At 60.5% G+C, this 260,105-nt stretch overlaps 28 protein-coding genes and 1 non-coding gene across 55 annotated transcripts; 18 read left to right on the forward strand and 11 right to left on the reverse strand.

Moving 5' to 3' along the window:
• Positions 1–3,710: 3,710 nt before the first annotated feature.
• Positions 3,711–13,635, reverse strand: LOC115602389 (cryptochrome-2-like). 2 transcript variants are annotated; one of them, XM_030473488.1, is made up of 11 exons: positions 13,545–13,635; positions 10,442–10,836; positions 9,741–9,856; positions 9,058–9,205; positions 8,378–8,518; positions 7,235–7,405; positions 6,949–7,089; positions 6,208–6,359; positions 5,401–5,498; positions 4,814–4,924; positions 3,711–4,043 (listed from the first exon to the last, which is right to left on the reverse strand). In XM_030473488.1, exons 2-11 carry the CDS (start codon positions 10,811–10,813, stop codon positions 3,880–3,882), a joined length of 1,614 nt encoding a protein of 537 aa, XP_030329348.1. In that variant the 5' UTR covers positions 10,814–10,836; positions 13,545–13,635; the 3' UTR covers positions 3,711–3,879. The 2 variants fall into 2 exon arrangements, with proteins under 2 accessions (XP_030329348.1, XP_030329349.1); XM_030473489.1 differs by lacking the exon at positions 13,545–13,635 and adding an exon at positions 12,650–12,671.
• Positions 13,636–13,945: 310 nt separating this feature from the next.
• Positions 13,946–18,188, forward strand: UBE2T (ubiquitin conjugating enzyme E2 T). 4 transcript variants are annotated; one of them, XM_030473496.1, is made up of 7 exons: positions 13,946–14,025; positions 14,558–14,753; positions 15,057–15,126; positions 15,627–15,732; positions 16,733–16,831; positions 17,237–17,320; positions 17,910–18,188. In XM_030473496.1, exons 2-7 carry the CDS (start codon positions 14,645–14,647, stop codon positions 18,024–18,026), a joined length of 585 nt encoding a protein of 194 aa, XP_030329356.1. In that variant the 5' UTR covers positions 13,946–14,025; positions 14,558–14,644; the 3' UTR covers positions 18,027–18,188. The 4 variants fall into 4 exon arrangements, with proteins under 4 accessions (XP_030329356.1, XP_030329360.1, XP_030329357.1 ...); XM_030473500.1 differs by having other exon boundaries at positions 13,968–14,025; positions 14,562–14,753; XM_030473497.1 differs by having other exon boundaries at positions 13,982–14,037.
• Positions 18,189–18,298: 110 nt separating this feature from the next.
• On the reverse strand, positions 18,299–21,503 carry LOC115602391 (tetraspanin-18-like). 5 transcript variants are annotated; one of them, XM_030473495.2, is made up of 8 exons: positions 21,069–21,503; positions 20,886–20,979; positions 20,576–20,770; positions 20,008–20,082; positions 19,720–19,818; positions 19,373–19,552; positions 19,173–19,256; positions 18,299–18,961 (listed from the first exon to the last, which is right to left on the reverse strand). In XM_030473495.2, exons 2-8 carry the CDS (start codon positions 20,940–20,942, stop codon positions 18,914–18,916), a joined length of 738 nt encoding a protein of 245 aa, XP_030329355.1. In that variant the 5' UTR covers positions 20,943–20,979; positions 21,069–21,503; the 3' UTR covers positions 18,299–18,913. The 5 variants fall into 5 exon arrangements, with proteins under 5 accessions (XP_030329355.1, XP_030329352.1, XP_030329351.1 ...); XM_030473492.2 differs by having other exon boundaries at positions 19,373–19,530; positions 21,069–21,148; XM_030473491.2 differs by having other exon boundaries at positions 19,373–19,530; positions 20,844–20,979; positions 21,069–21,148.
• ADIPOR1 (adiponectin receptor 1) lies at positions 21,004–27,170 on the forward strand. 2 transcript variants are annotated; one of them, XM_032920344.1, is made up of 8 exons: positions 21,004–21,248; positions 21,875–22,065; positions 22,608–22,724; positions 23,365–23,536; positions 23,697–23,883; positions 25,133–25,320; positions 26,225–26,418; positions 26,530–27,168. In XM_032920344.1, exons 2-8 carry the CDS (start codon positions 21,925–21,927, stop codon positions 26,656–26,658), a joined length of 1,128 nt encoding a protein of 375 aa, XP_032776235.1. In that variant the 5' UTR covers positions 21,004–21,248; positions 21,875–21,924; the 3' UTR covers positions 26,659–27,168. The 2 variants fall into 2 exon arrangements, with proteins under 2 accessions (XP_032776235.1, XP_030329350.1); XM_030473490.2 differs by lacking the exon at positions 21,004–21,248 and adding an exon at positions 21,678–21,761 and having other exon boundaries at positions 26,530–27,170.
• Positions 27,171–29,388: 2,218 nt separating this feature from the next.
• Positions 29,389–37,640, reverse strand: TIMM17A (translocase of inner mitochondrial membrane 17A). The gene is made up of 6 exons (XM_030473501.1): positions 37,214–37,640; positions 34,099–34,198; positions 32,770–32,833; positions 31,778–31,906; positions 31,310–31,420; positions 29,389–29,714 (listed from the first exon to the last, which is right to left on the reverse strand). The coding sequence occupies exons 1-6, from the start codon at positions 37,237–37,239 to the stop codon at positions 29,632–29,634; spliced, it is 513 nt and encodes a 170-aa protein (XP_030329361.1). The 5' UTR covers positions 37,240–37,640; the 3' UTR covers positions 29,389–29,631.
• A 413-nt stretch (positions 37,641–38,053) lies between these two features.
• Positions 38,054–55,853, forward strand: LMOD1 (leiomodin 1). Its single transcript, XM_030473502.1, has 5 exons — positions 38,054–38,235; positions 38,433–38,991; positions 40,544–41,161; positions 52,860–54,383; positions 54,865–55,853. Exons 3-5 carry the CDS (start codon positions 40,910–40,912, stop codon positions 54,889–54,891), a joined length of 1,803 nt encoding a protein of 600 aa, XP_030329362.1. The 5' UTR covers positions 38,054–38,235; positions 38,433–38,991; positions 40,544–40,909; the 3' UTR covers positions 54,892–55,853.
• A 330-nt stretch (positions 55,854–56,183) lies between these two features.
• LOC115602469 (myb-related transcription factor, partner of profilin-like) lies at positions 56,184–59,616 on the forward strand. Its single transcript, XM_030473643.1, has 2 exons — positions 56,184–56,955; positions 58,936–59,616. The coding sequence occupies exons 1-2, from the start codon at positions 56,184–56,186 to the stop codon at positions 59,448–59,450; spliced, it is 1,287 nt and encodes a 428-aa protein (XP_030329503.1). The 3' UTR covers positions 59,451–59,616.
• Positions 59,617–60,283: 667 nt separating this feature from the next.
• Positions 60,284–63,236, reverse strand: SHISA4 (shisa family member 4). The gene is made up of 5 exons (XM_030473508.1): positions 63,022–63,236; positions 61,985–62,156; positions 61,244–61,377; positions 60,761–60,943; positions 60,284–60,650 (listed from the first exon to the last, which is right to left on the reverse strand). The coding sequence occupies exons 1-5, from the start codon at positions 63,092–63,094 to the stop codon at positions 60,604–60,606; spliced, it is 609 nt and encodes a 202-aa protein (XP_030329368.1). The 5' UTR covers positions 63,095–63,236; the 3' UTR covers positions 60,284–60,603.
• A 273-nt stretch (positions 63,237–63,509) lies between these two features.
• Positions 63,510–69,672, reverse strand: INAVA (innate immunity activator). 5 transcript variants are annotated; one of them, XM_030473505.1, is made up of 9 exons: positions 69,621–69,672; positions 69,048–69,107; positions 68,421–68,524; positions 68,226–68,345; positions 67,346–67,550; positions 66,307–66,360; positions 65,848–66,226; positions 64,571–65,132; positions 63,510–63,818 (listed from the first exon to the last, which is right to left on the reverse strand). In XM_030473505.1, the coding sequence occupies exons 2-9, from the start codon at positions 69,091–69,093 to the stop codon at positions 63,723–63,725; spliced, it is 1,566 nt and encodes a 521-aa protein (XP_030329365.1). In that variant the 5' UTR covers positions 69,094–69,107; positions 69,621–69,672; the 3' UTR covers positions 63,510–63,722. The 5 variants fall into 5 exon arrangements, with proteins under 5 accessions (XP_030329365.1, XP_030329367.1, XP_030329366.1 ...); XM_030473507.1 differs by lacking the exon at positions 69,621–69,672 and having other exon boundaries at positions 63,510–63,764; positions 64,571–64,790; positions 64,937–65,132; positions 69,048–69,153; XM_030473506.1 differs by lacking the exon at positions 69,621–69,672 and having other exon boundaries at positions 64,571–64,790; positions 64,937–65,132; positions 69,048–69,153.
• A 1,148-nt stretch (positions 69,673–70,820) lies between these two features.
• On the forward strand, positions 70,821–72,655 carry TMEM167B (transmembrane protein 167B). Its single transcript, XM_030473509.1, has 3 exons — positions 70,821–70,952; positions 71,682–71,813; positions 72,203–72,655. The coding sequence occupies exons 1-3, from the start codon at positions 70,943–70,945 to the stop codon at positions 72,283–72,285; spliced, it is 225 nt and encodes a 74-aa protein (XP_030329369.1). The 5' UTR covers positions 70,821–70,942; the 3' UTR covers positions 72,286–72,655.
• Positions 72,656–73,100: 445 nt separating this feature from the next.
• LOC115602482 lies at positions 73,101–73,332 on the forward strand. Its single transcript, XR_003989675.1, has one exon.
• A 2,116-nt stretch (positions 73,333–75,448) lies between these two features.
• Positions 75,449–85,140, forward strand: ELAPOR1 (endosome-lysosome associated apoptosis and autophagy regulator 1). Of its 2 annotated transcripts, none has more exons than XM_030473510.1 (22): positions 75,449–75,576; positions 77,496–77,616; positions 77,700–77,892; positions 78,696–78,843; positions 78,928–79,008; positions 79,250–79,355; positions 79,431–79,580; positions 79,696–79,784; positions 79,877–80,054; positions 80,457–80,585; positions 80,655–80,745; positions 80,840–80,945; positions 81,019–81,156; positions 81,232–81,486; positions 82,001–82,174; positions 82,892–83,108; positions 83,640–83,736; positions 83,812–83,913; positions 84,097–84,223; positions 84,400–84,578; positions 84,663–84,828; positions 84,933–85,140. In XM_030473510.1, the coding sequence occupies exons 1-22, from the start codon at positions 75,484–75,486 to the stop codon at positions 84,999–85,001; spliced, it is 3,009 nt and encodes a 1,002-aa protein (XP_030329370.1). In that variant the 5' UTR covers positions 75,449–75,483; the 3' UTR covers positions 85,002–85,140. The 2 variants fall into 2 exon arrangements, with proteins under 2 accessions (XP_030329370.1, XP_030329372.1); XM_030473512.1 differs by having other exon boundaries at positions 82,952–83,108.
• A 598-nt stretch (positions 85,141–85,738) lies between these two features.
• Positions 85,739–91,620, forward strand: SARS1 (seryl-tRNA synthetase 1). Its single transcript, XM_030473515.1, has 11 exons — positions 85,739–85,923; positions 87,356–87,426; positions 87,535–87,615; positions 88,063–88,221; positions 88,708–88,851; positions 89,074–89,229; positions 89,917–90,138; positions 90,216–90,345; positions 90,756–90,913; positions 91,003–91,132; positions 91,220–91,620. The coding sequence occupies exons 1-11, from the start codon at positions 85,788–85,790 to the stop codon at positions 91,378–91,380; spliced, it is 1,548 nt and encodes a 515-aa protein (XP_030329375.1). The 5' UTR covers positions 85,739–85,787; the 3' UTR covers positions 91,381–91,620.
• A 1,443-nt stretch (positions 91,621–93,063) lies between these two features.
• CELSR2 (cadherin EGF LAG seven-pass G-type receptor 2) lies at positions 93,064–116,850 on the forward strand. Of its 2 annotated transcripts, none has more exons than XM_030473513.1 (35): positions 93,064–96,598; positions 97,971–98,618; positions 100,228–100,450; positions 100,929–101,044; positions 101,312–101,400; positions 101,865–102,022; positions 102,604–102,767; positions 103,054–103,179; positions 103,491–103,654; positions 104,166–104,345; positions 104,476–104,589; positions 105,078–105,246; positions 105,573–105,714; positions 106,134–106,254; positions 106,345–106,528; positions 106,639–106,740; positions 107,284–107,378; positions 107,807–108,016; positions 108,538–108,721; positions 109,294–109,437; positions 109,541–109,790; positions 110,048–110,215; positions 110,763–110,889; positions 111,150–111,350; positions 111,629–111,803; positions 112,025–112,137; positions 112,229–112,305; positions 112,478–112,604; positions 113,215–113,337; positions 113,411–113,532; positions 114,082–114,146; positions 114,252–114,401; positions 114,932–115,114; positions 115,203–115,434; positions 116,118–116,850. In XM_030473513.1, the coding sequence occupies exons 1-35, from the start codon at positions 93,064–93,066 to the stop codon at positions 116,143–116,145; spliced, it is 9,009 nt and encodes a 3,002-aa protein (XP_030329373.1). In that variant the 3' UTR covers positions 116,146–116,850. The 2 variants fall into 2 exon arrangements, with proteins under 2 accessions (XP_030329373.1, XP_030329374.1); XM_030473514.1 differs by having other exon boundaries at positions 116,299–116,596.
• Positions 116,851–117,871: 1,021 nt separating this feature from the next.
• PSRC1 (proline and serine rich coiled-coil 1) lies at positions 117,872–119,177 on the reverse strand. The gene is given in 3 exon segments (XM_030473644.1): positions 117,872–118,136; positions 118,138–118,278; positions 118,755–119,177. Coding segments are annotated over 3 exon segments (783 nt in total). The 5' UTR covers positions 119,132–119,177.
• Positions 119,178–119,738: 561 nt separating this feature from the next.
• On the forward strand, positions 119,739–121,869 carry PPIL1 (peptidylprolyl isomerase like 1). Its single transcript, XM_030473516.1, has 4 exons — positions 119,739–119,854; positions 120,072–120,226; positions 120,311–120,379; positions 121,582–121,869. Exons 1-4 carry the CDS (start codon positions 119,799–119,801, stop codon positions 121,800–121,802), a joined length of 501 nt encoding a protein of 166 aa, XP_030329376.1. The 5' UTR covers positions 119,739–119,798; the 3' UTR covers positions 121,803–121,869.
• A 1,439-nt stretch (positions 121,870–123,308) lies between these two features.
• LOC115602181 (copine-5-like) lies at positions 123,309–131,678 on the forward strand. 2 transcript variants are annotated; one of them, XM_030472998.1, is made up of 21 exons: positions 123,309–123,416; positions 124,478–124,518; positions 124,592–124,638; positions 125,497–125,600; positions 125,873–125,912; positions 125,994–126,070; positions 126,197–126,256; positions 126,330–126,393; positions 126,589–126,692; positions 126,871–126,975; positions 127,524–127,565; positions 127,645–127,720; positions 128,133–128,186; positions 128,357–128,418; positions 128,572–128,618; positions 128,708–128,889; positions 128,964–129,091; positions 129,623–129,725; positions 130,228–130,285; positions 130,394–130,467; positions 130,904–131,678. In XM_030472998.1, exons 1-21 carry the CDS (start codon positions 123,340–123,342, stop codon positions 131,057–131,059), a joined length of 1,701 nt encoding a protein of 566 aa, XP_030328858.1. In that variant the 5' UTR covers positions 123,309–123,339; the 3' UTR covers positions 131,060–131,678. The 2 variants fall into 2 exon arrangements, with proteins under 2 accessions (XP_030328858.1, XP_030328859.1); XM_030472999.1 differs by having other exon boundaries at positions 130,884–131,077.
• Positions 131,679–131,749: 71 nt separating this feature from the next.
• Positions 131,750–138,921, reverse strand: SORT1 (sortilin 1). 4 transcript variants are annotated; one of them, XM_030473001.1, is made up of 20 exons: positions 138,668–138,921; positions 137,917–137,976; positions 137,773–137,810; positions 137,576–137,678; positions 137,207–137,371; positions 136,934–137,007; positions 136,772–136,821; positions 136,506–136,636; positions 136,276–136,420; positions 135,896–136,051; positions 135,712–135,818; positions 135,138–135,240; positions 134,892–135,060; positions 134,625–134,815; positions 134,355–134,544; positions 133,652–133,768; positions 133,425–133,533; positions 133,196–133,302; positions 132,764–132,884; positions 131,750–132,663 (listed from the first exon to the last, which is right to left on the reverse strand). In XM_030473001.1, the coding sequence occupies exons 1-20, from the start codon at positions 138,872–138,874 to the stop codon at positions 132,649–132,651; spliced, it is 2,358 nt and encodes a 785-aa protein (XP_030328861.1). In that variant the 5' UTR covers positions 138,875–138,921; the 3' UTR covers positions 131,750–132,648. The 4 variants fall into 4 exon arrangements, with proteins under 4 accessions (XP_030328861.1, XP_030328862.1, XP_030328863.1 ...); XM_030473002.1 differs by having other exon boundaries at positions 136,506–136,633; positions 138,668–138,912; XM_030473003.1 differs by lacking the exon at positions 133,196–133,302.
• Positions 138,922–140,681: 1,760 nt separating this feature from the next.
• On the reverse strand, positions 140,682–150,028 carry PSMA5 (proteasome 20S subunit alpha 5). Its single transcript, XM_030473005.1, has 9 exons — positions 149,840–150,028; positions 149,663–149,729; positions 147,144–147,270; positions 146,200–146,267; positions 145,597–145,704; positions 145,455–145,513; positions 144,543–144,645; positions 143,388–143,474; positions 140,682–140,952 (listed from the first exon to the last, which is right to left on the reverse strand). Exons 1-9 carry the CDS (start codon positions 149,866–149,868, stop codon positions 140,875–140,877), a joined length of 726 nt encoding a protein of 241 aa, XP_030328865.1. The 5' UTR covers positions 149,869–150,028; the 3' UTR covers positions 140,682–140,874.
• A 577-nt stretch (positions 150,029–150,605) lies between these two features.
• SYPL2 (synaptophysin like 2) lies at positions 150,606–154,464 on the forward strand. Its single transcript, XM_030473006.1, has 6 exons — positions 150,606–150,771; positions 151,196–151,267; positions 152,347–152,471; positions 152,865–153,066; positions 153,139–153,330; positions 154,173–154,464. Exons 1-6 carry the CDS (start codon positions 150,721–150,723, stop codon positions 154,299–154,301), a joined length of 771 nt encoding a protein of 256 aa, XP_030328866.1. The 5' UTR covers positions 150,606–150,720; the 3' UTR covers positions 154,302–154,464.
• Positions 154,465–155,656: 1,192 nt separating this feature from the next.
• On the forward strand, positions 155,657–163,163 carry ATXN7L2 (ataxin 7 like 2). Its single transcript, XM_030473007.1, is given in 12 exon segments — positions 155,657–155,771; positions 157,506–157,580; positions 157,674–157,778; positions 158,422–158,587; positions 158,662–158,960; positions 159,598–159,680; positions 159,790–160,025; positions 160,112–160,153; positions 160,155–160,290; positions 160,632–160,753; positions 161,281–162,040; positions 162,848–163,163. Coding segments are annotated over 12 exon segments (2,136 nt in total). The 5' UTR covers positions 155,657–155,674; the 3' UTR covers positions 162,863–163,163.
• Positions 163,164–163,856: 693 nt separating this feature from the next.
• On the reverse strand, positions 163,857–166,174 carry AMIGO1 (adhesion molecule with Ig like domain 1). Its single transcript, XM_030473008.1, has one exon. The coding sequence runs from the start codon at positions 165,732–165,734 to the stop codon at positions 164,223–164,225; it is 1,512 nt and encodes a 503-aa protein (XP_030328868.1). The 5' UTR covers positions 165,735–166,174; the 3' UTR covers positions 163,857–164,222.
• Positions 166,175–169,515: 3,341 nt separating this feature from the next.
• GPR61 (G protein-coupled receptor 61) lies at positions 169,516–171,796 on the forward strand. Its single transcript, XM_030473645.1, has 2 exons — positions 169,516–169,673; positions 170,327–171,796. The coding sequence occupies exon 2, from the start codon at positions 170,489–170,491 to the stop codon at positions 171,794–171,796; it is 1,308 nt and encodes a 435-aa protein (XP_030329505.1). The 5' UTR covers positions 169,516–169,673; positions 170,327–170,488.
• Positions 171,797–172,472: 676 nt separating this feature from the next.
• GNAI3 (G protein subunit alpha i3) lies at positions 172,473–197,073 on the forward strand. The gene is made up of 9 exons (XM_030473009.1): positions 172,473–172,720; positions 182,212–182,254; positions 182,384–182,525; positions 184,146–184,303; positions 190,736–190,864; positions 193,578–193,707; positions 194,634–194,787; positions 195,694–195,902; positions 195,982–197,073. The coding sequence occupies exons 1-8, from the start codon at positions 172,603–172,605 to the stop codon at positions 195,882–195,884; spliced, it is 1,065 nt and encodes a 354-aa protein (XP_030328869.1). The 5' UTR covers positions 172,473–172,602; the 3' UTR covers positions 195,885–195,902; positions 195,982–197,073.
• Positions 197,074–198,840: 1,767 nt separating this feature from the next.
• Positions 198,841–204,039, reverse strand: GNAT2 (G protein subunit alpha transducin 2). Its single transcript, XM_030473014.1, has 9 exons — positions 203,770–204,039; positions 203,000–203,042; positions 202,733–202,874; positions 202,451–202,608; positions 202,238–202,366; positions 201,845–201,974; positions 200,781–200,934; positions 200,237–200,441; positions 198,841–199,065 (listed from the first exon to the last, which is right to left on the reverse strand). The coding sequence occupies exons 1-8, from the start codon at positions 203,885–203,887 to the stop codon at positions 200,251–200,253; spliced, it is 1,065 nt and encodes a 354-aa protein (XP_030328874.1). The 5' UTR covers positions 203,888–204,039; the 3' UTR covers positions 198,841–199,065; positions 200,237–200,250.
• Positions 204,040–205,924: 1,885 nt separating this feature from the next.
• Positions 205,925–213,453, forward strand: AMPD2 (adenosine monophosphate deaminase 2). 2 transcript variants are annotated; one of them, XM_030473010.1, is made up of 18 exons: positions 205,925–206,284; positions 207,749–207,879; positions 208,059–208,189; positions 208,432–208,500; positions 208,922–209,033; positions 209,130–209,316; positions 209,451–209,592; positions 209,693–209,782; positions 210,053–210,182; positions 210,266–210,460; positions 210,607–210,738; positions 210,813–210,976; positions 211,098–211,224; positions 211,362–211,525; positions 211,615–211,735; positions 211,821–211,994; positions 212,319–212,429; positions 212,518–213,453. In XM_030473010.1, the coding sequence occupies exons 1-18, from the start codon at positions 206,215–206,217 to the stop codon at positions 212,731–212,733; spliced, it is 2,466 nt and encodes an 821-aa protein (XP_030328870.1). In that variant the 5' UTR covers positions 205,925–206,214; the 3' UTR covers positions 212,734–213,453. The 2 variants fall into 2 exon arrangements, with proteins under 2 accessions (XP_030328870.1, XP_030328871.1); XM_030473011.1 differs by lacking the exon at positions 208,432–208,500 and having other exon boundaries at positions 206,055–206,284.
• A 243-nt stretch (positions 213,454–213,696) lies between these two features.
• On the forward strand, positions 213,697–216,428 carry LOC115602190 (glutathione S-transferase 2-like). Its single transcript, XM_030473012.1, has 8 exons — positions 213,697–213,852; positions 214,073–214,148; positions 214,515–214,579; positions 214,669–214,750; positions 214,852–214,952; positions 215,244–215,339; positions 215,424–215,534; positions 216,243–216,428. Exons 1-8 carry the CDS (start codon positions 213,817–213,819, stop codon positions 216,336–216,338), a joined length of 663 nt encoding a protein of 220 aa, XP_030328872.1. The 5' UTR covers positions 213,697–213,816; the 3' UTR covers positions 216,339–216,428.
• A 29,625-nt stretch (positions 216,429–246,053) lies between these two features.
• On the reverse strand, positions 246,054–253,089 carry LOC115602407 (double zinc ribbon and ankyrin repeat-containing protein 1-like). Of its 7 annotated transcripts, XR_003989658.1 has the most exons (5): positions 252,907–253,089; positions 251,753–251,992; positions 251,397–251,545; positions 249,554–249,838; positions 248,635–249,519 (listed from the first exon to the last, which is right to left on the reverse strand). XR_003989658.1 is itself a non-coding variant. In XM_030473522.1 (3 exons), exons 1-3 carry the CDS (start codon positions 253,054–253,056, stop codon positions 247,073–247,075), a joined length of 408 nt encoding a protein of 135 aa, XP_030329382.1. In that variant the 5' UTR covers positions 253,057–253,089; the 3' UTR covers positions 246,054–247,072. The 7 variants fall into 7 exon arrangements, 4 of the variants coding, with proteins under 4 accessions (XP_030329382.1, XP_030329384.1, XP_030329381.1 ...); XM_030473522.1 differs by lacking the exons at positions 248,635–249,519; positions 251,397–251,545; positions 251,753–251,992 and adding an exon at positions 246,054–247,216 and having other exon boundaries at positions 249,725–249,838; XM_030473524.1 differs by lacking the exons at positions 248,635–249,519; positions 251,397–251,545; positions 251,753–251,992 and adding an exon at positions 247,601–248,100 and having other exon boundaries at positions 249,725–249,838.
• Positions 253,090–253,166: 77 nt separating this feature from the next.
• Positions 253,167–258,545, forward strand: LOC115602406. Its single transcript, XM_030473520.1, has 2 exons — positions 253,167–254,002; positions 258,129–258,545. The coding sequence occupies exons 1-2, from the start codon at positions 253,672–253,674 to the stop codon at positions 258,506–258,508; spliced, it is 711 nt and encodes a 236-aa protein (XP_030329380.1). The 5' UTR covers positions 253,167–253,671; the 3' UTR covers positions 258,509–258,545.
• The last annotated feature ends 1,560 nt before the right edge of the window (positions 258,546–260,105 follow it).

A 260,105-nucleotide genomic window follows, 5' to 3' on the forward strand; every position in this document is an offset into this window, starting at 1 on the left:
TTTGGGGCTGGAAATGGTCAATTTTGGGGCTGGAAATGGCCAATTTGGGGGCTGGAAATGGTCAATTTTGGGGCTGGAAATGGCCAGTGTTGCTGAGCAGTGTGCGCACTGAAGCCAAGGACATGTCTGCTCCTTACCCCCCCCCCCCCCCGCCCCCCTTTGCCTTCTGCGCAGCCCCTGGTGCCTTGCAGGATTCCGGACAACTGGGGTTTCCTGTTTGAGCTCCTGCGATCAGCGCAACCCGCTGGCTCCGTGTAGCACCGGTTCTGTGCTGTGGAGGGGACGCCTCCCCCTGAGCAGCCAGCACAGCACCGGGAATGGGGCTGCCAGGAGGAGCCGTGCTGCAGCGCCAGCGCCTGACACCCGAACTCGCTTCCTCCCCCTCGAGTCACAGGTTTTCATCCTTACAACCCAGAACAGCATTTACGAGAAAGAAAAGCAACAGTTACCTCGCCGGTGGTGAGGGTGCTCATCCTGCCTCTTTGGTTTGGTCTGTCCCATTTCCACACGTGAGCAGACGCCTCCTGAGCTGCCAGGCAGAAGGTGATGGCCGGGACATGGCCGCCTGCAGGTGCTCCCGGCTGCATCATGGCCCTTTAGCTCGTTCTGGCCACCCAGCCTCCCTCTGCGGTGCTCTCACAACCCTGGAGGCTGCTCCCAGCTCCAGCCTCCGCAGGAGCTGTGTTAGCCGAGGCCTGAGCTGCAGCTCAGTGGTCTGAGCTGCCTGGGCTCCAGTGGATTTTCCCCCCAAGTCCACAGGAAGAGCATTAAAGTAGCTTCCCACAGCACCCAGGTAGGCTTTGTCCTGCGGCTCACTGCCACTTGAAAGCATTCAGAGTGGTACCAGCTCCGCGGCACGCACCCATCCTGCTGTGGGTGGCACCGCGCACAGGACACTGGCTCTAATGGCCTCCTTCCCTCCACCTTCTCACATGCTCCATGGGGGCCTCCCCCCAAGCGACTGCCCGCCCTCCCGCCTCGGCAGGAATCCCTTTGCTGTGCGTGGAGCTCTTCTTCCCCATTACTGCTCTGGAAGCGACTCCACTTGTTCCTCAGTGCTTACGTCTTGCTGCTAGCTCTGATCTTCCTTAATTGCCTTGACCTAATGTCCTCTAACTGGTCTTGAACCTGCTTCTTCCAAGCCATCTCACCAACAGGCAGGCTCAGTTACTGCCCGCTTGTGTCAGCTCTGCCTCTGCCAGTGAATAAGCTCCACTTGTCACTCCCACCAGGAACGGTTTGAGGGGAGACTGGACGAGCATTCGGACAAGACCTGTGCGAGGCGCCTGTCAAGATCCCTTGAGCCCGATGACTCCGTCAGAGCCCTCCACGTGCTCCACTGTCCTGTTCAGGGGTTCACGGCAACAGATTCACCCACGAAGTTAGAGTTGACAAGTCAGTTTTGGAAGTGAATTCCTCCAGCGTGTTGACCCACACACACACACAGCTCGGAGCACCCCAAACGTGCTGAGGGTGCTCGATCCCACTGTCCATGTCACCAACAAAGGTGTTGACCAGCACCGGCCCCATCCCAACAGTCCCTGAGGGACACCACTTCTCACTGATCTCCACATGGACATCGAGCTGTCGACCACAATTCTTTGAGTGTGACCATCCAGGCAATTCCTTATCCAGCGAGTGGTCCATCCATCAAACCCGTGTCTCTCCAGTCTGGAGATGAGGATGTGGTGCAGAACAGCGTCAAATGCTTTGCACAAGTCCAGGTAGATGCCATCGGTCACTCTTCCCTTGTCCACCAACCCTGTAACCCCGTGCCCTGCAGACACTGTGCTCAGGTCAGTGGGAGCTGACCTGACCCTGTGGTACCACTCTTGCCACAGCAGCATCACCATCACCAGCGAGGGAGATCTTTGCCCTTTGCATTCAGAAGCAGCCCAACTAAAGATTTCTCTGAGGCTTTTTCACAGCCATCCCTTTTTCCTCCTGTTAAATTCAAGCTGTTCAGTGAGGTATAAAGCCCTGTTCCTCTGAATTGCAAAACAGAGCCGCAGGCTTCACGCAAACATCCGTTTTGATGAAGCCTTTAGGGAAAACCAGTTCAATCCTCCTTTTCCTGCCTGTCCATATGGCATCATTTGACTTTGAGTTCACTGCGTGTCTAATGACAGCAGAAGTGACAAGCTGTTGGTCTATGGAGTGCTAGTCCAGGCTTCTCTTCAAGAGGATGATTTGGCTTGATGGTTTGACACTCCCATTGGAAGAGCAGCCAGGCACATCCAGCCTCTGCCAGTCACTGTGGATATTGGGAACACTTGCTCTTGTCAAACTTGATGCCACTGAGATATCCCAAGGTGGCAAATGTAGCTAAAATAACTGGTGCCCCAATACAGCTGGAGGCTGGTGGCACTTGTGACAGCACTAAATGATGCTGGCTTCGAGTTGATCACATGCTCCCCATTCAATCCATGCTGCATGGATTATAAACTGCCAATTCGCAGTGGCAAGTCACCGAAGGTGTCTGTGTCCTTCCAAGGCTGGTTCCACCTCTGTGGTGACGCCTGCCAAATCAGTGTGTCCAACCAGGCAAAGCAAATGTGCAAGGATAAAGTAGTAAAGCTGCCCCAATTCACTGGCAGCCACCCAGCTTGGGAAAGTAAACTTGGTGTTAGACAAAGTAAATCCTTGGTTTAATTCAAACAGGACTTCAGGAGGGTTCACGAGAATTTTGCATTCCACGTCTGATTTCATAGAATCATGGCATGGTTTGTGTTGGAAGGGACCTTAAAGCTCCTCCAGCTCCAACCCCTGCCACTCCACTCTGGCTTCAAGCACATTCATGTCCATTAAGCATCCAAAGTCATCTCCTGCACCACAGTGTTAGAGGCGATGCTGAGCAGCAAAGGACATTTGACAGCCGCTGCTGGTCCTGTCTTCTCCTGTGCTAGACAGTTGCCAGGACTCCCAATGAAGCTCAGGTGACATAAAGCACTCCAAGGTAGAGATGTCTTAGGTAACCAAAGACCAGCCCATTTAGGGCTTGATGGCAATGCCTGTGCCTTAAAACGTGAGGCAAGAACCAGCTCTGCATTCCTGTGGCCACCTGCACTGCACACACGGATGCACTAAATTCCTTTAAGCACAGGAAGGAACCCAATTAGAAAGATGATGGATGCCTGGAGGCTTCAGAGCAGCAGTCGTGCTCCCTGAAGCAAGCAGCACTGCATTGACCTTCTCCCTCTCATAAAAGGTTTGGTCACTGCTTTGCCTTCTGGTCATCCTTGCAAATCATTAGGTTTGCTGCAGAGCTAAAATGTCATGTACAGGAGCTTGATGCAGCAGGAGGGGACAAGGAGCCTCCTGGATCAATGAAGCTGAAGGCCACAGCACTGTGCTCTTCCCCCACAGGTCTTGCAGGTCACCAGCAGCACTGGGAGATGCTGCTGGCAGAAGGATTTGGCTTCTTCCTGGTGCCCAGAGGTCCCATCCTGCTTCTGCGCTAGACCCACGGGTGCTTTCAAGGTGAAGGAGTTTGGGTGCACTGGATTGCACTTAGAGTTGTCCCGCAGCCAGGTTTCCAAAGAGGACAGATGGAGACCAACTGTGAGAACAGATTGCTCTAGAGACTTTACATTATTCATGTCAGACATAGTCCCTCCAGTGATTAAACCGCACTGCTCTCCTCCCACCCCACCAAACCCCGCCACAACAAAGGTGACTGACTCCTCCAGCCCCGTGAAGCTTCACAAGGAGATGTTTCAATGGCAGGGTGAATTTGTACATGTGGTACATGACAGAAAGAACATTTACCCTACAGTTCTAGAGGAATTAGCCAAGAAGGAGAGATCTGGGGAAGAAAGATCAGTTCCCAAGCAAGAGGCACCACCTGCAGGGCAAAGTTCTGAGCACAGTTTGTCCACTTCAGCTGGCCTCTGCCTCTCCCCTTTTGCCATTTTGAGGTTCCAAACAGGTAAACCCAGCTGGGATGTGGGTTTGTTCTGTCATTCTGGCCACTTTTCCTTTTGAAACGGGTTCTTCAGAATAGTCACGTTTGACCTTTGTTTCCGTTGGGTCAGCGGTGTCATCTACAGCAAGAACAAAAGAATTAAAGTTAGAAAGTCCTTCCTCAACTTGACAGCCCACAGTGACAGGAATGGCTTCAAACTGACGGAGGGGAGATTGAGAAGAGCTCTTTGGCAGAAGTTCTTCCCTGTGAGGGTGCTGAGGCGCTGGCACAGGGTGCCTGTAAATAGCATTTTCTGGCATGATTTGGAACTTCACCTGCTACTGTCATAGAACCCCAGCCTGGTTTGTGTTGAAGGGACCTTAAAGCTCATCCAGTTCGAGCCCCCTGCCGCGGGCAGGGACACCTTCCACTAGAGCAGGTTGCTCCAAGCCCCTGTGTCCAACCTGGCCTTGAACACTGCCAGGGATGGGGCAGCCACAGCTTCTCTGGGCACCCTGTGCCAGCGCCTCAGCACCCTCACAGGGAAGAGCTTCTGCCTCAGAGCTCATCTCAATCTCCCCTCTGGCAGGTTAAAGCCATTCCCCTTGGCCTGTCCCTACAGGCCCTTGTCCAAAGCCCCTCTCCAGGTTTCCTGGAGCCCCTTTAGGCACTGGAGCTGCTCTAAGGTCTCCCCTTCAGGAGCCTTCTCTTCTCCAGGCTGCCCCAGCCCAGCTCTCTCAGCCTGGCTCCAGAGCAGAGGCTTTAACAGTAACTAGAAGAGCAGCGCATGGTGCTGGTAACCAAGAGGAAAGGTGTCCTGGAAATCAACCCCAAACCAGCCCCAAAAGCCATCAGTTCCTGGTGACAGGCTCTGCCTCACCAAGTGTGTGGTGCTGCAGCACCTCTCACCTCTCATGAGCTGGGCTGTTCTGCACTGCTCTTCTCTGACCTGTTTCATCAGCTGCAGGTTGTGGTCACTGGCTTCCTTGTGGTTCACCATTGGGAAGGGGTAGTCTTGACCTGGGGCAGTTTAGAGACAGAGACCTTTACAGCACTGATCAAGGATGTTTCACTGCATCCGCAGCAGACCCAGAGTGACCCACTCTTCAGAAACAGTCCCTATTTCTCTCCACCAAAGAGTAAGAGCTCCCATTTAGACATAAGCTTATAAGAGGCTTCAGAAATGCATCCGAGCAAGTGTAAAAGCACAAGATGTTCAGATACTATTTAAAGACAGCCAAGCATCCCAGACAGACAAACGCAAAGGCTACAACTTAGATCCAATAGTTTTAGGACGTGAAGTTGAAGCAAAAATACTTGCTCTGCAATCAGACTCCAGGAGAAACCTTTCAAGGAGAACTGACAGAAGCAGGCACAAGGATTGAGCCATTTTCAGGAGGCAGATGCATGACTTGGGTTGGAAGTTTGATGCCTCCATCTCACCCATGTGATTATTCCGGACAGCAAAATCCTCAGCAAGGTGAGGAATGAGTTACCTATGATACACCCTGCTTGCTTCTGCTCCTCTGCGGATGCTGTCCGGGGCTCGTAGATGTACTTGGAGGGAAAGTTCTTTAGTACAGGCAAGTACTTCCTAAAACCAGGAATAATATGGGGGTTTATAATCCTGCAGACAAATACTCAAACATTTAAAAGAATGGAAACCAACCTCTCCCATGTTAATTCTTGGTGATTGGGTTGATACTACAATCCATGGGAAAGTTCCAATTCATTTTGCACAGAAGAACTGGTTTGATGTTCTGAAGCCTCCATAGGGCGAGATCTTCCCAAAGTTAACTTCAGAGCATTGAATAAATGGGTTTCCCCTTGACCCAGGACATACCCAAAGCTAGGCAGGGTGTGAGGAAGAGGAGATATGGGGAAGTGTTGTTTGCTCCACATGGACACAGGCTGCTCCTATTGCAGTGAAATCACTCCTTATGAGAAAGCATCAAATCTTCCTGAGGCATAAGGAAACTGAGGCTCTGCGGCAAAGAGGGGACACTCAGAGTGGAAAATAAACCCCAAGTGTCTGAAGTGAATGAGACCACCACCAACACCCAAGAAACACAGCCCAGGCTGGAGCAGGGGCGCACAGGCCGTGCTGGAGGTGACAGCACTCACAGAGCAGTACAACGCCCTGCTCAGGCACCACTGGTGGGTGACGTCTCTGCTCCTCGGGGCATCATTTCCCTTATGTGTTAAACAAACTCGTTGCTATGATCCCGGCAGCCTGTAAGAGGAGGCAGGAAGCTCTGCTGGAGCAGACACCACACTGCATCTACCTGATCATCTACACGTACCTGATGTACTGCCCCTGGGGGTCCGTGCGCCTCCCGAAGCAGACGGGGCCCAAGATCCATGTGTAGTGGTGGAAGAAGGCGCTGGCCGACAGCCACAGCCAGTTCCCTGCGTTGATGCTGTAGTCAGCACCTAAAAGCAGCTCTTCAAACACCTGCACTTCAGCGATGGGAAGAGAGAAACCCCCCTGAAATGGCCAAGTTGCAACGAGTGAACAAAAGCAGGCTGGGAGATGAAGGGTGAAGCTTGCTGTGAAAAGCACAGCACTCTGCTTGTCGGTGCTCCCCTTCTGCCACAGCACACAGGGAAGGCTCTCCAGCAAGGGAGTTTGCCAGAAGGAGGATAGAGCAACCCAAAGCCCAGAGGTCTGGCTTTTGGGTTTTCAGGCCGGGCTGGATGGGGCTTGGAGCAGCCTGGTCTAGTGGAAGGTGTCCCTGTCTATAGGAGTTGGAACTAGATGGGATTTAAGGTCCCTTCCAGCCCAAACCAGTCTGTGATATGATTCTGTGAGGCCTGCTGCAAACTAGCAGGTCTCTGATATCCCCATCATCCAAAAACCATCAGGCCTTGAGGATGGGAACAACCTCTCACCACTGCACTGAGCGTGGCAGGGCTCAGACTTGGGCGAGAGACCCTGAGACTTCCAGCAAGGCTCAGTCAGGAAGCCCGGCTCTGCAGCACCCCCCCCACTGCCAGGGGGCTCTTGAGCTCAGCCAGAACAGAGAGAACAACCAGAAGTGAACCTTCATTCCCTCTTCCCAACTGATCCAGGGGTCCCCCCGTGTCAGGAAGCAGGCGACCGCGTGCCGAGCAAGGTGATGGATCCAACCTTCCTGGCGCAGCTGGGTCATGATGGCATTGATCCATGGGAACCCCGTCTGTGCCTGCACTAGCAAGAAACAGCAGCACAAAGCTTCATGGTGCCTCTTTCCTCCACATCACTGCAAGCCCCACCTCAAAGAGCCAGCAGGGACCAACCCCAAGGCAACAGAAGTGAACCACAGGAGCTGTGGCAACACGTCTTGTTACCGTTTTCCACCTGTGGAGCCTCTCTGCATCCTCGTGCCACCTGATCTGAAGGCAGATGGGGTTCCCAGCCATCCTGGTGAAGTTTGGTGTTGCTGATGCCACCGTGTAGAAGAATTCCCTCCACAGAAGCTGCCCTTGGAGCGACACTGGGGGCAGAGAGTGATGCTTGGCCTGCAAAAGACACGAGGTGAAAGCTTTTGTTCAGTGTCCCGTTGCACTCTCACTCATCTGGTGACTGTCAGGCCCATAAAATACAGATTAATCTGACTCCATCACTGGCTTCATGGCACTTTATTGTGAAAGCCAAAGAAATCAAAGATCTGAAACAATGCTGTATAGAGTCATAGAACAGAACCACAGAATCAGCCAGGTTGGAAAAGACCTTTAAGCTCATCCAGTCCAACCGTTCCCAGCGCTGCCAAGGCCACCACTAACCCATGGCACTGAGGCCTCGGACACACGGGGTGTGAACATCCTCAGGGATGGTGACTCCAGCCCTGCCCTGGGCAGCCTGTTCCGATGCCTGAGCACCCTTTGGGGAAGGAATTGTTCCTCATCTCCATCTAAACCTCCCCTGGTGCAGCTTGAGGCCGTTTCCTCTTGTCCCATCCCTTGTTCCTTGGGAGCAGAGACCAGCCCCCTCCTGGCTCCATCCTCCTGTCAGGCAGTTGCAGAGAGTGAGAAGGTCCCCCCTGAGCCTTCTCTGCTCCAGCCCAAAAGCAACTCTGATAGACCTGAGTTCCCTCAAACGTTCTCTCCCTTCCAAAACTGTGTATCCCAACACTGGGATTTCCTAAAGCAAACACACATTTAGTGACTAACTGCTCAGCTAGCTGAATTCCACCGGCTCAGCCATGTCCCAAGAGACACTCTGAAGGAGATTCAAGGAGACCTTGGTTCTCTTGGGTCGGTTGCTCCCTGTTGATCACATTTCTAACCCAGCGGTGGGAGGAGCTGTGATTCCCGGGTGTTTCTCACACCATGTGAAGCCACTTCCCATGTTTCACAGGATGCTCTGAGCAGACATTAGCACAGCAGCAGGTTTTGATACATCAGGTCTCTACCAAGATGATCCCAGTGTTAGATCCCAGCCTCACATGCCAGAGACAGGAGGGGGCTGGATTTCCTTCAGTTCTTTCTTACCTGAGCATAAATGTTTGACAACCTGTAGAAGAAGGTGCGGACTGAGAGACAGCCTGTGCTGAAATAGGGGCTCAGGCCCGTGGTGCTTGGAAGCAGCGAGTTTGGGCTTGTCCTTGGTTTAGCAAAACTTGACACCCAGCCCTAAAATGCAGACAGAAATCGAGGTTCAGGCAGTAGGAGGTGCCACGTGTCCTGCTAAAGAAACAGGGAAAACAACTCCTGGCAATTGGCTTCAGCATCACTGTCATGCCTGGAAAACGCTCCCACCACCCATCCTCCCAAAAATGGCACCATCAAGGCCAACATCATCTTGAGAGCAGGCTGCCAGCCTCCTCCTAACACACAGAGCTCCTCCAAGCCCAGCCTCATGGCCACCTCTCACCCACGAGTGCTGTGAAGCTCTGCTCCCTCTAGAGAGCTGGCTCATCGTACCATGGGGAGCAGCTCTCCTGGTCCAGCCAGACCCCGGTGAAGATGTTTCCCACTTTCTGAAGCTGGGAAGGGGTAAAGCAGCCAGCACAAGGCAGGGTTGGCTGCCAAGAGCCGAGCCCCAGCACGGAGCAGCTCAGCCAGAGCTGAGCAGCTTCTTGAAGTCCAGGCACAACCACAGATAAAAGGAGCAAGGTGGACACTAACTTCTAGAGCCACCACCACCCCCCCCAGGTAAAACCAAGGCTGACCTGGTCAGTCAAGTGTTGCTGCAGGCACTGTAGCCCTTCAGTCTCCCTTCCTCTCCATGGGGAAAAGCTCTCCTGAGGGATCTTCAAATCCCCAGGGAGAGGCACCCTGTAACACCCAGCCAGGCCTGGGGCAGGGGGGGCACATCTCCTGCGGTGGGAGAGGGGCCTCTTTCAAAGGGGGAACCAGAGCCAGACCCATTGCACACACCAAGATCTCCTCTGTCGTGGCACAGCCACATCAGGGGAATGGCACTCAGGCTGCACTCTCCTTGGGGAAGAAGGAGCTCATCCTGCAGGAATCACTCCAGGGAATTCCAGCCTGAACTGGGCATGAGCAACAGCCCCACCGAATGGCAGCGCTCAGAGCAGTCGGCTGAGCCCCCACAGCTCAGAGACCTCTCTCTTGCTTCCCACCTCCTACACAAGGCTTGGAGGCACGTCCCCTCCAGCTTTCCCCCACTGTCTCACCCACCCCTGGAAGCTAAGAGCCTCCTCAGACTCCAACATAACTGTGGGGCTCTGGTGCTCCCCCACAGGCTGCTCCAGCCCCAGTGCCTCTGAGGAGAGGCCACTTTGGGAGAGGTTTCATAGGGAAGGAGGCAGAGCAGCTCCCTGGGCCACCTCCCCGACTGCTCCTTCCTGACCAAGCTGGGGGCAGTTTCCCACTGGCTTCTGGTACTTACTGGAAGTCTTCAGCAGTCAGGTTTCGGACGGGCGCCTCAGGGTCACCCACCAGAGACAGAATGTGAAGGAACCTCTTGTATGTCAGTGGGGGAGTCCCACCATTTAGTCCAAAATCCTAAATCAAACAAGATCACTTTTCAGCATAACAGAGAGCAAGCAGGAAGCAGGAGGTGCCAGGGGATGGGCAGGTGACAGCAGGGGCTGGAACAGCCCAACTTTGTGCAACTGAATGTGAAAATGACAGGTTTTACAAGGAAAACTTCCCTGAGTGAACGAACATCCATCCTGAGAGCAGGATCTCAGGGCCTGAGACCACAAAACTGGGGGCAGGATGCCAGCAATGGCTTCAACTGGGCAGCTCTGTACAGCCAGACATGGCCAGGACAGCAGAAGGTAAGGTGCAGGACACCCTGGGGCTGCCAGCAGGTTCAGGGCAGTAAGAAACTCTTCTATGGCAGCAACCCCTGTGCAAAATCTCTTCTGTTACTTCTAGAGACCAACACACAAAGATTCTCCAGCAAACGGAGCCGCGTTCATCTCAGATAGCCCATTCTGCCCACATCAGGATCCAGACAGCCCAAGATACTTGGCCTTTTCTCCCTAAATCTAAAATAAACCTTCCTTGGAGACCCCCCCCGGTCTCTGGGGCAATCACCTACCGCTTGGTATCATACAGGCTGTGGCCCACCAGGGAAAGCACCTCAAAGCCCAGCTCTTCTCCCAGACGCCGGATGTTGGCCTCCATCTCCTTGTAGAACGGTTCCACCTCCGCATCCAGCGTCACTTGTGTGATATCCCACTTCTGGACGTGATCCCTAAGAACAGCCTCGTACTCCCCTTGAATAACCAGCAAGGAAGAGCCCAGCTGGCACAAGCTCTTCTGGAGATCCTCCAGGGACTGGAGCAGGAAATGCCACCGCAGGGCCCCGATGTGCATCACGGATGTCATGAACCCTCTGTCCAGGATGTAGACAGGGTAGAGGGCCTCGGAGGACTCCAGAGCAGCCAGGAGCACCGGGTGGTCATGGAGCCAGAGGCCCTTCCGGAAAAGGTGGATGGTGCGATGCGGCATCCTGGCTGCTCTCCTCAGAGCTGCTGGAAAAGAAAGGGAATCCCTGGCTTTCAGGATCCACAATCCCAAGCCACAACAACAGTTAGAAATGGAGCTCCATCAGCCCTCATCTCCTGTTACCCCAAATCTCTTCTGCTTTTTGAGTTCATGAGAGAGAAAAGCAGAAACGGCCCCTAACTGCTGCCCTCAGCCAGGTCCCACCGTGCAGCAGCTCCATCACCACAGAGAATGGCTTCTCCCCCAAGTAGGTTACTCAAGTCCTCAAATTAAATCCCTAAATCAAATTACATCCCAGTTCCTCCGAAGGGAGGAATCAGACAGAGCTGCCAGAGCTCCATTCACTGCAAAAGCACTTTAGAACCCCGCAGATGTGGCCATCAGCAAACCCTCTGTAAGTGAACAGCGAGGAGATGATTTCAAGGAGCTCTGCCTCTGGTCGTACACAATGGATCACGGGGAGGAGAGGTCTGCAGGAGCCCTCAGCTCATCAGAGACCTGATACAACACTCGCTCTGCCTGTGAAAAGACTTTCTGGGTTTCAATAGCAGACGTGTGAAGGACACAGCGTGTTTCCTCGCGAAACTTCAAGGCGAAACCAGGGAAAGCAAAACACAGCCCAAGCAACAAAGATAGAAGAGCATGATCAGAGAACCCCAAATTGGTTTGTGTTGGAAGGACCTTAAAGTTCATCCAGCTCCAACCCCCTGCCACGGGCAGGGACACCTTCCACTAGAGCAGGTTCTAAGTGCCAGGGGCTGATGCAGGGATTAGCAGAGTCGTTCCCCTTTGAAGTGCTGCAGCTGAGCGCAGAGGACAGGCAGGAGGCTGAGCCTGGCTCTCAGCCTCTGGCTGCTCTGCCCATGGGGTGATGGACTGGGCAGGCAGCAGCAAAGAGAAACAACGAGCCCAGCTCCCCCTTGTGTTCGTACCAAACCCAGCAGCAGCTCCCAACTTGCTCTCCCCCATATAAAAAGAGATAAGCTCAACACCCACTCGAGGTGAGTTCATGTCTGGTTCTAATCTCAAGCATTACCACCCAGAGAAGAACTAAAGATTAAGGATTAGTGAAAACTCAAACCATTTCTAACTCAGTTTAGCTATTCCAGCCAAAATGCTTCACTCACACCCTCCCAAATGGCTGTACCAGGTGACTCGGCCCTACTCACCCCACAACCAACAGCTTTAGCAGCCTCATAAAAGATCATCTGACTTGTCCTGTTCCCCAAAACACTCATCATGGAGACAAACCCAGCTGCGCTCCCAGGCTAGTCCAGAGCCCATTGCAACCCCCTGAGAACTGAACCCTGCACACTCTGGGGCAGTAACACCAGAGGGACGTGGAGCTGCTGGAGCGAGGCCAGAGGAGGCCCTGGAGCTGCTGCGAGGGCTGGAGCAGCTCTGCTCTGGAGCCAGGCTGAGAGAGCTGGGCTGGGGCAGCCTGGAGAAGAGAAGGCTCCTGAAGGGCAGACCTTAGAGCAGCTCCAGTGCCTAAAGGGGCTCCAGGAAACCTGGAGAGGGGCTTTGGACAAGGGCCTGTAGGGACAGGCCAAGGGGGATGGCTTTAACCTGCCAGAGGGGAGATGGAGATGAGCTCTGAGGCAGAAGCTCTTCCCTGTGAGGGTGCTGAGGCGCTGGCGCAGGGTGCCCAGAGAAGCTGTGGCTGCCCCATCCCTGTCAGTGTTCAAGGCCAGGTTGGACACAGGGGCTTGGAGCAACCTGCTCTAGTGGAAGGTGTCCCTGCCCATGGCAGGGGCTTGGAGCTGGAGGAGCTTTAAGCTCCCTTCCAACACAAACCAGGCTGGGATTTAGGCCCCAAACCAGACAGCTGGGCTTTACCTCAAGGGATACCTGGCTCCTGGGTCTTCACAGCCTGTCACCTCGGCAAGAGGATGCCACATAACCGCGGATCACAGCTCTCCTGCTGACAAGCATTTCTCCCTGCAGGCAGAGATCTGCTGGAGGCAGTCAGCAGCAGCCCCAACCAAATCCAGCTGCGCTGCTCCAGGTCTTACAAGCATCGAGAAACCAATTGCCTGGCTTTAAAACCCGCTTAAATACCTGGAGTAGGGTGAATTCTGCATCAGAGATGCTCTGAGCAACGGGAGGCTTTTGTGTAACTCCTGAGGGAGGAGGGTGAGGAGGAGGATCCGGATCGCAGCCGCTCAGCACCCTCCGGAGCGGGATGGGGCACTTAGGCTTGTCCAGCTAAGCCAAACCACAGCTATTCCCCCTGGCTATAAGCCTGTCTGCTTCGGAAGCAATAGAAATGCAATTAAAGAGCTTTAAATACACACGTCACCATCCGCCTGGCACCTGCCCTCTGAGACTGTGATCTGGGCTTTGGGAGTAAGTGTCACTGGGAGGTTGTTGGACGTTATCCTCATCCGACAGGCTTGAGAACAGTTCATTATTGGGATTTAAGGATACTCGCTGCTTTTATTTGGCATAAACCCCAGTCCCCACATGGAGCCAGACCTGAGGCTGCTGGTGATTCGACACCTCTGTTATTTCTCCTAATAGTCTGGGTGATAAAGCGGGATATACAGCACATCATCTATAGTATCATATATAGCACATTAAATAACGGCGCTTTAAGTCACACCAGGAAAAGAGCCCCAAAACCACCCGGGAGAAGGCCGGGTCCCCCCCCCAGCCCGGGGGCCTCAGCCGGGCGGGAAGGGTCGAGGGCGGCCCGGCGCCGCGGCTCCCTGCGCCCACGGCCTGACTTTACCTCCTTCCCCACGGGCTGCGGGCGCAGCGGGGCCGGTTCCTCCCGGCGGCCGGCGCTCACCGCTCAGAGCCCGGTTACACAACGCCGGCTGGAGGAAGGAGGAGCCAGGTGGGGCCGGGCCTGACCACCGCAGTCACACAAGCACCGGCCCCACTGGCTGCCCGCGGGGTCCGGCCGGGCCCGGGGCTCCCTCCGCTCCCCCCGTCCCGCCCCGCCCGCGGCTCGGCCCCCACTGCGCAAGCCCCGCCCACTCCGCGGGCTTTTCTAGAGAGGGCGTGGCTTGCGCTCCCGCCCTCGGCTCTTGCCCAATAGCAGCTCACCTCCACCTCGAATTCAAAACGGCGCCGCTGAGGGGGCGTGGCTAGCCTTACCCAATCAGCACCGGCGAGGGGCGGGGTTTCCCCTGGTTGCTAGGCGCCGCGGGAGGCCCCGCCCCTGGTGCGCGCTGCCCGCGCCGCGCCGCCGCCGCCTCAGGCCGAGGGTGCGGGGGGGGGTAATCAAGCGGGGGGGTAATCAAGTGTGTGGGGGGCGGGGGCGGTTAAATGGGGGGGGTAATTAGGCGGGGGCTGCCCTGTCTGGGGAGGGGGTTCAGCTCCTCCCTGGGGGTGCTCAGGCTGAGGTAGTTCGGGGCGGGGGGGGCAGGGTTAGGCCATGGCGCTCTGTGCCCGGGAGGGGGGGTCCCCTTCCTTAGGCGGGAGGTCCGCGGTGGGGTGTGCGAGCCGGGGGGGTCCCTGCCTGAACCCCCCCCCGAGGCAGCACCGGGAGGGGGGGAGGAGGGGCCGTGCCCGCTGCAGGGAGGGGGCACTGGGGGGGTGACCCCATCCAAGGCACCTCCGCGGTCCTGAAGGGGCAAGGGTGGGCCCGGGGGGGTTTATTGGGCTCAGCTGGGGGCTGAGGGGCTCGGGGGGGCGATAAAGGGCGGGTTTGGGTCCCCTCCTCCCGCTGGGTGCAGGAGCAGCAACGGGAACGGGCTCAGCCGCCTCCCACCGGCCTGAACCCGGGTTCGTCCGCAGCCAGCAGCGAACTCTCGCTATCAAGTGCTGTTGCCGTCCCGCTTTGGCAGCGATCACCGCCGGTGTGTCCCCCCCGAGCCTCGCACGATGCAGAGAGTGTCGCGACTGAAGAGGGAGCTCTCGCTCCTGACCGCGGAGCCGCCTCCGGGCATCACTTGCTGGCAGGAGGAAAACCGGGTGGATGATCTCCGGGCACGTACGTAGCCCCGGGGGGGTTCTGTGAGGAGGGGAGGTGCTGGAGCTTGCTGCTGGCTCTGGGTTTGCTGGGCGGCCTCTGCTTGATGGGTTCCGTGGATGTTTGGGCTTGTAGGATTGTTTTATCTTGGTTTCCTTTAAACTTGGCCACTGGTTTTGATTGCTGTGGGGTGGAACTGGTCTCATAAATGGCATCTTTATTCCTTGCCCTTGAACTTAGGAGCTGTGTAAGTGCTACAGATGCTGTTGGACGAATCTGAGTGGGTTTGAATGTAACGCTTCTGTCTGAATCTTGCTTTTAAAGAAATCGTAGGAGGTGCAGGCACACCGTATGAGAAAGGGATATTCGATCTGGAAATACTTATTCCTGAAAGGTAAGTGGGCAACGACATCTAGGGAAGCAGCTGGGGCAGTGCTGCTTCCACTTAACTGATGTGAGAGCCTTGCTCCGAGTGCTTCCTTTTGGCCTTCCTTTGTTGGGAGGTGAAAGGAATGTGGTTGATCAGGTGAGACCCTTCACTTAAGGAATCTCATCAGCTGATTTCCATGAGCTGCTGCGTTTGTTTCACCTTGGCCGTTCTCTAACATGCGATTAAAAGCACCAGAACAAGATCTCTGCCTCATCACGGTGCCTCAAAGCTTCCTGGAAAGGAGCTTGCTCAGGAGTGGGAAGCTTCCTCCCACGTTTGCTTTGGGAGGAGGCTGCCCAGGGAAGTGCCGGGGGGATGCAGGGAAGGCAGAGCCTTGCCTCCTCCAGGCGTCTGTGGGGAAGGACATCACTTACTGCAGGGCCAGGGGAGGGAATGATGGCACTAGTGGGTGCTGGTGTAAGATAGGAAGATAACTTTATGTTTCTTGATGCTTGTCCTTAAAGGTACCCGTTTGAGCCCCCTAAGATTCGCTTTCTGACCCCCATCTATCATCCTAACATTGACTCTGCTGGGAGGATTTGCCTGGATGTTCTTAGATTACCACCAAAGGTAAGAGAGCTGCTTGGGCTGAGGAGAACAGTGACCTCCTGATCTTGGTCTTGTAAAACCCTTCTTGAATGTCTGTTTGCTACTGACTTATTTACACGGGAGCACAGGAATAAAGCTTTTGAGCAGCATCTCCTTTGTTTGGAGATGAGAACATGGCTTTCTTTCTTCCACAGACGTTTCCAAGGTTTTAGGGATTGGTGTCAAAAGGCATTTGGTGGTCCTGTGGGTATGGGTTACCCTGGGGCCGCCAAGCAGAGCCCTGTAGGATGTGGCATCATCAGGCTTCCTCAGAGAGGCTGCCACTACCGGGGTGTTGGGAGCAGGCCTGGGCTTTAGTGGGGGCTGAAGCACGTTCTGAGCAGCTTGTAAGCACACTGGGTCTAAATGCTGTCAGGCCTGAGGTTTCTCCAGGCAGCCCATGGGCATGTTTCATAGAACAATAAACTGGTTTGTGTTGAAGGGACCTTAAAGCTCCTCCAGCTCCAACCCCTGCCACGGGCAGGGACACCTTCCACTAGAGCAGGTTGCTCCAAGCCCCTGTGTCCAACCTGGCCTTGAACACTGCCAGGGATGGGGCAGCCACAGCTTCTCTGGGCACCCTGGGCCAGCGCCTCAGCACCCTCACAGGGAAGAGCTTCTGCCTCAGAGCTCATCTCAATCTCTCCTCTGGCAGGTTAAAGCCATTCCCCTTGGCCTGTCCCTCCATCCCTTGTCCAAAGCCCCTCTCCAGGGTTCCTGGAGCCCCTTTAGGCACTGGAGCTGCTCTAAGGTCTCCCCTTCAGGAGCCTTCTCTTCTCCAGGCTGCCCCAGCCCAGCTCTCTCAGCCTGGCTCCAGAGCAGAGCTGCTCCAGCCCTCGCAGCAGCTCTGGGGCCTCCTCTGGCCTCGCTCCAACAGCTCCACGTCCCTCTTGTGCTGCTGCCCCAGAGCTGGATCAGGACTGCAGGGGGGGTCCCAGGATTCTTTCTGTCTAACCGCTGCTCTCGCCCCGTTTGCTCGCAGGGTGCTTGGAGACCTTCCTTGAACATCTCCACTCTGCTGACCTCCATACAGCTGCTGATGGCAGAGCCCAACCCCGATGACCCTCTCATGACGTCCATAGTACGTGAGCGCCTCCTCTTCCTCTCCCGCAGCTGCAGGCACAGGCTGGGGAGGAGCAGGGTGTTAGATCCAGGCTGTGCTTCCCCTTCCCCTGCTCTGGATGAACACCCAAGCAGCATGCCTGGGTTAACACCCATGCTCTGGGGGCATGCCTGTGTTTGCCAGAGCTGGGGCATGTGGAGCTGGGCTCTGCAGCAGTGAGCAGGGGTGTAAAGCTCTTGTCCTGCCAGTGCAAACAGCAGCGTGTGCTCTCTCAGCAAACAAACAGCAAAAGTCCCTTCATGTGTTGTGCCATGTGCTTGTAGGGGGTTTGGTCTGGCTTAAGGGTCCTAAAGCCAGACCTTAGGCCCAGCTTCTTGGTGTGGTGTTTGTATTAAGTCAAATCTCTTCTTGTTTTATGTTTAGTCCTCAGAGTACAAGTACAAAAAGGAGCTTTTCCTGCTGAATGCCAGAGAGTGGACTGAGAAGTATGCGAGCCAGCAGAAGAGGGTAAGAAAGCCCCTGCGTGTGCTCAGCTGAGGGTGGCTCTGGCTGTGAGCAGCCCTTCTCATCCCAGTTTGCCTTTCACAGTCACTTTGTGCAGCGTTCCTCTTCCCTCCCCTTCTCTCCTGTGGCTTGGGTGGGTTTCATTTGGTTATACTGTATTTAAGATCATTGGAATCTGATGATCTTAATCTAAATCCTTCCAAATAAACCTGTTCATTCACAGCTGCAGAGCTCCTCAGTGAGTGAGGCTGAAGCCAGGGCAGGGCCACCCAGAGCAGGTCCCACAGGAACGTGTCGAAGTGGGTTTGGGATGTCTCCAGGGCAGGAGGCTCCACACACACCCCCTGGGCAGCCTGTGCCAGGGCTCTGCCACCCTCAACGGGAGGAAGCTCTTCCTCGTGTTGAGGTGACACTTGTTGTGGTTCAGTTTCTGGCCATTGTCCTGTCACTGGGCACCACTGGAAAGAGCCTGGCACCATCCTGCTGGCACCACCTTGGAGCTATTGATGTGCATTGATGGGATCCCCTCGCGGGCTGCTCCCGACTAACCAGGCCCAGCTCCCACAGTCACTTATTCCTCATGTTCTCACAGGCTCTGGGGGAGAAGGTGAACCCCAGTGACACGAGTGTCCCCGAGGGAGGTGCTGCCCAGAAGAGGAAAGGGAATAGTCTGAGCAAGAAGGAGAAGAACCCTCGCCTGGAATCCTGAGTGGGGTTTGTTCTCATGGCTGTTTTCACCAGCCCTTTCCCTTTGCACCGCGGGGCCTCAGTGCTGGAACCGAACTGTGCCTGCAGCAGGTTTCCCTTTTCCAGCTCCTTTTTCCCTGTGGAATGTTCCGTTGTATAAATAAAGCTTTAATTTCTACCTGCATTTCTGGTTTGTTGCGTGGAGTTTGTGGAATATCCCAAAGAGAAGGGGAATGGGAAGTGCTGCTTCAGCTGCTGATTTCCAGCTTTCAGAGAAGTGACACCAGCAACAAGTGTTTTGGTTTCTATTTTACTTTCCTGTTTTCCTCCTAACACTGGAGTGACTAAAGGATACGAATCCTGAAAGCTTCAGTCTCCTGCCACTTGGAACTCTGGCTCTCCAGAGCCATGTTAGAGGCTGGGTGCAGCTTGGACCAGCTCAGAGGATGCGGCTGTGCCTGGATGTGGTGTCTCACCAGTGGCAGGCACCAGCCCAGTGGGGTGAGGAAAAGCCCAAAGGGTGCCACAGGTCTGGCAGCAGGATGGGGAGGAGAGATGGGCACCAGCAACCCTCAGCTGGAGAGGGCTGGGAGGGTGAAGGACAACTCCTGCTGGCACGAGGGGTAGGAGGAGCACAAGGGGCAGGACACCTCTTACCAGAGCCTCCTGCTCCACGCAGTTGCCTGCAGGGACTTTAACCCGTGTCCTGTCCCTGCTCCAAGGAAAGGGCCAGGCCCAGCCTTCTGTGGCCATAGGAGCAGAGACAGGACTCGGGAAGGCTCCTGCCCACCTGGGGAAGGAACTGGGGCAGGGAAGGAGAGAGCTGTGCTCTGACACACCAGGAACTGGAGCATCCTTCCCACTGCTGGCTCCAAGCCCAGGGCTTGGCTCTGCTGGGCCTTGTCCTGCTCAGTCGAAGTTGTAATAAAGGCAGAAGGCAAAGAACATGGCAAAGATCTGCAATGACAGGAGGGGGGGCAGGTCACACCCCCCCATCCTTCACCCCAAGCACTGGGACGTGGCTCAATACCCTCAGGCAGAGCCACTGTGCGCACCCGCTTTCTGGGGGTGCTTGTGGCAGCCAGAGGCTTGGGAGAGCCCAGCCTGGTCCCTTCACCCCCAGAGAGCCCGGGTGAGGTGCCTGCCCCATCCCAGCCCCGCTCAGTACCTCGATGCCCAGCACGACCAGGCTGCAGATCCCCGGGAGAGAAACGTACTTCTGCAAGGTCCTGCCGAAGGAGGAGAAGCAGCCCTGGGGGAGGGAGATGCTGGAGGGGCTCCTCGTGCTCCCGATGGAGCCCAGGGGGTGACGGGGGCAGTGTCTCCGAGGGGCAGAGGGGGCCCGGGACAGGCTGGGTCGTGTCCCACCTGCTCATGGATGTAGCCGGGGCTCCTGTCCCGACACTGCTCCCAGCCCAGCAGCTCCCCCGCCTGCAGGAGCCCGGCGCGGGCGCAGCACACGCGTGGCCACGGTGTCCCCGGGTGCAGCTCCTGGAAGCAGGAACCGTTCCCAAAGTCTTCGGGTCCTAAAACACCACAACAGGAGAACTGGAACGGAAGGAAAACCCCATCAACGGGCTGCCACCAGGGAGATGACACGACAGCCCAGCACGTGGCTCCGTGTCTATGTCTGGGGTCCATAAGCCCCTCGCCCACAGTCGGGGTCACCCTGGGCAGGTCCCATGGGTGCTCCACAGCCCCTCCCGGCTGCTCACCGTGACCATGAGGGTGTTCCAGGCGGTGGAGAAGACCTCAGCACCCTCGTCCCCGCGGTAGTTCCTCCGCAGCTCGGACCAGAGCAGCTCTGGCTGCATCTGTGGGTACCAGGGATGGGGCCCGCCTTGAACCATCCCCATTCTATGGGATGTGGGTACCCACCCATGGGACCCAACCACCCAGTGTGACGCTTGCGTGAGGGTGATGAAGATGAGGGTGACGAAGGGTGTCCCCACAGCAGGCCCAGAGGAACCATGGCCGGTCAGAGGGAGGAGAGGGGCCGGTACCTGTTTCCAGTGCACCAGGAAGAGAACGGCCCCAACAAGCTGCGTGATGAAGACAAGGCTCACGAGGATGAAGAACTGGAAGACAGCGGGATGAAGGGGTCAGAGACCAGCCCGACCCCAGCTCTTCCTGCCCCCCTCTGCAGGTCCCTGTGCCCTGCGACCAAGGGATATGGGGGGACAAGAAAGGGGCTTCTGACCCTCACTGTTGGGAGGGAAAAGCTTGGAAATGCCACAAGGGGCAACCCAGTGACCCTCATTGGTGGCTTTTCAAATCCTTTGGGCTCTACATTGAAACACAAGGTGGGGACCAGGGTGGGGGCTGCATTTTCTTCCCCCAGAGGGTGCCCAGGGCAGGGCTGGAGTCACCGTCCCTGCAAGTGTTCACACCCCGTGTGTCCGAGGCCTCAGTGCCATGGGTTAGTGGTGGCCTGGGCAGTGCTGGGAACGGTTGGACTGGATGAGCTTAAAGCTCTTTCCCAACCCCATTGGTTCTATGAGGGATGGGGCACACGGGGCTCCGATGGGGACCCCCTGACCCCCCTCGCCCCCATCCCCGCGCCCCGCTCACCCCCAGCAGCAGCGCGCGGCTCCGGCGCAGGGCCCCGCAGCAGCCCAGGAAGCCCAGCAGGGCCAGGGCCATGCCCACGGCCAGCAGCAGGAAGGCGCCGGCGCTCAGCACCCCGTTGGCAGCCACGATGTGCTGGAAGCCGGATGGGTCCACGGCCACCCAGAGCCCCACGGCCACCAGGCACGTCCCCCCGGCCTGCGGATGTGCCGCGGTTACGGGGTGCGGGGACCATCCCCGGGCACCCCGCGGGGACCAGGGGTGCCGTGACCTCCACCGGGGTCCCCTCTCGCAGCACCGCGGCCGGACTCACAAACACCAGCACGTTGAAGATGAACATCAGGTACTTGACGCAGCTCAGGACACCCATGGGGACAGCGCGGGGGGGGACACGGCAGCGCGGGTCCCTGCGGAGGGGAGAGCAGAGCCGTGGCCACAGCCCGGACCCCGGCACCCGCCGTCCCCATCGCACCCTGCAGACCCCGCCGGCACTCACCCTGCGGGGGCAGCGGGTGCCACAAGCGCCTCCAACCGGCACCGGGAAGGCTGGAAAATCCCTGACCGGTCCCAGCCAAGGGAGAAACCCCTTCCCGCGGCACGGCCATGAATGATTGATGGGGAACAGGATCCACCATTGTCCCGGCGGCGGCGCCGGCCCCGGGTGTCCTTAACGGAGGTAATTAAAGCTCCGGCGGGGAAAGACGAGCCGAGCCCGACAGGCGGGGGGCGACCTCGGGCATCAATTACCGCTGCCGGGGCTGCGGGGAAGCCCACGGTGGAGCCGCGGTGCGGGCGGGGGGTGACGGGCACCGGGACACACGGACAGCGGGGTCCGGTGCGGGCGGCTCCGGGCCTAGCACCGCCGCGGGGTCACCGGTGCGGGGCCCCCGCCCAGGCTCTGCCCGGTTCAACCGAGCGCCGCGCCGCCCCGCCAGTAGGGGGCAGCGGAGTGCGCGACCACAGAGTCAAGCGTGCAGCCGGGGCTAGCGCGCCTCCCGCCGGCGGGGCAGCTGGGGCAGCTCCTCCAATCGCAGCGGGGGAGGGAGAGACAGGCAGCGGATGTGACGAATCAGAAAGCGGTGCTTTGTTAGGGGGCGGGGCGTCAGCGCCGCGCGGGGCGGAAGCGGCCCATTCCCGCAGCGTCGCTTCCGGGGCCGCCGCCGCCGCCCTGCGCGGGATGTAGCGGCCGGTGAGAGCGGCGGGGCCGGGGCTGGGGCTGTCGCGGTGCCGCGGGGGCCGGGCGCCGGTTCCGGCCGGGCCGCGCTGTCTCCCGCCGCTCTCACGTCTCTGCTCTCCCCGCAGCGCGGCGGCACAAGGACGCGGAGGAGCCGGCCCGCACCGCCCCCCCCCCAATGGCGTCCCGCAAGGCCTCCGCCGCCGGGCCCGGCACCGCGCTGGCCGCCGCGGGCCGCGACAGAGCGCACCTGGAGCTGGCGGAGCTGGGGCCGCTGCTGGAGGAGAAGGGGGAGCCCGGCGCCGCCGGCTCGGCCAGTGTAAGCGCCGTCCCCGCTCCCCGCGGGTTATCCCGGGGCCCGGAGGTGCTCCCGCAGCCGGACACCCGCGGGTGGCTGCGCCGGGCGCTGCGCGGGCCCCGGTGGGGCATGGGTGGGTCTGTGACAGCCCCGTGGGGAGGGGACGTGCTGCTGCTCGGGGGGGTCCCGGCCACCGGCTCTGCCCTGGCCCCGAGGGCCGGGAATCACCTTCCCAAAGAGATGGATCCCAAAGCCGGGATGGGCAGAGGGTGCCGAGCGCGGGGGAGCCCCGGGACCCGCCGCCTCGGCTCCGTGCGGGGCTCACACTGGAGCACGGGGACGGGTTCCTGCAGGAAAATCCCCCCCGGTAATCCCGCCTTTCAGCAGGGATAAACCTGGGATTAGTCTGCCCGAGATGGGTAAGACACGGGCACGTTGTGTAAGTGGCGGCGAGCGGTGGGTCCTGCCCGTCCCCTCGGGGCAGGATGAGGCCCTGGGTGCTGCAGAGGGGATTCCTCCTCCCGTGGCCTGCGGTGATTTCCTCCCAGCCCTCCCCGCTGTAGGCTGAAGAGCCGCCGTGCCCAGCGGCCCGTGAGGAAGAGGAGGAGGTGGTCCGTGTGCTGACGCTGCCTCTGCAGGCTCACCACGCCATGGAGAAGATGGAGGAGTTCGTGTACAAGGTACAGGAGGCTGGTGGCAGCTCCAGCTCCTGGTGTGGGAGCAGTAAAGAGGCCCCGATGCCCCAACCCCCGGCTCGAGGTGCTGGGCAGGGGCTGGGACATGCTGCTGTGTCCGGCTCTGCTCCCCGCAGCATCTCCTGGGAATGGTGTGGGAAGGGGATGCTGGGGTCAGCGCTTCGCTGGGGTTGTGCCCGGCTGTGTAGGACAAGCTGGGAGCAGTTCTGGTGTTTCTGGGGCCCTCTAACTGGGAGCAGCAAGCACCGGTACTGGTCTCACTGGGTGCCTGTGCTTGCAGTCACTGCGCTTGGGTAAGCAGTGCCAGGAGCCGAGGGCCAGCCTGGTTCTGTTGCCATCCGGGGCTCCTCCTTCCCAGTCTGGAATGGGAGTTCCCCCCGCAGGGAGCAGGAAGGGTTAAAACTAAGGGTGCAGATCACCTGTGGGGGAGCTTTTTGGGATGTGGGTGGTTTCAGGGGTCCCACGTGTTGTGAAAACCAAACCTCCTCTTCCCGAGGACATTCCAGGGTGTTTTCAGCCCTTCCTGAGCTGGTTCCACGCGGGACTTGAGGCTCCGGGGGTGGGTAGGAGTGAACGTGGGGCTGCTGCAGCTCCAGGCCCAGCAGCAGGTCTTGTGGTGGTGCAGGTGTGGGAAGGGCGCTGGCGGGTGATCCCCTACGACGTGCTCCCCGACTGGCTGAAGGACAACGATTACCTCCTGCACGGGCACCGCCCGCCCATGCCCAGCTTCCGCGCCTGCTTCAAGAGCATCTTCCGGATACACACCGAGACGGGCAACATCTGGACACATCTGCTAGGTGAGGGTCCCTTGGGGGTGGAGCCCAGGCGCTGCCTCGCAAGGGGACCCCAGGGCTGGGCTCCGCTGGTGGCTTTGCCAAGGGTGCGCAAGAGCGGGATGGGGAAAGCAGGAAAACCTCGGGAGAGCTTCCCTCTGAAACGGTGCTGTGTTCCCTGCAGGCTTTGTTTTGTTCCTCTGCTTGGGAATCCTGACCATGCTGCGGCCCAACATGTATTTCATGGCTCCTCTCCAGGAGAAGGTGGTGTTCGGGATGTTCTTCCTGGGAGCAGTGCTGTGCCTCAGCTTCTCCTGGCTCTTCCACACTGTCTACTGCCACTCGGAGAAGGTCTCGCGGACCTTTTCGAAGTGAGTCAGCGCGAGTGGTTCTGCGGCCTCACGAGAGGCTGCGGGATCCAGCAGCACTTCCTCTTGGGAAGCGCTGCCTTTTATCCCTGGTGAAAGTTCACTGAATCCAGCACGGAGCTGAGGGGGAACTGCAGCTGGGTCCTGGGGGTCTCTGCCCTGCGCAGGAGCACTTTAAATCATAGAAACACAGAGTGGTTTGGGTTGAAGGGACCTTAATGCTCATCCAGTTCCAACCCCTGCCACGGGCAGGGACACCTTCCACTAGAGCAGGTTGCTCCAAGCCCCTGTGTCCAACCTGGCCTTGAACACTGCCAGGGATGGGGCAGCCACAGCTTCTCTGGGCACCCTGTGCCAGCGCCTCAGCACCCTCACAGGGAAGAGCTTCTGCCTCAGAGCTCATCTCAATCTCCCCTCTGGCAGGTTAAAGCCATTCCCCTTGGCCTGTCCCTACAGGCCCTTGTCCAAAGCCCCTCTCCAGGTTTCCTGGAGCCCCTTTAGGCACTGGAGCTGCTCTAAGGTCTCCCCTTCAGGAGCCTTCTCTTCTCCAGGCTGCCCCAGCCCAGCTCTCTCAGCCTGGCTGCAGAGCAGAGCTGCTCCAGGCCTCTGGAGCTGGCCCTCGGGCGGATGAGGAGCCCCAGGACCCGCAGCCTTTGTGCCCCTCGTCGCAGCAAGCTGAGGGCTCTGGGGCTCTCCGGGCACTGATGGGATGTGACTGTTCGGTGCTTTCCAGTTTACTGGATGCTTTTGAATCTCTGGTTTGGATCCAGTTTGGACTGAAACCAAATGGAGAGGAACAAGCCAAAGGGGTTCCCGGCAGTGGCCGGGGACGCTCGGGGCTGCTCTTGCAGTTGAGCCCACGTGAGCCCTTGTGCCCAGGCAGAGCAGCAGCCGGGCCCCCGCTGAGACCTTGCTCACACAATCCTGTCCAGGGCAGGCACTAGGGTGCTGTTTGCTGGGCAACCCGGGCAGTCTCCTTTGATCCTGTGGGATCACAGCTCCAGAACACGTCGTGCAGCAGGAACCACCGGGGCGGGGGGGGCACAAACGGCTCCTGGGTTGATGGAAAGCACTTTGCCACGGAGTCAGATCCATGTGGGAGGACTTGGGCCACCTCCTCCTCCCCGTGGACACTCAGCACGGGGCCGCGGCGCCTCACTTTGGGTACCGATGCCGTTAGCACGAGGACACGAGGAGCAGGGCGGGTTTTGGGGCTCCCTGTGACTCTCCTGTCATTGCATCCCGGCTGCAGGTTGGATTATTCAGGAATTGCACTGCTGATCATGGGAAGCTTCGTCCCATGGCTCTACTACTCGTTCTACTGCTCCCCACAGCCAAGACTCATCTACCTCTCCATTGTCTGCGTCTTGGGCATCTCTGCCATCATCGTTGCGCAGTGGGACCGCTTCGCCACCCCCAAGCACAGGCAGACCAGGGCAGGTAGGAGCTCCCCGTCCTCCCCCCGCGGCCCCAGCCCCAGGGGTGCCTCTTCCCTCCGGGCAAAGCAGCACTGGCTCCCCCAGGGCAGCATTTAAAACCAGCCCCAGAGCAGTGCTTGGGGCTGTGCCACACGAAGCTGCCCTTTCCAGGAAGCACTTTGGCACCATGAACCTGCAGCTCGGGCAGAGGAGGGAGAGATTCCCTCGTGTTCCCAGCCAGGCACATGCTGGCACGTCCCTGGCGGCTGCAGGATGAGGCCACGCTCAGCCCTGTCAGGCTCTGCCGATGGCATTGGCCTCAGCGAGCACCCCCCTCCCCCGGGGGCTCCTGCACCAGACCCCCTCAGAGGAGGGACAATGTGGAGCAGCCGGACCCTGAGACCCCTCAGAGCAGGGCAGGGGATGGGGCAGGATGGGGCCCGCCTCCAGCCCCACGGCTCTCCCATGGCAGCGCAGATCCCGGCTGGGACCTCCCTCCGGACGAGCCGCAGCCTCGTGGGGCTGGTGTCTCGCTGAGGTGCTGTTCACTCCCTGCCAGACTGATGAAGATGCTGCTGATTGGCACCTTCCTCTGGGGCTCTGAGCAGCTTCACTGACCCGGTGCCTCTGGCACAGCCTCTCCCCAAGGGGAGGGCTCTGCTCCCGCCTTCCGTGTGCTTGTGAGGCTTTGGTGTGACCCGAAGGGCTGGCACCTCCCGGCAGCACCGTGCCTGTGCATGGGGAACACGGGGTGAGCTCTGCCCAGTGAGCACTGGGGCTCAGCGCTGGTTTTGACTGGGCCGTAGAGCTGGAGACCCCTCGTTTTGTGAAGGATAAACTGGATAACCCGGGACTGAGCGAGGAGAAGCTGCTCCAGGGGCTTCCCCTTGCGGGTGCGAGGTGCTGGTCTCTCCTTTCCCCCGCAGGCGTGTTCCTGGGGCTGGGGCTCAGCGGCGTGGTGCCCACCATGCACTTCACCATCGCCGAGGGCTTCGTCAAAGCCACCACCGTGGGCCAGATGGGCTGGTTCTTCCTCATGGCCGTGATGTACATCACGGGCGCGGGGCTCTACGCCGCCCGCATCCCCGAGCGCTTCTTCCCGGGCAAGTTCGACATCTGGGTGAGTGGTGGGGCCGAGGTGGTCGATGGGGTGAAGGGTGGGGAGCTGGGGGTGTCCTGCTGGTCCTTTGGGGCTGCTCTAAAGGGCTTTCTTGCTTCCCCTCCCTCTCAGTTTCAGTCACATCAGATCTTCCACGTGCTCGTGGTGGCCGCGGCCTTTGTCCACTTCTACGGCGTGTCCAACCTGCAGGAGTTTCGCTACGGACTCGAAGGGGGGTGCACGGACGACTCTCTGCTCTGAGAGCGCCTGGTTTTAGTCCAAGCTTCCCAAGTGCTTTTTAAACTCTTTTGTCTTTGCTAAAAATCAAAGGAAGACTCGAAACCCTTGGGGGGTGGTTGGTTCTTTGGGGGAGGGGGGGTGGGTTTTTAAAGCTAAATGACAAATTCTGTAGCAAAGTTGACCAAATCCTCACCCCCCTTCCCCTGCACCGCCGGGGCACCGGCAGCCAGCCCGGGGTCAGCTGCACCGGGGTCCCCGGACCCCCCCCTCGCATGCAACCCCAGTGTGCTGCAGCCCCGCGCCGACACGTCCACTTTGACTTGTCCTTTTTCTGTTTGGTTTGTCCCTGACACAGTAATGTAACAGAGGAGAGAGTATTTAATATTTAATACTAAGCTTTAAGAAGCCGTTGCCGGCGCCGCAGGGCCCGGGCCCCCTCGCTGCCTGCGGGAGGGGAGGCAGGGCACTGGGGCAGGGCAATGTAGAGCTGCTGTAGCTGATTGAAATAAACAGGTCAGTAGTTCAGTGTTGTGCTGGCGGCGTCAGGCTCTGGTTTGTGGGGGGTTTTTCTGGGGGGATGAGCATCAGGAGTGTCCGTGTGGGGCCGGGGCAGAGTCCGGCCCCGATGGCTGGACTGAACACAAAGAAACGCCTGGTTGTTGCAGTGACAGGGCAGGGAACAGCCCTTCCTGTGGGCCCCGGGCTGCTGCGGGGGGCAGCAGCAGGAGCAGCAGGTCATGGGGGGGATCCTGCCCCTTTGCTGCACCCTGGGGAGCCCCCCCCTGCAGTCCTGATCCAGCTCTGGGGCAGCAACACCAGAGGGACGTGGAGCTGTTGGAGCGAGGCCAGAGGAGGCCCCGGAGCTGCTGCGAGGGCTGGAGCAGCTCTGCTCTGGAGCCAGGCTGAGAGAGCTGGGCTGGGGCAGCCTGGAGAAGAGAAGGCTCCTGAAGGGGAGACCTTAGAGCAGCTCCAGTGCCTAAAGGGGCTCCAGGAAACCTGGAGAGGGGCTTTGGACAAGGGCCTGTAGGGACAGGCCAAGGGGAATGGCTTTAACCTGCCAGAGGGGAGATTGAGATGAGCTCTGAGGCAGAAGCTCTTCCCTGTGAGGGTGCTGAGGTGCTGGCACAGGGTGCCCAGAGAAGCTGTGGCTGCCCCATCCCTGTCAGTGTTCAAGGCCAGGTTGGACACAGGGGCTTGGAGCAACCTGCTCTAGTGGAAGGTGTCCCTGCCCATGGCAGGGGGTTGGAGCTGGATGAGCTTTAAGGTCCCTTCCAACACAAACCAGTCTGTAACTCTCTGACCTGCTGCCCTCCTTCCTGGGGTCAGCGCAGCAGGAGGGATGCTGCAGGTGGGGGATGAAGGACACCCAAAGTCAGAGGCTTCTTGTCGTGTGGAAGCACGTGTGAGGGACTGGCCAGTGCACATGGTCACGGGAGATGTGAGGGTAAGAGCTGAGCTGAGCAAAGCCCTTTGCCTACAGTTCCCCTCCAGCGCAGCCCTCAGCCAGCTCCATGGCACAAGAGCAGGACCTGTGTGATCTGAACACTGACCCTGCACACAGACACCCATGTGGTGGTTGACACAGGGTTGGGCACAGGGGGGAGGCTCTGGAGCTGATGGGACAGAGTGAAACCCTCTCTCATAGAGCAGAGGCTCGCAGCGGGGTCTCAGCTGGAGCCAGGAGCGCTGCCCGAGTGACACGGAGCAGGAAAACTGCCCTTAAACGCTGCCCAAGGAAGCAGGTAAGTGGCAAAGCCAAGACCCAGCCACACACTGTGTGAGGCTTTGGGAATTCACACACCACCAGCAGCTCTATGAACCTGGAAGGTACCAGAGACTCAGCCACTGGGAATCCTGGAGCGGTTTTAGGCCGGTCAAGGGGTTGGGAACAGGAAAATGTCCCTTTTCCAGGATGCTGGGACACAGGAGAGGGACAGGATTTGCACTTCCACTTGGTACAATCCCAACTGAGCCCTTTGTCAGCCGTCACCATGCTGCCTCTGGGTTATCTCCACCCGCTCCTCCTGCTGCAAGGACCTCACCTGGTTCCCTGGCAGCAGGGATCAGGCTCCCTGCGGGGCACAGGAAACGCCTCGAAGCTGCTCAGGTGCCACGAGCCAGCTCCCCTGGAGCACAGCGGCTCCTGAGGACCTGCCAGCAGGAACAGCACCAACAGCAAACCTCAGCGGGTCCCAGGCGGTACCTGCTGGCAGAGGGAACATGCCTCCAAAGTGGGGATCAGGAATAAACCCAGATGTTTTAACTGTGCTTAGGACAGGATCTGACGGCACCGAGGGCAGCTCTGGCCCCACAGCCCTACGTGTGTTCTGAGCCAGGCTCACTGCACAGTTCCAGGAGGCCCCAGGATTAGTTTGCTTCCACCTCCTGCTACCAGGGGCTCAGAGCCTCAGGGTTTAGGGGGAGGCAGATCCCCAAAAGGCAGATTTGGCTTTAGCTGCAGAGCTGGGGCTGGGAGAAGTGTGGAAAGCAAAGAACAGCACTGGGATACGTGGTGCTGGAAGGAATTTTCACTGGCTTGTGCTTTCTCCTGCTAATACTCACTTCAGGAATGGAAAACTGTGTGTAGATAAACGCTTTTCCTTAAGCTGATGTACGTGTGGCAACCTAAATCCGGTGGGGAGAGGCTCAGTTCCAGCTGTGCTCAGCGCGGGTGCTCAGAGCCACATCCCAGGGAAGACTCCAGAGGCTTCCACTGCGGTCCGTGTCCAAAGGATGACAAGACTCCCCGTGGTCCTTGCATGAACCCTCCGTGTATTCTACCAGACACTCATTAACATTACAGCAATGGAACCTAGCACGAATAAATAGACCTGTCCTCTTCGACGAGTTCTCCTGCGTGGCTCGACACCAAGAAGTGCTGAAGGGCCTCTTGGCGTGGTTTGTGGCAGAGGTTACCACCGGTGGGAAGACATAGCACAGCTGGGGCTGCCGGTGCTTGCAGGGGGAGCTGAGGAGAACAGGAGCTGAGGAGGATCACTGGTACTGCCTGTAGTCACCAAAGGGAGAGGGCGAGGGAGCGGGCGGCAGCTGGGACGGGTCGTCTGAGAACTGGGGGCCTGTGACAAGGCGAGAGGGGAAAAGGCAAAGAGTTAATGGCAAAGGCAGGAGATCCCCCCCCTCACGGCTGGGAGCACCTTCACAGTGTGTGTGTGCAGCAAAATCCCTCTGCAAACTGATGAAGCCAATAAAACTGGTGTTTGTTTTCATTCAAACTGCTTTGTGCATCTGACATTGAGAGAGCTGGGCTGGGGCAGCCTGGAGAAGAGAAGGCTCCTGAAGGGGAGACCCTAGAGCAGCTCCAGTGCCTAAAGGGGCTCCAGGAAACCTGGAGAGGGGCTTTGGACAAGGGATGGAGGGATGGGATGAGGAGAAACAGCTTCCAACTGGAAGAGGGAAGAGTTGGATGAGATATTAGCAAGATCTTCATTATGAGGGTGCTGAGGCACTGGCACAGGGTGCCCGGAGAAGCTGTGGCTGCCCCATCCCTGGCAGTGTTCAAGGCCGGGTTGGACACAGGGGCTTGGAGCAACCTGCTCTAGTGGAAGGTGTCCCTGCCCGGGGCAGGGGTTGGAACTGGAGGAGCTTTAAGCTCCCTTCCAACGCAAACCAGGCTGGGATTCTGTGCTTAAGAGCTTCAGCCCAACAAGGACTGGACTTTCACCTCCTTTACTAACAGGGCAATGAACTGGAGCAGGGAGGGAAACACTTCCAGCCCTGTAAAGCAGCTGGAACCCTTTTCCTTGGCACCCTCGAGCTCAACTTCACCACCCCTGAAGGGTGACCCACAGAAACTCGCCTGCCAACAAAGTGAGCCAGAAACGGAAGCAATCGCCTGGAGGTGCCTTCCCGAGGCCGCTCAGGGCCGTGCTGCTGGAGGGAAGCAATAACTGGGTTGTGGGCTGGCTTTAGAGAGGATAAGCTGTGCCACACAGATGGTAACTCCCTCTCTAGAGCAGCTTAACTTCAAGTGTCTTTGCAGTAAGAACTTGTCATAGTTTAGACTGAACAAAGAGCACCAGGGAACAAGCCTGCGCCAGGAAGCCCCTCGGGAATTACTGGCTTGCTGCTCGTGCTTCCACCACCAGTGGGTTTGGCCGTGTTCCTCCCAAAGTAAAGTGGAGGACAGAGGTTGAAGTATTTTACACAGGGAGTGTTTGCACAAACAGTTACCAGCTCAGCCAACTGACCCCTCGGCTTGTGTTCTCCTCAGGAAAAGCAAACAGGGATGTTGGCTTGGGAGCAGCTTAGTAAAAAACCACCACCAGCTCCTGGGAATCTCTTCTCTGCCTCCAGCTGCTGATCTCTGCCACCTCCTTCAAGCCGGGGTTACCCACACACAGACCGCAGGGACCTGCCACAACCACTCCTCTGCCCGCAGCCTGCTCCCTCAAACCTGCTGTGTCACCCACTGCTGACTGAAACCCTGCTGCCGCCAACAGCCCGCGGCTGCAGCAGGGGCACCCCGACTGCCCGCCCCCAGCCTGCCGGAGGGGGGGCACGGATGAGCCTCCTCCATGCGCCTCCTCCCTGACTCCCCGCAGCCTTTGCAGTGCAGCGGGTTCACTGTGCTCGCAGCAGTGAGTGGCAGAGGTACGTTGGGAACGGCTGGGCTACAGCAGCTTTGTGACACCCCGTCCCGGGGGCTCCTCACCGTTTGCAAACTGTGTGGAGGCAAATCTTGTCAAGAGAATTCCAGCTCCTTCGATTAAAGCCAGGAGAATTCCTCCCATGGCAGCAGATCCCACCATGGCAACGGGGCCATCTGAAAATCAAAAGCACAAAACATCACTTTTGAGTCCCCTGGGCACGTGCAGCTCCTGCTTTAGTTGTTCTCTCTCCTAGAAGCAGGCTCAGAAGCAGTCATTCTGCATCCAGGAAGCCCCACTGGCATCACCACTAAAAGGATCAGGCCTGAGCAACTCTCCCCCTCCACAGAAACAAAGGACCAGGGTAATGTTTCAGTGCTTGTTGCTTCCCTGAGCACGGGACAAAAGCCTCCGATTATCTTTCCAGTTCTCTGAGAAAGGAAATCCCACTTTGAGTATCACAGTTGCTTCACTACAACGATGAGAACATTGATAGTACAGAGGTTTTTCAACCCATATCCTCAATTCCTTACTTCTTGCAGCTAATATGGCTCCAGTGAGGGCTCCGCTGGTGATGGAATTCCAAGGATCCTCCTTCCCCCTCATTCTGACCATACTGCAGTCAATCATGGAGAAGAGGCCTCCCCAGACAGCAAAGCTACCTGTGAGGAACGACACAAGACCTGCTTTAGGGAAAGCAGAGAAGCCAACTCTGCTGCAGGCACATCCCCAAGAGGTGGCACAGCACCAGCGCAGGATGTGACACGGAAACCCAGCCCAGCAAAGGACCAAACAGGGGGTAAAAGCAACACTGAGACAAGTTCCCAGCTCACCAGGCAACGCATGTTACATTGCACGTATTAAGAGGTCACACATCGTAATACACACACACAAAGTTTATACAGGGGATCCTGCCCCTCTGCTGTGCTCTGGGGAGCCCCCCCTGCATCCTGCATCCAGCTCTGGGGCAACAGCACCAGAGGGACGTGGAGCTGCTGAGTGAGGCCAGAGGAGGCCCCGGAGCTGCTGCGAGGGCTGGAGCAGCTCTGCTCTGGAGCCAGGCTGAGAGAGCTGGGCTGGGGCAGCCTGGAGAAGAGAAGGCTCCTGAAGGGGAGACCTTAGAGCAGCTCCAGTGCCTAAAGGGGCTCCAGGAAACCTGGAGAGGGGCTTTGGACAAGGGATGGAGGGATGGGATGAGGAGAAACAGCTTCCAACTGGAAGAGGGAAGAGTTGGATGAGATATTAGCTAGATCTTCATTATGAGGGTGCTGAGGCGCTGGCACAGGGTGCCCAGAGAAGCTGTGGCTGCCCCATCCCTGGCAGTGTTCAAGGCCAGGTTGGACACAGGGGCTTGGAGCAACCTGCTCTAGTGGAAGGTGTCCCTGCCCGTGGCAGGGGTTGGAGCTGGACGAGCTTTAAGGTCCCTTCAACCCAAAGCAGGCTGGGATTCTACAGCGATTTAGTCCTTGTCTCAGCAGCCAAGAGAAGCAATTCAGCTTCTAAACTGAGCTTCCCAAGCACTCACCTCCCAGCTGGGGAGCTCTTGTTTTAATTGCTGTCAAGCTGCCCCGCAGCCGGTGGTTTACACCCTAGAGGAAAAGAGAAACAACAGTTCGAGTGAGGGTGAAGCCTCAGAGCCCATCCCAGTGCACAGCACAAACCTGCCACCAGCCCAACCTATCTCCAAGGAGCTGTGAGCAGGAGCTGACAGAAAACACATTTTACACATACTTTAGTACTTATCACAGCCTTATAAATCCCTGTCAACTACAGGAAGGAATTAGAGCATCGGGCATGAAACACTTTGAGATCAAAGTGTGAACGAGTGGCCTGTAGGGGTTGAATAGGACATTAATGTCCAGCAAGAGAAGCCAGTTTATTTTCCAGGGGTGTCATTCCTTTGTTCCTGTCTGGTGCTGGCTCACTTGGCACACTTTGCACAGCAGTGGAGCCAAGGGCAGCATCTGGTGCAGGTAACCACAGGGAGGAGACTCTGCCCGTGGAGAACAGGGAAATCCACCCAGAGGAAGAGCACGATGGGCTGTGCTAGAGGAAAACCCCACGTTGCCAGGTCACGTTTCCATTTGGTCTGGTTTAGCACAACCACCTCAACCCTGTTCCAGATGCCCACAGAGCAGGAGTAGTGTGCTCAGCTGGAGGCTCCCTGGTTGTCCCAAATTCAGCCATTCCTGCTGCTCAGGTGGAGGCCTGGAGCTGCTCTGCTCTGGAGCCAGGCTGAGAGAGCTGGGCTGGGGCAGCCTGGAGAAGAGAAGGCTCCTGAAGGGGAGACCTTAGAGCAGCTCCAGTGCCTAAAGGGGCTCCAGGAAACCTGGAGAGGGGCTTTGGACAAGGGCCTGTAGGGACGGGATAAGGAGAAACAGCTCCCAACTCGAAGAGGGAAAAGTTGGATGAGATATTAGCAAGAAGTTCTTCATTATGAGCGCAGTGGGACACTGGCACAGGGTGCCCAGAGAAGCTGTGGCTGCCCCATCCCTGGCAGTGTTCAAGGCCAGGTTGGACACAGGGGCTTGGAGCAACCTGCTCTAGTGGAAGGTGTCCCTGCCCATGGCAGGGGTTGGAGCTGGATGAGCTTTAAGGTCCCTTCAACCCAAGCCAGGCTGGGATGCTGTGAAGATTAGCCCCTGCACCCAGAAGGATGAAGGACCCATGTGGGTCCTGAGCTGCTCCCCAGATGGACCCTCCCTCCCGACCTGGATTAACGACACGTGGGTTTTAACCGGTCCCACTCCCAGGGATTTCTCCTGTGTGCCTTCAGCTGTACCAGACCCCTGCTGCTGGGCAGAGACAAGCAGCAGGCTGCACCCTGAGCACGCTGTGCAACGATGTGGCTTACCACTGGGGAATTCCTGAAGCCCTTGATAGCCTGGAAGATGCCACCTCCGATGGCTCCCATGGTGAAAGCGCCTCCGCAGTCATCCACTATCCTCCAGGGACTAGGGAGAAAGGTGAAAACACTGACTTACATCGTGGGAAACGGTGCCAGAAACTCTCCTGGAGGCGCTGCCCCTGCACTGAGTGTGAGCCCAGCCTGCCAGCGGCACGGCCTCACAGCCACCGGCTCGTACATCCCCCCCGAAAACCAACCCCACCTTTGGGGAGAGCCCAAGAACACACCTCCCCGCAGCGGCAGCTCCAGCTCAACCCCTCAAACAAGGCAGGGAGACGTGTTTCCCGCACGGAAAACTGCTGCAGAACTCCAGCCCTGTGCTACTTAGGGAGAGCAAAGAGCTTCACATGGACTGTTCTCTCTCGAGCGGTGGGAAACCGCAGTGTGAACTCAAGCAGAGTCAGTTCTCAAAGCACCTCCTCTGCTCGGGCTCCTCCTGAGCTCTGCCTGCTCAAACGAGAGACTTCAAAGGCATCTCCTGTTCAGCTGAAAAGGATTTTCCTGCTGCATCCCAGCTCTTTGAAGTGCACTCAAAGGAAACACAGACCCTGTTGGAGGCTGAAGTGACTCCAACAACAGGGAGCACCGAATAGTTCTCACCAGCAAGCAAAAGCTGCGCAACAAAGAGCACGTTGCTCACAGCAAACCCTTGGAACACCAGGGAGATGAGCTGTAATTGGGGCTTCAAACCAAGCACTAGAGCTTTGTAACTCCCCACCACTAACCTGGACCCCTAAACCAGGTGAGCACCAAGCACTGCTGGTGACATCAAAACGTGACACCAAGGCTCTTGTGTTGCCTTCACCTTCTGTCAAAACCTGGCAGCAAAGCCCAGCGCGGCGGGTTTAGGAGCTGGATTGAGCTGAGCTCTGAGGCAGAAGCTCTTCCCTGTGAGGGTGCTGAGGCGCTGGCACAGGGTGCCCAGAGAAGCTGTGGCTGCCCCATCCCTGGCAGTGTTCAAGGCCAGGTTGGACACAGGGGCTTGGAGCAACCTGCTCTAGCGGAAGGTGTCCCTGCCCATGGCAGGGGTTGGAGCTGGATGAGCTTTAAGCTCCCTTCAGCCCAACCACCCGGGGATGCTGTGCCTCTGTGCTGATACCCAGTGTCAATCCCCCTCTCTCAGCCTGAAGCCACCCCCCTTTGCCCTGTCATCAGGTGGGTTTTTCCTCCCGAGACCAATGTCTCAAACCTGCAGCCCCCCCCCGGGCTCTGCAGCCTCCTCACTCCATCACCGCTCCCGAACCTGCCCCTCAGAGGAAGGGGAGCACCAGAGCCCTGGCACCCTCCAAGGGAAGGTAAATGCCCTGTTGGCATCGCTCACTTGCTTGGCTTTGGCACCCCTTGGTTGTTGTGAAGGCCCCAGAACGTGCCCGTGTCAGCAGTGAGAGCCCCACACCGCTCTGGAACACGGGAGGAGGATCCCCCCCCACAACCTTCCCCTGTCACCCTGCCCGCAGCACCTCTCACCTCAGCTCCTCACAACCCCCCCCAGCTTCTGCTCAACTCTTTAGCCCCGATTCACATTTTCCTTCCCTTTCCCCTGGTTTTACATTTCTCCCCTTTCATTTTCCTTCTCCCTGTGCTTTTCATGCTGAGGAAGAGGCTGCAGGCACGTTGTGCTGCCAGAGATGCCAAGATGAGAAGCAACCCAAGCCTTTCTTCGCAGGGCTGTTTTGATGTTGGTTTGTTCTTCTCCCCCTCTCCCGGCTGTGATCTGCTCTGTTTTGAATAAAACATCTCCTCACAAGCTCCCCTTCGTTAACCTGCTGACAGAGCTCCCGGGAAAGGCCTTCTGGAAATCCAAATGGATTGTGGAGAGCGGTCTCCCTTCGCCCACAAGGTGAGAGAAGCCCAATTTAGCAGACAGTGACTGTTCTTTACAGGAGCTTCATTCATCAGACCCCAGTCACACACTTGCCTCTCTTTAACCCTGCTTCACTGTCAAGCTCATTACCTGCTCCCTTTGGGGTTCTTCCTTTTCCTTTTAAACTCCCTCCAGCCCCGCCAGGAGCAGCTTTTCAACGAGGAAACCTCTTTGACACCATCCCAACCATTCCATGTGCATCCCAGAGCTGGCACTAAACACCCACAGTCCCACCAGCACTGGGCTCTGGCAGGGGAGAGTTGGAAAAGAATAAAAGAGATGACTCCATTATTAATCTATGCCTTCTCTCTAAGTTCAATGTCACTGCTGTTTGCCTGACTTTAAGGGGAACCCTCACAGGAGGGAAACAAAGTGCTTGCTGGTGCATGCAAGGTAAGGTTGGATTCATGGAATCCCAGCCTGGTTTGGGTTGAAGGGACCTTAAAGCTCCTCCAGCTCCAACCCCTGCCACGGGCAGGGACACCTTCCACTAGAGCAGGTTGCTCCAAGCCCCTGTGTCCAACCTGGCCTTGAACACTGCCAGGGATGGGGCAGCCACAGCTTCTCTGGGAAAAGTCTGTGCCAGCGCCTCAGCACCCTCACAGGGAAGAGCTTCTGCCTCAGAGCTCATCTCAATCTCCCCTCTGGCAGGTTAAAGCCATTCCCCTTGGCCTGTCCCTACAGGCCCTTGTCCAAAGCCCCTCTCCAGGTTTCCTGGAGCCCCTTTAGGCACTGGAGCTGCTCTAAGGTCTCCCCTTCAGGAGCCTTCTCTCCTCCAGGCCGCCCCAGCCCGGCTCTCCCAGCCTGGCTCCCTCCTCTTGCCCAGGCTGCCCAGAGCTGAGGGACGCCGCGGCCGGGGCTCTGCTCCCGGCCGGCTCCGGGGCTGCCCCACCGCAGCCCAGCCCCGGCACCAGCGCCGGCACCGGCCCTGGGCCTCCCCTCGGCCCTTCCCGCCCCCCTCCTCAGCGCGGCTCCGCCGGGCCCGGCACCGCGCGGCTGCGGGGCCCAGGCCGCGGGCCCGGCCGCTGCCTCAGGGGGGCCCCCCCAAGGTCACACACACACAGCGCACTCCCCGCACCCCGCTGCCGGCAGCGCCCCCCCGGTCCCGGTCCCGGTCCCGGTCCCGCCCCGCTCCGGTCCCGCTCCCCCCGCTCCTCGCTCCCCCCTCCCCCGCCCGGCCCCGCGCGCGCCGCTCACCAGGGCTCGCGCGCGTACTCCTCCATCTTGGCAGAGCCCCCTCCACCCGCCTGCCCGCCCGCGCGATTGGCTGAGCGCGACCCGCGGCCGGCCAATGAGAGGTGGAGGGCGGGACTAGGCGGCGTGCGCAGGCGCAGTGCTCAGTTCACCCTCCACCGCCTCCGGCCCCACCCGCCCCGGCCGGTGCTGGGGCCTATGCGCGGCCTCGCTCCGGTACCGGCCCCGGCGCGGGGGGGCGGCCCCCGCGGGGTGCGTGTCCTGGGTGAGGCCGCGGTGCGGGGGGGGGCGCTCCGGTGCCGCTGTGAGCGGCCGGGGCTGGTGAAGCCCATTGCTGTGCTGAGCGAGGCGCGCACGGGGGCGCTGGGAAGAGGCCGGAGCGCTCCGCCCGCCTCAGCCCGCGGTGAGACCGCGCTGCGCGGGAGCGCCCCCTGCAGGGAGCCCCCGGGGCGGGCCCGGTGCCTACGGGGGCTGCAGGAGACCTGGAGAGGGGCTTTGGACAAGGGCCTGTAGGGACAGGACAAGGGGAATGGCTTTAACCTGCCAGAGGGGAGATTGAGATGAGCTCTGAGGCAGAAGCTCTTCCCTGTGAGGGTGCTGAGGCGCTGGCACAGACTTTTCCCAGAGAAGCTGTGGCTGCCCCATCCCTGGCAGTGTTCAAGGCCAGGTTGGACACAGGGGCTTGGAGCAACCTGCTCTAGTGGAAGGTGTCCCTGCCCGTGGCAGGGGTTGGAGCTGGAGGAGCTTTAAGCTCCCTTCAACCCAAACCGTTCCATGGTTCTGTGTCCCGAGAGCGGTTCCGGCCCGTTCGCCCTGGCCGGGGCTGCTGCAGTACCGCAGATCACCAGCAGGTGGTGCTGTGGCTTCTGCTCTTGCTGGGGGGGGCGTTGGGAAGAGAAGAAAATCTCCCCTTGGAGCCCCCCCCGCTCCCGTGTTTCTGTTGCTGCTGTGGCCGGTCCCACCCTGGTCCAACCCTTCCAAGCAGGCAATTGCTTGCAGGAGCCTTGTCCTTTCCCCTACCGAGGGTAAGTTACTCCTGCCTCAGCACCCTCACAGGGAAGAGCTTCTGCCCAAGAGCTCATCTCAGTCCCCCCTCTGGCACTTCAAGCCATTCCCCCTTGGCCTGTCCCTTCACGTCACTTGGTTTGTCATGTAACATTTTGAAAACAAGGTCTGTGTTTAACAGTAAGGCGTGTTTTGTGTTTAACGTTTCCTCCTGCAGGCTCAGAAGAGAAATTAAACAGATCAGAGGAATCCATCCCATTTTCAGTGTCCTTTTTATGGGAATAAAGAAAGGAAGACAGATGGGGGTTGGAACTATGTGATCTGAGGGTCCTTTCCACGCCTAACTGTGGTTCTATGGTGGTCCTGGGTGGTGTCCCGAGAGGAGAGGCACCGAAGGGCTTTCCCAGCTCTGCTGGAGCCCTTGGACGTGTGCCTGGAGAAGCTCAGCGTGACTCTGCCTCAGTTCCTCACCCCCAGGACATGGCTCATCCTGTCGCTGTGTTTCAGAGGCGTCTTGTGCAGAAATACCCATCGGTGGCTCCAAGGTGCTCGGTTGCTATGGAGATGGGGATCCAGAGAAATCCGGGCACTGGCAGAGCCTCGCTGGAGACTGGGAGCTGCTGGGAGCTCCTCTGCGCCGCGCTGTCCTGCCTCGGAGGGACAGCATCCAGCGGCTGGAGCCGGCTGCAGAGCAAGGCCCAAGGGCCCCCACACGTGTCCCCAGTCCCTGTTGCTGGTGGCCCAGAGCTCCTTGGATTCTGGGCTGAAAGCACGAGGTATCCTTTGGGTGTTCTCTTTCTTACAGCACTGAGACCCTGTGGAATATGGTGCAGTCAGAGCTCTGTGAATACCCCTGTTCAGAAAGAGATGTGGCAGCCAAGTTAAATTGCAGTAAGAACATCCTCATAGAGTCCTGGAATGGTTTGGGTTGGAAGGGACCTTAAAGCTGATCCAGATCCAACCCCCTGCCACGGGCAGGGACGCCTTCCACTAGAGCAGGTTGCTCCAAGCCCCTGTGTCCAACCTGGCCTTGAACACTGCCAGGGATGGGGCAGCCACAGCTTCTCTGGGCACCCTGTGCCAGCGCCTCAGCACCCTCACAGGGAAGAGCTTCTGCCTCAGAGCTCATCTCAATCTCCCCTCTGGCAGGTTAAAGCCATTCCCCTTGTCCTGTCCTTACAGGCCCTTGTCCAAAGCCCTTGCTGTCGTAAGGTGGAACATTTAAGACAGTCATTTGGCTTCTTCAGATGAAGAGGGCACCAAATGGGCATGAACCTGTTAAATTCACTCTGGTTCCTGTTGCCTGCAGTGCTGCTGCAGCCGAGGCAGTTTTGGGGTGAGGGAAGGAAAAGATTGTCCAGGTTGAGACCAGAAGAAGGTGAAGGGGTGACCATGTCCCTCCTAGTCCTCAGTGCAAACCAGCACCAAGATGAGGGTCATGATATCGGGGAGATAGCAGTGATGGGGTGAAATTCAACCTGGCAATGGTTAAGGTGATGGTAACTTAACCACTTGGTAACTAAACCCAACAGTTTCTTCTCCAGTCTGTGAAGAATCTCAGCCGTGCTGGTGAGTCACAGGAAGGTTTGAGCAGGAGCTGGAGATAAATGAGATCCTAGAACACACCAAGAATGTGCATTGCCCAGCAGGATGGGGAATGTCTAGTTTGTAACACAAGGCTTTGGGAGACTTGCCTGGAGCACCCTGTGCCTGTGTTTGGGGCAGGATCTGAGCCAGGAAGATGGGCAGGGAAGAGGATGAGGTTTATTCCGAGAGCTTTTCTTACTGAAGAAGACAAAAGGGCTGTTTGCTTGGTCTGGCAAAGACGGAGGCCTGAGAGCAGGCAGGAGGCATGAGGAGGAGGAGAAAGGGTGAAGCTGGCAGTGCAACAGAGAGGTGCAAAATGCTGCACGTGGAGTAAAGCTGCCCTGAAGCTTGGAGAGAGGAGCCCAGCAGCCTCCGTCCCTCTGGGAGCACTTTTAGGTGCTCTAAGCTGCTGTATGGGTTAGGCTGATGGAAAGTAGGTGCCTCCAAGCAAAGCCCAGGCTTAGGGCACTGCCTGAACCAGGAGCAGGAGGGATGGCTCTGGGGCTTGGGAGGGGAAATGGGGGTGCTGGGAGGAAGAGCAGCAGCACTGCTCCAGAGGAGAGGGCATCGGCAGGAGCCCTGCTAAAGGGACCCAGGGACGCGCTGGGGTCAGGCTCGGCAGAGGGAGGAGCCCCCCAACCTCTCTAGCAGCGCCCCAGCAGGGATGGCCCCATGGCAGGGATCGGCCTCCCCCCAGCCCCAGCCTGCCAGCTTGTGCATTTTTGCCTGTTTTCTCACTAGGTTGGCCTATTGCCTTTAAAAGGCTAAATGCTCCGGACTAAATTTGGTCATGCAGCTCTGCCTGGTTCCCTGGAATGTCCTCGGGTTTCAGGCTCCTCTGATAGCACCATTCCCCGCCTCCCACCGGGCTCCATTGGCTTCCCCGCTCCCAAATCGCCGCTGGATCCTGTTATTGGCCATCTCTTGGACCGAGGGGTGTCCCCTCTTTCTAACCACTAGATCCCGGGGCTGCAGCCATTGAGGCTTGCTGGGATTTAACACTTCAGCACCTGCTGCTGCTGGGGAAGCAGTTGGAGCTTCGGCTTCTGGTTTTTCTCCTGCCTTGGGTCCCACACAACCGCCACCGTGTCTCGCCAGCGAGCCAAGATGTCCAAAGTGGCCAAATACCGGCGACAAGTCAGCGAAGATCCTGACATCGACAGTTTGTTGTCGACTCTGTCGCCAGAGGAGATGGAAGAGCTGGAAAAGGAGCTGGATGTGGTGGATGCCGATGGCAGCATCCCTCTGGAGCTCAGGCAGGAAAACCAAACGGAGAACAGCCCGCAAAACTGCGCCACGACGCTCAACCACTGCGGGAAGGAGAGCAGGAAACGCCTTCAGAGGGAGCAGTCAATAGATGTAAGTTGCATCTCACCACGCTGAGCTGTCGGGGGGGGAAATGCAGGGGGGAAATACCTGTGAGCTGCACTGGGGGGGTGCAGGGATGAGGTGGCAAACGGGAATGCTGAGGAAGGCGAGCGGCGCTTGCTAAGGACAGCGATTGTGGTGTAGGGACCGGAGGAGCGAGGCAGGGACCTGCTCCGGGCACTCCGGGAGGGAACAGGGTGTTCCATGAGGTCCCGGGGTTACAGAGCCCAGAGCTCTGCTGGTTTGCCACTTTGGAGCTGGGGGAAATCACCCCAAGAACCAGGTTTTGCCCCAAGCCACTTGTTTCATGCTCATTGTTCAGTTCAACTTCATGCTTTGCTTCTCCTTTGGGTACATTTAGCTCCTTATCTGCACCTGCAGCAGCCTCCTTGGAGCTAGAAAGCTTCGTGCCAGCCCTTCTCCCTGTGCCTTGCCTTAGTGGGAGCCGATCCTGTTCCTCTCTAACACTCGGTAACCTCTGCACTAAGAATATTTGGAATGTGCTTCGTGCATGGGAGGCCGGGAAGCATTTGCTTTCCCTGGGTTTTCACAGCAGGCTGAGCCAGGAGGTGACAGAAGGAGAATCTGCAGCCTTTATCTGTGTATTCACAGGCAGGTTTCGTGTCGCAGCCTCAGGTGAGACTGGACAAGGCTGAGGGGTGCCAGCAGCAGCAGCAGAGCAGAGGGTTATGTGGATGCTTCAGTTAACAGACTGCTCTGGCTCCAATTCCTGACCTATTCCAGGTCTCCCAGCAGTAGCCTGGATCTTCCAGCTGAGCAATCGAGGGAGTACGTGGAAATAGCTCTTTCTGGATGTTTATAGAGTTTATTATAGGAGGGTCTTCTCCTGCCCTGAATCTGAGAGAGCTGTAGGAGGAATAAATGTAGGTTTCTTTTGGAGGCCTGAACAGGGGGTTAAAGAGATCCCCCCACCCCTCCCCAGGCTTCTCGTGCAGCCCCAGAGCTTTCCTCTGGCTGTGAGGATGAGGCACTCGCAGCCTTCACCTTCTCTTTGTGGCCATGGGATCACCGGGGTGCAATTTCCTATCTGGGGGCTGGTGGAAAACTTCTGCATGGTGGGGAATTGCGGACAAATGGGCCTGGAAAGGGAGATGCTGTCATGTGGGACCAGTTCCCTCAGTGGTGCTGCAGGGCTTTGCACTGGTTTGCAGGGGATCCTGGCTTGCAGGCACTGGAACAGCTGCTTGCTCAGGCAGAGGGAATCTTAGTTCAGCATCAGAAGTGATGCTGGTTTGTTCTTAACCATGGGAAGTTGAGGAGTCAACTGGGAATTGGGATAGGGAATTGTCCATGATGAGGAGGAAGGGAGGAAATGTGTGCGTTGCATTGCAGTGACTGGGTATGGCAGAACCAACTTGCTTCTGTTGCAATCCCTGGAGGCCAAGAGCAAAATCTCCTCCACCTCTTCCTCCTTGGAATTGTTAGGAGCTGGGATTAGCACCTAGAAAATGCCAGGTCAGCCCATGGACCTTTGCTCCACCATGGGGCACAAGGATGGATGGGATGGGTTGGGATGGGCTGGGTGGGATGGGATCACTGGGCCACAGAAACCAGCCCAGGAAGCTGCTGGTTCCCTCCATGCCAAGAAGCCTCAGGCTGGGTTTTGCTGCAGGATGGATGAGAACACGGAGCCATCCGGAGCATCCCCGAGCTCTCACCCGGCTGCTCACAGCACTGAGGCCTCTGATGGAGCTGTGGCTGCCCCATCCCTGGCAGTGTTCAAGGCCAGGTTGGACACAGGGGCTTGGAGCAACCTGCTCTAGTGGAAGGTGTCCCTGCCCGGGGCAGGGGGTTGGAACTGGAGGAGCTTTAAGGTCCAACCCAAACCAGTCCATGATTCTATGAAATGCATTGAGCAAAACCTTTGCAAGCAAGAAGCAGACATGTGAGCATGGGAGGGAAGGGCAGGACGAGGGCAGGGAAGGAATGGGATGTCATTCCATCCCTCCGAACATCTGGAAGATGTTATCCTGTGTCTGGGATGTCTCTTCAGCAGGGAGGGACAGGAGGTTAGATTCTTGTCCTTGAACTACAGCGTGTTTAGGTGCATCGCTGCCTTCACGTGGGCACTGAGGCTGGAAAGTATTCCAGAGCTCCTGCTGGCCCAAGCTGCTGCGCTCCTGCTCCCCACTCCTCCTCCTCCCTCCTGTTCCTCCATCCCTCCTTGCCCCTCTCTGTGCTGGTGGAACGGTGTCTGTCGTGCAGGAATTTCTCCAGAGGAAGGTATTTGAAAGGGAAGAGTTGAGTTTCTGCCCATCTCAGAGTTCTCGCAGCCGTGGCTCGGGTCCTGGCCCGGCTCCCGGCACCCTCATTCCCTTCTAACTATTGGGAAGAGTGGGTATATTTAGAAATCTTCTGACTGTAGAATAACACATCTTCTTAGTGCTGAAAAGGGCAAAGTTGGGTAACTAGGAAGCAGTTTATAAACAGCCCAAAACAGACGTGAGCTTTGCCCTCCCGCTCCGTGCAGCCGAAGTCACGTCTCGGCGATGCACTCACGAATTCATCTGCATCTAGCAGTGCTGCTGAGCGAAAGCATAACCCAGGCTCCGTGTCCCCAGCAGCAGGGCCTGGGACAGGGCCTCCCTCCATGTGCCCAACAAGGCCTTCTTGGAGGTCCATGTATCCCAGGAGCCAGAGTTAAACCAATGTTCACAAGTAAATAAATGGAGAGATGTCCCCAGCAGCAGAGGGACGTGGAGCTGCTGGAGCGAGGCCAGAGGAGGCCCCGGAGCTGCTGCGAGGGCTGGAGCAGCTCTGCTCTGGAGCCAGGCTCAGGGAGCTGGGCTTGTGTCTCCTCCTCCAGCACCACCGGCTTCCCTGGAAATGGATGGAGCCTCCTTCCCTCCACTTCACCTGCAAGGAGAGGACACCAGGATGTCCTGGTCCCATCGTTGTCCCCAGTCCTGCCTCCCCACAGGGCTGCACTGATTTCGTGCTGCTTCAAGGATAGCTGGGAAAATGCAGGGAAATTGCATGTGGGGGCATCATCCTGCTGATGGAGGGGATTCATGCCAGGGCCACACAACCACTTCTTTTAGCAAGGTGCTTGCACATGTGGTGGATGTGTCTTTCCATGAGAGCCTTGGGAAAGCTCTGAATAGGAGCCATTGGATGCACAGTCCACATGGGCCCTGTATTTGTACCTCCTGAAGGCTGAACATCCTTCCCAGGGCAGAAGTTGAGGTGACTCAGGCAAGTGTCTTCCAACACCCTTCCCCTTCTTCTTGGATGTCCCTCTGCCCCCAGCACCAGGTCCGTGTACCATTATCCCTGCAGGCTGCTTTGCCCAGCCCAGAGCTCCTGGGGCTGTCCCTGGGGTCTTTGGTGTTGATGGATGCAGCTGGGTGGTGGGACAGCGTTCCCCATGGCCAGGCTTTGATGCCAAGGGAAAAGCAGTGACCTTGGAGGGAGTTTACTAAATCCAAATGGGTCGTGCCTGAAGGATGCTGGTGCCAGAGGACAGCAGATGAGGATTACAGAACTCCTTGGGAAGGTCTTGGAAGTCCTGCCTTCCTTTCTCACTTAGTGGGTGGTGTGGGATCGGCTCAGGACTTGGATCCAAGGCAGAAGCTCTTCCCCGTGAGGGTGCTGAGGTGCTGGCACAGGGTGCCCAGAGAAGCTGTGGCTGCCCCATCCCTGGCAGTGTTCAAGGCCAGGTTGGACACAGGGGCTTGGAGCAACCTGCTCTAGTGGAAGGTGTCCCTGCCCAGGGCAGGGGTTGGAGCTTTAAGGTCCCTTCAACCCAAACCATTCCATGGTTCTATGACCAGTGGAGCTCCCTCCCAGCGAGCCCTTCACCACCATGGAAAACCGAGTTAGTGTTTAAATGCCTTGTTAATGCTCAGAACTTGTCATCTTTTGATGAACGTATCTGGAGGACAACCAAGCTCCACACTGAAATAGCTGGTACCGGCTGGAGGGGAATGGCAAACAGGGCAAGAAGTGCTTGTATCATGCTTTAAGCATCTTACCAGGCGGTGACTAACCCGTGTGTGTTTAAACTCCGCTCTTCTGTTTATCAGCCACTTCTGTCGGGATGCCAAGACTGCTCCTGCCCTCTTCCAAGAGGCTTCTGCAATTCCCAGCTCTTGCTTCTCTTTTAGCCATGTCCTGGCAGGTCTCCAGCACTCCGGCTGCCTTTCCCTCCTCAGAACATGTTGTTGCTGTGCCCAGCTCCTGGCCTCCACAAGGGGTGTAAGGGGTGGGTGGTGCTGGGGCATCCTTCCTCCCGCTGTTTCTCCAGCAGCTCCCGGCTCATGCCAGTGTGGGCAGGGAATGAAGGTGTGGGTGCTCCCACCGACACACGGAGCGGGAATGGAGCTGGTGGCAGGCGATGGCCAGGGATCATGGAACCACAGGGTGCTTCGGGTTGGAAGGGGCCTTAAAGCTCATCCAGTTCCAAACACCTTCCACCAGAGCAGGTTACGCCAAGCACCATCCAACCTGGCAAGCGAGGTGGCAACACAGCCAGGGCTGAGCTGCATTCCTGGAGGAACCTTGCGGCCAGGTCATTGGGAAACGGTGGCGGGAAGCTTGTTTTGCTGTGAGCGGGGCGAGCGGCAGCACAAAGTGTTCCCAGCGCCTCGCAGGTCACGTTGAAGGCACGTGCTGTGCCTGGGACATGCATGGTCCATCTAAGGGCACAGGCAGGGAAAAAAGCTCCCTTTGGAGTCAGCCTGCAAGAAAAAAGCCAAGAGGAAAAAGCTGAGTTGTGTATTTCCATCAGCCACAACTGGGATGCAGCTACATCCATGGCAATGCCTGGAGTGTTCAGCTTATATGGGTCGAGCTGCCCAGGAGGTTGCTTATCTGCTTATGTGGAGCTGATTAATAGATACAGAGAGGAGGAGAAGAGCTGCATCCTGTAGATAATTGCTTGCCTTCGCAGCGGCAGGACATCATCTGTGTGCTAAAACAGCGCTGGTGAGTCAGCTCCCAGCGGGACGCTGGGATTAACTGGTCATGTCACTCAAGTAACTTCGCCATGTGGGAATCGCAGTGGGATGGAGCGAGAGGATCTCGCTCTGCAGGGGAGGAGGTGTCAGGGTGCTTGTTGTGAAGTCGTGCCATGGATAGTGGCAACAGCGATGGGCCACCCACACCACGAAGTGACCTGAGTGCTGCTCAGACCTTCCCTCTGCCCACAGCATGGAGCAAACAAGGTTGAAAACAGGCAGGAACAAGCTGCAGAGGTGCAGCAGGAGACGTGACAGCCCAGATCACAGGGGTCTTCTGGTGCCTGCAGCCTGGTGTTGGGTTGAGTAACACAAGGCTGTGACACCAGAGGGACGTGGAGCTGTTGGTGCAAGTCCAGAGGAGGCCCGGGAGCTGCTGCAAGGGCTGGAGCAGCTCTGCTCTGGAGCCAGGCTGAGAGAGCTGGGCTGGGGCAGCCTGGAGAAGAGAAGGCTCCTGAAGGGGAGACCTTAGAGCAGCTCCAGTGCCTAAAGGGGCTCCAGGAAACCTGGAGAGGGGCTTTGGGCAAGGGCCTGTAGGGACAGGCCAAGGGGAATGGCTTTAACCTGCCAGAGGGGAGACTGAGATGAGCTCTGAGGCAGAAGCTCTTCCCTGTGAGGGTGCTGAGGCGCTGGCACAGGGTGCCCAGAGAAGCTGTGGCTGCCCCATCCCTGGCAGTGTTCAAGGCCAGGTTGGACACAGGGGCTTGGAGCAACCCGCTCTAGTGGAAGGTGTCCCTGCCCGTGGCAGGGGGTTGGAGCTGGATGAGCCTTAAGCTCCCTTCAACCCAAACCATTCCATGATTCTATGATATTTGGGTCTGGATGTTCACTGAGGGCTCGGTGCGGTTCTGCCTCCTTACAGGGACCCAGCACCCGCAGAGCCACGTGAGCTGCCCGCAGCAGAGGGAGCTGCACTCTGCTTCCTTTCAGGGAAGATCTCGTTTCTGAGCAGCAGAGATGGGGACTCCTGGCATGTTCTGCTTTATCTCATCACATGCTGGGTTCTGGGCCACGGCTCCCACGTGCTGCAGGAGCCCCAGAGCCGGTGCTCCTGCTGCTCAGGACCAGCAAACCAGCGCCCTGATTTGGGCAGTCCCTGGGCTTGGGGCTCACCTCAGCTGCAGCAAGACCTTGATTCATCTTCCCACACCAGGTCCCCATGGTCACCAGTGATGCCATGGGGTGTCTGTGGTGGTCCCATGGGCTGGGCAATGGGACCCATGGGAGATTTGCACTAGCAAAAGGCCTGGAGCTGCTTTGCATGTAGTCTCAGGAGGCTGGGAGCTCACGTCCTGCTTCTCCAGCATCCAGCCCCCGTGATGCAGAGGATGGGAGGCAGGATTTAAGACTCACTGGGGATGAAGCACAGTTCTTCTGCTCCTAAAAATCTGCGGAATGCTCTTCATGGGCCGCCCACAGGAGATGCGCTGGGCACAACTCCAGCCTGGAGGTGGCTGTGGGGTGAATCACCCTTCGCAACCTCTGCTGAAGAGGAGGAGATCCGAGACAAGGTCTCATCCTGGGAATATCCAGGTCAGCCACGGCAGGGCCAGGAGAAGGGGCTGGGAATGCAATGGATAGAAGAGAAAAGCCCCGTCTTCTAAACCCAGGTTTTGTTAGAGAAGCAAAAGTGTCCATGTGCAGCATATCCAGCAGCTTTATGGGCTGTCTGGAAAAGGGCTGCATGTCCCTGTGGAAGGGCTGGAGCTCTTCTAGGCAAGGAAACCCACTTGAAACGTTTGGTCTCAGCCTTAATTCAGCAAAGCAAGACACAGGTGAGGGCCAGGAGTTGGCCAGGCCCTGGAGGACCACTCCGCATCGCTGGAGGAGCTTGTTTTCCAAAACCCTGGCCTGGGAAGTGCCAAGAGCCTGGGATATTTGGGCTCAGAAAGGTCTGAGCAGAGGGAAGGGGAATTCCTGAGTTCCTCGTTAAAACAGCAGGGGAAGAGCTGAGGCAGGACAGGGCGAGAAGCTGTTTACATCCCTCTGGGCTTCGGCACATAGAGCGTGGCCAGGGGGTCATGGGAGGTCTGCACGTCCCAGTGATGGAAGCCAAGAGCCTTCCACCCTTTGCTTCGTGCCAACAGAATCCAAACGTGCCAAGAGAGAAGCTCTTCGCTGCCTGGGAATGGTCGCACCATGGAGCCCGTGGAGCACGGGGGGGTGGGCAGGGGTGCAAGCAGGGTGCCTCAGGGCAAGCGGGGCCAGCAGAAGCCTCTGGTGGTCTCTAAACCCAGGTTTAAGGGCTCTCAGGACACAGCGGTTTTGCCAGGAATGTCCTTGGCTCTGAGTTGTCCCTGAGTTGCCCAAAACTGGCCAAGGAATGGGCGGAAGGAGCAGCTTGGCTCCAGCAGCCCTCTCCCAGGGTACTGGCAACAGGTACCCAAACATCCCTGTCCCTTCTCCATACAGTGGGACATCCCCAGGGGACTTCCCTGGCCCTGGGAGCTCTCACACGGCTTGTGCCCAACCTCTGCCGAGGGGTAGTGGGATGCTGGTGCCTCGCTCGGTCTCCGGTTGGGAGCTGGGGGAGCTGGGCAGCTTGGAGGGGACACGGGGGCCCCTTTAGAGCCCACAGAACTATGCAGGTGTCTGCAGAGGATGATGCACATCCCACAGTTGGAGCTGTGGGTTCGATCTCAGAGTCTCATGGTGGCTCTGGAGACCTTTGTAGGACGTGCAGGACACACTGAGCCCCGTCGGGCAGTGACAGCAGCTTGGCTTGTAGTTAGGGATCCATACGTGTGCCTAAACCCCCTACTTCAAGTAACCAAACCCAGCTTCCTCCCCTTGCCAGGCTGGTCTGGGAGGCAGGTTCTGCTGTCTCTCTGTCTCTCACAGGTCCCCCCTTGTCCCCGGGGCTCTCCCACCTCCAAAAGCCCCTCCGTTACTCAGGATATGAGTGGGACCAGTGGAGCTTTGCTGGTGGGTACCCATTGCCTAAGCCAGGCCCTGCCAAGAGATGAACTGGAAAACATCCTGTTGGCTGCAGGAGGACTTTATTGTCCCAGCAGAGGCTGAGAGGAAAGGACAGTGTCTTGGCCTGGACTTTATCCTACAGCTCTGGAGGGATTCTGGTTGCTTTGCAAAGGGAATGGCTCTGGGTGAAGAGTCTCTGCTGGTGGCAAACCCATGTGCCAGAATGGCTCTGATGGTGGAGATGCTGGAGAGGAGAGAGGCAGGAGGAGGCTCATGGGCTCCGCTGGGCTCCAGTGCACATTGAAATCATTCCTGGATTGAGTAAGTTCGGGCTTTAACCTGCCCAAGTGGAGGTTGAGCTGAGCTCTGGGGCAGAAGCTCTTCCCTGTGAGGGTGCTGAGGCGCTGGCACAGGGTGCCCAGAGAAGCTGTGGCTGCCCCATCCCTGGCAGTGTTCAAGGCCAGGTTGGACACAGGGGCTTGGAGCAACCTGCTCTAGTGGAAGGTGTCCCTGCCCGTGGCAGGGGTTGGAACTGGGGGAGCTTTAAGGTCCTTTCCAACCCAATTCCATGGTTCCTGTCAGCTGGGGGGTGACAGGCAGCACGTGCTCCCCGGGGCTCCCATCCTCACATCTTGTTCTTTAGCTGGGCTGAGCACGAGGCCGGTGTGGTGGGTCAGTGTGTCCAGGCTGGTCATCTGGGCCGTGAGGGACAATTCCCAGGACATAGCTCTGAAAATAGCTGGTGAAGGCTGCCCCTTCCCGAGGCAAAACGCTGCCTGTACAAATGCATCTCCGTATGTCCCCTCTGCCAGGCACCGATGTGACAGCAGCAGCCAGGCCACGGCGTGCCCCTTCCCTCCAGCTTGGGTGCAGGTCCCGCATCCTTCCCTCTCCTCTCCAACGTGTTCCCTTTTCGCTTGGAACCTGTGTGTGAGCACACAGGGTGACCTGCTCTCAGTCACTGCGCTGAGCAGCCAGATCCATCCCTCCCCCCTCAACAGCTCTTTTCTACCCCAAAATGAGCTTGTGGAGCTCTCGGAGCGAGAACCTCTCTCCCACCATCGCATCCCCACCACCCACAGCAGATCGCAGCATCCCCTCTGCTCCGCTCCGCTCCCACCCATCCGCGCCTGCTCCATCTCCTGCCCCATCCCTTGCTCAGCGTCGGGAGCTCGGATTCCAGGCAAGAAGTTCCCAGTCTCCTTTGCCTTTTAAGGAAGCATCGGAGTGGGTTTGAGGGTTACAAATGCTAACAAGCGATGGCAACGCTCATTTTAGGCTATTTAGAGGAAGAGGGAAGGCATTTGAGTCCATCAAAACACGGGTGATTAATCAGGCAGGGCCCAGGCTGTTTGCATTAGGCTTATTTTTAAAGGTCTGACACGCTGTGTAAAAATATTCCCTAATAACTGTGCTGGCAGCAGAGGGAATGGCACGGCAAGGGGGGGACGTATCCAAGGTAAATATGCCGGCAGAGCTCCGGATGGCAATGGAGAGGCTGCAGGGCTGGTGTCTGCGGAGGGAGAAGGGGGCTGTGGGGCCAGCCAGAGCTTCAAGAGCCAGGGGAGATGCGTCCCTCCCTGCCCTCCTGCATCCTCTTGCTGCGCAGCTCCTCGGCCGAGCTGCAGGAGCTGGAGCCATGTGCGTCATTCCCAGCCCCGGGTGGGGGCTCCTGCACCACCACCACCATCCCCACCATCGTACTGGTCCTGCGGTGGAGCTGCGGTGGGACACAGCAGGTGTGCAAAGGCAGGAGGGGATGCAGGCGCGTTCCCCTCTGGGCACACGCATGGCCCCACACATGTGGTCCCCTCTTTGATGGGATCCTTCCAGCGCATCCCAAATTTCCTGGATGCACGTGATCCCGCCCGCACTGCCCGGGGTGGCACTAATGCCCATGGCACATCCATTGCCTTCCCTTTTTCCTCTGCCCAGGGCACAGCCAGCTCCTCTTCCCCAAGTCCTTTTCCATGTCCCATTCCCTGGCTCCAGTCCCCTCCTTCCCCAGACCTGCCCCACACCGCAGCACCTCAAATGTGGCAACACATCCATGGATGGAGCTTCAATGAGTCGAGCACTAAGGATGTGATCACACGACGTTCCCAGCAGCTTTGCTAAGCAGGGATCTGCTCTGCATCTGATTTTCCTCTACTTTCATCTTGTCTGGAGAAATCCGTTGCCTCCTCTGAGCATGGGAGATGTTGGAGGTCCTTCCCTCCAGGCTTTTAATCCCTTCGTTCAAGATCTGCTCATTCCTGGCCAAAGCCTCTGCTCTGCTTGGTCTTGGGTGGGCCCAGGGTGCTTAGGGGACACTGAGGGCTCCCGCTGTCCAGTTGTGGGTGCTCAGGCTGGGGAGGAGAAGGCTTTTAGGGGCAGTTGGTGGGGAGATGCTGCTGCTGGCTCTGGCTCGAGGCGTGCTCAGCCTGTGGGCACGAAAGGCTGAAGAGCCCTTGCGGGGGCAACTGTCTCTTCTTGCAGGAAGCTGCAGCGAGCCTCCAACCTGGGACATCCCAGGATGACGCTGGGACACCTGAGGGTGGTGAGGCTCCCAGAGAAGCTGTGGCTGCCCCATCCCTGGCAGTGTTCAAGGCCAGGTTGGACACAGGGGCTTGGAGCAACCTGCTCTGGTGGAAGGTGTCCCTGCGCGGGGCAGGGGTTGGAGGCTGGATGAGCTTCAAGGTCTCTTCCAACCCAAAGCATTCCTCAATTCCATGATTCTATGATCCTCAAAGACCTTCAAAAGGCACATCTGGGAGCCCCATCCCTGCTCCTTGGGGGCTGCAGCAGCGAGGGGCTGTGTGGACACAGACGGGCTCCGCAGGGTTCCGGCATCTCCCTTTGTGTCGCCTGTTTGGGCCTGTGCAGAGGAGCCAAGAAATCTCTTGACTAAATAAAGCGCTGAGCTCTGCCCTCCCGATGGCATCTGATTGTGCGCCAGGTACAAACAGTCCCGCTCACGCCAGGCCAGTTCTTTCCACAAGGAACAGTCCCTGAGGAGCAGCAGTGCCAGCACGGGCACCACCGGGACCCGGGCTGGGGGAGACACCGCGGCCAGGGCAGCCCCTGGAGGAGGAAGAGGAGGAGGAGGCCAGCCCTGCCTGCAGACCTCTCTGCACCCTGCTTTGGGGCTTCAAGGCACTGGGTGAAGCCAGTCCGAGCCCTGGGAGGGTGCAGGGAGCTGGAGAGGTGTCCCAGCTCCATCTCTCAGAGGCAGCTTTCTTCTTCCCTCCCCTGAAGTCCTAAAGTTCCCCCTAAAGGTGACATTTGCTCTGCCTTGGTGCTTCCTCCTCCTCCTGCAGCCAGCATCAGGTCACCAGCATCGCTGTGGTCAAAGCTGAGGACACCGAATGAACCCCTCAGCTGTAGATCTGAGCCTGGCCTAACCATGGGCACGTCACCCTCTGTTCATCTCCAGACATCGAGCATGCAGAGCCTCCCGAAGGGTCCTGGTTGTGAGTCTGTCCCCTGTCACAGCACAAACCTGGCACCGTGCTGCCCCATGGCACCTCCCTGCTGCTCCTGGGGACCCTTCATGATGCTCTCACCAGGTTTCTATCACTAATGCCTGGTTCAGAGCAGCTCAGCCCTCATAGGTGCAGTCTAAGACCTTCCCAAGACCGGCTGTCCTGCATCCTCCTGCACATACCCCTGGCTCCGGAGCTGCCCCGCGGGGACCTGTGGTTGCTCCTGTGGGACAGAGGCGCAGGGTTGGTGATGGTGAGCTTGGGGTGGTGAGTCCAGGGGTCAGAGGCGTCTGTCCCTGTAACACCTTTGTGGTTTTCTCTTCTTAGGAAACCAGATTGAGTGAGAAGAAAAAGGGAGCCAAGAATGAAGAAGAGAAGGGAAAGGAAACTCCTTCCAAAGACCTGGCCCGGAAACGAGACACAAAGGTGGGGAAAGACTCTAAAAAGGAAGAAAGTGTTCAAAAAACAGACCCCAAAGTTAAAGCTGAAGTGGAGACTAAGACCAAAGAGAGGAAGACTATCAACGATAAAGTCCAGGCCATGGAGAAAAAGATGGTGGGGAAGGACAAAAAGGAAGAAGAGAAGGGTTCAGTGTTGAAGAAGAACACGGGGAAAGACAAAAAGGAGGAAAAGAAAGGCTCAGCATTGAAGGAGGATGCGGGGAAGGATAAAAAGGAGGAAGAGAAGGGCTCAGCAGCAAAGAAGGAGAAGGACAAAAAGGAAGAAGAAAAGGCTTCAGCATCGAAGAGCACAGGGAAGGACAAAAAGGAGGAAGAGAAGAGTTCCGGATCAAAGAAACAGGCAGGGAAAGACATGGAAGGAGAAGATAAGAAAGAAACAGATAAAAAGGAAGAGGAAAAGAGTTCAGCCTTGAAAAAATCCAAGGAGGACGAGAAGGAGAAAGCGCAGCCGGAGGCAGGGAAGGCAGTGGAGGAGAAAGCAGCCAAGGCAGCGGCCGAGAGCAGCCCCCCCAAGCCCAGCCCCAACAGCTCCTCGGATCAGGGCAAGGATGATGAAGCCTCCAGCATTTTCGATGAGCTCATTGAGAAGGTGAAGAACAACGATGCTGAGGTCACCGAGGTGAACGTCAACAACTCGGACTGCATCAACAATGAGACCCTGGTGCGCTTCACCGAGGCGCTGGAGTTCAACACCGTGGTCAAGCTCTTCGCCTTGGCCAACACCCGCGCTGACGACCACGTGGCCTTCGCCATCGCCATCATGCTCAAGTCCAACAAGGTGTTGACCAGCATCAACCTGGACTCCAACCACATCACAGGCAAGGGCATCCTGGCCATTTTCCGGGCGCTGCTGCAGAACAACACGCTGACGGAGCTGCGCTTCCACAACCAGCGGCACATCTGTGGCGGGAAGACGGAGATGGAGATCGCCAAGCTCCTGAAGGAGAACACCACGCTCCTGAAGCTGGGCTACCACTTCGAGCTGGCCGGGCCACGCATGACAGTCACCAACCTGCTGAGCCGAAACATGGACAAACAGAGGCAGAAACGCCTCCAGGAGCAGAAATTAGCCCAGGAGCGGGGGGAGAAGAAAGACCTCCTGGAGGTGCCCAAGCCCGGGGCTCTGCCGAAGGGGTCCCCCAAGCCATCCCCACAGCCGTCCCCCAAGGCGTCCCCTAAAAGCTCTCCCAAGAAAGGGGGGGCACCCGCTGCGCCACCACCACCTCCTCCTCCGCTCGCCCCACCGCTGATCAATGAGAACCTGAGGAACTCGCTCTCACCGGCCACGCAGAGGAAGTTGGGAGACCGGGCGCTGCCGGTCCAGGAGAAGAACTCACGGGACCAGCTCCTGGCAGCCATCCGCTCCAGCAACCTCAAACAGCTCAGGAAGGCAAGTGCAGGGCCACGGGGGGGGCCACCTCTGGGGTCCATGGGCTGAGCTCTGGGGGCACTTGGGTGGTGGAGAGGTGAGGGATGTCCTTCTCCAGTGTGAGTATGGAGCGGGGCACCCGTGGTCCCAACCCGTGCACGGAGCACATGGCAGGGGTGGATCCATCCTTCTGCACCATCCCTTGCAGAGCAGATGGGGTCAGCAGGTCCATCCCTTGGCAGAGCATCCAACAGGAGCAGATCCATCCCTTGGCAGAGCATCCAGCAGGGTCAGGTCCATCCCTTGGCAGAGCCCCTGGGCTGGGGCAGATCCACCTCATTCCAGCAGTCAGGTTGGGCTCCAGGGTTTGGGACACACGGAAGAAGCCAGCTTTAACCTGGGGGATGGAAATCCAGGACCTCCCCGTGGAGACAAGGGTCCCCCAGCCATTCCAGCACCCTCTCCCAGTGCTCCCCCAGTAAAGGGGTGTCTTCTCCGGCAGGTGGAGGTGCCGAAGCTGCTGCAGTAGGGACGGGATGGCATTCCCCCCGCAGCCCGGCGTGCCCAGGACACTCGCCTTTCCCGGGACTGTTTCCACGACAAACCCTTTGGGACCCTGCAGTGACCAAGCCGAGGAGCAGCGTTCCCTCTGGGATGGACACGGAAGGGCCACCGCGGCCGATGGATGCGGCGCGGGAGGAAGACCTTCTATTTATTGTCCTTACGGTTGTGAAGCCTTCAAGCTCTTCCCTTTGCCAGCACCGTGTCCCGCTCCGTGCCGGGGACACAGGAGGGATCTGCAGAGCTGGTCCTGATGGGAAGCTCCTCTTGGAGCACACCAAAGGGGCTTGCCTGGAGTGCTCCAGCCTGGGCGAGTGGAGGTCCCCCCCAAGCCTTGCTTTAGGGAGGGGCAGGTGACAGCCAGACCATCATCATGACTTGTGTCCCCGTGGTGGCTCTGGATGGCCGGGAGGGTGACGGGGTGCAGACACCGTGGTGGGGTGCAGGAGCTGTGGTGGGGTGCTGGCTTGTGGGGTGCTGGATGGACCCCAGGAGGAATCAGGAGGTGGTGGTTCAGGTTTGAGGGGGGTTTCCCCTCTTCTTCACTATGAAGGAAGTTCACCCATGAGGGTGGTGGGACACTGCGATGGGTTGAGCGGAGAAGCTGTGGCTGCCCCGTCCCTGGCAGTGTCCACGGCCGGGTTGGACACAGGGGCTTGGAGCGGGAGGTGTCCCTGCCCCTGGGTTGGATCGAGATGGTCTTCAAGGTCCCTTCCACCCCAAACCATTCCATGAGTCCATGACTCCTGACCCACCTTCTCCACACCCCACCTGACCCACGGGACGCTGCTGGTCCCCAAAGCACCCCCCGAGGAAGGGCAGCTCCAGCTTGGGGGGGGGGGCAGTGGGTTTTGGGGTCCCGGCGTGAAGCTTCGCTGCGCTCTGTATCGCTGCGGCCACGGCACCGGCAATAAAGCTCACCCAACGCTACCCCCACCCTAGCACCCACAGCACCACCGGGGCACCCCCAAACACCCAGACACCCCACAGCGGGCCCCCCGGGACCACCCAAACTTGGGGTCACCCATAACCAGGTACCCTGGAGCCATGAAGACACCCCAAAACCCGGCTCCCCCTCAACGGGGCACTGGGGACCACCCTGGGGTCACCCCACCGGGGCCACCCCCGGTTCGATTCGGGGTGCGTGGGGGGGGTCCCCACTTCGCTCTTGCCCCCCCCACCGGTGCCCCCCAGCTCGAGGGCACCCCCAAACCGGGCACCGGGGCGGGGGGGGGTCGTTGGAGCTCGGCAGGGGGCGCTATGAGAGCCGTACCGGAGCGCTGTGTGCGCGGCGGGGCCGGCAGGGGGCGCTATGGAGCCGTACCGGAGCGCTGTGTGCGCGGCGGGGCCGGCAGGGGGCGCTATGGAGCCGTACCGGAGCGCTGTGTGCGCGGCGGGGCCGGCAGGGGGCGCGCAGGCGCCGGTGGCGCTCCGCCCCGGCCCCGCGGCGCTCGGTCGGGTTCGGTACCGCGGGGACGGCGCAGGACAAAAGGCGCGGCGGGGCGAGGGGCGGCGGGGCGATGGGCGGCGGGGCGGCGCCATGAGGAGGCGGCGGCGGCGGCGGCGGCGAGCATGGCGGCGGGCGGCGGCGGGGCGCGGCGGGGGCTGCTGAAGCGGAAACCGAACTTCACGCTGCAGGAGATCGACATCCTGATGAGCGAGGTGCTCAAGTACGAGCAGCTGCTGTTCGGCGCCGCCGCCAGCACCGTCAACGCCTACGAGAAGCAGAAGATCTGGTGGCGCATCACCAACAAGATCAACGCCGCCGGCCGCAACCAGCGCGACATCGGCGAGGTGAAGAACCGCTGGCGCGGGCTGCGCCGCCGCGCCAACGACAAGATCACCCGGCACCGGCAGGAGCGGCAGGGACCGGCCGCCAGGCCCGCCCCCAGGCCCGGCACCGGCAGCGGCACCGGCAGCGGGTCCGGGCCAGGCCCCCCGGAGCTCGGCCCCGGCCCCGCGTCCGGTTGGGGACAGCGAGGAGCCGCCGGCATCGACCCGCCGGTCCTGAGCGCCGAGGTGGTACCGCACGGTGGGTGCGGGGGGACGGGGACGCGGGGGAACAGGAACATGGGGGACCAAGAGAGGAATGTGGGGGCCGGAACACGGATACAGGGGAGCAGGACTGGACAGGGACAGAGACAGGGATGGGCGGGACAGGACAGGGGTATGGGGGGACTGAGACATGGACACAGACAGACAGGACACACGGGCACTGGGAGCGGGATGGGGGCATGGAGGGACAGCAGCAGGGACACGGGGGATCAGGATAAGTTCGTGGGGTGACCAGGACACAGGCACGGGGGGACTGCAGCAGGGACACGGTGGCACTAGGACTAGGGCAGGTGTGAGGAGGGGCTGGGACAGGGACACTGGGACCATGATATGGGAGACCAGGACATGGATACAGGGGACCAAGGCAGGGACATGGAGATTGGGACAGGGACATGGGGACAGGGACGCGGGGCCACTGGGATCGGGATGTGGGGGAACCAGGACGGAGGCATGGGGGAGCAGGACAGGGACACAGTAACACTGGGACCAGGACACATTTATAGAAAGGCACAGGCAGGGGCACGGGAGACCGGGATGTGGGGAACCACGACCCGGACTTGGAACACTGGGCCAGGGACATGGAGGACTGGGATGAGGACACGGGAGACCAGGACCAGAAGGACGGGGGATGGACCAGGACCAAGGCACTGGGAGCAGGACAGGTATGTGGGGCTGGGACAGGGACACAGGAGATCAGGCCCAGGACAGGGACACTGGGACCATGACATGGGGACTGGGACATGGATACAGGGCACCAAGACAGGGACAAGGAGGCTGGGACAGGGACATGGGGGACAGGGACATGGGGGCACTAGGACTAGGACAGGTGAGTGCAGGGACAGGGACCGTGACATGTGGGACAAAGACCGGGATGTGGGGGGACCAGGGCACAGATACAGGACAAGGACATGGAGGGACTGGGGCAGGGACATGGGGGCCCAGGACAGGGATACAGACACAGGAGAATAGGGCAGGGATGTGGGGGGACTGGAACTAGGATGTGGGGGAAAGCAGGACCAGGATACTGGGACCAGGGCAGGTGGATGGAAGGACTGGGGCAGGGACAGGGACGTGGAGGACTGGGACAAGGATGGGGAGGGGAACAGGGATGTGGAGGGATCATAGTAGGGACATGGGTGACAGGGGCATGGGAGGATTGGGACAGGGACATAGGAGATAGGGAGAGCAATTGGAGAACTGAGACCAGGACAGGAGGATACCAGGATCTAGCCAGGAACATGGGGCCCTGAAACCAGGACAGGGGCAAGAGACGGGACCAGGACAGGGCCAGGAGCACTGAGACAGGGTCAGGGACATGGGGGGGACCTGGCCCAGGACAGGGGACTGAGAACAGGATGACAGCAGGAGGGGACTGGGACCAGGACAGGGATGGAGGTACCAGGGCTGAGATAGGGGCAGGAGGGGACATGGACCAGGGTGGGGACAAGGGTCAGCAGGACTGGGATCAGAATAGGAGGATACTGGGATCAGGACAGGGATATGGGCAACTAGGATTAGGAGAAGGACAGGAGACAGGGGGTACCAGGACCAGGACAGGGATAAGGGGGGGGCTGGGAACAGGACAAGGACATGGGGTTACTGGGGTTTGGACACGGAAAAGGGACATGGGAGACCAGGACAGGAACATGGGATTACTGGGATTAGGAAGGGATACGTGAGGACCAAGACAGGGATGTGGGGGTACTGGGAGCACGCAGGGGCACAGGGCACTGCATTCAGGACAGGGATATGGGAGTCCTGGGACCAGGAGAGGGACAAGGTGCATGGGACGGGGCTGGACCACAAGGAGGGATGAGGAGCTGTGGGGATATGTACGTGTAGATGACCAGGACCGTTCGCAGGAGAGGGGATGTGGGACACGGGGATGGCGGAAGCAGAGGCAGAAGGGGGCCGGGGGGGTCCCACCAGCTGCCTGCGCTCTGCGTCCGTCCCGCAGGCCTCAAGGAGGAGGTGGTGAAGGAGGAGCCGGTGGAGGTGAAGACTGAGCCCTTCCAGAGCCCGGCTCCCGACGGCGTTCCCGGCTGCGGCGGCCCCCGGCCGGGCGCTGAGCAGAGCGAGGGCTGGAGCCGGAGCCCCCCGCGGCCCGCGGCGCCCGAACTGTGCCTCGGGGAGCTGGGGGGGCCGCAGGAGCCGCTGGGCTCCGACTTCCCCAGCATCCTCTTCCAGCAAGAGGCGGAGCAGCTCCAGGACTGCGGGGCCGGGGCCGCCGCGCCCGCGGGGCTGCCGGACGGGACCCCCGGCTGCGCGCAGCTCTGCGCGGCCGATGCGCGGGCGGTGCAGGCGCAGGAGCGGCTGGTGCAGGAGGTGCGCGCCTTCCGACGGGAATACGCCGAGAGCTGCCGGGAAACCACGTCCCTGCTGCGCGCCATGGCCCAGGCGCTGGGCGGGCTCAGCCGCAGCCTGGCCGAGATCCGGGATCTCTACCTCCGGGAGCAGGGCCCCCAGGGCTGACACCCCCCCCCGCAGCTGGCTGTGGGGTCCGGACACCCCCTTCCCTCCTCTTGCTGCTTTGAGTCTTATTTTTATGGGTTTTCCCACCCTTTTCCAGCCCGTTTCAATAAATCCCGAGGTGCCCCCGGGCTCATTGAGGGGTTCGGGGGGCGATGGGGTACTGGAAGCTATGGAGATGGGTGGTTTTCACCCAGTGGGTTGACCCAAAGGGTGTGGTGGTGCTGAATGGAGCTGGTGGATGGACCCCCCCAGCTCCCAGTGATGGTGTGGGGGGGGTGAATCGCACTCCCCTGGCACCAGAGATGGGTCCCAGGGTCAGGGTAGATGGAGGAATCATCCCTGCACCCACAGCCCCATCCCAGGATTGCATCTGCTGCTTCCTGACCCAAAATACCATGGAATCACGGACTGGTTTGTGTTGAAGGAACCTTGAAGCTCCTCCAGCTCCAACCCCTGCCCCGGGCAGGGACACCTTCCACTAGAGCAGGTTGCTCCAAGCCCCTGTGTCCAGCCTGGCCTTGAACACTGCCAGGGATGGGGCAGCCACAGCTTCTCTGGGCACCCTGTGCCAGCGCCTCAGCACCCCCCACCCAGGGGTGGTTTCACGCCCCAGGTTTGAGCTGTGAGGCTGGGGGGGCACCAGCGCTCCCAGCCTGGCTCATCCCAGCGGCTGGTTTGATGGGAATTGCCCATCCCAACGCAATGTGGGGATGGAGGAGCTCCAGGAGCAGAAGGGAATGGGGGGAAGGTCACATATCCCCATGTTAGAGCTCCCCAGGTTGGGGTGCGGGGCTCTGCCCCCCCGGTAGAGACTCATGGAGACGACACCAGGCTGTGGGGCACAAGATGTGGTTTAATTCCAACCCCGGGGCCGGATCCGGGCACGGGCACACAGGGTGCAGCAGTGCACGGCCCTCGGGGGGCCCCCGGGCATCCCCCCATGGGTGCCCGGAGCTGTTGGCACCCAGGGCTGGGTGGAGGCACCCACAAAGGGCCCAGTGTGTGGGACAAGAGCCGCCCTGTGCTGCTGGCACCGGCTCACCACCGGGATGGGCCTCATCCAGCCATGGCCGGGCACCATACCGGGCCCGGGGGCGGACACACGGGGGCCCCCAGCCCTGCTGGAGGAGGGTGCTGCGGTGCCCATGGGTGCTCAGGCTCCGGGGTAGCTGGGCTGTGCTGGGACATAGGGCGGAGGCGCTGCGGGGGGGAGCGGGATGGGATCACCCCCTGCGAGGCCACTGGGACCCCATGGGGCATAGGGGGGTACAGGCGGTATAAAGGGGTGTCCCCCCCACCCCAGTGCTCACCTGTGGGGTTGTAGACGGGGGGTCCAGAGGGGTACAGCGGGTACTGGGCAGCGGGGCCGGCCGGCGGGTACATGGGCATGGGGGTGAAGCCGGGCGGGGGGGGCGCGGGGCCGGCTTTGGGGTCCATAGGGAATGGCGCTGGGGCCGCCGGGGGGGGGTAGCTGGACAGCGGGATCTCCGGGCCTGCGGGAGACACAGGGGGGGCTGCGGCATCCCGGGATGGGGATGAGGGCAGGGACATGGCCCCCCTGTGCCCAGCAGCACCCACATCCCACCCTCTGCACCCCTGTGCTCCCCCCTGCACCCTGCGTCCCACTCCCCGCAATCCCCTCACCTCGCACCTACAGGATCCCCCCCTCCTCCTACACCCCCCACCCCATCACCCCCATCCCCGCAGCCCCCCACCGCTGCACCCCCCATCCCCGCACCCCCATCCCATCACCCCCCATCCCAGCACCCCCATTGCCCCCCTGTTCCCCCCACCCTGCAGCGGGGTGCGCAGCCGCTGCCGCCGCTGGTGCAGATAGCAGCAGGAGCACAGGAAGCAGCACACGATGGTCGTCACGATCGCGATAAACAGCACCACGGCCGAGGCGATGCCCGCGATCGTCTTGGGGCTGCGGGGACGGGGGAGTGGGGCTGGGAGCGGGCACCCAGAGCGGGACCCTCCGCACCCAGGGTACCCCCCCCCCCCAGGGTGCTCCCACCCACCCAGTCACACCAGTGCCCGCAGCAACTGGGACCAGCACCGGGTCCTGCTCTATCCTTGGAGCACCCGCGTGGGGATGGAGGAGCGGGGACGGCCAGACTGGCATCAGTGACCAGCACCCACTGCCCAGCACCCACTCCCCGGCACCCGGTACCAATGCCCAGCATCTAGTGTCAGTGCTCAGTACACACGGTCCAGCATCCAGTGCCCAGCACCCAGTACCAGTGACCAGTACCACCACCCAGCACCAGCATCCAATGCCTAGGGCCCGATACCCAAAGGCATGCACCCAGTAGCAGTGTCCAGCACCCAGTACCGCTGCCCAGTGCCCAGCATCCAGCATCCCAGCATCCAACGCCCAGGTCCTGGAACCCAAAGGCAAGCACCCGGCACCCATTGCTGAAGCTCAGCACCCATCCCCAGTGCCCAACACCCACCCCCGAAGCCCAGCACCCACCCCCGAGCCCAGCACCCATCCCCGCGGCCGGGCACCCATCCCCGGAGCCGGTCGGCACCTGAAGGCGAGGCAGTGGCGCTGCTGCCGCTCGGTGATGAGGCGCAGGGGGTCGCGGCAGCAGAACCGCTGGTGGCAGGACCCGCAGCAGAAGCTCAGGAACTGGCACTCGAAGCCGGGGTGCCAGGACCCGTTCCTGTCCACGTACCACAGGCAGTCCTCGCCCGCCGCCGCTGCGCACAGCACCGTCACCAGGGCCCGGGCACCCCCAGCCCGGCCACAGCCACCAGCCCGCAGCCCCCCGCAGCCTGCCACATGGACCCCCATAGCCTGCTCCATCCGTCCCCGTGTCCCTGCACATCCTGCTCCTGTGTGCACCCTCGATATCCTGCTCCATCCTGCCGCTATGTAACCCCCATACCCCACTCCATCCCACCCCACATCCTCCTGGATCCTGCTCCATCCCGGCCCGCGTCTTCCCCTGTGCCCTGCTCTATCCTGCCCCATGGATCCTGATACCCCACTACAGTCTGCCCCATATTCCCTCATACCCTACCCCTATGCACTCCTCGTATCCTGCTCTATCCTGCCCCATGTCTCCCCACACCCTGCGCCTATGTTCCCCCCATAGCCTGCTCCATCCTGCCCCACACCCTTGCGGACCCCGCTGGGTCCCCCCCCGGCCGCTCCAGCTCTATTTCTGGCCGGAGCCATCTGCGCTCCCAGAAATAGCCGCGGGACGAGGCCCGGGGGCGGCCGGAGGCGCCGGACAACGGCCGGGAAACCACCGGCCTCGGGCCGAATCCCGCGGGATCCCGCCCGCTCCCCGCCAGCTCCACGCGGCTTCTCGGCGCTCTCATACGGGCTTCACTTAACGCACAACGCGACCACGATGGGGAAACTGAGGCACGGTCCGGAAGGACCCGGATCCCCCGGGATTCACTGCGCATCCCGGCCCCGTGCTACCGGCGGCCACCGGCAAATAGGGCGCGGGGGAGAGTGCGCGGGGGCGACACGTTGGTGCGGGCACCCCTCATGCAAATCACGGTCACAGCCGATCCCGTTCCCCCCCCCGCCCATGTTCCCTCTATCTCTTACCCAGCGACGCGGCCACGGCCACCAGCAGGGTCCCGGCCAGGGGCCACCCGCCGCCGGGGCCACCGGGACCCATCCCGGGGCCGCCGCTGAGCGCTGCCCGCGGGGCGGTGGGAGGCCGGGGCCGCTCCCGGGGCCGGGGCCGCTCCCGGTGCCGCGCAGGCCCGCAGTGACGCCGCAGCCCCGAGCTCGGTCGCTGCCCGGTGCCCCCCCGCGGCGGCGCCTCCCGCAGCAGCCACCGGCCCCGGCCCCCGCCGCGGGGGAGAAACGAGACCCGCGGGCACAGGCACGGCCGAGCACCCCCATCCCCGCACCCCCATCCCCGTATCTCCATCCCCGAATCCCCACCTCCCCCATCCGCGCACCCCTATCCCTGCACCCCTGCATCCCCGATCCCCGCATCCGCATCCCCACATCCCCCATCCTGTCAATGCCACCGCAGGGGCCAGGGACCCCGCAGGGGCCAGTGCTGGGGACCCACCGGAGCACCCCAACATGCACCTTTATTAGAGACCAGAGCCCCAAATCCAGCACCACGGTGGCACTGGGGGCACGGTGACAATGAGGGGACACAGCGGGCAGGGGGCCAGCCCCAGCCCCATGCACCCAGAAGTGGCAATGTCCCATGTCCCCGTCCCCACTGTCCCTGGGCCAGCCAGGCTGGGGGTGTCCCGGGTTGGGCTGTCCCGGGTTGGGCTGTCCCGTCACACTTGTGTCACGATCTCGCCGTTCTCAGGCACGTAGACCTGCACGGACACACCATCCGGGGAGCGCCGCAGGACGGGGACCGGGGGGGGACCCTGTGTGGGAGAAGGCACCCATGGGTGCCGGCACCCATCCTGAGCCAGGGCAGCACCCTGGGATGCTGCGGTTGGGGGCTGCATGCACCCGCTCTGGGCTGCTGCATGCACCCCTCCTGGTGGGATCCCTGGGTGCTGCTGGGGGTGGAGACAGCACCCCAAGTGTCAGCAGGGACCCCTCTGGCCAAGGGCACCCCAAGTGCTGCCTCAGGGACCCACGTGGGACCAGAGGGATTCATGTGGGACCCCCTTGAGACTCTCATGGGACCCCGCAATTCTTCCCCTGTGATCTCCTCAGGACCCCAATCCTCCCCCAGGGACCCCTTTAGGGCCTGGTCCTGCCCCACAGGACCTTCACCAGTCCTGTTCCAGGGAACCTTAGGGGTCCCCAATCCTGCCCCAAGGACCCCTGTGGGACCCCAGAGCCAACCTGTGGGACCATGGACTTGCCCAGAGGGACCATCAGAGGGACCCATCCTGCCCAAAGGAGCTTGAAGAACCTTGGTCCGCTCCTCAAGACTCTCCCGAGACCAATGTCCTGACCCAGGGACCTTTACGGGATTCTGGTTCTGCCCCAAGGACGCACATGGGACCCCATTTCTCCCCTATGGACCCCCTCGGGACCTCACTCCTGCTCTGGGGGACCCCTCCAGAGCCTCCTGTGCCTGAATCACCTCATGGTGACAACTCCTGTCACCCCGTCACCCGCAGGGCAGCACTCAAGGGGGTCCCCGCTCCCCGCCGTGCCCTACCTGAGCCCGCAGCAGCGGTGCGCGGGTGACGGGCACGTCCCTGGCGATGCCGCCGCGGGGGCCCCGGAAGGCCCCTTGCCGGTCGAGGGAATGGGGCCGGGCCCCCCGCAGCCGGGCGCGCTGGTGCCACGACTTGAGCTCCTCGGTGACCGTGGCCTTGGAGACCCCGCGGGCAGCCGCGGGCGCGTAGTCCTTGAGCGAGGGGGTGCGCACGATGCGGCTGTGCGAGGGCACCAGCCGCTGGTAGCGCAGTGGGGCCAGGTCCTGCTCGTACAGCACCAGCGGGGGCAGGAACCGGTGCGCTCCCCGCGGGTAGTAACCGGGCTCGGGGAGGGGCGGCGGGACGGGGGGACGCGGGACCGGCACCTCGGGGCTGCTGCTGCCCGGGGACGTGGCGTGGGAGACGCTGGACAGGTCGGAGATGCTGTCGTCGGAGCCGGAGCGGTGCGCGGGGCCGGGCGGGGGCAGGCAGGACGCGGGCACCGTCACCGTGTAGTACGTGGGGCGCCGGCGGGGAGCGGCGCTGCGGCCCCGCGGCTCCGGCGGGCGGGAGCCCTCCACCCTGCGGGCAGCGGCGTGAGGGGGGGACCCGACCCGCCCGGGAGCCGGGGGGGCTCCAGCCTCCTTCCCATGGGGTTGTCTCCAGCCTCCTCCCCATGGGGTTATCCCATCCTCCTCCTCATGGGGTTAGCTCTGACCTCCTCCCTATGTATTTAGCTCCATCACCTCCACGGGGCTATCCCATCCTCCTCCCCATGGGTTAAAGTCCATCATCTCCATAGGGTTATCTCCAACCTCATCCCCATGGGGTTATCCCCAACCTCATCCCCATGGGGTTAGCTCCATCTTCCCCTTGTTGTTACCTCATCCTCCTCCCACTGGATTTAGCTCCATCATCTCTAAAGGGTTATCTTCAACCTCCTCCCCATAGGGTTAGCTATCTCCCCCTTGGTGTTACCTCCATCTTCCTCCCCATAGGGTTGACTCCATCCTCTCCATTGGGTTAGCTCCGTCTTCATCCCCACTGATTTATGTCCATTCTCCCCAAAGGATTACCTCCATCCTCCCCATGGAATTATCTCCAACCTCTTCCCCATGGATTTATATCCATCTCCCTATAGGGTTATCTTCAACCTCGTCTCCATGGGGTTGTCTCCATCCTCCCCATGGGTTTAGCTCCATCATTCCATGGGGTTATCCCATCCTCCTGCCCATGGGTTTACCTCCATCCCTCCCTTGCAGAACCCCTTGTCCCCCTCCCCACGCACAGGACATACCTCAGGGACTGGGACTGTCCCCGGCGTCCCACTGGCTCCGGGGTGCTGGGGGCACTGGATCCCACCTGCCGGCACAGCACCAGGGTCCGGATGGGCACAAAGCGGTAGGGAGGGACATCCCCAGGCCTGGGCACTGGTGGGGACACAGGGTCAGGGCTACTGGGGGCTGGTGGGGACCCAGGGTAGCACTGGGAGCTCCGTGTTCCCCCGTCCCCGGCATCGGCACCGGGAGCTTTGGCCTTCTCATGGGCTCTGTCAGGGCCAGTGTCCCCCCAGGAGCTGGGGGGCTCCGGTGGGGACCCTGATCCCTCCTCCTCCTCTTCGCTGGGCTCCTCAGGGGACCGCCGTGGGGTGCCGGGTGCCGGTGTCCGGGTCTCCTCTGTGCGAGAGATGGGGTGTTGTGATGGAGGGGACACACTGGGGTACCCGCTGTGCCCCCACGTCCCCGCAGCCCCTTACCCTCCTCCAGCAGGACGGTGTCAGACAAGGAGCTGTCGTCGGAGGCGCTGGGCTCTGCGGGGACGGGCGCGGTGAGAGCGGTGCCGGTGCCGCCGGTGCTCCCACGGCTCCCGGCACCACCCGGCGCGGCCCCGGGGGCCTCCGCTCCCCGCTCCCACGCCGCGTGTCCCGACACGCTCCGGGACGTGGCGGCACCGGCCGGGCCGGCTCTGCCGAGCGCCGCGGGCAGCTCCCGGCCTGCCCGGCTGCGCGGGAGGAGCGGGGCTGGGCAGGGCCGGGGGCACCCCGAGGGAAGGAGGCACCAGCACTGTGGTCCCGGCTCCGGGTGCATTCAGGGGGGTGAAGTCGTGGGGGATGGCGTATGGGGGTGCAGGCAGCAGTGGTGAAGTGTTGGGATGCACTCGTAAGAGAACATATTGGGGTGCATGCAGCAGGGATGGCATTTTGGGGGGTATCAGGGGGTTGCATTCACCAGGGATAAGGAATTGGGATGCATTCCCCAGGGGTGCTATGTTGGGGTGCTCTCTGGCGGGTACATTCACTGAGGATGATGTACTGGGATGTACCTTGGGAGGGTGCATTCATCATGGGATGGGGAATTGGGGTGCATTCTCCAAGGATGGCATTTTGGGGACATTCAGGAGGGTGGACATCCATCCATCCATCCATCCATCCATCCATCCATCCATCCATCCATCCACCTAACATCCATCCATCCACCTAACATCCATCCATCCATCCACCCACCCACCCATCCATCATCCATCTAACATCCATCCAACATCCACCCATCCATCCAACATCCATTCATCCAACATTCATCCAACATCCATCCAACATCCATCCATCCATCCAACATCCATCCATCCATCCATCCATCCATCCATCCATCCGTCCATCCAACATCCATCCTTCCACCCATCCACCCAGGGATGGGGAATTGGGGTGCACGCACCAAGGACTGTTGTATGGGGGTGCCTTCCCCGTGGACACCCACTCAAGCTGCCCCCCCCAGGACGGGGACACCCGAGGAGCTCACCCTGGGTGCCGGCGGCGGCAGAGAGGAGGCGCCGCTGGTTGAGGACGCTCTGCAGGTCCCGCAGCTTCTGCTCCTCCAGCACGGCGGCGCTCTGGCGGCGCCTGCGCAGCCTCCTGCCGATGTTCTCCTCGCGGCAGAGGCGCCGCGCGGCCCGGGCGATCTGCAGCTGCAGCGCCAGGTCCCGCTCCAGCGCGCTCAGCGGGTCCTGGGGACGGGACGTGCTCGGAGCCAGCCCAACGGCACCCACGGGGAAGGCTTGGTGTGACCAGGGGGGGTGTGCTGCCGTGGGCTGGGGAGATCCTGCCCATCCCATCATACCCCATCCCATCGCATCCTTCCCATCACAACCCAACTCATCCCATCCTTCCCATCCCATCCTGTCCTTCCCACCTCATCCTTCCCATACCATCTCCTACCATCATTCCCATCGCATCCTTCCCATCACAACCCAACTCATCCCATCCTTCCCATCCCATCCTATCCTTCCCACCTCATCCTTCCCATTCCATCTCCTACCATCATTCCCATCCCATCCTTCCCATCCCATTCAAATCCATCCTTCCCATCCCACACCATCCCATCCTTCCCATCTCATCCCATCCCATCCCATCCCATCCCATCCCATCCCATCCCATCCCATCCCATCCCATCCCATCCTTCCTATTTCCCATCCCTGGCAGTGTTCAAGGCCAGGTTGGACACAGGGGCTTGGAGCAACCTGCTCTAGTGGAAGGTGTCCCTGCCTGTGGCAGGGGTTGGAGCTGGAGGAGCTTTAAAGTCCCTTCCAACCCAAACCATCCCATGGTTCCATGATCCTATGACCTCCAGGATGGGATGGAGCCGTATCCCCCCACCCCACTGCACGCAGGCAGCCGCTCACCGCCCCGCGCAGGACAAGGGTCTCATCCAGCTTGAAGGCAGCCCCGATCCTGCGCCGGACCTTGGGCGGCTTCTCCCCGGCTTTCAGTGGGTACTCGCGGGGCAGCGTCCCCGTCAGCTCCTGGGGGCAGGGGCACCCTGAGCCACTGCCGCACCCGGGGGAGGGGTCGGGCAGGGTCCCCCCATCCTCACTCACCGCCTCGCGCAGGCAGAGCCGCCGCAGCTCCTGCAGGCACCCGTCCAACCGCGCCTCCAGCGCCCGCTGCTGCCCAGCCCGCGGCCAGCCCGGGATGCCGGGACCTGGGCACGGAGGAGGGAGGAATGGATGGATGGAAGATGGGTGGATGATGGATGGATAATGGATTAGTGGAAGAATGGAAGGATGGGTGGGTGGATGGATGGATGGGTGGATGGATGGATGGAAGGATGATGGATGGAAGGATGGATGACGGACAGACAGACACCTGCTGAGACTGACCCATGCTCCCCCAGCCTCAGTTTTCCCCAACCCCAGTGCAGGGCAAGCCATCCCTGACACCCCCCCCCAGCAGCACCCATGGGTGCTCCGGTTCCCAGGGAACGTTTCACCCTGACTCACCCATCCCCGGTGACTCAAAGCCAGGCCAGACAACCCCTCGCCATGCTCGGCCCCCCCCAAACCAGGGGAATCCCATTTCCGTCCTCCCCCCCGCAAAGGAGCTTTGTGCGTCCCATGCATCGAATTGCCCCATCCTCAGCCCGGGGACACTGTAAGAGGACGTGTGAGGGATGGGGCACCCCAAAACCTTCCCCCCCACACCCCGACCCCCCCCCCAGAGCTCACCCGAGTGCAGCAGGATCCCGCCGTCTGTGTCACTCGCCTCCCCCATGCCGGGCCGGGACCCTGCGGGTGACACCAGGGCGACACCTCGTCCCCGCGCAGCACCCATGGGTGCTCCCCCCCGTCCTTCCCCTCCTGCGCCCCCCCAACCCCTCCGCATCGCCCCGTCCTTCCCCGGCGCGGTGGCTCCGGCCGCCTTCCGGTAAGTCCTACAATAAACAAAGGTGTGCGCACATGTGCGTGGGGACACCCAGCCCGGGGCAAAGGTGGTCGGGGTGCGGCGGTGGCGGGGGGGGGGAACTGGTTTCACTGGGCTCCTCTCCCAGTTTCCAGTTCTTTTCCATCTGGGAATGGAGGGGGGAAGCTGCCGGAGTGGGAAAGCGGCTCCCCCCCAGCACCCCGACACCCCATTCCCTTGGGAGCGGCGGGGGGTGGGGGGGGAATGGTGGGAGCGGGGTTTTGGGGTGCTCAGCACCGGGTTCCCATCGCTTCGCCCCCGCCGTGCCTCAGTTTCCCCGCCTGGAGCGGGGAGTGCGGCTGGATGGGGGTCCCGGCGCCGGGCGGGGGGGTCCTTACCTGGGCGCTCGCCGCCGGCTCTGCTGCGCCCGGGACACCGGGACGTGTTTTGACTTGAGGCGCAGGGAGGGAGGAGCGGGTGAGCAACACCTTCCGCAGCCTCGCCCCGCGCCGCCGCGTCCCCCCCCGGCCACCGGCACCACGGACCGGGCACCAGCGGCCGAGCAGCGCCCGGGGCCGGCCGCCCCACAACGAACCAGCCCCGTGTGGGGGCTGCGGGCGCCGGAGCAGCTCTGCTCTGGAGCCAGGCTGAGAGAGCTGGGCTGGGGCAGCCTGGAGAAGAGAAGGCTCCTGAAGGGGAGACCTTAGAGCAGCTCCAGTGCCTAAAGGGGCTCCAGGAAACCTGGAGAGGGGCTTTGGACAAGGGCCTGTAGGGACAGGCCAAGGGGAATGGCTTTAACCTGCCAGAGGGGAGATTGAGATGAGCTCTGAGGCAGAAGCTCTTCCCTGTGAGGGTGCTGAGGCGCTGGCACAGGGTGCCCAGAGAAGCTGTGGCTGCCCCATCCCTGGCAGTGTTCAAGGCCAGGTTGGACACAGGGGCTTGGAGCAACCTGCTCTAGTGGAAGGTGTCCCTGCCCGTGGCAGGGGGTTGGAACTGGGGAAGCTTTAAGCTCCCTTCAACCCAAACCAGGCTGGGGTTCCATGACTATGACCTGGCTTCTCCCAACAGTCCCCATGGTGTGACCCACTCAGCCACCCTCAAGAACTGCAGGGCAATGAGGAACGGATGGAGCTGAAGGAGGGCTGGGTGGATGGATGGATACATGGATGGATGGATGGGTGGATGGATGGATGGATGGATGATGGATAGATGGATGGATTCATGGATGGATTCATGGATGGATGGAGGGATGGATGGATGGATGGATTCATGGATGGATGGATGGATTCATGGATGGATGGATGGAGGGATGGATGGATGGATGGATGGATGGATGGAGGGAGGGATGGAGGGAGGGAGGGAGGGATGGATGGATGGATGGATGGATGGATGGAGGGAGGGATGGATGGATGGATGGATGGATGGATGGATGGATGGATGGATGGATGGAGGGAGGAATGGATGGATAGGTGGGTGGGTTCATGGATGGATGGTGAGTCTATTTCTGGGCGACACTGGCGCTGCCCCTCAATAGGCGCTCGATTGATGCTGCCTGCTCCCTCAACCCGGCTCCAAATCCCCGCCCGTCTCTTGGGCCATCGGCTGCCTCGGCACTCGACTGGCCGCGCTGCGTGTTCCGGTGTCGCGTTGGCAGCGGGGACGCCCCGCGCATGCGCAGCGCGGCCGGGCCCGGAGCGGAGCCGGGGGTCCCGCGGCCGCCATGACCAACGGTGAGGGGCGGGGGGGGGGGTCCCTGTGGGGGGCAAAAGGTCCTTTTGGGGTGTGGGCCCCTGTGGGTGTCGCTATGAGTGTCCCTGTGGGGTGTCCCATGGGTGTCCCGTGGGTGCCCCGCAGTGCTCAGTGGGTGCTGGGTGGGTGCTGGGTGGGTGCCCCGCAGTGCTGGGTGGGTGCTCAGTGGGTGCCGGGTGGGTGTCCCGCAGTGCTCAGTGGGTGGGTGCTCACTGGGTGCTGGGTGGGTGCCCCGCAGTGCTGGGTGGGTGCTGGGTGGGTGATGGGTGGGTGCCCCGCAGTGCTGGGTGGGTGCTCACTGGGTGCTGGGTGGGTGCTGGGTGGGTGCCCTGCAGTGCTGGGTGGGTGCCCCGCAGTGCTCGCTGGGTGCTGGGTGGGTGCGCACTGGGTGCCGGGTGGGTGCCGCGCAGTGCTCACTGGGTGCTGGTGGGTGCCCCGCAGTGCTCACTGGGTGCTGGGTGGGTGCTCACTGGGTGCTCACTGGGTGCTGGGTGGGTGCTCACTGGGTGCCGGGTGGGTGCTTACTGGGTGCCCCGCAGTGCTCACTGGGTGCCGGGTGGGTGCTCACTGGGTGCCGGTGGGTGCTCGGTGGGTGCTCACTGGGTGCCGGTGGGTGCCGGGTGGGTGCTCACCGGGTGCTCACTGGGTGCTCACTGGGTGCCGGTGGGTGCTCACTGGGTGCTCACCGGGTGCTCACCGGGTGCCCGCAGTGTACTCGCTGGACGGGCTGGTGGTGTTCGCGCTGCTGCTGGTGTGCACGTGCGCCCACCTGCGGCACGTGCCCCGCGCCCGCGCCTGGCTCCTGCGCGAGAAGCGCGGCCTGTGGGGAGTCTGCTACAAGGGTCAGCGGGGGGCACGGGGGGGGGATGGGGATGTGGGGATGAGGACACGGGGGTGGGACATGGGGAGACATGGGGAGACGTGGGGATGGGACGTGGGGATGGGGACGTGGGGAGGACACAGGGATGGGACATGGGGAGACATGGGGATGGGACGTGGGGGGAGACACGGGGGTGGGACATGGGGACGGGAACATGGGGGGGACACGGGGATGGGACATGGGGATGAGGACGTGAGGGGACATGGGGGGGACACAGGGATGGGACACGGAGATGGGCACACAAGGCTCCGGGATGGGAGCGTTGGGTGTGGGATGAGGTTTTTGTGTTCGGGGGAGGGCCCAGCGCAGGGACCGGGGTCCCCCCCTCACCCCGCTGTGCCCCCCCCGCAGCCGCCGTCATCGGCACGCGCCTGCACGTGGCGGTGGCCGTGGCCTGTGTGCTCATGGCCTTCTACGTGCTGGTGGTGAAGTGACCCCCCGGGACCACCCACGCAGCGATGCAGAGCCCGGGGCCGCCCCCCGGCGCCCCACAGCCGGCCTGGGCCTGCCGGGGGGGCCCTGGGGAGCCGCCACGGCCCAGAGCCCTGCTCAGAGCCCCCTTGGGGGGCACCTCCGCACCCCCGGGGTGCGCAACGGGACCGGGGGCGCCTCCTCCTGATGCTGAACCCAGTGGCTCGTGGGGGGGACGCTGCAGCCTCCCTCCATGGGGACTTGTGGGGCTGGGCCCCCCCCGCCGGCGGGATGTCCCCCCATGGGGGGTCTGTCCCCTGTGGCCGTGGATTTGTCACCCCCAGATTGGGAATGCTGGAAATAAAGCGGGGGCCCCCCTGCGGGCAGCAGCGGTGCCTTGCTGGGCATTCTGTGGGGCAGGGGGCTGCTATGGGGCTGGTTGATGGGGGGGTCCCATGGGGCAGGGGATCCTGTGGGGTGGGGGGCTGGCAGCTATGGGTCATGGGGCTGCCGTGGGGCCAGGGACTGTGGGGCTGGTCCCTGTGAGCTAAGGGGCTGCCAATGGGGCTGGGTGCTATGGGGTTCCATGGGGCAGGGGGCTGCGTGCCCGGGGTCCCCACTGGTTGTGGGGCCGGTCCCTGTGGGGCGGGCGGGGTGCGGGGGGTGTGATTGTGCGAGGGGGCGCACGGGAGGCGCGGTCCTCCCGTCCGCCAGGGGGCGCGCTGGGGTGGGGCCCGGCCCCGCCTTTTCCCATGGCGCGCCGCGCGGGCGCGCCACAAGATGGCGGCGGGGGGCGAGCGGCGGGTGCGTGTGAGCGCGGGTGCGGGTGCAGGGCGCGTGCGGGCGTGCAAGGCGCGTGCAAGGGGCGTGCAAGGTGTGTGTGTGCGTGTGTGCGTGCGCCCCCCCCCCCCCATCCGCGGCCCTACACGTTGATCTTATTCGATCGGCCCCGGCCGAGATGAGAAGAGCGGCGCCGCGAAGCCCCGGGCGCTGTGCGGCGGCGGCGCGGGCGGGATGAGTCGATCAGATAGGCGAGGCCGCGGCCGCTGAGCTACTGCGATTCTGACCCGCCGCCGCCGCCGGACCCGGCACCGACCGGGGCTGTGCGCGCCCCGCCCCCGGCACCGCGGGAACACGCGTGTCCGCGCCCCGCGGCCGTGTCGGTGCTGCCGTGCGTGGAGCCGCGGCCCCCGTGTCCCCGGCCCCTGCATCCCATAGAGCCATGGAATCAGCCAGGCTGGGAAAGAGCTTTCAGCTGCTCCGCTCCAACCGTTCCCAGCACTGCCAAGGCCACCACTAACCCATGGCACTGAGGCCTCGGACACACGGGGTGTGAACACTTGCAGGGACGGTGACTCCAGCCCTGCCCTGGGCAGCCTGTTCCAATGCCTGAGCACCCTCTGGGGAAGGAATTGTTCCTCATCTCCATCTAAACCTCCCCTGGGGCAGCTTGAGGCCGTTTCCTCTTGTCCCATCCCTTGTTCCTTGGGAGCAGAGACCAGCCCCCTCCTGGCTCCATCCTCCTGTCAGGCAGTTGCAGAGAGCGAGAAGGTCCCCCCTGAGCCTTCTCTTCTCCAGACTAAACCCCCCAGGTCCCTCAGCCGTTCCTCATCACACTTGTGCTCCAGGCCCTGCACCAGCTCCGGGGCCCTTCTCTGGCCCCGCTCCAGCACCTCAATGTCTCTCTTGGAGTGAGGGGCCCAGAACTGACACAGGATTCGAGGTGCAGCCTCACCAGTGCCCAGTGCAGGGGGACAGTCACTGCCCTGGCCCTGCTGCCACACTGGTGCTGAGCCAGGCCGGGATGCTGGTGGCTTCTTGGCTGCCTGGGCACAAGCTGCTCATGTTCAGCTCTGTCAATCCAGCTCCTTTCCCAGGAGCAGTTTCCAGCCGCTCTGCCCCAAGCCTGGGGTGTTGCAGGGGGTTGTTGTGGCCCAAATACAGGACCCGGCACTTTGCCTTGTGGAACCTCACCCCACCGGCACAGCCCATGGACCCAACCCCCTCTGCGGAGCCTCCTGCCACCACTCTGGGCCTGGCCGCCCAGCGAAGGATCCTCCTGTCCAGGCCATGAGCAGCCAGAGTCTCCAGGAGAACCCTGTGGAGCATGTCAATGCTTTATTAAAGTCTATGTCCCCATATCCCATGTCCCTGTGTGTCCCATGCCCCTTTATCCCTCTATCCCATGTCCCCGTATCCCACGTCCCTGTGTGTCCCATGCCCCTTTATCCCTATAGCCCGTGTGCCCCATAGCCCATGTCCCTGTGTGTCCCATGTCCCTTTATCCCTCTATCCCATGTCCCCATATCCCATGTCCCTGTGTGTCCCATGTCCCTTTATCCCTCTATCCCATGTCCCCATATCCCATGTCCCTGTGTGTCCCATGTCCCTTTATCCCTATATCCCATGTCCCCATATCCCATGTCCCTGTGTGTCCCATGTCCCTTTATCCCTATATCCCATGTCCTCATGTCCCTGTGTCCCATGTCCTGATATCCCATGTTCCCTGTGCCCCATGTCCCCATATCCCCGTGTCTCCATGTGTCCCCTGTCCCTATATCCCGTGTCCCCATCTCATGTCCCCCATGTCCCCATATCCCATATCCCTGTGTGCCATGTCCCTCCATCCCATGTTCCCATGTGTCCCATATCCGTCTCTCCCCCATACCCTGGTGCCCCCCACCGTTAACGGGAGGTGGGACCCTTGCGGGGGGGGTGGGGGGGGATTCACTCCCGGTGCCGGGCGGGGGCGGGGAGTGATGCCTGGTGCCATTCCCGGGATAACGCTGCCGCTCCCGGTGCTGGGCGATGGTGGGGGAGCCTGCCCGGTGCCGTTCCTGTGTGACACTGCCGCTATAACGGCGCCGCTCCCGGTATAACACTGCCATTATAACGGCGCCCTTCCTGTACGACGCTGCCGCTACAACGGCGCCGTTCCCGGTACAGCGGTGCCGCTATGACGGCGCCGTTCCCGGTACAGCGGCGCCGCTATAACGCTGCCGTTCCCGTATAACGGCGCCGTTCCCGGTCTGGCGCTGCCGCTATACCGGCGCCGTTCCTGTGTAACGCTGCCGTTCCCGTGTAACGGCGCCGCTCCCGGCGGGGCGCGGGGCGGGGGCGGGCGCAGGTGGCGGCAGGTGCGCGCGCGGGGCCGGGCCGTTGGCGGGGGGCGGGTCCGCGGGGCCGGTGCCCGGTGCCCGCTCGGGGCCGATCGCTGCGCCATGGCCGGGGCCCGGTGGGCGCTGCTGGCGCTGAGCGTGGCGGCCGCCGCCGGAACGGGCCGCGCCGGGGAGCGGCTGCACGTCTGCAAGGAGGTACCGGCACCGCGGGGGGTCCCTGCAGCGGGGGGGTCCCTATAGCATGGAGAAGGGGGGGGGCCCTCTAGTGTGTGCGTGGGGTCCCTATAGCGGGGGGGATCACCTATAGCGTGGGGGTCCTCTATAGCTTAAATGGGGTCCCTGTGGTGAGGGGGGGGGATTCCCTATAGCGTGTGGGGGGTCCCCTATAGCGTGGGGGAGGTCTCTATAATGTGGGGGGGGGTCCTATATTATGGGGGGGTGCTGCTATGGTGTGGGGGGAGTCGCTATAGCGTGGAGGTCTGTGTAGTGTGTGTGGGTCCTTATAGCAGGGGGGGTTCCTACAGCACTGGGGGGTCCCCTATAGTGTGGCGGCATCCTTATAGCATGGAGAGGTCCCTATAGTGTGGGGGGGGTTTCTGTAGCTTGGGGGGGCCCTATAGGTGTGTGTGGGGTCCCTATAGTGGGGGTGGCTCCACCCTTACCTAGAAGAGGGTCCCGTGGAGGGTCTGCCACCTATAGGGGACGCATGGACCGGGCTGTGCTGCTTGTAAAGGGGGGGGGGGCGCTACAAAGAGTCCCCTGTGGCGATGGGATGGATGGGGGGGGGTGTCTCTGGTGCTGGGGGCGATCCCGGGGGGGTCCCTGTGACCACCAGCTCCATGTCCCCACATCCCGGTTGGATACTGGCGCTGGGGAGACACCGGGGTGTCCCCCCCAAACCCCAATGGGGGGTCACCCGTGTCCCCATGGGCTGGTCCCAGCATGGCCCAGTGGGGACAAAGTGTCCTGTGAGGGGAAAGGGGGGGCTTCGCTCACCCCATGGGATCCCCCCCCGCTGCTCCCCCCCGCCCCGCGGCCGCTTTTCATCTGGGTTTGTGCCGTGATCCAGTTTTCCACGTGTGTTTGTTCCAGAGCCCGGAGCCGGGAGCAATGGGCTGGGGCTGGCTGCCGGCCCGGGGGGGCACTCCCGTGGGGGGGAATTGCGTCCCTTGTCCCCGTCCCCCACTGGGGACAGCCCCAACCCCGCCCCTCCCGGGGATGAATTGGGTCAAACATTGAGATTTAAGGGAAAATTCGATGCTTTTCTACTGGGGGGATGTTTGGGGAGAGGGGAAAAAGCACCTTCTTCCCATGGGAATCCCTCTGGAGCCAGAGCTGCTGCTGCACCCATGGGTGTCCCTGTGCTGGTGGCACCAGCCTCTGTGTCCCCAGCCCAGGCTGGGGGCCCCCGAGGTGCCGCCACCGCACCGGAGCCACCGGCATCGGCCTTCGCCGGGATTAATGGCTCCGGGTGGATTCGGCTCCTCGGCCTTGAGCCAATCCCAGCCCAGGAGGTCACGGTGCCCCGGCGCCGATCCTGCTGGCGGCTCCGCAGAGCTGCTCCCGAGGGAGGGTGCTCCCACCAAAGGGTCCTTCCAATGGAGGGTGTTCCCAATGGCTGGTTCTCCCAAAGGAGGGTGCTTCCAATGGAGGGTGCTTCCAACGAAGGGTGCTCCCACCAAAGAATCCATCCCATGGAGGGTGTCCCCAATGGATGGTGCTCGGATGGATGGTGTTCCCAATGGAGGCTGTTCCTGATGGAAGGGTTTCTTGGTGGATGGTATTCCTGATGGAGGGTGACTCCAATCCCAATGGAGGGTGCTCCCACCAAAGGGTGCTCCCGATGAAGGGTGCTCCCAATCCTGGTGGAGGGTGCTCCCAGTGAAGGATGCTCCCAATGGATGGTGCTCCCACCAAAGAATCCTTCCAATGGAGAGTGCTTCCACCAAAGGGTGCTCGTGATGTAGGGTGCTCCCAATGGAGGGTGCTCCCAATGGAGGCTGCCCCCACCAAAGGGTGCTCCTTGGGGGGGGTGGGGTGTTACACCCTATCTGCCCCCCCAGCACCCCTCAGTGCTCTGGGGCCGCAGCTCCCCCGTGTCTCCTCTCCCGCAGTCCGAGTACCACTACGAGTACACGGCGTGTGACAGCGCGGGCTCGCGGTGGCGGGTGGCGGTGCCGCACGCGCCGGGGCTCTGCACCGGGCTGCCGGACCCCGTGAGGGGCACCGAGTGCTGTAAGGCCGGGACGGGCGGGAGGAGCAGCAGGAGGGGGGTGAAGCCGCGCTGGGGTGACCCCCCCTGTGCCCCCCCCCCGCAGCGTTCTCCTGCAGGGCGGGCGAGTTCCTGGACATGAAGGCGCAGCGGTGCCGGCCCTGTGCCGAGGGCACCTACTCGCTGGGCACCGGCGTCCGCTTCGATGAGTGGGACGAGGTGCCCCACGGCTTTGCCAGCGTCGCCACCAGCCTCGACAGCGACGACGGCTTCGGGGACGCGGTGGAGAACTGCACGGGGTGAGTCCCGGTGCCACCGGCGGCGCTGTGAGAGGTCCCAGCATCAGCAGGGCTGGGAAGGACTCTGGAGATCATCTGGTTCAGCTCCTCCAGAGGAGGAGTCCCCCCATGGGGTGGTGCTGGGGGCTCACCCGCCCTGGCACAATGGTGATGGTGCAGCAGTGAGCAGGATGGGTGCTGTGACACCTCTATGCATGGATAGCGCCTCATTTCCTGCTCCCCCACACTCCCTCCATCACCGTTCCCTGGGGGATGATGCTGGTAGGGTGCTACAGGGACCCTATGGGTGGTGGGACCCCCAACCCCATGGGACACCCACACCCTCACAGAGGGAGCATCCACGGGCATCCCCACACCACACCTTTATCTTCCACCATGGGACACCCACAGCAACCAACCCCCCTTGCAGAGGGAGCACCCATGGGAGTCCCCAAACCTTTGTGCCTTGAAGCAGCACCGTGGCCCTTTGGTGCTGGCACCACCAAACCCTCCCGGTACCGGCGGCTCCAGCGCTGCCGCGGCTGCTGCAGCGTTTATGCAACTTGCAAATGTAACCTACTTCCAGCAGCACTTCCATTATTCATCCAGCAGCTCCGGTGCGGGATCCCCCCCCCTCCCTTCCTCCTCCTCTTCCTCCTCCCCACTGCCTCTCACAGTGCGGTGGGGAACAAATGTCCTCCAGGGACCACCGTGCAGTGACACTGCCCCAGCCCCCGTTCCCAACAGCACCTCCCTGCCCCATTGGCACCATCCGCACCACCACATGGTCCATCCCGGGGATGGGGATGTGTCACCCACCCCAGGTCAACGTGGGTGCCGCTGGGGGACTACGTGGCCTCCAACACGGACGAGTGCACGGCCACGCTCATGTACGCCGTCAACCTCAAGCAGTCGGGCACCGTGTCCTTCGAGTACATCTACCCCGACAGCAGCATCGTCTTCGAGTTCTTTGTAGGTGATGGGTGCAAAGGGGGTGTCCCTGGGGACATTGGGGGTGTCCCTGGGGACGTGGGGATCCTCACACCACTCCTATAGGTGCAGAACGACCAGTGCCAGGCCACGGTGGAGGAGTCGCGCTGGATGCGGACGACGGAGAAGGGTTGGGAGTTCCATAGCGTGAGTCATGGGCATGGGGGGACGTGACATGGGGGGGTGGGAGGACAGGGACCCCCCCCTATGGACCCCTGTCCATACGGGGGGTCCCTCATTGCAGCCCCCCAAGTCCTTTGTCCATCCCTTGTGAAGAAGATGCCCCATGAGGGTGTGAAGGGGATGGTGGGTGGTGGCAGAGCGGGGTTAGTGCCTCAAACCCCCCACCCATGGGTGCTGCCACCCCCCATCACCCCTCTTTATCCAGGTGGAGCTGAGCCGCGGCAACAACGTGCTCTTCTGGCGCACCACGGCCTTCTCCGTGTGGTCCAAGGTCCCCAAGCCGGTGCTGGTGAGGAACATCGGCATCACCGGTAGGTGCAGGGTGCAGGGGGGGGTGTCCCATCACCCCCCCGGCTCCCCCCACACTGAGCGCCCTCCCGTGCCAGGGGTGGCCTATACCTCCGAGTGCTTCCCCTGCAAACCCGGCACCTTCGCGGCCGCCGCCGGCTCCTCCTCGTGCCAGCCCTGTCCCGCCAACACCTTCTCGGGCAAAGGGGCCACATCCTGCCAGCCCTGCGACCCCGACAGCTACGCCGGTGAGCGGGGACACGGCCCCCCCGTCCCCACACGGTGCCCCCGCGGTGGCGGAGGGACCCGTTGTCGCTCTCTGGGAGTGCCGTGGGGTGACACGGGTGTCCCCGCCACCGGCAGAGCCCGGCTCAGCCTCCTGCAAGCCGCGGCCGCCCTGCACGGACAAGGACTACTTCTACACGCACACGGCCTGCGATGCGCACGGGGAGGTACGGGAGGGGGGTACCGGGGGGGGCACCGCTCCGTGTCCCCGTGCGTGCCCCGGGCCCGGCTCAGCCCCCCGCTCCGCTCCGCTCCGCAGACGCAGCTGATGTTCAAATGGGCCGAGCCCAAAGTGTGCAGCGAGGAGCTCCCCCAGGCGGCCAAGCTGCCGCCGTCGGGGGGGCGGACCCGCTGCCCCCCCTGTAACCCCGGCTTCGCCGCCACCAACGGCTCCGCCTGCCAGCCCTGTCCCCTCGGCTCCTACTCCAACGGCTCCGGTAGGGGCGGCACCGGCACCGCTGTCACCAAGGGGGCACCTGGAGGGGTCGGGGGGTTGGTGGGTTCTGTCCTGGTGCTGGATTGTCCCTTCCTGTCCCTATGGCTCCGGTAAGGGCATCACTGTCATTGTCCCCAAGGGATGACCTGGGTGTCCAGACCTGCCAGGGGGTTGGTGGGTGCCACCCTGGTGCCGGGTTGTTCCCTCCTGTCCCTATGGCTCTGTTGAGGACGTCACCGTCATCATCCCCAAGGGATGACCAGAGCTCTCAGGGGCGTTGGTGGGTCCCATCCTGGTGCTGCGTTGTTGGGCTCCAGTCAAGATGTCACCATCATTGTCCCCAAAGGGTATCAGGGGTTGTTGGGTGCCACCACAGCTCAGGGCTGTCGCCTCCCGTCCCCAGGCTGCCTGAGCTGCCCCGCAGGCACGGAGCCGGTGCTGGGGCTGGAGTACAAGTGGTGGAACGTGTTGCCCCCCAACATGGAGACCACGGTGCTCAGTGGCATCAACTTCGAGTACAAGGGGATAGCAGGTAGGACCCGCTGTCCCTTCGCTGTCCCCCCCATGGGGACCCCGCTGAGCCACCACCGTGTCCCTGCAGGCTGGGAGGTGGCCGGGGACTACATCTACACAGCAGCAGGAGCCTCCGACAACGACTTCATGATCCTCACGCTGGTGGTGCCCGGCTTCAGGTGAGGGGGGCACCAGCACCCATGGAGGGATGGGGACACATCACCCTGGGGCAGAGCCCCATGGGTCCCAGTGCTGCCCCCACGCTGCCCCCAGCCCCCCAAGCCCCGTGCTGGAGGACACGGAGAGCAAGGAGGTGGCCAGGATCACCTTCGTCTTCGAGATGATCTGCAGCGTCAACTGCGAGCTCTACTTCATGGTGGTGAGTGGTGGGACCTGGGGGGGGACACACGTTGGGTTGGGTTGGGGGACACCATTCCTGTGTCATCACACAGGGCATCAACTCCCACACCAACACGCCGGTGGAGACGTGGACGGGCCCACGGGGGAAGCAGTCCTACACCTACGTGGTGGAGAAGAATGCCACCATGAGCTTCACGTGGGCTTTCCAGCGCACCCCCTACCACGAGGAGGTGAGGAACGGGGCATCCCCCCCCTTTATCCCCAGAGGGTGCTATGGGTGACGGTGACGGGTGTCTTGCTGCCAGGGCCGGCGCTACACCAGCGACGTGGCCAAGCTCTACTCCATCAACGTCACCAACGTTCTCGGGGGGGTGGCATCCTTCTGCCGGCGCTGTGCCCCCGAGACGTCGGGCTCCTGCGCCCCGTGTCCGCCCGGGAACATCATGGACCATGGATCGGGCACCTGCCGGCCCTGCCCGCCCGGCACCTACCTGCGGGGTCACCCCTCGGAAGGGCCCCCCGCCTGCCACCCCTGTGGGCCTGGCACCTACAGCAACCAGGTGCCCGTCCCTGCATGCCTGGGGGGGTCCATGGGGTGAAGTCCCTGGGGTGATTGATGTCCATGAGGTTGCAGTCCATGGGGTGATGTCCATGGGGTGGTGCCTGTGGTGTTCGAGTCCATGGGATGGGGGTCCATGGGGTGATGCCTGTGGAGTTGCCTGTGGATGAGGTGATGTCCACGGGGTTGGGTCCATGGGCTGGGGGTCCACGGGGTGGGGGTCTCTGGGTTGGTGTCCACAGGGTGGGTTGTGTGGGGTGATGTCCACGGGGTGGGTGACACTGGGTGGGTGCCCCCTGCCTGGTCATCCCCGGGGGGGTTTCCGGGGGGGGGCTGTGTCCCGGGGGCTGTGTCCCGGGGGTGCTGTGTCCCGGGGGGGGGCTGTGTCCCGGGGGGGGGGCTGTGTCCCGGGGGCTGTGTCCCGGGGGTGCTGTGTCCCGGGGGGGGCTGTGTCCCGGGGGGGCCGTGTCCCGGTGCCGCCGCGGCGGCGCGGCCCCTTGTGACGCGCGGCGCAGCTGCGCTCGCTCTGCTACAACAACTGCTCCGCGGCGCTGCCGCTGCGGGGCCGGCTCCTGCGCTACGAGTTCCCGGCGCTGGCGGCGGCCGCGGCGCTCGCCACGGGCCCGGCCTTCACCCCGCGCGGGCGGCGCTACCGCCACCACTTCCGCGTCAGCCTCTGCGGGCCGCAGGTGCGGGAACATGCGTGTGCGTGAGAACATGCGTGTGCGTGCGTGAGCATACGTGTGCCTGTGAGAACATGTGTGTGTGCATGAGAACATGCGTGTGTGCGTGTGAGAACATATGTGTGTGTGAGAACATGCGTGTGTGCGTGCGAGAACATGCGTGTGTGCGTGAGAACATGCGTGTGCGCGTGCGAGAACATACATGTGCCTGTGAGAACGTGTGTATGAACATACATGTGCATTTGAACATGTGTGTGTGCGCAAACACGTGTGTGAACACGTGTGTATGAACGTGTGTGTGAACATCCATGTGTGTGAACATAGGTGAGTGTGAGCACACGTGTGTGTGTGAACACGTGTGTGAGCATGTGCGTGTGTAGAGTGAACACGTGTGTGCAGGTGTGTATAGTGTGAACACATGTGTGGATGTGTCTAGTGTGAACACACGTGTGCAGGCACATAGAGCGTGAGCGTGTGTGAGCAGGTGTGTGTAGTGCGAAAATGCACATGTGCAGACATGTATAGTACACGCGTGTATGCACATGTAGTGCAAACGTATGTGTGCAGGCACATATAGTGCAAAAACACGTCCACATGCATGTACAGTGCAAACATACATGTGTGCAGACATGCAGACATGGGCAGTCATGCAAACACATGCACGTAGTGGTGCAAATGCATGCACGTGGTTGTGCAAACACCAGTGTGCACGCGGTCACGCAGACACACCGCAGCTACACGCAGTCGCACACATGGCGGTGCACACGCGTGTGCTGTGCGCAGGGCAGGAAGGCGGCCGCCTGCAGTGACAACGTGACGGAGGCGCGGCTGCGCGTGGTGACGGGGTACGTGTGCCAGGCCACGCTCGTGCCCCCCGACCGCCCGCGCCACCAGGGCCCCGTGTCCTCACAGCCCGTCAGCCTCGGGGACCGCATCCTGGGTGAGCCGGGCCCCGTCCAGGGGCACCCCATCCCGGGGACACCCCATCTCAGGGACACCCCATCCCCAGGGGCACCCCATCCCGGGGACACCCCATCTCAGGGACACCCCATCCCCAGGGACACCCCATCCCCAGGACACCCCATCCCAGGGACACCCCAGTGCCATGGGACACCTCATCCCAGGGACACCCCATCCCCAGGACACCCCATCCCAGGGACACCCCACCCAGGGACATTGGAACCTCTCGGTGCCACGGGGGCTCTGCTCCTGCGGGACATCCCAGTGCCAGGGACATGCCGGTGCTGTGGGACCCCCCTCCCCCGTGGTACCACAGACCCTCTGGTGCCATGGGAGCCCCCCAGTGTCATGGACACCCCAGTGCCATGGACCTCCTGGTGCTGGGGGACATCCCAGTGTCATGGACATCCTGGTACCGTGGACACCCCAGTGCCATGGGATCCCCCCCAGTGCTATGGGTCACCCCAGTGCCATGGGGGACCCCCGTGTCCCTGACCCCCCCGTCCCGCAGGCGTCACCACCAGCTCCACACTGGACGGCATCACGTCCCCTCCAGAGCTCTTCCCGCCGGGACACCCCGACCTGCCCGACATCATCTTCTTCTACCGGTGGGTGTCCCCCCCTCCCCCACACACGAGGACCCCACAGTGCCCCCCCCCTGACCCCCACGTCCCCTCGGGCAGGTCCAACGATGTGACGCAGCCGTGCGGCGCCGGCCGGGCCACCGCCATCCGCCTGCGCTGCGACCCGCTGCGCCCCGGCCCCGGCACCCTGAGCGTGCCCAGGTGGGTGCTGGGGGGGCTTTGGGGACCCCCATCTCCTGCCCACCCCCTGTGGCGCAGCGAGGGTGCATCCCAGCCCTTGGGTGCTTTGCTGTGGGGATGCCACACGTGCTGTGTCCCCCATCCCCATGTTGTCACCTCCCCAAATGAGCCTTCCCCCCATGTTTTTATGTCCCCCCCACCCAGCAAATGCCCCGAGGGCACCTGTGACGGCTGCACCTTCCACTTCCTTTGGGTGACGGGTGAAGGGTGTCCCCGCTGCTCCTCCAGCCACTATCGCCCCATCGTCAGCGCCTGCCTTGGTGGCATCCAGGTATGACCATGAGCATGGTGTGACCACGAGCATGGTGTGACCACGACCGTGGTGTGACCACGAGCACGGTGTGACCACGAGCATGGTGTGACCATGACCGTGGTGTGACCACGACCAGGAGGGCCACCACGGGGATGGGCTCGATGGCATCACCCATCCCATTGCTCCCCCTGCAGAGAACCACATACGTGTGGCGGGAGCCGCGGCTGTGCCAGGGCGGGCAGAGTTTGCCGCCGCAGAAGGTGCGGCCGTGCCGGAGCGCCGAGTTCTGGCTGAAGGTGGGAATCTCGGCTGGCACCGGCGCCGCCGCGCTCCTCGCCGCCCTCGCCATGTACTTCTGGAAGAAGAACCAAAAGTGAGCGGTGCCGACGGGGTCGGGGGGACGTGGGGGTGGGAATCACCGCTAACGGGGGGTGCCGGCACCTCGCGCCCTCCCTAGGTTGGAGTACAAGTACTCCAAGCTGGTGATGAACGCGGCAGCCAAGGAGAGCGACCTGCCGGCGCCGGACAGTTGTGCCATCATGGAGGGGGAGGACGCTGAGGACGACCTGGTTTTTGCCACCAAAAAGTCCCTTTTTGGCAAAATCAAGTCCCTCACGTCTAAGGTAAGGGCAGAAGCAGGGGGGGCACAACCCCAGAGCAGCCCCCGGGGAAGCTGCGGCTGCTCCGTGCCGCGGTCCCGCCAGGCGCTGATGCCGCCTCACTGCAGAGGATGCCGGATGGGTTCGACTCGGTGCCGCTGAAGACGTCGTCCGGTGGCACCGCGATGGAGCTGTGACGGGTCGGGGGGGCCCTGTCCCCCCCCCAGAAACGTGGCCTTAGGGACCTGCTTCCGAGCGGAGCGTCCAGGCGGCTTCTGTCCGTGTGTCCCCCCCGCCAAGCACCAAAACATGCCAAATACAGGTGTGGGCTTTGTATGACGGCTCCGTGTGCTTCCCTGCGCGCCGGCACGTGTGGGGGGACACGCGTGTGTGAGCGATGGGGATGTGGGTGCACACACGTGTGAGCAATGGGGATGTGGGTGCAGACACATGCGTGCGAGCCCCCCCAGCACCCCCCGGGACCCATTTCAGCCGGCACTGGGGTGCTGAGGCTGTGAGGTGCTGGTGAAGGTGAATAGTAGGGTGCCATGGGGTGCTATGGGGTGCCATGAGGTTCCACGGGGCTCCACTGAGTGCAATGGGGAGCCATGGGGTGCTATCACTGTAGGGTGCCACAAGGTTACATGCTTTGCTATGGGGTTCTGTGGGGCCGTGGTTTACTATTGGGTTCTATGGGGTGCCGTGCTTTATTATGGGGCTCTATGGAGCGCTATGGGGCTCTGTCGGGCGCTATGGGGCTCTATTGGGCGCTATGGGGCTCTATGGGGCGCTATGGGGCTCTATGGGGTGCAGCGCTTCGCTACGGGGCACTGCGGGTGCTCCCGCCCGGCGCTCCGCCGCTCCACCAGGGGGCGCTCGTCCCCGCGGCTGGCTCCGCCCACCACAGCGCCGCCTGGCGGGCGGGCGGTGCGGCCCGGAGCGCAGGCGCGGCGCGGGCGCGGGGGGCTGCGGAAGCTGCCATCATGGTGCTGGACCTGGACCTGTTCCGCGCCGACAAGGGCGGGGACCCGGCGCTGGTGCGGGACATGCAGCGCCGCCGCTTCAAGGACCCCGCGCTGGTGGACGCGCTCCTGCGGGCGGACGGCGCCTGGCGCAGCTGTGCGTGCGGGGGGGGGCTCTGCGGGGCGGGGGGGTGCTGGGGGGTGGGTCCCCGCAGCCCCTGCGCTGGCGCTGGTGCGGTTCTCGGGGGGGATCCCGCATCCCGGGTCCGCGCTGACCCGCACGTGGAGCCCCGCCGGGATCCGCTCCCTGCGTGTCCTCCCGCGGCATCCAGCCGGGCAGTGCGGGGGGGACCCCGCGCTGCCACCCCCCACATCGGGGTCCCCCTCCGTGCGTGGCTCAGGGGGATGTGGGGCTGCAGGAGCCGGTGTCCGGCCCGTGTCGGGTGCCCGCGGGTGCGGGATGAGCGCTGGGCGCTCAGTGCTCGGTGCTGGGTGCTCAGTGCTGGGTGCTGGGTGCTCGGTGCTGGGTGCTCGGTGCTGGGTGCTCAGTGCTGGGTGTTGGGTGCTCAGTGCTGGGTGCTCGGTGCTGGGTGCTCAGTGCTGGGTGTTGGGTGCTCGGTGCTGGGTGCTCAGTGCTGGGTGTTGGGTGCTCAGTGCTGGGTGCTCGGTGCTGGGTGCTCAGTGCTCGGTGCTGGGTGCTCGGTGCTGGGTGCTCAGTGCTGGGTGCTCAGTGCTCGGTGCTGGGAGCTCGGTGCTGGGTGCTGGGCACTGGGTGCTCGGTACTGGGTGCTGGGCACTGGGTGCTGGGCGCTGGGTGTTCGGTGCTGGGTGCTCAGCGCTGAGTGTTCAGTGCTGGGTGTTCGGTGCTGGGCGCCACTCCCAGGGATGAAAGGAAGAGGAGCTTTAAACGCCGCTTTAATCCCTTTAATCCCCGCCCTTGCTGCGCGCCCGGCTCCGCTCCATCCTGCCCGGCTCCGCTCGGTTCCGCTCGGCCCCTGCCGGCTCCGCGGGGCGCTGCGCCCTGCTCCCGTCCCAAGCAGCGCCCTCATGCCCCGGCGCGGCGCTGCCCCCCCCGGCTGATGCAATGCCGCAGCTCCCGCCTGCGGCCCCGCTGCTGCTCGGCTTCTCCCTCCCTTCCTCGCTCCCGTGGTTCCCGGCCCCGGATCGTGCCGTGGGGCCGGTGCTGCTGCAGCCGGGGTGTCCCCCCCGCGGCCGGGGCTGGGTGTCTCTGTGTGAGCCGCAGCTCCTCCGGGCCGTGGTGTCACCAAAGGGGGGGCCTCGCTGGTGCCCTCATCGAGCACCCAAAGCTCATGGCTCCGGCTGTGCTCAGTGGCCACAGCCAGGTTTGGGGCACCCAGAGCAGCGTCACTCTGGGTGTTTTCACATGAGACCCTTGTGTGGGAGCCCGCTGCACCCCACATCTCTGCTCCACACTGTGGCTGCCCCACACTGAGCTCTCCCCCACCATCAAACCCTGGCCTGTCCTTCCGCAGCACCGCAGTGGTGGGCATCCCCTCTCCTGAGGTTTCCCTGGATGGGGATCCCAGCCCCATTCCCACTCACGTGGCTCCTTCCCCTCTCCTTTCCAGGCAGGTTTCGTGCCGATAACCTGAACAAGCTGAAGAATCTCTGCAGCAAAACCATCGGGGACAAGATGAAGGTGAGGCTCGAGGGGCTGCTCCTGGGGGTCGCTCCCATCACTGGGGGATGTTCTGCCCCTGGAGCCTCATCGTTACCCCTCTGGGGCTCCTCTCTCCTCCCTCTGCAGAGGAAGGAGCCGGTGGGGACGGACGAGTCGGTTCCAGAGAGCGCACAGAACCTCGACGAGCTCACGGCCGATGTGCTGGGGGTGAGTGTGAGCCCCCCTCCCTGCGCTCTGCCCCCAGCACCCCCACTTTGTCACCCGCCATCACCCGCATGGGCAGCGTGAGGGGCCCAAAGTGAGGGGGGACGCCTTGAGCCCCCTGCCAGGAGGACCCTCGTCTCCCCCATCCCACCCCAGCAAGAAGCAGAGCCCTGGGCTCCTCCTGCGCCTGCCGGGGGGGTCTGAGCAGCCTCAGTCATTCCGTGTCCTCTGCACGTCCCTCCCTCCCCGCGCGGCGCTGCCCCTGCTGCCATGGCCCCACGTGGGGCCGCGCGTGGGCCCTTTCAGAGCCCCGCTCGGGTCGGTGCTTTGTCCCCTCAGGGTCCCCTTTGCTGTGCTCAGCCCCCGGGAGCCGCGTCAGTGGGGTTTGGAGCCGGGCTCAGCCGCCAGCCCCATTCCCGGGGGTTCCCCCCTCGCTGTGTCCCCGCACAGGCTCTGCAGGTCTCCCAGATCAAGCAGATCCGGCTCCTCATTGATGAAGCCATCCTCAAGTGCGATGCCGAGCGCGTGAGGCTGGAGGCAGAACGGTTCGAGAGCCTCCGGGAGATCGGGAACCTCCTTCACCCCTCCGTGCCCATCAGCAACGACGAGGTGGGGACCGGAGCGGGGACAGGAGCAGGGGCAGGAGCAGGGGCCGGAGCAGGGGCAGGAGCAGGGGCCGGAGCAGGGGCTGGAGCAGGGGCAGGAGCAGGGACAAGGGGCTGGCTGTGCTGGTTCATCAGAGCCAGACAACCGGTGGCAAACGGGGGCTCTCTGTGGGGAGGGTGGATGAGATCTGCATGACAAGGCCCCGTATCCCGCCGGGAGCAGACAAAGAGCAGCTCAGCCAACGCTGGACACGGCCATTGTTGGGGGAATCCATGGGAAACCGGGGGGCTGGGGTCTCCCTCCGCTGCCTTCATTCATCCACAGGGAATATTGTGCTCGGGGAACACAACTGGGCCAGGCTGGCTGCCAAGGTGCTGCATAATAAGTGACTGCCTGGGATCAGAGCTGGGATTGCAGGCTCTGTCTGGGATCCCAAACTGGGCACCGAGGTGATGGGCTCCCCCTCCTTTTCTTTCCATCTTCGTGCAGGATGCGGACAACAAGGTGGAGCGGGTCTGGGGCGACTGCAGCTGCAGGAAGAAGTATTCCCACGTGGATCTGGTGGTGATGGTGGATGGTTACGAGGGAGAGAAGGGCGCCGTCGTGGCGGGCAGCCGGGGCTACTTCCTTAAGGTGGGAGCCCAGGCCCCCCCGGAGGGGATGGAAGTGATGGGAGCCAGAGGGGGACGAGGCGGGACGAGGGTCATGGCTGCTCCCCTGGGCTGAGCAGTGCTGGAGCCTCGGGGTGCGCAGCAGCATCCCTGGCACCGGCGCTGCCGCGGGCTCCCCACGCTCCCCGACCTGCTGAGCGGGAAGGGGTGGCTCCGTGTGGGACAGGCTCCCCTTTGTCCCCAGGGTCCCCTGGTGTTCCTGGAGCAGGCGCTGATCCAGTACGCGCTGCAGAGCCTCCGCGCCAGGGGCTACACCCCGGTGTACACCCCGTTCTTCATGCGGAAGGAGGTGATGCAGGAGGTGGCCCAGCTCAGCCAGTTCGACGAGGAGCTCTACAAGGTGAGGGCCCGGCGCCCGCCAGCGCTCCGGGGCTTCCCGGCGGAGCCACGCCGCTTCCAGCCACCTGGAATCCCGCTGCCCAGCCAGGCCGCAGCAGCGCCCTTCCCTGTGCACCCCCTGTCCCCAGGCTCCATCCTTGCCCTGGAACTCCAGTCTCCAGGTTCCATCTTCCCCTGGATTCTCTGTCCCTGGGTCCGTCTTCCCCCAGACCCCTTATCCCCAGGTTCCATCTTTGCCAGGTCCTCCAATCTCCAGGGTCCATCTTCCCCTGGATCCCCTATTTGGGGGACCATCTCCACCTGGGCCCCCTATCCCTTGGGGTCCCTCTTTTCCTGGACCCTCTGTCCCTGGGGTCCATCTTCCTTTGGACCCCTTATTTCCAGGGTCCCTCTTCTTCTGCATCCCGTATCTCCAGGGTCCATCTTCCCTGGGACCCCCTGTCTCTGGGGTCCCCTTCACTGCCAACCCCATATTTAGGGGTCTGTCTTCCTCTGGACCCCCCATCCCTGGGCTCCACCTTCACGGCTGCCACACTTGCCGTGGTGCCAGGGAGCCGCAGCAGCACAGCGGGACTCTGACGGACACCAAACCCCAGCTCCATCCCAAACCCTGCCCGTCCCCACGCAGCGTCCCTGCCCCCCAACGCGGGTGGCGCGGGGGGGGACGGTGCCTCTTGTCCCCGCTCAGGTGATCGGCAAAGGCAGCGAGAGGGCCGAGGACAGCTCCATCGACGAGAAGTACCTGATCGCCACATCGGAGCAGCCCATCGCCGCGCTGCACCGCGACGAGTGGCTGCGGCCCGAGGAGCTGCCGCTCAAGTACGCGGGGCTGTCCACGTGCTTCCGCCAGGAGGTGGGCTCCCACGGCCGCGACACGCGCGGCATCTTCCGCGTCCACCAGTTCGAGAAGGTGAGGGCGGCGGGACGGCGTTCCCTGGGAATGGGGGGTGCTCCCGGTGCTGACGCGGGGCCCCGCTTCTGCGGCAGATCGAGCAGTTCGTCTACGCCTCCCCCCGCGATAACAAGTCCTGGGAGATCTTCGAGGAGATGATGGCCACGGCCGAGGAGTTCTACCAGTCCCTGGGCATCCCCTACCACGTCGTCAACATCGTCTCGGGTAGGGGATGGTGGTTCCTCACCGCGGGGCCACCTCCGTGCCCGCGCCGTGGGGGCGCCAAGCCGTGACCCGCTTCCCGGCTCCGCTCTCCCCGTCCCCGCTGGCCGTGGGGAGGAGGCAGCTCAGCCCCGGTGGGGGGGAAAGAGACGTTTGCTCTGCTCTGGTTCCACCAGGAGCGAGCTGTGCTGGTGCCGTCCCTCCAAAGGGACGTGCTGGGTGTCCCGGCTCCTCCTGGAAGCTGCGCCAGGAAAATGATCCCATTTAAACCCTCCTTCCCAGGAGCACCGCATCCCTGTGACACACCAGCACGGCGCTGGTGGACTCCATCCCTATGGCTGGGTGTGTTTGGGGGGATGAGGAGCGGGACCCCCCTTCCTCAGTGCTGCCCCCCCCTCCCCGTTTCCTCCCAGGCTCCCTCAACCACGCTGCCAGCAAGAAGCTGGACCTGGAAGCCTGGTTCCCGGGATCCGGAGCGTTCCGTGAGCTCGTGTCCTGCTCTAACTGCACCGACTACCAGGCGCGGCGCCTGCGCATCCGCTACGGGCAGACCAAGAAGATGATGGACAAGGTGAGCCCGAGCTGGGGGGGTGCGGGGTGAGGGGGGGTCCTCCTCCTCCTCCCCGGTGTCCCCCCGCGCTCACCACGTCCCTGCCGCAGGTGGAGTTCGTGCACATGCTCAACGCCACCATGTGTGCCACCACCCGCACCATCTGCGCCATCCTGGAGAACCACCAGACCCACGAGGGCATCCGCATCCCCGAGAAGCTCCGGGACTTCATGCCCCCAGGTACCCCCCCCCCAGCACCCTGCCTGCCCCCCGACCCCCCCGTCCTGCTCCCCAGTGCCCCCCACATCCCCCGCTCTGTGCCCCCAGACCTGCGGGAGCTGATCCCCTTCGTGAGGCCGGCGCCCATCGAGCAGGAGCTCTCCAAGAAGCAGAAGAAGCAGCAGGAGGGGGGCAAGAAGCGCTCCGGGGGGGGAGGTGACCCCGTGCTGGAGGAGCAGATGCAGAACATGGGGGTCAACAGCGCCTGAGGGGTCCCCCCAAACCCCCAGTGACCTTCAGGACCCCCCCAGGACCTTCAGGACCCCCCCAGGACCTTCAGGGCCGCCTGAATCCCTTCACCTTCATCGCCGCCTGGGACTGATGCTGCTGGGGCTCCATGTGTCCCCCCTCCACCGTGTGGGGCTGGGCCCCCCCCCCCCGTGTGCTCCCCCCATCCCTGGGGACACCACTGGCTTCTCCATCCGTGCAATAAAGCTGGAAAGTGATGAGCTGTGTGTTGGGGGGCAGGAGCAGGGAATGGGGGGATCCCCATCTCACCCCACTGTGGGGCTGTGGGGGAGCTGCCAGCTCTAGCACCCCACGTGTGACCCTCTCTGCACCCATGGGTGCTGGGGAGGGACCCGCAGTGTGTGTCCCCCCCCCCCGCAGCACCCCAGGAGCCGGCTGGGCCCCGGCAGGCGCCGGCGCTGGGAGAGGCTCCGCTGCGTCACCGGGTGCCGGGGGGGTCCCCGAACCCCGACACCCGTCAGACCCGTTCCACAGCCTCAACCCACGCGCTGTGCGGCCGCAGCACCCCGGGGTGCCCGGCGCCTCCCAGTGCACCCAGTGCCTCCCAGTGCACCCAGTGCTGGCGCGATGGGGCTGGGTGGGGACTGGGGGGACGCTGGTGTTGGGCTGTCACCACCTGCAGCAGGGACATGGGGGGGTTGTGTGTGCCATGCGTGTGCCACGTGTGTGCTCTGTGTGTGCCCAGTGTGTGCCCTCCGTGTGTGTGGTTCACACATGTTCGCTCTGTGTGCAGAGCGTGTGCCCCTAAGTGCACACCCATGTGTGTGCTGTGTGCCACGTATGTGCTCTGTGTATGCACAGCATGTGCCTCCTGCGCGCGTGGTTCACGTGTGTGTGCCGTGTGTACGTGCACATGCACGTGTGCCTTTTATATGCGTGTGCATAGTGTGTGCCTCCCGTGTGCACAATCCACGTGTGTGCTCTGTGTGCATAGCATGTGCCTTCTGCGTGTATGGTTCACACGTGTTCTGTGTGTGCAGAGTATGTTCCCCTCGTATGCACAGTTCACACACATGTGCTCTGTGCGTGTGTAATGTGTGCTTCCCGTGTGCACAGTCCATGTCTGTGCTCCATGTATGTGCAGAGCACATACCCGCTGTGTGCATGGTTCACATTCGTGTGTTCTGTGTGTGCACAGTGTGTGCCCCATGTGCGTGCGTCACACACGTGTGCTCTGTGTGTGCACAGCGTGTGCCCCCGGTGCGTGCGTCACACACGTGTGCTCTGTGTGTGCACAGCGTGTGCCCCCGGTGCGTGTGTCACACACGTGTGCTCTGTGTGTAGAGGATGTGCACAACCCACACGTGTGCTCTCTGCGTGTGTAGCATCACATGTTCACAGCCCGTGTGCGCGCGCTGCGTGTGCTGTGCCTACGTGCAAGGTGCACGTGTGCGTTTTACATGTGTGTGCGTTTTACATGTGTGTGCTCCGCGTGTGCAGAGCGGGTGCCCCCCCCCCCCCCGCGCGGTCCGCACACGCGTTTGCTCCGGGTGTGCCTCCCCCTCCGCTCCCCCTCCCGCCGGTGCCCGGGGGGGGGGGGCGGCGGCGGCTCCTTTAAGCGCGGCGCGATCCCGGTGCAGTCTCGGGCCCCGCCCCGGCGGGCGCGCGCGGGGCTCGGCGGGCACCGGCGGCAGCAACCGGCCATGGGCGCTGCGCCCGCGCGCCGCCCGGTGCTCCCGGTGCTGCTGCTGCTGCTGCTGCTGCTGCCCGCGCCGGGACCCGCCACCGGCACCGGCACCGGCACCTGCCCGCCCGCGCCGCCCCTGCCGCTCCTGCGGCCCCGCGCCGGCACCGGGGACAGCGGCAGCTCCGCCGGCGGCACCGGGGACAGCGGCGGCGCCGCGCCCGCACCGAGCACCGGCTGCGGCGGCGCTGCCGGCGGGGACCGAGGCATCGGCAGCGCCGGAGCGGGGCAAGGCCGTGGAGGCAGCGGGAGCACCGGGGATGCTGCAGGCACCGGGGGCGCTGCAGACACCGGGGGCGCTGGAGGCACTGGGAGCACGGGAAGCACTGGAGACACTGGAGGCCCCGGGAGCACCAGAGGCCCCGGGAGCACTGGAGACACTGTGGACGCCGGAGGCACCGGGAACACCGGGAGCACTGGGAGCACTGGTGGCACTGGGAGGACCCAAGTCCTCCAGGACACTTCAAGCATCAGGAATACTGGGCCTAATGGGGACACCGGGAACATCAACACCCCCATGGGCACCGGGAGCACCAGGGATGTGATGGACACCGGGGATACTGGGAGCACTGGGGCCACCGGGAGCACTCTGGTCCCCAAGGACACTGGATGCACTGCAGACACTGGGAAAGCGCCCAGGGACACCGGGAAGACCCCAGGCACCAGGGAAATGGGGGACCCCAATCCCACAGGGCTCCGCCGGCGCCGCAGCCCCAACACGGTGCCGCAATTCCAGCCCTCCAGCTACCAGGCGTCGGTGGAGGAGAACCGGCCATCGGGAACGCCGGTGCTGCGGGTGTCGGCGCTGGACCCGGACGCGGGCGAGGCAGGTCGGCTGCACTACGCCATGGCCGCCCTGTTTGACAGCCGCTCCGACGGGCTCTTCGCCATGGACCCCGTCACTGGCGCCGTCACCACGGCCGCGCCGCTGGACCGCGAGAGCAAGAGCACCCACGTGTTCCGAGTGACAGCCACGGACCACGGCACGCCGCGGCGCAGCGCCATGGCCACGGTGACGGTGACGGTGACCGACACCAACGACCATGACCCGGCCTTCGAGCAGGCCGAGTACCGGGAGAGCGTGCGGGAGAACCTGGAGGTGGGCTACGAGGTGCTGACGGTGCGCGCCACCGACGGCGACACCGGCCCCAACGCCAACATCCTTTACCGGCTCCTCAACAGCGGCGGCGCCAACGAGGTGTTTGAGATCGATCCCCGCTCCGGCGTCATCCGCACCCGTGGACCCGTGGACCGCGAGGCTGTGGAAGCTTTTGAGCTGCTGGTGGAGGCCACGGATCAGGGCCAGGAGCCGGGGCCCCGCAGCGCCACGGCCACGGTGCTCATCGCAGTGGAGGACGACAACGACAACGCGCCGCAGTTCAGCGAGAAGCGGTACGTGGCGCAAGTCCCCGAGGACACGGCGCCCACCGCGGCCGTGCTGCGGGTGACGGCCACCGACCGCGACAAGGGCAGCAACGCGCTGGTGCACTACAGCATCGTCAGCGGCAACACCCGCGGCCACTTCTACATCGACGCGCAGACGGGGGCGCTGGACGTGGTGAGCCCCCTGGACTACGAGGTCAGCAAGGAGTTCACCCTGCGCATCCGGGCGCAGGACGGCGGCCGCCCGCCCCTCTCCAACATCAGCGGCTTGGTCACCGTTCAGGTGCTGGATGTCAATGACAACGCCCCCATCTTCGTGAGCACGCCCTTCCAGGCCACCGTGCTGGAGAACGTGCCCGTGGGATACTCTGTCATCCACGTTCAAGCCATCGACGCCGACTCAGGGGACAACAGCCGGTTGGTTTACACCCTCCTGGAGACCGGCACTGGCTTCCCCTTCGCCATCAACAACAGCACCGGTTGGATTGTGGTGGCCTCCGAGCTGGACCGGGAGGCCGTGGACTTCTACAGCTTTGGGGTGGAGGCGCAGGATCAGGGGACCCCCCCCATGGCCTCCTCAGCCAGCGTCACCGTCACCATCCTGGACGTCAACGACAACAGCCCCGAGTTCACGCAGCGCGAGTACGGCGCCCGCCTGAACGAGGACGCGGCCGTGGGCAGCAGCGTCCTCACCGTGTCCGCCGTGGACCGCGACGCCAACAGCGTCATCACCTACCAGATCTCCAGCGGCAACACCCGCAACCGCTTCTCCATCACCAGCCAGAGCGGCGGCGGGCTCATCTCCCTCGCCCTGCCCCTGGACTACAAGCTGGAGCGGCAGTACCTCCTGACCATCGCCGCCTCCGACGGCACCCGCCACGACACGGCCCACGTGGTCGTCAACGTCACCGATGCCAACACGCACCGGCCCGTCTTCCAGAGCTCCCACTACACCGTCAACGTCAACGAGGACCGGCCGGTGGGCACCACGGTGGTGGTGATCAGCGCCACGGATGAGGACACGGGGGAGAACGCCCGCATCACCTACCTGATGGAGGACAGCATCCCCCAGTTCTGCATCGCCGCCGACACGGGCGCCGTCACCACCCAGATGGAGCTGGACTACGAGGACCAGGTCTCCTACACCCTGGCCATCACGGCACGGGACAACGGCATCCCGCAGAAGTCCGACACCACCTACTTGGAGATCCTGGTGAGCGACGTCAATGACAACGCGCCCCAGTTCCTGCGCGACTCCTACCAGGGCTCCATCTACGAGGATGTGCCCACCTTCACCAGCGTCCTCCAGGTCTCGGCCACCGACCGCGACTCGGGACTCAACGGCCGCGTCTTCTACACCTTCCAAGGGGGCGACGATGGGGACGGCGACTTCATCATCGAGTCCACCTCGGGCATCGTCCGCACCTTGCGCCGCCTGGACCGGGAGAACGTGCCACTGTACTCGCTGAGGGCGTTCGCCGTCGATAAGGGGGTCCCGGCGCGGCGGACGCCGGTTGAGATCCAAGTGACGGTGCTGGACGTCAACGACAACCCGCCCGTCTTCGAGCGCGATGAGTTCGACATCTTTGTGGAGGAGAACAGCCCCATCGGGCTGGTGGTGGCGCGGATCACGGCCACCGACCCCGACGAGGGCACCAACGCACAGATCATGTACCAGATCGTGGAGGGCAACATCCCCGAGGTCTTCCAGCTGGATATCTTCTCCGGCGAGCTCACCGCCTTGGCCGACCTGGACTACGAGTCCAAGGCCGAGTATGTGATGGTGGTCCAGGCCACGTCGGCACCGCTGGTCAGCCGGGCCACGGTCCACGTGCGCCTCCGCGACGCCAACGACAACAGCCCCCAGCTGAAGAACTTCGAGATCCTCTTCAACAACTACATCACCAACCGCTCGGGCAGCTTCCCCGGGGGGGTCATCGGCCGCGTCCCGGCCCACGACCCCGACGTCTCTGACAGCCTCACCTACGCCTTCGAGCAGGGCAACGAGCTCAACCTGGTGCTGCTGGACCCGCGCAGCGGGGACCTGCGCCTCAGCCCGGCCCTGGACAACAACCGCCCGCTCGAGGCCGTCATGAGGGTCTCTGTCTCGGGTAAGACCCCCATGGGGGGGGGGGGGGAAGAGTCAAGGTTTGGGGCTGGGGAAGCCCTTGTGGGTGCCCCCCGCCCCTCCTTGTGCATCGAGATGAGGTGCTTCGGGGTCCCACCATCCCCATCTGGATGTGGGGGGTGATGCGGATGCTGTGCCCCTCCCACCCCAGACAGCACATTGGAGCACCCTCTTTTCCTTCTCTCAGCCCTGGGGTGTGTGTGGGGTATGCACCCCACTGCATGTTTTGGCGGAGGTCTGGATGGTTCAGGACCCTGTAGCAGGGTTTTGGGGGGCAGGACCCACTGTGTGTATTTTGGGGGGTCTTGGCACCTGGTTGTGTGTGTTTGGGCGGGGCAGGACCCACTGTGTGTATTTGGGGGGGTCCTGGCTCCTTGTTGTGTGTGTTTTGGGGGGGACAGGACCCACTGCATGTGTTTAGGGGGGTGCAGAGCCTGGACCTGTATTTGGGGGGGCAGAGCCTGCTGTGTGCACGGGACGGGGAGGGGTTGTAGCACCCCAATGAGTGTGGTTGGTGGGGGCACACATACAGTGTGTGTGTATTGGGGGGGTCGTGGCACTCCCCTCTCTCCATGGGGGGGTCCCCACTCCAGCTGCACATGGGGGGGGGGGGCGCAGGGCACAAAGGGACTCCCCATGGCCAGGCTGGGCCCCCCCCATAGCGTGGGGCCCTGAGGAGGGGAACAAAGGCTCCGGCCATAGCCGGGCCCCCGCGGCCGCAGCCATGGCAACGTCACCCCCCCCCGGCACCGGCCACCGGCAGAGCCCCGGCCCCGCCACCCCCCGCTGTCCCCACCGGTGCCCCCGCCGGTGCCCCCCCGGCTGTCCCCACGCTCCCCTGGCTGTCCATGTCCCAGGGTGGTCACACAGGACGGACATCCCGCAGCCAGCACCATCCCCATCCCTCTGCCCCCATCCCGTGGTGGTCACTGTGCTGGGATACCCCAGCGCTGCTGTCCCCATCTCACCACCCCCACCCCGTGGTGGCAACACGGGTTGGACACCCCATCACCACCATCAACCCTGTCCCATGGTGGCCATGCGGGATGGGTGCCCCATCACCACCACCACACCCATCCTGTGGTGGCCATATGGGATGGGTGCCCCATCACCACCACCATCCCCATCCCACTGTCCACATCTCATGATGCCCATGCGGGATGGTTTCCCCATGACCACCTCCATCCCCATCTCATGATGACCATGTGGGACAGGTGCCCCATAACCACCACCATCATCCTCACTGCACCGTCCTCATCCCATGGTGGCCGCATGGGATGGGTGCCCATCACCACCACCATCCCCCTCCCGTGGTGCCCGGTGCTGACCCTCCATCGTGCCCCCCCCGCCCACAGACGGTGTCCACAGCGCCACAGCCCAGTGCACGCTGCGGGTGACGGTGATCACGGACGAGATGCTGAGCAACAGCATCACCCTGCGCTTGGCCGACATGTCCCAGGAGCGGTTCCTGTCGCCGCTGCTCAGCCGCTTCCTGGAGGGGGTGGCGGCCGTGCTGGCCACCCCGCGCCACCGCGTCGTCCTCTTCAACATCCAGGCGGACACGGACGTGGGCAGCGCCCGCATCCTCAACGTCAGCCTCTCGGTGCTGCTGCCGCCGGCCCCGGCGCCCGCCGCCCGCTTCTTCTCCTCGGAGGAGCTGCAGGAACGGCTCTACCTCAACCGCTCGCTCTTGGCCTCCATCTCGGCGCAGCGCGTCCTGCCCTTCGACGACAACATCTGCCTGCGCGAGCCCTGCGAGAACTACATGCGCTGCGTGTCCGTGCTGCAGTTCGACAGCTCCGCGCCCTTCCTGGCCTCCGACACCATCCTCTTCCGGCCCATCCACCCGGTGACGGGGCTGCGCTGCCGCTGCCCGCCCGGCTTCACCGGCGACTACTGCGAGACCGAGATCGACCTCTGCTACTCCAGCCCCTGCGGCGGGCACGGGCGCTGCCGCAGCCGCGAGGGCGGCTTCACCTGCGAGTGCCACGAGGACTTCACCGGTGAGAACCGGCCCCGGGTCCCCCTCAGCCCCCGGCGGGGCCTGGCCCCTTGCCTGACCCGGCATCCCTTTAATCTGCTCCTCTTCATCATCCCCCTCTTGGGTGTCCTGCCAGCATCCCCTCATCCAGATCCTACATCCATCCTCCCTCTTGTGTCCATCCTCAGCATCCCTTCAGCCTGCTCCTCTCCATCATCCCTTCATCCAGCTCCTCTGTAGCCCTCCATCCATCTCTTCCTCTTGGTGTCTGTCCTCGTCATCCCTTCATCCAGCTCACCTTCATATTACCCTTATCAGATGTCCCTCCATTGTCCCTTCATACAGCTCCTCCATAGCGCTCTTGGTATCCATCTTCATCATCCCTTCATTCAGCTTCATCTTCCCCTTCTTGGATGTCCCTCTACCATCCCTTCATCCAGATCCTGCGCAGCCCTCCATCCATCTTTCCTCTTGGTGTCCATCCCTTCCGCCAGCTCCCATTCATCTTCCCCTTATCGGATGTTCCTCCTTCCTCCAGCTCCTCTGCACCCCTCCATTCTCCATCCAGACCTTCCTCTTGGTGTCCATCTTCATCATCCCTTCCTCAAGTGTCTCCCCATCAGCCATCCCCATTGTCCCTGTTTCCTCCTTCCCTCCAGCTCTCCATCCCTCTCCATCATCCATCCCCATCACCCTTCCACCACATGCCCCTCAGTCCTCCATCCTCTGTCCCCATCATCCCTTCATCCCGCCATCGTCTGTACCTTTTAGTCTCCCTCCACCATCCATCCCCATCAGCTTTCATCCCAGTCCTCACCTCATCCATCCCTTCTGCTGACTCTCGACCATCCATGGGGGTCATCCCTTCATCCTGCCCCCTTCAGCCTTCCACCGTCCGTTCCTTCCTCAGCTGTCCTTGTCAGCCACCCTCCACTCACCATCCCTCCTCCATCCTTCCTCCTGCCACCCCTCCTCCATCCCCCTCCATCCTTCTTCCCTCCATCGTTCCTCCCTCCATCCTTCATCCTTCCATCCCTCCTCCATCCTTTATTCTTCATCCCTCTATCCATCCTGCCTCCATCCCTCCTCCACCCTTTCTTCCTCCCTCCCTCACTCCTCCCCTTTGTCTCCAGCACTTTGATCTTCCTCCTCTCCTCCTCCTCCACCATCCCCCTCCTCTCTCCATCACCCTCTGCCCTCTCCCCATTCCCCCTCCTCTGTCCCCCCCATCCCCTCCATGTCTCCCTCCTTTCCCTTTGTCCCCCCACCCCAGTGAGGTCCCTGCAGGATGTCCCGGGGGGAGCGACACGGGGACATCATTGGGGCAGAGCATGGGGACACCCCGGGGTGCTGGGACATCCTGTGCCCACCGCAGTGGCCTGAGGGGGGTGACACCCACCCCATGGGTGGCACTGGGGACATCCCCCCTCTCTGGGGACCCCCCCAATGCCCACGGGGTGGGGGGTGCCAGCGGGCGGGGGAGGGGATGCCTGGGTTGCCATGGCAACGGGAGGCGGTTGCCAGGGTGACGGGGCTGGGGCTGGAGCTGCTCTGATGGGGGGGGGGGATTCCCACCCCTGCACCCCCCGGTTGGGGGTTGGGGGTGCCGGTGCCATCGGGGGCTCCCGCAGGGGAGCGCTGTGAGCTCTCGGCCCGGGGGGGCCGCTGCACGCCCGGAGTCTGCCGCAACGGGGGCACCTGCCTCAACCTGCTGCTGGGGGGGTTCCGCTGCCAGTGCCCCCCCGGGCACTACGAGAAGCCCTTTTGCACCATGAGCACCCGCAGCTTCCCCCCCCGCTCCTTCCTCACCTTCCGCGGCCTGCGCCAGCGCTTCCACTTCACCCTCGCCCTCACGTGAGCACCGGGGGGGGACGGGCCATGGGATGGGGGCCCCACGGGCATCAGATGGGGTGTGGGGTGATGGTTGCCCCATAGGCAATGGGATATGGGGATACGGGTGTCCCATGGGCATCATCTGGGGTGGGGGATGATGGGTGCCCTGTTGGCATCACCTGAGTTAGTGGGGTATGGGGTCATGGGGGTCTCCTTGGCATCAGATGGGGCACTTGGGTGTGGGGGGGTGGTGGGGTCCTGTGAGCATCATCTGGGCTGTGGGGTTACAGGTGCCCCACAGGCAATGGGATACGGGGGTGGGATATGGGTAATGGGTGCCCCACTGGCATCATCTGGGGTGGGGGCAATAGGGTGGGGGTGGCCCCTTGGCACGGGGGCAGTGGGGTGCCGGGTGCTGGTGTGCCCCCGGCTGCAGGGCGATGGGGCGCTGGGGGGGCCGGGGGGGCCGGGCAGAGCCTGACGCTTGTCCCTGCGCCAGGTTCGCCACGAGGGAGCGGGACGGGCTCCTGCTCTACAACGGGCGCTTCAACGAGAAGCACGACTTCGTGGCACTGGAGATCGTGAGCGAGCAGCTGCAGCTCACCTTCTCGGCAGGTACCGGCACTGCACAGCACTGCACAGCACTGCACAGCACTGCAGCCCATGCACTGCAGCCCATGCATCACATCCTGGCACTGCAGCCCTGGGTCACACACCCCTGGCACTGCATCCATGTGTTATGTCCCTGGCACTGCACCCGGGCACTGCCTGGCACTGGATCTCTGGCACTGCTTCCCCTGGTGCATCCCGGGCACCGCATCCCCTGCACGCCCCCGGCCCCCCCGCGCCCCCCCGCGCCTGCCGCAGCCGCTGCTCCCGCAGGTGAGGCCACCACCACCGTGTCCCCGTTCGTGCCGGGAGGTGTCAGCGACGGGCAGTGGCACCGCGTCCAGCTCCACTACTACAACAAGGTGAGGGGGGGACACATGGGGAGAGGGGGGGGGCTTGGAGGGATGAAGGGTTGGAGGGAGGAGGTTTGGGGGGATGGAGGGAGAAGGGATGGAGAGATGGAGGGTGGGGGTTAGAGGGATGGAGGGGAGTGGGGTGAGGGTTTGGGGGGGACAAAGGGATAGAGGGAGCAGAGAAGAGGTTTGGGGGGGACAAAGTTGCAGGGAGGGGGTTTGGAGGGATGGAGAGAGGGAGGGATGGATGGATGGATGGGTGGATGCATGGAGGGATGGGGGGATGGAGGGATGGAGAGAGGGATGGGTGGAGGGTGGAGGGATGGGGAGATGGAGAGATGGATGGAGGATGGATGGAGCAGGCTGGGGGAAGGAGGAGGGTGAGGAGGGGGGGAAGGCTCTGGGGCAGTGGGGCCATGGTGCTGTGGGGTGCGGGGCTGTGGGGCCGGCCCCCGTGCTGAGGGTGCCCGCAGCCGGTGCTGGGCCGCGCGGGGCTGCCGCAGGGCCCCTCGGAGCAGAAGGTGGCCGTGGTGACGGTGGATGACTGTGACACGGGGCTGGCGCTGCGCTTCGGCGCCCGCCTCGGCAACTACTCCTGCGCCGCGCAGGGCACCCAGAACGGCACCAAGAAGTGCGGGGGGGGCCGGGCCGGGGGGGCCCTTGGGGTCCCCATGGACTTTGGGCGCTGGGTGGGGCGTCCCTTGAGGGTCACTCAGGGTTCCCATGGGTGGGGGGCATCCCTGGGGGTCCCCAGGCACTGGGTGGTGGTTGATGGGTCCCTTGGGGTCCTCACGGGTGAGGGAGTCCCTTGGGAGTCTCTCAGGGTCCCCATAGGTGGAGGGGGGTCCCTTAAGGTTCCCATGCATTGGGGGCTGTTGGGGTGTCCCTTAGGGGTGGGGAGGATTCCTTGGGGGTCCCCATGGGGGAGGAGGGTCCCATAGGGTTTCTATGCATTGGGGGGTGGGTGAGGGGTCCTTTGGGGTCCCCTGGGGTGAGAGGGTCCCTCGGGGGTCCCTCAGGGTCCCCATGGGTAAAGACATCCCTTGGGGGTCCCTTGGGTATCCCTTGGGTGGGGTGCCTCTGGGGGGTCCCTTGGTGTCCCCATGGGGGAGGGGGTCCCTTGGGAGTCCCTGGGGGTCCCCACGCATTGGGGGGGGGGGCGGCTCCTATGGGGTCCCCCAGGGTCCCTCATGGTGCTGGTGGGTGCCGCAGGTCGCTGGACCTGACGGGGCCGCTGCTGCTGGGGGGGGTGCCCACCCTGCCCGAGAGCTTCCCCATCCGCAGCCGCCACTTCGTGGGGTGCATGAGGCACCTGCATATCGACCAGCGCCCCGTGGACATGGCAGCCTTCATCGCCAACAACGGCACCCTGCCCGGTGCGGGGGGGGGGCAGGGTGTGGGGCTGGGGGGGGCAGGGGCGCATGGGGGGGGCTGCACCCATTGGGCATGGGGTGGGGAGTGGGGGGCTGGGTGGGGGTCTGGGGATGTCACTATGCTGTGGGCTTGGTGAGCGGCCTTGGGCACTTGGGGACCCATAGCCTGAGGGTCCCGGTGCCCCTCTGTGGGGCCATGGGGCTGGTTGATCCAGGGCTGGTTGATCATGGGGTGATACGGGGGGAGGTGTACAAGCCCCATAACCCCACATGTGTGTGTGTCCCCAAGGGTGTCCTGCCAAGAGGCCACTGTGTGACAGCGACACATGCCACAACGGGGGCACCTGCGAGCAGGAGTGGGACAGCTTCAGCTGCCGCTGCCCCACGGGCTTCGGGGGCAGGACCTGCCAGGAAGGTACCGGGGGACCACGGGGGGGCCATAGGGGGCCATGGAAGGGCCATAGGGGTCCATAGGGGTCCATGGGGGTTCACGGGGGGTCCATAGGGGTCCATGGGGGGCCATGGGGGGGACGGGGGGTCTATGGGGGATCCATGGAGGGTCCATAGGGGTCCATGGGGTGTCCATGGGGGTCCATGGGGGGTTCATGGGGGGTCCGGGGTGTCCATGAGGGGTCCAAGGAGGGTCCGGGGGGGTCCATGGGGGGTCCATGGGGGGGTCCCTGTGGGTCCGGGTGCCCGCCCCGCCCCATGGCCGTGTCCCCGCAGAGGTGGGCGCCCCGCAGCGGTTCGAGGGCAGCAGCCGCGTGTCCTGGGCGGGGCTGGCGCTGCCCCTGGCCCTGCCCTGGCGGCTGCGGGTCATGTTCCGCACCCGGCACCCGCACGGGCTGCTCCTGCGGGCGGCGGCGCCGCCGCTCAGCATCAGCGTCCAGGTGCGTGCGGGGGGATGGACACGGCGGGGATGGACACGGGGCGAGGGACACAGAGGGGCTTGCCCGGGTGGGGCTATGGCCATGGGGGGGTATTTGCTTTGGGGGGGTATTGCCAAGGGGGGTCCTGGCCTTGGGGCTTTACTGTCCTTGGTGGGGGTGTCACCCCTGGGGGGTTGTTGCCCTGGGGGGGTTCTTACCACAGGGGTGTTGCCACAGAGGGGTTGTTGCCATGGCCGGGTGCTACCCTGGGCGGGTGTTGCCATAGTGGAGGTGTTACTATCGGGGGTTATTGCCATAGGGGAAGTGTTGCCATGGGGGGTATTGCTAAGGGGCATCCTGCCCTTGGGGGGGTGCTGCCATAGGGGGTGTTGCCATGGTGGGGGTACTGGCATGGGAGGGTTGCTGGCATGGGGGGGTATTGGCGTAGGGGGCGTCATTGCCATGCGGGGTATTGCCATGGGGGGTTGCTGCCATGGGGGGGTCATCGCCCTGTTCCCGTGACCCCCCGCAGCTGGCGGAGGGCCGGCCCGAGGCGGGGCTGTGGCGGGGGGGGTCCCCCCTGGCCCGGCTGCGGCTGCCGCAGGCGCGGGTCAGCGACGGCCACTGGCACGAGGTGGAGCTGGGGCTGGAGCGGGGGGGGGCGCCGGGGCCCGCCCGCCTGCGCCTGGGCTGCGACTACGGCCGGTACCAGGTGAGCGCTCCCCCCTCCCCGCGGGCACCTATGGGTGTCCCTGTGCCCCCCTGCTCCCTATGGGCACCTATGGGTGTCCCTGTGCCCCCCCTCTCCCCATGGTACCACCAGGGGTGTCCCTGTCCTGCAGGCGGTGGCTGACGTGTCCCTGGAGCTGGGGGAGCTGCAGCTGCAGACACTGAGCATGGGGGGGCTGCCAGGTGATGGGGGCACCGTGGAGCAGGGCTTCCGTGGCTGCATGCAGGTACGTGTGGGGACGCCGGGGAGGGGGAGCTTGGGGACATGGCACAGGGTGTGGGGACATGGGCACAGTGGTGGGGACATGGGGCCATAGGCACAGGTCATGGGGGCATCGAATGGGGACAGAGGCATGGGGAATGGGCATAAGCCACGGGGCCAGGGGGCACAGGGGTACGGACAAGGGGGCATGGGACAGGTGACTGTGCCATGGCGTGGGGACATCAGATGGGGATGTGAGCACAGGGAATGGGGCCATTGGATACGTGTGGGGACACAGGGATGTAACCAAGGGGTCTGGGCATAGGGATGGGGACAGGGTGGAACTCCTGGGGGGGGGTATGGGGTGGCACAGGGGGGTCCTGGGCTCTGGTGAGGGAAACTGAGGCCCAGTGGTGGTGCTGGTGACACTGATGGCAACATTGTCGGTGTCACTGCTGGTGCCACTGTTGGTGACACTGATGGTGACATTGTCGGTGCCACTGTCGGTGCCAGGGCCTGCATCTGGGCGAGGCGGGCGCCGGGGCACTGCGTGTGGCCGCGGTGTCGCGGGTGGCTGTGACCACGGGCTGTGACCTGCCCGACCCCTGCGCTGGGGGGCCCTGTCCCCCCCACAGCGACTGCACCGGCCACGGGGACACCGTCACCTGCCATTGCCACCCGGGTGAGTGGGGACACGGCCCCCGGGCACTGACACCCCCTCACTGTCATTTGGGCACTGCCACCCACCCTGGTCACTACCAGCCCTGCCACTGTCCCCAAGGCACTTCCACCCCTATTGTCACTGTCATCTAGGCATGGCCACGCTGCCACTGTCCCCAGGACCCTGCCACCCTCTTATTACTGTCCCCCCCTTGTCACCATCCCCAGGTCGCCGCCACCCCCTTGCTGCTGCCACCCCATTGTCACCCTCCCCACAACACCACCGCCCCCATCCCCATGGCACTGCCCCCTCCCCAGTGACACCCACTCCCCCCCTGTCACACACAGGGCACTTTGGGGACAGTTGTGTCAGCGCGTGTGCCCTCAACCCGTGCCACCCCCCGGCCACCTGCGCCCCCCAGCCCGGCTCCATGCATGGCTACATGTGCCACTGTCCCCAGGGCCACTTCGGGCCCTACTGCGAGCACAGGTCAGTGCCCGTGTCCCCATGTCCCCTTGTCCCCATGTCTCTGTGTCCCTATGTCCCTGTGTCCCCATGTTCCTGTGTCCCCTTGTCCCCCTGTCCCTGTGTCCCCACATCCCCCTATCCCTCTGTGCCTGTGTCCCCACATCCCCCTGTCCCCCTGTGCCTGTGTCCCTGTGTCCCCATGACCCCATGTCCCCACCGGGCATGTGCTGGTGCGAGGGGCGCCTGGCACACACATGTGTGTGCGCGTGCACATGTGTGTGTTCACATGTGCATGTTCACATGCGTGTGCACACGTGTGTGCACACGCACGTGTGAGCCCTTGCCTCGGTGGGCAGGGGGTGCGCGTGGAAGGGGCAGGGTGCCGGTGCCACACGGTGTCCCCCTGTGCCACGCGGTTCCATGCGGTGTCCCTGGTGCAGGGAGGCGCAGCCGTGCCCGCGGGGCTGGTGGGGACACCCCACGTGTGGCCCCTGCAACTGTGACACTGCCAAAGGCTTCGACCCCGACTGCAACAAGACCACGGGCGAGTGTCGCTGCAAGGTGGGGCCTGGCCCTGCCCCTGTCCCTGGCCCTGCCCCTGTCCCCCCGTGGTGGCTCCCAGCGCACGGTGACCCCCGTTCCCCCCCCCAGGAGAACCACTACCGCCCGCCGGGCAGCGGCTCCTGTCTGCTCTGCGAGTGTTACCCCACCGGCTCCCTGTCGCGGCGCTGCGACGCCACCACGGGGCAGTGTCCCTGCAAGGCCGGTGTCATCGGGCGCCACTGCGACCGCTGCGACAACCCCTTCGCTGAGGTGACGGCCGGCGGCTGCGAAGGTGGGTGACAGTGACCCCGCGCTGCCCTCACCGCTGCCACCCGCTGTCACCCCGGGTGCCGGTGGCCGGGTGTCACCGCTGTCCCGTTGTGACCCCGCTCTGCCCCGCAGTGAACTATGACAGTTGTCCCCGGGCCATCGAGAGCAGCATCTGGTGGCCCCGGACCCGCTTCGGGCTGCCCGCGGCCGCCCCCTGCCCCAGGGGGTCTGTCGGTAGGTGGGGACACGGGGACAGGGGGTGGCACCACGGGGATGGGGACAGTGGTGGCACTGGGGGGACACCACTGCGTGGGGGGACATGGACATGGTAGCACTGCTGGGACAGGGGAGGGGGATGATGTGGTGGTGGCATGGCTGGGATGGGGCTGAGAAGGGGGTGACATTGTGGTGGCAATGATGGGAGGGGATGGGGGAGGTGACAACCACTGTGGCACCACTGGGATTGGGGCTGGGAGGTGACACTGTGGTGGCACCACTGGGACATGATGACACTGATGGCACTGCTGGGACGGAGCTAGGGAGGTGGAGGTGGTAGAGGGAGGTGACACCATGGTGGCATCAGTAGGATGGGGCTGAGACAGGAGTGGCAGTGTGGTGGCACTGCTGGGATGGGGATAGGGTTGACATGGTCGTGGCAGAGCTGGGATGGGGCGGATGGGGGACACCGCGGTGGTGGCGCTGGTGGGATGGGGCTGTGCTGGGGCTGTGCTGGGTGTCCAGCAGTGGCCCCGGCAGTGATACGCTGGGGACACGCAGGCACGGCGCTGCGGCACTGTGATGAGCACAGGGGGTGGCTGCCCCCCAACCTCTTCAACTGCAGCTCCCTCGCCTTTGCCCCCCTGCGTGCATGGGTGAGTGCCAGGGCTGGGGACACGGGGGGGCAGGGGGGACGGTGACACCAGAGGGGTCAGGAGGGGGCAGTGTCCCTCAGAAGAGACAGCAGTGATGGTGTCACTGGAGGGGGCAGGAGGGGATGGCAGTGACGGTGTCACTGGAGGGGACAGGAGGGGACAGTGTCCCTCGGAGGAGACAGCAGCGATGGTGTCACTGGGAGGGCACAGAGGTGGTGGTGTCACAGGAGGGCACAGGGTGGGACAGCAGTGGCGGTGTCACAGGGAGGGTTGATGGTGTCCCCTGCAGGGCACACAGTGCCATGTCCCGCGGAAGGCGGGCGGTGCCGGTGTCCCATGAGGGCGCACAGCGCACCCCGTGTCACCGCCTGGTCGCAGGGTGCCGTGTCCCCGCGGTCACCCGGTTCCGTGCGTCCCCCCCGGCCCAGGCGCAGCGGTTGGCGCTGAACGGGTCGCGCCTGGACCCGGCGCAGTCGCGGCGCGTTGCGCGGCAGCTGCACGAGGCGACGCGCGGCTCCGGGCTCGGCTTCGCCAGCGACCTGCGCCTCGTCTACGCGCTGGCCACGCGCCTGCTGCGCCACGAGAGCGCGCAGCGCGGGTTCCGCCTGGCGGCCACGCAGGACGTGCACTTCACCGAGGTACCCGCCAGGGCGGCACCGGGGGCTGCGTGGGGAGAGGGGGTGGCAGAGGAGGATCGACGCTGCGGTGATGGACATGCTGAATGGGAGAGGGAATGGGGCAGGAGGATGGATGCTGGGGTGATGGACACCTTCCATGGGAGAGGGGGTGTTGGAGGAGGATGGACACCAGGGTGATGGGTACCCATGGTGGGGGGAAAAAGGGGTTGGGGGATGAGGATGGACGCTTGGGTGATGGGCACCCATGGTGGGGGGAAAAAGGGGTTGGGGGATGAGGATGGACGCTGGGGTGATGGGCACCTTAACTAGGAGGGGGATTGAGGCAGGAGGATGGATGCTGGGGCAATGGGCACCTGCATGGGGGGGTGCTGGGAAGCTCATTCACAGGGTGACGGGCGCAGCACGAGGAGGGATGGGGGATGGACACTGTGGCGAGGGGTGCCCACACAGGGAGGGAGTTCGGTGGAGCCCGTTTGGTGCCGGTGCCAGTGCTGGTGCCAGTGTCGGTGTCGGTGGCGCAGAACCTGCTGCGGGTGGGCAGCGCGCTGCTGGACAGCAGCACGAAGCGGCACTGGGAGCTGATCCAGCAGACCGAGGGCGGCACCGCCTGGCTGCTCAAGCACTTCGAGGACTACGCCAGCGCCCTGGCGCAGAACATGCCGCAGACCTACCTGAGCCCCTTCACCATCGTCACCCCCAACATCGGTCAGTGCCGCGGCCGGGCACGGGGGGGTGCTGGTGGGGACATGTATGTGCTGGGGATGTGCTCAGGGGACATATATGTGCCCAGGGGCACGTGTGCTAGGGACAGGGACACATGTGCTTAGCGACGTGTGTGCCTGGGGACATGTGTGTGCTGGGGACATGGACGTGTGTGCCCAGGGGATGTGTATGCCTGGGAATGCGTGTGCTCAGGAGATGTGGTGTATGGGGTCCATGGGTGCCGGGTCCACGGGTGCCAGATCCATGGATGCCAGGTCCATGGGTGTCGGGTCCATGGGTGTCGGGTCCATGGGTGTCGGGGTCCATGGGTGTCGGGTCCATGGGTGTCGGGGTCCATGAGTGTCGGGGTCCATGGGTGTCAGGTCTACGGATGCTGGGGTCCATGGGTGATGGGTCCATGGGTGCCAGGTCTACAAGTGCTGGGGTCCATGGGTGCTGGGTCCATGGGTGCTGGGTCCATGGGTGCCAGCGTCAGTGTCAGTGTCAGTGTCACTGCTGGTGTCAGTGGGTACCAGTGTCAGTGGGTACCGGTGCCAGCGGTGCCGGTGCCGCAGTGGTGTCCGTGGTGCGGTTGGACAAGGGCAGCTCCGCGGGCGCACGGCTGCCGCGGTACGAGGCGCTGCGGGGGGAGAAGCCGCCGGACCTGGAGACCAGCGTCATCCTGCCCGAGAGCGTGTTCCGGGCCCCCCACGGCCGGCGTGAGTCCGGGGGGGACACAGCCAGGGGCTGGCAGGGCTGGGGGTGCCCCAGTGTGCCCATGGGGCTGGCAGGGCTCACACCATCCTCTCCCGCACATCCCAGACCCCTCGGCCGGGCGGGAGCAGCCACCGCAGGGCACGGGCGGGCGGCAGCAGCAGCAGCAGGAGCAGGAGGGGGATGAAGAGGAGGAGGAGGAGGACAAGGAGGACGAGGAGGAGGAGGTGCCATTGGTGACCCGGCACAAGCGCCACCCGGCCCCGGGCGAGGGACAGGCCATCGCCAGCGTCATCATCTACCGCACGCTGGCCGGGCTGCTGCCCGAGCAGTACGACACCGACAAGCGCAGCCTCAGGTGGGTGCCCTGGGCCAGGGAGGGCGTCAGTGTGGGACAGGAGGTGTCCCCAGGGTACCCCCAGGAATGGGGTGTCAGGGTGGGGGAGTGTCAGGGTGTGAGAGTGTCGGGGTGTCAGGGTTTTGGGGTGTCGGAGTATTAGGTTGTTGGGGTGTCAGGATGTCAAGAATGGGGTGTTGGGGTGTCCAGGTATCATGGTGTCAGGGTGTCTGGGTGCCGGTGCCCGGCTGCACCCCCTGACCCTGCGTGCCCCCCAGGGTGCCGAAGCGCCCAGTGATCAACACGCCGGTGGTGAGCATCAGCGTGCATGCGGGGGGGGCGCGGGCGCCGCGGGCGCTGGAGCAGCCCATCACCCTCCAGTTCCAGCTGCTAGAGACCCAGGAGCGCTCCAAACCCATCTGCGTCTTCTGGAACCATTCCCTGCTGTGAGACGGGGACAGGGACACGGGGGGGGTGTCTGATGGGAGCGGGTGGCACGTGGTGGGTGTCCACAGGGGTGGTTGGTGCCCCCATGCAGAAGCTGAGGGTGCTGGTGGGTGACCCCAATGGGTGTCACTGGGGGGTGTCCCCAGTGGGTGTCCCCAGTGGGTGTCCATGGTGGTGGTCAGTGTCCCTGGACGTATGGGTGAACCGGGTGGTGGCCGAAGGTGCTAGTGGGTGTCACTGATGGGTGTCCCCCAGTGGTTGGTGTCCCCAGGCAGTGGTTGAGGGTGCTGGTGGGTGACCCCCAATGGGTGTCACTGGTGGGTATCCCCGGGTGGTTGGTGTCCCCAGGCAGTGGTTGAGGGTGGCTCTGGGGGTCCCTGGGTTGATGTCCCTGGTGGGGTGGTTGGTGTCCCCATTGCGCGGGTGTCCTCGTTGTGCGGGTGTCCTAGTGGGTGTCCTGGAGGTATGTGGCGGTGGGTATCCTGGTGGGTATCCCGGTGGGTGTCCCGGTGGGTGTCCCGGTGGTGTGTGACGGTGTGGGCGCAGGGCGGGTGCTGCGGGCGGTTGGTCGGCGCGGGGCTGTGAGGTCGTGTTCCGCAACCGGAGCCACGTGAGCTGCCAGTGCCACCACCTGACCAGCTTCGCCGTGCTCATGGACATCTCCCGCCGCGAGGTGCCGCACCGGGACACGGGGGGGGGGGGGGGGGGCACGGGGGGAGCACATGGGGTTGGGAGGTGTGAAGCCAAGGGGCGGGGCTTGCGCTAAGGGGGCGGGGGAAGGGTTTGTGGGCGGGGCTTGGCAGAAGGGGCGGGCCCAAGTGGCAGCGCTATGAGAAGGGGCGTGGCCTGGCGGGGGCGTGGCCTAGCGGGGGGCGTGGCCTGGCCTCGCGGCCGGCACCCGGCACGTGCTGACGCGCGCTGTCGGTGCTGCAGAACGGGGAGATCCTGCCGCTGTCGGCGCTGACGTACGGCTCGCTGGCCGTGGGGCTGGCGGGGCTGCTGCTGGCCGTGCTGGCGCTGGGCGGGCCGCGGGCGCCGCGCTCCAACCGCCACAGCATCCGCCGGCACGCGGCCGCCGCGCTGCTGCTTGCGCAGCTCGTCTTCCTGCTCGGCATCAACCAGGCCGACAGCCCGGTGAGGGGGGGGGAAAGGAGGGGGGATTGGGGAGGGAGGGACTCACAGGGGGTGGGTACTTTTGGGGTGGGGCCTCTTAAAGGGTGTGGGGCTTTCAAAGGGGTGGGGGGGGTGTCTCAAAGTGGAGGGGCCTCTTAAGGGGGTGGGGCCTCTTCTATGGGGCAGGACCTATAAAAGGGGGTGGGGGATCTTAAAGGGGGTGCGGGTCTCAAAGGGGGCGGAGCTCCCAGGTTGGGGTGCTGGTGGGTGTAGGGCTAATGCCTCCGTCCCCCCCGCAGCTGGCGTGCACAGTGGTGGCCATCCTGCTGCAGTTCCTGTACCTGAGCGCCGTGGGGTGGGCGCTGCTCGAGGGGCTGCACCTCTACCGGCGCCGCAGCGAGCCCCGGCACGTCGACCGCGGGCCCATGCGCTTCTACCACGTGCTGGGCTGGGGGCTGCCCGCCTTCATCACCGGTCAGGACCCACCCGTGCCCCCAAGCCCGCCCCTCTGACACCGCGTAGCCCTGCCCCTTGGGGTATCGCCCCGCACCCAAACCACAGCCCCGCCCCCCAAGCGCACCCCATCTCCCCCCGCCCTATGGCTGCTCCATGCCCCTCCCGCATTAGTCCCACCCCTTGCTCCCTGGCCACGCCCCCCGGCTGGCCCCGCCCCTGAGTCGTGCGGCTGCCCCCAGGGCTGGCTGTGGGGCTGGACCCCCAGGGCTACGGGAACCCCGACTTCTGCTGGCTCTCCATCCACGACAGCCTGGTCTGGAGCCTGGCCGGGCCCATCGCCTGCGCCGTGGCTGTGAGTGTGGGGTGAGGGCAGTGGGGGGTGCCCGGGGCACCCATGGGTGCTCACCCCCGTCCCTGCTCACCCCTCTGCACCCCCCACCCAGGTCAGCATCTTCTTCCTCGTGTTGGCGGCCAGGGCCACTTGTGCCACCCCACAGGGCTTCGAGAAGAAGGGCACAGCGTGAGTGAGCCGGGCACCCATGGGTGGGGGGCACGGGGTGGTGGGACACCCATGAGTGGTGGTGGGACATGGGGTGCTGGGGCAGCCATGGGTAGCAGGGAGGTCGGGGTGCCGCTGGCTGCAGGGGGGTACGGGGCCGGGCGCGGTGTGTCACGGGCAGCGCTGCCCCCAGCTCGGCGCTGCGCACCGCCGTGGTGCTGCTGGCCCTGCCCAGCCTCGCCTGGCTCCTGGCGCTGCTCTCGGTCAACAGCGACGCGCTGCTCTTCCACTACCTGTTCGCCATCAACAACTGCCTCCAGGTGACACCACAGCCCCCGGAGCCCCCCATAGCCCCCCACAGCCCCTGGGCCCTCCCGTGCCCCCATAGTCCCCCCATAACCCCTCATCACTCCTGTATCCCCTATACCCCTGGGTCCCCCATGCCCCTATAGTCCCTGCGCCCCCACATAAGCCTTGGACTCCCCATATTGCCTGGTCCCCAACATACCCCATGGTCCCCCCTTACCACCTGGGCCCCTCATAATCCCATAGCCTCTGTGCCCTCCCATACTCCCTGTGCTCCCGTACTCCCCTATACCCCATAGCACCCCCATACCCCATGGGCCCCCCCCATGCGCCCTGTGGCCCCCATAACTCCTGTGCCCACCCCATACCCTGCACATACCTCCATAGCCCCCCTACACCCTTTGTGCCACCCCATATCCCCATAGACCCCCATTACCCTTATGCCCCTCCGCATAGCCCTGTAACCCCCCAATAAACCCTGTGCCCCCATGCCCCCATGGCCCCTGTGCACGGGGATCCCTCACCCCATTTAGGGTGCCAATGTGGGGCACACAATGGGTATAGGGGGTCCCTCACCCTGTGGGGGGCCCCCCCCATGCCCACGTGCCCCCATCTCCGCCCCAGGGCCCCCTCGTGTTCCTGTTCTGCGTGGTGCTGAGCAAGGAGGTGCGGAGGAGCCTGCGGCTGAGCTGCACCCGCCGGCGCAGCCCCGACCCCGCGCTGGCCACCAAGTCCACCCTCACCGCGGTGCGTGCCGGGGGGCGCGGGGGGGCCGGGGGCAGCCCCAGCCCTGGCGCTGATGTCCCCGTCCCCATGGCAGGCCTATGGCGGGGACAGCACGTACGTGGCGGGGCGGCTGTACCCGGTGCCCGGCGGCGGCTCCAGCGCCTCCCTGCACAGCACCGCAAAGAGCCACCACAGCTACATCCCCTTCGTGTGCCGGTACCGCGGGCGCGGGGGGGGGACGGGGGGTGCTGGGGCGGCAATGGCACGGTATTAGGGTGCTGGGGTCGTGGGGTGGGTAGAGGTGGAAGAACGGTGGCAGGGTGATGGGGTGGTGGGGTGGCAGGGGGGTGACAGGGTGATAGGATGGGTGCAATGTCATGGTGCCGGGGTGACGGTGGGGGAGCGATGGGGACGGATAGAGGGGTGGCATGGTGGCAGGCTGCTGGGGTGGCAAGGTGGCAGGGTGAGGGGTTGGTGGGGTGGCAGCATGATGATGATGGTGGGGTGGAGGTGGGAGAGTGACAGGGTGATGGGCTGGTGAGTGGCACAGCAGCTCAGTGGTGTAGTGGGGTGGCGGGGTGATGGGGTGATGACGGTTGGCGTGGTAGCACAGTGGCAGGGTGACGGGGCGATGGGCGGTGGCACAGCACATGGTGATGGGTGCTGGGTCGGCGGGTGCCGGGGTGGGTTCAGGGGTGGGTGCCGGGTTGGTGGGTGCCGGGTTGGTGGGTGCCGGTGCCGTGGTTCATGGTTCCCGCTGTGCAGGGAGGACTCGGGGCTCGCGGGCAGCCCGGGGGGGCTCTTCCTGGACGCCCCGGACCAGCCGCAGGGTAAGACCCCGTCACCCCTGCACCGAGTGCGCCCGGCCTCAGCCCCGTGCTGCGGGGTGGGGGGGGTGTCCCCGGGCACCCCCAGACGCGGGTGCCCCCCCCCAGAGCACGACACGGACTCGGACAGTGACCTGTCGCTGGAGGAGGATCCGAGCGGCTCCTCCGGCTCCTCCCGCTCCTCCGACAGCGAGGATGAGGCGGCTCCGCCCGGCTGGGACCCCCCGAGCGCCGCCCCCCCGGAGCCGCCCGGGCCCGGTAACGGCACCCGCGGGCGCCCGGGGAGGGGGGGGGGGTCCTTTAGTGCACATGGGGGCACCCACTGCGCGTGGGGGGGGTCCCTCACTTTGTGTGTGTGCTCATGTGGGGGCACCCACTGGGCATGGGGGGGTGTCTCACCCGGTCTGGGGTGCTAATGGGGGACATCCAATGGGTTTGGGGGGGTCCCTCACCCTGATCAGGGTGTCAAGAGGGCACTCAGTGGGTATTGGGGGGGTCCCTCACCTTGTTTGGGTGCTGATGGGGGCACCCTCTGTGTATGAGGGGGGTGTCTTGCCCTGGTTGGGCACTCACAGGGGGGCACTCACTGGGAATTGGGGGGTCCCTCGTCTTGTTCGGGTGCCGATGGGGGCACCTAGTTTGTATGGGGGGGTCATTCACCCTTGTGCTGATGGGGGCCACCAAGCGTGTGTGTGTGGGGTATTTCTTGCCCTGGCTGGGCGCTAATGGGGGGCACGGTGTGTGTGGGGGGTACCCCCCCCGCCACCCAGCGCCCCCTCCTCCCGCAGGTGACGCCCGGGTGCCCCCCCCGGGCTGCCCGTACTGGCCGGGGGAGTTCATGACCACAGCGAGCGAGAGCGAGGGGCCGGGGGGGGGCAGCGGGACCCTGTGCGTGGAGCCGGGGGGGGGCGACCCCCCTCATGCCCCCCCCAGGGACCCCCCGCTGCTGCCCCTGCCGCACCCCAACAAAGGTACATGGGGCGCTATGGGGCGCTATGGGGAGGGGGGCACCTCAATGCTGGCCCCCCCCACCCTGGGTGATGCCCCCCCTCCATGCAGGGATCCTGAAGAAGAAGGGCCTGGCCCCCATCAGCGAGCGCGGCAGCACCCAGCACCCCGCGCCTCCCCCCGCGCCCCCCCCCGCCGCCTCCTCGGGCAGTGAGGGGGGGTGGGGGGGCCCCGCGGCTGCCCCCCGCCCGCGGCAGAGCCTCCAGGAGCAGCTCAGCGGCGTCACCCCCATCGCCATGAGCATCAAGGCCGGAACCGTGGACGAGGACTCCTCCGGCTCCGAGTGAGTGCCTGCCCATGGGTGCCGGGGGGCCCGTGGGTGCCCATCGGGTGCCCACTGGGTGCAAGGGTGGCTGGTGGTGTCCATCAACTCCCCATTGGGTGTTGGGGTGCCTGTTGAGTGGCCACTGTGTTTCCATTGGGTTTTAGCATGCCCGTTGGGTGTCCATTGGGTGCTCATTGACTCCCTATTGGTTGCTGGTGTACCCATTGTGTGTCCGTTAGGTGCTGGTGTGTCCATTAGGTGTCCATTGGGTGCCCATTGACCATCCATTGGGTGCCCATTGGGTGTTAGTGTGCCCATTCGGTGCCCACTGGGTGCCCATTGACTGTCCATTGGTTGTTGGTATGTCCATTGGGTGCTCATTGGGTGTCCACTGACCATCCACTGCATGCCCATTGACTGTCCATTGGGTGCTGGTGTGCCCATTGGGCACCCATTGACTCTTCATTGGGTGTTGGAGTGCCTGCTGGGTGCCCATTGGCCATCCACTGACTGCCCGTTGGGTGCTGGTGTGCCCGTTGGGTGTCCATTGAGTGTCGGTGTGTCCATTGGGTGCCCATTGACCATCCATCGGGTGTTGGGTGCCCATCAGGTTTAGCAGTGCCCACCGGGCGCCCATTCAGCACCCATTGGGCGCCGCGGGGGGGTCTCTCACTAACCCTCCTCTTCTCTCCCCCCCCCAGATTTCTGTTCTTTAATTTCCTCCATTAACCCGGGGGGGCTCCTGCTCCCCCCCCCACCTCCATCCCCCCATTGGGTGCTGTGGGTGCTGAGGGCACCCTGCACCCCTCGCCCCCATCACGCATCCACCTGTCTTTTTTCCCCCCCCCACGCCCATGTGTCCATCTGTCCATCACCCCCCAGGAGCGACGAGACCTCCATCTAACGGGGACCAGCGGCACCCCCAGAGCCACTGCCTGGGGGGGGCACACACCAGGAGATGGGGTGTCATGGGGATGGGGGGGGCTGACATGGGGACACCCCCCCATTGCACTATGGATGCTGGCAGGGATTTACCCCCCCACCCCTTGGCACCTTGTTGGATTGGGGTGGGGGGGGTGTTGGCATTGGGTGCCCCCACCCAGACCCCCCCCATCACCCGCAGCCCCCAGGGCCCGGTGGAGGGTTTTATTTAAAAAATACATGGAAAATACAAAAAAAAGGGTATTTAGGGACCCCCCCCCAACGCTGACACCCCCCCCCCATGGTGACACCCCCAATGGTGACACTGGGGCGGGGTGGCACCATGAGGTGGGGAATCAATATTATGCCCCCCCAGGGGTGAGGCTCAGGTGGTGGCACCCATGGGGGGGGCACTGTGGGGAGGGTGCTGGGGGACCCCTGGGTGCTGGGGTGGGCGGGGGGGTTTCCTATTGATGATGAGACCTTTTGTAATTAAAGCAAAATCCGACCTGAGCCTCTGCCTCGTCCCTGGGGGGGTGACACCCCCCCCCCGTGCCTCAGTGTCCCCCTTGCAGCGGGGGGGTCACCTCGGGGCGCTGCTCACCGCCGGCTTCCGGGGGCCCCGCAGGCGGCCGGGGGGGGGCCCCGGTTTGCAGCCGGCGCTGGGCGCTGGGGGGGGCCCCCTCGATGCTCCTGCAGTGGGGAGAGCCCCGAGGGGGAAACTGAAGCATGGGGGGGGGCAACACACTGCCCCCCCCCCCAGCAGCACCATCCTCACCTCGGGGTGCCGGGGCCCCCCCCGCCCGGGGCAGGGTGCTGGAGGGGGGTGGGCGGCCCGAGGGGCCGGGGGGGGCCGGGGTCCTGCTGTGGGGCTGGCGGGCTGGGGGGGGGCCTCCCCTCGCCTTCGGCTGGGCTGGGGAGAGAGCAGGGTGTGGGGCAGGCAGGGGCACCCTGACCCACACATTGACCCCACATTGACCCACACCCTGACCCATGGTGAAGGTGCTCCATGGAACAAGTGCCCCATGCACTTGTGGGTGCCACATGCAATATGTGTCCCATGGCAGGTGCCCCATGGTGTGGGTGCCCCATGCAATGGGTGCCCCAGTTGTGTGGGTGTCCCTGCCTTGTACCCACGTTGTCCCCATCCCCATCCCCATCCCATCCCCATCCATTCCCATCCCATCCCCATCCATTCCCATTCCCATTCCCATCTCCATCCCCATCCCCATCTCCATCCCCATCCCATCCCCATCCCCATCCCCATCACCATCCCCATCCCGTCTCCTGCAGATCCAGTACCTGCTGCCCCCCCCCCGCGCTGGCTCCTTGCCCCGGGCCCCGGCCCCCCTCCCCTGGGGAGGGCAAAGCCGGGGGGGGCCCCCCACCCTGCCCGGGGGGGGCACCTTGGCGCTGGGGGGTCCCTTGGGTGCCGCTGTGGGAGCCACCTGCAGCAGAGGGGGGGGACACAGAGACACGGCTCAGCCCAGCACCCCCGGGGGGGGGAACACCAGGGTTTTGGACCCCCCCTGTCTCAAAGCGGCTTTGGGGGTGCAGGAGCCGCACTGGGGCCTACCTTGGGGGCGCTGGTGGCACCGGGGGCTCCGCGGGGCTTGGGGGGGTGTTGGGGGGCGGCGGGGGCCCCGCGGGGCTTGTCGGGGGCGCGGGGGGTGGCGGGGGGGTCCCGCGCGTTCACGGTGGGCAGCAGCGCCCGCACGGGGCTGTCCTTCACCACGAAGGTCTCCCTGCGGGGGCTGCGGGGGGTGCGGGGGCTCTGCGGCGCGGGGGGGGCCGCGGGGGGGGGGCAAGCGGCAGCGCTGCAGCTCCGCGGCCACGCGCGAGGCCTCCCGCACCAGCTCCTCCAGGCGCGCGCCCCGCAGCGGGCTCCAGCCCCCCCCGCGGCCCCCCTCGGCATCGGCCTCATCCTCATCCTCCTCCTGGCTGGGGGGGGGAGGGCAGCGTTAGACCCGCACCGCCCCCCGCCCCCGCACCCCACACTGGGGCACGGGCAGTGGGGTGACACGTTCCCCTTGGTGGCAGGACCTTGGCCATGGGGTGACAGGTCCTTCATGTCTTCATCTATGGGGCGCCGTGTCCCCCGTTATCCCCTGGGACCATGTTCATGGGGGTGGCATGTCCCCAGTGTCCCTGCACATAGGGCGCCACGTCCCCCATGTCCTCTAGGACCCCATGGATGGGGCGCCATGTCCCGCATGTCCCCCAAACCCTTGGCCACAGGGTGACAAGTCCCCCATCTATGGGGTTCCACATCACCCATGTCCCCCAGGACCCTGTTAATGGGGTGGCACACACCTCATGTCGTCTAGGACCCCATCTATGGGGTGCCATGTCCCCCATTGTCCCTGGCCATGGGGTGCCCCCTGTCCCCATCTATGGGGCTCCCCGTGCCCCCCCACCTGTCGGACGGGGACAGGACCCCGAAGTCGAAGCTCTCCTCGGTGACGAAGCGGACGTCGGGGGGCACGGGGGGGGGTCGCCCCGGTTCGCCGGCACCCGGGGCGCCGCGGGGGGGTCGCGGCTGCTCCATCGCCGCGGCTGCCTGGCAGTGACCGGTGACACACGGGCCGGGGGGGGGACCCGCCGGTGCCAGGCGCAGCCGGGGCTCGGTGCCACTGGCGACGGCTCCGCCGGCGCGGGCACGGCGCGGGGGGGCCCAGCCCCACATCGAGGGGTCCCAGCCCCACAATCCCATCCCGGGGGGGCCCAGCCCCACGATCCCATCCCGGCGGGTCCCAGCCCCACACTCTGATCCTTTGGGGATCCAACACCCCATCGTGGGGTTCCAGCCCCACACCGAGAGGACGCAGCCTCACACTCCGATCCCGGAGGGTCCCCAGTTCCCAAATGGGGGTGTCCCAGCCCCCCCCCCCCCCAATCCAGAGCATCCCATCCCACATCGGGGGGTCCCAGCCCCACACCCTCACCCCAGTGCTTCCCAGCCCCACATCCCCACGCCGAGGGGTCCCAGCCCCACAACTGTGCGACCGCAGCCCCACACCGAGGGGTCCCAACCCCCCAACCGCATTCCAGAGCATCCCATCCCCCATCGGGGGGTCCCAGCCCCACATCGATGGGTCCGATCGCGGCTCCTCCCCTGCCCCACATCGATGGGTTCCCCCCCCGCGCTCCCGCCCCCCTCCCGCTCCCCCCCCCCGCTCCCCGCTCACCGCCCCCGGTTCCCGCTCTCCCCGCGCGCGCGCCGAGGCGGGGAGAGGGCGTGGCCCGGTTGGAGGAGGGGGCGTGGCTACGCGAGGGGGCGTGGTCACGACGGGGAGGAGGGGGCGTGGCCCCGCTCGTATTCCCCCTCCGCTGCGTCACCGCAGCCCGCCTCGCCGATTGGCTCTGCTCCCTGCGGGCACGCCCCTTTTCCAAATGCGCGCTCCCATTGGCTGTGGCCGGGGAAGGGGGCGTGTCCCCCGGAAGCGCGCGGCAGCAGCGGCATGGCCGCCGTCCCGCCTGACTCCTGGCAGCCGCCCACCGTCTCCATGGAGACCACGTAAGGACCCCCCCCCCCCCCCCCGGTACCGGTACCCGGTGCATCCGGTGCATCCGGTACACCTGGTACACGCGGCTCCGGTTGACCCTCCGCCGGTACCGGATACCCCCTTATCCCCGTCCCATTGCCCCCCCCCCGTCCCGGAGAGTCCCGCTGTCCCCGGTGACCCCTGCCGTCCCGCCCGGTGCCGGTGCCGGTGCCGGTGGCGGTGCCGCAGGATGGGCCCGCTGGTGCTGGAGCTGTACTGGAAGCACGCCCCCCGCACGTGCCGCAACTTCGCCGAGCTCTGCCGCCGCGGCTACTACAACGGCACCAAGTTCCACCGCGTCATCAAGGACTTCATGGTGCAGGGGGGGGACCCCACCGGCACCGGTGAGCACCCCCCCGGGTCACCCCCCCCATCCCGGGTCACCCTCCCCCGGTGCCGCTGAACCTCCGTTTCCATCCCGCCCCCAGGCCGTGGCGGTGCCTCCATCTACGGGAAGCACTTTGAGGACGAGCTGCACCCGGAGCTCAAGTTCACCGGTGAGTGGGGGGGGCACAGGGGGACCTGTCTGTAGGGTGACGTGACCCCCGTGTCCATGAGGGCTCTGTCCAAAGGGTGACGTGACCGCCAGGACCTCATCCATGGCCTGTCCCCCACCATGTCAGAACCTTGGCCAGGGGGTGGCATGTCCCCAGTGCCCCCCAGAACCCTGTGCATGGGGTGCCCTATCTGCCATGAAACCAGGTCAGCCCATTCCCCAACACCCAAACCAGTAATGCTGTAATCCATCCATCCCTCCATCGTCCATCCATCCATCATCCATCCATCCATCCATCCATCATCCATCCCTCCATCCATCCATCATCCATCCATCCATCCATCATCCATCCCTCCATCCATCCATCCATCCATCCCTCCATCCATCCATCCATCATCCATCCATCTATCCATCATCCATCCATCATCCATCCCTCCATCCATCCATCCATCCATCATCCATCCATCCATCATCCATCCATCTATCCATCATCCATCCATCATCCATCCCTCCATCCATCCATCCATCCATCATCCATCCATCCATCATCCATCCCTCCATCCCTCCATCCATCCATCCATCATCCATCCATCTATCCATCATCCATCCATCATCCATCCCTCCATCCATCCATCCATCCATCATCCCTCCATCCATCATCCATCCCTCCATCCATCCATCCATCATCCACCCATCCATCCATCCATCATCCATCCATCATCCACCCATCCATCCATCCCTCCATCCATCCATCCATCCATCATCCATCCATCATCCCTCCATCCATCATCCATCCCTCCATCCATCCATCCATCATCCACCCATCCATCCATCCATCCATCCATCATCCCTCCATCCATCATCCATCCCTCCATCCATCCATCCATCCATCATCCATCCATCATCCCTCCATCCATCATCCATCCCTCCATCCATCCATCCATCATCCACCCATCCATCCATCCATCATCCATCCATCATCCACCCATCCATCCATCCCTCCATCCATCCATCCATCCATCATCCATCCATCATCCCTCCATCCATCATCCATCCATCCATCCATCCACCCATCCATCCCTCCATCCATCCATCCATCCATTATCCATCCATCATCCACCCGTCCATCCATCCATCCATCATCCATCCGTCATCCCTCCATCCATCCCTCCCTCCCTCCCTCCCTCCCTGTTTCCCCCCCAGGCGCAGGGATCCTGGCCATGGCGAACGCGGGGCCGGACACCAACGGGAGCCAGTTCTTCCTGACGCTGGCGCCGGCGCAGTGGCTGGACGGGAAGCACAGCATCTTCGGCCGCGTGAGCCAGGGCATGGCCGTGCTGGCGCGCCTCGCCATGGTGGACACCAACGCGCAAGACCGGCCCCTCGACGACGTCAAGGTCATCAAGGCTTTTCCCTCGGGATAGCGGGGGGCTCCGGGTCCCCCCCTTGTGGAATAAAGGAGGTGGGAAGTGGAGGTGATCCCCCCCCACAGTGTGCTGGCTTTGGGGGGTGGTCTCTGCGTCGTGGTTGGGTGACACGTAACAAGGGGATTGTTGTGTGTCCACCAGAGCTGGGACAGGGAGGGAGCAAAGGGGGGCGTGGAGACCCCAGAGTCCCTGGGTGGATGGATGGATGGATGGATGGATGGGTGGATGGATGATGGATGGATGATGGATGGATGGATGGATGGATGGATGGATGGATGGATGGGTGGATGGATGATGGATGTATGATGGATGGATGGATGGATGGATGGATGGATGATGGATGGATGATGGATGGAGGGATGGATGGATGGATGATGGATGGATGATGGATGGATGGATGATGGATGGGTGATGGATGGAGAGATGGATAGATGGATGATGGATGGATAGATGGATGATAGATGGATGATGGATGGATGATGGATGGATGGATGATGGATGGATGGATGGATAGATGGATGATGGATGGATGGATGATGGATGGATGGATGATGGATGGATGATGGATGGATGGATGATGGATGGATGGATGGATAGATGGATGATGGATGGATGGATGATGGATGGATGGATGATGGATGGATGGATGGATAGATGGATGATGGATGGATGGATGATGGATGGATGATGGATGGATGGATGGATGATGGATGGATGGATGGATGATGGATGCTCTACACCACCTACATATTCCGGGGAAGGGGTTTGGGTGGTGCCAGCCCCCACCTTGTGTCCCCCTGAAGTGCCCTGTGACCCCCCCAGTGTGATGGTTTTGGGGGGGTGGCATGGAGGAGGTCACCAGGTCATGGTGGGGACCAAGAGGGTGTTGTGTGTCCCCCAGACCTGGGGCACGGAGGGGCTCCAGGTGTGGGGGGGCAAAGGGGAACATGGACACCCCAATGTCCCCACCATGCTCTGGGGAGGGGGCTCGGCCCCCACCATATGTGTGTCCCCCCTGTGTGCCCTGGGACCCCCATCATGTCCCATAGGGGATGGCAGCGTCCCCCCAAAACCTGCCCCCCCCCCATGGGGGCTTCGGGGCCCTTTGGTGTTTCTGTAGGACCTACAATAACCCCGGGCTGCAGCAGCCCCCCCCCGTCTGGCTCCCATTGTGCCCAGTGCCCCCAGCACAGTGCCGGGAGCCCCTGGGGGGTACTGGGGCTGGGGCGGGGGGCTACTGGGGGGCTGCTGGGAGCACCCGGGGGCTAATGTGGGGCTACTGGGCGCTATTAGGGGGCTACTGGGTGCTACTGGAAGGCACTCAGGGGCTACTGGCGGCTTATTGGGAGCTACGGGGGGCTACTGGGAGGTACTAGTGGATACTGGGGGGGGCTACTGGGAGCCAATGGGAGCTCCTGGGGGTGCCGGTGCGGGGGCAGCCCCTCGCTGCGGGGCGGGGGCCGGGGCGGGGCGGGGCGGGCGCAGCGCGGGGCCGGTGCCCGGTGCCCGGAGCGGGAGCGGCGGAGCGCGCGCCATGGCGGGGCTGGACAGCCCCGAGCCGGGCAGCGACCCCGGCCCCGCCACGCGCGTGGAGCTGACGGTGTCGTGCAGGTACCGGCACCGGGGGCGGGAGCGGGGGAGCGCCAGGAGCGGGGAGCGCGGGGGGGGGCGGGAGGGCGGGGGGCACTGGGGGGACTCTGGGAGCACTGGGGAGCACTGCGGGGAGTGGGTCCTGTGGGGCACTGAGAGGTGAGGGGCACTGGGGGGAATGGGGGGCACTGGGGTGAGTGGGAGCGCGGGGGGGCACTGGGGAGAGTGGGGGGCACCGAGAGGCACTGGGGAGAGTAGGAGCAGCGGGGGGCACTGGCGGGAGTGGGGGGCACTGGGAGCACTGGGGGGACCAGGTCCTGTGGGGCACTGAGAGGTGAGGGGCACTGGGGGGAATGGGGAGCCCTGGGGTGAGTGGGAGCACGGGGGGGCACTGGGGGGCACTCAGAGGTGGGGGGCACTGGGGGGAATGGGGAGCACTGGGAGCACTGGGGGAGGGTGTGGGAGGCGCTGGGGAGAGTGAAGAACAGTGGGGGATGCACTGGGGCAAATGGGGGGCTCTAAGGGGGGCACCGGGGCGGGGGGGGATCTGGGAGAGGGTGTGGGAGCACCGGGGAGCACTGGGGGGCACTGGGGGAAGCAATGGGAGCAATGGGGAGCATTGAGGGACAAACGGAAGGATGAGGGGGGCCCTGGGGGGTACTGGGGGCACTGGGGGTGGGGGGTGCATGAAGGGGGCACCCCAGGGGTCAGGTTATGGGAGTGTCGGGGTGTCCCTGTGGGCTGGGTTTGGGGTGTCCCTGGTCCTCAACCACACTGGGTGCCCCCCCCCCCCAGCCATGCTGGATGCCCCCAACTGCTCCGCGTGCCTCCCCACCCACTCCCGTGGCTGCTTCCATCCCTTTCCCTCCCGCGAATCCCAATGGGAATCCAATGGGACCGGAGCGAATCCGATTGGTTGGATGCTGCGGGGGGGGGGGAACAGGGAGCGGGGACCCCCCAACTGCACCCCCGGCACACGGTGTGCGCCCAACGGGGGGCAGCCGCACCCGCTGACACGCGTCACCGTGGCCGTGCACCCCGCTCACACCCAGCGCACACCCTCCCTGCCCCGCTCCCCACAGGCAGCTCCTGGACAAGGACACCTTCTCCAAGTCGGACCCACGTGAGTGCTGGGGGGTGTCGGGGGCTGTTGGGGGTCCCGGTGCCCCCCCCGACCCTCTGCTCCCCCTCCCCAGTCTGTGTCCTGTACATCCAGCGCCCCGGCAGCCGGCAGTGGCTGGAGGTGAGTGTCCGGAGGGATGGTGGGTGGTGGGTGATGGGTGATGGGTGGGTGGTGGGTGATGGTTGGACACTGGACACCCAGCACAGCCGGTCGCCTGTTGGGGTGCCAGCCAGCTGGCCTATCATGAGCATGTCCAAGGTGATGGCCAATCAGCATGTTGGGGTGCTGGCCAACCAGCCAATCAGCATGTTAGATGCCAACCTATCAGCATTTTGGGGTGCCAGCTGCCTGGCCCATCGGCATGTGGGTGATCTGCCCAATGAGCATGTTAGATTTTGACCAACCAACCAATCAGCATATTGGGGTACCAGCCAGTTAACCAATCACCAGTGAGCAATCAGCTTGCTGGGGTACTGGCCAATCAGCTTGCTGGGGTGCATCCATCCGGCCAATCAGCACATTGGGGATCATGTCGGGGTGCCGGGCAGCTGACCAATCAGCTGTCGGCGGGCAGGCAGCTGGCCAATGAGCGCTCAGGCTGGCCGTGCCCCGGGAGGGGACGCTCGGGGACAGCCCGGGTGCCGCGGCCCCCCCCGCCGCCTCCCGCCCCCCCCGCAGCCTGTAATTAGCCGCTGGTTAATTGCGGGCTCCGGGCGCTGAGGGGCGGGGGGGGCCGGGCAGGGCGCGGGGCCGGCCCCGGCGGGGACAAAGGGGCACCTGGGCCCGTCCTGCCCCTGTCACACGTGTCCCCGGCCCCAGCTCCACCCCTCTGTGGGCACAGTGCTCCGTCCCCGTGTCCCCAGTGTCCCCGTCCCCATGTCCCTGTGTCCCCACATCCGCCCGAGACGCTGATGTCTCCATACCCCCCTGTTCTCCTGCCCCCCTCGTGTCCCCCCGTCCCTGTGCCCGTGTCCACAGTTCGGCCGCACTGAGGTCATCGACAACTCCCTGAACCCCGACTTCCTGCACAAGTTCGTCCTCGACTACTTCTTTGAGGAGAAGCAGAACCTGCGCTTCGACCTGTGAGTGTCCCCATCCCACCCATCCCCATCCCTGTCCTCATCCCCATCCACCCCATCCCCATCCCTGTCCCCATCCCATCCCCTTCCCATTCCCATCCCATCCCCACCCCTGCCCTCATCTCCATCCCATCCCTGTCCATGTCCCCATCTCCACCCCATTCCCATTCCATCCCAATCCCCCTCTTGTCCCTGTCCCCATCCCTGTCCTCCTCCCCACCCCATCCCCATCCCTGTCCCCGCTGCCTCGGCCACGGTCCCTGCTCTGCCCCCAGGTACGATGTGGACTCCAAGAGCCCCGACCTCTCCAAGCACGTGAGTGGGGGCCCGGCCCCGCGCCCCCATTCCCTGGGGACAGGGACAGGGACAGGCCGTGGTGACCTGGTGGCTCCACAGGACTTCCTGGGCCAGACCTTCTGCACCCTGGGCGAGATTGTGGGCTCGGCCGGCGGCCGCCTCGAGAAGCCGCTGACGTGAGACCCCCCCATGTGCCCGTGTCCTCACGTCCCCCCCATTCCCATGGGGAACCCTTCACCCCCCCCCCATTCCCATGGGATTATTCCGGGGTGCCCCCCCACCCCATTGCTGTGTCCCTGCAGGATGGGCACTGTCACCACACACTCCCGGGGCAGGAAACCAGCTCCGGCCCTCTCCAATGGGTGAGTTTTGGGGTGCCCCATCCTGGGGGGAGGTCCCTGTGTGTGTGCCCCCCCCTCACATTCCCCCCGGCAGCGGCGTTCCCAGGAAGAGCTGCGGCACCATCATTGTCCTCGCCGAGGAGCTGGGCAACTGCCGGGTGAGCAACAGTGCTGGGGATGGGGGGGGCCACCCCAGTTCCGGGGGGGGCTGAGACCCCTTAGTGAGGAAGATGATGCTCGGGGCTGACCTGTCCCCATGGCGTGTCCCATGGGGCCGGTGTCCCTCTGCCCCCCCCATCCTGCAGTGTCCCCAAGGGGGTGGCAGCTGGTGACCCCCCCGTCCCCCCCCCCAGGACGTGGCCACGCTGCAGTTCTGCGCCAACAAGCTGGACAAGAAGGATTTCTTTGGCAAATCCGACCCTTTCCTGGTGTTCTACCGCAGCAACGAGGACGGGACGTGAGGAACACCCCGAGACACGGGGACACCCCAAACCCCCTCCCGGGACCCCCGGCTGAGCCACCTCCTCTGTCCCCATGGGCAGCCGGGCGGGGGGTGCCCCAGGCTGGTCGCTGTGGCGATGCGGGGGGGGTCGGTCACCACCGTGGGGTGACCCCCGTGTCCCCCCCCGCTCCAGGTTCACCATCTGCCACCGCACGGAGGTGGCGCGGCACACGCTGGCCCCGGTGTGGGCCGCGTTCGACATCCCGGTGCGAGCGCTCTGCAACGGCGACCCCGACCGGTGAGCGGCGGCGTGACACCCAATGGCACCCAATGACACCCCATGGCACCCAATGACACTGCATGGCACCCCAATGGCACCTCAATAGCACCCCAATGGCACCCAATGACACCCCAATGACACCCAATGACACCTCAATAGCACCTCAGTGACACCCAATGACACCCCAATGACATCTCAATAGCACCCCAATGACACCCCATGACACCCAGTGACACACCAATGGCACCCAATGACACCTCAATAGCACCCCAATGGCACCCAAAGGCACCCCAGAGCCCCCCCGAAGCACCCCTGGGGGGGGGTGAGTGTCCCCAGTCGCGGTGTCACCCTGGTGCTGTCTCAGCATCACCAGATGTTGCCGTGGCAACAGGGGACAAAAATAGCCACCAAAAAAGCCTGAGGAGTAGGAAAAGGTCCCCATGGGGTGCCCAAGGAGCCCATGGGGTGCCCAAGGAGCCCATGGGGTGACAAACGGGCCCCTGGGGACCCCGCTATACCCCAGGGTGTGCGTTGGGGGTGCTGGTGGTGACCCCCATGTCCCGCAGGACCATCAAGGTGGAGGTGTACGACTGGGACCGCAGTGGCAGGTGAGCCCTGGGGTGCCCATGGGGACCCCCGAGCCCCCAGCCCGGCCCCCCCGGCCCATGGCCCCCCCTCGCCCCACAGCCACGACTTCATCGGGGAGTTCACCACCAGCTACCGCGAGCTGGCGCAGGGACAGGGCGGCCTCAACGTGTACCAGGTGAGCGGGGGCACCCATGGGTGCCACGGTGCGCGGGGTGCGCGGTGCACCCATGGCTATTGTGGTCCCCATGCTGCACCCGTGGGTGTCATGGTGCCCAGGGTCCCCATGCTGCACCTATGAGTATCATGCTGCACCCCAAGGCTTTATGGTCCCTTGGGTGTCCATGCAGCACCCATGGGTGTCACGGTCCCAATGCTGCACCCATAGGTGCTACGGCCCCCAGGGTGCTCATGCTGTACCTATGGGTGTTACAGACCCTTGGGTGCCCCATGCTGCACCCATGGGCATTATGCTCCCCAAGCGCCACAGCCCCTGTCCTGCACCCTGGGGTGCTGCATCCCCCTGCACTGCACCCCCCTGCGCCCCCCCCGCACCCCGGGGTGCTGCAGCTCCCCCCGTGCCCCCCCAGGTGGTGAACCCCAAGAAGAAGCTGAAGAAGAAGAAGTACCTGAACTCAGGCACGGTGAGGACAGGGTGACGTGGGCACAGGGTGACATGGACACGGGGTGATGCGGGCGCGGGGTGTTGGTGCCACGGGGTGACATGGGCACGGGGTGACATGGACATGGGGTGACATGGGCATGGGGTGATGATGGTGCCACAGGGGCCCCGCTCAGCGCCGCCCCCCCGCAGGTGACGCTCTTGTCCTTCTCGGTGGAGTCCGACCCCAGCTTCCTGGACTACATCAGGGGCGGGTGAGCCGGGGGGGCCCAGCCCCATCCCACCCCATGGACCCATGGGGGGGTCCCCAACCCGCCCCTGGGTGCGGGGGGGGCGGGGCAGAACTCACCCCACAGAGACGTGGGGTGCACGGAGCCCTCCAGTGGGTCACAATTCGCCCCATCCAGGACCCAGCTCAACTTCACGGTGGCCATCGACTTCACCGCGTCCAACGGTGAGCTGGCTCCTCACCGCGCTCCGACGGGGGGGCATGAACCCACTAATGGGGTGTTGGGGCCCATCTGACCCACAAACCCCGCACAGGGAACCCCTCCCAACCCACGTCCCTGCACTACCTGAGCCCCTACCAGCTCAACGCCTACACCATGGCCCTCAAGGCGGTGGGCGAGATCATCCAGGACTACGACAGCGACAAGATGTTCCCCGCGCTGGGCTTCGGCGCCAAGATCCCACCGGACGGGCGCGTGTCCCATGAGTTCCCACTGGTGAGAGGCTCCCAGGGGAGGCGGGAGCGGCGCCGGGATGTGCCGGTGTCACCGTGGGGGTCCCTGCTCTGCAGAACGGGGACGCGGAGAACCCCGCGTGCAGCGGCATCGAGGGGGTGCTGGAGGCCTATCACCGCAGCCTGCGCAGCGTCCAGCTCTACGGGCCCACCAACTTCGCCCCCGTCGTCAACCACGTGGCACGGTACGGCGGGGGTGCGAGGCGTGGGGTGTGGGTGTGGGGTATGGGGTGTGGGGTGTGGGTGTGGGGTATGGGATATGGGGTATGGGATATGGGATATGGGGTATGGGATATAGGATATGGGGTGTGGGATATGGGATATGGCATATGGGTTGTGGGATATGGGGTATGGGATGTGGGGTATGGGGTGTGGGATATGGGATATGGGGTATGGGATATGGGGTATGGGGTATGGGATATGGGGTATGGGATATGAGGTATGGGATATGGGGTATGGGATATGGGGTATGGGGTATGGGGTATGGGATATGAGGTATGGGATATGGGGTATGGGGTATGGGATATGGGGTATGGGATATGGGGTATGGGATATGGGATATGAGGTGTGGGATATGGGATATGGGGTGTGGGGTGTGGGATATGGGGTGTGGGATATGGGATATGGGGTGTGGGATATGGGATATGGGATATGGGGTACGGGGTACGGGTACGGGTGAGGTGCCCACCCCTGGTCCCTGAGCGGGTCCCCCCCAGCGCGGCGGCCGCGGTGCTCGATGGCTCCCAGTACTTCGTGCTGCTCATCATCACCGACGGCGTCATCTCGGACATGGCGCAGACCAAGGAGGCCATCGTCAACGTGAGTCCCGGGGGGTCGGGGGGCCCCTCATGGGGCGTGGGCACCCGCGATGGACCCACTGAGAGCTCGGGTGCAGGAGCTCTGTGGGTGCAGCAGCCACCCGAGTACCCCCACATGGGTGCAACAACCAAGGGGTGCACTGAGCTATTGGGGTGCAATAATCCACCAGATGCCCCCAAGTGGGGTGCAGCACCCAAGGGTGCCAGGGTGAACTGGGTACTGATGGTCCCGGGCATGGGGTGCTCGTTGTGGCACTTGGTGCGGGATGCCCGGCATGATCCCAAAGGAGTGATGCCCATCCTGGGCCCAAGGGAATAAGACCCATCCTGTTCCCGGGATGCCCATCCTGTTCCCGGGCACAGGAAGCCCACCGTGGCCAAGCGTGGGGCTCCCACCCCCGGGTGATGAAGCCGATGCTGCTCTCCAATGGGGCGGGTGTCACACATGGTGGGTGCTGCGGGTGGGGGGATCTGAGCTCAGTGTGGGTCCCCCCCCCTCCCAGGCTGCAGCGCTCCCCATGTCCATCATCATCGTGGGGGTCGGTCAGGCCGAGTTCGATGGTGAGTGTGGGGGGGCCCAACAGGGGCTCAGCGGGACGGGCCCATGTGTGGTTATGGGGGGGGGTTAATGGGGTCCCACCCTGGGGTGACCCCCCCCCCCATCGGCAGCAATGGTGGAGCTGGACGGGGATGACATCCGCGTGTCCTCCCGCGGGAGGGTGGCCGAGAGGGACATCGTGCAGGTACCGCCCCCCCCCCCCCGCCCCACATCAGCCCCATTGATACCGGGGTGATGGGAAGGACACGGCATGGGGGGGCGTTGGGGCAGGACTGGGACATGGGGGGCATTGGGGTTACAGGACATAATGGGACATGGGGGGCACTGGGACATGGGGGGGGACTCATTGGGCCGGGGGGGGCAGCCACTGGGACACGGGGGGGGGGCACTCACGGGGGGGCACTCACTTGGGGAGGCACTCACCGGGGGCGGGCACGCAGTGGGGGGGGCGCTCACTGGGGGGGCACTCACTTGGGGGGGCGCTCCCTGGGGGGGGCATTCACCGGGGGGGGGCACGCAGTGGGGGGGGGCGCTCACTGGGGGGCACTCACTTGGGGGGGGGGCTTACTGGGGGGGCGCTCACTGTCACTGGGGTCCCAGCGCTGTGTCCACCCCCCCAGTTTGTGCCGTTCCGGGAGCACGTGGCGGCGGGGGGGGGCGCTGTGCGCAGCATGGCGCGGTTGGCGCGCGCGGTGCTGGCCGAGGTGCCCCCCCAGCTCCTGTCCTACATGAAGGCCAAAGGCATCAGCCCCCGGCCCGCGCCCCCCCCGCAGTGACCCCCCCAGTGACACACCCCCCCCCATTCCCGGTCCCTTTCCCCCTGTTCCCATGGATAAAGGCAGCAGGATCCTCCCCCCCCCCCCATCCCCATCAACCACCTTTTGGGGGGGTCGTGGTGGAGCCCCCCCGGACCATCCCCACGCTGGCCCAGTGCTGAGGGTGTATCCTGCCCCCCCATAGAGCACATGACCCCCAAGTGTGGGGTCCCCTCTGGTGACATTCAGAGTATCCCCAGGGGTGACATATGGCGCCCCCCCCCAGCCCCAGACACCTCCCTCACCCACAGACACCCACCAGCCCCATGGACACCCCCGGCCCCATAGACACTCCCTGCCCAAGAGGCACCCCCCAGGCCCATAGACACCCCCAAACCCCATAGTCCCCCCCTCAGATCCACAGACACCCCAGACCCATAAACACCCCCCCAGCCCCATAGAAACCCCCCAGCCCCACGGACACCCCCCGTCCCATAGAAACCCCCCCGTCCCATGGGCACCCCACAGCCCCATAGCCATCCCCTTACACCTGGGGGGGTTCCCCTTCTCTGTGTCGTCCCCCCCCCCGTGTGTCTGTATTGAGTTGCCTTAAACTGGAATAAACTCAGAGTGTTTGTAATGACTGCCCCCCCCGGCCCCCGCACGGGGGTGACCCCCCCATGGCCCCCCCCCCCCAGCACAGGGCAGGGCCCAGGCTCTGGTTTGGTTTTATTTCCAACACCCCAAATATACAGACAACCACCAGCACCACGGGGCCGGGGTTGGGGGGGCCGTGCCCCCCCCGGCGCACTCGGGGCTATGGCTTCGACCTGGGGCTCACGGCCCCGGCCCCAGCCCCGTGGTGAAGCACATGCAAAAGGTGCCGGGGCCCCCCCACATCCCTTGAGGGGGGCTGTTAGACCAGGGGGGGCCCTCAGGCTTTGCACAGTCACTCTATGTCATGACACACGGCCCTATCGCGATAGCTATGGGGCGGGGGGGGGAGGCTGCCCCCCTCCAGATGCTGTAGCCCCACTGCCCAAGCTGGGGGGGGCACAGAAGCCCCCCCAGGGGCTGGATGGGGGGAGGGTATTGTGGGGTGACTCTCCCCAGTAAAGGATAGATCCAGTGTAAGGAGACTCACAGTGCTGGGACCTGGTTGGGGGGGGGGGGGCAGGTTTGGGCCTGCCCCCCCCCAGCCAGGACCGAGCCCCCCCCCAGTCCCTCACTGCTTCAAGCTTCAATTCCTTATTGCTGCATTTCCCTTGGCCACTGTGAGCTTGGGGGGGGCCCAAACTGTGACCCCCCCAACCCTGGGGACCCCTCCCCATGGGGACCCCCACCCCAAAGCTGGGGGCGCCCCCTGGCAGTATTGCTTTGGGGAGGGGGGGGGCAACCCCCCCCCGGCAATGGGGACATCCCAAAGCTTGTCCCCAGCCCCTCCTTGGGGACACTGGGGGGGGGGGGGACAGTTCCTATGACATAAAATAGCCCAGAAAAGGGGACAATAAAGAGCTTCAACCCCCCCCGAACGGGGTTCAGTTAATGCCCCCCCAGCAGGGGGGGGCCCTGCCTGGGGCAGCAGCTCGGTGTCCTCAGCATCGGCGCCGCTATTCCAAGAGATCCTGGGGGGGGGACGGAATATGGGACCGTCACCCATAGGGGTGTCCCCCCCCAATAGCAGGACCCCCCACAGAGCCCCACAGAGCCGTGGGGGAGCCTCACCTCGTCGGAGTCATCGTGGTAGCCGGGCTTGGGGGGCGCGGGGGGGCCCAGCACGTCGATGGTCTCCACGTCGTTGGCCTCCGCGTGCTGCTGCAGCACCGAGTAGCGCTGCACCAGGAACCTGGGGGGCACAGGGGGAGCACAGTGCCTCTGGGGGGGCAGCCGCGGGGGGCGGGGAGAGCATGTGGGGTGAAGGGAGATGGATGGGGCTGGAGAGGTGAATGGGGCTGGGGAGAGGAGGTGGGGTGACGGCAGGTGAATGGGACTGGGGAGAGGATGTGGGGTGAAGGCAGACGATATGGGGCAGATGAATGGGGCCGGGGAGGTGAATGGGGCTGGGCCGGTGCTGTGGGGTGAAGGCAGGTGACTGGGGCAGGTGACTGGGGCCGGGCAGTCCCCCCGCCATGGGTCGCGCCGTGCCCAGCCCCTCACCTGCCCCCACACACGTATTTCTTGACCAGGAGCACGGCGCCGGCCGCGGCGAGGAGCAGCGCGGCCCCCACGGCCAGCACGGCGGCAGCGGGGCTGCGGGGGGCGGCCTGCGGGGCGGGATGGGGGGTCACCGTGACCCCCAGCGCACCCCGTGCCCCGCCGGGGGCAGGAGGGACGGGGCCGTGACCCGCGGCGGGGCAGGAGGCGGCCCCGCTCCCCCGTCACGTACCAGCTGGCCGGGGCTCAGCAGGTTGCTGGTGCATTTCTTCTTCATGTCCGTCTCCTCCCGTGCCGGGCTCTCCCCCCCGGAGCACTTATCCCCGGGGATCTTCCGGTACCTGGAGGTGCGGGAGGCGCTCGGTGACCCCCCCGCTGCTTCCCGAGGGATGCCCGGCCCCGGGGCGAGGTGGCGGAGCAGGATCTGTCCCCTGAGGGTCGGATCCAGCCGCGCGGTACCCGCTGGTCCTGAGCAGCTCCCGGCGGCCGTAGAGGCAGAATTCCAGGTCGTGGCCCTTCAGCTCTGGCTGCTCCACGCACACGGACTGGTTCTCCGGGCGGTAGTAGCCGAAATCACTGCGGGAAGAAGGGGAAAAGGGGATGAGACCCCCCCGGTGGCACAGGGGGGCTAAAGGAGGGTGATGCTGGTCTGAAATGGGGACAGGAGGTGGGAGACGAGGCGGGGAGACGTGGGGAGGCGACGGGAAGATGTTGGGAAGGGAGGGGGAGACACGTGGGAAGATGTGAAGGTGGGATGATGGTGGAGGTGGAAAGACTTGGGGAGGGAATGGGAAGAGGTGGGATAATGATGGGAGGTGGGAAGATGTTGGAGGTGGGACGACGTTGGGGATGAGGTGACATTGGGGAAGGTGCAACACAGGGATGGGGTGATGGGGATGGGATGACGGGGATGGGGTGACGTTGGTGACGGAGTGATGGAGATGGGATGACACTGGTGAGGGGGTGATGAGGATGGGGTGACATTGGGGAAGGGGTGATGTTGGTGAGGGGGTGATGGGGATGGGATGACGGTGATGGGGTGACGTTGGTGATGGGGATGGGGTGACGTTGGGGATGGGGTGATGTTGGGGAAGGGGTGACGTTGGTGAGGTGCTGATGGGGATGGGATGACGTGGATGGGGTGACGTGGGACGGAGCCCACCAGAGGAAGTCCTGCAGCGTGCAGGGGCACACCGACGGCTGTTTGGTGACCACGTAGTCGTGGCCGTTGCGGCACACCGAGGACTTGCGCAGCCGCCGGTACTGCTCCTTGTAGCCCAGGATGCAGCCGTCGCCGGGCTCGCCGGGCTCGCTGGAGTGCGCCAGCCAGATGGTGTAGTCCTTGTCCTCACCTGCGGGGACGCGGCTCAGCGCCGGGGCGGGCCCGCGCACGGCACCCGCGGCACAGCCCCCCCGCGCCCGCGGCTCTCACAGCTCCTGCTGAGCAGCTCGCTGAAGTCGATGGTGTAGGAGACCCACTTGCGGAAGAAGAAGCTGCCGCGGAAGCCCCACACGCTGACGGTCATGGAGCGGGCGCCCGGCTCCGACGCCAGCCCCGTGAAGAAGATGGGCTCCTTGGAGAACACGTACCGGTACCAGCACTGCCCCTCGTCCGTGGAGAACCTGCGGCCGGGGGATGCCCTCAGCGCCCTGTGGCACCCCAGGGAGCCCCCCCCGAGCCCCAGGGAGCCCCCGTTACTCGATGGTGTTGACGGGTTGGCTGCTGTGCTCCACGGCCACGATGAGGCCGCCCGAGTCCAGGATGGAGTAATGGTGCGGCCCCTCCAGCATCCGCGCCCACGTGTAGCCCCCGTCGTCGGAGATGTACACGTCGGGGGTCATCACCGAGATGGCCCCCCCCACGCTGCCTGTGGGGACACTGGGTCACCGCGGGGACACGGGCGTGGCCCCGGGGCGCGGGTCCCTGCCGCGGGGGGGTCGGTACCGTGAGCGATGACGATGCCGACGGCGTTGGGCTCCGAGAGCGGCGCCATGGGCACGTTGAGCTTCTGGGAGATGCTGTAGGACGCGTGGATGTGGAGGCTGCACTGCAGGAGAGAGGGGAACGTGCCCACAGGGACCACAGGGGCTCCCGGGGGGGGCTGTGAGTGAGCCCAGGGCTCCCCCAGCCTGATCAGAGCTTGCCAGGCAGCCCCATGGTGTGACCCACAGCCCCACGGTGTAACCCGCAGCCCACAGTGTGCCCTGCAGCCCCACAGTGTGACATGCAGCCCCGTGGTGTGACCCACAGCCCACGGTGTGCCCCACAGTGTGACTCACAGCCCCGTGGTGTGACCCACAGCCCACGGTGTGCCCCACAGCCCATGGTGTGCCCCACAGCCCCACGGTGTGCCCCACAGCCCATGGTGTGCCCCACAGCCCCATGGTGTGCCCCACAGCCCCACACATGGCCAGCCCCACGCCCTCAGCATCTCTGGTGGGAGGTGTGGGACGGCTCCACTCATGCCTGAGCACCCCTCCCTTTGGCAGCGCCCCGCAGGGGCAGGGACAAGCCCCACCTCGTCCTTGCTCCTGGCCGTGGAGTCGCACGTGGTGTTCTTGGGCTTCCGCAGCGGCACCCACTGCCCCCCGCGGTCAAACGTGATCACGGACTGGATGGAGTTGTCTGAGGGGCAGGAGGGGGTGAGGAGCGTCCCGGCGCGTCCTGCCCCGCTCCCGCGGCAGCGCCGGGCCCGGACCCACCCTCCGAGAGGACGCTGGTGATGTAGATGCCCCGCAGGGAGGTGACGTTGGTGAAGTCGGTCTCTCCGCCCGTCGTGGTGTAAAGGTGCCGCTCCAGGGACTTGGAGTAGACGATGCCGCGGTCGTCCGAGGTGTAGATGGTGCCGAACCCCGTGTCTATGGGAGGGACACAGCGACAGCGTGAGGGGGGGCCGTGGGGCCAGCGCCAGCCGAGCCTTGGGGTGAGGAGGAGGAACCCCTGGAGGCCACGGCCCAACCCCTGCCCCAGCGAGGAGCTGCTCCAAGCGCTGCCTCCAGGAGCTGCCGGTGCCGGGAGCGCCCCGTCCCCGCGCGAGGAGCTCCCGAGAGGGCTGCGGTGTCCCCGTGGCGGCGGCACCCACCGCCCGGCTCATCCACGTGCATGAACACCAGGTCCTCGTTGGCAGCCAGGATGGAGTAAAACTGCTCGTGCCCAACAGAGGGGAGCTGGGCCATGTTCCAGCTCTCCCCTTGGTCCAGGGAGACGTGGATGCGCCTCGTGGTCCCCTGAGGAACCAAAGCAGCGTCACCCTTCCTCCTCCTCACGGGGATGAGCCACCAGCACCAGGGAGGGGACGAGGGGAACAAGGACCTTCTCTGTCATGACAGAGGCGAAGAGGAAGCGTCCTCCCAGCCCGAAGGAGTAGATCCTGGTGCCGATGACCTTGAAGGAGGAGCCGAAGTCCGAGGTTTTCTTGAGCTCCAGGAAGCCCAGATCAGCTTCTTGAGGAGAAGGGACAGTGCATTAAAGAGCCTGGAGCTGCCTCCAGCTTCATTGGCCACCCCCGGAGCTGTGTGTCCCCCCCAGTGTCCCAGCACGTCCCCCCAGCGGTGGGTCGATGCACGGGCAGAACTTACTGCAGGAGTTGTTCAGGAAGGTGGTGAAGAAGATGGTGCCATCGGCGCCCCTGGGGAAGGGAAGGGGGGACGTGGCACCCAGAGCACTGGGACACGGGGGGCTTGGGGGGGTCAGTGACGCCGTGGCTGTGATCAGCCCCCCCGGGGCGGGCACTCACTCACCACTTGGCCAAGCACACGGCTCTGTGGATCAGGGCCCACTTGTGCCCGAAGTCCCTGGAGACCCAGAGCCCGTTCTGTGGGACACAGAGAGGGGTTTGGGTGAACCCCCTCAAAACACCCCAAAAACACCCCCCAAAACAGCCCATCCCCATCTCTGGGGCTCAGACCCCACTCCCAGCCGGGCATCCCCCATCCCGCTGCCGCTCGTGTCCTCCTGGCACAGCACCCATAGGGAAGCAGCCCTGGGAGCCTTTGGGCCTCATCCTGGCTCACCTCGGTGCTGAGCGCCAGCAGGCAGTCGGGGTCCCGCGGGCTGTAGCTGAGCTGCACCAGTGGCTGGAAGGGCAGATCCGTCTGGACGAAATTCCTGGCAAAATCCATGGAGCGGAAGATGCGGCCCCCACGGCTCCCACCGGAGACATCCCCCGTCAGGATCACCTGCATGGGGGGAACCAGGGCCATGGGATAGGGGGGACCCCAGCGCCCCATCCCCACCTTTCCCATCCCCATCCCCACCTTTCCCATCCCCATTCCCACCCTTCCCATCCCCATCCCCACCTTTCCCATCCCCATTCCCATCCTTCCCATTCCCATTCCCACCCTTCCCATTCCCATCCCCACCCTTCCCACCCCCATTCCCACCTTCCCGGAGTTGCCCGGCCCGATGGCCACACCGAACTCGGTGCGGATGAAGGTGTTGTTGATGAGGCTGGAGATGTCCAGGAAGGTTTTCCCATAGTCCTCGCTGGAAGGGAGGGAGCACACGGTGGGAAGCGGGAGCAGGGATGTGGCGGGGCGGGGGGGCGGCTGCTCCCACCCCTCCGTAGGGTCCCACTCACCTCCGGTACAGTTTGGATTGCCCGAAGCTCATGATCACCTGGAATGTCGTTGGGATGAGCAGGTCACACCACGGGTGTCACCCCATCCAGCTCTCTTTGTCCCCTGTGGAAGGGGGGCCCCCCCCCGGGACCCGCCGTGCTCACCCCAGTGCTGTCACCAACCCAGGACAGCGACACGGAGCTGCTGAGGTCGTCGAAGACGCACTGAGAGGGATGAGAGGGGAAAGGGGGGGGAACGGGGCGGAGAGGAGGGAAAAGGGGCGGGAATGAAAGGGAAAGAGGAGGAAGGAGGGGACGAGAACTCGGTGTCGGTGGAACCGGGCCGGGACCAGCCCCGGGCAACGGCCAAACGGGGCCGGCGAAGCCACCGGTGCGACCGGCCCCCGCCCGGGCACGGAGCCCGCCCGAGCCCGAGCCCGAGCCCGGCCCGGGAGCGGCGCCAGCGCCGGGGTCACGTCCCGCCGCGGTGTCCGTGTGTCCCCTCCCGGTGCCCGTCCCTGCTGTGTCCGTCAGCGCACCGCGTCCTGCCCCCGCCCGCCCGGGCCCCGTCTGTCCCGCGGCACAGGGGGAGTGTCTGTCCGTCCATCCACGGGAACGGGGGCCCGCGGGGGGGGCTGTCCCTGTGTCTGCCCGCCCCACGGGAGGGGATGGGGGTGTCTGTGTGTCCACTCCAGGACATGTCGGGGGGGGGCGTGGGTCCGCCCGGCCCGGCTCTGCCCGTTGCAGGGGAGGTGAGGGGGGGGTCTGTCCGTCCGCCCCACAGGTGGGGGGTGTCTGTGTGTCCGTCCCTCACAACCGCTGCAGGAGGGGTCTGTCTGTCCCGGTCCTCCCGGCAGCCCCCGGCGGGTGTCCCCGGCCGCGCTGTGCCAGCCCGGCCGCCTAGCGCCCGCCTCACCTGGTGCGTGTTGTTGCCGAGGGCGGCCGGGACCCCGCGCAGGCCGCCGCAGGCCTCGCCGCCCGCCGCCGCCGCCGCCGCCAGCGCCCCGGTGCCGCCGCGGGGGGCCCGGTGCCGCCCCCGCAGCCGCAGCCCCAGCGCGGGCCCCGCCGCCGCCACCGCGGCCGCCATGAGCACGGTCAGCACCGCCGCCCCGCGCGCGCCCATCGCGCCTCCCGCCGCCGCCGCCGCCGCCCCGTTCTCCCGGTCCCGCCGCCGCTGCCCGCCCCTCGCTCCCCATTGGTTACTCGCGGCGCCGCGCCCCGCCCCCTCGCCGAGCCCCCGAGCGATGGTTGGCTGCGGGAGACGCCGCTCTCAGCCGGGACACGCCCCCGACCCCCCCCCGCGGCCACGGTGAGCCCGTTGCTTGTCAATCACCGCCCTCCTCCTGCTCTGATTGGCTGACAGCGCTTACACGATGGCTGCGAGTCCGCCCTCTCCCTTTTGACCCCTGCGCTCTAATCTACCTAGCGACAGCTTTCTGATTGGCGGAGCCGTGACGGGAGGGAGCGGCGAAGCGATTTTTTGATTGGCTACAGCGACAGGTCGGGCTGCCCCGGTTCGAGCGGCCGGTACCGGGTGCTCCGGTGCCCGGTGGTGCTCGGAGCGGGTCAAACCTCCCAGCCCGCTTCCCACTGCCCTCGTTGTCCGCCCGGGCTGGGAGCTGAGGCTCTGCCCTCGCCGGGAGGGATCAGATAAGGAGCACAAAGCCTCAATTTTCCCTTCCCGAAGAGCCGGTTCCAGGGGCCGCTGCCGCTGGCGCACCCGTGTCACCGGGAAGAAAGAGCTTTTGTGCGGCCGAGGACACAAACAATCCCGCGGGAGCAGCGGGTTCACCGCTCCCCAAAGGAAAAGGGACCCCGACCGAGCCCCGAGGGGACACGAGGCTCCAGGGCAGGTTTGGGATGAGGGTGGATGTGGCAGGAGGTGACAGTCCCTATGGGGTGACTGGCGCTGGGCGGTGCCCCATGGCCCTGACCCGCTGGATATTCCTGCCCGGCGAGCTCCCACGCCCCACATCGGCAGCAGGAGCAGGAGCATGGGCAGAGCCACATCAGGGTTCCAGGGAAGGGTAGAGCCCATCAGCTGCATATCCGTGACCTTCACCTGTACGTAAAGGTGGTGTGGTCAGCCTGTACCATGGCCTCGGGCAGCGCCTGATGATCCACTTTGTGTCCTTCAGGGTGTTAATGCAAAGAGGGGAAACTCCCAGCAGGAACGGGAGAGGATGGAAGAGCTGAGGTTATCCCAGGGCTGGTCCAGCCCTGAAGACCCGGTTCCCTTCCCACATCCATCTGGCAACAGCGAGAGAGGGAGACATGAAGAGGACGGGTGTTACCAGACGGTAACAGGGAGAGGCTGGTGGGTACAAGTGGTTGCTGTGACCATTTGGCTCCTGCTCCAGTGGAAGGTGTCACTGCCCGTGGCAGGGGATGGAAGTGGATGACCTTAAAGTCTCTTCAACCCAAACCATTCCATAACTTAAATCCCAGTTTATTCCCTTATCCCTTCAGTTCTGAGATGCTGTTCCAAGGATAATGCTGGGGAACAAGAAATAAAACCAGCCCAATCAAGGGGATGAGCAGAAGTTTTCCAATCAAAATACCACTGCCCTCAAACCTAAGCAGGAGGTGACAGGGAAGGGGCTGCACCACTAACCCCAGCCCTGGTGGGCTCTGGTCCATCAGCGTTATGGGTATTCCCAAGCAAATCCCAAGCCTGGTAATGGATTTGGGCCCTGGGAAGGAGGCAGAGCTCCAGCTCAGGCCTTATGGACAAAAACCATGGGAGAAGGACAAGGGGGACGCACCAAAGATGCAAACCAAGCTGAGAACGTCCCGGTTCCAGGGCTCGGGCCCAGCTGCGGACGAGCTGATGTGGAGTCACCACGAGAGGGAGACTCGGCCCCGCTTGTGGCACGGATGGTGCCTGCGTTCAGCTCTCGGCGTCCCCAAACCTCGACAAGGAGCCCGGGGCAGAGTAACAAAAGGCTTTATTCTCCTTTCCTCAACTCGCAGAGATCAGTCATGTGCAGGAACAGTAAAAAACCCTCAAGAGCCTTCTGTGAAGAGCAACCGCTGCTGCTGGCAAAGAGAGGGCAGGGAGCGGAGCTGAGTCACGTCACTCTGATTGGGGGGAATGAACCTTTGAGGGTGTCTTCTTCCTCTTCAGATATCCTTGATGACCTCTTCCAGCTCCTCCTTCGTGTACATGTGGAACTTCAGGCCGGGCTCCACGGTGGCGAGCTGCGAGGGAAGGAGCGAGGGGTTAAGCGCGGAGCAGCGCGGCAGCTGTCCCTGCGGCCGGCCCAGCAGCAGCATTCCAGCCCGGAACACGCTCCGGGATGCCCCAAAATAGCTGCTTGCTGCAGAAATAGCTTTGAATTGACTCAGTCTCCTCATAGGAGCAGCAGGGAATGGCCACGGGGAAGAGGCTGCGGCTGCCCGATGAGGGGAGAGGTGATGGGATGCAGCTCCACACGGCCCTCGGCACAGGCGCCTCTTCTCCTCCAGTGAGCAACCAAGGGGACACATCCTGCCCTGGTACATGCTTCATGAGAGCCAAGAGAGCGCGAGGGGTGCTGGGTGAGGAGGAGCAGCTCATCACAACCCGGCCCCGACCCCCCCCGTGTGCCGGGAGCACCCCAGAGCGAGCAGCAGGGCAGGGAGCGGATCCTGCCCCTCGGGGCAGCAGCAGGAGAGCCCGGGGGCAGGACAGGAGCAGGGATGGCAGCAGGACCCGGCTCACACCGAGCTCCTGGGGAAGCCCCAGAGCTCTGCTGAGGCTCCTCTGCTCTCAGCACCACCCGTAAGCGCAGGAGGTGCCGGATGTGCCCCTGGGGCAGGGGAAGGGAGCAGGAGCCTTCCTCAAAGAGGAACACCCCAAAGCCTCACCCCGCGAGTCCCCGAGGGCCCCGGGTCCATGGGACCAGCCCCACACACTGCAGATGCCACTTCAGGCCCCTCAAAGCACCTGTATGGGGCTGCTGCTGGCCCCAAAACAACACGACATCACTGCTGTGTACACCCCAAAACCCAAAGCAGGCACTTGGAGCCTCACCCTCTCCCTCCCTACAGGAGCTTTACTCAACCATTCCCTCAGCGGCTTCAAGGGGAAGTAACTCATCTAAAGGCATCGCGTTGTTTGAGGCTCCCGGCTTTTGCTTCCAATGGATTTACCTCTCCTGTGACCACACTTTGCTTCTGGATGGACCCCCCCCCCCCAAGAGTAAATACTCCAGAGCACCACATACTTGTACTCGCTACCAAGCCAAGTGGCTCCTTCAGGTAGGAGGTTTCCAGCCCAAGGGTGACTTGAGTCAATAGAGACCTTTTACTCCTCAGCGTTCCTCTCATACCCAACCCCGAGATGATTCCTCACCAAGGGGAGGGCTTTGCCAAGCACAGTTAAGCCCTGTTAAGCAGGGACGTGGCATAAGGATACTGTACATGCTCCTCTGCCTCGAGCTCTGGGCTGCAGATCTTGCACAGGGGGCCTGGGGCTGGCCGGGACAGAGCTGCTCGGTGCGGGCTGGGAGCGGATCCCACCATCAGGCAGCGTTCCTGGACACAGGATCCAGGTTTCCAGCGCCTCTTTGGCCTTCCCACCCAAAGGAAGCTGGTTCACCCTGCCACGAAGGGTCCCCACGGCAGTGCTGGATGAGGAAAAGCAGGGTGCACCCTTTCAGGCTGTTTGGGGAACGGGTTCCCAGCGCTCAGAGGAAAGGAATGGGAGCAGAGCAGCTCAGGAGCTGGAATGCCATGATCTGGAAAGGTCCAGTGTCTCATAACCTGCCCGAAATAGAAGCAAACTCTATCCTCCAGCCTTGCTCATCATCCAGCCACTACCAGCAGCAAAGTGAGGGGCTTTTACCTTTCCTGCCTGTAAAGGAGCACTAAAGGCCAAGAGCAGGGCTGCAGGGGACAGGTCCCACCACACCGGTGGGGACGTGCGGAGCCAGAGCGCTCAGGACGGGCTGAGCTCAGCTGCTTGTGGGCAAAGGGGACAAGGGGAAGCACGTTCCTGCCCGAGGCTTCACCTCGGTGCAGCTCCTGCCCAGCAGATTGTTGGCCCTGGCTCAAGACTGAATATAGCAAGTCCAGAAGCTGCAGAATTCCCATTGCTTCTAATGTTACAAGGACCAGGGAAAAGAGAATGGCCAAACCTGGGGAGGAAGCAGAGACCCGAGTGGCACAGCAGGGCTGTGAGGTCAGAGGGCTGCAGGGTGAGCTGGGTTAAGCCACCTGCACCCCTGCAGCAGAGACGGGCAGGTTGGGAAGCCCTGAGCTGCTCCTCAGCTCGTTCAGAGAGTCCTGGAATGGTTTGTGTTGGAAAGGACCTTAAAGCTCCTCCAGCTCCAACCCCTGCCCCGGGCAGGGACACCTTCCACTAGAGCAGGTTGCTCCAAGCCCCTGTGTCCAACCTGGCCTTGAACACTGCCAGGGATGGGGCAGCCACAGCTTCTCTGGGCACCCTGTGCCAGCGCCTCAGCACCCTCACAGGGAAGAGCTTCTGCCTCAGAGCTCATCTCAGTCTCCCCTCTGGCAGGTTAAAGCCATTCCCCTTGGCCTGTCCTTACAGGCCCTCCTCCATGCTCTACAACACACCCCTGAGACACTGGATGTGCAGTGAGGAAGCCAAGACCACCCCAGTGCCTGCCCCACACCCCAGCCCCAGTTACCTCGATGTTGGTCGCATTCAGCTTCTCCTCCATCACTTGCTTCAGGATGACCAGGGAAGATTTGATGGCTTCTTTCAGTGTCATAGACTGTAAAACAAAGTGCTCGCTCAGTGACACGTCAAGTGCTTGTCCCTTCAGCAGTGACAGGGCGCTGCTCCCCTCCTGCTCCTCCCAAAGCGTTTAAGCTGGTCCTGGCAGCAAGTTTCAAAGCTTAGCAAATTATAGACAGCACCCACAAGAGATCAAAGCTGCTGCTGGGGCAGGAGGGTGACAGCCACGGCACAGTGACAGCCACGGCACAGTGACAGCCACGGCACGGTGCCTCTCTGCCTCTGCAAAGCTTAACAACGGGGCACAAACAGCCTGTGCTCAGGCCTGGGACATGAGGGGCTGTTTCTCCTCACCAGTTCCTGTCTATCCCCCTCTTCAAGGAGCTCTGAAAAGCTGGATTCCCTCTGAGGGTTTAACCATGTAAATCCCTGTGTGAGGGGGAACTAGAGCCAGAGGGATGGGGAACAGGCAAAGAGTGGTGGTATCTGTGCTTGCAGAGGGTTAAGGGAGCCCAGAACTGGAGCAGTTCTGCTGTGAACCAGTAAGGTTACTGAGTCCTGGGCTGCAGCCTTCAGAGCATCACCACCCTCAAGGGCGCTTTTCAGCAGCAGTTGGTTCCTGACCACACGGAACAAGCAGCTCCCTCCTCGTGGAGGGAAGGAAGTCTCTGTTTAATACAAGACGAGAGCAGTTCTGGCAGTGTTAAGCCTGGAAGTTCACTGGGTTACGAGGTGTGGTGAGACAAAGCCACTTGCTTTAGTTCCTCACGCTTTGGGCTGCATCCATCCCCCCAGCCCCGGCTCTGGGGGTATTTGGTCCTTCCTGACATGGCTTTAACTGTCACCCACTGGAGGAGACCAACACCCCCTGTGGCGGCAGCGGGGGGGGGGGAGCTGCTGGGTGCTCTGCTCCCGCTTGTACGTGCTCCCCCCGCAGCTCAGCACTGACACCCACCCCGGCAGCCAGCGCCAAGGAGCCGGGCCCCCCCTGAGCACCTCGGGCCCCTCCTCTACCGCGCCAGGAGCAGCTTCTCCATCACCACGGGAAGGAAAGCAGCAGCTCCTGGGGGAATGGAGGTGAGCCGGCAGCTCCTCCAGCCTTTACCTTGTGGTAAACCTCCTGCAGCGAGCTCTGAGCCCCCTCCGAGGCGGAGCCGATGGCTCTGGCGTCGCACTGCACAAACGTCCCCGACGGGTCCATGTGGAACCTGCGGGCACAGGGCGAGGGGTGACCCCAGCACGGGGCCGCCGCAGGGACCCCCCGCGCCGGGGGAGGAGCACCCGGCTGTGCGTGTGGGGCAGAGCTCGCAGCAGCCACCTCCAGCCTCCTCCCTGCCACCCCACGGCCTCGGGGGACTCAAAACCTCACAGGTCTCTGCTCTTGGCACCCAGAGGAGCCAGGCGAGGGGTGAGGAGCACCAAAGAGGCACCCATTGGGCTGGGAGGCTCGATGAGGAGCTTTAGGCTCCTGCCACTGCCCTCCATGCTCAGAGCAGGACCATTTCCCCCTTGATTTCCCCCCTTAGTTAATAACCCAGCAAGTTTTCCCTCCTGCTCCATGGGGAGACCTTATTGGGTTGGCTCTGCTGAGCCGTTCCCCCCGCAGGGTTTGAAGCACAGGAGGAGGAGTTCAGGTTACAGCACCTCCCTAAGGAATGCTACAGCAGGCTCCACGGATTATGTTACTGGTGGCTCTGCTACTCCTTTAGGGAAAGGTAAGAATAAACTGGGAATGAGGAGAGCTTTGACAGCTCCCTCCCGCCCAGGAACCAGGCTAAAGAGGAAGGACTCAGTGAAGACAAGGGGTCTGCAGCAACCCTGAGCAGGCTGCTGCAGGTGGTGCTCTGAAAGGAAGGCTTTAGCAGCATTAATGGACACATCAGGTCCATAATGGGATAAAGCCCAAGGGTTTGGCTTAAGTGAAGTCCCAGAATCAAGCCATTAAGGTGTCCTGGGGAGCTTTGGGAGAGGCTTTGTCACTGCCAGAGCTGGCCTGGCCGCAGGGAGCTGCACTTACAGCTGAGGTCCCTTCTCATCCACGCCTCCGAAGAGCAGCGCCACGCCGAACGGACGAGACTGCAGCGGGAAAGAGGCACCAGGTCAGGGCAGGGCCACAGGCAAAGGCAGGGGGGAGGCAAGAGACCCCCCCAACCCCTCACCATGGCCCCTGGGTCCGCGTCCTCCTCCCCAAACTGCAGCGCCAGGTTGGACACGGCCTGGGTCACGCTCTCCACGGTCATGGTCTCATTGTAGGTGAACCAGTGATTCTGCGGGAGAAATCCAGGGAAACACAGGGTTAGCACCTCATTCCCAAAACGTGGTGAGCCGGGATCGCTCACACCGAGGGCTGGAGTGATGCGAAGCAGCCACAGACAACTTCTCTTTGCCCATCCGGCCACAGGAGGGGAGCGCCAGGGTGAGAGTGGGAAGTGCAGATCAAGCTGGGAGGTCCCCTGAAAAGCTTGGGATGGCAAACACAAGGTCAGAGCACTTCATCCCAGCGTGTTTCTGGGGTTATCCCGTTCTCCAGAGGGTGGGAAAGGGCTGACATGTAGGAAAACCTCCCAGAAGAGCCTTCGCTCCAGCACAGATTCGCACCTGAGGCACTGAGGAACGTGAAGGTGCCAAAAGCATCCCCAATACAAGTGAAAGCCCCCACTCCCCTCCAGCTCCTTCCCTGGGATGCTCTTCCCATTCCAGAGGCTTCCAGAATGCCCCCAGACCAGCGCTGCTGGTTTAAGAGCAGGAATGCCAAGTCTCACCTGAGTCTCCACTCTTGCTTTATCGATGAGAGTCTTGGCATCAGCTATGAGACCACTCATGGCACAGCCTGGAAGCAGAGAGGGAAAACACGGATCATTTCCCTGATGACTGGCAATGTCCCTTCCCAAAGCTCTCCGTGGGGGAGCAGGCACTGCTCTGCTTGCTGGAGGGGCAGGGAGGATGGATCCAAAGGCGTCTGCCCCAGAGCTGAAGGGCAGGTACGTGGCAGGGCTGTCACACCTCCTGCCCAGCCCACGGCTCAGCGGGGGGACGGAGCCGCGTTTGAGGCCTTCCAAGAGAAGCCAACCGAGAGGAGATGCAAGAGCTTGGAAGGGGAACTCCTCAGTGGCCTCCACGGGAGCTGGATGAGCCACGGCTTTGGGGCGGCAGCAGCAGAACCTGCCGCAGGAAGAGAGGGGCTGCTCCACAAGCACATGGCAGGAGGAGATGAGGCTCCTCGGGAGCTCCCATGACCCACGTCAGCACCAACACGGGTGTTCGGGAGCTCTCCTGCTTTCCACATCTGCTCCTGAGCCCGTGCTGGGCCCCCCCAGGGTGCAGGAGGCTGCTGGGAGCCGGGACCCAGGCTTGCATTAGTGCTCCATGAGGACCTGGCTTCACATCAAACCTTCAGCAGTAATTCCCTGCCCTCCCAGAGCTAAATTTGGGATGAGCTCTCAGGAGGGAGGGCAGTGAGGCCGGGGGGGTGCTTCAGCTGCCTCTTCCTGCGCCTCTAACTATGTCCTGCTGGCCTGGAGCCTGGAAAACTGGCAACCAGGACCCGGGAGGGATGAGCATTCCCGCTCAGCTCTGCTCACAGGGAAGGGCAGCCCCAAACCCCGGCTCCTGATGCTCCCAGGAGGCAGAGGCTGGTGGATGTAGCCCCCAAAGTCAAGGGGGGCTCTACCAGAGGAGCCCCCCAAGCTCCTTTCTTCCTCCTTACCTATGTGGGAATCGATCTCCACGATCTTCTCGATGCTGCTGGGCTCCATGAGCGGGGACGTGATCCTCTTCTCCACTGCCAGGCACACGCCCTCCGAGGTCTGGATCCCGATGGCCGTGGAGCCGAGCTGGAAACCACCGCGGGGTCAGCAGCCCCCCCAGGGCAGGGTCACCCCCCGGAAGCGGTGCAGCGCTACCTGTGCCTTGCAGGTGGTGTGTGCTGGAGGCAGAAACCCACCCCCAAGGTGCTAGAGCTTTGCACAGCGCACTTGGAATGCTGGGACTGGGAGCAGGAAACTGGGAAGGTTGAAGCATGGACATTGCCAGGGCTGCTGCCAAGCGTGGAATGGTTTGTGCTGAAGGGAGCTTAAAGCTCCTCCAGTTCCAACCCCTGCCACGGGCAGGGACACCTTCCACTAGAGCAGGTTGCTCCAAGCCCCTGTGTCCAACCTGGCCTTGAACACTGCCAGGGATGGGGCAGCCACAGCTTCTCTGGGCACCCTGTGCCAGTGCCTCAGCACCCTCATAATGAAGAGCTTCTTCCCAGTATCTCATCCAACTCTTCCCTCTTCCAGCTGGAAGCTGTTTCTCCTCATCCCATCCCTACATCCCTTGTCCAAAGCCCCTCTCCAGGTTTCCTGGAGCCCCTTTAGGCACTGGAGCCGCTCTAAGGTCTCCCCTTCAGGAGCCTTCTCTTCTCCAGGCTGACCCAGCTCAATTTTCCCTTTAATCTGCCAAAGTGGCCCCTTCCCCCCCCGCCCCAGCTCTCTGCTCTCACACCTTGGAGCTTGCTCACCTTTGGCTCAGGTGCATTTGAAGACCCGAAGCAAGGGTTGCTCTGAGGAAGGCTGAAGGTACCTCTGCTTTTCTGGGGCGGGAAGTGTCCTCAACTACAAAACATTCCTGTTTCTGGGAATGTGGCTGTTCATTGGGAATAAGTTGAAGCCTTGGGGGCAGAACTGGCCAGGAGATGAGGTGAGGAAGCTCGGAGCAGCTCTGGGTTTGGGCTGGGGAAAGGAGGGAGCTGGATTTACTGCCCCTGCCCTGCTTCTACAAGGATCTAAAGGTGATAACATTTATCAACGCATGGGAAGTGAAAACTCCCAATGGATACCGGTCACTGTGCTGACTTCATAGCCCCGAATACATCCATTAGAGCAGGAATTGTGGGAGCTTCTGGCTTCTCCCTTTCTCCCTCCTCGGCCCATGATGGAATTGCTGCAGCCTCATTCACAGCAACACCCCTGCAGGAACATCCCGTGTTCCTTCTTCCCCTGGGATCTGTGCACAGCTCCGAGTGCTGGGAGCAGGCAGAGGCTGGAGAAGTGCCCCTGATAATGGTACCTGCACCAAGTGCTCTTGTTCCTGGGGTAAATCCTGTTGTGGATACCGGGATGCTTGGGAGCAAAGGAGCTAACGGGAAGAAAGGTGGCCAAGGCAGTGGTGTGGATGTGGTCAGAGGAAAGGCTGTGATGTGAAATCCTCCTCTCTGGCACCCGGAGTCAACTTCTGCCTTGCAAAGGAGGATTCACAAGGCTTTAAGCTGTCAAAATTGATGCTGCTTGGAGAAGAGATGGATGATGGAGGGATGGAGGGAGGCATGGAGGGATGGCTGGATGCCTTCCAAAGCTGTTTGAAGGCCCTGCTTGAGAGAGTCCAGAGGCCCTGGAGCTGCTGCAAGGGCTGGAGCAGCTCTGCTCTGGAGCCAGGCTGAGAGAGCTGGGCTGGGGCAGCCTGGAGAAGAGAAGGCTCCTGAAGGGGAGACCTCAGAGCAGCTCCAGTGCCTAAAGGGGCTCCAGGAAACCTGGAGAGGGGCTTTGGACAAGGGCCTGTAGGGACAGGCCAAGGGGAATGGCTTTAACCTGCCAGAGGGGAGATTGAGATGAGCTCTGAGGCAGAAGCTCTTCCCTGTGAGGGTGCTGAGGCGCTGGCACAGGGTGCCCAGAGAAGCTGTGGCTGCCCCATCCCTGGCAGTGTTCAAGGCCAGGTTGGACACAGGGGCTTGGAGCAACCTGCTCTAGTGGAAGGTGTCCCTGCCCGTGGCAGGGGTTGGAACTGGGGGAGCTTTAAGGTCCCTTCAGCCCAAACCAGGCTGGGGTTCCATGATTGATTCCACAATTCCACCTTCACAGAGCCCAAGGGGCAGGCGGGAATGCTGCCGGGGCTCCGGGAGGTGAGGATGCAGCACGTCAAGTGCTCCTGGGCAGTGTTCGGGGGCGCAGGGGCGGGGGGCGCAGGGCCGGTGTGAGCTGCAGTGTGCGGGCACCCGGGGGCTCACACCTCGGCCCCAGCTCTCGGGTGCGCGCTGGGGTTCGCTGGGGGCAGGACACGTTGCCCTGGACGCGGGGACACGTTTGGCTCCTCTGCCCCGTACAGCAGGGCTGGCGGGGGGGGACCGAGCTCCTCCCGCTGCAGAGCGGAGCGGAGGCCGCAGCGCTGCGGGGGGGGGCCCTCAGCAACGGCCCCTGCGGGAGCCGCGGCGCCGACCCGGAACGAGCCCCCAGCACCCCCGGACCGTACCTTGATGGCCTCGATGGCGTATTCCACCTGGAACAGCCTCCCCTCGGGAGAGAACGTGTTCACGCCCCTGCGGGACAACAGCGCGCACGGGTCAGCGCCGGGAGCGCGGCCGCGGGGGCCCTGCGGGACCGGGCGCCACGGGCCGTGACTCAGCCGCAGGCGGGGGCGGGCACTCACCGGTCGTACTCGGAGCGCGTGAGGAACATGGCGGCGGCGGCGGGAGGGGGAGGGGGCGGAGGCGGCGGGAGCGGGCGGGGGGGTGGAGCGCGCGGCGGTACCGGGGTCTCGGCGCTGCGCTCGCCGGGGTCTGCGGCCGCCGCTTCCGGTCCGCGCCCCCGCGACACGCTTCCGCCCGCGCCGCCCGCCCATTGGGCCGCGCCGCGCCCCGCGCAGCCAATCGGAGAGCGGGGAGGGCGGGAGGGGAGGGAAGGGGCGGGTGTTGGAGAAGGGAGGGAAAGGGGCGTGGTGGGGGGCGAGGGGGCGTGGTTGTGCCGCTTATGGGCGGGGCTAGAGCGCCGGGGGCGGGGCCCATGGTGCTGGGGAGGACAAGCTGAAGGGGGCGTGGCCAGGACGCTGAGGGGCGGGGCCAGGACGCTGATGGACGGGGCGCGCGGGCGCGCTGGCGTTACCGGGAGGGGGGAACCGGCGCCGGTACTGGGACGGATACGGGGGGAGATAAGAGGGGCTCCGGTCAGAGGCACTGGCGTGAACCAGAGTCCTCCGGGGCCGTGCCCACACCCGAGCACACAGCCCCGTTACCGGTCCCCGTTGGGCTCCCCGTCCCGTTCCCCTTGATGGTGGCACATGGAGATTAACGGGGGGTCGGACGGACACAGCGGCGGGAGCTGCCCGTCCCGAGGGGGGCGGCGCTGGGCGGGGGGACCGGGGGCGGCGGGGGGCGGGGGCTGTCCCGGGGGTGGACGGGGCGGACCGGGGGCCCTGCCGGGGGCGGGGCGGTGCTGCACGCCCCGGGGGCGGTGGGGTTCCCGCTGGCGGCTCCGACAGCGGAGCGGTCCCAGCGGGCGGCGGAGGCAGCACCGACCGCCCCCGGCCCGGCCATGTCGGACCCCGGCGTCCCCGCGGCCGGTGACAAAGCGCCCCGGCTCCAGGTAGGGCTCCAGTGATACCCCCGTTCCCGGTGCCCGGGGCAGCCTCCCCTCCGCGGCCCGGCACAGCTCCCCGGTGCAGCCCCGCGGTGTCCCGGTGCAGCCCTCTGCTACTCTGGGGCCGTAGCCAGGGCAAACCCCCCTCGTCGCCCGGAGCAGCGGCCCCCGTCTCTCGGAGCAGTCCCCCCGGTGCAGCCCCCCAGGTGCTCCGGTGCAGCCCCCAGTGCCGACCTCCTGTTCCCCCGGTCCCCCGACCCCCTTCCTCCGCTCCCCCGGTGCAGCCCATGGTGCCCTGAAGCTCCCCCCGCCGGTTCCCCGTAGTCTCCCCTTGGTCTCCCGGAGCCTCCCCGCCGTTCCCCGGTGCAGTCCCCCCGGTGCAGCCCCGGTGCCGCCCGGTGCCCCGGCTCCCGCCGCTCTCTCCCCTTAGGACCGCATCCTGACCGGGGTGCGCTGGGGCCGCCTCCTGGAGCCCCTCGGCTTCATCAAGGTGCTGGAGTGGGTGAGTCCCTCCCGGTGCTTCCCCCCACATCAAGGCCCAGGACCCTCCCTTCGGGCACAGCTCCCTCGGGACCCCCACATTTGGGGCTCCCCATCGCTTCCCTAACCCCCCCCGGGACATGGACCCCCGGGTGCTCCCGGGGTGCGGGGGCCACGCAACCCCCCCCCCGGTGACCTTGAGCCACTGGCTTTGGCCGGGGGGGTCGGTGACATGGGGGTGCCTGGTCCTCATCAGTTCCACGGGCGAGGGGGGCAGCGGAGGGGGGTTTTGGGGTGGGGGGGGTGCTGGGGGTCAGTGGGCACCAGTAGCGGGGACCCCGGGGACGGGGGGAGCCAAGTGCCCGCGGCCCCGGCCCTGTCCCGGCCGTGCCATGAATGGCTCCGGATTGAGTTTCATGGTGGCATTTCTGCGGCCGGGCCTCAGCGCACCAGGGGGGTCCCACCAGCCCCATGCTGCTGTGCCAGCACTGGGGAAACTGAGGCATTGGGGGGGGGGGGGGTTAGCCCTGGGACCCCTTTAGGCATTCCCCACCCAGAGGAGCTGTGCCGAAGAGGGGTTTCCCCCGATCCCAACGCTCTTTGCTTTGGATAATCGCACCCAGATGGCACTGGGCACCCCACTGCGTGCCAAGACACCCCAAACAGGAGGAAAATCCCTCGGGATGGCTGCCAACATTCCCACTTCCACACTTACACCGTCTTCCATTCCCACTGCCCATCCCCTTGGCGTCAGGCCTGGCCGCTCGGCTTTCCCCTCTGAGCTCGGCCGGGATGAGCTGCCGGAAAACTACTTGGGAATGGTGATTTCCAGGCACGCTCCAGCTGGAGGAGAGACCAGCTTGGTACCAAGGGATGGGGAATGGCAGAAGGGGACAATGGAGACAGGATGACCCCGGAGGTCCCAACATAGGGGTGCTCCTGCTTTGCTGGAATCCTGCTCCTGCTTAAAACAAAGGGATGGGGGGGCCTCGTCCTTACTGGAGCATTCACTGGGCATAGAGAACCCCCCGTTGGGTGCATCCCACCCCAGGGGGGGTCCCCTGTTGTGGAGCCCCCCGACCCGCTGCTCCCCTCCCGCAGCTCTTTGCCATCTTTGCCTTCGGGGCCTGCGGCTCCTTCAGCGGCGAGACGGGGGCGACGGTGAGATGCGATGGTGACACCAAAGAGACGACAGTCATCTCCGTGCAGTTCGGGTACCCCTTCAGGTGAGGGGGCACCGAGCACGGGGACAACCCCCCCGGGAGCCCAGCCGGCACCCACAGCGAGTGGGGTGTCTATGGGGTGCTGGTTTGGGGTTCGACCCCATCCTGGATGCTGGTACCTGCATGGGACTGCAGCCGCTGGTTCTATGGATGCGGAGATGCTGTGTCCATCTGAGGAGCTTCAGCACCCGGCTTCGGGTCTGGCACCATCCGGGATCATCAGGGATGGAGCTGGTCCATCCATTAACCACAGTTTTAACCCCTTCCCTTGGCCACCAGCTCCATGCTGAGACACTGCACATGGCACCATGCTGGTCCCTGCCCTCCATCCACCCCACTGTGGTTCTTTAGGGACTCATCACCATCATCCCACCCACCCCCTTCCCATTATCCCAGGTTATACCAGATCCCGTTTGAGATGCCGGACTGCGAGGGCGAGGGCGGCACCCGCACCCTGCACCTCGTGGGTGACTTCTCCGCTCCAGCCGAGTTCTTTGTGACCCTGGGGGTCTTCTCCTTCCTCTACACCATGGCAGCTCTGGTGCTTTACCTGCGCTTTCATTCCCTCTACGGCGAGAACAAGAAGCTCCCATTGGCGGTAAGGCGGACGCATCCCTGCGGGGAGGGGGGAGCAGGGAACAGGGACGCGGCTGATCCCGGTATCCCGCAGGATTTCTGCGTCACCGTCTGCTTCGCCTTCCTGTGGCTGGTGGCGGCGGCGGCGTGGGGCAAGGGGCTGAGCGACGTGAAGGCGGCGACGCAGCCCAGCAGCCTCACCGCGGCCATGGCCGTGTGCCACGGCACCGACGTGGTGTGCAGCGCCGGCACCACGCCAGCCATGGGGCTGGCCAACATCTCCGTGGTGAGCCGCGCACGCACACGCGTGTGGAAGCGTGTTCACATGTGGGGGGCATGTGTGGTGGCAGAGAGAGGGAGAACATGGGGCTTATGCGGGGACATGTGTGTGCACACGTGTACACATGCGTGTGGGTGGGGTGCAGAGGGTGTGTGCACACAAGTATGCACACATGCACATGCATGGGGTACACAGGACATGTGCACACGTACACACATGTGCATGCGTGGGGTATATAGGGTATGTGCACACATATACATACAGATGCACATAGGGCGTGTATGTACATGTACACGCACATGCACATAGGGCATGTGCACCCATGTAACAGACATGGATGGAGCACATGTGTGCATGAGGTGCAGTGGGTGTATTGGGGTGCATGGGGCATACCGGGTACATGAGGTGCAGGGGGTGTATCGGGGTCCATGGGGCACACTGGGTACATGAGGTGCAGGGGGTGTATCAGGGTGCATGGGGCACACTGGGTACATGAGATGCAGAGGGTGTATTGGGGTGCATGGGGCACATGGGTACACGAGGTGCAGGGGGTGTGTCGGGGCGCATGGGGCTCACGGGATGCATGAGGTGCAGGGGGTGTATTGGGGTGCATGGGGCACATGGGTACATGAGGTGCAGGGGGTGTATCGGGGTGCATGGGGCACACCGGGTACATGAGGTGCAGGGGGTGTGTCGGGGCGCATGGGGCACAGGGGGTGCATGAGGTGCAGGGGGCACACAGGGTGCCATGGGTCGCATGGGGCACACGTGTCCCCTGTGGTTTGGGGTACAGCCACGGGGGCTCCCCGGTGGGTGCCCACCGGTGCCTCTCTCCTCCCTCCCCATAGCTCTTCGGCTTCATCAACTTCCTGCTGTGGGCCGGGAACTGCTGGTTCGTGCTGCGGGAGACGCCGTGGCGGGCACCGGCTGCGCCCCGCGACGCCGCGGCCGAGCAGGGCGCCATCGACAAGCAATAGCACCCCGGGGTGCCCCCCGCGCCCCGGGGCCTCGCGCCGGCCGCCAGCCCGGGGACGGGGCGCCGCTGGCTGCTATGGGGGGGGCTGCGGGTGGCGGGGGGGGGGCACGGGACCGTGCGTCACCCCGCGGCTCTACGGGGGCCTATAAACGTCCTGGGTACCAGCTCAGTGTCGGGGGTGCGACCCCCGCGTGTCCTGGCGGCTGTATAGAGGGGGATGTACAACCTCTGGGTTGCTTTATATAGGGATATATACGCCCCCTGGGGATCCTGCTCTGTAGAAGGAGCTCTATATAGGGGTATATACTCCCCTGGGGGTCCTGAGAGCTTTATAGAGGGGTATGTAACACCCCCTGGGGTCCCTGCTCTGTAAAAGGAGCTTTATAGAGGGTATATACAGCTCCTATGTGTCCTCTTTTTATAAGGAGTTTTATAGAGGAGTATGTCCAACCCCCGGGTGTCCTGCCCCTATAGCGGCCCAGGTAACTGCTGCCCAGCTCTATAGGGGCCTATAGCCCCGAGGTCAGCTTGGACTGGGGTGCACACAAGCCCAGGGTCCCCCCCTGCCCAGCCCTGTGTTGGGGTGTATGTAACCCTGGGGTCCCCAGCCCTATATAGGGGTAACCCGACGTCCTCAGCCCCATATAGGGGTAACCCCGGCGTCTTCAGACCCATATAGGAGTATATATGTCACCCCTGGCTGTCCAGTCCCACATAGGGGTAACCCTCGGGATCCCCATCCCCGTATAGGGGTGCATAGGACCCCAGTCCCCATCACGGTATAGGGACTACATAGGACTCTGGTCCCACCTCGGTTTAGGAGGTATAAGAACCCCCGGTCCCTATGCCAGTATAGGGAGTATATGGACCCCTGGTCCCATACCGGTACAGTGGTGTATGGACCCCAGTCCTCATCCCGTTATAGGGGGTATATGGAATCCCCGGTCCCATCCCTATATAGGGGTGCATAGGACCCCGGTCATCACCGCGCTATAGAGAGTACAGAGGACCCCGGTCCCATCCCGGTATAGAGGTGCATAGGGCCCAGATCTTCATGCTCGTATAGGGGGTATATAGGACCCGGGGTCGCCGTCCGGTATACGGGGTACATGGAATCCCCGGTCCCCATCCGTGTACAGGGTGTATGGCCGCGTCCCCCTCGCACCGCACCGTACTATACTGTACCGCACCGCACCGTACCGTGCTGTACCGCACCGCACCGTGCTGTACCGTACCGGTGCCGGTACCGGGGGGGCGGGGGGAGGCGGGACTACACCGCCCGTGGTGCCGCGGGGCGGGCGGGGGCGCGCGGCGCATGCGCGGGGGCGCGCGGGGCGGCGGCGGCGGCGGCGGCGGGGGGGGGCGGCGGCGGCGATGGCGGCGGCGGAGCGGCGGGTGCCCGGCCTGGACGAGTTCGCGGGGCAGAGCTGGAGCGCGTGGGTGCAGCGCGCGGCGCCGCCCGCGGAGCACGGTGAGGGGCGGGCGGGGGGGGGGCTGCGACCAGGGCCGCGCCCGCCGGCACCCCCCCACCCCTGCTGATAGCGCCCCCGAGCGGCGGGCGGGCACCGGGCACCGGGAGCAGGGCACCGGGAACCGGGCATCCTGCACCGGGAACACGGCACCAGGAGAGGGGCATTCTGCACCGGGAACAGGGCACTAGGAGCAGGGCATCTGGCACCGGCAACAGAGCACAGGGCATCAGGAACAGGGCACCGGGAGCAGGGCATCCTGCACCGGGAACAGGGCACCAGGAGCAGGGCATCTGGCACCGGGAACAGGGCACCGGGAGCGGGGCATCCTGCACTGGGAACAGGGCACAGGGCACCAGGAGCAGGGCATCCAGCAACAGGGCACTGGGAACAGGGCACCAGGAGCAGGGCATCCTGCACTGGGAACAGGGCATCCAGAACTGGGCAGCCAGCACGGGGAACCAGGCACCGGGAGCAGGGCACTGGGAACAGCACACTGGTCACCCAGCACCGGGAGCAGGGCAGCCCGCACCAAGAACCCAGCACTGGGAATCGTGAACAGGGCACCGGGAGCTGGGCACCCTGTGCTGGGCACTGGGCAGCTGGCACTAGGAACTGGACACCAGGAACAGGGCACCAGGAATGGGGCATCCTGCACTGGGCACTGGGAAGCCGGCACTGGGCACCGGGAACCGGGCACCTGACACCAGGAATGAGGCATCCTGTACTGGACACTGGGCATCTGGCACTGGGAACCGGGCACTGGGAACTGGGCACCCAGCATCGGATACCCTGCACTGGGCAGCCGGCACTGGGATCCAGACACTGGGAGCCCTGCAGTGGGCACTGGTCAACAGGAACCCTGAACCATGCACTGGGAATGGGCACCGGGAACCCCACATTGTGCACTGGGAGCCAGGAGCCCTGCAACAGGCACTGGGCACCCGGCACCAGGAACTGGGAACCTGGTTCTTGCTCCTGGCACTGGGAATGGGGCATCCTGCACCAGGAACCCTGCTCTGGGCACTGGGAACAGGGCACTGGGCAAGCAGGAACTGATACCTGGAACCGGGCAGTGGGAGCCCTGCACTGGGCACCCCAGTACGGTCACTGGGAAGCCTGTGCCTCTTACTGGGAGCCAGTTACCCCATTCAGTTGTGGTAGCCTGGACCGGGCACTGGGTAGCCCAGATTGGGAACCAGTTGGCACCGTCACCCCGGAGCAAGCAGAGGGCACTGGGTGCCCTGAGGCTGGGCCCTGGGAACCGGGTGGTGAGTGCCGGGAGCAGCAGGCGGGAACCAGGCCCTATGGCACTGGGCATCCAGTATGGCACTGGGTACACAGTATGGCACAGGGTGGACAGGAATGGGTGCCCAGTATAGCACTGCTGGATGACACTGATATCCAGTATGGTACTGGTGGATGGGACTGAGTGCCCAGTATGGCACTGGGTATCCAGTACAGCATGGCTGGACAGGACTGAGCACCCAGTATGGCACAGCCTGATAGGACTGGGGATGGACAGCCCCGGGTGCCCAGTATAGCACAGCTGGATGGCACTGGGCACCTCATATAGCACAGCTGGACAGGACTGAGCACCCAGGATGGCACCACTGAATGGGACTGGGCACTCAGTATGGCACTGGGCACCCAGTACGGCACAGCTGGATGGCACTGGGTACCCATCTCGTCACAGCCTGTGCCGGGCACTGCTGATGGGGTTTTGTGTCCAGCAGGATCCGGGCTGGAGCTGGAGGAGAGCGGGAAAAGCAGCAGCAAGAAGCTGGACACCATGACCCTGATCAAGGAAGGTAGGCTCATCCCTGGGGAGAATTCCCAGCGTTCCAGGGCCGGGCTCGGCTCCCCCCGGCACCGGGAATCATGTCCCCGCGCTCTGCCCACAGACATGAACATCTTCGGCCACTGCCCGGCGCACGACGAGTTCTACCTGGTGGTTTGCAACCACTGCAGCCAGGTGGTGAAGCCCCAGGCCTTCCAGAAGCACTGCGGTGAGCCCGGCACAGCCTCAGCGCCACGGGATGGGCTTGGGAATGGGAACGGGAATGGAACTCCTCCAGCTCCACCCCCCTGCCCCGGGCAGGGACACCTTCCACTAGAGCAGGTTGCTCCAAGCCCCTGTGTCCAACCTGGCCTTGAACACTGCCAGGGATGGGGCAGCCACAGCTTCTCTGAGCACCCTGTGCCAGCGCCTCAGCACCCTCACAGGGAAGAGCTTCTGCCTCAGAGCTCATCTCAATCTCCCCTCTGGCAGGTTAAAGCCATTCCCCTTGGCCTGTCCCTACAGGCCCTTGTCCAAAGCCCCTCTCCAGGTTTCCTGGAGCCCCTTTAGGCACTGGAGCTGCTCTAAGGTGTCCCCTTCAGGAGCCTTCTCTTCTCCAGGCTGCCCCAGCCCAGCTCTCTCAGCCTGGCTCCAGAGCAGAGCTGCTCCAGCCCTCGCAGCAGCTCCGGGGCCTCCTCTGGACTTGCACCAACAGCTCCACGTCCCTCTGGTGTTGTATCCCAGAGCTGGACACAGTATCCCAAGCCCCATCCCTTGGGAATGGCTGGGGGGGGGGGGATTGCAGTGGTGGGACCCTCGTCGTGGGCTCAGCCCCGGTTTCCCCCCGTTCCCATCCCACCCTGTCCCGGCAGAACGCCGCCACGGGCCGCTCTCCAAGCTCTACGCCCGTGCCACCAAGTGCCACGTCACCGTTAACGGGACCCCCGGCACGGGCAAGGCGCTGCGGGAGAAGCACCCCGGAGCCCGCGGGAGACCCCAGCCCCTTCCCGAGCGGGCGGACAAGGACAACAACCTGTGGTGAGCACTGGGAGGGACGGCTGTGCCCGTTCCATGTCACCCAACCGCTCTGACCCCCCCAATCCTCTCCACAGCCTCTTTGTGCCCGTGGTCAACCTGGAGAAGATCCCCAGCATCCCCAAAGCGGACGGGCACGGGATCAAGGTGCCCCCCAAAGCCATTCCCACCGGCTCCAAGGAATCCCTGGGGAAACCCGGCAGCGCCGTGGTGCCAAAGGAGCCCCTGGTGCCGGCCGGGCTCGGGGGTGACTCAGCGGTGCCCAATGATGGCCCCGGGGGCAAACCGGAGAGTGCGCCTGCCCCAGGGGAGAAGCCACCAAGTCACCCCCCCGGTGCCACCAAGACACCCCCCAGGTCCCATAAGAAGCTGGCACGTGAGTCCCTCCTCTTTCCATGCTGGGGATGGGGTGGGGGGGCAGCAGGTCGGTGTCCTGGTCCCGGTGGGACATCCCAGTCCCCGTTGTTTCGGTGTTGGGGTTGGTACCAATGGGGCATCTCCCATCCCATGCTCTGTGCAGCAGCAGGTTTTGGGGAGCACAAGCATGAGCCAGGGTTGAACCATCCCCATTGTGTCCCCCCCAGATGCTGTGGGTAACAGTGAGTGATGCCATGAGCAGAACCCAGGTTGGGGGCTGAAAGTGGGGGCTGAAAGTGGCTCAGCTTGCCCCAGGGAGGGGGTAAAAGGGGGTCCTGGGAGGTGGTGGCCCCCCCAGCCCCATGGATGGTGATTCAGGGCTGTTGTCCCCCCACCCCAGCCTCTTGCTTCGAGAAGGGGGGTCCCCATCTCCATCCCCATCTGCTCTCCATCTCCATCCCCATCTGCTCCCCATCTCCATCCCCTTTACCCAGAGTGGTCCCGGTGATGCCCCCATAACCCCTCCCCTCCACCACGCTTATCCCACCATCCCCACCAGCAGAAACCTCAACCAGGGCTGGATACTTGGAGGGGGGTCCCCAGCACTGAGCCCCCCTCGCGCCCCCCCAGCACCCGCTGCCTTCCTCTGCCCACAGGCAAGGAGTGCGACCTGAACCGGCAGTGCGGGGTGCTCAACCCCGACACCAACAAGCTCTGCACCCGCCTGCTGACCTGCAAGGTACCGGGTGGGGGGGACACGGGCACCCTCACCCTGCCCATGGCAGGGGGTGTGTTTTGGGGGCGGTCTCCCCCCCCATTTTGACCCCATTCCGTGTTTCCTGGTACAGATCCACTCTGTGCACCAGCGCCGCGAGGTGCAGGGCCGGGACAAGGACTTTGATGTGCTGGTGGCTGAGCTAAAGGCCAGCTCCCGACGAGGTGACCCCCCCAAGGACAGAAGTCCCCCCGGGAAGGAACCACCTCCTCCGGCACCGCAGGACACCCCCTCACTGCCACAGCCCGTCACCGGACCCCCCAGCACCGTTCCCTGCCGAGCCAAGCTGCCCCATTGCCCGCTGCTCTGGTGAGGCTTTGGGCGGGGGGGGGGTGATGGGTGATGGATGACCCCCCAGTGTGGGGCACCCCAAACATCTCTTCCCTCCCCTGCAGGACCCAGCTTTCCTCCGACAGCGACCCTGAGGATGCGCCCCCCCCCCGGGGATGGGGGTATCGGGGTGTTCCCCCTCCCTGTGCCCAAGGGGGGGCCCCGGGTGTCCAGTGAGGACAGTGAAGAAGAAGGGGGTGAGGAGCCCCCCCGGCCCCCCCCGCGCCCACCGCGGCCACAGGCGGTGAGTGGGGGCACCCTGGGGTGGGTTGGGGATCCCCCCCCCCCCCCCCGTTATTCCAACATGCTGCTGTGTGCTGAAGGGGGGTCAAAGGGGAGGTTTGGGGGGTCCCATCTCACCCCTTCCTGCCTGAACTGGGTGGGACTTGGGGGGGCCCATCTCAACCCCTCTTATCTGAATTGGGGGGGTCAAAGATGGGAGCAGGGATTTAGGGGGTCCCATCTCCATCTCTCTCTGGTCCCATCTCCACCCTCATCTGGTTGAACAGGGGATTGAATTGGGGGTTCAAGGATGGGAGCAGGGGTTTGGGGGGGTCACTGACCGTGTCCGTGTGTCTCCCCCAGTTCTGCACCTTCGGGAGCCGCCTGGTCAGCCCCGGCTGTTACGTGTTCAACCGGCGGCTGGACCGGTTCTGCGCGGCGCTGGGCTCCATGCTGGAGCGGCACCTCAGCTCCCACATGTGGAGGTGGGGGGCCGGGGGGGGCCGGGGTGATGGGGGGTGCTGGGGGCAATGAGGGGAGCAGGGATTTGGGGGGGTCCCATCTCACCCCTCTCTTCTGGAATTAGGGAGGAGATCGGAGGGTTCAGGGATGGGAGCGGGGATTTGGGGGGGTCCTGTCTCAGCCTTCCCACCTGGACTGGGCGGAATTGGGGACTGGAGTGAGAATTTGGGGGGGGGGAGGGGGCATCTCATCCCTCCCTCCCCATCTGAATTAGGGGGATATCGGGGGGTTCAGGGGTGGGAGCAGGGATTTGGGGGTTCCCATATTGCCCCTTCTCCATCAGGATTGGGGAGTCAGGGACTGGAGCAGGGATTTTGGGGGTCCCATCTCACCCCCTTCACCTGAATTGGAGGAGAAAGGGGGATCAGGGATGGGAGTGAGGATTTGGGGGGGGGGGGGGGCTCATCTCACCCCCCCCAAAAACTGGGGGTGCCAATGATGGGAGCCGGCACCTGGGGCTCCTCTCTCACCCCTCCCCTCCCTCCCACAGGAAGATCCCCCCCGCCGCCGACCCCCCTCTGCAGCCCCCCCGGGCCCCCCCCAGCCCTTCTCCGTCCCCCTGCAGCCCCCCCCACCTCCTCCCCACCCCCGTCACTCCCCCCCCGCCTCGCCCCCCCCCCGGCAGCCGCGTCCCGCCGATGCTGCTGTCGCCGGGGGGGTCCCCGCACGCCGCGGCCGCCTGCAGCCAGCCCGAGGAGGGGGGCTGCAGCCGCGCCATCACGTCCCCGCTGCCCGCAAACACCCCCTCGCCCTCCTTCAGCAAGCTGCCGTCCAGCAGAGCCGGGAAAGCTTCCCGAGCCCGGGAATGCCGCGACGCGGAGCCCCGCAAGTGGAAACCCCCCCTCGGCGCCGGGGGCCCCCCCTACAAACGGGCCTGCGCGGGGGACGGGGTCAAAAGCAAAGCCCAAACCTCAGCCCCCCCCGGTAAGACGAAAGGCGCCGCCTCCGTCACCGTCCTCAATGGTACAACGCGGGGCAAGCGGCTGGACCCGCCCCCCCCCCGGAGCCCCCCGGTGCACGGAGCGGGGGCGCCCCCCCCGCCGCCCCCCCGCTGCATCGCCGAGGAGGAGGTGAAGAAGAGGAAGAACGCAGCCACGTACTGCAGGGGGGTCAAAGCCAGGCCCGCCCCCCCCCCGCCCGGGCCCCCCCCCGCCCCCACCCGCCCCCGCCCCCCGCGCCGGGGGGGTTCCGTCCGCAGGAAGAAGATGGGGACCCCCCCGGGCTTCGAGGAGAAGCGGAGCAGCCTGAAGGTAGGGCTGGGGGGGGCACTGTGGGATGGGGGCGACAATAGGGGGGTTCCATGAGGTGGGGGGTCTCTACTGAGATGGGAGGGTCCCTGTTGGGATGGGGGTGTCCCTATAGAGATGGGGGCCCTATTGAGATGGAGAGGTCCCTGTTAAATGGGGGGGGTAACTGTTAGATGGGGGGAGGTCCCTGTTGGGATAGGGGTGTCCCTATTGAGGTGGGGGGTCCCTCTTGAGATGGGGGTGTCCGTATTGAGATGGGGGGGTCCCTGTTGAGATGGGGGATGGGGAAAACCGGCTGTTTGGGGTGATGCTGGGGAGTGTCAGGGGGGAAATGGGGGTCAAGGGCCACCAGCAGCCACAGGGGGCACAGTGGGACCCACCTTCTCCCAGGGCTGGGGGCTGCTGGGACACCCTAGTGGTGGGGGGGACACCCCAGGGGGACACCGTGGGAACCGTCTGGGACCCCCTGGCCTCGGGTTGGGGATGCTGAGGGACACTGTGGTCAGTGGGTGCAGTGGGACCCTCTGGGACACTTCGGTCCCTGGTGGGAGATGCCATGGGGGTACCCATGTCCCAGCTGAGGGACACTGTGGGGACACCCTGCTCCTGGGTGCTGGATGCTGTGGGTCCCCCTCACCCTGTCTGGGGATGGGATGGGGACCTTTGGGGGCTGCACTCTTCCATGGTCCCCTCTGGGGACACCCTGACCCTGGCTGGGGGCCACTTGGGGACCCCATAACCACCATGGGGACACCATGGGCCGGGGTCTCCCCATGGCCAGGGCTCACCCAGCCCCTCTCCTCTCCGCAGTCCAAAGCCCATTAACAGGAGGCCACCGGGGCCACCCCACGTCCTGCACCGGGAGCCGGGATGTTCCGGGAAGCCAATGGATTGGGGGGGAGGAAAAGACCCCACCCCCCCCCCCCAGGGAAACACCGACCTCAGCCAAATACCTCAAGACTCAGTTCTGTTCTCTTGCTGCTAAACCGGCCCCCGGGCGCGGGGGGGCCCGGCATGGGACTGCCACCAATGGCCACCAATGGCCACCAGGGGCCACCATATTTATAAGAATGACTATTGCTGTTTTTTGTTTCTTTTTTAGAAAAAGAGAAAAAGAAAGAAAAAAGAGAAGCCGAGAAGTTTGGGGCGCGGGGGGGCCCTGGGGCTCACTGTGGGGTTGGGGAATGGGGGGTGTTGGTGAGGGCAGAGCGAGGAAGGGGTCCCCGGTGATGCTGTGGGGCAGGGATGGGGTGTCTGCAGGGACAGGGGTGTCCCCAGCAGCCATGGGTTAAAGGGGAGGGGGGGGGTTCCCCTGTGTGGGGGTCCCACCATGGGGACCCTATGGGGCAGTGGGGTTGGGGGGGTCAATGGGCTGCTGGGGGGTTCACTGGGGGCAGTGGCATCAGTGGGTTGCTGGGGGGTCAGTGAGGTACTGGGGGGAGGTCAGTGGGGGGGTGAGCACGGGGCCGGCTGGGGGGGTGGCTGCACAGACCCCCCACCCCCAGCACACCCTGGCTGAGCCTTGGAGTGGGGGCACTGGGGGGCACCGGGGGGCACCAGGGTGACCCTCTCTCCTCCCCCATACAGGGACCAGGGTGTCAGCAGGGCTCAGCCTGACCCCTCACCCCGGAGGGGGTCCCGCTGTCCCTGTCCCCACCCCCCCCCCCAGCGCCAGGACCCCAATTTTGGCCCCCTCCCCCCCCCAATCCACAGGCGGCGCAGACACGGTGGGAAACACATTTATTGTGGCCAAGGCTTTGGGGGGGGGGGGGCAGCTGCCAGCGCAGGGGGGTGACGGGGGAGGGGAACATGGGGGGGACACAGGCCGGGGGGTGCGTGGGGTGCCCCCATTTGGGGTGCTGGGGTCCCCCTCTCTGCAGTGGGGGGCTCTGCTTGTGGTTGTGGGTTGCATGGGGGGGGCGGTGTTGGGGAGTGACGTGCCCCTCGTGTTCCCCCCACCAAGGTCTGGCCGGGGGGGGCTCATGCTTTGCAATACACATGCAGGAGGGGGTGCCGGTGCCACCCCGGTGTCCCCACAGAGCCCCCCATTGTCCCTTATGGTCCCACGGAGGCCGGTGGGGTGATGCTCAGTCCTGGGGGGGCGATGGCAATGGGGGTCCTGGCTGGCCCCCCCTTGCTCGCAGCGCATCCTTTGGGGGGGGGGTGGACATGGGGTGTCCCCCCTCTACACCACAATGGGGGTGTCGGAGAACACGGAGCTGACCGAGTCCGGATCCGACACCTTCCTCTGCGCCCGGGGGCCGTGCCGGGGGGGCACCTGCGGCGTCCCCCCCGCTTTGAACCGCCCGTTCTGCCCCACACTGGCGCCGGAGGCGGAGCGGGACCGCCCCGTCTCCCCGGCGCTACCGGCGGCGTGGTTGGGGGTAGCGCTGAGCACCGAGGAGTTGATGCTGTCGTCGCGGGGCGCGGGGGGCTTGTCGGTGCCGCGGCAGCAGCAGCAGCGGCAGGGGGTGAGGTACAGGTAGATGAGCACCAGCACCACGCTCAGGATGCAGCCCACCAGCGTGGTGTACGCCGTGTTGAGCGTGTCGTGGGGCCCGTGCAGGGTGAAGTTGTGCACCAGCAGCTCCACGTACAGCGTCTCGTTGAGCAGCGGCCCCGCCACCCAGCACGCGTAGGTACCCGCGTCCTCGGGGCGCAGCGCCCGCAGCTGGAGGCTGCCGTTGGCCAGCAGCGCCGCGCTGCCGTTCCCGCCCTCCTGCAGCACCCGCTCCCCGCCCGGCGTCACCCAGTGCCGGCTCCGCGCCCCGCGCACCCGCGTGTCGCAGCTCAGCGTGACGGTGTCGCCGAGGTGCGCCTCCAGCACCGCCTCCCGCGCCTCGCTGCAGTTGAGCGGCGCCCGCCCCGCTAGCGCCAGGATGCCGACGGGCGCCGGCGCCGACGGGAGCACGCACCGCAGCTCCTCCTGGAAGTCCACGACGGCGCTGAGGCGGCGGCGGCGGCCGCGGGCCATGAGCTGGAAGAGGGGGCAGTCACAGGCCAGCGGGTTGCCGTGCAGGTAGAGGCGGTCGCGCAGCCAGGCGGGCAGCGCCTGCAGCTCGCCCACCGGCACATGCCGCAGCCGGTTCGCGGACAGGTCGAGCAAAGCGAGCTGGGGCAGGCGGCTCCCGTCCCGCAGCAGCTCCAGCGGGAAGCGCGAGATGCGGTTCTGCCCCAGGTAGAGCTTCCGGAGGCGGTTGAGGTTCTCGAAGGCGGTGCGGTCCACGGTGGAGATCTCGTTGTTGTAGAGGAGCAGCACCTCCAGCTCGGTGAGGTCACTGAAGAGGTTCTCCTCCAGCGCGCGCAAGCGGTTGGAGGACAGGTCCAAGTGGCGCAGGTGAGGGACGTGGGTGAAGGCTTCGGTGGAGACGAAGGAGAGCCCGTTGTGGCTGAGCAGCAGCGCGTGGAGGTGCGCCAGGCGCCCCGGCACCCAGTCGGCGCGCAGCCGGCTCACGTTGTTGTGGCTGAGGTCCAGCACGGCGGTGAAGCGCGGCAGCGGCGCCGGCACCGCGCTCAGCACCGCCTGTGAGCAGCTCAGGATGTTGGAGGCGCAGACGCAGTGCGCAGGGCAGCTCCCGCACCACGTCCCCCGTGGTGCCACCGCTGCCACCAGAGCCACGCACAGGAGGAGCCCCGGGGCACCGGTACCCGCCATGGGCACGCTCTGACCTGTGGGGTCACGGTGGGGATGTGGCATCACTGGCACTGGGATGGTTTGCACAGGGTGGATGTGGTCACACGGTGTCACAGTGTGCACCGGGCCTGCCGCTCACCCGGTGTCACAGCGTAGGGTGCTTGGGTCACCCAGTGTCACAGCATGGGCTATGGGGTGGCTCCGATCACCAGTGTCACAGCATGGGCTATGGGGTGGCTCTGATCATCCAGTGTCACAACATGGGGTGGCTCCTGCCATCCAGTGTCACAGCACAAAGTGGCTTTGTCACCCAGTGTCACGACGTGGGCTATGGGGTGGCTCCTGTCACCCAGTGTCACAGCGCGGGGTGCCACTATCACCCACTGACATGGCGTTACTGGTTGCGCTGCTCGCCCGGTGCCACGGTGCCGGTGGCTTTGGCCACCCCGTGTCACTCTGTGCCCGCGGGTCGCTGCCCCCCGGTCCCGGCTCGGCCCAGGGCCCCTGCTCGTCGCAGCCCCGCCCTCCCCTCCCCGCCCGGTGCCCCCCCCGGTGCCGGCGCTGCAGCGGACGGTGCCCTCGGGAGGATGCTCACGGCCCTCCCCCCCCCCCCGCTGCGTTACCGGGGCCTGGTACCAGTAGTGGAAGAGCGGGGCCGAGCTGAGCCGAACCGAGCCGAGCGGGGCCGAACCGAGCTGAGCGGGGCCGGGCCGAGCCGAGCGGGGCCGAGCCGAGCCGGGCAGAGCTGAACCGACACGAGCGGGCCGCGCCGAAGGAGGCCGGGCCGGACCGAGGCGATACGAGGCGAAGCGAGTGGTCCGAGCCAGGCCGATGGGAGCCGAGCGAAGCCGAACCGGGCCGAGCGGGGCCGATCGCAGCCGAGAGGGGTCGAGCGGTGCCGAACCGGGCCAAGCGGAGCCGAACCGCCCCGCGCCGGCTGCAGCGCGCACCCGCGGCCCCGGGACAGGGTCTGGGGGCGGCTCCGCCGCGGCGCACCGCGGGCACGGCCCGTCCCCATTGGCTGCCGCCGCAGCGCCCCCGACCAATGGCGGCGGCGCCCGGTTAACCCCCGGTGGGCCGGGTGAGACCCGGGAGGGGCCGACCCCCGATCCCCATCCCCACCACATCCCCGTCCCATTCCCACCCCTGTCCCCATCTTCATCTTCATCCCCATCACATCCCCATCCCTGGCTGATCTCCATCTTCATCCCATTTTATCTCATCCCCATTACATCCTCAACCTTATCCTAATCCCATCCCATGTCACGTCAACCTCATCCTCATCCCTGTCCTCTATCCCCACCCCGTCTCCATCCCCACCCTCATCTCGCTTCTATGTCATCCCCATCCCATCCCCATCTTAATCTTCATCTTCATCCACCTCTCCAGCCCCACCCCACTCCATCCCTGTCTCATCTCCATCCCTGTTCCCATCTTCATCCTCATCCCCCACCCTCCCATCCCCATCTCCAACCCTGTCCCCACAGCGCCCTCCTCCCACCCCAGCCCCATCCCAAATCCCCAGTGTGCTGGGACTGACCCGCCCCCCCGGGCACCGACCCACCCGCGAGGGCACCCCTGGGTGCTGCCCCCCGCCAGGCCGGGGCCCGCACCCGTCGCTGCCTTCGGTCTATCTTTAGCCGGGCACCATCGTGCCGGTTTGGGTCCAGCATCAGGGGGACCGGAGCCGGTGCAGGGCGCGGGGATGATGCAGCTGTTTTGGCGAGGGGGGACACCACAGTAATTAAAGGGTGACAGGGAGCAGCGCGTCCCCAGGGTGCCCCCCACCCTGTGTGTGTGTGTCTGTGTGTGTCCCCGGTGCCGTTGTCCCCCCTCATTTCCAGCTGCCGGGAATTGTGTCCTTTGCTCGTCCTCGGTTTCTCCGTTTAATCCGGAGCTAATCCCTGCACGGCACCCGCCGGTGTCCCCCGTGTCCCCGCAGGGATGGGTGCGCAACACGCGTGTCGGCACGCACACACGTGCACATGGCTGAGTGTGCACACACACACGCACACGCATGCTAGAGGCATGTGCACACATGCATGCACCACGCACACATGGGTGCACCCCTGGTAATGCACACATGTGTTCACATGCGTGTGCATGCACGTGGATGCACCCGCCAGGTGTGGGCCCTCAGCCAGCCACACACACACGAGACACATATGTGCACACAGTCAGTGTGCACGCCTGGCCAGTCAGATGTGCTGGGTGCTGTGGTACTGGGTTATGGGTGTCCCAGGGTGCTGGGGTGCTGGGGTGTGGGTGTCGTGGGGTGCTGGGTGCTGGGGTGCTCAGTACCAGGGTGCTGCATCACCACAGTGCCGGGATGCTGGGCTGCAGGGTGCTGGGATAGTGGGGTACAGGGGGCTGGGGTGCCAGGATGATGGGGTGCTGGGGTGTCAGTGTGCCGGGGCACCATAAGCCAAGGCAGCGCCCCAGGGTAGGGGGGCAACACCAGCCCCTTTTGGGGAGCGGGATGTTTCAGTTGATGCTCCTCATGGTTGGGATCCTTCTGGCCCGTGGGGTGCAGGGGGGTGGCTCTGCATCTCCCCACTGTGAGGCACCCTCAAAGATTTGGGGTTCTGGGGGGGGTCAGCATGGCCAAACCCCTGCCTGCACCCACATGGGGGGACGGGGGAGGAGGAAGGGGACAGTGAGACGTGAGCTTGCAGTGCGGGCACCCAGGATGGGATGTCACTCAGGATGGGGGTCACTCAGGGTGAGGGCGCACAGGGTGGGATGTGACCCAGAGTGTGGTATCCTCATGGATTCAGATGCCCACACGAGTCATCAGCGCAGGGGGGGTCCCCCCATGTCTCTCCCCCCCCCCCCCGTGGAGCAGGATCTATCCCACGCTCGGCTCCGCTGCTCCGTGGGGCGGGTTGGGTGCCCCGGTGGGTACCATCGCTCCCGGCTCAGGCCGTGCCCGGTGCCCGGGGACCCCCCGCACCCGCCGGGGGCCGGTTCATCCCCGGTCCCGCGTTTCTAATCCGGGTTCGGACGGGTTTATTTTTGGGTGCTCGTAGCTTAGCAATGGGCACGTGACGCGCGGGGCTGCGGCGGGGACACGCGTCGCGTCACCCCCCTGTCACTCCCCGCACCCCGGCCATGGGGATGGGACCCCCGCCCCCAGCACCCCTGAGGCAGGGCCCAGGGCAATGGCGGGAGGAAGCTCGCAGCCTCCATAGGGATTTAGGGGGATGCCCGTCCTTGGGAGGGATGGGGATCCGCATTGGAAGCGAATGGCTGTGCCCTGGGCAAGCTGATGCACGGAGCGTGGTGGTGGTGGGGAACTGCCCCCATCCCAGTTGCCCCATCGATGAACTGGAGGCAAGGGAGGGGACACTGGGTTGGGGATGGGCAGAGCCTGGGGGGTCCTGCGGCCTCTCTGAGCGCCCCCCCCCCAGCCCTGCGCATCCCCCTGCACCCACCACAGGCCCGCTTTGTGCCCCCCACTGCGGATCTGCCTCCTGCCCCTCCCCATTCCTACCCCAGGGTGCCTCCACCCTGCCCCCCCATCACCCCAAACTCTGTCTTTGCCCCCCCCATAGCTCTCGAGTCCAGCACCCCCCTTCCAGTGCCCCCCACAAACCCTTTATGCGGCGACTGGGGAAACTGAGGTCTGAAGCAACACAGGGCGGGGGACAAAACCCACTCTCCACCCCCATCCCAGTGGGAATAAGCAGGGTTCCAGCCGGTCTGGGACACCCCCCCTCATATCCCCGGGGGTTCCCCCAGCGCAGCTCGCTCGGGTTGTGGGGGGGGGACACTGTGCCGGGGGTACCGCGGCGCTGGCGGGAGGCGCTAGGACCCAGCAGCCGCGGTGCGGAGCATCCCTCGCCGCAGCGGCTCCGGCCCGGCCCCGAGCATCCCCGCACCGACCGGGGCCCCCCCCGCACAACCGAGCCCCTCCCGCACCAACCGAGCCCCTCCCGCACCGACTGGCCCCCCCGCACCGACCAGGGCCCCCCCGCCCTCGGCCCTGTGCACCCCCCCACGGTAAGTGCCGCGGCCGAGCCCCCCCACCGGGGCGATGCCCGAGGGCTGGGGGGGGATGCAATATGAAGAGAGGCATGGGGTGACCCCAACCGGTAGGGAGGGGGGGGAATGGGGTGGGGGGGGGCTGGATGCACGTCCCTATTCCATCAGTAGCTCCCCCATTCCATCAGGAACCCCCCCATTCCAACAGTAACCCCCCCGGGATGCATGGGGACCCCCCTTCTTGGGAAGCACCACCCATGGGGGGGCTCTGGGTGTACCCCCGGGCACACTGGGCACTGTTTAGTAGCCGGTAGCACCCATTTGGGGGGGTGGGGGTGCAGCACCCACCGCTGGGCCGGGCTTGGGTGGAGGGTCACACATGGCCATTGGTACACAAAGGGAGGGGACAAGGCGTTGGGGAGGGCTGGTGAGGGGGGAGTCCCAGTCTCAGCACTCCACTGGAATGTTTTGGGTTGAAACATTGGAGTTTGGGGGGGGTTCAACCCAGAATTAGTCATTTTGGGGGAGAATGAGGCTGTTGAGAAAGGGGTTTGGGGGGGGGGGGAAGGGGGTCATGGAGGGGAACTTGAGGGGGCTGTAGCTGGGGGTCACAGCTGGACTCAGCCCCCAAGGATTGTGCCCCCTCCCCAATGTCTCTCCCATCCCCACAGGTGCCCAGTGGGGAGGTGAGTGGGGCCGGGGGGCACCTTTGGGTGCTCTGAGTGCCACCAGCACCCCAGTACCCCATATCCCCCAACCCAGCGAGGATGTGACATCCCCCCCGGCAATGCCTGGCCCAAGGATGCTCCCCTTGGTGGTGGTGGTGGCACAGGATGGAGCCGGCACCATGGGCCTGGAATGGCTCTAGGGGGGTGCGGGGGCTCCAGCCCTCCCCAGGCCCCATGTCCCCCAATGGCACAGCCGACACCAAAGCCAAGGACGTGGCTTCGAGGTCGGTGGGGCTGTTCTTCATGCTGCTCATGGACCTGGCGGCCATCGTGGGCAACGCCGCCGTCATGACCGTCATCGTGAAGACCCCGGCGCTGAGGAAGTTCGTCTTTGTCTTCCACCTCTGCCTGGTGGACTTCTTGGCCGCCCTCACCTTGATGCCGCTGGAGATGCTCTCGGGCTCGGCCGTGTTCGACAGCCCCGTGTTGGGTGAAGCCATGTGCCGCGTCTACCTGTTCCTCAGCGTCTGCTTCATCAGCATGTGCATCCTCTCCATCTCCACCATCAACGTGGAGCGCTACTACTACGTGGTGCACCCCATGCGCTACGAGGTGAGGATGACCATGGGCTTGGTGGCTTGTGTCCTCGTCGGCGTGTGGCTCAAAGCCGTTGCCACCTCCCTCATCCCTGTCTTGGGCTGGTTGTCCCCAGACCGCCCCCCGGTGCCCGCTGCCCGCGGCTGCTCCTTGCAATGGAGCCGCGGTCCCTACTGCAAGTTCTTCGTGGTGTTCTTCGCTGCTTTCTACTTCCTCCTGCCCCTCCTCATCATCGTGGTGGTTTACTGCAGCATGTTCAAGGTGGCGCGGGTGGCCGCCATGCACCACGGGCCCCTCCCGACCTGGATGGAGACGCCGCGGCGCCGCTCCGAGTCGCTCAGCAGCCGCTCCACCATGGTCACCACGTCGGGAGCCCCTCGGACCACGCCGCAGAGGACGTTCGGCGGGGGCAAAGCAGCCGCCATCCTGTTGGCCGTGGGGGGCCAGTTCCTCTTCTGTTGGTTGCCCTATTTCTCCTTCCACCTCTACACGGCGCTGAGCGCGCAGCCCTTGGTGGGACCGGCGGCCGAGACCGTGGTCACTTGGTTGGGTTATTTCTGCTTTACCTCCAACCCCTTCTTCTACGGGTGCCTGAACCGGCAGATCCGGGGTGAGCTGGGCCGGCTCCTCACGTGCTTCTTCAAGCAGCCGCCCGAGGAGGACCTGCGGCTGCCGAGCCGCGAGGGCTCCATCGAGGAGAACTTCCTGCAGTTCCTGCAGGGCACGGGCTGCGAGCCGCGGCCGCGCACCCCCAGCCCCAAACCGGACCAGCCCCACATTGACTTCCGCATCCCGGGGCAGATCGATGAGGACACAGGCGAGGGGACGGAGCGGCGTGGAGGGGACGGGCTCCATGTGGCCAAACCGGAGCTGTAGCATTGGGGGGACAGGGATGGGGTTTTGGGGGTGAACATGGCTGAGAGGGGAAGAGCTGGTTTGTGTGTGATCGCTGGGGGCAAGGGGGGCTTGGGAAGGGATACAGGGGTTGGAGTGATGGGGTGAGCGTGGGGCTGGGTGTGGGGTCCTGGCATGGAGAGGGTCCTCAGGATGGGGGTCCCCCGAGCCCTACTGTGGCCCCCACGCAACAGGAGATGGGGCTGGAGCGGGGGCTCCCCACACTGCCATTGCCCTCCAAGCACCCTCCTGCCCCGGGGAACGTGGACACGCGCCTGGCCACTGTCCCCTGTGGGGCTGCCCCATAGCCATGGGGCCAGATCTGTCCCTCTGGGGGTGTGCGGAGCTGGAGACCCCCTCGTGAGGGGACTGTGGGGTGGATGAGGGGTGGGAACGGGACATGGGGATGCTGGGGCTGGGGTGTGGGGCCGGGCCGGGCTCTGGGGGGTGGTTGGGGCCGGAGCCCCCCGGCCACCCCTGAGGACTACAACTCCCATCATGCCCCTCTGCACCGAGGCGGAAGTACAGCGCCTGGGCTCCCATAATGCCTCGCTCCACCGAGGCGGAGGTGCTGCGTGCGTCCTGTCCCCTCCCATAATGCCCCGCTGTACCGAGGCGGAAGCCCCGCTCCCATAGTGCCCCGCAGGGACTACACTTCCCGTCGTGCCCTGCGCGCACGACCGGATATCCGGCCCGCCTGAGGAGCCGCCCGGGCCGAGGCCGCCGCGCTCCGGTCCCGCTCCCGCCCCGCCGCGCTCCCGCCGGTGCCGGGCCCGGCCGCCGCCGCCATGGGCTGCACGCTGAGCGCCGAGGACAAGGCGGCGGTGGAGCGCAGCAAGATGATCGACCGCAACCTGCGGGAGGACGGCGAGAAGGCGGCCAAGGAGGTGAAGCTGCTGCTGCTCGGTGAGGAGGGGCCGCGGGCGGTGCGGGTCGAGGCTGGGGTCGGCACTGGCGGGGGCCGGGGAGCTCCGAGGAGGGGAGGGGGGGGTCCCGGGTGTCGGTGGGGGAGAGCAGCGGCTGCGGCCCCCCCGAGCGATGGGGGTGCCGGGGGGAGGCTGCTTCCAGCCTTTGTGTCTCAGGGCAGCGCTGAGCCCCCGGTCCCTGGGGTGGGCTCGTCCCTTCGCACACCGGGTCCTGACCCCCTCCTGGGCACGGGAGGGAAAGGCCTGGCCTGGGGGGGTGGGGGGGGCTACGCTGCTCCTATGGGATGGGCTGTTCTCCTTGTGCCTGCTGCCGGGGGAGCAGGCTCCACTGTGTCCCGAGCAGCGATCCCGGGGGATTGTCCCTTCCTGCTGCCTCCAGGAGCTGCTCTCTGGGGTTGGTGTCCTCTGGGGTCCTGGGGTGGAGGAGGACGGCAGCAGTGGTGGTGTTGGGTACAGGGGGGGTATTATGGGGCTGTTGAGCTGCTTATTACAGGGCAATGGGATTAAACCCTTTGATCAGATGCAAACAGCTCCGGGCACTTGTGTTCCTCACCCCAGAAGTGCCCTTTGTGTGTGAGAGTGGCCTCAGCGAGGCTCTGGTGATCCCATTGGATGCTCCCAGCCATGATCCAGGGATGGAGCTGCCTCTGTGCAAGGGTGAGCTCAGGCTGGTGTCACCTGCCCCGGCCGGGCTGGTTCTGCAGAGTGTGCCACCGGTGGTGGTGGGGCCACAGGCACAGCGTGTGCAGCCAACGTGGGAAGGGAGCGCTGCTTCCTTGTGCTTCCCAGGTAAATACATCCTGGGCTCAGGAACAGCTGGAGGGAAGAGTTGTCTTTGCAAGAGGTACCTCAGAGCAGCTCCAATGCCTAAAGGGGGTCCAGGAAACCTGGAGAGGGGCTTTGGACAAGGGCCTGGGGGGACAGGCCAAGGGGAATGGCTTCCTTCCCCATTCAGCCTGGTTTTACTTGCTCTGAGGTTTCCCACCTCGTGTGTACCTGGGACACTTCCTGGCTGCGTGTCGGGATAATCCTGGATTCTCCAGGCGTTTGTAAGCACCTTCTCTGGGTGGAATAACCCTTCCTTTGTGGTTTTATACCTCCCGTTTGTGCATTGTGGGTTGTGCTCTTTGTGGTGGTGGAGCCTCGAAAAGGCTTTGAGGGCTTTGGGGCCCTGACTTGACTGATGGTGGAGGGGAGGGAGTACCCAAAAGGTGGTGTGAGAACTGGCTTCAGGGGAGGCTTTAGAGCAGCTGCCTTATGGGCAGCTCTTGGCTTTGGATGGCAGCAGAATCCCTGGATGTGGTGCTCTGAGCATGGAGGCCCTCTGAGGAGCAGCCGAGGGCCTGGGGCTCGTCTGCTTGGGGACAAGGAGGGTAAGGAGCAGCTTCATCACTGCAGCTCTTGGGGAAGGGGAGAGGAGGTGCTCAGCTCTTCTCCCTGCTTCCCAGAGGCAGGTGCATGGGAATGGCTCAGAGCTGTGCTGGGAAGAGCCTGGAACAGGCTTCCTGGAGAGGTGGGTGATGCCCTGAGCCATTTGGACGATCCCTTAACAATACGATCAGCTCCAAGTCAGGCAGTTGGACAAGCAGATCCTGGTGGGTCCCTTTCAAGTGAGCTCTTCTGGATTCAGTTCTTACTGGGATCGTAATGGAGCAGTACCTCCTGATAGGGTGTTTGGGACTTTCAGATGCAGGAATGTCTCATCCCTGCACTGAGAGGCTTAGAGAAGGCTCCAGAAGAGGCTCTCCCAGGTTCTGCACTGAGGGTGGTGGGACACTGGGATGGGTTGAATGGAGAAGCTGTGGCTGCCCCATCCCTGGCAGTGTTCAAGGCCAGGTTGGACACAGGGGCTTGGAGCAACCTGCTCTAGTGGAAGGTGTCCCTGCCCGTGGCAGGGGTTGGAGCTGGAGGAGCTTTAAGGTCCCTTCAACCCAACCCATTCCATGACTCCCTGCATCAGCAGGTGGCTCCAGTTCCATAAAGCACCTCAGGATCTCTCACCACCAGTTCATGGTTAGAGCCATCACATACCCTGCACCTTTTAATACATTATGAAATAAATTGCTCAAACAATGGGAAAACCCTCCTGAACTTCCCATCCGGCTCCTGATGTCTCCCAGGAGGGCTGGTTGTTCCCAGGGCAGGGGTTTTTCTCCTGGTAGTGACATGTTCTGCTTCAGGTGCACATTGACGGGGCTGCGTGTGGGGGGAGCATGTTCCAACACCCCCTCTGGCCACCAGGAATTGTTCACAACTTGGCAGCTGTGAGAGCCGGGAGCCCCGGGTGCAGCACTGCACACCTGAGCCCAGCCAGGCCCCCTGCTAACATGGGGGAGACACAGCTCCCTGCTCCCGTGCCACGCTCTGCGCGAGCCCAACTGTTCCACAGTGCGCAGAGCCTGGAGGCACGGAATCATGGAATGGTTTGTGTTGAAGGGACCTTAAAGCTCCTCCAGCTCCAACCCCTGCCCCGGGCAGGGACACCTTCCACTAGAGCAGGTTGCTCCAAGCCCCTGTGTCCAACCTGGCCTTGAACACTGCCAGGGATGGGGCAGCCACAGCTTCTCTGGGCACCCTGTGCCAGCGCCTCAGCACCCTCACAGGGAAGAGCTTCTGCCTCAGAGCTCATCTCAGTCTCCCCTCTGGCAGGTTAAAGCCATTCCCCTTGGCCTGTCCCTACAGGCCCTTGTCCAAAGCCCCTCTCCAGGTTTCCTGGAGCCCCTTTAGGCACTGGAGCTGCTCTAAGGTCTCCCCTTCAGGAGCCTTCTCTTCTCCAGGCTGCCCCAGCCCAGCTCTCTCAGCCTGGCTCCAGAGCAGAGCTGCTCCAGCCCTCGCAGCAGCTCCGGGGCCTCCTCTGGCCTCGCTCCAGCAGCTCCTCACCCCTCTGGTGCTGTATCCCAGAGCTGGACGCAGTATCCCAAGCCCCATCCCATGGGACTGGCTGGGGGGGGATCGCCTTTCACAACTCCTCTGTTGAGCAACTGCTCAGCTTCTGGGTTGTATAAAACACCCCTGAGCATGGAACAACCACTGACCTGAGGCCGTGCCAGCCCTGCCCGTGTGCTAGAAGCAGCGTTCCATGTGGAAGTGCCATCAGCAACAGCTCAGCTCGGGAGCTGGGAATGGTTTTACTCATTGGCAGCAGCAGGGAACCCATAGCCGGTGCTTCCAGAGGCTGGGAGCCGTCCCTGTGCTCAGCACCTCCCTTTCCCCCTCGTTGCCTCCAGGAACACGCCGCTCTGCAGGCACAGACACGATCCTGCTGACGTAGGGAACCTCTGGGATCATTCCAGTTGGGATGAGCAGCTGGATTGGAGGAGGTGCAGAAGCCGTGCCCGGCTACCTCACCTGGCTCCTCAGCTCTGCCCGGCAGTGCCTGTCAGAAGGTTTGGCACCTTATGCCGTGCTGCGGGGGGGTCAGTGTGACACGGGGTGACAAACCCATTGCTGGGTGGACAGTGTTGTCCCAGTGCTGAGCGCGGCCGGTTCCTGCCCGGCCCAGCCTGTGCACACGGTGTTTGCGTGCGGGCACAGCCCGTGAGGAACTGCCTGTGCCTGAACCACACCATTACTCAGCCTGGAACAGCGCTGCTGGGTTTAGACACTGCGGCGTGGTGGGAAACGGTCCTGGGGACTCATGCAGGAATAATTAAAAGCAAAAGTTTGTTCTAAAATAGCTTTTACCTGAAGAACCGACCGAGCAGAGCCTGTGTGTGCCGGGCTGCACCCCCTGAGGCCAGGGAGGGGATCCTGCCCCTCTGCTGCGCTCTGGGGAGCCCCCCCTGCAGTCCTGATCCAGCTCTGGGGCAGCAACACCAGAGGGACGTGGAGCTCCTGGAGTGAGTCCAGAGGAGGCCCCGGAGCTGCTGCGAGGGCTGGAGCAGCTCTGCTCTGGAGCCAGGCTGAGAGAGCTGGGCTGGGGCAGCCTGGAGAAGAGAAGGCTCCTGAAGGGGAGACCTTAGAGCGGCTCCAGTGCCTAAAGGGGCTCCAGGAAACCTGGAGAGGGGCTTTGGACAAGGGATGGAGGGACAGGCCAAGGGGAATGGCTTTAACCTGCCAGAGGGGAGATTGAGATGAGCTCTGAGGCAGAAGCTCTTCCCTGTGAGGGTGCTGAGGCGCTGGCACAGGGTGCCCAGAGAAGCTGTGGCTGCCCCATCCCTGGCAGTGTTCAAGGCCAGGTTGGACACAGGGGCTTGGAGCAACCTGCTCTAGTGGAAGGTGTCCCTGCCCGTGGCAGGGGTTGGATGTAGGAGCTTTAAAGTTCCTTCCAACACAAACCATTCCAGGTTTCTCTGCTTCTGACAAAACTCCCATTTTCCAGGCCTTGCTTGGCTGTTTCGCTGTTGTCTTCCACGCATTCCAGTATCCCAGCAGAGCAGATGGTGCCTTTTTTATCCCATATCTTTGAGAGCATCCGCTTGTGTGAGTCCTGCCCAAGAAGGACTGGTATTCCATGGCATTTGGGCAATGAATCTGTTATTCCATTGCATTTGGGGGATGAAAACCTTTTTCCATGGCATTTGGGATGGAAGCTGTGCTGTTGTTCAGGACGCCTTGGTCATGGCAGGTTAGGGAAGACATTGGCTGCCTTTGGGATGTTCCAGCTTCACTGGAAGCTGCTCCTTATGCTTCATCCTCTGAGTGTGAAGAACATGGTCATAGATCTGCCCATTGGAGGAGAAAGGGGCACCGGGGGGGCCCAGCCAGGGGAGATGTTCTCTTCATCTTCAGCCAAAACCACACGGTGCAGCGTGTGCTGTGTCCCTCTTGTGTTGTATCCCAGAGCTGGATGCGGTGCTCCAGGCGGGAATACTCCCCTGTTCCTCATTCACAGTGTTGAACCCCTCTTGGCCTTGTGATACCCAAGAGCATTCCAGGGATGCACTGGAATAAGTAAACACTTGGCGAGGGGAGATGGGAAGAATTTTACCCGATGGCAGCTTGGAAAAACCCATACAAGGAGTTTGGGGTGTCAGGGTTGGAATTCAGCACGATGTGGTTGGAAACCAGGAGGAGGGAAGTGGTCATGGCTGTGCCGGGACAAGGGTGTGTGCGGTGTCCAAGAGCCTTTCCATATGGAATACAAACTAGTTGTGGAAACCTACCTCAGGGGAAGTATTTGTGCTCACTTGCTGTGGGATAAATGTGGATGAACGGAGATGCCCAGTGGGTTTATGCTGATTTACTGCCCCCTGCTCCAACAGCTCCCTTGCTGTTTAGGGGCTGGACTCTAATGCTCTTGGTTTCACCCCTTTTTGGCCTCTCGGAGGGGAGATGGGTCAGTTTGGGGTGTCACAGGGGGGCTCTGACCACATCCAGGCTCTTCAGCATCACCCCGTAGCTGCCCCTCAGCACCGTGGCTCCCGGCATCACCCCAGGCTGCAGCTCAGCAGCTTCAAGTGAAACAGCTGGGTTACTCCTGAGCTGGTTTCCGAGGGGATATTGGAATTGCTGAGGAATTCCCCTGCATTGCAGAGTTCAGGAAGGGTCGCAGCATCCTGCTGCCGCAGGAATGGTCTGGCAGAGCTGCTGCCAGCCCCCTGCTGAGATGGTCACGCTGCTGCGCGCTGGTGCTGCGCTTCCAGGCTCTGCTCTGGAGAGCAGGAGCATCTCCGGCTGTTCCGTTCTGGTGTTCCTCGGTTGGATGTTCCCAGTGCAGCTCTTCTGGGCCTCTCTAAGGATTCCTTCAGCAGTGACCTGCTTTCTCTTCGCACACTGTCAGATGCCGCAGAGCTTTGCCACTTAAATGGAGCCTGGGAAGGAAATTCCTTTCCCGAAGAACAGTTTAATGCATTTGAATACAGCTTTCCTAAAATCACGCTTAAAATCAGATTGTTGGTGCCCTCTGAAGCAGTGACCTGGATGCTCGTGGCTGGAAGGCTTTGACCTACCTTCCTTGTGTCCAACGTGCGTGATTTATGTGGTAACTGGTTTAAAAGCAAACGTTTCATCGCCAGGGCTGTTGTGTCAAGCTGTACTTCCCAGTCTAAGCTGTGTTTTGGGAGCTTGCTCCTTGCTCTCTTCCCTTTAATCTCCAGTTTATGGCCAAGCCAGTGGCTTGGCTGCCATCTCCTGCTGCAGGAAAGCCTCTGCTTCCTCCAGGGAAGTGCTCGGGAGATCATTTCCCTCCTGTGTATGCATCGGTCTCCCAGGGCTGGTAATAATGTGCTTGAAGAGCTGCTGAGGTTCCCTCCCTCTCCCTTCCTCCCCAGGGAAAAGGGATGTGGCTGTCGGCTGTCACACAGGGCTCGCCAGCCCTGGAGCCACGGGAGCCCAGCGCTGTCTGATGGTGCTGAGCTCTCCCCTGAGCACTTGCCTGGGGTGTTATGGGGTGGTTTGGGGTGAGCTCAGGGGGGTTGTGGAGCTCTGGTGCCTCCTGGCTCGGGCTGGCTTCTGCAGGGAAAGGTTCTGGTTGCTGGCGCTGGAGGATGCTTTGGGGACAAGGACTTCACTGAGCCCAGAGGAGGCCCTGGGGCTGCGGCGAGGGCTGGAGCAATCCCATGGGATCCAGCCACCTGCAGAACACGCCTCGATCAAGTGGGACAAGGCACTGCGGATGCTCTGGGAGGGATGAGCTGCTCTTGTGTCCAGCAGAGCCGGGGGATAACGAGGTTCTTCGCTGCTAATTTAGGGAAAGAGAAGTTCGGCTTCTGAAGCAATTCTCCCCTGGAGTTACGACATTCCTGCTTGGGTCACCCTGCGCCGAAACGTGATCCCTGCACAGCTGTGCTGACCCAGCAAAGAGCAAAGCTTTGCTTTTACAGCGAGGAACGTCCCAGCAATGCTCCCACTTCCCTGGCTTTTGATCCCAGTAAGATTCAGCGTCATCTTTCATGGTTTTGGAACTCTTGGAGCTGCCCATCTGGTCCCTGGGCGAGCCCAGAGGCTGGGGCTTTGCCTGCAGAGTCCAGAAGCATTTCAGTGTAACTCCAGCTGCTCTTCAGCTCCATTTCTAATGCAGAGCATCGCTTCCCTGTAGGTTGGAGCAGTGCTTTAGTAGCATTTAAATCCCTGATGTTTTTTCCCTCTATTAAAGGTCCTTGACTGAAGGTTTAAGCCACACTGTGCCTGGGAACACCCTGCACCAGAGCGAGGGAGGCTGCGTGGTAGCAGGGAACAGAAGGTGCACATTAAAAGCTGTTTACTGAGTACTTCCAATATGGATTTCTTTATGTAAACCCTTTACAGCCACTCCAGTGAGTTGGAAAAAGGAGAACAGCAGCTGGTGTGGTGTGGACATCTGCAGGTGTTTAGAGAAGGTTCAAGCATCAAAGAGCAGAAGTGAGACCTGGAGATCACAGAATCCCAGCCTGGTTTGGGTTGAAGGGACCTTAAAGCTCCTCCAGCTCCAACCCCTGCCCCGGGCAGGGACACCTTCCACTAGAGCAGGTTGCTCCAAGCCCCTGTGTCCAACCTGGCCTTGAACACTGCCAGGGATGGGGCAGCCACAGCTTCTCTGGGCACCCTGTGCCAGCGCCTCAGCACCCTCACAGGGAAGAGCTTCTGCCTCAGAGCTCATCTCCATCTCCCCTCTGGCAGGTTAAAGCCATTCCCCTTGGCCTGTCCCTCCATCCCTTGTCCAAAGCCCCTCTCCAGGTTTGCTGTAGCCCCTTTGGGCACTGGAGCTGCTCTGAGGTCTCCCTTTCACGCAGCAGAGGGGCAGCATCCCCTCCCTAACCTGCTCACGCTCTGGGGGTGCAGCCCAGCACACGGGGGGGTTCTGGGCTGGCTCATGGGGAGCTTCTCCTCACCCAGCGCCCCAAGTCCTCCTCCTCTGGGCTGCTCCATCCAGTCTCTGCCCAGGCTGTGCTTGTGCGTGGGGTTGCCCTGACCCAGCTGCAGGAGGCTGCACTTGATGCTGATGCCCAGGGCTGGAAAGGAGTAGAATGCAAAGTACTGAGGACCTTGTGTGGGGCAGGGGGAAGAGAAGAGGAAAAGCAGAGCGCCAGAGTGAGGGAGGCCCCTGAGAAAGCCCTTTGCTGTGTGGGAGGATGTAGTGCAGGTACCTCAGCAGAGGCTTGGGCAGTGTTAATGCTTGTTTTATGAGGAGCAATTGAGATGAGCGCAGCAGCAGCAGCTGCCAGCCCGGCGGGAGCTCTGGGAAGGAGGCTGGAGCTGCAGGGCAGATGGTTTTAAATGAGTGTTTAATGAGGAACCGTGTCTGGGTGGCTCTTGCAGGAGCAGAGGGAGGACCTGGAGCAGCAAGAGAAGCTCCTGGAGCAGTGAGGTCCCACAGGAGGTGACTTTACTTCCCCATGCCCTTGTAGCTGTGTCTGCAGCAGTGTCTGCTATAGGAGTCAGGGCTGGGTTGTGTGTATCTTAGGCTTAGAGGATGTGGGTCACTGTTTCCTTCCTCTGCCTGTGAAGGAACCTCTCAGAGGGGGGTTGCTGCTCTTTCAAGCCGCCACTGATGGAAGGGGCGTTGGAAAGGAGAAGGGAAGGAGTTAAATGAGCCCGGTTTGCGCTGGTGCTGTGCAGCCAAGCCGGCGGGGTTGTCATGGCACACTGGTCTCTGGTGCTGTGCTGTCAGGCAGATGACAGGTAGTGCAAGCTGAGCGTTGCTGCTGCAGCAGCAGATTGTTTTCAGATAATCTAAGGAGGAAATGACTGCAACGATGAGAGAGGAGTAACAGCCACAGAGGTTGTGTTCAAAAGGCTCTTCTGAATCCTGCTGTTGGGATCAGGCTGCTTTGGGATACTGCAGCCTTCAAATCACAGCACCTTGGTACAGGGAATGGGGAGGGTGGGTGTGGAAAAGAGCTGTGAGGGTTTGGGTTCCTTCTGGGCTGGAAGTGCTGAGGCTGTGGAGTGTGAATGTGCTCACTGCTGAGCACAGATGCTGCTGTGCTGAGAGCACGAGGAGCTGCAGCAGGAGGACAGAGAGAGTAACCATGGAGTCACAGCCTGGGTTGGGTTGAAGGGAGCTTAAAGCTCCTCCAGCCCCAACCCGTGCCCCGGGCAGGGACACCTTCCACTGGAGCAGGTTGCTCCAAGCCCCTGTGTCCAACCTGGCCTTGAACACTGCCAGGGATGGGGCAGCCACAGCTTCTCTGGGCACCCTGTGCCAGCGCCTCAGCACCCTCACAGGGAAGAGCTTCTGCCTTATATCCAACCTGAACTTGCCCTGTTTCAGTTTGAACCCATCACCCCTTGTCCTATTGCTACAGTCCCTGATGAAGAGTCCCTCTCCAGCATCCTTGTAGGCCCCTTCAGACACTGGAAGCTGCTCTGAGGTCTCCACGCAGCTTCTCTTCTCCAGGCTGAACAGCCTCAATGTTCTCAGCCTGTCTCCATACGGGAGCTGCTCCAGCCCCTGAGCATCCTCGTGGCCTCCTCTGGACTTGCTCCAACAGCTCCGTGTCCTTCCTATGCTGAGGACACCAGAGCTGCACCCAGTGCTGCACGTGGGGTCTCTGCCTTTCCTTTTCATCTCACGTGGTTGCTAACGGCAATTCTTTTGGTGCTTTCCAGGTGCTGGAGAATCTGGGAAAAGCACCATCGTGAAGCAGATGAAGTAAGTGAGAGTGGCTGCGGTTTGGTGCTAAGAGATCTGTGGGTCCTGTTTGGCTTGCTTGGGAATGCCGGCTTGGGAATGCCAGTTTGGGAATGCCGGCTTGGGAATGACAGCTTGCTTCTCTTCCAGGATTATTCACGAGGATGGCTACTCGGAGGATGAGTGCAAGCAGTATAAAGTGGTTGTCTACAGCAACACCATCCAGTCCATCATTGCCATCATAAGAGCCATGGGCAGGCTAAAGATAGACTTTGGGGAGGTTGCCAGAGCTGTAAGTATTGCACTTGTTTCCCTCGGTGTGAGGCTGTGCTGTGAGTTGTGTTCATGAAGCCTGGAGATAGGAGAGAATATATTTGTTACAAGCTACAACAGCAAAAGCCCTTTCATCATCTGTTAAGTGTTATCAGTGCCAAGTGTTGAGTGTTTCACTAAGGGCATGGTTAAGAACCTTTGAATGCTCCCCCAGAAATACGTAACCCACAAACCTGAGTCTAAACTACCTGGTTTTGAACCAAATTCTCAGCTTTAAAGGGCTTAACATCAGCCTTTAGCAGTTTCACGGCATCCTGCCACTTAAACTTGAAGTTTAGCCAAATAAATCTTAATGGCTTTCACTGCTCTTACTCATCCTCTTGGTTTTGGGGTGTTTTCCCCACCTGCCCAGTTGTGCTGATTCGCTGGGCTGTCCCCACTGTCACCTCCAACACTTCACATGGTACAAATTGAAGTCAAGAAGCCTTAACACCCATGGTGATGGGGACAGCACAGGCAGAATGGGAAGCTGGGGCTGCTGACAATGTGCAGGAGGAAGGAGTTGTGTGTTTGGGTGCAGGCAGCGGTGCTCAGCCTCAGACTCTTCCTGTCTGGCTCTCATTCCTCCTGCTTACAGTTAATGTATGGTGAAGTAACCTGCTCTGCTTCTTGTGATGCACCCACAGATGTTCTGAGCTTAGGCTGTGCCCTTCAGCCAGGATGCTTCATGTCTTGCACATTAACCCGGGCTGTTGTGTGGCTGCTGCTCCAGATCACACAATGGGTTGGGTTGAAGGGAGCTCAAAGCTCCTCCAGCTCCAACCCCTGCCACGGGCAGGGACACCTTCCACTAGAGCAGGTTGCTCCAAGCCCCTGTGTCCAACCTGGCCTTGAACACTGCCAGGGCTGGGGCAGTCTGTTCCTGCTAGGAATAAGCAGCAGTGTGGGATGTAGCTCAGCCTGGCTTTCGCTTCCAAACTCGGCTTGGTAACTTGTAGAAGAGGGAAGTCTGGCTCTGAGGCTTCTGAGAAGGATGTTTCATGCTCCAGAGCAACCACTGAGATCCTGAGCAGTCCATGCCGTGTCCTGGTGAAAAGCTTTATTAAAAAACCCCTCTCCCTTACAGCTCCTGCAGCAGACAGCAAGTCCCCAAAGCTTTAAACCCACAAGCACCCAATGCTTGCTTTTGGTTCCTGTTGCTGTACTGTACAGCACTGTAATAGCGTTTAAACTGGAAAACCTTTGCGGTTCCCTTCATTAGTCTCCAGTAGCCCATTGGCATCCTTCCCTTGTCTTAAACATTCCTGAAGGGCCCTGTTTCCAGTGGGAATGCTGCCTGTTACTTCAGAGCAGTGATCCCTGCAGTGATGCAGCCACAGAACTGTTTGTGCCACCCATGATCAACGTGTCTCGCCCCACGGGCTGGACCTTCTTGCCCAGTATTTGCCTTTCTGACTGCAGGAGTGGAATAACTTGGTGCTTCTGGAGGAGAAGAGTGGATAGACAGCATGAGGGGGGACTGCGAGCCCTCAGAGCAGTTCCTGCAGCCCTGGCATCACTGTGGTGTTGAACCCTGCTGTGTTTGTGGAGGTGTCAGTGGCTTTTCCTCCTAATTCCTTGTGGTCTCCCCTGTCTGCAGGATGATGCACGTCAGTTGTTCGTGTTAGCTGGCAGTGCAGAGGAGGGGGTGATGACCACCGAGCTGGCTGGGGTCATTAAACGCTTGTGGAGAGATGCTGGAGTCCAGGCCTGCTTCAGCAGATCCAGGGAGTATCAGCTCAACGACTCTGCATCATAGTAAGAAACCATTCCCAGCTTCTGGGCTCTTCCCAAGGAGCCAGACAGTGTTTGGAAGGGTCGGGGTGGCTGGAAGCAGGGTGGGACTTGGGTTGTGAAGGGTCTCCTTTGGGGCGGGGGGCAGGACAGAAGCCTTCATCTGGTTTACGTGGGGCTGGGCTTACAAGGGGACCTGGTGCTGTAGCTCATCAAAGTCAGTTTTACTCTTTGTCTTCCCTGTGTGTAGTATTAGGAGGAGGTGGCTGGTCAAGTGACAGGACACGAGGAAACAGCCTCAAGCTGCCCCAGGGGAGGTTTAGGTGGAGCTGAGGAACAATTCCTTCCCCAAAGGGTGCTCAGGCATTGGAACAGGCTGCCCAGGGCAGTGCTGGAGTCACCGGCCCTGCAAGTGTTCACACCCCGTGTGTCCGAGGCCTCAGTGCCATGGGTTAGTGGTGGCCTTGGCAGTGCTGGGAACGGTTGGAGCGGATGATCCTGAAGCTCTTTTCCAACCTGGCTGATTCTGTGATTAAGGGGGGAAAAACCCACATTCCTTGTGTTGTGCTTAGAGGAACCTGGGTTTAGTGGAAGTAGCTTAGCAGCTTGTGGTCGACTCTGTCACCTCCATTACCCCACAGAAAGGAGTAATGTCTCCTGAAACTGAGCTCTAGTTATACTATGTTTATGGAGAGCCACAACTTCCAACAGCTCCTGATATTGGCAGGTCAATATTCATAGAATCCTGGAATGGGTTGGGTTGAAGGGAGCTTAAAGCTCCTCCAGCTCCAACCCCTGCCATGGGCAGGGACACCTTCCACTAGAGCAGGTTGCTCCAAGCCCCTGTGTCCAACCTGGCCTTGAACACTGCCAGGGATGGGGCAGCCACAGCTTCTCTGGGCACCCTGTGCCAGCGCCTCAGCACCCTCACAGGGAAGAGCTTCTGCCTCAGAGCTCATCTCAATCTCCCCTCTGGCAGGTTAAAGCCATTCCCCTTGGCCTGTCCCTACAGGCCCTTGTCCAAAGCCCCTCTCCAGGTTTCCTGGAGCCCCTTTAGGCACTGGAGCTGCTCCAAGGTATTGGAAGGCTGCTGTATTTTCTCCACAGAGGCAGAGCAGATTGGGAACTGAGGGCATTAGCCTGCTTTAGTGGGAGCCCACTTGACCTGACTCCTTCCAGGCTGGATTTCAGTGGGTCATTCCCGTTCCTGAGCATCTGCCACCAGCTCATGTCTAGCTTCTGTCCTGGTTTGTGTAGCACAGCTCCCGTGAGGGATTGCTGTGATGGGCTGGTGTCAGCTCTGCGTGGCAGAGAGATTGCAGCCCAATGATGACATTTTTCTGCTACCAGAGCATTTTGTTCCCAGCCCCAAACCCCAGGAAGCTGCTCTGCAGCAGTGTTGGTTCGAATCCGTATCCCAGCAACTCCATGATTGGGAAACACCGTGAGCTGGTTCCTTCAGTGCAGGGCATGATCATGCAGCTCCAGACCTGCTGTCTTCCCTCTCCTTTCCATATCACCTACAATGGGACTGAAACGCCAGGTTAGCAGCCTTTAGACACGTGCCCGGTCGGAGGTGACTGGTTTTCCAGCTGTGTTGTGGGTGCTGGTTGCTGGGGGGCTGCTCCTCACTCCACATCAGACCCCAGCGCCTCGGTGAGACACCCAAAGTGGGGCAAAAAGAGGAACATCTGGGTGCAAGCTTGTGAAGATCAGGAAATGAGGTGGTGGCAGGAGGAGCCAGGGCTTGCACAGCAGCATCACACTGCTCCTAAAGCTTCGTCCTGCTGTTTCCTGCCTCGCTGGGCACTTCCCATTGTGCAGGCCGGGATCCTGCCCGTCGGGGAGCTGCCCTGGCAGGCTGGAGAGGAGGCAACCAGTGTAATGGGGTGTCCTAATCCCTGTGTCATGGGTGGGGGAACTCCCAAAGGTGACACAAAGCCGGGGGATCTGTCTGGAAGCACAGGGATTTGCATGTTTTCTCCTTATTTTCTGTCTTGAAGAGCAGTTGAGTAACTCTTGGTCTGAGCTGTGGATGTTCAAGCACTAGAGTGAACACTCAGCATCTGTATTTTCACTTGTCTTCCTGCAGCTTCCTGTTTTTCTTTACTATGATGGGAGCAAATGGTTCTATAGATCCCTGCTCCCACCTGGACTCAGTGCCATGGGGAAGCGTCAGACCTTTGTGCATGATGCTTGGTGCAACAAAGAGCAAACCCTGCTTGGTGGTGCAGCAGGGGGGTGCTGAGGTGTAGTGCTGCTGCTTCATCTGTTATCTCTGTCTGATCCTTGGGAATGTCGGCAAGCAGACAGTCATGGATCATGGAATGGTTTGGGTTGAAGGGAGCTTAAAGCTCCTCCAGCTCCAACCCCTGCCCCGGGCAGGGACACCTTCCACTAGAGCAGGTTGCTCCAAGCCCCTGTGTCCAACCTGGCCTTGAACACTGCCAGGGATGGGGCAGCCACAGCTTCTCTGGGCACCCTGTGCCAGCGCCTCAGCACCCTCACAGGGAAGAGCTTCTGCCTCAGAGCTCATCTCAATCTCCCCTCTGGCAGGTTAAAGCCATTCCCCTTGGCCTGTCCCTACAGGCCCTTGTCCAAAGCCCCTCTCCAGGTTTCCTGGAGCCCCTTTGGGCACTGGGGGCTGCTCTAGCACTTTAAATGATTTTAGCTGCTGCTTTTCCCATTCCATGCAGACACCACTCTGCACATACTGGAGGTAATTAATTCTCTGCAGTCACAGGCCATTAACATCATTTCTGATCCCCCATTCTCCATTCTGGCATGTCCTGTCTTGGTCCCAAGCGGCAGCTTTGCCCTGGATTCTCTGAAATGCTGCTGGAGAAAACAATCATTCTTTTATCTGGGTTTCTTTTCCCTTCTCCTCTTTGCTGGCAAGCTCCCGCTGCAGAGCATGGTCCTCCTGGCACTTCCTTGTGACTCCCAATGTGTAGCACCACCTCGGGATCACAGCTCCAGGGTTTGCAATGTGCTGTTTCAGCTCAGGGCTGTGCCACACACTGTGGCTCTGTCCTCACTGACCCAGACAAGCATTTACATTGATAAAGGGAACCCACAAAATTCCCTTTCCCTGGAGGTTCTCACTGTTCCCTTGTTTTCTGCTTTGCTTCAGCTGTCAAAACCCAATGGGATGAGGGGGGAGAGGAGGCAAGAGAAAGAAATTCCTTAAATCCTGTTTTGATATTAAATATTTCTAATATTAAACTATACTTAAATGTTTCTAGGCCAGGTTGGACGGGGCTTGGAGCAACGTGTTCTAGTGGAAGGTGTCCCTGCCCGGGGCAGGGGGTTGGGGCTGGATGAGCTTTAAGGTCCCTTCCAACCCAAACCGTTCCATCATTCTATGATTCCATGCAATAGAGGCTTCACCAGCTCTTCCCTGTTTTCCTCTCGCTGCAGGAAGCCTTTGCCGAAGGCTGATGAATTCCTCTGCAGGACAAATGCTGTTTGTGTTTCCCAACCAGCACAAGCGCTGGTGATGATGCTTCTTGAGAGCCCCCTGGGTACCAAGCCTGGTTCTCTCTGCCCTCTTTTCCCCTCTCCCTGCCACAGGCCTCTGTTGGCTGCTGGCCCCAGTGGGATGGTGACAATCCCCTTCCCCCAGCTCTGCTCCTCTCTTCATAATAAGTGCTTTGTATGCAGCTTTCAGAGCCAGTTTTGGCCTTGAAACCGTTCCTTCCAGTGCTGCGGGCGAACATGAGGGGATTGTTAGGAAAATGCCATGCCAGGGGTGGTGTGAGCGTGTGGAGGAGGGGACAGCTCGTGTGTGTACCCGCTGCAGGCCGTGTGCTTGAGAGCATCCTGCTCCTGCAGCCCGTGTCTCAGAGCTGCCATGGGCTGATGCTGAAGCTGGTGGGTGTTGTGGCGGCTTGGGAATGATGGATCCTTGTTGAACCAGTGCCAGCCTGGCACAGGATCATGGATCACGGAATGGTTTGTGTTGGAAGGGACCTTAAAGCTCATCCAGCTCCAACCCCTGCCCCGGGCAGGGACACCTTCCACTAGAGCAGGTTGCTCCAAGCCCCTGTGTCCAACCTGGCCTTGAACACTGCCAGGGATGGGGCAGCCACAGCTTCTCTGGGCACCCTGTGCCAGCGCCTCAGCACCCTCACAGGGAAGAGCTTCTGCCTCAGAGCTCATCTCAATCTCCCCTCTGGCAGGTTAAAGCCATTCCCGTTGGCCTGTCCCTGCATCCCTTGTCCAAAGCCCCTCTCCAGGTTTCCTGTAGCCCCTTTAGGCACTGGAGCCGCTCTAAGGTCTCCCCTTCAGGAGCCTTCTCTTCTCCAGGCTGCCCCAGCCCAGCTCTCTCAGCCTGGCTCCAGAGCAGAGCTGCTCCAGCCCTCGCAGCAGCTCCGGGGCCTCCTCTGGCCTCGCTCCAGCAGCTCCACGTCCCTCTTGTGCTGCTGCCCCAGAGCTGGATCAGGACTGCAGGGGGGGTCTCCCCAGAGCGCAGCAGAGGGGCAGGATCCCCTCCCTGACCTGCTGCTCCCCCTCTGGGGGTGCTCCCAGCACATGGCGGGGTTCTGGGCTGGGTCATGGGGAGCTTCTCCTCACCCAGCCCCCTGAGTCCTTCTCTGGGCTGCTCCATCCAGTCTCTGCTGGTTTGTGCTTGGCTTGCCCTGACCCATGTGCAGGACCTTGCACTTGGCCTTCCCACGATGTGCTGGGAACACTTGCAGGGTCACTAAGACAAACACAAATTCCGCTGGAGGCTTTTGTCAGCTTTTTCATGTGCTTGAACCCTCATTTTAAGTGTGAGAAGGGAAACAGAAACCCAAACTGTCCTTCTGCAAGCTTGTGTTTGTGCAGTGGTGGTGAGGCATGAGAAATAGTTGGCTCTATAAACAGATGGATCCAAGGTGGGGATGAAGTGTTGCAAGCTCAGCGTATGAAGGAAGAAGCCTGGTGGCAAAGGAGGCTGTGGAAGGGTTTCTAACTCCGTGGGCTGCAGGAAGGCTCCTGAGGTGTGTTTGCAGTTCCCAAACCAGTACTGGTGAGGAACATGTTGAAGCTTTCAGACAGACTCTGGCAAGCTGTGGGTGATGAGTCGCTCGAAACCACGAGCTCAGACTGTGCTTTTCCAGCTTGGGTTTGGTGGTTTTGTTCAAGTTCCACTAAACCTGGACATGGTGGAGGGAACAAGAACGTAGGAAGAACGTGGAGCTGTTGGAGCGAGTCCAGAGAAGGCCACGGAGCTGCTGCAAGGGCTGGAGCAGCTCTGCTCTGGAGCCAGGCTGAGAGAGCTGGGCTGGGGCAGCCTGGAGAAGAGTTCCAAGGAGTGTTCCTGCCCCGGGCAGGGACACCTTCCACTAGAGCAGGTTGCTCCAAGCCCTGTGTCCAACCTGGCCTTGAACACTGCCAGGGATGGGGCAGCCACAGCTTCTCTGGGCACCCTGTGCCAGCGCCTCAGCACCCTCATAATGAAGAGCTTCTTCCCAGTATCTCATCCAGCTCTTGCCTCTTCCGGTTGGAAGCTGTTTCTCCTCATCCCATCCCTACAGGCCCTTGTCCAAAGCCCCTCTCCAGGTTTCCTGGAGCCCCTTTAGGCACTGGAGCTGCTCTAAGGTCTCCCCTTCAGGAGCCTTCTCTTCTCTAGGCTGCCCCAGCCCAGCTCTCTCAGCCTGGCTCCAGAGCAGAGCTGCTCCAGCCCTCGCAGCAGCTCCGGGGCCTCCTCTGGCCTCGCTCCAGCAGCTCCACGTCCCTCTGGTGCTGCTGCCCCAGAGCTGGATCAGGACTGCAGGGGGGGTCTCCCCAGAGCGCAGCAGAGGGGCAGGATCCCCTCCCTGACCTGCTGTTCCCCCTCTGGGGGTGCACCCAGCACATGGGGGGGTTCTGGGCTGGGTCATGGGGAGCTTCTCCTTACCCAGCACCCCAAGTCCTTCTCCTCAGGGCTGCATTTGCTGTAGCTGGAGTTAGTTGGGGTTTCAGTGGGTGCATTGACTTGATGCTGTGGAGATGTGGCCTCCTCCAGCAGGCATTGGGTTGTTCCCTGTTGCTGCAGGAGGTGAATGAATCCTCCTGTCCTGGGAGTTATTCTTGATGCTTCATTCTTTCCTCCTTGTTCCTTTGGTGTCTCCTTGCCCTTTAAAAGCAAGCCCTTGGATTTATTGCCTTGAGCTTTGAGATGAAAGACCTTGACTATGGATTGCCCCAAGAGATTCCAGTCTTGGCATGGCCTCCGCATCAGCAGCCCTGTGCTGGCTGCTTATCAGCTTCCCTCCCAGCTGCAAGGTCGTGTGGGGAAGGGTTAAAAACAAAACCACCACCACATCAGCCCTTGGGATAGCCCCGGGGGGGGGGTTGCTCACTGCATGGTCTGTGCTGGGGGGAGGTGATGAATAGGTTCTGTGCTGACTTTCTCCTGCGGTTTATAAAAGATTCATGGTGAGCAGCACACTAAAAAAAGCCCGTCTTGTGTTGTCTCCCCTGGTTTAGTTACCTCAATGACTTGGATAGAATATCCCAGCCGACCTACATTCCCACCCAGCAGGACGTTCTGCGCACCCGGGTTAAAACCACCGGCATCGTGGAGACCCACTTCACCTTCAAGGACCTCTACTTCAAGTAAGTGAAGGGCAGAGCTTGTCCCCATGGGCTGCAGGGCAGGCCTCGGCGCCTGGTGCCGGTGGCAGGCCCCACACTGCACTGCAGGACACTGGGCCCTGTTCGAAGTGTCCTCCTGCCGCTGGGTTGCTCCCTCTCCAGCAGCATTGCTCACTGGAGACACTGGTTTGATTTTTATTTGCCTTCTTCTGTTCTTTTCAGCTGCTTTTATGTTGGAAGCACGGACACAGGTACTCAAAGCTTGTTTAGAGGAGCCAACAAACATACTAAAAGGACACTCACTGGGTTTTGAGGTCGAATTTAACACATTGCTTGGAAGCAGGAGCTCTCCCTGCAGTCACGCTCGAGGCTGCATTCTGTTCTCTATGGTGACTGTGCTGCCTGACAGGCAGCAAGCACGCTGGGGACAGGCCACCACGGAGGATGGCACTTCCTTGTCCTCTCCACCTTCTAAATTCAGGTCTGCTGGGCTCAGGTGTCGAGCCTGGACATGGCAGTGTCCCTTTATGTATCACTAATGGAGCTCCTGCTGACCTCTGTAGTGGCTCTAGCCTGCCCTTTAGCTCTGCTCCCTGCTCTTTGCTCATGAGCCAACCCTTGCTTTGCACCCCGAGTGTGCTCCTGACACCCAGCCCAGAGCCCCACGTGTCACTTGTGTCCTCTCATGGGATGTAAGGAAACTTTGGGTGAGTTTTCTTTATCTGTGGTGATGTTTTCAAGTCTCTGTTGCTCAGAGCCTTTACATAAGTGTCTATTTGCCGATTTTTAGCTTGTGTTTGAAAGAGCAATAGCAGAAATGCAAAGGTTGCGTGTAACACCCGATCTGTTGCCTGATGTTTGGGGAGAACAGGAACAACCACACCAGAGGGTCGTGGAGCTGCTGGAGCGAGGCCAGAGGAGGCCCTGGAGCTGCTGCGAGGGCTGGAGCAGCTCTGCTCTGGAGCCAGGCTGAGAGAGCTGGGCTGGGGCAGCCTGGAGAAGAGAAGGCTCCTGAAGGGGACACCTTAGAGCAGCTCCAGTGCCTAAAGGGGCTCCAGGAAACCTGGAGAGGGGCTTTGGACAAGGGCCTGTAGGGACAGGCCAAGGGGAATGGCTTTAACCTGCCAGAGGGGAGACTGAGATGAGCTCTGAGGCAGAAGCTCGTCCCTGTGAGGGTGCTGAGGTGCTGGCACAGGGTGCCCAGAGAAGCTGTGGCTGCCCCATCCCTGGCAGTGTTCAAGGCCAGGTTGGACACAGGGGCTTGGAGCAACCTGCTCTAGTGGAAGGTGTCCCTGCCCGGGGCAGGGGTTGGAACTGGAGGAGCTTTAAGCTCCCTTCCAACACAAACCAGGCTGGGGTTCTATGATTTTGGCTTCTGAGTTGTCTGAACTCACACAGCATTTCAACACCAATGCCTGAACACTTCGTAGCACGGAGCTGTTTACCCAGATCCTGGTTTCTCCAGGGAAAAACTTGTCTCCTGTCATGCTGCGTTAGGGTTAGCACCTCCAGCTGCAGCGGGTGGTGCTCTTAAACACCATCTCCTCTGCCTGACAGAGGAGCTCTGGAGGTAGCTGGAGGATTCTGTTGCATCAATAGAACATGGGAAAGGGCTGAGTGTTCCAGGGGGGAATTGCTCTTCCCGGAGCCTGCCCAGAGCCGTTGATTATGTGCAGAGCTGAGCCGTGAGTCTGGTCTCGGGGGAGTTTGCTCCACAAAGGAAAGCATTCCCACATCTGACACCCTGGGGCTGCCTCCTCCCCACGGCAGGAGTTTGCTGTGGAACCTCAGGCTCAGGGAGCTGTGACTCGCATTTGGATGAGTTTGGCCGAGCTGAGCTCTCAGGGAGGCTGCTCCTCTCCACGTGTCCCTGTGCTGGCAGCAGGGAGCAGTGGCAAAAGGAATAAGCCTGGATCCTCATGGAGATTTCCAACTCCTGTGGCCCATGGGGTTGGTTTAAATAGAAGACTGGGGTGAGCTGAATGGTGCTTTGCCTTGTTTGGCATCATTAAACCATGTTCTGGTCCACGCTGGCAGCTCCTTGTCTGCCTCTTTGGTAACAAATCCATGGTTATGGTTTGATAGCACTTAGATATCAACTTGTAGCTGCCTGGGTTTAACGAAGCCACACTCCAGCAGCACATCCTGGGCCATCCTGCACCTCCTCAGAGCATTTTGCTGAGCAGGGTGTTGGGAACTATTCAAACCACATCATTTTATGAGAGCCAGGACTCCTGGGAGCAGCTCTGCAGCCTTTCAGCTCCAGATGATGTTACTGAACACATGAAACTGCTGCTTAACCCCATGAATTCCCTGCTCCCAGCCGGAGTGTTCAGGTAGTTCCAGCTCATCCTTCCTCAGCCCCAGTGTCAGGGAACTGCCAGAGCGGAGTCGCTGTTTGGAGTCCACTCAAGCACATAGATTGTTGCTAAGGAAATGGGAGGCAGAGAACAAACTGAGTGTGCCCTGGTGAATCAGCAGGCTTGTGGGCAGCCACGTAGGTAACATCCAGTTCTTCCTGCTGGAATGGCTCTGAAGAAGAGGAATTCTGCTTTGGAAACCCTCTCTCCTGAGGAAGGGGGGGCTCGGAGCTCTCGGCCTCACTAGCAGGAGGCCGAATGCTCCCAGCTCTGCTTGAGAGGCCCCCGCTGAGCCTCCTCCGTCCCCTGCAGCGCGGTGGGGATGGGGAGGGAGGTCTCCCTGGCTTCTGAGCTGGTTCTTCTGCCTCCCCCAGGATGTTTGATGTTGGTGGGCAACGCTCGGAGCGGAAGAAGTGGATCCACTGCTTCGAAGGTGTGACAGCCATCATCTTCTGCGTGGCCCTCAGTGACTACGACCTTGTCTTGGCTGAGGATGAGGAAATGGTATGTTGAGGAGTTACCAGTACCTGGCTGCTGGAAGGGAGGTGGAAGCATGCACAGACCTGTCCTACATGGGGGTGGATGGATTTCTGGCTCACTGCTCTTGGTACTGCTGTGCTGTTCATCGGGAGGTGAGCGCTTCCTCGCAGCAGCCTGCAGTGTCTTGTCCTGGAAACCGATAACCATAAAGCATAAAGGAGATGTGCTCCAGGCCCTCGTTGCAGGGAGGTGCCTTCAGTTGTTCCCCTTGGGCTGTGAGTGCATCTATATGCAAACAAGTATGTGCTGGGGCATGGCAGGATGAGGAAGTGACCTGACCCTGCTCAGGGTTGTGCCCGTGCTCTGGTGGCAGTGAGGATGTCAGTGGCACGTCAAGAGGACGCCCTGGAGCTGCTGCGAGGGCTGGAGCAGCTCTGCTCTGGAGCCAGGCTGAGAGAGCTGGGCTGGGGCAGCCTGGAGAAGAGAAGGCTCCTGAAGGGGAGACCTTAGAGCAGCTCCAGGGCCTAAAGGGGCTCCAGGAAACCTGGAGAGGGGCTTTGGACAAGGGCCTGTAGGGATGGGATGAGGAGAAACAGCTTCCAACTGGAAGAGGGAAGAGTTGGATGAGATATTAGCAAGATCTTCATTATGAGGGTGCTGAGGCGCTGGCACAGGGTGCCCAGAGAAGCTGTGGCTGCCCCATCCCTGGCAGTGTTCAAGGCCAGGTTGGACACAGGGGCTTGGAGCAACCTGCTCTAGTGGAAGGTGTCCCTGCCCATGGCAGGGGTTGGAGCTGGAGGAGCTTTAAGATCCCTTCAACCCAAACCAGGCTGGGGTTCTATGGCACTTCCTCCTTAGTCTGGCCTGTGCACTAAAGCCTGTCTGTCCCCACCCCATCCTCCCCTAACACCTCTGGAATGACACCTCCTCCTTCTCCCTTTATTTTCCAGAACCGGATGCATGAGAGTATGAAACTGTTTGATAGCATTTGTAACAACAAATGGTTTACAGACACATCCATCATCCTCTTCCTGAACAAGAAGGACCTGTTTGAGGAAAAGATTAAGAAGAGCCCACTAACAATCTGCTACCCAGAGTACACAGGTGAGGCTGGGCTCAGGAAGCAGCCGTGGATTTATGTCACCAGGGCCAGGAATGAGTCAGAGACACAACCCAGGATAACTCAGATAACTCAGAAGCAAATCTTCTTCTCTGTTCCCTTAACTCTGTCTCTTGGGCAGAGTCTTTGGGCTCTTTGTTAGCTGATAGCTGATTTTCCTGGAAGAATTGTGGTCATTCGTGTCTGTGGTTCAGAACAGCCTTTGTCCTGCTGTTTTACAGCCTGGAGTACAAATAGCAACGTGCTGCACGCCAGCAGATGAGGGGCACTCTGTGTTTGCTTGCTGGGAGAGAGGTTTGGAGCAGCTCTGCTCTGGAGCCAGGCTGAGAGAGCTGGGCTGGGGCAGCCTGGAGAAGAGAAGGCTCCTGAAGGGGAGACCTTAGAGCAGCTCCAGTGCCTAAAGGGGCTCCAGGAAACCTGGAGAGGGGCTTTGGACAAGGGATGTAGGGATGGGATGAGGAGAAACAGCTTCCAACTGGAAGAGGGAAGAGTTGGATGAGATACTGGGAAGAAGCTCTTCATTATGAGGGTGCTGAGGCGCTGGCACAGGGTGCCCAGAGAAGCTGTGGCTGCCCCATCCCTGGCAGTGTTCAAGGCCGGGTTGGACACAGGGGCTTGGGCTTCTCTGGGCAGCCTGGGATCAGCGTCTGGCATGAAGCATTACTGCAGCCAGTGCCAGTGATCTCTGGCAGGAGGCTGGAGCAGCGAGTGACTTGTCCAAGGTCACTGAGCAGGAGCTGGGAATAGACTCCAGATTTACCAGAAGGGGTTAATGGTGGATTTGGATGTATAGCTGGATAAGGCAGATGGCTGCAAGCGGCTTAATATGTACTTAAAAGATCTCTGTGCTGTCAAGTGCTGGCCAAAGTCAGGGATCTTCTCTTTTTCAGGCTCCAACACGTATGAGGAAGCAGCTGCCTACATCCAGTGTCAGTTTGAAGACTTGAACAGGAGAAAAGACACGAAGGAGATCTACACCCACTTCACCTGTGCCACTGACACCAAGAACGTGCAGTTTGTCTTTGATGCTGTCACAGATGTTATCATTAAAAACAACCTGAAGGAGTGTGGGCTCTACTGAGGAGCAAAGGGGCAGAAGGTAATGGTGGGTTCATACCTTGGGGCTTGAGGCTTTGCCTCACACCTCCCTAAACGTTCCCTCTTTCCTTCCATCCCAGTTTATTCCATGCGCTGACTTGAGAACCAGCCTCTTGGCTGCCTCGCTGGGGACAGCAGCAGCATGAAGGGGACCAGGGCAACGCAAACCAGCATGAGGAACCGTTGCATTCTTTAGCACAATCTTCTCTAGTAGGGACCTTTTTCCTTGGTGGAGTGAGGGTGAAGTGGAACAACCATTCGTGTGACGGGCTCATCCCGACGTCGCTCCGATGGTGTTGTCTCTGATGTGTACAGCTTGTTGGGAAGTTGAGGTGCTGGATTCCACGCCTTCAATATGTAGCTTTCTCTCTTTCTTTGGTTAACAAGCCACCACTAGTCTGTTTCTAAGGTTGGTTTTTCCATCAGGATAACAATAACTTTACTGGTTTTCAGTTCTTTCTTTGCAAACAAATCTTGTTTTCAGAATAAAAACCTAAAAAAACCCAACAAAAACTACTCACTTAACTATGCACATGTGAGCAGATCATGCAGGAAGCATTCCTCTTAGCAGGAACTCTTTGTTTTTAACACTTGGTATGGTCAGGATTTAATATATCTGCAGCTACTTAAAGGATCCTTAGAGCTCTTATGGCTTCTTCCGATGTGTAACTTGTTCCCATCCTGCTGCCATTCTTCTTCCCAAAGGAGCTCCTGCAGCAGGAGGAGGCTTTAGGGGTGAACCTGCTTTATGCTGATCCCTGCATCACGGCTCATTCCGTGGGATCAGCCTCAAGCTGAACGTGTTGCCCCCCTTGGAGAGGAACCAGAGCTCCAAAGGGGCTGGGGACCATGTGCTGCTACAGAGCAACTCCTCACCCCTTAGATCCTGCTGTGGGTTTGGGTGGAACCGGTGGGCAATTCTGTTGTGTGTTTTTCCCCATGGCCTTTTCTGTCTGGAGCCTCCCAATCCCTATGGACAAGCATGCCTTTACTTTGTATATGTGGTGCCAAACTCCCCTTTGCCATCGTGCTTTCTGTAGTAAGAGTCAGAAGCCCTCAGTACATTCCTTTGCTGAACCATTGCATCGATTTCTCTCTCCCGGTTTGTCACGTGTACAGTTTCCATCTGTTCTAGTTGTTGGCAGTATTAAAATGGTGAGTAAACGGTTTAACCTGGTCTCTAGTTTATTCTTCATTTCTCCCCCACTTTTGTGCTTTGCTGGGGAAAGAAGGGAAGTGATCCGATGGGAAATGGGTGTAAAGAATGGGATGGGAGAGTTCCTCGTGCTCCATCTCTTGGAGCAAAACCAGAGGAGGCCCCAGAGCTGCTGCGAGGGCTGGAGCAGCTCTGCTCTGGAGCCAGGCTGAGAGAGCTGGGCTGGGGCAGCCTGGAGAAGAGAAGGCTCCTGAAGGGGAGACCTTAGAGCAGCTCCAGTGCCTAAAGGGGCTCCAGGAAACCTGGAGAGGGGCTTTGGACAAGGGCCTGTAGGGACAGGCCAAGGGGAATGGCTTTAACCTGCCAGAGGGGAGACTGAGATGAGCTCTGAGGCAGAAGCTCTTCCCTGTGAGGGTGCTGAGGCGCTGGCACAGGGTGCCCAGAGAAGCTGTGGCTGCCCCATCCCTGGCAGTGTTCAAGGCCAGGTTGGACACAGGGGCTTGGAGCAACCTGCTCTAGTGGAAGGTGTCCCTGCCCGTGGCAGGGGTTGGGACTGGAGGAGCTTTAAGATCCCTTCAGCCCAAAGCAGTTTGTGGTTCTGCTGCTCCCGAGGGCTCAGGCTGTGGTGGCAGAGCTGGAAGCTGGAGCCATCCAGTCGTTCATTAGGATTATTGGCAGATGCTCCCCCGCTCATTCACTGCACCATGCACTGTGGAAGGTGACTGCTCCAGCTCCTGTTCCATGATGCAGATGTAACCCATTGGGAAGACACTTGCCCAGAAACACTGAATCCAGCACTCCAGGGGTGCTGTGGGTGCCTGTGGTGCTGCTGGGTGCCAGCAGAGTGTATTCGTGCCCTGGAAGCTCTCCAGAGCTCTGCCTGCCTGACAGTTCCCCTCCAGCCAGCACAGAGGCTCTGCTCCAGCTTCACCCTGCTAGAACTCGTGGGGATCTCATCAGTAACTGGCTTGCAGCATCGTGGTGCTCCCAAACTGGTGCTGGAGCTGCAGCAGAGCCCTGGCAGGACCCAGGTAGGGATGTGCTTTGGTGGGGAAGGGTTTGGGGTTGGTTTTGGGTGCCCAAGAGGCCAGCAGCGTCTCCGTTCTGTGCTGTGGATTGGTGAGCAGAGTGAGAAATACTCCTTAACCGGAGCTCCTGGGCACAGGAATGGGGTTTGGGAGCAGAGACAGTGGAAGTGGGGCAATGACAGACGTGCACATGATGCCTGTGTCCTTTATTTGATGTCCTACAGTTACATGAAGCTGTACAGGGGATGTGGCAGCGCGAGGGGGCAGATGTGAGGGACCAGCATTTATTTACAACCAGTAAAGAGCAGACAGAGCTCTACAGAGCACAGAGAGGGGCTTGTGTCACCATTTCCTCTTCCTCCCACCCAGAAGCATCAGCACCTCCCTCAGAGCCCAACGATCCTGCTCCTGCCTTTGCTTGCCCACCATTGACTCCAACCTGGGGCGCAAAACCAACCCCAAACCCATCATTTCTTCTCCCAAAGGACTGGGGTTGGTTGCCCCAGGTCGCCCTCCCTCTACCTTCCCCCAGAACTCCTGCTTTGAGGAATTCAGCTTTGGTAAAAGGGAAGAAACCAGCAGTGGAGGGTCTGTCCCTGCTCCCGAAGTGATGCTGCTGGCTTAGGAGGACAATGGCTTAACATAGAGTCATGGAATGGTTTGGGTTGGAAGGGACCTTAAAACTCATCCAAGTTCCAACCCCTGCCACAGGCAGGGACACCTTGCACTAGAGCAGGGTGCTCCAAGCCCCTGTGTCCAACCTGGCCTCCTGAAACCAACAAGGAAAAAGAGGAAATGGCCACAAAAGGGAGCAGGAGGTTCAGCTTTAGCCCCGTCCTGTCCTGGGCTGGAAGGGAGGTGACTTGGTTGGGCAGGACGTAGAAAAAGTGGGCTCCAAGGAACTCGTATATATATATTTTGGTTAATCCTTTTGGCTCTGCTCAGCAGAACGGCGATGGGGATGGGAGTCCTGTCCTCTTCTAGCAGGAAGGAAGGAAGAAGAGGAGGTTAAACACTTTCCAACTCCATGGTGAAGGTATAGGAAAGGGGGAAGTAGAGAACCAGCATCTCATTGCACCATGATGTGAAAACCTCATTGGGTTAAACACTCCTGCCCCACGTAGTGGCAGAACCCCCCCAGCATTTACACCTATTGATGCTCAGGGATGAGCAAAGTGCCAGAGGTTCCCTGAACAACCAAAGGGCTGAAGCTGGTGACTGGAATCTGCTTGGGAATGGGGGAGAGGGAAGGAATTCCCAGCGCTGCTCAGGCGAGCAGGTGAGCACATGGGTGAGGAGGAGGGTTACAAACCCCAGTTGGGTTCTGAACCCGAACTGAAGTGTTCCGGTGCTGAGCTGGAAGGGTGGGTGAAGAGCGGGTGCGGGATGACCACGGGTACAGTTACTGCCATGTACCAAGGGTGGGTGGCAGCTGCAGACTGGAGCAGCACCAGCGATGTGGGAATGGGAGGTTTGACACTGCTGAGGTGACGGTTTATCATGGAATCCCAGTCCCAACCTCCTGCCACGGGCAGGGACACCTTCCACTAGAGCAGGTTGCTCCAAGCCCCGTCCAACCACGGAGGAGGCCATGGAGATGCTGCAGCTCTGCTCTGGAGCCAGGCTGAGAGAGCTGGGCTGGGGCAGCCTGGAGAAGAGAAGGCTCCTGAAGGGGACACCTTAGAGCAGCTCCAGTGCCTAAAGGGGCTCCAGGAAACCTGGAGAGGGGCTTTGGACAAGGGCCTGTAGGGATGGGATGAGGAGAAACAGCTTCCAACTGGAAGAGGGAAGAGTTGGATGAGATATTAGGAAGAAGTTCTTCATTATGAGGGTGCTGAGGTGCTGGCACAGGGTGCCCAGAGAAGCTGTGTCTGCCCCATCCCTGGCAGTGTTCAAGGCCGGGTTGGACACAGGGGCTTGGAGCAACCTGCTCTAGTGGAAGGTGTCCCTGCCTGTGGCAGGGGTTGAACTGGGTGAGCTTTAAGGTCCCTTCAACACAAACCAGGCTGGGATTCCATGATCTGTTCTCCACAGGTGGGCATTTCCACACTGTGTTTGATGCCAAAGCCCCGTGCTATCATCCCATGGTTTGGGCTCTGTCCCATCTCATCCTCTTTTCCTTCCCCAGCCCCTTTAGCATGTCTCAGGTACCTGCCACCTGCTGCTCAGAAGAGGCCACAGTCCTTGAGGTTCTCCTTGATGATGACATCCGTGACAGCGTCGAAGACGAACTTGACGTTCTGTGTGTCTGTGGCACAGGTCATGTGGCTGTAGATCTCCTTCACGTCCTTCCGCATGTTGAGATCCAGGAACTGGGTCTTGATGTAATTCCCTGCGTCCTCAAACGTGTTGGGACCTGTGGAGGGAGGAAACGGTGCTGCTGAGCTGCTCCCATGGGAATGGTCATCAGAGCTGGGTCAGGACCTGGGGATGGTTCAGGGTTGTGTTGAAAGCTTCCTCTGGAGGAGGAGGAAGAGAAGGGCTGGTGGTGACTGCACACAGCTGAGCACTTAACACCCATTTTATCCCATTCCAATCCTTCCAACCACCTTCCCAAGGCCATGTCTGCTTCTCCTCTGCTCCTACCCCCAGGAACACGACTCCTCCCACCATAACCCCAACCCAAGATGCCATCTCCATGTGGTCCTGCATGGACACTTTGGTGGCCTCCGGGAGGGGGAACCCACCAACTCACCGTCGTATTCGGGGAAGCAGATGCTGAGATGGACCTTCTTGATCTTCACCTCAAAAAGGTCCTTCTTGTTGAGGAACAGGATGATGGACGTGGCGGCGAAGAACTTGTGGTTGCATATACTGTTGAAGAGGTGCAGGGACTCATGCATGCGGTTCTGCAAAGAGACACGGAGCCATTGCAGCTCCCAAACCCCGTTCCCAAGGGAAGAGCTTTTCCCTGTGCTGCCTTGCCCCGGCCTGCACCCAGAGTCTCTCTTCCCATGTGAACCCCATCCCAGTGCTGGATAAATCCAAGTGGTGCTCAGGGTAGGAGCGATGTTAAGCAGCTCCGGGCTATGTGATGCTCTGATCCCTCCTGGCAGCTTCTGGGATGTTCAGGAATGAAGGATTCTGGTGATCACATTGTGAATGTTATCCAGGGAAAGCTCCCAGCCCTGTGGAAGGTGCTTGGCATCACTTGGGATGCTCCTGTGGGATCTCCTCCACCTTTGTATGGCAGCAGGCGGGTTCTTCAGGGTGACGGGGATGGATGTGCCTTGTCCAGCTTCCCATGGCGGGGGAGATGCCTCCTTCTGCTCCGCTCCTCTTGTTCATTCTGAGGAACGACCTGTTTTGGGGCTGTCACATTCCTCCTCTGCCCCTAAAGCTGCTTTTCCTGGTGCTGGAGCAGCGGCTCTCACCGGGCACCGGGAGGACTTCACTGACCAGCCTTGTGCCATGGAACCACAGCGTGGTTTGGGTTGAAGGGACCTTAAAGCTTCTCCAGTTCCAATCCTCTGCCACGGGCAGGGACACCTTCCACTAGAGCAGGTTGCTCCAAGCCCCTGTGTCCAACCTGGCCTTGAACACTGCCAGGGATGGGGCAGCCACAGCTTCTCTTTGCCTTGCTGGGGCTGCTGTGCTCCTATGAGCTCCACCCGTCATCTCCCACCCCACTCCCACATCACCCAGAGCATCAGATGGCACCAAGTGCTGGTCCCTTCCCTCTGTATCCCCCCAGGCACCAACTCTGCTCCCCCCTCATCCACCGAGTTGCAGTCGGGCACCTCTGGGACCCCAACCCACCACTTCATCGTCTTCCACCAGCACCATGTCATAGGCGCTCAGCGCCCCGCAGAAGATGATGCAGGTCACCCCCTCGAAGCAGTGGATCCACTTCTTGCGCTCCGATCTCTGCCCTCCCACGTCGAACATCCTGGGGGGGGACAAGGATGGGGTCAGGGGGGATACATCTGGTCCTGATACCCCCAGTGTGACGGTGCCAGCACCCTGTCCTCAGCAGTGTCAGGGATGCAGTAGCCAACCATCCCTGGTCCAGATAGAGTTGGTGGTCCCTGGAGCATCAGGTTCACCCCAAAACCCATCCCCACCATTGGGGCTGCATGGTGGGATCATGGGGGAGATCATGGGGGGTCATAGGGGGATCATGGGGGAATCATGGCGGTTGCACCCACCCACCTGAAATTGAGGTCTTTCACGGAGAACTTGGTCTCGATGATGCCCGTGGTCTTCACCCTGGACCTCAGCACGTCCTGCTCGTTGGGCAGGTAGTCGGGGGCTGTGATCCTGTCCAGTTGGTTCAGGTAACTGGAGGGGGGGACAGGAGAGGATGTGACGTGCTGCTGATGTCCCATGTCCCCATGTCCCCCCCCATGCCGTGACCCCACTCACTACGCGGCCGAGTCGTTGAGCTGGTACTCGGCAGCGCGGTCGAAGCAAGCCTGGACCCCCCCGTCCTTCCACAGCTTCTTGATGCAGTCCACCAGCTCGGGGGGCATCGTGCCCTCCTCGATGGAGTCAGCCAGGTTGAAGAGCTGCCGCCCATCGTCCTGCAAGAGGGACCATTGCCACCAGCCAACCCGGGGCTCCTGGTGCCCAAACCCCACCATGGGGCTCTGGACCCCATTGCCACTGTGGGGTTTGGGGGGGCGAGGATGGTGGCCCCCAACTGACCGCACGGGATGACTCGGCGTAGTCGATGCCCAGCGTGGACATGGCGCGGATGATGGCCAGGATGGACTGCAGGATATTGCCGTAGATGATGGCCTTGAACTCCATGCACTCCTCGGGCGAGTAACCATCCTGGTGGATGATCCTGAGGGATGGGCGGACACAGTGGGCTCAACCCCAAGCTGGGAATCACCACCATGGGGATGGGGGGACCCTGCGCAAGAGGATGTCATCCCCCATCACCCAGCGGGGACCTGGGGCCGTACTCACTTCATCTGCTTCACGATGGTGCTCTTGCCTGATTCACCAGCCCCTGGAGAAGGGTGGGAGGACACCTTAGTGCTCATCAGGGGTGGGATGGACCCCAGGCCTGGTGCCACAGCGATAGGCGCCAGGGCCACTCTCCCATGTCCTGCATCCCCCAGTGCCACCATCCTCATCCCATTGCCTCCAGTGCTGGCCCACACACCGGAGACCCCCAGGGGCCGTTGGGGACCCACCCAGGCCACCACTGGTCCCTGGTGTCCCACCTCCTGTGGTGGCCTTGGCGCCATAAGCGGCTTAGAGCAGCGTAGGAAGCTGATTAGAATTAGGTGCTAATTGCCTTGACCTGCCCCCCCCACCCCCCAGGATCAGGCCCCATCACCCCTCCCTGTCACCCTACAGCCCCCGGGGTCCCCCCCACGTGGCAGGGATTGGGGTGCTGGTGGCAGGAGGTCCCCAGGGTGTCAAGGACTCCCCTGAGATGTGGGACCTGGTGTCCTGGTCCCATCCCCATGTTGTCCCCTTTGCCCCTGCCACCCGTCTGGTTGTCACCAAGAGCTGATGCCCCAACCATGCAGCTCCCTGATGGCTGCTGCTCAGGCTAATGAGCTGCGGGGAAGAGGAGCTATTGGGGTGAGGAAGGGGACGATGGCTTGTGGACAACCAGTCCCTGGTTGCATTTGTCCCCTGCCCATCCATGAAGGGGGTCCCCAATGGTAGGTAGGGATGGGGGGACACCTCCCGCATCCTCCTGCTGACATCTCTTCCGCCCTTACCCAACAGGAGCAACTTGACTGTCTTGGCCTCCTTATCCGCGTCCTCCTGGAGCTTCTTCTCCAGCTCCTTGGACCTCTTGGCCATCTCCTTGTCCTCGGCACTGGCCCCGCTCCCCATGGCCTCGTCTTCCACCACCTCCTCCTCCTCCTCTAATGCCTCGAGCTCCTCGAGGTCCCCAGGCTCTTCCAGCTCTCCTTTGGGAATGGCAATGGATGATGGAGGAGGAAAGAGGAGCCCCGAGAGGCCGATCCCTGGCGTTGGGGTGTCCCCGAGCAGCAGCGTCCTGGCGGGCTCTCCTCTAATTCTCCATGGATAACCTGATTTGTTTGGAGCCTGGGATTTGGGGACCTTTTATCTCACCATGTGACCCAGGAAATCCACTTAGCCCAAGATGGCAAAGATTAGGGCTCGGGAAAAACCAATGGAGCCTCTTGGGGAGGTGGCCACAGGGCTTTAGATAAGGGGGGGACAGGTAGTGAGACCACCCCCCCCCGCCCCATGGGGACACCCTGTGTCCCATGGGGTTGGGGGACCCCCATGTCCATGGGTTGTGTCCCTGCCTGGGTTGGTTGGCATTAGGGATGGGGTCACCTCCTGCTTGTGTTCCCCCACCCCACAAGCTGGGAAGTCCCTTGGAGGTGACAGGGGGACATGGCTGGGAGCTGGGGGGTCCCCTGGGTGCTGGTGACAGGGGGACATGGCACTGGGGGGTGTCCTGGGGGGGGAATGAGTTAGTCAATGGGGTAATGAGCACCCATGGGTGCCACCCATCACCCTCCTGCTGCCTAAGCTCTTTAATGGGATCCTGCTCAGCCTTCCTCCTCCTCCTCCTATGAGCTCAGCACCCCCCTCCCCAGCCCAGCACCCTCCAACAGGATCCCCCCACACCCCATTGTCCCCACCATGTCCTGCTGGGACTGGTCTGGGGTGTCACTGCAGTGGAGACCCCCGGGTTGGGGTGTGGGAGCCCCCCAATGGTGCTGCAGGTCCCTGGTGTTTGGGTTCAGGGTGCCCTAAAACCCTGCACCCCAGTGGGGTCTTGATGTCCCCTCGGTGATGTCCTGTATCCCCCCTGTTCTCTGTCCCCCCGGCCTGGGGGCACTGGGACACCCTGTCCCTGCTGTCCCTTTGATGGGACACAAAGCCCCATCTGAGCCTCTAATGAACTTGGCGCTAATGAAGGGTCCAATTAACATACCAGCCACCCCCCCACCCCCCCCAGTGTCACAGGGGGGCACAGCGGCAGCGGTGGGGAGGGGACATGGCTTTGTCCATAGCCCAGAGCTGTGTGTGGCTCCCCCCGTGGCTTCCCGCCCCCCAGCCTGGCACAGAGGTGGCCCTGATGGGTGGCGTCACCTTGCTGTCCCCTTTGTCCAGGACAGAGGGGACATGGGGGGGACACAGGCCTTGGCTGGTGGCATTCCCTCTACTCTGGGCTGGATCAGGGGACTCGGACAGGAGCTCGGTGGGGACACCCCTGACACCCCCCAGCACCCCCCAAACAGCCCCCAGCACCCCCAGCACTCGAGGCCACAACACCGGGAGCCACCGGCACAGGTAGGGACAATCTAATGGGGGGGTCCAATGTCTAATGGGGAGATACAGTGTCTAATGGGGGGCCCCAATACCTAATGCGGGGGCCCAATGTCTAATGCGGAGGTCCAATATCTGACGGGGGGGTCCAATATCTAATGGGGATATCTAATATCTAATGAGGGGTTACAATGTCTAACGGCGGGGTGCAATGTCTAATGGGAGGTGTCCAGTGTCTAATGAGGGGGGTCCAATGTCTAATGGAGGGGTCCAATATCTAATGGGGGTGTCCGATACCTAATGGAGGGGTCCAATATCTAATGGGGGGGTGCAATGTCTAATGGGGGGTGCAATGTCTAATGGGGGAGGGTTGCAATGTCTAATGGGGGGCTACACCGCCTACCGGGGGGGTGACTGTCTGTGCTGGGGTGGGGACGGTGACACCCTCCTGGGGGCGATGGTGCCTGCCGGGGGGTGCAGTGCCGGGATTGGGGATGCCAATACCTATCGGGGGGGGTGTCAACACACGATGCCCATCGGGGGCGGGGGACACGCCCCATTGTTGGCGGTGCCGCTGCCATTGGGAGGGGGGGCGGCACCACCTGTGGGGGGGGTCGGTGCCTGCACCCACCCGGAGCGAGCGGCACAAGGAGAATCCTCCTTCCTCCTCCTCCTGCTCCCGCCTCGCCACATCCTCCTCCCGCCCCATCCTCTTCCTCGTCCCTGCTTCCGGCCGCGCTCCGCGGGGGACTTTGGTCCAGCGCCGGCGGCCGCGCATCAATCATCAACCAGGGGCGGGAGCGGCCGCCAGCGCCCGGCCCCACCGCGGCAGGAGACCCCCCCTCGGGGCCCTCGCCACCGGCCCCAGCGCCACCATCGCCATCACGAGCCGCAGCGCCCCCGGAGCCACCATGGCCTCGGCCACCCCGGCCAAGTGTCCCTTCAAGAAGCGGGGCAGCCTCCAGACCCCCAACCCCGCAGGTGAGACCCGCAGCCACGCACCCACCCCCCGCCACCAGCGTCCCACCGTGAGGTGGGCGCTCCACGCCAATGATGGGGCCGCGGGTGGGTGCGATGAGGTGCTGTGGGGGGTGTCTGTGTTATGGGGGGGTGACCGTCACCGCGGTGTCTGGGCTGCTCCCGCCGCCCTGCGCGGATGGGCGCAGTGGTGTTGGGGTGTCCATCTCCTCCAAGCTCTGGCAGTGGGGGTGATGGGGGGGGCTCTGCGGCGCAGCGGTGGCGCAGCGGGTGCCGTGTGCTGGGAGGGGAGGAAGAGGAGGGACCCTGGGGGATGTCGGGGGGTGGTTTGGCCGGGGGGGGGCAGCGCCATGTGTCATCATATGGGTGGTTGTGGCTGGCACTGTGGCACTGGGTGCTTGGGGGGGGTCTGGTGGCCCGGGATGGTGGCACTGAGTGATGGTGGCACTGAGTGATGGTGGCACTAGTTGATGATTGCACAGGGTGATGGTGGCACCAGTTGATAATGGCACAGGGTGATGGTGGCACCGGTTGATGATGGCACAGGGTGGTGGTGGCACCGGGTGCTTGGGGGGGTCTGGTGGCATTGGGTGATGGTGGCACCGGAGTGATGGTGGCTCCAAGCGGTGGTGGAACCGGGTGATGGTGGCACAGGGTTATGGTGACACTGAGTGATGGTGGCACTGGGCTCTAGTGGCACAGGGTGATGGTGGCATGGGGTAGGTGAGGTGGCACCCGTTCCTGGGGGGGGCTTGGGTTGCTACTGGGGTGGCACATGGGGTGATGTGTGTCCCGGGTGGGTGTCACGGGGTGACAGGCATGTCCCAGTGGCACAGGGCACCCGGGTTGTCCCCATGGTGCCACTGGCTGTCACCGCTGCCCAGCAAGGGTGAGCACCCACCATGGTCGGGTCGTGCCTCAGTTTCCCCACCCCAGGCTTCAGCAATGGGCGCTGGGGGGGGCGGGGCAGGAGGTCTGGTTCATCCCCCCATGCCGTACTGGGCGGGGGGTGCTCTTAGTCATGCCTCAGTTCAACCAGTGGCACCTCAGGGGGGTCAGGGCGATGGGGTTTGTTTTCGGGGGTTGTCGCCTCCCATCCCTCCCAGTTTGGGGTACCCCCCAGTGGTACCTTTCCTGCTGGATTGGGGGGACAGGAGGATGGGTGGGTGGGAGGGCAGAGGGATGGGGGGGAATGTAGCAGCCCTGAGAGAAGGGGGGTTGTGCGTGATGGGGGGACCCCAACATCCTGCCTCCCCCCATGCTGGGGGTGTCCTGACCCCACCCTGAGCCCCTCATTCATTATGGCACTGGGGGGGGACACAGGGGGGTCCCTCCTGCCCTGGAGCTGCCTCAGTTTCCCCGTGGCACCACTGTGGGGATAGGGGGGGTTATGGAGGGGCTGGTTAACTCCTTCTTGCTGGGTGGGGGAGGGTCCGGCCCCCCCCAGCTCAGGCTGCCCCATTGCAGAGCTACGGGCTGGGCCCGGGTCCCGGCCCCTGCAGTCAGCGCGTTCCCTCCCGGGGCCTTCCCACTGCCTGAAGCACTTCCCGGTGGATCTGCGCACATCCATGGATGGCAAATGCAAGGAGATCGCGGAGGTGGGTCCGCGCCCGGAGCGCAGCGGGTCCCAGAGTGGGGGGGCTCCCTCTTGCTTCGTCCTCCTTCTCTTCCTCCTTCTCTTCCTCTTCCTCTCCTCTCCTCTCCTCCCCTTCCTTTCCCTTTATCCTTCCCTTCCCTTTTCCCTTCCCTTCCTCCATCCCTCCCTCCCTCCCTGCAGGAGCTGTTCTGCCGCTCTCTGGCCGAGAGCGAGATGCGAACGGCACCGTATGAGTTCCCTGAGGAAAGCCCCATCGAGCAGCTGGAGGAGCGGCGCCAGCGCCTCGAGCGCCAGATCAGCCAGGACGTCAAGTAAGACCCGGGGGGGTGTTCCCTGTCACCACCCCCCCCTCCATGGGACGGGGTCCCCGCATGGGGACAGGCCCCTTGTGTCCTCCTGCCGTGGCTGTCGCGCTGCGTGTCCCCTTCTCCATGTGGTTCTGCTGGTTTCTGTGTGGTCGTTGCTGGTTGCACTGTTAACGGGGGGGTGGGGGGGAAGTGTCTTTCACCCCTGTTGTCCCCACCATGTCCCCACCACGACCTCTTGTCCCCAGACTTGAGCCCGACATTTTGCTCAGAGCCAAACAGGACTTCCTGAAAGTTGACAGTGCCGCGGACTTACAGTGAGTGTCCTGTGACACAGCGGGTGTCCCCGTGTCCCCGTGTCCCCACCCGGCCGCTCTCATGGCACTGAAGGATTCAATGCACCCAAAGGGGGGTTTGAGGGCATCTGGGGGGAGGGTTCCAGCTCCGCTGGTGGCAAAGGATGTCCCCATCCCTCCTGTCTCCGCTTGGGAGTTGTCTCTGTCATGAGTTATTGCATTCTCTGTCCTCCCCCCTGCCTCTTTGTTGTGCTCATGTGGGCCCAAGGGATGTGTCTTGGGGTGGGGGGGACAATGCCACCATCAGTGGCATTCAACTGCCCAAAGCTGCTGGTGGCATTGCTGGGGACAGCATCACCCTCCGGGGTGCAGACCTTGGGGTGGGTGCTCCATGGGGACACAAGGATGGGGTCAGACCGTGTCACACCATCTGTGCCCACAGGCTCTTCAAGGAGCAGAGCGAGGACCTGGTAGACCACATCCCCAAGGAGCGGGAGGCGCTGCTGGAGCGGGAGTTCCAGCGGGTCACCATCTCTGGGGAGGAGAAGTGTGGGGTGAGACCCCCCCCCAACCCCACCAGGACCTGGGGAAGGTCTTCAAGGTGCCAATGCCACCTGGGGCTGGGGTTTTATTGGTGTCCTGCTCCTCAGGTGCCCTTCACGGACCTTCTGGACGCGGCCAAGAGCGTGGTGAAGGCGCTGTTCCTGCGGGAGAAGTACATGGGGTTGTCCCTGCAGAGCTTCTGCAAGACCACGGCCCGGTACCTGCAGGAGCTTTCCGAGAAACCCTTGGAGACTCGTGGCTACGAGGAGGTGCCCGAGACCCCTGTGGCTGCCGGTGAGTGTGGGGTGAGGGGGTCTTCATGGTGGGATGGGTGCTGGGGGGGTCTTCACACTGGGATGGGGATGCTGGATGGGCTTTGGTGGATCCATCCCATGACACATGTCTGGTTGGGTGTCTCCTGGCTGCAGATGCCCCTGTGCACCCCCCATTCGCTGAGCAGCACCCCTATGAGATGTGGGACCCCAAGACCATGCCGGCTGACCTGGGCTTTGGGCTGAAGATGGTGGATGGTGTGGTGCACGTCTACACCAAGCAGGACCTCACCGACAAGTGAGTGTCCGGCACGGGGTAGGCACTCGCTGGTGGGATGAGCTTGGAGGGGGGCTCTGGTGGGTGACGCTGGACCATGTCCCCACCTCTGTCCCCCCAGGAGCACGGAGCTGGACCTGCCATACCCTGACCTGCAGGAGTTCATCGCTGACATGAACTTCCTCATGGCTTTGATCATCAATGGGCCCATGTAAGGAGAAGGGTCCCACCATGGAGGTGTCCTGGGTGGGTCCCACCATAGGGGTGTCTTGGGGAGGGGCGGAACCTTGGGGGCAGCACCAGAGGACATGGTGGTGGTTATGACACATGGTCCTGGAGCAGCTCCCATGTCCATGCATCCATCCATGCACATGGAGAGGGGTCCAAGAGTCCAGAGCTGCATCCCCTCATCCTGGTGGGCACCAGCCTTTCAGGGCTGGATGTTCTCCTTCTCTGACACCCCTGTCTCCACCTTGGGCAGCAAATCCTTCTGCTACCGCCGGCTGCAGTACCTGAGCTCCAAGTTCCAGATGCATGTTCTGCTCAATGAGATGAAGGAGTTGGCGGCCCAGAAGAAGGTGCCTCACCGCGACTTCTACAACATCCGCAAGGTACCTGCTGGCTCCTGGGCTCCTGCTGTGAGCAGGGGGCACTCGGAGGCTCTCAGGGCTGAGCTCCGCCTCTGCCCGCTCAGGTGGACACCCACATCCATGCCTCGTCCTGCATGAACCAGAAGCATCTCCTGCGCTTCATCAAGCGGGCCATGAAGAAGCACCTGGATGAGATTGTCCACGTGGAGAAGGGCAAGGAGCAGACGCTCAAGGAGGTCTTCGAGACGATGAACCTCACCGCCTATGACCTGAGTGTGGACACGCTGGATGTCCATGCGGTACGGGGGGGACACCCCCCATGCTGGAAATGAGTAGAGCCTCCAGCCCATCTTCTGCAGGGGTGGGATGGGTGGTGCTGAGGGCTCTGCACTGGGATGTTGTGGTGGCTCTGGGGTCTCGGCTCACGTCCGTGTCCTCCTGCCAGGACCGCAACACCTTCCACCGCTTTGACAAGTTCAACGCCAAGTACAACCCCATCGGCGAGTCCATCCTGCGGGAGATCTTCATCAAGACGGACAACCGCGTCTCGGGGAAGTACTTTGCCCACATCATCAAGGTGAGGGACCCTCTGCATCTCCCTCATTTCCCTTGGTGCCCATGGTGGCCAAGGGGTGACATTTTCCCTGTCAGGAGGTGATGTCAGACCTGGAAGAGAGCAAGTACCAGAACGCGGAGCTGCGCCTCTCTATCTACGGCCGCTCCCGGGACGAGTGGGACAAACTGGCCCGTTGGGCCGTCAACCACCGCGTCCACTCCAACAACGTCCGCTGGCTCGTGCAGGTCCCCCGGCTCTTGTGAGTACCAGGAGATACCTTCAACCAGGGCCATGTGCTGGGTGGGAGGACTAAGGACACCCCGCTATGGCTGGGGTGGGTTTGGGATGGGACCCTCTAAGCAGGGTCCATCCCCCTGCAGTGATGTCTACCGGACAAAGAAGCAGTTGGCCAACTTCCAGGAGATGCTGGAGAACATCTTCCTGCCCCTCTATGAGGCGACTGTCCACCCTGCCCAACACCCGGAGCTGCACCTCTTCCTGGAGCACGTGAGCACCATGTTCTGCTCCATGGGGAGGATGGGGGACACCAGTCACACCCATAACCTCAGCCCTGACTTTGCTTGAGGGCTGGAGCAGATCTATTGAAGGGGTGACCATCCCACCCTGGGTTGTCCCTCCTGCAGGTGGATGGCTTCGACAGTGTGGATGATGAATCCAAACCAGAGCATCACATCTTCAACCTGGACAGCCCCCTGCCGGGCAACTGGGTGGAGGAGGACAACCCACCCTACTCCTACTACCTGTACTACATGTATGCCAACATGACAGTGCTCAACCACCTCCGACGGTAGGGACAGCTTGGGGTCTCCAGCAGCTCTGCCCAGCCTGGGTTGGTCTTGGGGGGGTCAGATGCTGACGGTGAACCCCACGTTGCAGGAAGAGAGGCTTCCACACCTTCGTCCTGCGCCCGCACTGCGGCGAGGCCGGGCCCATCCATCACCTTGTCTCGGGCTTCATGGTCTCGGAGAACATCTCCCATGGCTTGCTGCTCCGCAAGGTGAGCAGGGACGGGGTGCCATGGGTGGGGGGGACAGCAGGGTGTGTGTCTGGGACCCCCCCTCACCCAGCTATTCCCTCCCCAGGCCCCTGTCCTGCAGTACCTCTACTACCTGGCACAGATCGGCATCGCCATGTCCCCGCTCAGCAACAACAGCCTCTTCCTCAGCTACCACCGCAACCCATTGCCTGAGTACCTCTCGCGGGGGCTCATGGTGTCTCTGTCCACTGATGACCCCCTCCAGTTCCACTTCACCAAGGTGAGGGGTTGAGTGGGGGAGTCACAGGCCATCAACCCCCCCAAAACCAGCAACAGGGTGGCCACCAGCCAAGCCACGGTGATGGGACAGAGTTGGTGGTGGCCAAGAGCAAGGTGGGGGTCTTGGTGGTCTTAGCAGTGCTGGGGAATGGTTGGACTTGATGATCTTAAAGGTCTTTTCCAACTTGGTTCATTCTATGATTTAAAACCATACTAATGAGCTCCAGAGGATGCTGATAGTCCAAGGAGGGTGGGAGATGCTGGGGACACCCATGTTCTTTGTGGGGCACCCATGGGTGGGTGCTGAGGCTGTGTCCCCCCCCAGGAGCCGCTGATGGAGGAGTACAGCATCGCCACCCAGGTCTGGAAGCTCAGCTCCTGCGACATGTGCGAGCTGGCCCGCAACAGTGTCCTCATGAGTGGCTTCTCCCACAAGGTACCACCCCACCATTCCCCCTGGAACCCATCCCAGCACCCATGGGTGCAAGAGAGCTGCGGGAGCTCCTTCTTGCTCTTGTGCCCAGGTGAAGAGCTACTGGTTGGGTCCCCACTACCTGAAGGAGGGTCCTGAAGGCAACGACATCCGTCGGACCAATGTTCCCGACATCCGCGTGAGCTACCGCTTTGAGACGCTGTGCCAGGAGCTGACCCTCATCACGCAGGCGGTGCAGAGCGAGGAGCTGGAGACCATCCAGGAGGAGGATGCTCTCACCATCACCTCCACCCTCAGCACCCACTGACTCCCCTCCATCACCCACATTCCTCTTCCAGGGCTTCGGTGCCATCCTCCTCCTGCCCTTGGGAAGGGGATGGGGACAGTCCCCAGCACCCTGTGGTGCCACCAAAGGGGCTTTGGTGGGGTTCTCTCAGTTCCTGGTGGGGTTTTTAATTGGTGTCTCCTCAGTGTGGTGGTCCCTGCTCTTGATGACACAGGGTTGAAGTGACAGGAGGTGACATAGGTGTGGGCACTGCCGGGGGGGTCGTGGCTTCATCTCTTGGATGCAGTGACAGCTCAGAGGGACATCAGTGCTGGGCATGGGGACATTGTGGGGGGGACCCAGCCCAGCAGTAGGTCCCAGCTCCTGATGCTTTTTAATTGCGTGCCCCTCTCCGTCCATTTCTCACCCCATGGGGACATGGGGATGAGCCAGCAGCACCCCAAGGACCCAGACCTGGGCTCTGCACACCCTCTTATGGGGACCTGGTGGACATGGTGTCCCCGGTGGAGGATGCTCCATCCTTCTCAGGGAGGAAGCAGAGGGCTTGGGGTGACTCTGTCCCTGCTCCAGGAGCTGGCTGTGGCCCGGATCGGGCTGGAAGAGGCTTCTCCTTCCTTGTGGGGCATTATCCCATCCCTTTGTCCCTCTATCCCGGTCCTGTCTCCACCCATGGAGCTGGTGGCCGATGCTCCTGGGAAAACGTGGTGGGAACAATGGAATAAACATTCAAGCCCAAGAAAAGCCGTTCAAAAAGCCCCATCCCAGCATGGAAATAAAGTACTTAAGTAAAACACTTGGATTTGGGGGGGGGGGGGGGGGGGCGGCGGCCCTGCAGGTTGCCACTATCATAGGGTGGTTCCCCCCCCCCCTCCATGGATGGGATTTGGGGTTGGGGGTCCCCATAGTGCTAATGGGTGGCGCTGGTGGTGGTGGCAGTGCTGGCACTGGTGCTGTGCCTGGCAGGACGCCCCTGGCACCCAGCCTGTGCCCAGTGATGCCAGCGGGGAGGGCAAAGGGGAGGGTACTGCGGGAGGTGCTGGAGGGGAGCAGCTCCTTGCTCCCTGTCCCTGTCCTGAGCCGTGTCCCGGCGGAGCTGGTGCCACCATGGTGATGACATTGGGGTACTGGGATATCCGTGGGGTGAGTTGAGGGGGAATAGGGAGGGTGGGGGGAGTGGGTGCCAAAGGTGGGTGTTACGGGAGGGGCGCTAAAGGGGGGCGCTGGTGGTGGGTGCTAAAAGGAGGTGCTAAAAGGGGGTGCTGGGGGTGGGTGCTAAAGGGAGGTGCTAACAGGGGGTGCTGGAGGTGGGTGCTAAAGGTGGGTGCTGGTGGTGGGTACTAAAGGGGGGTTCCCCCCCCAGCTGGCCCACGCCATCCGCCTGCTGCTGGAGTACACAGAGACCCCTTATGAGGAGCGGCAATACTGCCCGGGGCCGGGTAAGGAGGATCCGGGGGGGTGCCCCCATCTCCATCCACCCCCCTGGACTGCCATCACCCGCTCCATGCGGGGTCTGACCCACCCTGGATTTGGAGGGGGCAAAACCCGTTTCACTCCCTGCTCTGTAACACCCCCCCCCCCCCAAAATCCTGCCAGGTTTTGGGGGGACACCTTTGTTTGTGTCGTCCCCCCCCCACCCTTGACCTTGGGCTCGGCTCAATGTCCTCCAGGATCAGCCGGGGCTGCCCGGGTGGGACGAGACACATGGCTGCTCCGGGAACAACTGGGACACCCCACCCCTGAGGCTGCCATGAGGGGGGGGTCCAGCAACCCTCCCCCCACAATTTCTTTGTGCCCCCCACCAGCTCCTGACTTCAACCCGAGTGACTGGACCAACGAGAAGGAGAAACTGGGGCTCGACTTCCCCAACGTGGGTGATGGATGGGGAAGGGGGGGGTGTGAAAATGGGCGGGGACAGGGGGCACAGGGGGTGACCCCCCCTTGCCACCCCCCCATCAGCTGCCCTACCTCATCGATGGCACCATCAAGCTAACGCAGAGCAACGCCATCCTGCGCTACATCGCCCGCAAGCACAACATGTGTGCGTACAGGAATGGGGATGGAGGGGTCCCAGCAACAAGGGGGGGTCCCCATTACGGGATGGGGGGGTCTGATGTCTCCCACCCCCCTCACCCCCCACAGGTGGTGAGACAGAGGAGGAGATCCAGCGTGTGGACATGCTGGAGAACCACATCATGGATTTCCGCATGAGATTTGCACGGCTCTGCTACAGTCCAGACTTTGTGGGTACCCCCCTGTGATGGGGGGAGCTCCATCCCCTTGGGGACCCCCTGAAACCCTCCTCAACCCCCCCAGACCCTCCCATCCCGCTGGGGTCTTGTCCCAAACCCTGCTGCGTTCCTGTCTCCCCCAATGTCTTGTCCCCTCCCACTGGTGACACGGGGAAAAGGGGAACCAAGGCAAAGGGGTGCATTGGGGTGTCCCCTTGCCTGGTTGCAGGCCGAGGGTGATGCCCATGGGTGCTGGGGGAGGTTTGGGGTGCAGCCCCCCTGTATCTCTGTTCCCCCCATTAGGAGAAGCTGAAGTCGGGGTACCTGGAGGAGCTGCCAGGGAGGCTGCGGGAGCTGTCGCAGTTCCTGGGCTCCCGGCCCTGGTTTGCAGGGGAGAAGGTAGATGAGGGGTGCTGGGAGGGCTCAGGAGGCCCCTGGGGGGGCCATGTCAAACATCAGCCCCCCCCCCCCCGCTGTCCCCAGCTCACCTTTGTGGACTTCGTGGCATACGATGTGCTGGACCAGCACCGCATGTTCGTGCCTGACAGCCCTGAGTTGAGTGGGAGCCTCGGCCGGTTCCTGGAGCGCTTTGAGGTGACAGGACCAGGGACACCCTGCGACACCCCAATGTCCCTGTGCCCAGCACCCTGGTGATGCCAGACCTGTCCCCGGAACCCCAGTGTCCCTGTGCCCATCCCAGACACCATGGCCCTCATGTTTGAATTCCTGGTGTCCTCATCCCTGACACCCCATCGTCTCTGTCCTCAACACCCTGGTGTTCCCATTGCTGTTCCCGATATCCCAATGTCCCAGTCCCCATCCCAAGCCTCATCCTTGAATCCCTGGTGTCCCCATCCCCAACACTCCAGTGTTGCTATCCCTGTCCCGAACACCCTGATACCCCTGTCCCCATCCCCAACACACTGGTGCCCCTATTGCCATTCCTGACATCCTGATGTCCCTGTGCCCATGCCAGACAGCCTGTTGTCCACATTCCAAGCCTCATCCTTGAATCCCCAGTGTCCCCATCCCCAACACCCTGGTGTCCATCCCCATCCCTGTGCCAAACACCCCGACATCCCCATTCCCATCTGTGACACCCCAACATCCCTGTCCCCATTCATGACACCCCAGTGTCCCCATCTCTGTCCCCAGCACCCTGGTACCCCTGTTGCCATCTGTGACACACCAGTGTCCTTATCCCTGGTACCTCCATCCCCATCCCTGACACATTACTCATTGTCCCCATCCCTGACACCCTGATCTCCCCAACCCCACCTGTGCCCCCGGTGTCCCCCCCAGGCGCTGGAGAAGGTCTCAGCCTACCTGCACTCAGGGCGCTGCATGAGGACCCCTATCTTCTGGCGCACAGCGCAGTGGTGCAACACCAAGGAGTGATTGGGGCGACCCCCCCCCAAACCTCCCTGGCACCCACTTCCTGCAGAATAAATCGAGGGGGGCCACCCCTTGTCCCTTGTCCTGCTGCAATGTAGGTGCACCCAGTGCTGAGGCATGCTGGGGGGGGGGGGGGCTGTGGGGACCCGCTGATTTGGGGGGGGTGGCTCCTGAGGGGGCAACAGGGGAGGGGGCACACTGTTCCGCATTTCCCCCCTCCTTGGATAAGGAGGACTCCTGTGAAGACTGTTGGGCTCAAGAGGTGGAAATACCTCCTCCCCCCAGGATAAAGGGGACCCCCAAACAGCTTAGGAGGGGTCACAGAGGGATCCATGGCCCCCAGGACAAGAGGGTTCCTATGCAGAATGGGGGAGCCCTGCTCCCCAAAGCTGGGGGGACAGCCATGCATTCTGGGGGGGCTACAAGAGAGGCTTCATGCCCCCCTATGGAGATTGGGGGGGGGGGGCCAAGGGAGGACCCGTGCACTTCCCAAGACTAGGGGACCCCAATGCAGACTGGAGGGGGATCAAGGGGAGAACCCAAGACAGATTGGGAGGGTTAAGAGGGGTCCCCACTACAAACTGGGGGAGTCAAGGGGGTCCCCAATGTAGACTGCAGTGGCCAAGGAGGGCCCAGTACAGACTGGGGGATTAAGGGGAGGGGTTCCAATGCAAAAAAAGGGTGCCAAGGGAGGGGCCTCAATATAGACTGGGAGTTCAAGGGGGAACCCAATGCAGAGTGGAGAGCGTCAAAGGAGACTACAGTGCACAGTGTGGAGGTAAGGAGAGGATCCCAATGCAGCCTGGGGGTGGGGGGGGGTCAAGGAAGACCCCAGCACAGACTGGGTAGGAGTCAAGGAAGGACACAATACAGATTGAGTGGGGGGTGGGGTAGAAAAGGGGGACCCAGTGCACAGTGGAGGGGTCATGGGGGGCCCAATAGAGATAGACATCTGGCCCATGCTCCCACAGCTGAAGAGCCAGGATAAAAAGCTGGTGCTGGGCCTCTTCTGCACACGGTGAACTCTGCAACGGTGCCACCGGCATTGCTCTCACTCCTCGCTTTCCCACCTAAAAGCCCAATTGCGTGAAACCTCTATAACGACTGCTCGAGGCTGTGCCGAGCCCCTCGCATTCAGCACGAACGTCTGGGCCCTGCTCCCGCAGCCAAAGGGCCAGGTATGAAATCTGCTGCTGGGCCTCTTCTGCACATGGCGAGATCCACAACGGTGCCACCGGCACTGCTCTCGCTCCTCGGGTGGGCGAGCAGAAGGACCCGGCGTGCGGTCGGGTAGTAGGACCCGGCGGGCTGGAGAGCACTAGCACCCTGCCGGGGGGGGGGGGGGGGCGGGCACTAGGACCCGGCCGGCGAGAACTGGTGCACTTCTGGCGGGCACTAGGACCCAGAGGGCTGGCTGGGGTGCAGGCTCCAGGACCCAGCAGGCCGAGGGTGGGCGGGAACTAGGACCTGGCGGGCGGGTGGGCAGTAGCAGCGGGAAAGGAGGCGGGCACAAGGACCCGGCGGGCGGGCAGGCGGGTGTGCACTAGGATCCGGCAGGCAGGCGCGAGGGCTGGCACTAGGACCCGGCAGGCGGACACTAGAACCGGTAGGGCGGGCGGGCATTAGGACCGGTAGGGCGAGCTTAGGACCGGGCGGGAGGGCGGGAGCTAGGACCTGGCGGGCGAGCACTAGGACCCGGCGGGGGGCATGCAGACAGGCAATAGGACCCGGCTGGTGGGCACTAGGACCTTTCGGGCGGGCACTTGGACCCAGCGTCTGGAGGGCGAGCAGAGACTAGGAGCCAGCGTGCGGCGGGCGGGCGGGCACTAGGACCCGGCGGGCAAGCACTAGGACCCAGCGGGTAGGCTCTAGGACCCATCAGGCGGGCGCTAGAACCCAGTGGGTGGCAGACGGGCGGGCACTATAACCAGGCAGGCGGGAGGGCAGTAGGACCGGGAGGGGGGGCGGGCACAAGGACCCGGTGTGCGGGCACTAATACCCAGCAGCGGGCACTAGGAGCCGGTGGGCATGCACTAGGAGCTGGCGGGCGGGCAGGTACTAGAACCCGGCGGGAGAGTGCACTAGGATCCAGCGGGCGGGCAGGTACTAGGACCTGGTGGGTGAGAGAGCACTAGGACCCAGCCGGAGAGTGCACTAACCCTAACCCCTAACCCCAACCCTAACGACCCCAACCCTAACACCCTAATCCTAACCACAATCCTAACCCTAACCCTACCCATAACTCCTTGCCTGAGTCAGTGCTGTTGTTTTATAAGATGAGACTCATCTTCTGCACAGCCCTGCAGATTAAGAGGCACAGGCCCGAGGTGTTAATGTTGCATCTCTTGTGACTTTGCCGTACCTGTCATGAGCTGCAGGGAGACTAAAATGAAAGAGACATCACCCACACCAAATTCTGACTTCAAAAGGCTGATGAACCCTCTGTTCTTTGTTAACCATGCTCAGTCTAAAGCTTTTTAAACCCCTTCTTGTGTCCTGAACCCCAAAAGAGGAACCCTGCTCCCTCCTGACAGCTCTCCCTCCCCTGTACTTGCACTCCTGAACCCCCTGCACCAGCTGCTCCTCAAGAGCTGTTCTTCTAACCCTCCCCCTGCATTTTGCAGTACCTCTTGTCTCCCATCTTGCCTGAGATGCTGGGCTTTGCTACGAACCTACAGCATACATGAAGTTGTGAGACTGATAATTTACTAGCAGCCTACAACAAGATTTACAGGTTCTAGGAACAGCAAGGTACTCTGCAAATAATTGGGAAAAACAATAAGCCCTCCCTTGATGTGAAAGACACAATCCATTTTCTCCATAGAACTTCCTTGACACACCCTGAAACTCCAGGTAGAAATCCACATGTAACCTTGTGTCTACTGGATAATGTCTCCTTAAGTCCTACGAGCAACAAATATTTCAGCTACTAATCCAATACAGAATAAAAGCAGTAGGGAAAAAACCTCAAAACTCTACCTTCAGTAAAAAAACCCACACAAAACACAGTACTAGAAAAAAAAAACAAAACCACCCAAAAATAGAGCATACCATTAAACTGCCTTACTAAACCTAAACACATGCTACAAATATACTACCCTGAAAAAAAAAAACCCGCCCCATACAAAGATACTTATTAATAAATACACTGGTAAAAGTTGACATGTCCTGAAAATCTCCTCTCAACCAACTCTATTTCAATAAGCATCAAAAACTAACTGCACAAATAAAGTAGAAAAAGAAAATCACAAATCTTAGAAGCTATAAAAGACTGAATGAACTGCAGAGAAGTAACTCTAGTGAAGCCTAAGAACTGAATGAGCTCCCTAATGAAAGACTGTGCCACATACACCCCAGGACCCACCCACAACCCCTCTGTCAATGCCCTAGGGCAGGGGTGGGGCAAACCACCAGCTGGGATATAAGCAGCCTGATGAGCCACAGTCTGTTTTCTTTTCTGTCTGATGTCTGTAACAAACAAAGGGCCAAATAGAGAAAAGGATTCTCCGGTAAAGCTAAAAAACCAGCACTTTCACCAGGATTACATCTTGTGCTTCAGAACATGGCTATGAAGGTAATTAATCTTCTCTATTCTGCTTTGACAAAGATAGAAAAACATAAAACTGTTTCTAGCCCATGTAGAAGTCCAGCACCAGCATCCTGTCCTTGGTAGCTCTGGGGTGTTTCCAGTGACAAAGTGAGAGGGGACTGCCACGTGGATGGCACCAATCCTCAGCTAAACAGAGGTAGGTGATGCCTAGCACCAGCCTTCCATCCTGGCACACCAGGTGTGGGAGCAGACACTGCATGATTTGCCTTCTATGAGCTGTGCTACTTAAGGCCTGAGAGCACTCAGCAGAGAGACAGAAAGAAAATGCAGTTTTTGGGGGCAAACCGAGGGGAAACGACCACGATAAGAGCACTGTTCCAGACCTCGGCATGCATAGGTGATACCTAGCAACAGCTTTATGTCCTGGCTCTTCGGCTGTGGGAGCAGGGCCTGGACATTCATGCTCAATGCAAGGAGATCGGAACAGCCTAGAGGGGGCATCGTAGATGTTGCACGCAATTGGAATTTTAGGTGGGAAAGCGAAGAGCGAGAGCAATGCCAGTGGCACCATTGCGGAGCTCACCACGTGCAGAAGAGGCCCAGCACCAGCTTTCAGTCCTGGCTCTTCGGCTGCGGGAGCAGGGCCCAGACGTTCGTGCTCAACGGAATGGGCTTGGCACAGCCTCGAGTGGCCACCACAGATGTTGCACGGAATTGGACTTTTAGGTGGGAAAGCGAGGAGCAAGAGCAATGCAGGTGGCACCGTTGTGGAGCTCACCACGTGCAGAAGAGGCCCAGCACCAGCTTTTTATCCTGGCTCTTCGGCTGTAGGAGCACGGCCCGGACGTTCGTGCTCAATGCGACAGGCTCAGCACAGCCTCAAGCCTCATTGTAGAGGTTGCACGCAATTGGACTTTTAGGTGGGAAAGCGAGGACCAAGATCAATGCCAGTGGCACCGTTGCCAAGCTCGCTGTGTGCAGAAGAGGCCCAGCACCAGCCTTTTATCCTGGCTCTTCGGCTGTGGGAGCAGGGCCTGGACGTTCGTGCTCAATGCGACGGGCTAGGCACAGCATCGTGCCTGCATCGTAGAGTATGCAATGAATTGGACGTTTAGGTGGGAAAGCAAGGAGCGAGAGTAATGCTGGTGGCACCCTTCTGGAGCTCACAGTGTGCAGAAGAGGCCCAGCACCAATTTTCAGTCCTGGCACTTCGGCTGTGGGAGCAGGGCCCGGACATACGTGCTCAATGCGACGGCCTCAGCACAGCGTCGAGCCTCATTGTAGAGGTTGCACGCAATTGGACTTTTAGGCGTGAAAGCGTGGAGCAAGAGCAATGCTGGTGGCACCGTTGCGGAGCTCACCGTGTGCAGAAGACGCCCAGGACCAATTTTCAGTCCTGGCTTGTTGGCTGTGGGAGCAGGGCCCGGACGTTCGTGCTCAATGCAACAGACTCGTCCTAGCCTCGAGTGGCCACCATAGATGTTGCACGGAATTGGACTTTTAGGTGGGAAAGCAAGGAGAAAGATCAATGCTGGTGGAACCGTTGCGGAGCTCACCATGTGCAGAAGAGGTCCAGCCCCTGCTTTTTATTGTGGCTCTTCGAATGTGGGAGCAGGGCCCGGACGTTCGTGCTCAATGCGACGGGCTCGGCACAGCCTCGAGCCTGCATCGTAGAGGTTGCACGTAATTCGACTTTTAGGTGGGAAGGTGAGGATCGAGAGCAATGCTGGTGGCACCGTTGCGGAGCTCACCATATGCAGAAGAGGCCAGCACCAGCTCTCAGTCCTGGCTCTTCGGCTGTGGGAGCAGGGCCCAGACGTTCGTGCTCAATGCGACAGGCTCGGCACAGCCTCGAGCCACATTGTAGAGGTTGCATGCAATTGGACTTTTTGGTGGGATAGCGAGGAGAGAGAGCAATACTGGTGGCACTGTTGCGGAGCTTACCACATGCAGAAGAGGCCCAGCACCAGCTTTCAGTCCTGGCTCGTTGAATGTGGGAGCAGTGCCCGAACGTTCGTGCTCAATGCGAGAGTCTCAGCACAGCCACGAGCCTGCATAGTAGAGGATGCATGCAATTGGACTTTTAGGTGGGAAAGCGAGGAGCAAGAGCAATGCTGGCGGCACCGTTGCAAACCTCACTGTGTGCAGAAGAGGCCCAGGACCACCTTTTTAGCCCGGCTCTTTGGCTGTGGGAGCAGAGCCTCGACGTTTGTGCTCCATGTGAGGGTCTCAGCACAGCCTTGGGCCTGCATCGTAGCGGATGCAATGAATTGGACATTTAGGTGGGAAAGCGAGGAGTGAGAGCAATGCCGGTGGCACCGTTGCGGAGTTCACCACAAGCAGAAGAGGCCCAGCACCAGCTTTCAGTCCTGGCTCTTCGAATGTGGGAGCAGTGCCCAGATGTTCGTGCTCAATGCGATGGGCTTGGCACAGCCTCGAGCCTCATTGTAGAGTATGCAATGAATTGGACATTTAGGTGGGAAAGTGAGGAGCGAGAGCAATGCCGGTGGCACCGTTGCGGAGCTCACCATGTGCAGAAGAGGCCCAGCGCCAGCTTTCAGTCCTGGCTCTTCGAATGTGGGCGAAGGGTCCGGTCGTCTGTGCTCGATGCGAGGGGCTCGGCACAGCCTCAATCCTCATTGTAGAGGTTGCATGGAATTGGACTTTTAGGTGCGAAAGCGAGGAGCAAGATCAATGCCGGTGGCAGCGTTGCGGAGCTGACCGTGTGCAGAAGAGGCCCAGGACCACCTTTTTATCCTGGCTCTTCGAATGTGGGAGCAGGGCCCGGGCGTTCGTGCTCAATGCGATGGGCTCGGCACAGCCTCGAGCCTGCATCTTAGAGGATGCAATGAATTGGACTTTTAGGTGGGGAAGCGAGGAGCGAGAGCAATGCCGGTGGCACCGTTGAGGAGCTCACCACGTGCAGAAGAGGCCCAGCAGGAGCTTTTTATCCTGGCTCTTCAGGTGTGGGAGCAGTGCCTTGACGTTCGTGCTCAATGCGAGGGTCTCAGCACAGCCTCGAGCCTGCATCGTAGAGGATGCACGCAATTGGACTTTTAGGTGGGAAAGCGAGGAGCGAGATCAATGCCTCTGCCACCCTTTCGGAGCTCACCAGGTGCAGAAGAGGCCCAGCACCAGCTTTCAGTCCTGGCTCTTCGAATGTGGGAGCAGGGCCCGGACGTTCGTGCTCCATGCGACGGGCTCAGCACAGCCTTGAGCCTCATTGTAGAGGGTGCAAGCAATTAGACTTTTAGGTGGGAAAGCGAGGAGCGAGAGCAATGCCAGTGGCACTGTTGCGGAGCTCACCGTGTGCAGAAGTGGCCCAGCACCAGCTTTCTGTCCTGGCTCTTCGAATGTGGGCGCAGGGTCCGGTCGTCCGTGCTCAATGCGATGGGCTCGGCACAGACTCGAGCCTGCATCATAGAGGATGCATGCAATTGGACTTTTATGTGGGAAAGTGAGGAGCAAGAGCAATGCCGGTGGCACCGTTGCAGAGGTCACCACGTGCAGAAGAGGCCCAGCACTAGCTTTTTATCCTATCTCATCGAATGTGGGAGCAGGGCCCGGACATTCTTGCTCAATGCAACGGGCTCATCACAGCCTTGAGCCTCATTGTAGAGGGTGCAAGCAATTGGACTTTTAGGTGGGAGAGGGAGGAGCAAGATCAATGAAGGTGGTACCGTTGCAAAGCTCACAGTGTGCAGAAGAGGCCCAGCACCAGCTTTTAAGCCCAGCTCTTCGAATGTGGGAGCAGCGCCTCGATGTTTGTGCTCAATGCGAGGGTCTCAGCACAGCCTCGAGCCTGCATCATAGAGGATGCACGCAATTGGACATTTAGGTGGGAAAGCGAGGAGCGAGAGCAATGCTGGTGGCACCGTTGCGGAGCTCACCGTGTGCAGAAGAGGCCCAGCACAAGCTTTCAGTCCTGGCTCTTCGAATGTGGGAGCAGGGCCCGAATGTTCGTGCTCAATGCGGCGGGCTTGGCAAAGCATTGCGCCTGCATCGTAGAGTATGCAATGAGTTGGATGTTTAGGTGGGAAAGCGAGGAGCGAGATCAATGCCGGTGGCACCGTTGCGGAGCTCACCACAAGCAGAAGAGGCCCAGCACCAGCTTTCAGTCCTGGCTCATCGAATGTGGGCGCAGGGTCCAGTCGTCTGTGCTCGATGCGAGGGGCTCGGCACAGCCTCAGTCCTCATTGTAGAGGTTGCACGGAATTGGACTTTTAGGTGCGAAAGCGAGGAGAAAGATCAATGCCGGTGGCAGCGTTGTGGAGCTCACCGTGTGCAGAAGAGGTCCAGCCCCTGCTTTTTATTGTGGCTCTTTGAATGTGGGAGCAGGGCCGGACGTTCGTGCTCAATGTGACAGGCTCGGCACAGCCTCGAGCCTGCATCGTAGAAGATGCACGCAATTGGTCTTTTAGGCGTGAAAGCAAGGAGCAAGAGCAATGCCGGTGGCACCCTTCCGGAGCTCACCACGTGCAGAAGAGGCCCAGGACCAATTTTCAGTCCTGGCTCTGCGAATGTAGGAGCAGGGCCCGGACCTTCGTGCTCAGTGCGACAGACTCGTCCTAGCCTCGAGTGGCCACCACAGATGTTGCACGGAATTGGACTTTTAGGTGGGAAAGCGAGGAGAAAGATCAATGCTGGTGGCACTGTTGCGGAGCTCACCGTGTGCAGAAGAGGTCCAGCCCCTGCTTTTTATTCTGGCTCTTCGAATGTGGGAGCAGGGCCCGGACGTTTGTGCTCAATGCGATGGGCTCGGCACAGCCTCGAGCCTGCATCTTAGAGGATGCAATGAATTGGACTTTTAGGTGGGGAAGCGAGGAGCGAGAGCAATGCCAGTGGCACCGTTGCGGAGCTCACCACGTGCAGAAGAGGCCCAGCAGGAGCTTTTTATCCTGGCTCTTCAGGTGTGGGAGCAGTGCCTTGACGTTCGTGCTCAATGCGAGGGTCTCAGCACAGCCTCGAGCCTGCATCTTAGAGGATGCAATGGATTGGACATCTAGGTGGGAAAGCGAGGAGCGAGAGCAATGCCGGTGGCACTGTTGCGGAGCTCACCGTGTGCAGAAGAGGTCCAGCCCCTGCTTTTTATTGTGGCTCTTTGAATGTGGGAGCAGGGCTGGACATTCGTGCTCAATGCGACGGGCTCGGCACAGCCTCGAGCCTGCATCGTAGAGGATGCAAAGAGTTGAACTTTTAGGTGGGAAAGCGAGGAGCGAGATCAATGCCGGTGGCACCCTTCCGGAGCTCACCACATGTAGAAGAGGCCCAGCACCAGCTTTCTGTCCTGGCTCTTTGGCTGTGGGAGCAGAGCCCAGACGTTCGTACTCAATTCGACGGGCTCCGGACAGACTCGAGTGACCACCATAGATGTTGCAATGAATTGGGCTTTTAGGCGGGAAAGCGAGGAGAAAGATCAATGCCGGTGGCACCGTTGCAGAGCTCACCATGTGCAGAAGAGGCCCAGCACATGCTTTTTATTCTGGCTCTTCAAATGTGGGAGTAGGGCCCAGACCTTCTTGCTCAGTGCGAGGGGCTAGGCACAGCCTCGATCCTGCATCGTAGAGGTTGCACCCAGTTGGACTTTTAGTTGGGAAAGGAAGGAGCGAGAGCAATCCCTTTGGTACCGGTGCAAAGCTCACCACGTGTAGAAGAGCCCCAGCACTAGCTTTTTAGCCTGGCTCTTTGGCTTTCGGAGCAGGGCCTCGATGTTTGTGCTCAATGCGGGGGGCTCAGCAGAGACTCGAGGGTTCATTATAGGCTATGTACGCCATTGAACTTTTAGGTGGGAAAGCGAGGAGCGAGAGCAATGCCGGTGGCACCGTTGCGGAGCTCACCACGTGCAGAAGAGACTCAGCACCAGCTTTCAGTCCTGGGTCTTCGGCTGTGGGAGCAGGGCCCTGACGTTCATGTTCAATTTGAGGGGCTCAGCACAGACTCGAGGCTCATCGTAGATGTTGCACGCAATTGGACTTTTAGGTGGGAAAACGAGGTGCGAGAGCAATCCTGTTGGTACCGTTGCAAAGCTCACCACGTGTAGAAAAGGCCCAGCACCAGCTTTTTGTCCTGGCTCTTCGGCTGTGGGAGCAGGGCCTCGACGTTCGTGCTCAATGCGACAGGCTCGGAACAGCCTGAAGCCTGCATCCCAGAGGATCCACACAATTGGACTCTTAAGTGGGAAAGCGAGGAGCGAGAGCAATGCCAGTGGCACCGTTGCAAAGCTCACCACGTGTAGAAGAGGCCCAGCACCAGCTTTTTATCCTGGCTCTTCGGCTGTGGGAGCAGGGCCCTGACTTTCGTACTCAATGCGATGGGCCCGGCACAGCCTCGATCCTGCATTGTAGAGGATGCACGCAATTGGACTTTTAGGTGGGAAAGCGAGGAGCGAGAGCAATGCCAGTGGCACCTTTGTGGAGCTCACCACATGCAGAAGAGGCCCAGCACCAGCTTTCAGTCCTGGCTCTTCGGCTGTGGGAGCAGGGCCCAGATGTTCGTGCTCAATGCTGTTGCTGGGCCTCTTCTGCACGTGGTGAACTCTCCACCGGCATTGCTCTCGCTCCTTGCTTTCCCATCTAAAAGTCCAATTGTTTTCAACAGTGTTGGTGCCTATTCGAGGGTGTTCCGAGCCCGTCACATTGCACATGAACGTCTGGTCCCTGCTCCCACATTCATAGAGCCAGGACTGGAAATTGGTGCTGAGCCTCTTCTGCACATGGTGAGCTCTGGAAGGGTGCCACCGGCATTGGTCTTGCTCCTCGCTTTCCCACCTGGAAGTCCAATTGTGTGCAACATCTACAGTGACCACTTGAGGCTGAGCCGTGCCCCTGCCATTGAGCATGAACTTCGAGGTCCTGCTCCCACATTCGAAGAGCCAGGTGTGAAAGCTGCTGCTGGGCCTCTTCTGCACATGGTGAGCTCTGCAACGGTGCCACCGGCATTGCTCTCGCTCCTCTCTTTCCCACCTAAAAGTCCAATTGCGTGCAACATCTACGGTGCATAGTCGATGGTGTGCCGAGCCCGTCGCTTTGAGCACGAACGTCTCTGCCCTGCCCCTGCAGCCAAAGAGCCAGGATAAAAAGCTAGAGCTGAGCCTCTTCTGCACGTGGTGAGCTCCGGAAGGGTGCCACCCGCATTGCTCTCGCTCCTTGCTTTGCCACCTAAAAGTCCAATTGCGTGCATCCTCTATGACGCAGGCTCGAGGCTGTGCTGAGCCCGTCGCATTGAGCACGAACATCTGGCCCTGCTCCCACATTCGAAGAGCCAGAATAAAAAGCAGGGGCTGGACCTCTTCTGCACACGGTGAGCTCCACAACGGTGCCACTGGCATTGCTCTCGCTCCTCGCTTTCCCACCTAAAAGTCCAATTGTGTGCAACCTCTACGATGCAGGCTCGAGGCTGTGCCGAGCCCCTCGCATTGAGCACGAATGTCCGGGCCCTGCTCCCACAGCCGAAGAGCCAGCACTGAAAGTTGCCATTGGGCCTCTTCTGCACATGGTGAGCTCCGCAACAGTGCCACCGGCATTGTTCTTGATCATCGTTTTTGCATCTAAACTGAGTATCAATCTGCAGACTGCCTCTTTGGTTTTCGCTCTCGGTTTTCCTGGATCAGGGCTCACAGAGTGCAGATGTCCTGATCCTGCTCCCCCAGCCAAATATCGAGGACAGAAAGCTGGCCCTGGGCATCTTCTACACCCACAGATATTTGCAAAAGTGCCAGAAGCATTGTTCTTGCTCCTTGCTTTCCCACCTAAAACTGAAGCAAACTCTATGTACTTCCTGTCCAGTACAGACTCTCAGGCGTCCTGGAGCATGGCTTACAGTGTGCTAACATCCGGCCCCTGCTCCTACAGCAGAAACACCCGACAGAAATTTGGTGCTGGTCTTCTTCTACACACAGTGTAGAATACCACCAGTGTTGCTCTCGCTCCTCACTTTCCTACAGAAAACTAAAACTCCTTCTGCGTACTGCTTCTCTGGTGCCCGCTCTCAGTCTTCCTGGAGCACATTTCACTGTGTGCAAACGTCCTGCCTCTGCTTCCACAGCAGAGGAACCAGGACAGAAAGCTGGTGCTGGGCTGCTTCTACACGCCGTCAGCTCCGCATAGGTGCCAACAGCACTGCTCTCGCTCCTCGCTTTCCTTCCTAAAACTAAAACTCCTTCTGGTCCCTACCGCCTGTGCGGGGAAGTTGCCCTCAGCAGCCCCTGAAGCTTGCAGTGCTTTTTCTCACATGCGACTCTTCAGCTGAGTTCTGCAGCTGGATGGGGCAGCTCCTTTACACCAGCTCCCTCCTGTTTTCTTTGGGGAAACTGGGCTGCTCCAGGCACAGAGAAGCTTTCTCTTCAGTGCCCACGAACACAAGTTGCACATTATATAATCTACTAAAATTTAAAACTCCTTATCTCTATGACAAGTCTAAGCAGTCTCTAATGTGATCGACCTTGCACAAGGGACTTGGTAGAACAGTTTTAGAATAACAGTTGTGAAAGGAGAGTCATAAATATAATTAAGGCGTTGCCTAAAGTTTTAACCAGACTTCTGAAAGAAGGGGCAAGTGGAGACGTAAACGTGAGAGCAATGGGAGGGGCACATGTCCAGATAGTCTATTGGAAAGATGTCCTTAGACATGGCCATTTGATCAGGAGAGGTAGAAACACCTGAACAATGAAGGTGATGAAATTATAGACAGAGTAGGGGTAATACAAGTACAGGGGAAGATCAATATTTCTTCTCCTGCCATTAATACATTGCCTGGAATTTCTCATTCGGTCATTGCTGGACATGCCAGGTGTAGAATATACTCTAGTGATTGAGCTGATCGAAATGTGCTTGCATATTTGTGTGCATACTGAAACAAGAAGTTAATATTTTTCTATTGAAACTATTAACTCGAGTCAGTGTCAAATTGCTCAGTTCTCTTGGCTGTTCACCTATCTATTGTAAACATGTAAACGTGGCCCGCTAATTGTAACCACATTGCTAGAATAGGATGGATGTAACCATGTTGTAAAATATACTCTTTGTCCGTATGAAATAACTGCAAAAAATGTTGAAGCTAGTCCAAAGAGCTTATGTAATTAGAACAGAAACTGTGCATCCTTAAGCTAAAGGTAACTAAAGGACAAGTGGTGTAGGAACCACCACCTGATGCAGTAAACGACCACCAGAGGGACTGAAGTTCCAGGAAGAGGTCAATAGATGGCAGCAGAGACCATGAAATAGTGAACTTAATGCCATACCCAGTTCTTGTAATGGGGTGGGACACGCCGCAGAAAGTTTCTGTATCTGTATTAAGAAAATGTAAATATGTACTGACATATGTACTGATATTACTGGGGAGCACTTGCGAGGAGAAATCCCAGTGCAAACCCCAGCGCTGCAATGAAAGAATACTGGCTGAACAGTCTCATTGGATGCTAAGTTTGATTCTTTGCTTCCCTGTCCCCTGAGGCAGCTCCAGGAGAAAGCCCAAAGCAGGGACGGGCGGCACCTCCTGACCATAGAGCTCCATCGTGCGGGAGGGTGCCGGTGGCAGTGGGGCAAGTGAGCTGGATGCAAGGGACTGGGCAGGCCCCGAGCAAGTTCCTGCAAGCCCCCAGCTCAAGAAGAGCTTCTCCTGGGGCCTGGGCAGAGCCAGCCTCTGTGCATGCTGTACCGGCCTCCTCCATGGGGTCTGCAGGCAAGGCTTTTGCATTCTCCAGCACTGCTGTGGGGAGAGTCTGCCTGTGCCCCTGATTTCACAGATCTCCGGCCAGGGAACAAGCTGCTGGCTCTGCAACTGAGTCTGCTGCCAGAGCAGGAGACGTATTGTCTGAGTTGATGACAGGCTGCCACAGGCAGAATGGAAACAGGAGTGGAACAACAGGGAGGTCCAGCTGATCTATAACAGTTACAACGCCAGACACAAAAAATCAAACTGTTTTTGAGGGCATCTGTGAACCAGGCGTATAGATATGGCATCCTATAATGGCAGTGACCAACAGCAACCTTCCACTCCGACATCAGCATAGCCAGCAAGCTGGGACTTACCCAGGCAGTCATAAGGAGGGAATGGAGCAGAAGTTGGTGAGACACATCTCCTTGAACTTCATGTCAGTAAGGCTCAGTACTTTTCCTACTTGATGTGGGAAGCCTGGAAGACAAAAATGCTGCAGAAGGTCTGTAGTACAGATATAGTGAGGAAACCCACCCTTGCCACACAAAGCAATAGAGCTACCAGAGGCTTTCTGCACTATATCTGCAATTTCAGTTTTAATAGATTGGCAATGTAACTTGTTATGAGACCGCCATAAGCAACTCAGACTGCCAGGCCCCAGTTTCGACAGCAGGAGCCTCCAACATGAGCCCAATTCAGTGGCAAGTACTTTTCTGCTGCAATTAATCTCACATCTTTCACAGTCAAGACTGCAGTTGCTGATACACATGCCAGAGCTCCTCCTTCGATCCTGAAGCGATCCTGCAGAAGGTTTTTGTTGAACTACAGCAGCTGAAGATGTTAAAATGCATTCTCAGCTCTAGCATAGAGGATTCAAATGTCGAGGCACATGCAACCTGGCATAGACCTCAACTGTAACAGCACTCAACAGCAAGCTCTGAATGCACTTGACTCATGAAGTCACTAAATCTGTTTCAATTCTTTGCCCATCTGGATTAAGGCCCCCAAGCTTCATATTAGACCATGAATCAAGAGACTTTCCACTTGACCTTCAATGTGATAGAATTCGGAGTCATGGAAATAAGGTTGTGTCAAGACATAAAATTCGGCACAAGATCATTGCCTCAGGAAGCTCATAAATTTTCTTTGTTTGCTAATCAAGCGGTCACATAATTCATTTGTGGAAGGGAAAAGAAAGCAAGCCAGCAAGAGAAGCACAGATCTCTGCTGTTCCCTGAACACTGTTCTCTGCAGCTTAGTTCACCCACATTCCCACTTCATGTAGCCTACGGCCAGGCAGGTTCTATTGAAGGCAGTGCCGGGCCGGAGCAGAGTTCTGCTGCTCTGTGACAACCTAAGGTAGGTACAGAGCAGTAAGCACAGTTCGTTGGAAAGATCCAGCCTCCTATCTTTTAGAATGACACAAAGGCATGAAGGGACAAAGCCAGGCCAGGTAAAGGCTACTGTCTCCCTACAGTCACATTTTTTTCATCATCTCCCACCATTTTTTGTATTTTTTAAAGCATGCTACCTGTAGTTTTCATTCAACTATGAAATAGTAAATTTAGCAATTTGTAACACATTAGATTAAAAAGGGAGAAGAAAAATGCAGAGAAGAACAAACCAGTCTAACACGCCTGTTAGACTGCAGGTTTTTTTGTTGTGTTTTTTTTTTTTTTTTGCTGCTGTACAACTGTTTCTTTAGCCTGTGTTTTCATGAGCCTTGAAAAACCATGTTCCATGTCTTCGCCGGGCTCACCACATTCAAGCACTGAAGACAGCACACCTCGTGCCAGGAGCTTCTGTATCACGTTACTGGCTGTCAGTATTCAGGTCTGCTGAGAAGCAGAAGTGACAGAGCAATGCTGTGCAGGTGAGACACAGGCGATGCTGCATATGAAAAGCAGGGAAGAAGCTATGGAATATGGTCCTAAAAACCGCAATCTCTCTCAAGGCAAAAGAAAATTCACTATTATAAAGACAGACAAAGCAGCTCCACAGAAGAGATCAGACCGACATTCAGCTTGTGAGGAAGGGTTTGGAAAGGAGAACTTGTAACATAACCATCCTTCCACACAGCAGGAAGAAAAAATCATCACCTGCTCTTAATAACTGTGTCCCCTCAAAGTCTTCTGAGTGCTTTCAAAGCAACAGCTTAACAGACTAGGGGGGAAGATCATGCGGAATGATGAGTGCAAAAACCAACGTTCCCCTGGGTGTAGCCCTGAGAGGCCTCATGTTTACAGCCTGTACTTGCTCTTCACTTCTGCTGAGTCCTAGTTGGATTTAAAACATTGCGTTTAAATCCTCATTGGTTTGTGGTTGATCTTCCTGGGATGGCAGCAGGCCAGGACCAGACTGAAAGAATCAAAAGATGGCTTAGTAGGTGAGGACAGGGTGCGTGAAAAGGCTGGCAGCTGCTTACCTCTCTTTCCCAGATGATGTGGTCGGACTTGCTAGACTTTCTTTCTAGCACGGTGTTCTGCTGAGACACTGCCTTCCCCAGGACTGCACAGGACTGCACAAAGTCCATGCTATGGGCATCCAGAACTACAAGACACGCAAATCTGTCAATATTTAGACAACCCGCACCATCCAGCTCCCAGACACAAGGCCATGAAAAGACATCATTTCATGGACAGTTTACTTAAAAGTCTTCACATTCGTTCACATGGTGTGAAGGTATATCAAGATGTGCCATTGTGTCAGCAACAGTAAAGTCCCATCACATGTAGCTTACAGAAAGTTTCCATTTATTCCTGGAGAAAAAGATGTCGTCCCTCAAAAACCATGACCCCTTAAGAAGCAGAAGAAACAGGACACTACAGGTCAAACGTACCAGCTGAAAGCGAGCTTGCGGCTGCACAAGGAATTTTGCATTCTGCCCATGATTAAACCCAAGGGCTGCTTCACATGTCCCACATCTTAACTAGGAAGACAGCACGGATGTCTAGAAAGTCAAAACCCAAGAGTGAAGTTTTTGCCATGGACTTCCTAGAGAAGGAAGTTCTTATCATTTCCCAAGGTCTAGAGTACGTCTGTTTGTATTATAATATGTTATTGTATCCAAATGCAGTTTGTCATTCTTGAATTGTGTGACATGATAATGACTATGTAAAGAATGAAAAGCCATATTAGGCACCTATTTAATAGGTATATTCTTAACGCATAGAGAAGCTGAGATAGGCTTAAGCAATGGCTGTCTTGCTTTAGCCCTTTGCAGGACATCCTGTATCTATTCAGATGGCTGCAATGAAACAAGAGGCTGGCTCCAGTGTGCCGTTAGAGTGGAGAGGCTTCCCTGTTTCTCACTCCTACCATGTAGCATTGATGTATGATGCTAAAGGTGTTTCCCTGGAACACATGGGAACCAGTCTTGAGCAAGGAAGGTCAAAGTGAAATGAAAGCAACAGTGCTCATCTCAAGCTTTGTTCACAGTTCTGCAACAGAAGAGCGGGCGCATGGCCAATGCTCTCACAGTGGGCAAGGGTGAGATCATGAGAAACTGCAGAGGACCACAAGTAAACGATTACTATCATGCTTACCTCTATTCTGCTTGTATTTGGCTCTAACTCTGTGTAATGTTTGGAAACCTAGCTGAGAGTTGATTCCCTTTCTTGACTGAGAGACATAAAAAAAGTATGTTTTTGTGGCAGTATATACATGTTTTGTCACAGTAGCCTATATATATGTAGGTTCATAGTGACTGTTGGAAAGAGTCAGGAAAGCATGCAGTTTTTCTATGATCTTCACACTTCAGCAGGTCGGGGACCCTGGACATAGCTCTCAGTGTGGCCAAAACATGAGGAGTCTGGGGAATCACAGTGGTGTTTTGGGGGCACTGAGGATGTTTTAGGGTGTCCATCGGGAGTTGTGGGAGTGGTTTTGAGGGTTTTTTATTAAATATTTCTCTGCCGGAGGAGCCACTGACTACAGCACTGCCAACACCAGGTCCAGGGATGGAGAGGAGATGGAAGGGGGCTTCAGGTAGGCAAAAATTATAGAGTTGACAAACAGGGAGACCACAGCCAGGTGAGGTAGGCTTGTGGAAAAGGCTTTGTGGAGTCCCTGTTCAGAGGGGATCCTCAACACGGGCCTGAAGAGCTGCGCAAACAACCCCCACAATGGGAACAAAACACTCAACACTAAACAGGTAACAACCACAAGAAACCCAACTTCCCTGAGGTAGGAGTCTGAGCAGGAGAGCTTGAGGAGCTTGGGAAGTTCACAGAAGAACTGCTCCACGGCATTGCTCTCACTCCTCGCTTTCCCACCTAAAAGTCCAAATGTGTGCAACCTCTACGATGAGCGTCGAGGCTGTGCTGAGCCTGTCGCTTTGAGCACGAATGTCCGGACCCTGCTCCAACAGCCGAAGAGTAAGGACAAAAAGCTGGTGCTGGGCCTCTTCTGCACGTCGTGAGCTCCACAACGGTGCCACCTGCATTGCTCTCTCTCCTCACTTTCCCACCTAAAAGTCCAATTGCATGCATGTATTGGTTGTGTGCAGCAGAGCAGTGAGAAAGCCATTGCCCCAGGCAGCTGCTGCCATGTGGACACAAGCTCTGCTGCCCAGGAGGGTCCCGTATTACAGGGGCTTGCAGATGGCCACATAGCGGTCGTAGGACATAGAATCATAGAATCATAGAATCGTAAGGGTTGGAAAGGACCTTAAGACAATTGGAAGATAAAACTTTGCTGAGATCAAGGAGAGAAAGAAAAAAATCTGTTCAGCACAGCCTGTTTAGGAGATGGCCGTGGTGTTCCAGAGGGAATTGGCCGTGGATTTGGGGACAGTGGTGGAGATGCAGACCACAAGCTATGCTGATCTAGCTGGGGCAGTACAGAAAGCAGCTTGTATACAGGCAATGTATAATAGAGAAGATGAGTTGAGGAAATCCCTGATGTCAGCACCTATTGACCCTGATTGATAAAATCCTCTCATTTGCTTTTTCCTTAATTGCCTTAAAATGTTTGTATTCAATATTTAGGATCGCACACAAGGTCAGGGTCGCAGGCGAGGCCCACAGGCTTTCACAATAACCTGGAACATTTTTTTACACGAAGTGGACAAATATGGAAGCCAAATGGGCTGGGTCTGTTCGTTCAGAGAAAAAACACCTGGGATCACACCCAAAAGGTTCGCCAAATTTACACTCAAAATTCTAAATCTGACCAAATTCATACTCAAAATTTTAAATCTCTTCCTTTTCCTACTCAAAACTCTAAATCTGATGGGAGGCTTTAAGCTAACAAGGAACGGAATGAGTTGTGGCGTAAAGCCCTAGATCTGGGCATGACCTGACAATTCTGCAAGGTATCTCTACAGAGGATCTCCGTATATTGGTCCGATCTCTATCTAGCAAGAATAACCCTGTAGGGGAAAAGTGTTTAAATAGAGAGTCCCCAACCCATGAAAAGGTCACAAGAATTTAGATATTTGACACTTTTTCTTACCCAATAGCTCCCAAGTCTTGTACTACCAATGAGTTGGACTGTTGGTACAATTTTACTGTTTTCGAACCCAGTGTGGTAGTTTGTCATTGGCGAAAGCATGTACTATCATCATTCAGATTCAAGATAGATGTATTGAAGTTTGACTCAACTACACGCTCTAGTTTAATCCCACTCACCCCATTTGAAACACCTGTCAATAACCCCACAGAAACCACCTTATTAGGTGGAAGTAGGAATTTACCCCTTCACACCGCTGTTGTGGGTGATGACCCATGGGATAACATATTGTCCAGATACTCTGCGAGTGTTGGAACATCACAGAGAAAGAAGAATCTAAATATCCCCACCCTGGTCATACAGGAAATAAAATATATTCTAAACAAAATGGGGTTGGAAGGACTCTCTCCGGATGGCTAAACTTCAAACCATTCCGGGGAGAAAAATACAAACTAGCTGTCTGGTAACCAATGGGCCCACTCATCACTAACCCACTGAAATTATAACAATCTATGTGGACTCCACCAGACGGAAGAATTATAACATCGAATGTTACACAATAATGGAGACAAATTCAGATTGTTGGTAAAATTTCACTTTTACCTAATGCCCATAGTTGTATATTGTGTTTGGGGTCACAAAGGCATGGAAGTATTATTTGAATTTATCATTGACAAAACGACCTCTGTGCCAGATGTAGAAGACACGGAACACACACCCCAACCAATTTTTGAGAGTGTATTTACTCGGCCTACTATTAGTCTAACGCCTTACTTTTTCAATATGGGTCCTTATGTCATCAAAAATACCGGTCAATAACAAATAGAGTTTAAACAGTCATATTCCCTCAAGCGAGTAGAACTATCAATCAGAACTATCAATGCAGATTAACATCTCTGCTGTCAACCCCACCTGCTCACCACTCCTGGGTACAGCTCATGAGGGGTGGTCAGCATGGTTAAATGGATGAAACCTCACACCCTCAAGACGACCAAAGAGAGATGTAACCGGTATCTTAGGACCTGGACTAGGAGTCTTAAATAGCATAGACACTGAAGTACTTGCCAATAAACTAGTCACAAGGACCACTGATCTAAAAAATTTGAAACATCCTTTGCAGTCCTCTCTTCTAGCTTTGCAAAATCACTAATGGCTTTTATCAAATATATTACCTCAGTGGGAAGAAACGAGTGAAAACACCAATTGATCATAAATGCACTTGGTGTAGCCCAAGACAATATTTCTCTGCCTATCAGTTTTATCCAAGCGCAACTGCGGATGCAATCAGTAAGAGCTGCAATTATAAGGGAAGGTGAAGAAGGCACGTTACCCACTGAAATACGAAAAATAATAGGGGATAATGCAATTGAATTTGAGAGGAAATTTCAGTCTTGGTGGTTCCTTGTTAATTTCACTTATGATTCCACTGAGAGTAAAGTCACTGCGTTTGTCTTAACGATAATCAATGCTTCGGTATGAAGTATATACCCAATCATTGCGCTGCGTTTGAATCACCAGAGGACTATACTTTATCCAATAGAGCATAGAGAATGGGCACAATACTGAAATAAATGGCAAACTGTTGACGTTGATGCATGCACGACAGGAAACCAAAAAGGATTTATTTGTGAGAGTAATACCATTAAAGCACAAGGCATTTGTTTTGACACTAAATAAAAAGTCTGTCATTTTGAGATACATCACAATGAACTTCCAAAGTCTGTGCTTGTATCCTTGGAAAAGGATGTGCTTGTATGAGAATATTATGTAGCTCTGTACTGGTAGATGATATTTTTACATTTGTAACTAACCACTCAAACCTTTGTGTTTGTAACTTTACTAACATTATTGGATGCGATTTTAACTATTCAGCTCCTGTCACATCTCATCAACTGTTGCAATCGAACTATACAATGACTAATTATCTACAACTCTCCTACTGGAATGAATCTTAGAGTAGTGAAAAAGCCGCTACACCATGATGACTTGAAGCAGTTGCTGATCCAGGCCAAACAGAGTGGACAAAGAACTCTAATTACCATCCACCATGATGTGGAAGAAGTCCATGAAGTGCTGGAAAGAGTCAAGAAAGATGGAGGACATGAATGGTGGGACACACTTTTTGGATGGTCACCAACCGCCGCAGGGATTCTCAACAGGATGCTCCACCCTGTTGTGATATTGCTTATGCTCACTGTACTAAGTTTTACTTTGACAATTGCTTTATATGTTAGACTGGATTATGATGAAGTGCTCAACTCGTTTGATATCCCCAGAAGATACAAATACTTGGCAATCCTCACCCAAAGAATATATAGGATATTCCCAATTCCTTCTAAGTATCTTGAAGCTTGAGTGACTATAATCACGGGGTGGAATATATGGAATAATTATGAATATGATTTAGAAATTAAACTTACATTTAAAATTGTAGCATTGTTCACAGACTTTCAAGGTAAGACGCAGCTGCACATGGTATGCCGGGAATTCACTCCACAGCGGTTCCCGTGGCAACATTGCTTGATGGAGGATGGAGTGGTGTAGATATACTGCGGCCAAGCTCTGTCCCAACACCAGCAGAGATGATAACTAGGTGGTACTTAAAATTGATAATCTTCATACTTGCTATCCTGAGCCAACAGTCTGTCATCTTTTGACAAAATGCTGTCCTTTGTGTGAACTTTGCTTCATTATAATGCATTTTAATACAGAAACATGCCTCCATCTCCAAAGCTACCCACCTCCAAAGTGAGACCACCCCTCTTTGAGCATGCTCTTTGAATTTCTTGTGGAATATACTTTTAAAAACGGAGTTTTACACCAATAACAATAAGGTATCTATGACTGGAGTCATTCAAGCTGCAACTTGAAAGTGAAAAATAGTATAAAAATGGCCCCAAAAGTGGGGGGTGTTAGAGAAGACATCATCGTGGACTACTTGAGGAAGATGCCATCAGCAGATTACCCTTGACTACTGGGACTGGTCGATGGGCTGGACCTTTCTTCCCCCCCATAGGGACGCCTTTGGGTAAGACTTGCACTGTATCCAGTGCTTCCCCGGGAAAATTAGGAATCTAATTTTCTAATTAGATCTAACAGTTACTTCTTTTATACTTTAAAGCCAGGCCGAGTTATTCATAAGTTTGCTGCACATTTGTATACCCTCTTATTTGCACGTGCTTTTGCAGAGAGTGTATTTATCACCGGCAATCCATAAGAACCTGTATCTTTTGCTTCAATAATCTGCACTGCTTAAGTAGCTAATTGTAATAATTCTCTCATTGAATGCAACCAGATCCCTCAGTGTGGCCATGTTAGTTCATGAGCACGATTGGACTGAAGGTGCAGCGCACTATTACTGCATCCAGAATTGTGATTTTTCAATATATTGAATGTGACCGGACTGATAGTGGTAAGTTGGGCATCACTCAGAATCCAAGCCTAGCCGCACCCAGCCCCTCTAATATCTGAGGATCAGCTGGAAAGCAAGGGGGTTTATTTTATGCCAGATTTTCTTGCCTTTTAACACAACACACACAATACAGAATATTGTATATTAATAATAATAGTAATTATATTAAAAACCACCATTTGAAACTTTTCAGGGAACGTGCACCAGAGCAATGGTGATCCGATTGTGATAGGTTTCCCAGGCCACATTTATTATCTTTCTCAAATCATATTGGTCCTTTCCTTCCTCTGATTCAGGATCAATACCTGTATATTTATGCATCATCTCTTCAAATCTTTCCACGAATCCAGAAGGCGATTCATTTATATCTTGCTTTTTTCATATAGCTTAGACCAGCTCACTGCCTTTGGGACCACATTCCTGACCAAAGAAAATCCATCTCTGATATTGTTTCAAAGCCTGCCTGTCCTGGTACCGATTAGGATCCCAATTAGGATCGGGGGCAGGTACGTGAAGTTTCACCTGCCAATGTGCCTGCTGTTATTTGTTGCTCTACTGCAGTCCGAGACATACGAATAATCATATTCTTGCAAACACTCTCAATAACATGATGCATAATTACCAGCCACTTGTTTCCAACTATTAAAATCTATAAAAGTAAAGGAAATCTTTATCATGACCTGTCCATCACTGCCCACACCTTGTCTTAAAGGCACAATTACAGTTTCCACTTTTTTCCCCTATTTTGCCCTGCAAGGGAAAGGGAAAGGGAAAATCCTTCAGCCGCCCGCGCAACATCTCCCTTTCCAGTGCCTGTGCCTGTGCTTGATTCCCATTGTTAGCACCTTCGGCACCATTGTTCACAATACCCCTTCTCCGGTGGGCTACCATCAAATCCAAACCGTCCTTCACATTCCCCAAATGTTTAGTGCATAACTGCCCTATGCTGCACAAAGAGCAAAAGTGTTTAAGTGAATTACACTATCTTTCTGCAAGGATGATACTAAGAGGTTCTGGAGTGCAAAATTAAAACTAAAATCCATTTGCCTTTCCAGATGATATTTTAGAGTGGAAAACATTTCCGCGTAAGCTACTTCATTCCACTTTCCTTTTTGTCCCAAGAATAACATCCACCATTGCTTAAAGTATTATACCAGAGTCTGCCTCTTAACCGAACCACTCAGGGTTCCACCGCTTTGTTTCAAAGTCTTTGGAGTGACCAAGCCACCCGGGGCTGGGCTGGGGCAGCGTGCCGTCCTCCCCGCAGAGCGCTGCCAGGGGCTGCCCAAAGAGGACCTGGCTGCAGCTGGAGCCCGCCTGCCACAGTGTCTGGGCAAAGGGCTGGCTGCCCGTAGAGCAAAGGGCCAGGGTAGCCCCATCCTCCTCCTGCTGCTGCTGCTCCCTCCTGCTGCAAAGGGAAGCAGAGCAAAGCCTTTCACTAGAGCCCACCAGGCCAGTGCTCCCGGAGCCTGCCCTGCCCCGGCTGCCTGCAGCGCGGTGCCGAGCGGTGCGGCAGGACAGGCAGGAGCCAGCAGCTGGAACCGCGGCTCCAGCTCTTCAGCTGCGGCTCGCACGCTCCCCAGAATTAATGTGCCCCCGGGGGGGCCTGTCCCAGCCCTCGCCCTGCCTCCTCCGAGCTGTGGGCAGCAGCAGCAGCTCCGTGTCCCTGCAGAAGCACATCTAGCGGCCGCTGCCCAGCGGGTGTCCTGGCTCCTGCAGGTGATGTCCTCCCTTGGAGAATTCAAATACAGGGATCAGACTGCCAGAACTGGTGCCCAGTGTGCACAGTTCTATTGCTTACTTGGATTAAACACTGCAGTAATCACTCAGTGAGCTAAATGCCAGAAATGTATTATCACCTCCCCACTGATGGTAAGACTGATTTCTTCACCTTAAAACTTATTTTTTCTAAAGTATGTGTACATAGATTAAAAATACGTACTGTAAAATTGACCTACACACAGAGAGAAACTTCATAATCAGTCTTCTGTATCTTAATATCACCTTTTTGATTTGGCTGCTTGACTGTCTCAACACAACATAGCCCAGAAAGTGGATTCACACAGGAAGGGCCTGGATGTTCACACACACACGGAAAGAAAACTGTCATCTTGTTCCCAAAAGCAGCTCTATAGATGAAGCAGTATTCTGCAGGTCTTAGTTTTTGGTGACATGCAGAGATAACTTACAAGTAAAGGCATTATTTGCAGAACAGATAATCTTTAAAATCTGCAGTCCTTCTGGGAGAGAGAGAAATCCTTGATGAAATCAAATCTAGGCCAACGTTCTCATGAATTAAATGTTACAAGTATAACTTGAGATGGCCAAGTGATCAGACTGATTTCTTTGCAGTGCCTGACACTTACACGGGATTCCTCACCAGACGGTTGCTACGATAACCAATATGGATTTTAGTATCTATACCTATTGCCCTTTGTAATATGAAGTTGATGAACTTTTGTCCAGTTTGGAGCAACAAACACGGGAGCTAAACAATACAGAGCGAGCTAGTGGACATCCTTCCACAGCAGCACGAGACACGTGTCTGACTGGTACTACTTTTGAAGCTCATTCTGAACAACTTTAGGATGAAATCTGGACATCATCATCACTCTATAACCTGCAAATGTGTTACAGGTCTGGATATTGCCAAAAACCTAAATGATATCTCACTGCACTCACTGGGAACTCCAAAGTATTTTTACAAATCCAAGAAAACCACCAAAGAAACCTGAAGGGCTACTGTAAAAACAGTGCAAGAGAGCAAAGGAGAGATTGCCTGTAACCTGCTGGAGCGATCCTAAGGAAACAAACACGTAGTACAAAGAACCTAGCTTCTAAGAGAAGAAAAAGAAGAACCCGAAGGGAAAAAGTGCTTGTGAAATAAGAGGTAAGTGTAAAATATTAAGATCATAGGCTATAGAAAACTACACGTAAAGTAGAAACTGCACAACTCAAGAGTAAGTAGAGTTCATAGCAAAAGCAACTTGTGAATCAAATGCATTGTAATGTCTGTACATCAAGGGGAGGAGACCAAAAATAACCGTGTAGAAGCACAGACTGGTGACAGGCTCTGAAGGGGTCTGAAATGCAGAATGGTGCACAAAAAGAATGATTTGTGCTCACAGCAACTTTTCTCAGGTTTTTTTGCCAGCTGCAGCAGTGCCTGATCTAATAGCAAGAAAAACGGCACCTGGGGAGACACCAGCATAGGGATAAATCCCACTCATCACCCACAGGCAGAAAAGGAGAGGCATCAGATTTCCAAACCAGTTTTTCAATAACATTGAGGGAAGCATTTACTCATGGGCTGTGTTAGTAAAGGCGAAGGGGCCAATTCATTTGTAATACTTCAAGTCTTCCAGTTGAATCAAGATTCCACAAACACACCTGCTTCACTCACATACTTTTGTCCTTCCTTGTTTCTTGCAGAGAAGACATTTCTAAGCTCTTCTGTCTCTGATACAGTGAATCTCATCAGAGCCAGAAGAAATTAGCAGCTAAAGCACATTCTGTCACTGGATGTTGTCAAATAACAGACAGGGAACACACATCTCACTGGAAGCACACGTGAGATACACACATAGTGACAGAGCACTGAAAAAACATTTCATGTATCGCTTTTCAACAACTTCTTGAGCAGCAAGTGCAGAACTTTTGCCATACGTGTTGGATCGGGGGCTCGCGAGCACTGCCCTGGAGACACGCAGCTGCCGTGTTGTGGAAGGGGAGCGGCACCAGTTGGAGCCCCTCGCTGAAGCGGCAGAAGGGAGAACACGGTCTGGAGAGTGTATGTGACCTCTGTGGAACACTTGTAGAGGATGGGAAAGGGAGCCCCTTGGCCTGGGAAAGCTGGGGAAGCCCCGTGCCCTGGCAGCAACCCAAAAGAACCCTGCCATGTTCTGGAAGGGACTGGAGTCTGCTGGAAAGTTTTTGTTGGGAAAGCAGTGGGGTTCTGGCATGAGGCCGCTCTGTCGGAGTAAGGAAAGAAGCTGTCTGGATGAGCAGGTTGATGAACCTGTCCTACAGTCACCAGTCCTGCAGAACAAAGGGAAACAAGGGTTAAGGAAAGGAGTTTTCACTAGCACTGAAAGGCAGAATGAGGAGCCAAGACACCACAATGTTCTTTGGGAAGACCACCTTTGCTCCAATACTCTTAATACAGAAACAGACTCTATTCTTACACCTGAACATACAGTAACTGCTGCGGCAGTAACACCCGAACATACAGTAACATCAGTGCTGTGCCAACACAATTGTCTGTGAAGCATTCAATCTCCTGAAACCTCCAGTAGCAAGTGATCAGTATTTAAAAACGTGCTATAAATCAAAATGCAAAGTAGTTGACTAAACTAGAACAAGTGATGTAGGAAGTGCTGCATGTTACATCAGACTGTGTGCTAAAATAAAAGGGGAATCATGAAGCACGGCTTTACCAGACTGCGGTGCTGACAGCTCATGGACAGCCAAGGGAAGGGCAACGTCCAAATCCTAACAGTGACTCTGAGAGCGCTTGATCACAAGTGTTTTAGTGTGTGAAGGAAAACAAAATCAAAGCCAGCTTTTTTCCAGGCAGCTCAACTAGTTCAGTTGAGGCTTAAAAAAAAAAAGCTCAAAGTTTGCCATTTTGTTATTTCCAAGATATTCCCTTTATTCTCTTGGTTTCCTCTCTCAGTCAGTTAATAACAGTTTAATAACAACTTATGAAGCATCCCCACAAGGATGAGTAACATTCATCTGGTAGAGCTGTGACCACAGCCCCTCTGGTCCCTCAGCAGCTCCCCAGTCCCCTCAGCCCCACTGATGCCCTCAGTGGCTCCCGGTCCCTTCAGCCTCTCAGCCTTCAGCCCCAGTGCTGCCACAGGTCACCGTCTCCGGTCAAAATATTTGCAGTCAAGTAAATCCCGTTCTGGGGACAAGGACTGGATTTATAATGAATTATTTATTTTATTCAGCACGGTTGGACCCGGCAGTTTCCCGGTGGCCAGTGCAACCCAGCCCATCGTTCCCTCTATGTGGCAGGAATTCCCAGCAGAGGTTCTGTGGAGCTGCTCCTGGGGGGGCTGCACAGCAGCTGCAGCAGCATTCCCAGCACGGGCAGGTTGTGTGCGGGCCTCAGCAGCGGCTGCACAAATTTTCAAGCAGTCCAGGAGGGTGTGTATGAGAGCAGCCCCTCTGGGGAGCTCCTTAACACGTCTCCTACATTGCTGTCTGCAGGCTCCCTCTCAAAGGGATGCAGCGAGATCCCAGAATCCTGGAGTTTAATCCCAAGAGAGTCCCCTCACTCCTGCGGGTCTGTACCACCAGCCCAGGAAGCACCTCGTGTGGTCAATGAAGAGTTGTGGTCACCTGCTGTGGTGCTTAAAAAGACTCTGGGCCCCCAATAACCTCCCGCTTATGCTTCACTCAGGAACATTCAGTCTCCTCGCATGAGGGAGACTCGCCACACACATTCCGACATGGATACCTCTGGCCACTTGGAATATTTGTCCTGCAAATTTGCCAATTAAGCAGGAGCCCCTGGGATGGTGCGTGCAGGGGTACAAGCATTATCACCTCCTGAAATGCAAGGGTTTGGGGTTTAATCAAGGGTCGTATAGAATCACAGAATCATAGACCAATTTGGGTTGGAAGGGACCTCAGAGCTCATCCAGCTTCAACCCCTGCCACGGGCAGGGACACCTTCCACTAGAGCAGGTTGCTCCAAGCCCCTGTGTCCAACCTGGCCTTGAACGCTGCCAGGGATGCGGCAGCCACAGCTTCTCTGGGCACCCTGTGCCAGCGCCTCAGCACCCTCACAGGGAAGAACTTCTGCCTAAGAGCTCATCTCAATCTCCCCTCTGGCAGGTTAAAGCCATTCCCCTTGGCCTGCCCCTACAGGCCCTTGTCCAAAGCCCCTCTCCAGGTTTCTTGAAGCCCCTTTAGGCACTGGAGCTGCTCTAAGGTCTCCCCACAGCCTTCTCTTCTTCAGGCTGAACCAGCCCAGTGCTCTCAGCCTCGGATGTTTATCTCCTGGGCTGTGGGTGAAGGCCAATGATCCACAGAGGACGTGGATGAGAAATTAATAAAATATACTATACTTTCATGCACTGGTTTTTGCAGTCAAAGCAAAATGCAACAGCTTAAGACCTTCACCTTGGAAGCAATCAAGACTGCTACCAGGTATGAAACAACTCATATGTCAGTAATATTTTTGGAATGCATAAAATTAAGTGCAAGTAGAGTTGGTGCATCAAAACATGTTGGTGAATTTCCTAAGTTCCTTAATGAAATGCACCCTCATAAAAATCATCGTGAAATGCAAACAAAAGTCTCGAGGCTCAAAGTTTCACATGAACACGTAAGAGAAGTTTTTACCTGGATTCAAAGCTCTTATTCAGATCTGACTTCATTTCTAGAAGAGTATTTGTGTCTAATTCATGTTTAGCCTTCCCTGGAAGAGGGATTCCAAGTGGCAGGACCTGAGGAACTGGGACAGAGCCAGTCGCCACTTTCTCCACAGTGCTCTTTAAAGAAGAAAAACAAAAACTTCCTCCTAAGATCTCATCTTATTCACCCCATTCTCTCAACTTAAAGCCATTCCCCCTTGTCGTATCACTACATGCCCTTGCAAAGAATTCCCCTCCCGCTTTCTTGTAGGCGACAGATACTGGAAGGCAAACTCATTGTCTAAGAAGTCATCATCTAAATTATCATTTATATCATCTTCAAATCAGTGTGAATTCACAGTTGAATTGAAAGTCAATTCTTGCTTAATCACCACTGGATTCCCACGTCACATACCACATGCAGGCTGGGCACAAAGAGAGCTGAGGAGGAGGTTCCCGAGAGCAGGAGAGCTCCTGGCACAGGGACTATCCCAGCTCCAGGTCCAGCTTGCACTGGACGCCCTGCCCCTCACGCCCTCGGCGGCGGGTCACAGCGGGGCCCTTTGTGACCCGGTCTGTGACACTCCCCGGCGTGGTCCCGTCCCTTGCGCTGCCCTTCCCTCCCCCTGCCCACATCCCTCCATCGCGCAGGGGGGCAGAGAGACCCCCCAGCCACCCCAGGGTGGCCTGGCAGGAGCTGGGGGCTCCCCAGGAGAGCAGCTCTGCGCTGGAGCCAGCCCGGGGCTGCCTGGGGCAGCCACTGCAGAGCGGGGAGTGAGGGCTCCCCCAGGCCTGGGCAGGCTTGGGGCCAGGGACTGCCACCAGCTGGGTGCTGCCACTGCTGGATCCCGCTTCCTCCTCATGCTGCCAGCAGGCGCCTGCGCTCTGCTGCCAAAGGGACTGAGGCAATGCATTGGCGATATCAATTGTGCCATCCCACTTGGCTGCCTTGGACTCCACACTGAAGTTCCAGCACGGCCGCTACAGCAGTGCTCATTAAAAAACGTGGGATCTGAGCATGACGTGAATGGTATGGAATAAGGGCTGGATACTGTCCTGGGTTTGGCTGTAACAGTTATTTTTCCCCTTCTTAGTAGCTGGTGCAGTGCTGTGTTTTCGACTTTAGCCTGAGAACAACACTGAGAACACACCAATGTTTTTGTTGTTGCTCAGTAATGTTTACTCCAATCACGGACTTTTCAGTCTCATGCTCTGCCAGTGAGGAGGGGCACACAAAGCCGGGAGGAATCAGAGACAGGACACTTGACCCCAACTAGCCAAAGGGCTATTCCATACCACAGCACGTCATGCCCAGTATAGAAACTGGGGGCAGTCACCCAGAAGGCCCAGATAGCTGCTAGGGTCGGGCTGCGTATCCGTCGGTGGATGCTGAGCAATTGTTTTGGGTATCGCTTGTGTTTATTGTTTTCTTTTTCTTTTCCCCTTTTAATTTTATATTCTCTGCCCTTGTTATTTCCCTTATCATTATTATTATAGGTGGTAGCAGTAGTGGTTTTGTATTATACCTTAGTTACGGGACTGCTCTTATCTCAACCCGTGGGATTTGCAGACTTTTGATTCTCTTCCCCATCCCTCCAGGAGCGGGGGGAGGAAGAAGTGGGGGGGAGTGAGCGAGCGGCTGCGTGGTTCTGAGTTACCCGCTGGCTTAAACCATGACTGCACCTTTAGCTGAAGTCCCCCTGTCCCAGTGGCACGCTTGGTGTCATTAGGACATTGCTAATGGTCTGCTGCAGTACTGATTGGCATATCTCCCATTTTTGGGGAGGAAGGTAAAGGCAAGAGAGACAGAGAGAAGGGCCAGATAAAATACATCCCTCAAGGAGTTTTAGAGGGCCTCTCAAAGGAAAGATCTAGTCTCTGATGTAAACTGGAGCGACATGCCCTCTCCATGTGGTAGGGCAAGCTCATGGCCGGAGATGAGCTGGCACTGGAATTGCTTCCAAGTCCAGAGCCCTTCTAGCTCCAGACAGACATTGCTGGATGCCCCTGCTCTGCCAGCTGATCCCCAGTGCATGATAAAGGTCTGATCCAGGGTCTGCTTATGCCTTCTGAACAGCTTGTGATGTGTGAGCGCGTGTCAGCTTTCAATAGCTGAGCTAGTGGAGAGGCAAAGATGTGTTCTTTGGCCTCCCTCTGCTCAGCTTTGGGCCAAGGCAGGGGAGCAGGCCTGCTGTCCCATGGCTGGTCACTCTGGTAAGGTGTTCGTGTGTTCTCAGAAGCCCCAACAGAAGGTGGAGATGCTCAGGGGCTGGTAGTTGCAAAGCAGGTGAGGCAGGCTGCCTCACCTTTCCCGGGCGGTACTCTGCCGGCCCCGGCTTTGCTGTTTTCTCTCCTCCAAGGCTGCTTCTGGTTCCATCGTGTACATGGGAGCCCTTTTTTTGAAGACGTTCAGTTCCACCTTGGGGAATGCAGCAGGACCTGGTGTCTGTAAGAGAGGCAGGGAGGTTGCTGGGTACACAACTGTTCTGCTGACAGGCAGGGTACTCAACAAAACCATCACACACTACCTGTATAATATGCACAGTTTATTAAACAAGCACACTAAAGCAAACAAGCACAGTAAAGCGGATTGGGTAGATACCTCTCTATATATAGTAAATAAGTACAATAAAACAAATTGTACATATATATATAAAGTACAGAGGAAAATGAGCAATGCATCAAACCATTACTGCATAGAGAGAACAAGGATTAAAGAAGAAATACATCACCAATTTGGGTGACATGGGTTAGTGTGTGGTGTCCCTGCCCATGGCAGGGGGGTGGAACTAGATGATCTTAAGGTCCTTTCCAACCCTAACTATTCTATGATTCCATGATTCTATGAATGACCACATAGTCATCCTCCAGGCCCACACTTCAGCTGGGAAGCCCCGTTGCAGCTGATGCCGGGAGCCTCAGATAACTGGGAAAGTTCCTATGTGGTGCATCCACCCATAGGTGAGGCCTGGGATTCGCCTACAATAGGGTCCTGCTTTCAAACCCTTAGAAACACAACCAGCTTTATGCCAGCTCTGTCACTGTTTACTCGTGGGGCCGTGCAGTTTCTCATCATCTCAGTGTTGGCTGCATCAAGAGCGTTGGGCAGGCGCCCCGGCGTATCCTAGTGGGAAGCTCATAGAACAGCTGCACCCTCCTGTTTTCCTGCCTCTTTCCGACAAACAGTCACCATGAACATACACACATATACTCTACCCAATACACTGTGACACAAACATGCTGTGTTATGTCTCTCAGTCATGAGAGGGAATCAACTCTCAGCCAGGTTCCCATCCGCTACACAGTCACAGCCAAATCCAAGCAGAGTAGCTGTATGCACATAGAGGAAGCAGCAAATGGAGAGAAGAAAAATAATGGAAAAGAATATTTTATTTTCACAAAATAATGGAAAACAACAAAAATTCTCTTCCTGATGTAGACACTCAAGTTTGCTACTGCACTTGAAAATCTGAACACAAACAAAACTCCCTTGGAGCCAAGACTCCCCATTTTCTAAGAGCCTTCTGAGCTTTCACAATGGCACACACAATCCTGACTTCCACAGGAGGAACTCAAAGGTACGCTTCTCTTTAGCTGGACATTTGTGATGGAGGATCTGTGGGAGTACTGGGCTTGAATATCCCATGAGGGAGGGAATCTCTGCTTTTGTAACATAGGGACACAGGGCTATGACTTCAGTTTTCCAGAGAAAAGAATGTTGTGCTTTGATTTGATTAACCCTAGTGTGATTGATGGAAGAAGCCTTAGCGTCTGCGTTGCAGGCAGCTTGCTTTCACAAGTCACACAGTGGTTATGGTGAAGATTTCCTGTGCCACACGCCTGACAAATTACTTTGCCCTTTTAAACAGAGAAAGAATACATTTCACTTAGTATCTGAAAACTATGAACAACACTAATAAGAAGAGGACTTGATCTTACAAAGTGCTGTGGTTATTCAGCCCTGCAGATAGAAGAGATCCTTCAAGTCTGTGCTGTGGGCTTCAGGTTTTAGTTAGGCCATAGTGCCTGCTCATCACAAATCCATGGATCTTGGTGACAATTCATTTTAAAGTATGGTCCAGTTCCCTCAGGAGATCCAGCATCAATACCTCCACATGTTTGTATAGACTAGTGTCAGTTTGCTTAGTCACTGCACTCACACAAAACAGAAAGCCCAGTATCTGCAAGGAAAACGATTCTTGTCCCCCTGAGGGTGCCCCAGCACAGGCACTATTAACAAGTGAGATTCCACCAGAGCTGAGAATAATGAGTCTGCTGTTTTGATGGTGGCCACCAAATAGTTCAGGACTGCCTTTGCACCTGCATCAGGACTGCCAGAAAACATCCAATGTGGGGCAGTGTCTATAATCTACCAATTGTGGACATGCAGTATCAGTTCGCTCCTTCTCACACCCTTTCCCCTAACTGAAGGAGTTGAGAACGGCCCCTGCTTGGGTGCCCATACCCTTGGGGCGGGTAGATTTTGTCTAGTTAAGCCCACCAGCACTTTTGGATCACTGACTAATACTGCGCTTGAGCATTTTGGGCATCTCCCCCCTGCCCCAGTCCCGCCAGCCCGTCTGTGCTAAGCACTTACAATCAAATGAGGGAAGCAGAGTAATGAGCACATATTTAATAAACTTAAAATGCTCAGTAATACTAAGGCCATAAATGATAGAATCACAGAAGATCTCCCTACTGAACACAAGTGCACGTGTTCCTGTCTTTCACACTGCTACCTCCTGTGCTCTTCAAGATGCCTTCCTGAGCTTATGTAGTTTACCTTTAATGCTTATTTCTATTCAAGGTGGTTTGAATCCTACTAACCCTTAAAGCTGTCATCATGTAATTGGAGAAACCCAAGCTGGATCAAACTATTTTTCATGAAGTCATCTGTTAGAAAAATGCATGCCAGGAGGTAAATTGCTGTTTTGTTAGATTTATTCTCAATTACCTTTACGCAGATGTTGGTTTGGGGCTGCAGCTGTGGAGCTATTGGTGACTCACATCCAATGCAAGAGGGTGTATTCACTGGCAGGAGGTGTCTGCATTCAAGACATGGTGCCATCTGAAGAAAAAGCCACATCACATCATGTCATTAAGGTTATCAGGAGGTTTTCAGTATTTTCCTGGTTAGAGTCTACAGCACCAAAGTCACTAGAAACATAGCAACTGACAGCCACAGCTGCTGGTACTGATCCTTACAGATCAAAGGCTATTGAGAAAATATGGAGACAACTGGAAAGAGTGACTTTACTGACAACTAAAAATATGCCAGAAAGCTACTAAGTTAGTTTTCAGTAGAATTAAAAAGCTGCTCTCAATTGTAGGAGTTGAAATCCTCCTAATTATGAACCTAATCTAAAGAGGTGGTGAATATTCTCAGTCATCACTTGAAACTACAACATTGCCCCAGACAAGACATCTTTCTGATGATACAGGGGAAAAATGACACCACTGACTTGTTAGATCAGGTTATTATCTCTTGGGAAGAGCTTAGAGAAGACAGTTACAGGCATCACTATAAAAACTTGGTGCTCTTACATATATGCCCACACCTGCCCCTGTTGAAGGTTTCAGGCATGATGGATTTTCTACAGCTAGGACATAAGCAGTAGTTACTAACTAACTGCACTAGTTAGCACTGCAACAAGATGCATATGCAGATCCTGAAGATGCGGTAGTTGTTGTTGCAGGATGAAGAGGAACCTGAATTTGGTAATGTTTCCTGACACTGGTGAATAAAACACAATTTACTTTTCCATTCTTACCCTTACTAACATATATGGCACTTGAAGGAATCTATGGTTCATTTTGCCCATCATTTAAGAATTACATCCAGTGCTAAAGGTATTGAACAAAATCACAGAATCATAGAATCCCAGACTGGTTTGGGGTGGAAGGGACCTTAGAGCTCATCCAGCTCCAACCCCCTGCCACGGGCAGGGACACCTTCCACTAGAGCAGGTTGCTCCAAGCCCCTGTGTCCAACCTGGCCTTGAACACTGCCAGGGATGGGGCAGCCACAGCTTCTCTGGGCACCCTGTGCCAGTGTCCCACCACCCTCACAGGGAAGAGCTTCTGCCTCAGAGCTCATCTCAATCTCCCCTCTGGCAGGTTAAAGCCATTCCCCTTGTCCTGTCCCTGCAGGCCCTTGTCCAAAGCCCCTCTCCAGGTTTCTTGTAGCCCCTTTAGGCTCTGGGAGCTGCTCTAAGTTCTACCTGGAGCCTTCTCTTCTCCAGGCTGAACCAGCCCAACTCTCAGCCTCGGATGTTTATCTCCTGGGCTGTGGGTGAAGGCCAATGATCCACAGAGGACGTGGATGAGAAATTAATAAAATATACTATACTTTCACGCACTGGTTTTTGCAGTCAAAGCAAAATGCAACAGCTTAAGAGATTCATCTTGGAAGCAATCAAGACTGCTACCAGGTATGAAACAACTCATATGTCAGTAATATTGTTTGAATGCATAAAATTAAGTGCAAGTAGAGCTGGTTTATCAAAACATGTTGGTGAATTTTCTAAGTTCCTTAATGAAATGCGCCCTCATAAAAATCATCATGAAACGCAAACAAAAGTCTCGAGGCTCAAAGTTTCACATGAACACGTAAGAGAAGTTTTTACCTGGATTCAAAGCTCTTATTCAGACCTGATTTCATTTCTAGAAGAGGATTTGTGTCTACTTCATGTTTAGCCTTCCCTGGAAGAGGGATTCCAAGTGGCAGGACCTGAGGAACTGGGACAGAGCCAGCCGCCACTTTCTCCACAGTGCTCTTTAAAGAAGAAAAACAAAAAGGCAGATGATAATTCTTCTGAACAGAAGAATGCATTGAGAGATACGGTCTTTTCATGTGATTCCTGTCTTCATTTGTTTCCCTTAAAAGAGAGAACACCAGATTCTTTCAAGTGTTATTCCTCATTGCATGATTTTCACACTGAAAAGGAGCAAGGTCCTAACAACCATCCCAATTCCAACTTACTCTCCTGTTGCAGAACTGTGAACAAAGCTCGAGACGAGCACTGTTGCTTTCATTTCACTTTGACCTTCCTTGCTCAAGTCTGGTTCCCATGTGTTCCAGGGAAACACCTTTAGCATCATACATCAATGCTACATGGTAGGAGTGAGTAACAGGGAAGTCTCTCCACCCTAATGGCACATTGGAGCCAGCCTCTTGTTTCATGGCAGCCATCTGAATAGATACAAGATGTCCTGCAAAGGGCTAAAGCAAGACAGCCACTGCTTAAGCTTATCTCAGCTTCTGTATGCATTAAGAATATACCTATCAAACAGGTGCCAAACATGATTTCTCATAATTTACATAGTCATTATCATGTCACACAATTCAAGAATGACAAATTGCATTTGGATACAATAACATTTTACAATACACAAAGATGTGCTCCACATCTTGGAAACTGATACTCAGGGCCAGGAAACATGTCTGCACTGGAAGTATTTTGTTCTGCAACCAACCCTTTAATCCTCCAGACACATCTCTTACACCAGTCATCAACGCAGACAGTACTGATTCAGCACAGGAGGGGTTCCTTAGTCCGTGCTCTGCCTGGGGCTGTGCTGAGATAAGGCACAGCGTTGCCTGCAGGTGCCCATCTCCTTGCCTGGGTTGCCCAAAACAGTGCTTAAGGACTGTGGCAGTTCTCAGCCACACTCTCTTGGGCTGCACACAGCGGCACGGGACACACAAGGTGGGTGGATCAGATCTTGACCTGATGCGAAGGGGCAGCGAGTATCTTTCCTCAAGGACCCGCCTGCTCTTCGCACCCCTGCACCAAAAGCACAGGACCTCGGTTCAGCCTCCTGAGAGCCCAGCCCTGGGGGGACACAATGGTCCTGCCGCCATCCCCAGCATGCCCAGCCCCTGCCCCAGCGTGGGCTCCATCCCTGCCTGCACTTACCCTGCTGGCTCAGGCCCCGCTGCCCGTCCCCTCCTGGCACAGCCCAGCCCACCTCCCCCCACTGCATCCCTGCTCTACCCCCTGCCCACCCCGCTCCATCCCGTCCCACAGCCCTGACCCCCCCACTGCAGCCCTGCTCCCGACCCCCTGCCACCCGGCTCCATCCCAACCCACAGCCCTGCCCTTCCCGCTCGATCCCTGCCACAGCCCCGCTCACCCCGCTCCTGCCCGGCTCCTTCCGGCTCCATCCCGGTTCGATCCCGGCTCCATCCCGGTTCCACCCCGCCTCCGTCCCGGTTCGATCCCGGATCCATCCCGGTTTGATCCCGGCTCCTTCCGGCTCCATCCCGCTCGATCCCGGCTCCATCCCGGTTCGATCCCGGCTCCATCCCGGCCTCTCCCCTCCACACCCCCCCGCTCTCCCGCTCCCACACACGCCGCGCCCCGCCCCTTCCCGCCCTGCCCTCCGTGGCGCCGGCTCTGCCGTCATCCCCCCGCGCCGGGCGGTGTCATGGCGGCGGTGCAGGCGGAGGGGAAGGCGGAGGCGAAGGTTCCTGCCAAGAAACACCAAGGGCTGGAACTCACCCGCGTCTGCCCCGGGAGCAGGGTCAGGCCCCACATCTCTGCTCCTGCCAGCGCTGCCGAGCCCTGCAGCCACTGGATGGTGCCATCAGAGCGCTCCACACCCCGCAGCACGGGCTGGGCCATTGCTCTCGGCTCCAGCAGAGGCAGAACTGCCTTTGGAAGCTGCCAGCGACCAACAAGAGCTGAGGAGCGGCTGCAGAAGGGCTCTGCTGTGGGGCTGAAGGCCAAGGGTGGTGCAGGGGAAAGGAGAGGCTGCAGAGCCTCAGCCCTTGGGCTTCTTTGAGAGGAGGTGGCGGTGGTGCCCTTGAGCCTGGCTGTTCTCCAGCCTGCCCTGCCCTGAACGGTCTCCACTGGCCTCTGCCGTGGGCACCAGCAGAGACAGGATGTTCCTGCACAAATGTCTGCCCCTGCTTCTGGGGCTAATTCACTGATGAGAGCTCTTCTGCATCCAAATGCAGATCGTGTTTTACAGTCATACAGTCACAGACTGGTTTGGGGTGAAGGGACCTTAAAGCTCAGCCAGTTCCAGCCCCTGGGTGCCCAGTGGCCATGGGCACGATGCTGCCGCCATCACAAAGCCGTGGCGGTCGCTGTGGAGACGCCCATTGTGACGGGGGCCCCCCCGGTGAGCGTGGGCTATTTAAGGAGCGAGAGCCCTGCAGGAACCAGTGCAGAGGAGACCCCTCCGTCGGGAGGCTGCATCTCCCCTGGCTGCCCTGCGCATCCAGGTACGTGTTCTTTGACTTTTCAATCCTAGTTTAATGTTCGCTTGAAACACGTTGTGGGTGCGTGCTCTAAAGGGAGGAGAAGCTGTCAGGAGATGTGCTGGTGCCATCCCAGCTGGAGGAGCAGGGGAGAGGTGAGGAGCAGGCCCTGGGCTTGTTCATGTGCTTGGAGCTCAGCTCTGGCTGCAGAGGTGCTGGGGGCGAAGCAGGAGCCTTGTGTGTGCAGGAGCTGCTGGTGTGAGAGGTGCTGAGAAGGTGTGAGGGCAGGAGCAGCTCCTGGGCAGTGCAGCTGCTGGTGCTGTCACTGGGAGCTCAGCACAAGGGGCCCTGCCTGGCTCTGGCAATGCCTGCGGAAGCCCACCGGGCATTATGGAAGGCAGGAGGGGTCCCTGGTAAAGGCCAGGCCAGCGCTGGGCATTGCGGAAGGCTCCAGTGCTCTGCTGGGTTCTGGCAATGCATTCTGGAAGGTGACAAAGGCCCTGGCAGGCGCAGGCACAGCCCAGAAGCCCACTGGGCATTGCGGAAGGCGGCAGGGCCCTGGCAGGTTCTAGTGATCCCTGTGCTGGGCATTCCAGAAGGCACCATGCGATCTGTTGGGTTCCAGGAATGGAAGCCCTCCAGGAACTGCGGAAGGCAGCAGTGTCCCTCACGGATTAAGGCATGCCTACCAGGAATTCTGGCAGACAGGAGGGGAATGTTGGGGCTCTGGTAAGGCTCTAGGAAGAGCCTTGGCCATTGTGTAAAGAGTAGGAGGCCCTGGCAGGTACAGTCGATGCCTGCAAACACCCGCCAGGCATTCCAGAATGCGGGAAGGAGCTGGTGGGCTCTGGCCACCCCTGCGCAATCCTGACTGGGGCAATGCCCGCGGGAGCCCCTGTGCTCCCACAGCAACAGTGCCAGGACAGGAGCTGTTGCTGGGCCTCCCCTGCCCTTGGCAAGCACTGCCCCAGCCCCAGCAACACTCGGGAGCTGCGCTTCCTCAGCCAAATAATGCTGCTTCCAGCTCCGTGCCCATCCAAAGAGCTGAGCTCCAAGAGTGCAAACATCCAGCCCCTGCTGCCACAGCAAAGGGGCCAGGACAGGGTCAGTGTTTAAAGCCAGCCGGGAACTCAGCACCAGCAGCCGCTTGCTCAGCACCCGGGTGTTTCAGAAAGCAGCATTCTCTATTGCAGCGCTGGGTGCATACACTAATTGTTTCGCAAAGGTGAGCGCACCCGATACTTGCCGACAGCAGCTGTATATTTAGCATACTCACGCATATTCATAGCTTTTCCCAGAACTAATTATAATATTTACATCCTAATTATGCATGCGCTTTCTTGCTGAGTGGTGGTCTCTGGTGGTTGCTGATAGTCTTCCTCACTGTGTTTACTGAATGGCTTCAGTGCTTGCGCACGCTTGCAAGGTCCTAGTGCTGAGTTAGCAGCTGGTATGTCCTTGCTTCTGTTCTGTTCCAGTCTGTCTCCATGCTGGGCGCCACTCTGCTACCTTGAAGGCTGGCATCCTTGGTCTTATTTACTGTCTCCTTCATTGTTGTCAGTCCCATGATGTTGCTTCCCCCATCAGCCAAACATTCCTTTCTCTCTATGTGTTAGTAAGTCTCATTTTATACCCTTTACCCATGTTTGATTCTAATACACTATCGTGACCAGAAACTACAAAATTGAATCATGATACATGCAAGGATACAGACACAAATTATTACTATAATGATCACAAACAAGTTTTCTAACAATATGCAATTTGGTAGCCAAGAAGTAAGTCCATGCCATAATTCTTCAAATCCCCAGTTAGTATCATCTTTAGCAGCCTGATATAATACTTTAGTTTGCTTCCAGATTTCTGCCAGATCTGTGGATATTCTGCCCCTCTGGTCTGTGGATGTGCCAAGAGCCATACGGTTCTGCAATGTTACCTGGGGTAGGCTGGATCCCTCAATCTGTAATGCCTGTATAGCACCTGGGCGTACAACACCCAACGTACATTTTCCAGTCCATCCTGGGGGAAAGGGCCTTTCTAGCAGTATTATTACACAATCAATACCACCCTTTCCCTTCTGGAGCATTCCAATAGCCAGTTTGGGGTCCCTTAATTGGGAGTTGCATTGTCCAGCTACAGACTGGGTAATGTCCTACCACGATATTACCAGAGCTAAGAGTTTTACCCAGTGCCAGCAGGTATTGTCTGAGATCCTGTTTTCCCTGCAAGAACATATCACCAGGAACAAAAGGCAGTTGGTAAGGCCGCCCATATCAGTTCATATGGACTCACATGATTGCTTCCTGGCTGTATATTTTAATTGTAACTTGAGTGTCTGATTCATACATTTCACTTTCCCACTAGCCTGAGGTCTATATAGGGTGTGCAGATCCCACCTGATTCCCAAACCCTCTCCCACCTTCCTGACTACTTCTGCAACAAAATGCAGACCTCTGTCCAAGGACAAGCCTGCTGGTACACCGTATCAGGGTATTATTTAAGTCAATAAATGTTTTACTACTTCACGAGCCATATTGGTGCGACAAGGGAAAGCCTCCGGCCAACCAGAAAACATATCTATTAGTACCTATATATATATATATATATACCTGAGCTCATTGTGCTGTGGCAATTCTGTAAAGCCCACTTGCCAATAGTCTCCTGGACAATTGCCTTTGTTGTTCCAGGTGGGGGTCTCTTAGCATCTAAACAAGGTTCACACTTCGTTATAACACTTTTATAATTCCAGCCATTTGCATACTCAGAGCTTGGAGCTTTAAAGCCTCAGTCATTGATTCTGTTCCCCCATGAGCTGCCTGGTGGTTTTCTTCTCATAAGAGGCTGGGCAATTATTACTTGCCTGTTTGGTGTAACCCACCATCCTCCATCATGCTTCTTGGCTCCTAATAGACTAGGTAATTTCCCATCCTCTGTTTGATAACTTGGAACTTCCTTATCCAAGCACTGATACTTATGAGGCAATATTAATGAAAGGTCCCCACCCACAGCTTCTTCGGCTGCTTTGTCAGCAACGTGATCACCAATATTCACTGGAGTGTTATCAAAGTGATGTGCCTTAAAAGCAAATGTTGACTTTCTGACAATTCCAGAAGTCTCAGTAGCACCATGAGCTCAGCTTTCTGTGCTGATGTGTTGGGGGGCCGGGGGGGTTGCAGGGCTTTAGCCTCTCTTATGTTTGGTTACCGCAGCGTATCCTGCTTTCCGGTTTCCATTTTCATGAAGCTGCTCCCATCCACAAACAGTTGGTAGTCCACATCCTTCAGGGATGTATCTGTCAGGTCGGTATGACTGGAATACACCTGCTCAATAGTCTGTAAAGAGTTGTGAGTCAGCTCTCCTGCTTCTGGATCGGTTGTCAAAACCACCGCTGGGTTCAAAAGGTTAGTTACTTTCAATTCTACGTCCTCTTGTTCTAAAAGCACAGCCTGATATTTTAGCAGCCTGCTTGGGGAAAGCCAATGACTGCTTTTCTGTTCCAGAACGGTTGTTACCATGTGAAGTACAAATACAGTCCATTCTTGTCCCAAAGTATTTGACAAAATTTTCTATTAGAGGCTCTAGTCCTTTTCTTGCTTCCAGTTTTCTAGGACATTGTTTCTGTCTTACGGGTCTGATGTTTGGTTTCAGATGAATAGTTCCTGCTTCTGCATTTTGTGATCGTCCCGGTGCTCCAGCAGCCCATACTTGCGGGGTGTATTCTCCACTTCCTCTGGTATATCCGGCTCAGTGGCTGGTTTCTGTAACATAAAAACTCGAGCCTCCACAGCCTTTTCATCAGGAACATGTATCTGAATTTTCTTTCTTTAAAGCCAATTTATGCATGTAATTTGCTCAGTATATCTCTATCCAGTAACAGGTCCCAGGAGCACCCGGGGACTCCCCAGCACCCCCGACCTGCTCGAGGAGGTAGAGCACGGCCGACACCTCCTGCACCCTCCGGGCGATCTGCTCGGGGCTGTCGGAGCCCTCGGGCTTGTTGGCCATCTCGCGGTACAGGGCCATCTGCCACTGCATGGGGGGACACGGGGACATGGTGACCGTGGGGACATGGTGGGGCACATGGGGACAGAGGCATCACAATGACCATGGGGACACGGGGGTGGCTGATTCTGGAACACCCCATGTTCAGGTGTGCGAGGCCACGGAACCCGTCACCGGAGGCAACGGGAGATGACAACTGCCCCACGGAACACAAGCTACCGGTGGAGGAGGCAACAGCAGCTCCTCTGGTGGTTCCCGTCTTGGTGTCTTGGTGCCGGTGACGCCTGTGGACGCACGAGCGTGGAACGAGGTGGGTGGCGATCGTGTTCTTCGGGTGCTTTAGGAGTTCCCAAGAACACCTCAAGTGACTTCACCAGAGTCGCTGCTTTGGACTCGGTGTGCGAGTTCCTCTGGCTGAGCCGGCAGCCGAGTGCTCCGGCTGCCTTAAATCCTGGGATCTCCCTTCATTTCTTGTGGGGAGAACAAGGGCCTGTGGGGACAGGACAAGGGGGAACGGCCTTAACCTGACAGAGAGGGGAGAGTGAGATGAGATCTCAGGCAGAAGTTCTTCCCTGTGAGGGTGGTGGGACACTGGCACAGGGTGCCCAGAGAAGCTGTGGCTGCCCCATCCCTGGCAGTGTTCAAGGCCAGGTTGGACACAGGGGCTTGGAGCAACCTGCTCTAGTGGAAGGTGTCCCTGCCCGTGGCAGGGGTTGGAACTGGATGAGCTTTAAGGTCCCTTCCAATCATGTACATAAATATTTAGTGCCTCTACAACTGAAGTGTTCCGGGGAGATCAGGTTTTGATAAAAGCTCCTGGTGTGCTGAATGCACAGTGGGTTTGTGTTTGGGTTCTGAAAAGGGATTAGAGCTCAGCTGAGGGAGTGACCCCTGGTGTCACAGAGCAGAGTGTGTGTTTCCTTCCTGTCAGGGGTGGATTTCTTGGGGTAAAAAGTCCCAGCTATTTCTGGAGTCCCCAGCTGTGCAGGTCCTAGCAGGGCACTGCAGATACAGTTGAAAACTGCCTGGCTGTTTGCTTGGTACATAGTTGAGTTGATTTGGAGATAAATCTGATTATACAGATCTAACACCAAAAGGAATTGTTCACCTCCACGTGCAGTAGACACACAGATCACTTGCTGTGTCATGTGCACTTGCCAATTATTGAGGAAATTATCCATGGGCTGGGAAAGGAGAGAATTTTTAGTTAATTGTTGTTCTTCCTGGTAAAACCTGTTGGGCTTTAGCATCTTGTTCCATATTTTCCATGGTAATTGGAATGTAGTTTTGTTATTAAAAGTAATATTTCATTCCCTACTCCCCTGTGTTCTAGGAGAAACAGCAACAAGGGTCTCCCTCAATCCATCTTTCTCACAGAGTGGTGTGGTCACCTCTTGCCTCTGTGCCTACAGAGTAGTGCTGAATTCCAGTGATAAATTGAGCAACATTTTTGGATGGTTTACTCAGTTGTTAAGAGTTTGTTAAATGTGTTTAAGTACCATTATCTGTACGAGGAGGTTTCTGCAATAACATAACTTGTCCAGCTGATTTCCATGCTCTAATGTGTAGCAGAATGGTTAGCAACAAACAGAATAGAATAGAAATTAGTGAAATTATGGTAGGATGTAAAATTCGACTTAAAGTCCCAGTTGCTGTTGGTGACCATCCAAACAGGGTATCCCACCAGGGATGTTCTCATGGTCAGCGTGTGGACTTGCTAGTGACAGGTTAATGGTTGGACTCGATGTTCTCAAGAGTCTTTTCCAAATTAAATGATTCTGTGATTCTAAGAAAAGTTGATTTTTAGCCTTAACTCTGTCTCTCAGCAGAGAAATGACACTGCAGGAAGGCAGTGTGTCTCCCAGCTGAGGGAGGGAACATGAGTGCTTGCTTCAGGCTGTTTCACGTGGTGTTCCCCTGAGACTCCTACCAGCCCAAAAAGAAACCCAGGATGAGATGCCTGGATTGAGTCAGCTGCATCACTTCCCCCAGCAGTGGTGGCAAAGAAGATCCCTCCCTTTTACTGCCAGAGTGTTCTCCTTAATGATGGGACAAGAAAAGGAGATTACAGGGCCTAATTGTGTGCCTGATAGTTGAAATGTCACTGCAGAAATAAGTGTGTCTC

Source organism: Strigops habroptila, chromosome 18 (assembly GCF_004027225.2).
Source record: "Strigops habroptila isolate Jane chromosome 18, bStrHab1.2.pri, whole genome shotgun sequence".
In the NCBI taxonomy this organism is placed as follows: domain Eukaryota; kingdom Metazoa; phylum Chordata; class Aves; order Psittaciformes; family Psittacidae; genus Strigops; species Strigops habroptila.

Coding starts and splice junctions, on each gene's coding strand:
- LOC115602389 (XM_030473488.1), bottom strand. CDS start 10,813: ATGCCGCATCGCACCATCCACCTTTTCCGGAAGGGCCTCTGGCTCCAT. Junction 5,499..6,207: donor CCCCAGGGGCAGTACATCAG/GTACGTGTAGAT, acceptor TCCTGGTTTTAG/GAAGTACTTGCCTGTACTAA. Junction 4,925..5,400: donor GCAAGCAGGGTGTATCATAG/GTAACTCATTCC, acceptor AAACTGCCCCAG/GTCAAGACTACCCCTTCCCA.
- UBE2T (XM_030473496.1), top strand. CDS start 14,645: ATGCAGAGAGTGTCGCGACTGAAGAGGGAGCTCTCGCTCCTGACCGCG. Junction 14,754..15,056: donor GGTGGATGATCTCCGGGCAC/GTACGTAGCCCC, acceptor TTGCTTTTAAAG/AAATCGTAGGAGGTGCAGGC. Junction 16,832..17,236: donor ACCCTCTCATGACGTCCATA/GTACGTGAGCGC, acceptor TTTTATGTTTAG/TCCTCAGAGTACAAGTACAA.
- LOC115602391 (XM_030473491.2), bottom strand. CDS start 20,942: ATGGGTGTCCTGAGCTGCGTCAAGTACCTGATGTTCATCTTCAACGTG. Junction 20,083..20,575: donor GCCGCGCGCTGCTGCTGGGG/GTGAGCGGGGCG, acceptor GCTGTCTTCCAG/TTCTTCATCCTCGTGAGCCT. Junction 19,819..20,007: donor TCCTGGTGCACTGGAAACAG/GTACCGGCCCCT, acceptor TGGTACCCACAG/ATGCAGCCAGAGCTGCTCTG.
- ADIPOR1 (XM_032920344.1), top strand. CDS start 21,925: ATGGCGTCCCGCAAGGCCTCCGCCGCCGGGCCCGGCACCGCGCTGGCC. Junction 23,537..23,696: donor CATCTGGACACATCTGCTAG/GTGAGGGTCCCT, acceptor TGTTCCCTGCAG/GCTTTGTTTTGTTCCTCTGC. Junction 26,419..26,529: donor CGGGCAAGTTCGACATCTGG/GTGAGTGGTGGG, acceptor CCTCCCTCTCAG/TTTCAGTCACATCAGATCTT.
- TIMM17A (XM_030473501.1), bottom strand. CDS start 37,239: ATGGAGGAGTACGCGCGCGAGCCCTG. Junction 31,421..31,777: donor AGCCATATTAGCTGCAAGAA/GTAAGGAATTGA, acceptor TTTGATTTTCAG/ATGGCCCCGTTGCCATGGTG. Junction 29,715..31,309: donor CTCCACACAGTTTGCAAACG/GTGAGGAGCCCC, acceptor GCCTTGTCACAG/GCCCCCAGTTCTCAGACGAC.
- LMOD1 (XM_030473502.1), top strand. CDS start 40,910: ATGTCCAAAGTGGCCAAATACCGGCGACAAGTCAGCGAAGATCCTGAC. Junction 41,162..52,859: donor AGAGGGAGCAGTCAATAGAT/GTAAGTTGCATC, acceptor TTCTCTTCTTAG/GAAACCAGATTGAGTGAGAA. Junction 54,384..54,864: donor ACCTCAAACAGCTCAGGAAG/GCAAGTGCAGGG, acceptor CTTCTCCGGCAG/GTGGAGGTGCCGAAGCTGCT.
- LOC115602469 (XM_030473643.1), top strand. CDS start 56,184: ATGAGAGCCGTACCGGAGCGCTGTGTGCGCGGCGGGGCCGGCAGGGGG. Junction 56,956..58,935: donor CGCCGAGGTGGTACCGCACG/GTGGGTGCGGGG, acceptor TCCGTCCCGCAG/GCCTCAAGGAGGAGGTGGTG.
- SHISA4 (XM_030473508.1), bottom strand. CDS start 63,094: ATGGGTCCCGGTGGCCCCGGCGGCGGGTGGCCCCTGGCCGGGACCCTG. Junction 62,157..63,021: donor GGCCGTGGCCGCGTCGCTGG/GTAAGAGATAGA, acceptor TGCTGTGCGCAG/CGGCGGCGGGCGAGGACTGC. Junction 60,651..60,760: donor CCCCGTCTACAACCCCACAG/GTGAGCACTGGG, acceptor TCCCCCCCGCAG/CGCCTCCGCCCTATGTCCCA.
- INAVA (XM_030473503.1), bottom strand. CDS start 69,153: ATGGGTGCTGCGCGGGGACGAGGTGTCGCCCTGGTGTCACCCGCAGGG. Junction 68,525..69,047: donor CGGGATCCTGCTGCACTCGG/GTGAGCTCTGGG, acceptor CTCCGTGCCCAG/GTCCCGGCATCCCGGGCTGG. Junction 66,227..66,306: donor CACCGTCCTGCTGGAGGAGG/GTAAGGGGCTGC, acceptor TCTCTCGCACAG/AGGAGACCCGGACACCGGCA.
- TMEM167B (XM_030473509.1), top strand. Junction 71,814..72,202: donor GTGGGGAGTCTGCTACAAGG/GTCAGCGGGGGG, acceptor CCCCCCCCGCAG/CCGCCGTCATCGGCACGCGC.
- ELAPOR1 (XM_030473510.1), top strand. CDS start 75,484: ATGGCCGGGGCCCGGTGGGCGCTGCTGGCGCTGAGCGTGGCGGCCGCC. Junction 79,785..79,876: donor CCTGCGATGCGCACGGGGAG/GTACGGGAGGGG, acceptor TCCGCTCCGCAG/ACGCAGCTGATGTTCAAATG. Junction 84,224..84,399: donor CCTGCCTTGGTGGCATCCAG/GTATGACCATGA, acceptor CTCCCCCTGCAG/AGAACCACATACGTGTGGCG.
- SARS1 (XM_030473515.1), top strand. CDS start 85,788: ATGGTGCTGGACCTGGACCTGTTCCGCGCCGACAAGGGCGGGGACCCG. Junction 87,616..88,062: donor TCACGGCCGATGTGCTGGGG/GTGAGTGTGAGC, acceptor GTCCCCGCACAG/GCTCTGCAGGTCTCCCAGAT. Junction 90,139..90,215: donor GCGTCCACCAGTTCGAGAAG/GTGAGGGCGGCG, acceptor CTTCTGCGGCAG/ATCGAGCAGTTCGTCTACGC.
- CELSR2 (XM_030473513.1), top strand. CDS start 93,064: ATGGGCGCTGCGCCCGCGCGCCGCCCGGTGCTCCCGGTGCTGCTGCTG. Junction 103,180..103,490: donor GGGCAGGACCTGCCAGGAAG/GTACCGGGGGAC, acceptor GTGTCCCCGCAG/AGGTGGGCGCCCCGCAGCGG. Junction 111,804..112,024: donor GCTGCCCGCCTTCATCACCG/GTCAGGACCCAC, acceptor GGCTGCCCCCAG/GGCTGGCTGTGGGGCTGGAC.
- PPIL1 (XM_030473516.1), top strand. CDS start 119,799: ATGGCCGCCGTCCCGCCTGACTCCTGGCAGCCGCCCACCGTCTCCATG. Junction 119,855..120,071: donor ACCGTCTCCATGGAGACCAC/GTAAGGACCCCC, acceptor GCGGTGCCGCAG/GATGGGCCCGCTGGTGCTGG. Junction 120,380..121,581: donor CCCGGAGCTCAAGTTCACCG/GTGAGTGGGGGG, acceptor TTTCCCCCCCAG/GCGCAGGGATCCTGGCCATG.
- LOC115602181 (XM_030472998.1), top strand. CDS start 123,340: ATGGCGGGGCTGGACAGCCCCGAGCCGGGCAGCGACCCCGGCCCCGCC. Junction 128,890..128,963: donor TGTCCCATGAGTTCCCACTG/GTGAGAGGCTCC, acceptor CCTGCTCTGCAG/AACGGGGACGCGGAGAACCC. Junction 130,468..130,903: donor CCGAGAGGGACATCGTGCAG/GTACCGCCCCCC, acceptor CCACCCCCCCAG/TTTGTGCCGTTCCGGGAGCA.
- SORT1 (XM_030473001.1), bottom strand. CDS start 138,874: ATGGGCGCGCGCGGGGCGGCGGTGCTGACCGTGCTCATGGCGGCCGCG. Junction 133,534..133,651: donor GAGCTGCTCAGGACCAGCGG/GTACCGCGCGGC, acceptor CCGCACCTCCAG/GTACCGGAAGATCCCCGGGG. Junction 133,303..133,424: donor TGCTGAGCCCCGGCCAGCTG/GTACGTGACGGG, acceptor CCCGCCCCGCAG/GCCGCCCCCCGCAGCCCCGC.
- PSMA5 (XM_030473005.1), bottom strand. CDS start 149,868: ATGTTCCTCACGCGCTCCGAGTACGACCG. Junction 149,730..149,839: donor ACGCGCTCCGAGTACGACCG/GTGAGTGCCCGC, acceptor GTTGTCCCGCAG/GGGCGTGAACACGTTCTCTC. Junction 145,705..146,199: donor AAGCAAGAGTGGAGACTCAG/GTGAGACTTGGC, acceptor TTTCTCCCGCAG/AATCACTGGTTCACCTACAA.
- SYPL2 (XM_030473006.1), top strand. CDS start 150,721: ATGTCGGACCCCGGCGTCCCCGCGGCCGGTGACAAAGCGCCCCGGCTC. Junction 150,772..151,195: donor ACAAAGCGCCCCGGCTCCAG/GTAGGGCTCCAG, acceptor CTCTCCCCTTAG/GACCGCATCCTGACCGGGGT. Junction 153,067..153,138: donor ACAAGAAGCTCCCATTGGCG/GTAAGGCGGACG, acceptor GGTATCCCGCAG/GATTTCTGCGTCACCGTCTG.
- AMIGO1 (XM_030473008.1), bottom strand. CDS start 165,734: ATGCCACATCCCCACCGTGACCCCACAGGTCAGAGCGTGCCCATGGCG.
- GPR61 (XM_030473645.1), top strand. CDS start 170,489: ATGGAGCCGGCACCATGGGCCTGGAATGGCTCTAGGGGGGTGCGGGGG.
- GNAI3 (XM_030473009.1), top strand. CDS start 172,603: ATGGGCTGCACGCTGAGCGCCGAGGACAAGGCGGCGGTGGAGCGCAGC. Junction 172,721..182,211: donor GGTGAAGCTGCTGCTGCTCG/GTGAGGAGGGGC, acceptor GGTGCTTTCCAG/GTGCTGGAGAATCTGGGAAA. Junction 184,304..190,735: donor CTCAACGACTCTGCATCATA/GTAAGAAACCAT, acceptor CCCCTGGTTTAG/TTACCTCAATGACTTGGATA.
- GNAT2 (XM_030473014.1), bottom strand. CDS start 203,887: ATGGGGAGCGGGGCCAGTGCCGAGGACAAGGAGATGGCCAAGAGGTCC. Junction 203,043..203,769: donor AGTCAAGTTGCTCCTGTTGG/GTAAGGGCGGAA, acceptor ACCCTTCTCCAG/GGGCTGGTGAATCAGGCAAG. Junction 202,609..202,732: donor ACGCCGAGTCATCCCGTGCG/GTCAGTTGGGGG, acceptor TCCCTCTTGCAG/GACGATGGGCGGCAGCTCTT.
- AMPD2 (XM_030473010.1), top strand. CDS start 206,215: ATGGCCTCGGCCACCCCGGCCAAGTGTCCCTTCAAGAAGCGGGGCAGC. Junction 207,880..208,058: donor AATGCAAGGAGATCGCGGAG/GTGGGTCCGCGC, acceptor CCCTCCCTGCAG/GAGCTGTTCTGCCGCTCTCT. Junction 211,736..211,820: donor ATGGCTTGCTGCTCCGCAAG/GTGAGCAGGGAC, acceptor TTCCCTCCCCAG/GCCCCTGTCCTGCAGTACCT.
- LOC115602190 (XM_030473012.1), top strand. CDS start 213,817: ATGGTGATGACATTGGGGTACTGGGATATCCGTGGG. Junction 213,853..214,072: donor GGTACTGGGATATCCGTGGG/GTGAGTTGAGGG, acceptor TTCCCCCCCCAG/CTGGCCCACGCCATCCGCCT. Junction 214,953..215,243: donor TCTGCTACAGTCCAGACTTT/GTGGGTACCCCC, acceptor TCCCCCCATTAG/GAGAAGCTGAAGTCGGGGTA.
- LOC115602407 (XM_030473521.1), bottom strand. CDS start 253,056: ATGGAGCCGGGATCGAGCGGGATGGAGCCGGAAGGAGCCGGGATCAAA. Junction 249,839..252,906: donor AGGAGCCGGGCAGGAGCGGG/GTGAGCGGGGCT, acceptor CTTTTTCTTCAG/ATGGCACCATGTCTTGAATG. Junction 248,629..249,724: donor AAACCAACATCTGCGTAAAG/GTAATTGAGAAT, acceptor TCTGTTTAAAAG/GGCAAAGTAATTTGTCAGGC.
- LOC115602406 (XM_030473520.1), top strand. CDS start 253,672: ATGTCTGCCCCTGCTTCTGGGGCTAATTCACTGATGAGAGCTCTTCTG. Junction 254,003..258,128: donor TGGCTGCCCTGCGCATCCAG/GTACGTGTTCTT, acceptor CCCCATGTTCAG/GTGTGCGAGGCCACGGAACC.